The sequence below is a fragment of the Natator depressus genome, chromosome 9 (assembly GCF_965152275.1).
Source record: "Natator depressus isolate rNatDep1 chromosome 9, rNatDep2.hap1, whole genome shotgun sequence".
Classification (NCBI taxonomy): Eukaryota; Metazoa; Chordata; order Testudines; family Cheloniidae; genus Natator; species Natator depressus.
Window position 1 is genome coordinate 73844939 of NC_134242.1, and position 267519 is coordinate 74112457.

General features: G+C 40.2%; 1 protein-coding gene and 1 long non-coding RNA gene across 8 annotated transcripts; one reads left to right on the forward strand and one right to left on the reverse strand.

The window, feature by feature from the left end:
* Positions 1-34817: 34817 nt before the first annotated feature.
* On the reverse strand, positions 34818-38196 carry POU3F4 (POU class 3 homeobox 4). The gene has a single exon (XM_074964471.1). It carries the CDS (start codon positions 38139-38141, stop codon positions 37056-37058), a length of 1086 nt encoding a protein of 361 aa, XP_074820572.1. The 5' UTR covers positions 38142-38196; the 3' UTR covers positions 34818-37055.
* Positions 38197-41959: 3763 nt separating this feature from the next.
* Positions 41960-194413, forward strand: LOC141994248 (uncharacterized). Of its 7 annotated transcripts, XR_012641056.1 has the most exons (5): positions 41960-42251; positions 58465-58540; positions 73638-73773; positions 147576-147640; positions 191733-194413. It is a non-coding gene; the product is annotated as an uncharacterized LOC141994248 (long non-coding RNA). The 7 variants fall into 7 exon arrangements; XR_012641055.1 differs by lacking the exon at positions 58465-58540 and having other exon boundaries at positions 42021-42251; XR_012641057.1 differs by lacking the exons at positions 41960-42251; positions 58465-58540 and adding an exon at positions 42347-42453.
* Positions 194414-267519: the final 73106 nt, after the last annotated feature.

The following is a 267519-nucleotide window of genomic DNA, read 5'->3' on the forward strand; positions in this document are numbered from 1 at the left end:
GTAATAGGCAGGCCTAACAGAAGTATAACAAGAGGACAACATACATATGTATGAACAAACTGGATGCCAACGACTGTGTGCCATTTCATTAGAATTTAATATAGAAGCATCCAGTGCACATCAGGAGCCTCTTAATTCATTACATCTTTTGAATTCTAATTAAAGCTATGTAGAATAACCAGTACAAAACGCCATTGACTTCAAAGGCGCTATGACAATTTACACTAATTGAGGATCTGGCCCAACATGTTTTAAAGCTGAGTAATGTTAATGATCTTGTTGATTACTCTTCACTGCGATGTGAGAATTGGGTGTTGGGGGATGGGGTTAAGTCTATCCAACAGGTTATGCTTTGTGTTATCTTTTATCTTTTCTGGATGAATTGTTTTTAAAGGAATTTTTCAGTCATCAGCATCAGTGAAATGAGTTTATGTATTATTAAATGTGACTGACTTCTTCTTCAGCTTAAAGGAAATGCTTGTGAATGCTGCCTAATCACTCACTGCTATATTTCAGACGTCATATTGCCATAAGGGACAAAAGGGAATTTCATTCTTCTAAGGTACTTCTTTGCACTTGATAATAGTTTAACTATTTACCTTGATTATATCCAATCAAATTAGTTAAAAATAAAGGATATTTTTGTGGATTACAACCAAGAACCAGATGGGTTCTACTTAAACCTTCTTGCCAAAAGTCTTTTTTTTAACCATCTGACACGTATATTTGGCAGCATGAGGTGAGACAATCAGATGAATAAACTTTTTTATTGTAGCACATTCTGTGGGAGATGCAATTTACAGCAAAGTCTCTGCATCTGTAGCTTTAAGAAAAAAGTTTTTCTCCAGTTTTTGTGTCCCCCAAGTAGTTTAGCTACTTGTCTCGTACCTGACCTCAACTCCTCCAGGCTATGTTTGTGTCAGCCTTCAGCTGACTGATTTACAGTCCTGTCTGCCCTAAAATATCCACGTTAGTCATTATCAAACTCTCATTGGTTGTATACAGGGAGACCCAGTGCATCTACCTGTTGGCCTACAGTAATCAACTATGTGTAAACTGAATCCTGTAGAAAGAAGTAGAAATTAGAGAGAGGATCTAGATGCAAACATTTGGGTTTGGTCTGGATTTTTTGGGGGAAAACCACACACCAAATTTCAGGGGTGTTTACCTAGAGGATTCCAAGTTAGCTCCTTATAAAGAGTCCCTAATCAAGAAACATGGATCTGGGTCTAGGTGTGGATATCAACCACAACCATAGTTCAGGAGTTATCTGAATTAGGGATTCTGGTGCAGTCCATTTTTACGATACACTCACTTTAGCTTTAGTTTCAGAGTAACAGCCGTGTTAGTCTGTATTCCCCAAAAGAAAAGGAGTACTTGTGGCACCTTAGAGACTAACCAATTTATTTGAGCATAAGCTTTCGTGAGCTACAGCTCACTTCATCGGATGCACAGTATGCATCCGATGAAGTGAGCTGTAGCTCACGAAAACTTATGCTCAAATAAATTGGTTAGTCTCTAAGGTGCCATAAGTACTCCTTTTCTTTTAGCTTTAGTGTATCTATTAATTCTGTAATGGGAAAATATTTACTTAGGAGTTTTATTCATTCAGTCTCACAGGTGTGCCCGGCATTGTAGACATACAATGAGATTTGACATTTTAGATAATCTGGTGGCCCTTTCTGGCCTTAAACTCTGACTCATTTTGCCCTGAGGAGCCTATGATCTCCAGTAATGTAGGCAGATAATTCAAGAGAGTGAAGTGGAGAGACAGTGCTATTCAGTGGGGAAGGGATATACAGTAGCTGTTGGGACATCACTGTTCCATGAGGAAAGTAGATCATGTGTGTTAGCTGGTATGTTTCTATTTGTTATTTATAAATGTTTTTATGGTGGGGTCCCAGAGCAGGAGAAGATAGTGTTGCAGTGGGGATCAGCAACGGAAAGCTAGCCAAAGAGAGGTCAGTTCTGAATTTCTTGGAAAAGGGACTAACTTTATTGAGAGGCAGGAATTTGGCTTTGACTGGCTAGGGAGAATTCTACAGTTCTGAAATTACCTAGGCCTTGTTTTCACTGAGAGGCATGCTGATGGTGCAGATGTCAATTTGAATTGGTGGATTGAGGACAAGATTTTTCAAAGGCACACCTAGCAATTACACACCCAACTCCCGTTGAAACGCATTGATAGTATTGCTGCTTGCCTCCTCTCCCTGCCTGTCCCACCCCCAGAGGCGTATATACAAATTCAGCAAAGGACTCCCCACCAACTGAATCATCGTCTTCAACAGAAGAGTTTGTGGTAGTGGCACCAATTAGGAGGGTCTGGGGGTGTGAGAGAATACCCCTGCCCAAGGGTTTTGCACATGCCCAAAGTCGCACAGGCTGTGGAGCTGGGCGGGGGCATGGCCGGACCACTTTTAAGCAATGATAAGTACTAAATCACTACGGTTGCTTCCAGAGTGTTACTCCAGCTGTGTGGTCATAACACCCTTCCACCTGTCCGTACAGACAGAGGGGTGGCCGGGCCAAATGTTGTGGAGACCTGGTACGTTGGGAGTCTGTTCCTGTACAGTGGAGTGCAGGGGGGTCTGCTGAGAACTCTACTCCTGGCAGCACCAGCTCATGCACCGTGTGGGTAAAGGAGAGGGGAGACTCCCCAGCTGAGAGATCCAGAGTCCCTACAGCAGGGTGGAGGTCAGGAGAAGGGTCTGGAATGGGATCCCTGCCATGGGGAGGGAGACAGAGGAACTGGAATTCTCTCCCACCTGCCAAGAAATATCTGAACTGGCATCACTTTTGTGGGGGAGATTTTCAAAGACTCAAATGGCAGTGGCATCTAATCTCATTTGACCTTCAGTGGGTTACTTGAGTGGGGGAGTTTTTTGCTGGCTTTGTAGATCTGCCATCTATTGTCTTTGGGGAGATTATGTCGATTAGTGTACTAATAGCCAAATCTTGTAAAATAATAGCATGGGATCTGCTAGGTTTTGTAAACTGGAAAATATAGCTATAACATTAGTCATAACTTAATTTTACCATATCTCAAGTTATCGTTCAGAGAGGGCAAAGTTCTTGTCTCTGGGGAGAGGTCCCATTGTTTCCATTTCAAATTCTCTTAATGATGCCTTCTTTTTCTTCCTGGTATCCTCATGTTACCTAATTCCCCTAAGAGGGTGTTGTCAGCTCCTAGAAGTGCTGATCATACCCTTTACAAGTTAAGTTCAAGCTTATTTAGGGTATGCAGAGTGATAATAACTCTGTCAAAACAATGTGTTCTTTGGTGCATGTCAACATAATTTAAGCATCATGTATCCAGTCTGAAATTTATGTGGATAATTAAAGGCCTGATCCAAGCCCATTGAAGTTAATGAGAATATTTCTACTGACTTCACTGGGCTTTGGATCAAGCCTGCCCATAGTGCCACTACGCAAGATACTGGTCAGCTTCCCTACTGTGGCAGAAATATATTGCCAATTAATAATCTCAAACTGAATTTGTATCACCTATTTAAATATCTGCATTCCAAAGACAAATGAGGCTCTTTTTACATTTGTATTGCTTTTTATTCAAGTCATTATACAATTTTCATGGGTTGTATTTTCTTTATAAAAATAAATGAGAGAGAAGTAATAGCTCGACAGAGAAGCACAGAACCTATCGGTATCCAATCTTTAACCTATTAATGGCTTTTGAAAACCCTGAAAATGCACTTACCCTTCAGGCCTGTTGCGCTTTAGAAACAAGCCTCTATCTTTGTCATTACAGTAGCAAAGCTCCTTTCTGATGAGATTACGTCCTTTTAAAACAAAGTAACTTTTATTAATCTTATGCATATGTGACAACTTGCAGTCTTGACATTTAGGGGGGAAAAACCCATAAAGGAGTTCATTATGATTAATCACATTTATTCATTGGTATTTCATATAACTTTACTAAATCCTAGCAATGGTGTGCAGGTCAGTTTCACTATTAATGATGATGATGATGATGATGTCTCTTAGAGGCTGTCAAAAAAAAGAGAGAAAGCATTTTTGTACAAATCATCACAGTGTAAACAGAATGCACAGGCAGACCCTCCCCTTTATACCAATTGGTAAACAATCTTTGTTAAGCTCGTCTTGCTAGTCTGTCTTTGTTGCCACATTTTAATTACTCCTCCTGTCTGTGTATATTCTATTGCATTGTGCTGAAGATAGAAGCTTTAAAAATCATTGGTATTTAGGAAAATCCAAAGCTGGGGTGAGGCATGCTCAGGTGCTAATTTATTTACATCAATTAATTTCAGGCCCCTGATGTAAACCAATTAGTATTCAACACTTAATGGAGTCATTCTCTGTCAGATTAGCTTTTTAGAAATGCTTGTCACTACTACAGGACCAGGCAGGAGAACTTTGCTAATAAAACTAGCAGAATTAATGGAGTGAACAGCATAGATAATGACTTAATGTGGAACACACAGTATAGAAGAGAGGCTGATCAACTGTCTCCAACAAATGAAGATGTCACTGAGGCAGCTACTTTATTCCAAAAAAGGGCTTAGACAATGTTGTTCAAAAACATGGCAAAGTTGTGTTGTCATAACTAATTTTCAACCTTCGTGCGCGCGCTCTCTCTCTCTCTCACTCACTCACACACACACACACACACACACACACACACACACACACGAACGAGAATTGTCCTTTCCAGCATGACACAGCGTGCGAATAAAAGCTCCGTGTTGTGCTGACCCACTGTAATTTGAAACTGTTAATTCCAGAGGAATTAGGGATTACTAGAAATGACAAAATCCGAGTTACTGAGCCAAAGGGTGGGCATTATTTCCAAATAGAGTTGTGCATAACCTCTGTAGGTGAGACCTAATTTGTGACAACACACTTTTTACCTACCTTCCGGGGAGCGGGGCAGTGGAGAATAAATTTTATTTCACAGAAAACATCCAAGAGATTAAAATTCTGCAGACGAACAATACAGGCATATCACTTTCAGTATTTGATGAAGGGAAATATCTGTATCCACAAACAATAATAACCCCCTGCAGAGCAGTATCAGTGATATGTAAGCTTTCCTCCTGGAGATAAGATGACTGTATTTACATTTTATGTGGTTATTTTGGGTTTTTTTTCCTTTCTCAGAATTCACTGGGACAAAACTTTGCAAGCTTTCTACTGATAATTCCAGTTAGTTTAACTGTGCATCTTTATTTATAATTTCAATGAGTTAAAATGTTCTACATGTGCAAATTTTATGTATAAAATTCACCTTTATGCAGAGGACAGGCACAATGCATATACACCACTTAAATCCCATGCAAGCCTTTGGAATAGGATATAAATGAGACTTTAGAAATGGCTCGACATTCTGCTGGGCCTCTGCATCCAGGTGAATTTCACCCCATGTGAGAATTGGAGCACAGAGAAATACACTGTAGGGACCAATCATGGATTTCCAGGGGACTGGATTAAATGACCTAGTGAGTTTTTTTCCATCTGTAATTTCTATTATTATGTTCGGTGGAAAATCTTGGAAAGTATCTTTTCTGCAGTGCCTGGCTGCATGCATATTATCATCATTATTACATGCATTTCTGTGATTCCCCTCTACCATCAAATCTTGGGCACCCTATACCGGGATTAGAAACACAATGCTACAGAACTCCCTTCTGCTTTTTGAGTCATAGCCGCCACTTAAGGAGACCAGTCTTTCATTTTCATTAATGTTATACTTCTTGAAATACTTTAAAAAAGAAAAGAGAGACAGAAATAACTGTGAACTGTTTGTTAGGTGAGTATTCGTAAACCTTAACCACTTCACATTTACCACAGTCCTGCTCCAATTTCTCTTTGGGGATTGTAAACTCCTACTGAAGGGCCAATTCCCAGTTTCATTCCAGCCCTTTTTCATTGCTCCAATGGAACTGAGTCCTGGGGGAAAATCCTCATATAATGGGGGTTTCCTGTGTGGTATAGACTTGGCAGAATGAAAAGGAGTACTTGTGGCACCTTAGAGACTAACAAATTTATTTGAGCATAAGCTTTTGTGAGCTACAGCTCACTTCATTGGATGCATGCAGTGGAAAATACAGTGGGGAGATTTTATATACATAGAGAATATGAAACAATGGGTGTTCCCATACACACTGTAAGGTGAGCTATTACCAGCAGGGGGGCGGGGGCGGGAGGGAAGGAACCTTTTGTAGTCAAGGTGGGCCATTTCCAGCAGTTGACAAGAACGTGTGAGGAACAGTGTGTGTGTGGGGGGGGGGGGAAGGGGGATGAAGTGAGCTGTAGCTCACAAAAGCTTATGCTCAAATAAATTTGTTAGTCTCTAAGGTGCCACAAATACTCCTTTTCTTTTTGCGGATACAGACTAACACTGCTGCTACTCTGAAACTTGGCAGAATGACTCTCTATTGCCCACCTCTCCCACTTTGTAGAGCCAGTTTAGAGCTTAGATCCCAGATTGTGTCCAGGGAGGGGTGGCACGGCCAGATTGTTGCTTCATTGTGGCTATTCTTGGCTGTCACAACAGCCCAAATGGCGTTGTGATGGGTTCTCCTGGGGGTGCCACCTGGAACTGGGGTACCACTGAGCCCTCTGACCCACCAGCCTGGGCATCTCGCACTGTGCTGCTGTGGCAAGCTGCAAAGCCTTCTAGCCTGCACTTTCACCAGCATTCATACAAGTAGGGACACACCCAAGTGCAATTACACACAGTGTTTCTAACCACCAGCTTCCCAGCTTAGGACCCCAGAGCAGTACCATCCTGCCCTGGTCAAAACTTGCCAGTAAACGGGTTTAACACCCGGACAGCCTTTCCCTCAATGTGAAGAGGACAATACACACTTGTAGTAACCAAGCAGAGATTTTCTTCAAGCACTCCAGTCAAAACTCACTGGTTTAGATGAAAACATAAAATAAGTTTAACAACTACAAAAGAATAGATTTTAAGTGATTATAAGTGATAGCAAACACATCAAAGCAGATTACCTAGTACATAAACAAAACTGTAAACTGAGCTTATGGGCAGGTTATTTCTTAATTGTCCACTGTGGTATTTTTTTTAAATCTTTCTCTGAAACAGCTGTTATTTGCAGCTCTCGGAGTCAGGCTACATCTAGTCTAGTTCTGCTGGTCTGATCCAGTATGGCAACTCGTAAATTAAGAAACATATTAGTTTTTTAGTTTCAAGAGTTTCCTTGTGGGAAATGGTAAACAGGAGCTTCTGATTAGCCTTCTCCATAGCCTCCATTATTTTATCCTCTGTCATGTCCCCTCTCATTCTTTTACTTCAAAACTCCCATTTGTGCCTTTGAAAATCTTGCCCATAGTATTTTTAATCTCTCTTCCCATTTAAGTTTCCACCACCTCTCTCCAGTGCCTGTAATTATTTTACCTGGATCTTCTCTGGACCTTTCCTATTTCTTCTGTTTCTTTGAGTTGCAGTACCAAAAACTGAGCTCCCGGTATAAAATGAGACTGCATAGTGCATCTGAATTGTATAATGGCATGATCATAGTGATGAACTGGCCAAAAGTCTGGGGAAATTACTATGAATTTTACTTGTGACTGATTTCCCTATTCAATTGTGTGAGATCACCTTCCCTGGATGCAGAGAGCTAAATCAAAGGAGGCTGTCAAGGCGGAGTTGAGGGGCCAGGAAGGAAAGGTAAAACAATGACACAGATAAAAGCCTAGTAGGTACTCAGTTTCAAAGGAATTAAGATGATAATGGCTGGGCCATCAGTTGGGGGGAGAATTTACCTACCTAGATTCATCTGGGCTAATATGTTTTACTCTTCACAGAACTAAACCTGAGATCAAAAGACTCCTGACTAATTAAAAAGTTGCCCTGGCAGAAAGGGAGGGTATTTTGGGGTGAATTGAGAGTGGCTGGCCAGGCTGTGTCAGTGAAAAGGGTGGCATTTCAACTGAGACACTCGGAGACAGAGGGAGAAGACTGCAAACAGTATAGGCTGGGTCTCCTAACTCTGAGATGGGGAATAAGCCAGAGCCCTCTGACCTGTGGATAGAGAGGCTAAGATTAGGTCAGGGAATATGGGTGTACAATTCTGTTACTTTAATTGACTTCTCTAAGTGTTGTGTAATCTCTTTGGCAAATGAAATCAGGCTTTATTCTGAATCCAGTTTCTGTATCATTGCAAGCATATGCTGTTACAGGCTGCCCAAGAGGAACCCCAGGAGGGTCCAGCCCCACTTGGATCTGCTGAATTGGTATCAGAGTTAGTATCCATGGGGCTGATATGAGAGTGGGAGAATTGTGGAATTTCACACCAGGAGAGATGAAGGCCCAAGGCCTGACACCTGTTTGGGGTACAGACACAGAGTATGTCTCCACTGCAATTAGACATCTGTGGCTGGCCTGTGCCAGCGGTGTTTAATTGTGGTGTAGATGTTTGAGCTTGGCCTGGAGCCCGGGCTCTTGGACCCTGTGAGGTGGGAGCATAGGCCCCAACTTCCACTCTGCCTCGTGGGTGCTTGATCCCCCCACCCACTCCTGGCCGTGCCCCTGCCCCACCTCTTCCCGCCCTTGTACTGCCCTCACCACACCCCCATTCCACCCCCAAGTCCCTGCCACTGCCAAGCCTTTTCTCCACCTCCTCCCTTGAGTGCACCATGTCCCCGCTCCTCCCGCTCCCTCCCGGAAAGTCCTAAGAGCTGCCAAACAGCTGTTAGGCGGCGGCGGGGGGGGGGGGGTAGGAGCAGGGATGTGGCGTGCTCGGGGGAGGAGGAGGCGAGGAGGGGGTGGGGACGGGGGGAGCTTGGCTGCCAGTGAGTGTGGAGCCCCGGAGAACCCATGGAGTCGGTTCCTATGGGTGGGAGGGTCCCAGAGCTCAGGCTGTATCCCAACATCTACACCAGAGTTAAACAGCCTGGTAGCCCTGCGAGCCTGGGCCAGCCACAGGGGTCTAATTGCAGTGTAGACATACTCTTAGGGAGACCCTGAGAGGGGATAGCAATGAAGCTAGGTTGGTAATTTGACAATAATATTTCTGTATTATTTTTCCATCCCCTTCTTAATACAGCCAAAACATATATATTCTTTTTTGCTGCATGGCTCAGATTTTAGGCTTGAATAATCTCTTGTTCCTCGTCATTTAACCATACTACGGTTGTTTTGTCTTAGTTCTGAAATATACACTGAGGTATGTGACTGAAATAGGGCCTTAATTAGCTTCTGGACTGATTTCATGTTAAGTTACACTATTTAACTTCCTAATTTTTGTTAGGTCTGCCTCCTTGAAATATAGTGTCAGGCATTACCTCTTGGCCTGATTCACTCATCCCAGTGAGGATATCACACTCAGCTATGGTTACAGCCACTGATACTTACAGCTTAACCACACTTTCTGAACCAGCTCCTGTGTGTTCTCTGTAGCAGTGCTGTGGTAAACCTGCAGGGTTCATTTGTGTTGGCTTTGCCATCTCAGACTTGCATGTTTGGTTTGCTAAGTGTCCACTCCTTGCAGGTTTGCTGGAAATTTCAGGTTAATGGAAGCTCAAAAATCCAAGAGGAGCCTCCTGAGAACCCTCCATCCCCAACACCAATATGCCCTTGAATTCCATCTCCTCACTCACCCCTCCTGTTTTAGTCCATTATTGTTCCCTTCCAGGGATGCTCTGGTGGGAAAGTGGGCTAAGTGGATGTTATTTTCTGTCTTCCACCCATATTTGGGAGGGAGCTCTCTAGCCCTCCATTCCCACCGCCCCCAAGTCTTTGAGAAGATGTTTGAGGGAAGAGATACAACTTGCTCTCTTCTCTCCTTGTCATACCCGAACAGCAAGAAAGCTGGAGCAGAGTTTGGCCTTTTTTATTACACTGTGATGGGTACCTTCAAAATATTAATGACAAAGGGATAAGAAGCCTTTCCAGTAGTTGCTAGGGAAAACCCGGTTGTGAGGGATCCCAAAGGAGAGAAATGTCCCTCCATATCTCCACCCAAAAGAAAATCCTGGAGGGAAGAGCTTGGGCAGAGTTAATGGGGGGTTGCTGGCTAACCTCAAGATGATACCACTGTTAAAGAGGTTAAAATTTGAGGCTTTTTGGGGGGAGTGGGTGGGAATTGAGATGCCTATGAGGAGGTGAAGGGCTGTAGGCAGGAGGAACCAGCAATTATGGGCCTGAAACACCACTGGGTTGATGGACTTTTCACACATCTGAGCTACATTTTGAGTTCAGAAATTAAACCTAACCCAGGCTAATTTTGAGTAGGTTCAAGTTTCACTATGTCTGTTCTTACAGCTCTCCATATCCTCTCCTTTTGTGCGTTCCAGAGTGAGCTGTGCTAATGCACAGCTGCTTATGGTGTCAAGAGTTTGTTTCTGCAAGCCATGTTGCAATGTGATATTAAAGATCAGCCAGTTTATAGTTGGGTAATTGAAAGCACCTATAGTGATTGTACTGTTCTAGTAGATTTTTTTCTCCTCCCAGGTGTCTCTCAATAATCTGCATTTACCATCACTATTTTGATCTGGAGGCTTGGCGGTTCAACCTCATTGTTATGTTGTAATCTATTTACAGTGTAGGATTCTATCCATATGGATTCTACTTGACAGTCCTGTCCAAGAGAGATGCTCTTCAGAAAGAGTTTGCAGAATCCTTTTTGGATAGAACTACTCTCTAATATGGAATGATTAACACTGATATTGTGCTTTTATATTTTCAAAGCACAGTATAAAAATTTACTAATTAATTTACAAATATTTACCAATTAGTGCTAACTATATTGGAGGAGTTGGTTCAGTGGACTGGCAGGCAGGAGACCAGAGTTCCATTGACTTGGTGGGTGTCCCTGGCTCTGACTCATTTAACCTCTGTCCGTTTTCCTATCTGTAAATGAGGATAATGTTTTCATTTTTGTTTTCCTTTCCATAGTGCTTTGAGATCTACAGATGCAAAGTGTTATGGAAGTGCTAGGAAATATGATGGGTAAAAATGAATCCTCACAACAGCCATGTGGGAAAGGCGGGAGTATTTTATATTTCCCAGATTCAGCTGGGGAAACTGAAACAGAGAGGTGGTGAGATTCTCAGACCCACACTGTGAGACAATGGCAAGGTGCAGTAGAAATGACAAGTGCTAATCTATTCTCTTGCTCAGTGCATGGTCAGTCCCTGCAACCTAACCTATCTCTCTCATGTTGTTCACTGTGAAGAATTATGTGGGATGCCTCTGACTTACACTCATCCCACAAATTCTCTAAAGATATCTAGGGCTCTTCCTAGTGCCAGGCATCCTAGCTTTTAGCTTCCCCTCACTGCTATAGAAGCATTTGTAGTTTTTATTTATAATGTGTGCCCATTTTATGCACCTTTTTTGGATGAAACTGTTACCTGATTGCAGTGCTTCTTCTGCCCCCTGCTCCAGGTACAATCATCATTATGGCCTGATTGCTTACAACTAGAATCCTCGACTATACAGGCCTTTGAGTGCAGGTTTTAGGTTTTTCCTTCTTTATAGCTGGTCTCTATACAGCCTCTCTGTGAGACAACAATAGACGTTCTCATTAGGTAAATGAATTTTCACACAAACTGACTGTCTTCCTTTGTGAAACCCATATATTTGTAAATTACTGAATAAACAAAAACTGATTCTGTCCAGTTTTCAGTTCTCCCAGCAGCAAGCAGTGTTACCACACCTAATAAATAAAGGACACAAAGTTAATTCATTTTTCATTTGCATTCCCATCTAGGTATGGATTAGTGAGGCCAGCATTACTGAAGAGCTCTGAATTATGGAGGGTTCCTACAGAGGGATTTTTCCCTCATCTTAAACCTCTTCCCTCACCTTTTCAAGCATAATCCCACTCTGTTGAAAGGGATCTCCTCACCTTATAGCCTATGACAAAGGTTCCCCTTCCAATCGACAGCATGAGTGTGATCCTTCATTTGATTTGTTTAACAAGCAAAAAAAGGGCAAGCGGAGTATGAGGTTCAGGCATCCCCTGTCCTTAAAGAAAAGCAGTGGTTGTTCTTTCCATACCACAACCCAGGGCACAGCCTCAGCTGAAGATCTGCCCCATTTTTCTTGTCACAGGATGCCAGCTGTCAATAAGTGCCCTGTGTGTCTGTAAACAAACAATTAAAAAGTTTAATAAATTTATTGTAAGCAAGTAAAAATGGCAAAATGATTTAGAATTCTTTCCCTTTGCCCCAGTGTAAATGTCCAAGGAGTGAGAGTGGTTTTAATCAGTGACCTAAACTTGTTGAGAGGATTTTTGATGATTTGAAATGTGCGGATTCTGAAAAAATTGACATGCATGACTATTAAAAGAAAATTTTATGCATTGAGAATGCTTCTGAATTCCTAATTTTCCAGCCCAGATGAATAAATTTTCATACAAATTCTAGATATGTAATGCACTCTTAAAGTGCTTACATTTTTTCAGTAAATAACCAACAAAAACTGGTGTCAAATTATATATACGTATTTGTGTGTGTGTGTGTAAAGCTAGTACATGTTTGATGGGTGGAAATGATTATTGTTCTTTTCTGCATTTCCCAATTCGGGCCTTTTCCCTTGTATGGCCAGTAGGGGGTGCTATTGGAATATTGTGTCTTAACTCTTCCTTGACACTCCTACCTACTGTATAAGGAAATCAAAACAGTTCTTCTGTTTTTATATTAACACTTGAATTTTCTTGTTTGTAATAGGAGTGATAAAAGTTGAATTCCAAATATATATTAATAGTATTTGTCTCTCACAGTACATAAAGCAACTGGTAAAATGTCCACATTCTCTGTTGCAATAAACCTAATTTAGAAATAGTTATGATTAGAAAAGGGCCTAGCCTAATCGGTTGTGGTATGCATGGGAAAAGTTCAGGGTAAGTGTATAAGTACTAAAAAAAGATAGCTGCTTGTGCTCGCAACGTGTAGAATCACATCAGCATTTTGAACCATAGTCAAAATGTCTTAGTCTTAGTTTTTCCCGCAAGGGAAAAAAAAAGAAAACACAGAGTAGTGTGAAGCTGGTGCAGAGTGGGGAGAAGGATGATGGATTAGTAGAGTAGGAGTGAAGGAAAAAGGCAATTGCCTGCAGTCATTTGTTTATAAGAACAATTTACCTGTGATTGCATCCTACATCTGGAAGAGGTTTGGGGAGGTCATGGTTATATTTGGTTATGGTTATCTGTTTGTCTCCAGCCACACCACCTGGGCCTGTGATTTCACCACAACTTGCAAGCTAAGGAGGGTTAGACCTGGTGAGCCTACAGAGGGGGGATTGCCCAGGCAAACCCAAGATGCTGTAAGTAGTGGTATGGAATTCCCTAAGAAGTAGCATGCTTTCCTCTGTTAGTACTGACTCAATGACCCAGCATAATGCTTGGGGTCACTATCGTGCCAGACAGGTGTGTTTTGGATGAGTTATAAAATGGAGGTTTTGACCACTTGTCATTAAAAATCCTATGACACTTTTCACAATAGGGGAGGTGTTTGCCCAAGTCTCCTATGCAAATTCCAGTATGGCATTCTGCTTATCTTAATTTCCTTTGCAGTTTAAACTGGAGATAGCATTTGTTTTAGCTGCCTGTCCTAAACTGTTAAGTAGTGTTGCTGTGTGCTTTTAAAATAGCTGAAGTGCTCTATCCCAGTTAGAGCTGCATTTCAGTAGCAGATTGCAAACTTTTACATAAATCTTTCCAAGGGCTTTGGGAGGAAAGTTGCTAAATAATAAATGTAAAATATTATTTCATGGGTTGGCCCTGTCTGAAGTCACCAGTAACAAAATGAAAGCAGTATGTGTCTGTGTTTCTTTATGAAACATCCATGCTATCTGTAGTAAACATAGGCATAGGTTTGAGCTTTTTTTGGTCAGGGCCTTTTTCCTTTAATGGAATCTCCTCCCATTGTCCTTAAATAAATTAACTGAAAAAAGAAGCATTTGATCTGTACTGTAGGTGGATGGGAAATAATTTGTGTCTGCTCAGTACACAGGAGATGTGAGAGTTTGATACAGCTCTCAGCTTGAGAGCCTGGGATTTGCGCTCAAAATTCATGTTTTTAGCTGGGGAGGTCCCTGGTTCAATCACCAGTGGCAGCCAAGATGGCAGCTGTTACATAAGTGGGGCATCAAACAAATTTTGTCAGAATACTTCATAAAGGGGGGTTAATACAATTTTCTCTCATCTGCAGAAAGGGAAAGAGAAGCACAAGGTGATTGGGTCATTTGCTTAAGGTCATGCAGTGGGTCAGTGGCAGAGACGGGACTTAGAACCCAAGTCTCTGTGCTCCCAATCCCTAGCCCTATGGTCTGTATTAGACTACCTCTGACAGGTGCTGAGATAAACTGTGTTATGTATCTGCGGTGCTTTCTGCAATACTAGCTGGTGTCACAGAGGAGGGAGAGAATTGTGATTGGCCAAGTGAAGGGACAGAAACTGCTTGCTGCTATTCAACTGCCTGGTGGTTTTTCTTGACTGACAACTGTCAGTTTACAGGCATAAATACGCTACAAATAGCAGCCAGTCCAGGTTCTAAATTTACCGGAACTCTTATTTTATTTTTTGAAAACAGAGCAAATAGCCTTGGACATGCCTGTCATAATAAACTTGTGCGTGGGGAGGGAAGGGAATTCCACAAATCACATCATAGTATAGGTTCTTTGATTAATTTCAATCAACTGTTTAACAAATAAAGAGCTGCTTTCTCTCCCTTTGGACCCGTTGATCATTTACATTGCACTGAGTGAGGAAGCATTTTTTTCCTATGGATTTTTTTTTTTGAGTAGCAGCTTCCTTCTAAACTGTGCCAACTACAAAGTTTAATTTAGCAGACACCGAGTGGCTCAGATTAAACCTGCCAATTGGAGTGAAGGCACCAAAACAGAGGCGACAATTAACTGTTGATAGTGGAGGGGCACAATTTAAAGGTTCCGGGGGGGGCATGTGACTGCCCCACACATTGCCTCTGGATCTAGAACAGAGGTTTTCAAACTGTGGAGGGTGCCCCTTAGGGGGGCAGGGAAGAACGTTCAGGGGGGCAAGTGATGATGCCAGGGGGCGTGGGCCAGCCCCGTGGGGCTTGGGTAGGGAGTGCCACCTCCACCCTCTGACTCACCTTAGAAGCTGTTGCTAAATGGAAGGCAGGGCAAGCCCCACTGCAGTGTGAGGGGAGCAGTTTCCCCTGGCCAGAGCCCTGCTGTGGGAGTGGGAGAGGGAGAGCAGCCTGTGCCCTGGGAACAGGCACGGAGTGTGTGCCCCATGGTGATCTGCAAAGCAGGCACCTGGAAGCGCTGGGACTCCAGCAACAGGGAAGAAGAAGCAGCCCCATGTAGCGGTGGGGTGGGAGGGCTCAGCCTGCAGCTGGCTGCCCTGCTGCTTCCTCCCTCCCTACGCTGCATAGACACAGGGTGAGTGCTGCGGCCAGGGGAGCCACTGCCTCCTCACTGCTGGGCATCCTGGCGAGAGGTGGCCCAAGGCCTTGCCCACCGCTACTGCCCTATGGGGCAGAGTCTGCAGCAGCCCGTCTGGATGGGTCCCCTCGGAACATTTAGCTGTTGCTAAATGGAAGACAGAGATCTGGGGGTGCAGGTGACCTCCCTACACTCGCTTCCGCACCAAAAGGTTAAATAATGTCAGGGATCTAGGTCTTTTGTGATTTCATACACACCTGAGTCGCTGCCCCTGCCCCAAGCACTGCCCCCAGAGCTCCAGTTGCCTGGGAACCCTACCCTGAATTAGAGAGAGGCCCAAGGTGCAGTGACAGATTTCTACTTCCCTAGAAATTGGGGGTGAGAATCCAGCTTCTAGGTTTGGTCCATTATGCAAAGAGATTCCAGCTGCAAAATTAAGGTGTGCATGGGCCTGGAGTTTTGTTTCAGGTTCTGCTGAAAACTAACCATGACTACTTTGCTCAATGATATTTATATACCTAAACTGACATAATCAATTCACCACCTAATGCACGGATTTAAAACTTGCAAAACCAAAAGTGTACAAGAGCAGTTGCATGCACTAAAGCCTGCAGTTGCTGGGAGATGTAGGCCCTTCGTGAGTCCTGGAGACAAAGGGTCTTTGGGGTCCCCCCTTGCTATGTGCTTGAGGCATGCATTCCATATCTCACAACAGTTCCGTGCTCTGGTTTGTGTTAATCCTTACATGTAACACGGCTGCCTGTACAGCTTGTGATAAGGCACTGAAATTAAATCATTCCTCTGTGTGTTCAAGGTACAGTACAGTATTTAAACTACATTATAATAAAACACCAACCCTGTTATGGTTCTGAACAAGAAGAATCACCAAAACCCCCTATCCCTTGTCTACAGTGGTGTTGCTTGGGGTATAAATGAGACCAGAATTTGGACCATACTATTAAAAGGTATAATCTTGACTGCAATTCTTATAGGTTTTTATAATCTTAATTTAGACTGTAAATTCTTTAGTTCTTCAGGGCAAAGACTGCGTGTTTGTGCAACACCTAGCATCATGGAGTCCCTATCCTGACTGGGGAAGTTGGGCACAATACAAATCTCCAATATTAATAAACTCTGATTTTCATGAGATAAAATGGCTTCGAGACCGTGTTTATATTGGTGACCTGATCTAACTGAAAAGCTGTTTCATCAGCCTGATACCAGCCTTAACGCTGAATTCCTTTCCACATGAAAAAGCAAAAGCCAATATGAGAACATGGACTCCCATAGCATAGCTAGGGCAACCCCAGCCCTTGGACAGTGAAAATAACATCTCTGAATTTCCACATGTAATGATAAAGGCTGTGTCCCTTAATAGAGAAAGTGCCTAATTTATATTCCACCTACTGTAAATTCAACTTCTTTTTAAGGTTGATAAAAAATAATACCTACCGCCTGATGGCACAAGGAGCATGCCTGCTAGCTTCCCAAGAATCTTCCTTCCTTCCTTCTACTTCTGCTCCTGGACTTCGGCCAGCCTCCATTCCTTGCTGTCCTTTCTCCCTGCCAACCTCACCTGGATACAAAAATAACAACTATAGCTTCCTTTCTGCCCTGTTCTTCCTCCCACTTGACCCGGTCTCCTTTCAGCTTCCTGCTTCTCCCATACCCACTCAGGCTGGGTTCCCCACCTGAACTTGCCCCTTCTTGCTGTTTCAGTTGTCTGCTTGCAGACTGGTCCTGTTAGCAAGCAGGTAAGTGAAATTTTCATGTCCAGTTAGCAGGGAATGATTTTCCACCAGTGCAACTCTAGATTAATGCTTACCATTTTTCCAAAGCAAAGCAATTACCCGCTCTAAACTTTTGTCACTGACAACCATGTTAGAAATGGTTAGTAAGCTATTTAAATAGACATATGGACACTCCCTTCCAATTTAGAGCTCCCACATATGTATTGATGAGCCCAAAGATTGCAACCAAGTTACCTCTAATTATGTCTTGTTGATTATCTAAACTTGGCCATTTAAACAGTTACCCTAGTGATGTCCTGGAGGGAAATCTCAGACACCTGGAAACTCCTAATTAAAATTCTGTCACCAAACTGAAGGAAGCTGAAAACAAGGAACTCTCCAACCATTGCAAGTTACACTGTGGTTTATGTTCAAAGGGCCTGATTCCCTTTTATACTAAGGCTGCTTTATGCCACTCTGGCAGAATAAAGGCGCATTAAGTGTGCGTCCATCCTCCCCACCCCCATGTCCTCTGAGAATACTTCTCACCAACCTCCAGTGTGTGGGACAGGGTAGGCAGGAGACAAGGATCATGGAGGTGGAAGGCAGAGGATGGTCCATTGATATGACCAGAATGCACTGTTTTAAGGATGTCCTCTGCTTCCTGGGCTGCTCTAACTTGTGCTGGAAGCCTCTGTCTGACCCAAAATATGGGGAGAGAGAAAGTAACTTAACGCTTCCTTTGCCCCTCCCCATTCCTGTACTCAAGAGTATATTCTGCGCCCATCTTTGCTCCTTTGTCTCCTTTCCTGGACAAAGTATAATATCTCCAGAAAAGTGCAGATTCATAAATGATTGTTTGCTGAATGATATTTCCTTCTTTCTTGGCAATCCACCACTGATTTACCCATTTCAAAGGTGGTTGCTTAAGCTGACTGCATCTTTACACAGTTGAGTTGTTCCTTATCTGACTTTGTTTTTTAAGATTAAAAGAACTTTTGAATCAAATGTTATCTATGGAGTATACATTTGTCTTTGGGCATTTACTCTTCTTTATTAACTGTGTAAGTAAAATCAGCTATTGTAAATATAAATAAAGTCCTCTGTTGGACAAAAACTGATTTCCAACACATCAGATGAGAAATATATCAAATACATACCAAAATGTTGTCTCTGTTTTTCCTGATATTTTTATATTCATTACACCCACAAACAATTCATTATTGATAATTAATATTCATTTCAGACATTTAATTGACAGTATTACCAAGGGGTGACTAGATCAGCTTCCCAATATTAAATAATTTTTGCCAATTTGTACTGCTCTGCTTGCTGCTTTACTGATTTCCCAGTTGCTTCATCTCTTCTGCATCCACAGTCAGACACTGGGGGAATCAGAGCAGCTCAAAATCAATAGATCAGCAGCTAGAATGAGTAGAAATATGTGAGTTTGCTGTGTGACCATGCATTTCACATGGAAGATCTATGAGACTTGATATATTTGATCATGCTTTCTCAAGGTACACTTTCCCACTGAAACACCAGATATTTTTACAAATATATTCCTCAGAAATGTTGCACGATGTTAAACACTATTAAGAAAATGCACTTTTTCCTCCTCATGATCTTGTCTATCCAAATTGACACTCATCTTTGTTAGTATCACACTGCATTTTCTTTATCATTTTGGTTTAGAATACGTTTTCACAAGTCAGTATAGCTTTACATTAGTGCAGTAATATCCAAGCAGGATGGTTAAAGTCAGTGGTCAATTGAAAATCTGAGGCCAAGAACAATTGCTTTTATTTTATCTATTTTTGGGTGGAGGGGTAGTGCTTTCCTTTAACAAGACAATTTAAAAATATGCCTGCTTGAGGATTTTGTTTCTATTTAAAAATATACCTTAGTGAAATTTTTGAAGGCGGTTTGTCTATAACGAGGAAGTAATTACATTTCAGAAAGTGAGTTTAGTGATGATGGATTGGCTGCAGTGAGAGCACAGGAAACCAAAGGCCTGTAAAACAGAAACTGCACGTGCTGCAGACGGCAGCCTTGGCACTATAAACTATTATTCTGAAAAGTTAGCATGTGACCCTGACACTGTCCTACACCGTAGATCAGCATCCTGGGTTTATTGGGTGCCATGTCTGTTTGTGTTACAGACAAAAAAAACCCCAGCAACTCATCTGTGTTGCTTTTTACTCCTGCAGCACTGTAGAACCACCAGCAGTGCTGCAGCAGAGCCAGGCCTGACACGTGTTGAGTATGACTTGTGACATTTCAGTGCTGCCAGCTCTGACAATTCTGGCTGGGGCTGGAGTCTACTCTGGCAATGTGGCCAGAAGCGCGAACCCTCTCGTGAATTTCAGCCCTTTGTCTGTCTTCCCCAAATGCCCCCCTCCGGGGGCTGAACAACCACTCAGAGCTATTGCAGGCATAGTCCTCTCCTCCTACCCCTCTCCTCAGTAACCTGAAGCCATTCTCATTGGAGGGGAAGGAGCTAAAGAGCCCCTTTGCTCAGGGTGGCTCTGCTTCCTCCCCTCTTGCGAGCAATGTGGACAGGATGTCAAATCTGCTCCTCCCCGCTTCCTCCTTGCAACACCTATCCTGGGCAGGGCGGGGGGGGGGGGGAAGGTGAAAAACCTCTGGAGTCACTGCCCTCCCCCAGCTTGGAAAGGGGTCCGGGACCCTGGTGCAACCCCTTTCCCCCCTTCCAGGCTTGGGAGACAGGGTAAAGAACAGCAGGAGGAGCAGAGGTGAGGCTGGAAGGGTAAGGAATTGCGGTGCGCTGGGGTGGGGTGGGACTGCTGGGGAGTGGGAGAGAGGCAGAACTGAGGAGGGGGCAGGGTGTGGGTTGGGTGGCAGAACTGATGTGAGAGCAGAGCTAGGGGGCTGGGCAGGGGACAGGGAGAGGTGGGGGTCAGAGCTCCTGCAGTGGGGCCACAATCACCTCATCCAATACATTTGGGAGAGTGGGCAACACTAATTGTCTCTCTCCTGTGCTGGGGAATGGGTAGAGGGTGTTCACCACCCACAAGACAGGCCAAAAAGCACAATGTAATCTTTTTAAAAAATCTCATGATTTATTGTCCCCAACTCATTATTTTTGATCCCTTGAGATTGGCAATTCTGCACTTATTTGCCCCAGTTGCCTGCCCCCTGGGACTGCACAGCCAATCAGAGCTGCTGCAGCAATAGCTCTCTTCTCCTACCCCTCCTGTCCACATGGTCCCGGCAGCCCTGGCGTAATCTCATGTTTACAGCCCTGCTGGACAGAGTCTGTGGGATTTTCCTGCAATTTCACCTCCAGATGGCTGGGAACTGCTGCGGGACCAGAATGGAAGAGCGCCACGGGTATTTTCTCTACCTTCCCTCCAGATGTTCCCTGCCTCTCCTGGTGGCTTGAAGCTGGCAGAAGAGAAGGAAGGAGGCAGAGGATCCCAGCTTCCTCCGTCACTGTGTCCAGCTGATGGGAAAGGTGAGGAGCTAATGGGGATGGGCTGAAGGGTGGGACAGGGGATGGAGAGGGGACAAAGGAGGAACAGGGACAGATCATGGTTGGCGGAACTGGGGAGGCTGAAGTCAGCTCCCTAAGTCTTCCACCCAAACCTAACACCGACCTTCAGGCTCTAGATTCCTTCACCCAGCTGCGCCAAACCCCACATGGTGCCCCCTACTGAGAAATCACCCTATTATACTTCCCTGATCCCGCCAAGTCTTCTCCCCCATTAGGAGATGTGCAGGGCATTATTTCATACCTGTTCTGCCCCAGCTCCCATTGTTGTAGGGATCTCTAGGAGGGAAATCAGTGACTGGTCATCTCCAGTGTGAAATGCCACACATGGAGCATCACAGATCTTGGGAGCAATGTTGAGGAGACCTGAATTTAATTTGAAATTTCCCAATATTTCAACACAGCTTGGGGAATCGCAGCAATATACATGGTGTGTTTGAGAGACTGGGTTAAAATTTCTGTGAAATCTTGTAGTGCTTTGTTTGTAAAAGTCTGCTTTTCATAAAGTATTTGTGAAATAAAACACATAGCTGCTTCTTATTTAACTAAGTAATCCTTTCTGTCCTGTTTTTGGTGACTAGATGTCTCACTTAGCCCCCACTGGACACAGCATAATAATTAAATTTAAGTATATGGTTTTAAAGTTAAGCAGGACTTAATTCTCTTTTTAGGCTACGCTACATCTTTTAATCTTTTGACAAGTATATTTGATGCATATGGTTCTATATACTGTGTTAAAACAAATATGAAATCATGCTGGTACTACAGCGTGTAATATAATTTGTATAAAATGTTTTGCCATATTTAAAGTCTTATCAATGTTTCTATAATAACATGGAGTTTTCAGTGGTTTATATCTGCCATTTTAAATTATGCACTGTTTACAAGTTGTCAGACCAGATGTATTTTTAAAATTAAAAATGGAGTAATTTGGAAGTTATTTGATAGCTAATAATTTATTTTAATGTTGCCCTTTTTCCTGTTTTGCAAATTTTCTGTGAACGAAAGTTTGTGGGGGAATTTGTTGTTAGGAATTGTTCAAAGAACATTTTTGTAAACATTTTTAGCCAATAAGTTGTAGATGAACCATTTGCTTCAGCTATTTATTAAGTTATTTATGGTATATGGTTGGTCACACCAATCATGTGGTGGTATTTCTGCTCGCTGACTGAAATATTTCAACTTTTATGAATAGAAGGGAAATCAATTGATTTCAAGAGAGTCACATCATGCTTACTTTGTGTGTCAACTTTCATGCAAATACATTCACATGAGTAGTTATGAGAATTTCACTTGTGCAAACATTTTTGTGAAGGAAACTTACTCATCTGAATATTTGAGGTAAACAAATAAAAGGGTCATGAGTATTGAAGCAAATTTGTGGTTTTAGTCTAATGGATGTTTGGCGTACTTTTTTCACAATATTTCACCCCCTTTTGTCTCAGAACATCAGAATTATGACATCTAGTAGTTTTTAGCTTTTTTTTGCCAAGAGAAATCAGGTGCTTTAAAAAAAATGGATTCACTATGAAATCATGAAATTTACAAGGCAGTTTTGCTGTATTGGGGAGCCTGGTGTTTTTGAGTTCAGTGGGAGGTTGGCAGGATTTGGCCCTTACTTTGTAATATTTTAATTACATACTTAATGTTTCTTTTCAGGATGTTACGTTTTATTCATTTCTCAGTACAGTCTTGGAAGTTGGCATAGAGTTTAGAAGTCTAGAGGTAAATTGTTTTATAGCAAATACCATAAATGAAGACTTTCAAAATGAAAAAGCAAACTATTAGATGACTTTTTGCTAATCTCTTCTCAAAAGCTTGATTCTATGTCTGCCCTGCGGGTGGGTTTTCTCCAAAAAGCAACTTCTATAAATGAGGCTTTTAAAAATAATAAGATGGGATAATATGCCACCTTTCAGAAAACCCACAGGTACCACCAAACCATTCCTGGGTATAATTGGGCAGTCTAACAAGAATTTATACCACAAACAGAAAGTTAAATTTTGGCAAAAGTGGTTAAGATATTAAATTAATAATTCCATAGAAATTGTGATACATATGATGGGTCAACAGTATCTTATTTACACCTACCTCACCTGGCTCAGTATAATATGTAAGAAGAGGTTTTAGTTGCTGTTAAATTTAAGTAGCTATAGATAAAGGAAAACTCATTCAACCTTCAGAGCCATTTACACAAAGCATAATTCTGCAGTTTTGGTGAAATTCATCCAAGTTCAGGGCAGAGTAGCTAGAAAAAAGGACTGGGTGTCAAGCCTTGTTGTCTTGTTTCTTACTATTTTATATTCTGTAAAATTTTTCAACTTTATTGCTCCATAGATTCTGAAACTGCAAGGTAACACTAAAGGACCTTCAAAGAATGAATCATGGCTCTTTGTGTGGTTAAAACTGAATACTGTGGAAGTAAAAAAGTTAGTGTTTGGAACTCAATCTGCAGGTGACTAGATAATCTAGCTGTTTGGGAAGCAAAATTTGCTGTCTTTGTTATAAAAATGAAATACAAAAATAATTCAGAACATGTTTATAAGAAAGCTATTCAAATTCTCCTTTAACCCTTGGCTGCTGGAAAAAAGCAGTGCATGTCCTGCCACTGAACATGGAAAGTTAAACTCTGAAACAGACAATGGGACTCAGTAAATCTTAACTTCCACGGTGAGAGAGACACAGAGAGACAATTAAGTAAGTGGATTCCAGATCAGGTAGTGCATTGCAGATTGTAACTAACACATTGAACGGCACTAGGAAATGAGTAGGTAGCCCTTGCAGGTCTGAGAGAGGTGTTATTGTCTGTTCATAACGGCTTGCCCAACTCAAATGATGAACCATGTGCATATTCTGCACTAGCTAAAGCTTATGAGTCCTTTTCAAGCACACAGTAGCCCTAACTACAGTACTTTGCAGTAATCCAGCCTTCGCGGTAAAAAGGAATGGACAAGTACAGTGAGGCCTACAGCAGAGAGGACTGTTTGGAGGCTTCTGGCTGATTATACATGGCGGGGGGAAAGGCCTTGTGTGCCACAGTGTCACCTGAGCATCCAGAAGCAGTGATGGATCCAAAACGACTCAGACACAGCATCCTATTGACAAGAGCCAGACATCTACTTCAAATAAAAGGTATTTTCACAACATCCAGGCAGTCCAAAGCCTTTATATAGATCCCCATGACAGAAAATCACTAAAACACTTTTGGGTGTTAATTATACTACATAGGATTAATATAAATATAAAGGATATAAATCTTCATGCTTGAGGGCATAAGCCAAATACTAAATGGGGGGGGGGAGGGGGCTACGAAGAAACATTCCCTATAGAAGGTCATTCTGTGGTGAAATACAGGCTTTTTGCACCGTCTTCTGAACCATCTAGTTTTGGGCGCAATTGTAAACAAGATTCTGGACTAGATGGAGCACTGGTCTCCTGTGTTAGAGCAACTTCTAAGCTGACAGCCAATGTTTCCTGAGTAAATACAACACTTTGATTTATAAAAAGAACAGGAGGACTTGTGGCACCTTAGAGACTAACCAATTTATTTGAGCATAAGCTCGTGAGCTACAGCTCACTTCATCGGATGAATGCATCCGATGAAGTGAGCTGTAGCTCACGAAAGCTTATGCTCAAATAAATGTGTTAGTCTCTAAGGTGCCACAAGTCCTCCTTTTCTTTTTGCGAATACAGACTAACACGGCTGCTACTCTGAAACTTTGACTTATAAAGTTCCATGATTTGGTGATTTAAACATTTCCCCTCTAAATATTGGTGTAGTGTATCCTTTCCCCTCACTATTAGTTGTTCACTCTGTAAGATATTTAGATGTTTTCTGAGTTTGTTCAGGAGGGGAAGGGATGGGGATAGAAATTTTGCCTTTTTTCCCCCTTAGCTATTAGTGATGCTTTACAGTTTGAGGCGTTTTGGCAAAATAACACCCCAGGGTATTCTTCCTGGTAATACCCAATCTGTGCCAGTCCTCTCCAGTGCTGCTTAACGCATGCATATAGCCCCTTATGATTCGTTCTTGGCTTTCCTAACTGCCCCTCGTACCATCCTAGTTCTCTTCCTGATTCTCTCACTAGCTTGCCAACTTTCTGTCTTCTCACCTGACCATTTCTAATGCCCTTGTGGCTCTTCTTGTCATTCTCTAGCTATGTCACGGTTCTCCCGTGCTCCCTGATTCGCCCATAATTCTCAGGCTTCTTTGGGACTCCAGTACTGTCCATTTTATAATGCTCTAATGTTGCCCCTGATCCTCTTTGACACTCCATTGGTCCTTTGTACAAACCTCAATCATCTTTGCACACACCACTTATCCGGCACTCGTCCAAAATCAATACGCAGCTCAGACTCAATCTTACAAAGAAATTAATATAGGTCAGAATCATGGCTTTAATTCTGTGCATAACTTCTACTACCCAGTGTGCTGATAATGCTGGGGTCCATCTCCTTCCCTTCTTTGTTTTTTCAACCCAGCCCTCTTTTTCTTCTTCAGATGCAAGAGGGTAAGATTAGTTAATCTGATTCATCAGAGCAGATGAGGAAATATGCAAAGCTCTGTCTCAAGGGCAGTGGTGGTTCCCAAAATGAATAGTTTCATTTCTGTTAAAGCAGGAGCAGTCTGACAACTAGTTTTAGAAGCAACATATTCCATAGTTTCAGAGAAGGATGTTAAAAATGCTTAGCGCTAAGGTTGCGGGTGGGGATGTTTCAATGTCTAAAGCTGTTCAGTTTGTAAAGGACGAAGAGGAAATATAACAGAAGTAGGTAAAATAATGAATATTGTAGAGAAGGTCAGCTTTTCCCATTCTTACCCTGTCCTATTCATACAGGAACAAAAGGCCACCACAGCTGCTCTTTGGGACCCACAAAACTTGCAACTATCCCTGATTTTGGGGGTTCTACAAATTATCAAGCATAATATCCATTTTATTGCCCCCCTTCTAAACTAATGGATTAGTCATGAGCCCCCCAACCTCTGGGGCTCTTTGAATCCATGACTGTAGGTGCCTCTGGTTTTAGAGAGACGATAAAGCCATTTGAAATGGGTGGGAGTGCTAATGGCTTCCAATGGCATTTGGACCACATCAAGCTCCTTCCTATTTGATAGCCAGTTGCCTGCACATAAGCTGCCTCCTTTGCTGACCTCCTGGGCATCTATCATCCATTTTTATTATAGTTTTATACTGCTAACATTGTAGTATCTGATCGCCTTCTATGTAAAATCGATTACCGATAGCAAAGTCCCTACTAGACTTTCTGGAGTTGTTGCTCTTCACCCTTTTGGTGCCGGTGACGGGGGGGTGGATGGGTGAATAATTTAAGCTCTGCATGCAGTGGCATTATGGTTTTGGTTTTGGGGGGTGGGGGTTTAGGGCAGCAGTTGAGGGATGTTAGTGATGAAACTTGTTTTAGCAGAATAAGCATTGGGTCTAAAAGAGGAATTAGGGCATTCTGAGCCTGACTGAAACTGGTTAAGTTTGGCAAGGGAAAAAAATTGCATTGGCCCTCAGAAAAACACTAGGGTGAGCTCAGGATACCCAATGAAACTTAAAGGTAACCTATTTAAAACAGGAAATACTTTTCTACCCAATGTACAATTAACAATAGAAGTCACTACCACAGCGAAGCAAATAGTTTGGTGAGAATTGAAAGAGAATAGGCATTTGTGGGAAGAACACTACCATGCCCAGCAACACTAGCTGGGATCAATAGTCTTTCAGATGTTTATCCTCATATATTAGGGTATAAACTGATCACCAGTTAGAGGTCAGCAAGAAATTTCTGGCCACCATTTAGGCTTCATGATTTCCTGTGAAGCATTCAGTATTAGTCAATGCTGGAGACTTGATAGTGGATTAAATGGACCATGCGCAGATTCCAATATGGCAATTCCTATGTGATATATAGATTTGTACTAACAGTGGGTTAAGTTTGCACCACTTATCTATTCCTTTTGCTACTATTAACAAAGGAGTGAATTAATATTCTACTGTTTTTGTATTCTTACTGCAAATTTTGCCTTTAGAATGGATTCATGTTTTGCCATTTTCTGTTCTCGTTACTATGTTTGTTATGAGAATGAGATATCATAACTTTAATGTCCAGGATAGTCTGTGAAACACTATAAACGTTTAATAGACTCATAAACACAGACTTTAACCTTTTCAATATTCTGTATTTTGATTGGCTACCCATTCCACTTCATCCCTACAGGTTACCAAGGCTGTAAACAGGAAGAATGGGAATGGCTAGTGAATCAAACAGCAGAAATACTGAAAAGGTCAAAGTAGTGCAGTTTACTATTATCTTCCTCCAAATATATGAGGCGTTACAATTCTGATACCACATTCTTGTGACTTAGATTGTGGCAAGAAGAAGAAATGGGACAAAATAAATCTGTTCTTAAAACAATCATTATAATGTGGATGGAAACTAGAACATACTTAACTCATATTCCTTTACCAATGTTTTGGTGGTGCTAGGTTTCTGCACTTCCCTTTCATGGCTTGTCATGTACTGGACAAAAAGCAAACCTGCAATTTCAGAACAAATACTTTATTTTTGGTTATGGAACTGGGAATGCTTCTCCAAATGTTGGCTTAGTGCTAAAATCTCATTATTCATCATCCTTTTATTCTACATAGCTCATTTCATAAAAAATATCCAAGTACTTTTTCAGTCAAGGATTACAAAAAAAAGTTATGCAGTGGAAACGCACACAGTGAATTTGAGCCCCAGGTGGACTCTAAATTGAAATAAATTGATGTTGGTTCACAGTATGGCAAATGGACAAAATACCATCTATACCAGGCAATACAGACCTTTGTTTTCAATCAGACATGAAGAGTAAGGTACTGTAACAGGCACTCTGTTTTATTAAATTGGCTATGGATTGCTACTCATGCTATTTTTGTCCATGGAACAATTTCTGAAGCCATCTAATATTACCCCTGTTTAGGAAAGAAAAGGCACTCAGACAGCAGGTCAAGAAGTGAATGTGTTGGTGAACTCTCTTTGGAGGTAAGGTGGAGCATAGTAGATGGGTTGAGGGGGACAGAGGAAACAAACAACTCATCTCAGGTTTACTATAAGATTTCGAGATGGTGGATTTAATCCCTGTATTTCTAAATACAAACAAAGCTATGCTGTCAGATATGGGATAACAGGGAACACAAGAAGATGAAAACATCATTTGGTTTGTATTTCAACAATAAATTAAAAATGGCAAATATTAAACATTCTTAACTTGAGTTACTGTAAACTTATGTCACGTATGCAACTTATTGCACATCTTGTTCTACCAAACGCATATTTAAAGAAAAAGTCTTTCATACCTGCCTTCTGCATCGTAATTTTGGTCTGAACTATCTCCTGTAGTTTCAGTTCTGGACTGCATTCAAAACCTAAAGACAACTGTCTTCTAGTTTCAATACAAATGTGACTGAAATAATGGCTAATTGTACAAGATTTCTACCATTTTACACTGAAAGCTCAAAAAAACCCATATTGCAAGTTTCTGGCATCCTAGTCCTGATAAGTCTTTAAACTTGAACCCTTATTCTAAACCTGCTCCAGATACAAACACGGCAGCTTCAACCCATCTCATCAGCAATGCAGTTATCTTCTACTAATGCTGATCAAACCTTTTCTACTGAGAGGGAATGCATAATGGTGTGATACGAAGTATGTATTTTTATACAAACAGATTTTGTTACATTATACAATAATTTCATCACATTTCACCAAAGATCTCTTCTACGAATAGTCAAGTGGGTTCTGTGTTGTTTGCCTGCCTGTCAAAGATGGAGTTTGCACTCCTAGAACTCCTACTGAAGTTACCAGGACTTTTGGGAATGTATGTGATACAGAATTTGGACCCATATGTTGTATGTACACGTCATTCTTGCATGCTTGTTTGGTTCGACTAGTATTACCCATTATGGGATTTTTCTACTCCATTTAAAGGTATTCAGTGGAAAGGGCTTGACTGCAATTTTTCTCAGGCAGAACTCCCATGGGTTAAAATTGGGATTTCCTTTATGGAGAAGTCAAATAAAATTTAATAGGGATTAAACATGCTACCATTCTCTATAAAAGTCTATAGATATTTAGACTTAGTGGGTTTAGTGATCCACAAGACATTTACAAATCCACTTGTACAAGCCACATTTCTGTCAAAAATAGGTCAAAATAGCCAATGTATTTATAAAGCTTGAATGCTGCAAACAGAGAGAAGATGAATAATCTAATTTTCAACAGTATGAGGTTTTTAGTTGTTAGCTACTATGTTATAAGAATCTAAAAGTGAACACTTAGTTCTTAATTCTCAACAGGATTCTGAGATATGGAACTGTTTTTTTTTAATTTTAATTTTACTTCTTTGCAGTATCGTACTGCAGCAAAAATTGTCATGCAATGAGATCCATTGGTTTTCCACAGTAATTGCGCAGAATTTCTGTTTTGGTGTATGATTCCCAACACCTGCTGGTGGGCTTTCAATCTGGTTTAACTAGATCACAAGTTACTAGCTGTAGATATGTGTAACAAAGACTGACCCTTTAATCCAGACAGAACTACAAAACCTTCCACACTGCTCATATTACCTGCCATTTGCCCTAAGTCTGAAATGGAAGGGAAGTTAAGAGTTAAGATTGTTATTTATCCTTCAATATTTTATGGTCAGTGAGATCTGTGGGAGGGAGCTATTTTAAAGGCCAACAGTAAATAGGAAAAACAAAACTTCCTGCTTTGAGACTAAAGAGAAAATAATTGTCAGATCTAAAATAGCAGAAATTGTAAATTGGATAAATATTATTTGTTCTTGGGATGCAGAAGTCAAAGACTTGCATCATTAAAAAAACAATCTAATGGCAGAATAATAGTGATATTTTTTGTCCTGTAATAGTAATGAGCAATGTCCCATAATAAAAGAAGCCGTTTCTAGATTCTGCATTTATTTTTGAAATATTTTTTAGTATTTTAAAATGTACTTTTGCACAGGCCAACTTTTAACTGCCATTTTCATGCTGTTGCATCCTGTCACTTTCTAACATGCAATTGACCAGGAATAGTGCAGCGCTCCAGAGCTAGAAGCATGGAGATCAATATCGCAGTAAGAAGGGGTCAGCATGAATAAAATTTATCAGTAGCTTCTTAGCTTATGGTTGACAGGCTTTAAACAACAGCAAGTATTCCTTCTATCCCTTTCCAAGGATTAAATTGGTATTTACAATTTTAATCAAGTGTCTGATTTTGCAAACATGTACTATCAGGACAAGCATAGTGCTTTCTGTCAATGGAGCAATGTTGGTTGTAAGCATTATGCCTAGTGAGTGAGTGAGTGAAGGATTAGGCCTCATCTTTGCAGAGTCCCACTGAAATAAAGTCCTGTTGCATATGGGTGTGCTGTGCATATACAGACCTCTTTGCAAGTTCAGTTTATCTAGGTTCTGGTACTGCACACATCACAGAGGTATCTAACCATCTAAGGTTGTAGTTTTATTTTAATTACTCACCCTATTTTCAAGGGGCTTAAAATTTGACCAAACAATCAGCTTTGGCTGAAATTTGACATGTAAAATTACATATTAGGTTCAAATCTCTCATTATTATTCCTTTTTAGCATATTAAAACAAAAGTTTATTTAGTTTGGCCATTTTCATAAGTTACAAGTTTAAAAAAATTGATGCTTACTGCTTTAAGAATCGTTTTGATTTTGGAATTATTTAGCATTTGGGCCATAGTATGGTCTAATTGCTTTTGATATTTAAAAAATAAAATTTAAAAACAGCTGAGATGGTGGTTTACAAATTGGCTGTTACACATGTAAAGTAAATTTTATCCCACAGTCACTCTTAAGGATCTTAACTACAGCTATCACATATCCTAAATACGTAATTACTGTGGAGCCTTTCTCATCTATCGGGTACATAATACTTGTTGTAAGAAAGGGGAAAAATGCAAATTTTAGGTCCTGATACAATCCTACATACATATTTGCAGGAACTTTATGCGAATGAGTAGTTCAAGGGGACCACTCACATGCATACAGGTTGTGTATATATTTTTATAGGATGTGAGCTTTTGCATCTGATCCTGCAAACATGCACATGAAGTACTCGTAGTGGCATGGGTAATCGCACTAAATTAAATGGGACTGCTCACAAGTTACCTGTGTGTGCTTCAGAATCAGACCCTAAGCAAATAGACTGCAAAAGGTCATCAGCTCCTATTACTGTGCCTTTCTTACCTTGTTGTGTTGTGGGATGAGTGAAACATATAACACATGCTGACTTCCATTTGTGGATCTGCTACTGATATCAGTGGCAGTTTTGCTACATAAATCCAGGGCATAATATGGTCAGATGGTTTCACTCTGCTCTAGTTGAAGCTGTGGCATAATTTCCATTAAAACAACCCCCCCTCCCCCCCAAAAAACAACCCTAAAAGTTTTATGTTCAAAGGTTTTTAAAGCTTCTTGGTCAAACTCAGTCTAGGTGTGAACCCACTTCATATCCTGAATTAGCTCTGGAGTAATTCTACAGTAAAGTGAGACACTGTCCCTAGCTCTCAGTGATTTTGCTTTAAAGTGACCAGTTTGATAAATGATGTCCTTCCTAAAAGAGAGAACAACACTGCTACCGTGGGAACATTTAAAATTGAAATTCTAAAAAGTGTCAGATTTTCTCCTTTTCAAATAACATAAAAAAGCAAAGGCAATTCAACCACAAAATTATTAAAATATGTTAAGGGTCTCTATTAAAATCACAAAAGCAAGAAAATTCAGTCTTACCACTGAAATACATTTTCAAGTCGATTCTTCTTTGGGCTATGTGAGGTATTTAAGCACTAAATTAGTGCCTTCCCTTAATGCTCATGGCCATGAAGAATACCTCTTAAATCCCTCAGACATTAATACTTCAGTGGGAGCAATGCCTGTGTGGTGACTGCAGGAACAAGGCCAATTCTGCTCTCAAAAAAGGGCAAAGTGATTCAACCCAATTCTGCTCTCAGTTATGCTGCTGTAAATCCAGAGTAATTCCAGTGGAGTCAGGTGCTCAAGTACCATGGTGATGGGCAGTCTTATAAAAGCTAACGTAGGTTCTGGTTTTACAATGCTACAACTGAGAACAAATTATGGACCTCTTCTTATAGTCACTCATGCAAAAAAAAAAAAAAAAAAAAGCACAAGGAAGCATATAGGCAACTTCACAAATACAGGATTTCAGGGCTGATTGTTTCTTAGATTTTAATCTTAACTTTGTCTGTCCTTGTTATTGGTTTGTCACACCTTTAGCATTTGTCGGGCACCGTGTGGTATGTTTGTGAATAGGGAAGTATACTTGGGTTTGATTTTTCCCCCCAGAAGGCATTAGCTCCTCAGCTCCATTTGGAAGTTAATGGAAGCTGTGGGTGCTCAGCACCTCTGAAAATCAGGGGTGTGTATTAGCTTTCAGAGTCTAAGAATAGAGGAGAGGACAGTGATCTATACTTAACATAAGAGGGCACAAAAGAGTTTCATTTTGCTCAGAGGGAAACTAAATTAGAGAGTGAATGGGGTGCTGAATTTTTATTTTCTTTGTGGATTTTCCTTGCTTGTGGTTCTCCACTCGCCCCCTCCCTCTATACATAATGATCTTTTAAAACACTTTTGTTTATATTTTATTTTATTCTTTCCGTGTATCCATTTTGCCTATCAACAGCAACTCTAGGTGTATGGACAATTACAAAAACAAAACAAAAGCCCTCAGCCATACAATAATCAAATACACACAACATCCAAATGATCCTAACAGGACCCAATTCCAGCTAGAACCTTCCACTCTGAACCAACACCTTTTTGAAAAGCTTTACCCCATAGGGCCCCAAACTGTAATAGTCATCATAATCACCTAAAGTATTTATTGATCTCATAGGCTTTTCTTAAGAGTCCTTATTGGTGGTGTTTAAAAAATATTTCACTATGTGTCTAGTTGTGACTAAATTAGTACATGGGTTACTTTGTATATTTTCCATCTTTTCTTTTATTGTGGGGGGAGGGGTGGTGGGGCAGGATATGAGAAATGTAATGACTTTGTAATTGTTTCCCTTCTGCTTTTCAGTCCTTTTAAAATAGTTAAAAACTATGGTCCACAGTTCTGAAACACCCAATCAACATAAGTGCTATTGTGAGTAGCCAGATTTAAGCCAAAAGGAATAGGAATACAGGTTAGTGTTTGCAGGAGGCCTATGGTGTGATCAAGGGCCTGATCTTAGTCATTACTCAGCAACATGACCATTGTCTTCTCATATGGGACTCTGGCCTAATGAATGCAGGCTGACCACTTTGAAAGCAAAGGAAGTTTTGTCATTGACTTCAGTGGGAACAGGATCAGGCCCCAAAACTGTGATCTCTAGCGCAGTGTCAGTAGGTAAAAGGTTAAATTGTTTTTCCAAAATGTATTCCTATGATTGGAAAGAAAAAAATAATTGCACATTGTCTACACTCCGCACCCCTCTTTTTAATAAATCCAGGATTTTCTGTTTGTAGCCTGAGTGGAGTCAGGGTAGCAGCAGCAGCCTGAGATGTGAACAAATGGAAATCTATGAATGCTAAATACTTTCCAGGGAACAGTGCTTGGTTTATTAAAGACAAACACAGCTCCCTCCTAGCTTTGGTGCTAGTCTCTCTCTCTCTCTCTCTTTTTAAGGTTTTGCTGCAGCCTGTCAACAGAGGTATTTCTTTCTTTCCCCTCCACTCTCCCCCCCTTAAATTGTACATAGGACTGTTGTATTTTTTCTTCCAGCTCAGGTTGAGAGACTATATATGAAATTGTACTAACAATTCAGCTAGGCTTTGTTTGCTCGTGTCTAGCCATTCCTTCCTCCCTTACTCTCCCCCAAGACTTATTTTGCTCCTATAGCTTTGATAAGGTGCTGAGGACGTAGCTTTCCAGTTTCACCCCCTTAGATATGATTAACTGTTGTTTTTCAATACTCCACTTCTTATTCACATGGGACAGAGCCCCCCCCCCAGTACTATGAACCTGCAGCTATCTGAACCTAAAGCTGCCTCCCTGGCAAGGGCCATCCGCAGGGGCATCCGTGCAGCTAACCCTCAGACCCAGGCATCTCTTTCACTTGGTTTCCAGGGGAGATGGGGAGGGTGAGCCCATGGGGCAAGAAATATGTAACAAAAGAAACTTCATTCATGCTGCTTCCTGCTGGGGGTGGGGGAGGAGATAGAGCCATCATCCTACTGGTATCAATATGCTTTTATTAATTTTTTTTTAATCTGTTCAATGTATTGAAGTCTGGATGAAATAAATTGAACGAAGGAGCGTATACTCACACAATTGGCCCCTACTGCACCATCAACCCAGTGATACAATGACATTTACTGTAAACCGAAACAAGGCTCAGCCTTTCCACTGGGTGTATATAATGTGTACATACATCTTATGTACGGTGTGTGTCTATATAAAACATATTTGTATTTAGATATCTCTGTAGACATAGCATTAAGGTAGGGTACAACTGCACCGTCTTAGACGATCGGGAAAATCTAGGTCTATTGTTCCTAGGAAAAGTTACCTTTTAAAAATGATTAGAGTCTCTTCGTCTTTCCAACAACCGTCACTACTTCACGGCTACAGAATAAGAGTCCATACTTTCAAAAATACGAATAGATCTCACCTGCACTGTGTCTCCATGTGGAGTGGGTGACTCTGTGTAGAATACACACACCCCACCATCAAGCTAAATATTTTCCCATCGGTGCCAGTTAAATCCCTGTCGCTACCTCTAGGACGAGGAGAAAGACCAAACAACAGCGCCCTCGTGTTTAAAACACAAACCAAATGCCTCAAGCCACCCAGCATGTCCCCCCAGCCCTACGCCAGAAACGCGCTGTCTCGAAAGCCTGGCCCCGCTGGGCTGCAGGAGGAGTAAGCAATGCCTCCCTCCATACTGCAACGTCAACTCCACCCAAGCCCCGCTAGGCAGCAGCCCTGCGGCGAGCCAAGAGCCCCTCGGGCGGGAGAGCACCGCGAAAGGCCGGGGCAGACCTTTCCGACAGGAGACCAGCGGTGGCCAGACACCCGCTGAGCTGGGCTCGGGGAGTTGCTCGTCGATTTGTGCCCATTGCCCGGCGCGGGGAGGGTTCAAAACCAGGGAGAAACACGGTGGATCTCCTCCGAGAAGCTTTGGGGCCCTGATAAAAGACTGAAAGGATCAGAATACATATGGTCTAAAATGAGCCAAAGGCCGGAGCTGAGGTTTGTCCGAAATGTCCCAGTTTATACACCACGCAAATAAAGCAACGTTGTTTTTGTAAAAATGTTTATTTAACCCCTTTTTTCCCCCTTTCACAACAATAAAATATTGCGTCAATATAAACCCCTGGACTAAAACTGGTCGACGATCAAACACGACAGCGAATCGTGTGTGTATATTTTTTTTTTACACCCATTTCGGCTTTTGGAAACCTTTTTTTTTTTTTTAAACATAATGCGGAATTTATTGAAAATAAATAATCGTGGGCAACGGCAATAGGCAATTTTGAATAAAATAGTTGAAAAAAGCAACCTTTAATGAAAATAGCGTTTATTATACATCAGTTACTAAATGAATAAACTAAATGATCTGTCTTTAAATTAATAACTTCCAAAAAACGTTTAATATACAAAACTGTACAGGTATAAAGTTGGCAGAAATAGTCAGGTCCTCAGTGTCGAGATTTTAGCGCGTACTGAAAAATACTTGAAAAATATAAATGTCAAAATGAAAATCTTAAGGGGGGGGAGAGAAGAGATCTGGGGAGCGCAGTAATGCAATTTGCTAATATAGCTGCAGCTTCAGGGATGCAAAGCAGCAGGGTCAACATGGGCCTTCCGTCCTAGCTACCGGTATGTCTCCCCTCCCAGAGCTCAGCCAAAAACTGGGGGAGGCAGGGTTGGCCTTGCCTTTAGGTAGTATGGATTGGGGGGGGGGGTGTCTCCAGATAGCGAGCTGTGTGCGGGAGTGTATAAATAACTATATTCTACATATATACGCACACTGCACACAACCAGCCCAGAGTATCCCGCCTCTATGGAGACAGTCATTATACAGTGTGTTTGGAGCAAAATTTGTGTATTGTGTGCGTTTATAATAGGTGATTTTCCGTGTGTGTGTAGATGGCTGTATATACACACACATCTGTATACACTCACATATATATAGTATGTATAGACATATTTACACACATACATACTACATATCTGTGTACACACACAGAGTACCTCTCTACTGAGGGCTGGGAAGAAGGGAAGGATAAAGCACAGCTCCTTCATATGCCAGAAAAATGGTTACACTTTTTTAGCATTTTTATTCACTTGCCTTTTTTTGTTTGTTTGTTTTTTTAATAAAAAGCTTTTCAACAAATCTAGCATTTCCTCGTGAGACGAAAATAAGCTCAGCATGAAACAAAAGCGGGCATTTCCCCGAAATTCATTTCGACACCTCAGGATCCCTCTTTAATATTGAAACAAAAATACAGAGAAACTGATTTCTGAAGCCAAAGCGCAGAATTATTAAGGTGTTTTACTACAGACCTTCGCAGTCTGCCGCTGATCAGAAGCCCAACACAGCTTCAGAAAGAAAAGAAGGGACACATCCCTTATTTTATTTGCAATGCTTAATTTCAGATCTCTCTTCCTCCCCCCCCCCACCCCCGCCTCCGTGGAGGAGGGAACAGGGAGTCGGGGGGGTTATTTCAGAATTGCAATCTGACCATTTCGTGGTTTTAGGAAGTTATTTGAATAGAAGGAAAAGCTACAACAAATCAGGCTGTTACTCTTCATAACGTGCAAGCGGCAGTCAGCTGTGTTACAGTCAAAGGAGGCACAACTTCCTGCCTTTGGGGTGCAGAAGGGGGACCCCACTCCTGTAGTATGGAATTGGGGGGAATGAAGGGGAGCGAAGGGAATTATCCCTTCTCCCCACTACAGTAACAGTGATATGCCCAATACATGGAGCGGGGGGAATGATTGATCAATTCGGTACAAATTATGCCACAAATATTGTGTACAGTTTGTAGTAAAACACCTCAGACATTTAAAAACGCTATATAAGTCTTTAAAAATGCAAAACTAGTCTATTGTAAAACAGATTCACCTGAAATACAGCTGATATAACCAAGGCGCTGGAAGGTTATTCATAGGCACACATCTGTCTTTATTTTTTTTTCTTCCTAGTGGAGACCGAAAACAAACCTTGTTTGATAGTAAACAATATGTACTGATCAGCGAAAAGGTTTGAGAGAAAATATTGCCCAGGCGGAAGAGCAGGAAGCCCCATGCTCTAAGTCTTCGAGTATTTGTTTTTGTTTCCTCTTTAAGCATAAGTTAAAACCCCCTTTAGAAAATCCGCGCTGTTCCCAGTCCTGTCTGCGAGCCGAGCCCTATAGTCAAAGATCGTGGCAGGATGTGTCTGTTTTCACGTTATGAGAATAAACCTCATGTTGCTGCTGATCCCCTGGTGGAGTCATTCTTTTCTCTTTTTGCCGTCTGTTACAAAACCAGACACGCACCACTTCTTTCTCTAACTGCAGGCTGTCTGCCAAGGAGGAGATCTCTTGGGCTGCAGGTTTGGGACATTTAAGAAAATGAGTTTCCAAAACCCCTTTGACACTCACCTCTATCGAGGTTCTCTTCTTTCTTTTCCTGCCTTGGGCTGCGATTTTGTCAATACTAGTCGGGCTGCCGGTGGATGAATCTGCCTCTTCTAGCCACTTGTTTAGTAGCGGTTTCAGTTTGCACATGTTCTTAAAGCTGAGCTGCAGAGCCTCAAACCTGCAGATAGTAGTCTGGGAGAAAACATTGCCATAGAGAGTCCCTAGTGCTAAGCCAACGTCTGCTTGAGTGAATCCCAACTTGATTCTCCTTTGTTTGAACTGCTTTGCAAACTGTTCCAACTCGTCTGATGTCGGCGTCTCCTCGTCAGAGTGATCCTGACAGTGATGGGAGCCTATATCTCCATGATCTGCGGGGTCCCTCAGCACTGGGTGCAAGCTTTGGGTAGTGGCTGAGGCTGGAGGTGGTGTTAGACCCCCATGGTCCAACATGCCACTGACTGTGAAGCCAGGTTGCGAGTAGACATTAATAGGCTGTCCACTGGAGGTTATTGATGAGTTATGAGCTGGACTGGCTCCCCATGCGTTGGGATGATTTGTATGGGGCGAGTGGTGAGACACATGAGGCGACCTGTGATGGATGATTGCGCCAAGCTGGAGATCTTCTCTTCCTGGCTTCACGTCTTGCTGGTCGAGGGGGCTCGTCGCTAGCGTGGAGGACCACGGAGTCCCATCACTGAGGCTGGTCACCCAGTGGTGTCCGAGAGGATGCCCATTGCTAGGAACTCCCTGTAAGTAGTCACTTTGGAGAAGTTTTTGAGGGTTTCTGAAAGGACTCCCTTGCTGCATGCCCGCAGAGTCTGCATGGACTAAGGAGCTGGAACTGAGAATGCTGTAGGGATTAGAGGCAGCTGTGGCCATGGTTGGTGTAGGTCCCCTACTAGTTATAATGTGGCAAAGGGAGCAGCTTCAGCCTTTGACATCTACCAGGCAAGGGAGCCAAATCAGCAACCACTGAGTTATTGGCAGCGCTGCTGGCCAATGACAGCATTTCATCTGTCGGGAAGCTTTGGCTGCACCAATGAGGGGTGAAGAGGCAGGTCGCGCTGTCCAAATTAGGTTTGCGAAACCCAGGAGTTAAAGTGAGTCTGAAGCAGGAAGTGAATCAATCTTTAGGCTCCATTGGTTGCTGCTAGCTGGCTGTCCACGGTTCATTTGTTTAACTCTTTCTTCACTGCATGCCAAGATTTGTTTTTAAGATCTTATGAGAGGGGAGGGGGGATGACAGAGCATGGTTTAAATTTGTAGTGATTAATTCCAGGTACGGCAAAAACCAGAGGTTAAATGCCGGCACCGAAGACTGACAATCTATCCTTAGCACAGTCCATACGGACTCCCCAATCGGTCCAGCATTGTAAACGCAACATGAAGGTAATTGTGAGATGATAAACTATAGATTTATATCCCCCAACAAACAAAACACCCAAACAACGCCCCCTCAGACACCTAAAAGCCACCACGTCTCAATCTTTACATTTAAGGTCCATATCCTATAATCAGGAAAATTAATGAATATACCCTGCCCTAAAATAGGATTTAAAACGGGTTAAAGGGAATATTTCCTGGAGGGCAGAGCTTTATTACGAATTTAAATTTTTATTTTGTTGTTTGTTAACCAACAGTCAACCGCTTCCCTGATTTAAATACAAATCTTACAAGCTATTAATAGCATTCAGTTATTCTCCCCGATCGTCTGGTCAATTGGGGTCCTTGCTTTTATGCCTATTACATGTCATTTCATATCAGCAGTTCGACAACTTCTAAATCCCACTGCCACTAAGCACTCCTTCTGGGCGACACACTTCTGCAAGGCTCCAAAATATGTACAATATATTTCCTCTTTCCGGATAATTTAGTTCACTGGGATACGTTTTGCCCATTTAGAAAATAAAAAGGTGCTTTCCAATATTTGTTTAAATAAATTATAATGATTTCTCTTCTCCATCAAAGTTTGAAATAGAAAAAGAAATTAATGAGGTGTATCTTCACTAAACACTGTCGTAGGTATATGAATTTTATGTTGCTCGGTGCAAGGAAGAAAAGGGAAATATATTTTGGTGACCAGACAAAACAATGAGTGTGTGAGAGAGAATGGGAAATGCTAAATTTTCTCTCAAGTTCAATTTCAAATCATCTGTAAGTTAGGGGAAGACATTGTGTTTCATGCTTCCTCTTTCAAATGGTCTGCTAAGGAGTAGCGTTAGACAAATCTGGGTATTTCAGATTTGTTGTAGTGCTCAAGCAGAGAAAATTAAACACCTAATACCTTAGAAAATCTCTGAAGTTAAAAAATGACCTTTCCTTGCATAATTTTGGAGGTAACCTAGCTGCGTAATTATATTTGCACTTACAGAAGACTGCATCAGAGTTCCCTTATTGGTTTGAAATTCCATTAAATATATTGCAAGAGCTCCTAGGTTAAGCTTGATTTAAATTTGCATACATTTTCATATATTTAGCAGAAATAAAAGAAGGCTTGCAGCTACCAGAAAGTCATTAAGGCATTAGTTTCTCTGAGAAGACAGATCTGGAGAAAATTCAAGAAAATGAATATATGTATCTATATATCTCCATATATAAACAAGGTGAGCTTTCCTCTGATTCCTTTATAGGTAAGCAGCATCCGTTTCCTCATTATAATAATAATAATTAAGAATAATTTCTCATTGAAGCCTAAACCTGCACATCTGATATTTGTAAATTTGAATGTAATTCCTAAAAAGATGCGTGTGGTAAGTTGTTTGAAATAGATTTCGATATTTCTAAAAAATAAGTTATGGAGAAAGATGCTCATTTCCTCTGTGTTTTCTACCGAATTAGGAATGTGCTTTTCCATAAAGGGCAATGCCATTCTTGTATGGATGGTGCAACATTTTCAGGGGTTTCGCCGCTTTTAACCTAAACGTTTATTGTATTGTATTTATTTATTTCGAGGCCACTTTTGCAGCGAAGTGGGGTCCCTGCCCCCTTTGAGAGTTGCAGTATTGTTGGTGGCTGCCTCTAAAATCGAACTTCGGGAAACTTTTCAGGTGCAGGGGAGGCGGCTCGCTTGGAAAGTCGTTGGAAAGCGTGTTGTGAAGGGTCAGTTGAGAGGTCAGAAGATGAAAAATGTCTCTGCAAAAGAGAGCGATAGCCCCTTTGCCCGTTTCAAAGCGACATTTCTGACGGCAAAATTCCTAGTCAGACTCCAGCCGGTCAGACTGCGGTTGATCATATGTATGGAAAGATATGAAAATAGATCAGACAAGACTTTTAACATAAATATTACCGCTGCCTGATGCCGGGTGGGCGGGGAGGGGGGAACTACTACTATATTATAAATGTAACTAAATTATTTAAAATTAATTTGCACTCTAGAGTCTAAAATATTTTTTCCAGTCCCCTCTGTTCTTGAAAATGAATGTGCAGATCAGCCGTTTAATTGAAGTAAAGCCTTTAACGGGGAAATAAAACCCTGAATATCAGATTTTAATATTTTAAAAAATGTAACCAAGCCAGAAGCCAGCGCCATAAAGGTGAGCTCCTGGTAGAGTCTGATCTCGCCTATAGGAGAATATGCTTTATTTTAAAGTCTTTTTATCTGCATATAGTTAAATCTTCTTGCTGTTCTAACTAATCTGCTGGAGAGGGTTTCTTTAGCTCTTTCCTGTCAGTCTAACTTCCCAAGTGTAACAGATGCCGCTCTCAAGCGGTCCTTTCTGCTGCTTTTCTTTATTCAGCCTCGCATATTTCTCCCCATGATCTGGGTTTCCATAGAGAGAGGAATAAAAGGGGGACCATGGCCACAAATCCCCTGTCCCATGCAGAATAAAAGAGCCTTATTCAATAGACGACCCCGTCTGGACATGGGAGAAAAATAAGTACATGCAAAGCTACTGTTGCAAGAATTTGTAACTTATTTTTCATAGACTGAGACCCATTAAAGTAATAAAAGTTTCTGGGTCTGGACTCTGCTCTTCAGCTGTTTGGCTCTAGATGCCTTTGCACTCGAAAGATCCATGTTTACCCAACAAATAACTAGATTTAATATATATTTTTTTCTGCTAAATCTCTGCCATGAATAACAATAGCTCAAGGAGCCTGCCGTCTTTGGGAAGCTAGAAGTCGCTATAGAGAGAAACCACCATTGAAGTAGAGGAGCTGTAATTGTGTCGAGTCCACACACTTTCCAAAGTAAAAGGCAGGACAGTTGAGTTTCTCAGGTCACCTCTGTACACGGCTCAAACTTTCCTTCTGGTGGTTATTGGACTGACGGCGGTACCAGCCAACAAGGCGTTAAATCAAAGTCTGCAGGGCGAGTGGATTTGCAACTCCTTGTTCTTGTGGGCACTTGCAATAAAGCTTGTCGTGGGCACCTCTGTTAGAGGAGAGGAATGGCTCGCTAAAGGCAGGAAACACAGGTTTCCCTTTAAGAAGCTGTTACTGTAAAACAACGTGTGTGTGTGTGTGTGTGTGTGTGTTATAGCTATGTCTATAGACACACGTATATAGTATAATTCGCTGACAGGAGCTATCCAAGGAGTATTGAGTCTGGGTTTATTATCCTTGCAAGATTTGATTTGATTATATTTTAGAGATGTTGCCATTATTCAACTGCAGGGGGAAAAGTGGTCGAGGAGGGGGTTCGTTGTGATTGTGTTTAATACAGCATGAAGCTCCAGGCGGTAAGCTGTGCCTCAGTGTCGTGACCCCTACATTGAAAACTTCACCTTCAACACAAGTTCACTTTAGAGACCGTTCGAGTTAGGTTGGACTTGGTGGGAACAAGTTGACATTTCAAGACAGAATCAGTCATAACGGGGCCTGGGGCATGGGAGGGACAAGTTAACTGTTTCTTAAAGCAGGAGTGAAGTTTTTTAATTGTGTACACTGAGGCTCGTGTTGAACCCCCGCTCACCAGATGGATAGCGGAAAACAGGCTACTGTACCGCCCGAGTTAGCGTTCTAAAAACCCTGCCTGCATGGGGGAAGGTAAGGAGGAAAAGGAGAATTTACAGAGTATTACCAGAAATTAGCCAATACCGACACAAGCCCAATTAGTTCCCTTTTTGGGTCTCTGTTGGCTGTTCTCGAACGTGAGTAAATGCTATGCTGGGAGGGAGGCACAGCATAGTGCGATCTCAGCACCACAGCCAGGCGAAGGACAGACACTGCAAATTAAAATATTCCTAATGTAAGTTTTAATGCAACCCTCCCCTCCCCCCCCCCGCCGCCCCAAATCTCCAAGAACACGAGCCCTTCAGTAATAGCCCCAGCACTGACGGAGCATTGTTGTGGTGGGGGTTGGTTCTGCATTATGGACAGAGGATGGGGAGGGACAATAAAGCAACTCACTCGCAGAGAAAAGCACAAGGTAAATAACATTTGTATTCTAACGGCTGCATTCTCCAAATCGGTTTCATGCGACTCCTCGCCGCTCTGCTCGAGTCACCTGTTATTTTCACAGGTCCATTGTTAACGTCTGAAAAATGTACTTGCCGGCAAAAAGAAAACGTGTTCATTTGTGCACCATCACGTCCTGTGAAGGTCACTGTGATTTTTGGCTTTAAGTTAATTTGTAGCGGGTATTGTAGTTAACATTTGATTAATTTGCCATTTAGATAGAAAATATTCTGGAGAATCTCTCTCGAGTGCAAATTTTGACAATAGATCCTGCCTTGCCTTTTATTAAAATCAGAGCATTTGGACGTCGGGTTTGTTGTTCTTAATCCAGAAATCCGGGTGGTGGAAAAAAGACCCAGATTTTTCGGGCTGAAGTCCTAAAATGTTTGCGAGGTTCCGGCACGCAGTATTTTGAAGTGGGCGGATCAGTTTCTCAGACGTCTGTAAATCGGTTATTTAACTCAACACCCGTTTTTAAGGTCACGTAAAGAATCGCGTAGAGATTTTTTAAGGTCACACAGAGCTGCACACAATTGCAGTCTCCTTCCCCTTTTCGTTTGCACTTTTCTTATACTGTGATAATTCGAATCTTTCTCTCTCTCTCTCTCTGTGATGATTTCATACTTCATTCACTCAGATTCTGAGATTTTTTTTAACGTGTGTTCACACACCTTCCAAACCTATGCAAGTCATCAGGATCGATCTTTTCTTAGCAGTGTAAATGTGTAGGCAATAATTACCATATACACTTAAGGAAACAGAAACTAATTCAGTCTCAAAATCAAAAGCCGCGTCGTGCATATTTTAAAAATAATTAAAATTCGATTCCTTTATGTACCGATTTCTGTTCAGGAATGCTTACAACAAAATGGATTGGATCTGAAAATGCACTAAATGGTACACTATTTAACCTCTGTTGTTGACTAATGGGACATCGAAGACAAATAGCTCTCTTCCTCGGATGACAAATACCTGTATTGGTGTTTATTAGCTCGCCGAATAATGTCAGTTTGATTTTTTTTTTACCTCATTTCTCCAGCTTTATCACTTCGCGTGCGCATGATTCAGTGGTACTGATGATCCAGAGACCTCTGTGTCTCTTGCCCTTTGGAAGTACTTCGTCATTCTGAGGATAATATGTATTTATTGTCCAGTTGATTTTTTTTTCTGGAAGAGGAAATGTTTATGGTCCAACAGGAAGTTTATTCACAGTTCCATGTACATTGGCGCAATCAATCACGATATGAGAATTGAACCTTCAGACCACATTCAGTACCTAAAAGGTATTTTTATCTAACCTGCATCCACAAGATGTGTATTTTTAAAACAAGTGTAGAGGGGTGAGACATTGCTTGGTCATCTTAGACATTTCCTATGCAGCTGAATGTTTTAGACCTGTCCTACGCAGCTGCATGTTTTGTAGCAACCTTGTTTGTTGCTCGTGTCAGTGGCTGTCCGTTCACGTGTTTGGGGTGTGCAGGGAACAGCATAAACCTGCCTGTAGCAAGACCCATTGCAATGAATCGGTGGAGAGACAGGAGGCTGCAGAACCAAAACAAAGATTTCATACAAGGGACAAATAAGAGCGTAGCAGGGAAGTCCACGGCGAGCTGTGTCTGTTTCCGGAGGGCCAGGCGCTCACAACCTGTTGTGTAGGAAGGGGGCTCGGGTAATTGGGGCTCATTCCTTAGTTGGATTCCGGTTTATAACGGGGTCCTTTGCAAACCCCACAAGGGGCGAGCTGGCGAGCAGTGCGTGGGGGCAAAAGAAGGATGAAACTTCTAGGCTTCTGGTGCAACTGCTGGGCGAAGGGCAGTGTCGATGGTGGGGGGAGGGGCCGGGGGTCACTTGCTCAGGGTCGCGCCTGGTGCCTGCAGCGCCTCGCTGCAGTAGCACAAGCCAGGCGCTGGCTGCGCTTCCTTGCACCAGCCCAGCCTGCGGGAGCGGCCGGGGCGGGTCCCCGTTTCCCCGGCACGCTGCTGCCTCCCGGACGGGAGCCGCCTTTCTGTGGAGGGCTCCTCGCCGTCCCGCTGCCCCGAGAGCCGCCGCTCCTCCGGCCCCAGTGGCCCAGCGCTGCCCCTCTCCGTGCAGCCGGGCGGGGAAGGGCAGCAGCCGCCTCCCGCGAACGCTGCTGGGAACCGGGGAAGCCCTCGGCGTAACGCGCCCGCATTTCCCAGGGAGCCTGCGGCCACGAACGAGTTAATCCTGGTGCTGTCAAGGGCAGCAGTGTCCAGCCTTTGAGTTTAACCCACCTAATCTTCATGAAAGGAGCAATTTTCTTTCCTTGAGCAACAAAGGCCCCCAATAAAAACCCCGCGCCGCTGCAAACAGAACTTGTTTGCGATTTTAATCGCGCAAGATGATGCCCTGAAATGCAAATCTAGCAAGACTTCAGCCAACTGGAGAGAGACTTTTCTTTCCAGATTTCCAGTTTCTGTTACAGCCTCTGGATTTTTATTTGCCACTGAGTTCCGATTAAATCCAATCAAGATTTCATTGCTCTCGCCTTTAAAATGAGAATCAGAGAGCTGAGATATATAGAAGGCTCCTATACATAGGGGATAGAGAGATGGGCATATTGATCTCTCTAGTCTTGCTTTTCACTATCTCTTTATCTAGCTAATCGATCAGCGTGTGCACATATGGGGTGAATATAGGTGTATATAGGATATGACATGTAGGCCAAGTGCATTTCTACAGTTCTCTATAATGCACTTAGAAAGGGAAAGTTAGATTTAATAATCATTTGGAAACAAATTCATCCGAGCAAATGCAAAGCAGTTTGAATAATAAGTTATAAGCCAAAGGGCAAATAAAAATGCAGAAGGAGGTGGAAAAATTCAATCTCTTGCCTGCTGAGGTTACAGGTTTGTAAGTGTTATTGTTCCTTATGTTAAAAATAAAAATGTCTAAATCCCTGAATGGAAAAGAAGAATGTAAGTAGGCGAATACACACTGGAGATAAGACCCTTTGTCAGCATCATAGGTGGGAACTGGATCTTCAGAGGCCTTTCTCTCAAGGAATGATTACCCCCTATGAAACATAGCCCAGCTTATTTGCTAATTGGATCGAACCCACTGGCACATTGGAAACAATTGGTACCAACTGTTTCTCGCTCCTGCCCCCCAGAAATATGAAGAAGAAAAACCCAGTTCCGTGGGACCCTTTCAGGAATGCCCCCTCCCCCCGCCCCTTCAAGTAACCTCAGCGCGAATTTGGGGCTGTAAGGCGGTTAGTCTTTTCTGTGCCTGGGAATGAAAACCGGGAAGAACAGAAAATGCACTCGGCAAACTTTTAATGAAATTACTGGCGTTATCGATTTTTATTTTATTGGGCTTCAGACATTTTAAAGAATGTCGCTGGCGGTGGGGAGAGCGAGAGGGGGACAAAGCTGTCTGACCCTTATTGCACACTGAATTATTTCATATTTTAGAAAATAAACTGCGTATATTAAAATAAATCTTAGCGAGAAGGAGGCTCACTTGGAGGTTTGGAGACGATCTAATAAAGTTTGGGATTTATAGATGGAGAAACTCCAGGAACAGTTTTATAGGCCTTAGATATTCATCTGCAAATCAGATCCCGTATTCATCTAAGAGTTATTCGAATAGGAAACCAGCATCATCTCTGCTGTCCGCATTAGGTGAGGTACCAGTCTGTTGGTGTCAGGTTTTTTTAGGATTACTTTTGTAGGTCATTATTTATAAGTTTTGCAAACGTCCCCAGGAAGCGGTGTGAAATTCCAAACAAACCTGTGCCTTACCAGGTTGTCACAGAGGAGAAAGCGCTTCTAAATCCATAGTTTCTAGTCTGCTCCTGCACTTGGACACTACATTTAAAGATCAACGTTCAAGTATTTCGGATTGCTCCCTTTGCAAACTGTTTAGAAATTACTAGTAGTGGGTAAGTAAATTGCAAGTAAACCTAGTGAATTAGGATGATTCTCTATCAGTTTAATTTATGTTTTATAGTTAGTTTAGCCTTCTATTTGATTGCCTTAGTAATGTGAATTGCCTACAGCTGCTGATGATACAGCTTTAATTCTGTTTTAAAGGTCATGTAAACATGTGCCTCTAGCATAAGGAATGCAAATTCAATTCCCTTTTAATGCTTCCTCACATTCACTTCACAGCCTTCACCTAGAAAATTAGCCCGATTTAATATAAAACTGTTTAATGTTATGATTTCATTAAAATCCTCGTTCAATGCAATGCTCTTCCCTTTTCAGGCAAAGGGCACCCAAGTCTGCCTGCGCCTTGCGCTGTCTTGCTTACCACATGCCCCACGCAGCACCAACAGAAAACCACATATCGGCTAAGATCCTTTACCAAGAAAGACTCAACTTCGTATTCGGCTTTATTTAGCTGTAGGTAAACAACATACCCCTAGAACTAGAGAATCCAGCAACACTGCAAATTATTGTCACAAAGGAGCCGGAGAATTATGCAGGTGTATGCTCCTGTACAGTTGTTTGTTTCTAGACTATCGCAATGAAAGTTTACCCTTGAGAAGTGAAAAGAGTAACAAAATACTTGATTTCCAACGAGGCTGACTTGACAGTGGGGTACATCGTCTTTCCAAATTAGTATGACGAGAAGCTGGGTAAAGATCCCCAGGTGGTAGGCTTACATATAAAATATCTGTGCCTTCAAGACAGACCTTTTCAAATGAATTTTTAAATACCGTCAACCCCCGAGTTCATGCAAGATGGCTTCATCACACTGCATTGAAAACTTTTTCAACGGTTTTTTTAATTTTATTTTTTCTTTCTTTCTTAAGGGGCCGTGTACGTTAGGCGGTGCAGTGTGTAAAGAGATACCAAGTAACTAGTCTCCTTTTTACATCCTCTCATCTTCTCCACTATCTGGAGAGGTTGCGGGAGGGAGGAGGGGAGGCAGGGGAACAATGTGTCTTTGCTTAAAAAAAATGGTGGTGGGGGGGATGTTTTCCCCTCCCACATCATCTTTACAGAAGAATATTGCTCCGGCTTTGTGGTACCTGCTTGCCAAGCAATATTAAGACCGGAGGACTCCATCCATCATTAACCCCTTGTTAGGGGGTTATAACTGAGTCATGCAAATTTTCTACCGGCTAAAGCTTTGGTAAAATTCAGCTCAACCGCCCGCCCACTGTAGCTTTTCATAAAAATAAATGGCTTTGTCCACTTTCAAGTCCCGAGCGTTACCAAACCCCCCCGCCCCCGAGTGTCACTACTACGGGGCCCTTCTGAAATAGCTTCATTCATAAAGGACATTTGGGAAGGGATCGACCCCCGTTATGGGATGATCTTTTAGTACTTTGCACCCACATTTAAGAGCCAACTTGTTACATTTCGGAAAATGGCTTCTGTGCATAGGCACGGTTTCCTGAAGGTCCTTACCAGCTACGTTTTAAAAATGGTCTCTTCGCACCATAGCCTATTACTGGGTGATAGTTCCAGTCGCATTATTTAACTGGTTTAAGTGCCGAGAGTCTGTCATCTTTGACTCTGTGTCAGTTTGACTTTCATTTCTGGGATTTCTTTCCCTTTAAAATGCCCATGAAAAACAAAGGAAATCAACACGCCGATTGACTCAACAGACTAACAAGCGCAGGTTCTTCAAAGTTAACACTGATACTTTCTTTGATTGTGCCTAGGTATCACAGGGATGCACCCCACCATACGGTATCCCACAGTACCAGGAACAAAGGGAGCCACATTTTACTCTTTACACCGGTCTAACTCCGGACTGGCTCCGCTGGAGTCCATGGAGTTGCTCCGAATTTACACCGGTGAAACTCCGAGAGCAGAGTCTCACCATTGCGTTGTCTTGCTTCTGTGTCACAACCTCAATGTTACTTCTTTGTATTTTTTGTTTTAAAATAGATCATAGTGCAAGTGTCAGTGATCTTACGGGGGGGGGGGGGGGAGGGGCTTTCCCATGAAAGGAAAAGCCTCCTCACTCCCAAGAGGCGCCTATTCCAGCCTATGGATGTCTCCCAGGCTTGAGATTTTCCTAGAGCAGCAGAACTGATTCCCCCCTTGCCCAGTCTCGCTTCTCTAGTGGCCTGTGCACTAGTCATTCTTTTCGCACTACTGGCTTTGACTTCAGGGTGCGGATTATAGCCGCGTTCCCATGGTGGCCTGACACCATCCGGATCAGACTTGGGAGCGGGAGTTCAAAATGTGACTCGAACCCCCTTCCTCCCAAGCCCCACCACAATAAAAACAATCAACCAGGAGAGGTGGCTTGAAGCGACACACAGCGCTTCTGAGCTGCATGATTATCACCTGACTGCTGCCTGTGTGCAATTGATGTCACTTATTCACATGACTCCGCAGCTAGAGGTGTCGATTTCAATGTAGGTACATATTTTCCTTTGATGGGAGGATCAGTTCCATTACACTGTCAGAAAGACACAGAGATACCAATCCCTTTTGGAAATTAGATATTTCATGAATGCTCCATATGCGCCAGAAACGAACACTGCTTGTGTGCGTGTGTAGCTGATGGGACTCAGGGAAACACTTGACCTCAAGTAGCAAGAGTAAATGTATGGTAAAAGTGAAAAAGAAAACAACTTCTCACGTGGGGGGGCCACACTCCTTTGGGGTATGCTGGTGTCCAAACTCAGGATAACTCATTGTTACTTAGTTTCAACAAATCAGAAATTACCTGTAGTCCTAAAACCAAACCTGACTGCCCTTTATAGCATTAAACTATTAGTCATCTGTCATTAAACCCCCTTCCAGTTGGTTTTGACAATTTTACATTTATCTGCAGTTCCCACATAGACATGAAGTACTGTCCTTATCTATCTCTTCCACCAGAATGAATGATTTTCACAAAACCTTAATTCTTGTAGTAATACCTCATTGGTGATTCTATTAATGTTGCACACCTCATTAAATAGCCCCAAACACAAAGAGGTTTAAATGACTTTATTAAATTAAAAACAGCATAGAAAATTACCCATGGTACTCTCATCAAATAATTACTGTAAACTATACACATACAGTGTGGAATTCTTTTTAACAAATCTATTCATAAAAAGTGCAGAGATTCATAGATTCCAAGGCTAGAAGGGACCATTGTGACCCTCTAGTCTGGCCTCCTGTATAACACAGACCACAGAACTTCCCCAAAATAATTCCTAGAGAAGATCTTGTAGAAAAACATCTAGTCTTGATTAACTTAATACCAGTTGCATTACAATAACTTAGAGCAGCGTAAGTTGCTTAAAATATTGAACCACACTCATGCACTTCCTCATATGTTCTTGTATGTTTCACTGTGTGTTTTTCTTCCTTATCTTTTTTATATCTGAAGTTCTCTCTCTCCCCCCCCCCCAATGTATTTGATCATTTTTTCAAATCCCTCTGCTGAACCAATCTCTTTTCATGCAGAGGATAAAAAGAGAAGAACTTCAAAGTAGGTTCAGGTAATTAACAGCTGAGGGGAATATAATGTAAACCATAGGCCCTGCTTTGCACCCAGGTCTGCTTTCAGAGCCAGCCGGCAAGGGAGGGCCTATTCCCTACAGCATCCAAATCTGCTTCCTCTGAACAGCTTTGCCAGGCCTCCAGTTATCACATCTGCATTTCAAACACCATGTCTCTGGCATTAATTATTAATTAGCCTACAGTCACCCCAGAGGATTTAAGTTCCAGCCTGCACACACTTATTCATTGACCTCTATCTTAGTTTTTGTTGGAAAAAACCCACTAGAATGCTTAATAATTTCCTTTCTCTCAGTTCTAGTTTCATGGAGGGGAAACAGTGTATTTTCATAGATGGAGAATCGCAAGGTTGCCTAGAAAGTTGTTTAGAGTAAAATGCTATGTCAAGGGTTTGAGCAAAACCTTTCAAAAGATTTAGAGAGAATTTTGTGTACATATTTTTGCCTTTGACAAATGAATTTATGGATTTCCCAGAACTGAGATATGGTGGGCTACAAATAAAATAGAGTTTAGCTCCATGTGGAATATCACTATGGAGTTTTTTTTACAAAAGTAAAACTGAATGTAATGACTGGATAATACATTTATATGATCAATCAAACTATGACTTATCTGAAGGCTCTGGGGTTAGAGTACACTGTTGACACCACTAAGAATGAAAAATAATGTTACAAAGCACTCTAATCTTTTGTCATAAAATATGCATTTCATCCTCAGGAATATAGAGTAAAAAGTCTAACTTGTCATTCTTCCGTTCAATTTTTCAATTAGTTTGGAATTTCTTTTTCTGTTCAAATAACTACATTTCTCACCTCTTCTTTCTTGGTCATTGTATACCTTGACATTAAACTGCCAGTTTTAAGAATGCAAAGCGGTCAGATAGGAAATTGGTTATATGATTAGAATATTATCAACTTAACCATGCTGAGTGAAATTGCAAGTGATTGCTATAGTAAGGGTGTGTTGTGTACTGCATATATTCTTTTGTTAATACATTTTAATATTATAGCATCCAAAAGAAACTGAATAAGTCCTATATTTAATCCTTTTTGCAATTATACACAAACTTCCCTAACTATTGCCATGTTGTACCATTTTATATGCTGTACTATTTCAAATTATTATTGAAACATAAAACATATCCATTGTTTCCTAAAGGAGTGTTTACTGTGCAATTACAAAGTCATAACTCGTTAACTTATTTGTCAGTCTAGAACTGATTTTTGAAAGCATTTATTCTGAGCATAATACTCTTTTGAGTTTATTTTTAGTAAACTATATAGTACATATATATGTCAGCTTGATGCACACACATATGCAGTTAGGCTATGTCAATGAAGAAGAGAGACAGTTTTTGAAACTACAGATAAAATACCCCTTAGCATGACTTGTGCTTCAGAGAAATGTAGGGCCCGATCCAGTATTCTTTAGTCCGGGGACTCTCCCCTTGACTTCAGTGAGAATTTTGCCTGAATAAGGGACTTCAGGATTTGGCCTATTATGTGACCTCTTATTAATTAACCCATGTCTCATAAACTGGTCTGGAAAGCATTCAAAGTTCATCTGTTAAATAGTAAATGTTTTAATTTCCATTTCAAATAGTAGGAACAACATTCCTGACTGAGGAGAGGAATATTTAACATCTCTTATTTAGTTCAGAGAAGAATATTATATGCTTAGAGAAATTTCAAAATAAATCAAAACTTAGTGCTGAAGAGGGGACCAGATCTGAATTAATGTAATTATGTGTACAGGATCTTCTGTTGACTTCTCCTACAGTACCTAGGGGAACTAATCTGGAACTAGGGCTAAAATCCATTTTTTTTACATACCTTAGCATCTTCATGTTTGTGAGACTTAGATGTTAAACCTCTCCATAGTGTGAATATTAATTAGGAACAAGAATTCAATTTCTCATACAAGGAAATGGAGTGGGGAAAATTATGGAAAACAAATTACAAGACAAGGTAGGTGAGGTAATATTTTTTACTGGACCAACTTCTGTTAGTGAGATAAACAAGCTTTCAAGCTCTGTATAAGTTGGAAAGCTTGTCTCTCTCACTAACAGAAGTTGGTTCAATAGAAGAGATCACCTCACCTGCCTTGTTTCTCTAATATCCTGGGACCGACACAGCTACAGCAATGCTGCAAATTACAAATCAGTCAGTTTTAGAGTAACATCTCTAGAATGTTTTAAGATTATGAATAAATTCTATTGGACACCAGAGAGATTTTGTAGATTGAGCATTAAGGATTCTGAGTTGTCCTGGTGCTATTTTGACACACCCTAGCTGCTGTGGCTTTGTTTTGATCGTGCTCCAAAGTAGCTGACTTCTGAAGAATGACCTTTGATTAAATACAATAAATCCTATAAGGTGGGCTCTGACACAGAACCACTCTGTGTACTTGGGGATACAAATAATTTGAATGTGTGGGGTGGGAGGGTGTCTCAAAATGCAAGAAAATTAACTAAAAATATTCCCATGAAAGCAATCTTTAAACATTCTAAGGAGATCACTCATTGTTATCAGAATGGACTGCAGCTTTCATGGATGGTCTATTGTATGGCTGACTTTACAGTACATGTACATTGAGGAGTTCTATTGTATTTGGGAGCCTTTTCTAGTCTACACACAGCTAAAAACAAGTTGTACATGAGTCTGTCCTCTTTCTCACCTTGTCATTTTCCCTCTTAGCTCCACTACTTTCTCTCTCTCGGTCCCCCTGCCATTGTTAAATAGGCTAATGTAAGGAGATTCTGGAATGCAGGCAGATCCATGCTTATAGAAATCCAATGGCCCTAACCTCTTCCATCAGCATGGAAGAGTACAGCTGTAGACTGGCCACATTTCATCCCATAGCTTGCCTTGGGTAGGGGAAGAAAGAGTTAATCAAAATGTTACAAATTTTTGAAATTTTGATGGAAAAAGGGCAAGAATTTATCAGAAAATTTTCTCTCAACTATTTTTTGCCAATTTTTGATTAGCTTTAGGGGAAGTAGATTCTATTCCCCAAGTCCTGCAGAGCTCCCATCAGTAGGTCCAATTACTTTGTCTTTGGGGAATACGTTTTGGGATTGTGGTGACAGGAGAGAAGGGAAAACATGTATTTTACAGGGCAGGATTTCACTGCGTGTGAAAGATTGTGTTACTCTTGTTACCAGTGATGAGTTTCTGTAAGAAGCCTATTTGTTTTTGTTTTTAAATATATTTGTACTTTGTTACTTTCATTTAAAGCACAAATGTTTTACCGAACAGGTAATACCTAATCCTTGGCTACTCTGAAATCCCATTTTACCTCTGTTCCAATTCTATCCTTCACTTATTTTCTTAAAGTACAAATGTTTGCAGCAATTTTGTAGTAGAGACTACTAGCCTCTACCAGCGACTGACCTGTGATCATGGTGGTATATATTTTGTATATTCAGATTTGTAGCATGCTGATTATATTTTGTTTAGAAAGTCATATGGTTAATCCTGTTTTAAAATTATTTGCACAGTAATTATAATGAAAGGTTCTGTTGATTTCTTCGGCATTGAAAGTCCACAGAACTATGTTTTAATGAAAGCACTGCAATAGTTGCTGTGTTCCAGGAATCTTGTCCAACTGTGCATAAACATTAGGTGGAAAAGGCTTTATACAAAGAACAGCAGGTGATACAGTGGATCACTACAGATAATAAATATGTAGAATATTGGTTTATATGCCAATGGATTCTTATTGGATTATGAACAATAAATGGGGCCAGACCCTCACTTGGTGAAAATCAGTGTCTTTGATTAGAAGGGAGTGATGCTTATGCACACCAGCTGAAGATCTGGCCCTTGAAGTTTAGTCTACTCTGTTCTAAGAAAAAGATCCGAGAAAAGATGTTAGAATTACTTTGCATTATGTCTGAAGTTATCTATAGTCATATAAAGATAGAATTTACCTTCTGATGATACTGGTATGGTAATGATGCAAGCTGAACTCCAATCTACAGGTCATGCACTCTGTATAGTACCATTAATGCATATACAGAGGTCATCAGTAAGAAGCCACTAATTGGTGGTAAATAAGATATTAGGGATATTTCTAATTCTTTGTGATAACAGTTGGTAAATGTTGGCTTTTTTGTGGTGACCAGTGTTTGACACACTATTACACAATACGTTTTAGCAAGTGGTGTGTAGGATGGTTTTTATTCAGGTGATTTTAGTCAGATGTTAATATCCTAGTTTCAACATCTCAATTCTCTGAGCAAGATCCTATAAAGGTTTCTGCTCACAGGGGAATTTGAAGATTTCTTGAAGTTTCTTTTAGAGATTTGAGTTTGAAATTTCTAAAACTGAGCTGCTTCATGGCCAAATTCTGGTATTGCACCCATTTTAACACTGTTAAGCATTTAATGTACTCCCATGTTCTGGCTGGCAGCGGCCCAACACACAACCTCCCTGCTAGTGACAGGAATAGTCTGCGTGGGGTTTTTTATAATTGTTACTGCCAGGAAGCGGATGTACACAAATATATGGACCAGGCCTCTTGATCCCGAGGCCCTGCACTGGACCGTTGTTGCAGAGCTCCTGTTGTGAAGAGCTTATAGAGCAAGGTTGTGGGAACCAGAAACTGCTGTTCCTACCTCTCCCCCTGCAACATTTTTTTCTGGCATGTGCTTGTGCATAACTGGCAGCCAGAATTTGGCCTATTATTTGCAAACTTATTAAAGGCCTCCCATTCTTTGTGCATTTTTTCTCTACAATTTTAACCTTTTTATTCACACATAAATCAGGTGTTCTATGTATTGGTTCTTGGCTATTGTTTTGGGGTATGTATGCAATGAATTAATTGGGCCAGATTCTCAGCTAATGTAAATCTACATAGCACCTTTGTCTTCAATGGAGGTAGGCCAGTTTACATCAACTAAGAATTGGTCCCATTCTGATTGAGAATAATATGTTCACTGGGAATAAATACATCATATCCAGTGTGCAAACAAATATGATGTAAAACTTCTTTTGCCCACAACATAAAACAGAGGATGCAACTACAGGAGGAATGTGAAAGGTCTTTTGAAAATATTTGCTTTTTTATTAATATTATTATTATCATTACATATATTTAATCTTAAAACTGTGTGTATGTGTGTGTGTTTTGTAGTCACCAGAGTTTACTCCTATCCAAATCACATATACTTCTTGAAGATAATTGTGTTTGTCATTATGGAGTTAGTTGAATTTCTATAATAGTAAAAAACTGGCATATAAAAAGTCTCTCAAGATTAATCTGTATATTTTAGTTGGAGAGAAAAATAAGATCATTTGGAATATTTGCTGTAAATAATGGAGTATCACATGCAGGTGAGGGTGGGATTAACAAAATAACCACCCAAACGTGCAATCTTACTCTTCCAAAGAAAAAGTGGGACCACACTAAAAGCTAGGAGCTCCCACACTGCTCCTCTTTTTCACTTTTAAGGAAACACAACATACATTTAGGTATTTGCAAATTGGAGAGACATGTTAAAGGAGCTTTCTGGTGTGGCCTCATCATCTGTCACTCTTATATTAAAAGTGCACTGAGATATACATGGCTGGATGTGGGAATGTTAAATGGGTGTCAGCAAGATTCTAAGTGTTTAATATCATGATAATGCGGTATTGTGGAGTTAAGGTTTGTTTATCCCATTTGACCTTAAATTAATGGTATCTTTCATATCCCTTTTGTAATCCATTAGGTGTTATAATGCCACTGTAGGCCAAATTTACAATTTACTTTCCTGGTGATTCACAGGGTGTAATACAGCATAGAATTTGGCCTTATGTTTCCATATCTTGGTCTCATATATTTCCAACTGATTTACTCTGTAACAGAAAAGAATGTCTAAGAATTCTCAATTTACTAGGTATAATCCTGTATCTCTAACCATGGGAAAAGAGTCATCCAGCTGAAAATGAGAAAATAAACAACATATGAAAATGCTGATTTCTTGTTTTCACAACTTTCGGGCTTCCAGCTACAGTGTATGGACAAAGGCACAACATGAAGGCCCGCATTGCTTTACCTGTTAACAGCAATGTCTTACTTTCTTTTCTTTCCTATGTAAAAACATTTTCCTAACAGGACAGTCACTTTCCAAATGTATATACTTCAAGAAGCAAGGAAAGTTGATGAACATTTTAACAATAATAAGATATGATAAAAAATTCTCATCTGTCAGTTAACATAGTAATGACCTGACACCATAGCAAATCCAGTTTTCATAATTCCTTTCCAAATGATCATGTACTGCAGTTTCATTATTTTCTTATTATTTTCATTATTTTCATTATTTCATTATTTTCATTAGATTCATAGCAGAATGTTTCCTTTAAATATCCTGGTTTTATTTACTGAAGAGATGGACTTGGTTTGTAAAATACAAAATATTGATACTTAGACCTGGATCCCACAATTTGCATTATTTCTATACACAGAGAAATTGCTGCAAAGTTGCCAGTTTTTCTTGTGTCACTGTATTATATTTTGCATTATTACTAACCTGAGTTTATGATTTAACTCCCTCCCAAAACAAAAATAAACACCTCCCCAACACACACCACAACTTGGTGGCTTTATTTATGTTGTTTTCTACTTCCTCACAATACTTGCTCCCCTCCCCCAGCAGCTACACTACAAAGCTTGTTGTACAGGGACTCCATTAATCCTACATTTCCTAGATGGTATCTGAGGCACAGTGGGTTTCCACAGAAATTAATTTGTCCTGACAACAGGCCTAAAGATTGGAGTCCAGGGATCACTTGGCAAATTCCCTTTAAACTGAGCACAATAATAAACAGAAAGCTGATAACGACAGTTCTAAAAGACCACACAGAGGAAGGACCCAGAATAGACTTGCTCTGTGTATATCTATGAATACCTCTGATAACTAGCATACAGAAGCTTTATGTATGATAGGAAAACAAGCATGCTGATTTATGCATGTTTTGATATTACAGCACTAGGCAGAACTCAATTAATCTAGAAATATAAATTTATAGCTAACTGTTTTAAGGTATATAGTAATTTAATAAAAATAAAATACTAAATGGGAAACAGTATCTAACAAGCCATTCAATTTGCGTTTGAACTTAATGATTGTATGACCAGATTTCTATAATTTTCTGTACTTTAATGTGGCTCGTATTTTCTCAGAATATCGGGCTTTCTAAATATTTTAAGAAGATGAATAACTGGCAATATTGCATTTAGTAAAGAATGAGTCCAAAATTACAATTACCTCTGGTTTATGAGAAATATATTTTCTTTACAACCCTTTGTAAATGTGTTGATTTTTGCATTTGGTTTGAATTGTCCTTCTGTACAACAGCTCCTTGTAAAATTAAGAGCAGCTTAAAAAACGTTACTGTTTTTTCCTCGTCCCTTTGGTGCATGTCTGAGAGTTATTTTTTTCCCAAAGTTTAGGTTTATAAAATAGTATTTAAGTTGCATGTTGAAATATATACCAATATAGCAAATGAATGATTCATTCATTGGATAACCTAGCCTGTGTAAGAGGTAAGAACATTTTAGCATTTTGTTATTTGTGAATAGTCTTGGAGCTTTAAGGATGTTTGTAATTTATAGTGTGTCAATAAACCGATCCCAGGTAAATTTATGAAAAACTATCATAATATTATGAATTGGTAGAGCAAAGTGAGGTAAAATATATGCTGCTTAACTTTTTTCACCTCTCAGGCATAGGATGACAAATGTCGAAAGAGAGAGAAAATGGATTTTGGTGCCTGAACAACCTTTTGAAAGTAGTCTAATTTTGCTTTTAATGACCAAAATGCATTATGAAATAATACCTCCTCACTGCACAAAAAGGAATATGAAACTGTGTTTAAAGTAGGGAACTAGTATGGTTGACAGGTATGGTTATACACCTAGATTGCATGAGTCACATATGATTACTTTTAGTGCCTCAGATATTTCCTTCTAGATGGAAATTCTTTAATATACTTTTACATGATATCCTCAAATTCAATAACAATAATTAAGCACAATATATTTTCCACCATTTTTTTCCAGTAAAACTATGCGGGTGCTTGAGATAAGCAGAAATATTAAAGTTGCAAATCTACAGTGCCTGGGGAAAACAGATGCAAGGTAACTGACCCAATGTTCCAGCATGAAGTGATAGCTCAGAATGAAGGGTCACATTGTGGTTGTTTCTATATCACTACATAAGGCTGGGTGGCAGGCTGCCAGTGGCTGTGTAGTTAAGGGTTTGGAATGCAGGCTGCCCTTGGCATTTGAGATGCTGGGAATTTATATATAAAAGTTCTGTCTTACATGCTATTTCAGCACAGATAATGGGATCAATTCTGCTTTTATTATAGGCAGTGACAAAACTACCATTGACTTCAACTGGGGCAAGATCAGGACCGTTATTCAGGTGCTGAACTAGCTGCAGAGGTGGGGTACATTATACTCTTCACGTATAATATATACGGCATCTCTTCTTGAAAAATAAAAAAAACTTGCTCTCATTATTGGCTTTAAATTAGTTTGTACATTAAGAATTAATTAATTAGAGCTGACATACTTTTAACATTAAATTCAGAATGAGTCCAATTTATATTTGTCGCACTTAAAGAACTTTATCTATTGTTCTGAAATACAGAAGATTTAAAAACAACTATTTTAATGCTCTCCGGCTCCTCTTTCTTGTTTCTGATGCAAGACCAAATTGACTTGCTATGCCTTTTAGTTCATAGTTCTGTAACAGAGAAAATGCACCAAAAATAAATTCCCCTCATATCAAAATCATTCCATGTGTTTCACTATACAAGCTATTAGGTATTTTGAATTTGGACCAAATCAACCAATGTTTTTCTGCAGCAAACAGTTCCATAGTGTGCTTTATATATTTGATTCGAAGGAGTGTGTATTATTTGATGTTCTTATGAGATAAACAATAAACTTTTGAATATGTTTTTCCATTTGAATAAAAGCCTAGGGATGCTTCACCCTGCATCCTAAAGCCTGATTTCCCCTGGGACTCATTATCATGCAGCTCACATTGTCAGTCACCTACACTGTTGAACTTGCTATCACATAACCTTCAAAACGTTACTAGTTATTATGTGTCATAGGGCAGATTTATGATAAACTAACTTTGAAACAATAATGAATTCTTGTTCTGTTCTGTTTCTGGTAACATTTCTGGTAATGTCATCAGATTTAATTTTTAAACAATACGTCACATTTTCCTTTTATTCTATCATATAGAGGAGCCCCCTCCCTGTTTGAAATATTTCCCTCCCTAAACAGGGTTTATGATGATTTGAGCACAGCCTATAAAGAATGAAAATGAGAACACTTGTCTTTAAACTACCAAACTGCTCACTAAGGTTCACCATGACTCAAATCCATCCTTTGTGATTAAACTTTCGGAATTCTCTGACTTGGTGAGTTGAAGAAACTTGAAGAAAGTTGAAGAAACTTAACCCTTATTCCAGCAGTCAGTATAGACTAACCAGCATTCTGAATACAAGGAGAAAGTTTATGGGCATATGTGACAGAAACATTTCTCAGTATCATTCTTGGGATTTTGGCTGAGGCTCTAGTTTAGTGGTGACAACTATCAATAGTATCATTGTCTTAAGAAAACACAAGCATGTTTTACCATGTATCTTAATAAGTGACCTGGTTTTCAAAAGTGTTGGGGCCCACAGTAACTCCCATTGAATCGGGTCAGTGCTTACTCAGCATTTTTGAAATGCTAGCCATTGGTATTGTGAACTGTTGTGAGATCTTAAAACAGGTATGAAATTCATACTGATAATCACTGTACAACCACCCTGTAGGAACTTAGTATGGAAAATACCCACAAAGAAGATGTGCAATACAAATATCCTGTGGCAAAAGCCACTAGTGTGGTTAATTTGGATCCAAATCAGCTGGACTCAGTGTTGAGGATTGGATTTGCACCTCCTATGAAGTGAAGAGAGCAACAATGCAATTCTAAAACATATTTTGAAGACACATTGATTTGACATATTGCCCAGATCTACTAGAGATAACTGCACAGACAGAATGTTTCCACTAAGGTGGTGTTGGTGGAGTTTAGGGATAAGGGCCAGTATCATCACCCTGGGAAAAATTACTTGCTACCATGGCTGAGGTATCATGCTGTGGTTCTGGTTCTCCAAGGGCACTAGGGGCGAAAGTTTCATATCACTCTATTAATATTTATGTAGCAATTCAGGAGGTAATGCATTGCTAAAATTCAACTCAGAAATGCACCAAATTTAATCACTTTTAGTGCTTGAAATTAAATATTTCTATACCAGCTGAAGGGGGAGGGTGGCAATAATTAGAATACTCTTCTTACCCCAAGTTATTTGCTAGCTCAAATGCCCCAAGGGATTTTCTGCCTCAGGTACCAGCCCAAATTAAAAGGTCTACAAATATCTTTGCATTTTTAGGCAGAAGATAAAATACAATAAAATATAATGTAAGGCATTCAGATATATTTAAGGCCAGATCCTTCAAACACTTATTGACATGGATGTGCACTTGTTTCCCATCCAGGCCAGTCAATGGAACTCTTCATGTGTGTAAGGGCTATTTGGATGCATAAGGAGTGGCAGGATTTGACCTTTTGCACTGGGCAATACATCCCACCTAAAGGTAGTCAAGAGTATTTTTTGTCATAGGCACAACCCATTTTTGCAGCAATCTGCTCGCATCGGAATAGTAATATAAAGTCTGACAAAGACCACTCTCTCTCCTCTCCAAATCTTATGCAAAATCAACAACTATTACTAATGCTGGCCCTTTTAGGGTTAGATTCTAAGAAACAGTTTAATATTTTATTAGTCCAAAACCAAAGGACATTATAACTATTGTCATGGAAGGTTCTTATACAGCATTCCTTATTCACTCAAGATTTCCATTGGTTTCAATAGGATTCTGTAGCAAGCAAGTAATGCTAACCTGTCATTAGAGCAAAATAAATTTAATGGAAGTAAAAAAATCAATGAAATTAGTTTAAAAAAATCTGAAAAGTAAAAAGTCTGAGGAGAATATGGTACTTACCAGAAAACACTTTTTCCAGGTCCCTGGGATTTATTATGTAATTTTTGGCAGACCTGCTAACTACATCATGTGGCTACATCACTTCATGTTCTGAACTATAACATGACTAATGAAAGTGAAAATGCTAAGGCACAGGGCATTTTAAAAATGCTTTATTCTGAAAATTGTTCCAAAACTGTATACATTTTATATTTAAAAAGAATTGCTAATACTCTAATAAGTACGCAATCATCTCTTTTGGGTGGAGCTATTAGAAAATGTGAATGAACAGCCCAATATCCCAACAGGTGGCAGATTGAATTGGTCATTTCTCCCAGTCTCCAGTGTAGTTTAGCCCATCTCTGCTTTTAAACACTTTTTACTCTTGAGCACTGAAAGTGTTAACTTCTTGAGACCAGATCTTCAGTTCTTCTAAATTAATATAACTCAGCTGAATTCAATATAGCTATCTCAGTTTACACCATCTGAGGATTTGTCTCTCTCTGTACTTTATTTCCCTAATTTTCTCTCTTCCTGATATTTCATGAACCTGCATCAAAGTAATGCAATCAGCAATATTCCTAATAATACAATCCTGTGGATTATTTGATAGCCCAAACTTCAATAACATATAATCCAAGTAATTTGAATATTTCTATTAAGGGTAACATTTACCTTAGGGTTCAGTAGGACTTCAGTGGTCCCATTGGCCTTGTTCTGCATAGGTATGAATTTCACCCCAAGTTAACAGTTTGGTGTTCTAGCATATTACACATTTTACATTTCTATGAAACAAGAGCTCTGTTGAACAAGGGAGTAAATAAACTCATCAGGAAGTCAAAAAGATAATACGTCAGTTTTTCTAATTTTAAATGCATTTTAGTGCTCAAGAAAGTGAGAAATGGGAGTGCTGATTTTCAAGTTTTTAAGGGCTGTACACTCTGTTGCCCTCAGAACATGGATGTGATTGGGAGCTGTATGCAGGAACATAGGAAGTACCGGTATGTTATATATGTACTGGAAATATGCAATATATGATATTCAGGATTTTACTATGTCCATTTTCATTTATATGCTTGATGTAAGTGTGTATTTTACAGAACCATTAGAGTTTGTGCTGCGAATATTTGCAGAATGCTGGGCCCCCCCAAATGGCATACAGGAAGGTGCTGTGCAGGTTTCCGTATGGTCTCTCACATTAGGTGATACAGAAGAGAGCTGGTTGTAGCAAGAAACCATGGCCTGGAATACTGCACAACATGGTATACTTCCCAAAGCAAATAAGTTAAAGTCAGGCTGTACCATGATATATCCGTGCCATTGCTTTGCCATGTGAGAAAGGGAGTGTGGCAGAGCAAAAAGGGGAAGAAAGCAGAAAACTCTCTATGTGGCATGCTCCAATGGAAAACATGCATTGCATGGATATTGCCCAAGCATGTTAATTCTGGTCAGAAGATTATTAACTTCCTGCTTCCTTTGAAGGGGTGACATAAATGTTTGTACAGTGGCCAGGACAATGGGGCTGGGACCTTTAGAAGCTACCATGGTAGAAATAACAGCAGTAGCTGCTGTGGCCAGTCAATGACAGCTTGGTAAAGGGTTGGGAGACACACACTCAGGGCAATCACTTGGACAAATGCTACTCTCATTTACACTGATGTAAATCTGAGTAACTCCACCGAAGTTTCCCCAACAGAATTACTCCAGATTTACACTGGTGTGATTGTGAGCAGAATGTTGTGCATCTGGTCTGGGGTTCATAGGGTGTGGGCCTTCTGTTTCAGAATGTTCACACATCTCATCCTTTTGCCCTGCTGTTGGCCTCAGGTAATTATTTAGACAATGTGGGATCCACAGTTCTTTTTCACATAAGGATTTCCCTTCCATTCATACTTTACACAGGGACTTAGGACATGGCCCATGGTTTTCTCAAGTGTATCTCATACCTGCTACTCCAATCATGAGCAAAAGCTGCCTTGTTGTAACAAACTGTGTTGGTTTTGTGCATTGTTGAAGCTCAAGTATTGCTCTAAGTCACTGATATATACTAGATGGAGAAAATAGCCTCTGGGCTGCTAAAAACTATGCTGTCATAGTCACAAAGGACCATTATGCCAGCTGGGGAATCACTGGAGCACACCCTGTAGTAGGGGCCAAAAGAAAAGTGGGGGGAGGGGAGTATGTGGACTGGTGCAAAGGAACTACAGCATAGTAGAGAATCTAGCTCATTATATACAGCTGATATATACATAGGTGTTATGATTAAACAGTCCACAAAGCCTCAGTTACTGGTACCTGAGATATCAATTATGTACCGTTCCAGACATAGTTTGGGTACTGCATTGTACACATGCTGTATCTCAGATACTACTGGGGGTAACCCTGTGTAAATGCTGACTCCCAAATGGCAACAACTGTTTCCAAACTGTTCAGCTCAGAAGGGCTGGGTACCTGTAATCCAGGTACATTCTAGTATTTTATCTTGTATTTCAGAGCAATTCTTTAGCTCTACTTCTCTGTATAACCCACTGATAAATCATTTAGGATCATTCCTTTTAAGAACAGTAAAAGTGTCACATTAGCTGACTCCTAAAATGATTGCTTGTCTTGTTATAGGTATCTGTTGACCTGCTCCTTTAAAATTACAAGTCTGCAACTAACTGCTCTCTTAAGCCAATCTACTTCCTTTTTTAATGAAATTGTGCCTTTAGCCCTTTTGCAGAGCTGACTTTTCAACAATAACGTTCGTAACATTGTGCTCAGTTCTTTCCTCTAACACCTTGCCCAGAGCTAACTTGCAGCTTCACTCTGTCAGCTGTAAGATATAGATATACTGTTGTCTTAATTACTCATATTTCTCCTGCTGCTCATAATTCTGCTTGTACCACCAAAGAGCTCTTCAGAGAGCTTTACTGCTTCCTTTTCCCTTTCTTTGGGGGTTTAAAGGTTGTCAGATGTATAAATGATCCTTGTTGTACAGCCTTGGTTATGACGGTGTCCTTTGTGGTAGAGGTTTAGTGGGATGGGAGAACTTAATAAGAGTGCTTTTGGATAGGAGCTCTATGGCAGAAAAGAACATATACTACCTTGCATAATAGAGCATCAGACACTGCCTATGGCATCCAGTCTCTAATGGGTGTCTTATCTATCTAATCTATCCCTCTTAAATTTTAGAAGCTGATTGTCAGTGGTAAATGGTTATTTGATTCTCACTCCTTCTCACTGGTTATTTATTGGCAATTGATTTCCTGCTGTATCCTGCTAATGTACTTCTGCTTAAAAAACTACTGGTGAAGGAGGACCAGAAAGTCCAAAAGAGCCCTGTGCAATAGCTCTTACACTTAATCCTTTGTGGTTCCAGTTCCCTCTTTATGAAAATATACTATTGTTTCTGTTATCTACATTAATTAACTAACTAATCCACCTGTTATTGCCAGTTGAGGACCCTTTAGTAAACTGATGACATGATGTCCCTGTTTCGTAGGCAGAGGTTCAAATAAGTTTTGTCAGACCAGTGAGATCTGTAGTATGGACCATCCTTGACCTCAGTCCTTCATTTCCAATTACTTGAAGTCTACTCTGAGAATTGTGTCTTTTAGAATATAACAGCTTAACAAGGCATGTATTTTTCATAGATAGAATACATCTTGGCTGGTTTATGGTCCAGTGCAGAAAATACTGTTGTTTTTATTTTGCTTGAACAGATTCAGTGGGAATGAATTCACTGGACATTACTACATCAGGGCTTGTCAAGTCACTATGGTTAAGAGTCTGTTACTCTTTCCGTTATAAAGCCTTCTGGGATGCTGAAGTTGTTTGAGGTGATGCAGGGCTTAGCATCAGCTCAGATACATGTGTTCTGCTCAAGCTTGGCCTGTACCCCAAAGTGTCCTTTGATTTTACTGGTTTTCTTATGGGTTTTTTTTTCCCAATTCAGTTGTGAATACATTGGGCAAGTGTATCTTGGTAACTAATACATCAGGGATAGTCAATAGGCAGACTGTGGGCCAAATCTGGACTACCAGGCACTTTTATTTACTTATTATCATTGTTTTTTTAAATTATTTTCTCTGGAGTCTGGATCTTGACTGTGCCTTGACCAAGAAATTTGGATCTTGACAAAAAATAATTGACCACCCTTGCATTACAGTATCAGAGAAATGACAAACAATAACACAAGGAATTATTACAGAATTTTCCTGACCTTAAAACAGCATTAAATAAAGGTCAAGAGCCTACAGACAATAGGCTGCAATAGGCTCATGGCCAGGCTCATCAAATAGCACAGGTGTGACTAAAGAGGCTGTTAGAGACGCTAAATGGAAATAGATGAGATAACTTAATAAGAAGCATTGGAACTAAAAAGCAATTCTGTTTTGTATGGAGGAATTGTGGGGCCTGAGGAAAAAAAGCCTTCTTATGTTAGCACTGACTTCAAGCAAAGGAAAAGGGACAGGAATCTTGCAGCAGGAAAGGAAGCAGCAGTAGGGAGGAGAATGGGTATTAAGAGGAAGGTTAATGCTGGTACCAGTCAGATAGGCAATACTGGCAGTAGAATGACTGTACCCAATTGGGCAAGGAATGTGGGCGAACCCAAGCAGCAACAGTTAAGATGTTTGTACACCAATGCAAGGAGCCTGGGTAACACAATGGAGGACCTAGAACTACTGGTGCAGGAAGTGAAACCAAATCTTATATGGATAACAGAAACATGGTGAAATAGTAGTCATGACTGGAGTACAGGTATTGGTGGGCATGTGCTGTTCAGGAAAGACAGAAATAAAGGCAAAAGTGACAGAGTAGCATTGTATATCAATGATGAGGTAGGCTGTACAGAAATTAGAAGTGATGGAATGGATAAGAGAGCCTGTTTGGGCCAAAACCACTTTGGGGAAGAAAGCTATTCTAGGTTCCTCTGATATAGTGCTTGGGATATGCTACCAACCATCAGGATCTGATTTAGATATGGATAGAGACCTCTTTAATGAATGAAGGAATGAGACCTCTTTTTAATGAAATAAATACTAATGGGAATTGTGTGATTATGGGAGACTTTAACTTCCCAGTTGTAGATTGGAGGACAAATGCTACGAATAATAGTAGGGCCCAGATTTTCCTGGATGTGATAGCTGGCAGATTTCTTCACCAAATAGTTGCTGCACCAACAAGAGGTAAGGCCATTTTAAATTTGGTATTGGTGAGTAGTGAGGACCTCATAGAAGAACTGGCTGTAGGGGACAACCTTGGTTCAAGTGATCATGAGCTAATTCAGTTTAAACTAAATGGAAGGATAAACAAAAATAGATCTGCAACAAGGGTCCTTGATTTCAAAAGAGCTAACTCTAAAAAATTAAGGGAATTAGTTAGAGAAGTGGACTGGACTGAAGAACTCAAGGATCTGAATGTGGAGGAGGCTTGGAATTACTTTAAGTCAAAGTTGCAGAAGCTATCCGAATCCCATATCCCAAGAAAGGGAATATTTTTAGGGAAGGGTGGCAGACCAAGGTAGATAAGCAAGTATCTCTAACGGATGATTAAGAGAAAGCGGAAAGCCTACAAGGAATGGAAGATGGGAGGGATCAACAAGGAAAGCTGCCTCCTGTAGGGATAAAGTGAGAACTGCCAAAAGGCAAGAAGAGTTGGACCTTGCAAAGGGAATTAAAACTATCAGTAAAAGGTTCTATAGCCATATAAATAAAAAGAAAACAGGGAAAGAAGAACTGGGACTGCTAGGCACTGAGGATGGGATGGAGATTAAAGATTATCTAGGCATGACCCAACACCTAAACAAATACTTTGCCTCAGTTTTTAATGAGGCTAATGAAGAATTCTGGGGTAGTGGTAGGGTGGCTAATGTCAACAAGGATACAGAGGTAGAAATTACCACATTCGAGGTTGAAGTCAAACTCAAATAGCTTAATGGGACTAAATCAGGGGGCCCGGATAACCTCTATCAAAGAATATTAAAGGAATTGGCACATTGAATTGCAAGATCAATAGCAAGGATTTTTAATGAATCTGTACACTTGGGGATCATAACCTGTGACTGGAGAATTGCTAATATAGTTCCAATTTTTAAGAAAGGAGAAAAAAAAGTGATCCAGGAAACTACAGACCTGTCTGTTTGACCTCAGTTGTATGCAAAGTCTTGGAACACATTTTGAAAGAGAAAATAGTTAAGGACATAGAGGTAAATGGTAATTGGGATTAAAATACAACATGGTGTTACAAAGGGTAGATCGTGCCAGACCAACCTAATCTCCTTCTTGGAGAAGATAACTGAGTTTTTTAGATAAAGGAAATGCAAAGGATCTAATCTACTTGGATTTCAGTAAGGCATTTGATACAGTTACACATGGGGAATTATTAGTTAAATTGGAGAAGATCAGGATTAATATGAGAATTGAAAGATGGATAAAGACTTGGTTAAAGGGGAGACTACAACGGGTCATACTGAAAGGTGAACTGTCAGGCTGGAGGGAGGTTACTAGTGGAGTTCCTCAGGGATCAGTCTTGGGACCAATCTTATTTACCATTTTTATTACTGACCTTGGCACAAAAAGTGTGAGTGTGCTAATAAAATTTGTGGATGACACAAAGTTGGGAGGTATTGCCAATATGGAGGAGGACCAGAATATCATACAATAAGCTCTGGATGACTTTATAAATTAGAGTGATAGAAATGGGATGAAATTTAATAGTGCAAAATGCAAGGTCATGGATTTAGGGACTAAAACCAAGAATTTTTGCTATAAACTGGGGATTTCTCAGTTGGAAATGACAGAAGAAGAGAAAGACCTGGGTGTATTGGTTGATCACAGGATGTCTATGAGCTGTCAATGTGATGCAGCCATAAAAAAGGCTAATGAGTCCTAGGATGCATCAGTCTAGGTATTTCTAGTAGAGACAGGGAAGTGTTAGTACCATTATACAAGGCACTGGTGAAACCTCATCTGGAATACTGTGTGCAGCTCGGGTCTCCCATGTTTAAGAAATATGAATTCAAACTGGGACAGGTGCAGAGATAATCCGAGGAATGAAAAACCTACTTTATGAGCGGAGACTCAAAGAGCTTGGCTTGTTTAGCCTAAACAAAAGAAGACTGAGGGGAGATAAGATTGCTCTCTCTAAATACTTCAGATGCATAAATACCAGGGAGGGAGATGGGTATTTATGTTAAGCTCCAATGTGCACACACGAACAAATGGGTATAAACTGGCCATCAACAAGTTTAGGCTTGAAATTAGGCAAAGGTTTCTAACCCTCAGAGCAATGAAGGTCTGGAACAGCCTTCCAAGGAGAGTAGTGGAGGCAAAAAACCCAACTGGCTTCAAGACTGAGCTTGATAAGTTTATGGAAGGGATGGTATGATGGGACTGCCTACAATTGCATGAGGCCCATCGGCAACTGACAGTAGCAAAAATCCCCTACGATTGGAGATGGGACACCAGATAGGGAGGACTCTGAGTTACTACAGAAAATTCTTTCCCAGATATGTGCCTGGTGGGTCTTGCCCACATGCTCAGGGTCTAACAGATCACCATATTTGGGGTTGGGAAGTAATTTCCTCCGGGTCAGATTGGCAGAGACCCTGTGGGGGATGGGGTTGTTTTTCTCTGCATCATGAAGCACAGGTCACTTGCAGGTTTAAATTAGTGTAAATGATGAATTTTCTGTAACTTTAAGTTTTTAAACCATGATTTGAGGACTTCAGTAACTCAGCCAGCAGCTGGGGTCTATTTCAGGAGTGGGTGGGTGAGGTTCTGTGGCCTGCAATGTGCAGGAGGTCAAACTAGAGGATCATAATGGCCCTTTCGGACCTTTAAAGTCTATGAGTCTATAAGCAGTTTTAGTAAGGAAAATAAAACATTGAATAATCACAATATAAGGGGAAGTTAAGAGAAGGACTCCTAATTTATGACACCTGGGACTACTGAAAATGCATAAGAAAAATATTAGTTAATTTCTGCCAGAGCTAACTCAGATTATCAGGTGCAGGAAAGTCATGTTCATAGCAATGGATCTCAGAGCCAAGGAATGCCATTTGAACAATGCAGAGCAAGTCCAGACCTAGGACTAGCCAGGCAAAAGTAAAACAAGAGTATTGATGAATAATGGGGAAAACCTTTTCTTTGCTGCAGACAGCATTAGAGTACAGAAATGAATAAATATGTCCAGGCAAGGAAATGTGCACTTAACGAGGACAGCTCCTGAACTGGGTGGTTTGTAATGATAATAATGTGCATTTACTAGTATACGATGCCTTCCCTTTGAGATTCTCAGAGTACTGTACAAACATGGCTGCAATGAGCTAGGTAGTTAAATGCTATTACACTCATTTTACAGATGAGTAAACTGAGGTACACCAAGGTATAGTTAATTTTTTCAAATATGCCCTCTAGCGTTGGGTGCCTCAGCTTTTGTATGCCAAACTTGAGACACCAAGATTTTGATTTTCAGAGATGCTGAGTCTCCACAACTCCAGGGGAAGTAAATTTTAACTCTGGATGCTCAGTACCACTGGGAAACAGGCCCTGTGTCTCTCAGACTGGGCCTACAAAAATGGAGGCACCCAGTGAGTGGCTTCCTTTGAAAATTTTGGCCTAACTTGTCCAGAGTTACACAGTGAGCCAGTGGCAGAGCCAGGAATTCTGAATCCTAATCCCTCCCTGTTTTGAATGTCAATCTTCCTGTCAGAATTTTGACCAGTGTACAAAATCCCTTAAAAATTAAACTGTAAATAAAACAAGAGTATTTATGACACTTCTGTTGGCATCACTCATTGCTTTGTTTTCTTTTGTTGCATTATTGCTATTTAATTGAAAAGTCTGAGTCATCAATATCAAATGTTTTATAAGGTCACAATTAAAGTAATTTTTTCGAAATTCACACTTAAGGAAGCAGTTGATTAAAATGTGATTTGTGTTTTTAATATGTAACATGTAAGTGAGTTTTTATGCTTTCAGGTAACTTGGGAACTGTGCCTTTACAATTATCTTCCCTCTCTACAGAAAATAGCAAACTGATGAGAAAGAGATTATATCAGTGAAGGAATTCTTATGCATTTTTTTCTATTGAAATGCAAGGAAATTTTGTGAAATATATACAGTATTATTTTTAAGTGTCACTTCTGCCTGGGCATTCTGTGGTAATACAATAAAAACATTATGGCCTGGATCCCACCAGAATTCATGCACATATTCTGAACTTTTTGAATGTTCCCATTGACTTCAGTGGGACTATGCATGAGTGTAAAGTTCAGCATGTGCGTTCGTTTTTGCAGGATCAGGGCCTTAAATAGCCATTGCAATCAAAAGTCGAATGTGAAGAACAACCAGCGGGAGCTTATTCAGGAAAGGGAAAAAAATAATAAATAAGAAGACAATAGAGTAGGAATGATGATCTAATGGATAAAGCATTGGACTAGGACTCAGGAGAGCACTGTTCAATTCTCTGCTTTTCCAGGCTTCCTCTGTGACTTTGAGCAAGTCACTTAATTCACTCTGTGCCTCAGTTCCCCACCTGTAAAACTGGAATAGTACTTCCCTACCTTACAAGGGTGTTGTGAAAATAAAAGCCAGTAATGATTGTGAGGCGATGGTAATAAGGGAGCAGAAGTACCTAAATAGATAAGAAAATGTTCAAATAAATAAAATAATGGGCGGAAGGGCACTAAGTGTTGTTTAAATATGGAGTGGAAAGGATGTAAAAGAGAGCATATTCTGTACTTCCTGGTCCACCACAACATGCTTGCCTAAGATGAGATGGCAGGTGGTGTCTAAATGCAGATGTTAAGTCTGTCCTGTTATGCTACATATATTGTTGCAAAATATAATAAGGTTCTAAATCACTGAGATTTAGAAAAGTTAAAAATACCCCTCCCCTCAAACAAACCTTTTTCAGGGGGTTATTTTGGTATCTTGGGTTAAGAATCTCGCTCAGTTGGCCTGGGTGGCTAACCTGCAGGGAAATAATTTTTATCAATTAAAAATGACTGTTTACTATTTATAGTGGCATTAAAATATAGAAATGTTAGGCAATGTCATCCAAAGCAGCTGGGCAGGGAGCTCTGTGAGGCTGAACATGAGAAGGTGCTTCATGTAGGGGGACCAGGTTCTGGGTGGGGATACAGTGCTGGGATCCCCAGGGAAGAAAACCCCATTGCACAGACATTTGTGCACAGGAGTAGGTTTCCTGTGCTGCTCTTTTCGTCCCTTTTCTCCCTGGGCAGCATGGCTCTTCATGTATATTCCCTACACACATATCCATCAGGTTGACCCCTGAAGCCATTATGGTCATATGTTACCTGTATTCAGAATGAGTATATGTACGAAAATATGCACCACACAGACACTCTCAAGTTGTTACCTCCCCCAAATCTGAGCAGTGTGTACATTGATGGGGAATGTCCCTCAGGGTTTAAATATCTATTAATTTTACATCCAGCATTATGTGGTTGAGAGTTATTTTAGAGTCACTTGGTCAAAATCTTCTCTCAATTACACCTCTACAACCCCTATTTATGTTTAGCCTTACAATACATGTATACAACAAAGGTAAGCCATTTTCATTGGTTAAATCAGGACTGAAAATACTCCAAGGGATAAGATCTAAGGTTCCATAGCAATACTCAGAGCAATTTCACTGAAATTAGTGAAAGGGGATGTCATATTATGGGGGACAATGAAACCTGGGTTTGTTAGGACTGAGAAGGGTGTTGTTTTATATTTATTTAATCAGACATTGTCCTCTTCTCCTTATGATTTTCTCTTGTTAGGACATGGCACATGCACCCGTGTTTTCTCTCTTGATGAATGAAGCAGAGCTCAAGGAGTTTAGTTGAGATTGGTTTCCACTTCAAGAAAGATTGCTTCTTGCTGACTGAATTATAATTTTAAAAAATGGAAGCTGTTCATCAGGAAGCCAACACTTTAACTCCTTACATCTCTTCTGCCTCATATATGATGGGTGAAATCCTGGCCAATTGAAGTCAATGGGAGTTTCGCCATGGACTTTAATAGGGTCAGAATTTGACTGTGATGACCCAGCATAAATGTGACACCATCAATAATATTATTAAAAACCCACTCCTGTGTATTTTGATAGTACAAATCCATTTAATGTATCATCCAAATTATTTAAATGTGTTCATCAAGGTACCAAGCCTGAAGCTGGATCCAGTAGAGTGCCTATCGGAAGCCCCATTGACTTCAATAAGGTTCCTCCTGAGTGGAGACAGAATTGCAGGGTTAGGCCCTTGTTAGGAAAGTTTGGTGTTCTAGAATATTGTGGTATTTCATGTTTGATGAAGCAATTGCTTTGTGGCAGAAGTGAGTAAATAAACACAGTCAATTCACACAAACTTAGACCATGAGATGTGCATAGTAGGTCATTTTAGGTACACATCATGTATAAAATCATGTCAGATTATTCCAGAGGACTGAGCCATGAGAAACCTTTGATTTTTGGTTTGGTTTGGAAATTCCAGCTTCATGCTGTCTATATCCAAGGAACATTCTGATGAGGCTCCCTGCTGTGTCCCCTTTGGGAAAGACAAGGTGGGTGAGGTAATATCATTTATTGGACCAGATTCTGTTGGTGAATGATGAGCTCCATGGAGCTCTTTCTTCAGTTATTTACAAATTTTGAACATTTCCACTTGCAGCAATCACCTCCTCTAAGGTACAAGTATCAGCTCATGACACATTAATGTAGCTCGTTGTTAACATGATACACTTTCAAATCCGTTACCAAATGGCTGGTAGGCCCAAATCTAGCAAAGCACTTAGGTCCATGCGTCACTGTAAGTACATGAGTGGTCCCGTCATAGTCAATACGTTCACCCTTTTACAATGCTAACTGATCCTTAGGAAATTGCCAAAAAAGCATAAAGACAACACTTAGCTTTGAAGTCAATAAGTTTACTCGTGCTTAAGTTTACCCACATGCTGAAATACGTTGCTGGATTGGAATCCTAGTGCATGAGCTGAAAGACTGAACCCATATCTGAACCATGATTGACCAGTTGTCTGCCAAATGAAAACAATGTTCAGGGAACTTCTTTTCAACCTTCATATTGTGTCACATTAGATGCATTTCTGACTTTACATTAGTATGTGTGTGTGGGGGGGTGTTGTTTTTGCCCATTTTGTAATTTTCTGAGGATTTATTTTGTATTGTAAATAGGCAAACACATTAGTTAAAGCCAGATAGCATCTTCTGACCAGCTCTGCCAGTAAATCACTGAGCTATGTAATTGAGTTTGTGTAAAATTATGCATTGTAACCTTGGGAATAAATAAAATAGGGGGAAAAAAGTAGATCTTTTAACTCATACCATTTTTTCAGCACACAATTTCTTTTGATTCTTCTTTTGCCCTCCAACTAGATCATGTTTGTTCTTCTGTCAGAGTTCAAATGAAAAACAAACTACAATATAGAAGTGATGAAATTTAACTGAAACGGGTAATGATGTCTGATTTGGCTTGTAGGTGGAGTGGAAGACAATGCCTGCATTTATGGTTAACTATAAGTGATACACTAGGAAGATGATGGTATTCAGACAAACACAAACAATTTGATTCAGACAGATTGGATACAAGATTTCAACCAGCATAAGGAGAACAGGTGAGAACCCTTGAGCGTGAAGCTGAAATAAAAAGTATTCTGGTGGACAGGGAAAATATTTCTGCTATAATACAATAGACCTTCTATTATATATTAAAACTCTTAATTAAAATCTTCCCAAAGACGACTTATAAATTAAATGGAAATACAAACATGTTAATCAAATGGGGAGGCATATTTGCAGATAGTCACTAAATCAGTGACACATCTTCACAATTTTAGCAGTGTTAAATAGCAGGTTTGCTTTGATTTAATTTAATTCAGCAATCCCTTATATCTTCACAGGTATGTTTTCAAAGAAAATCTGCTGACCCTGACTTGTAACTTCCAGTTTTCCTGTTCACTTAGGTTTTTGTTGTTGTTGATTTCCATGCTATTTACAGCCAAATGATGGGGTCAAAGCTTCCTAACAGCATGGCCAACAGATGTAGCACAGAGATGACAACTGGAGGTTTCAGTGCTCTTTTGTTACCTGAGCACTGACTGATGGTTGAGATGCTGGAAGTCTGAATGTCAAAGGGCACCAGAAGGCTCTTACAGTCTTTGGAGCCCAAATCTACTTGGGAGAGAAAAGACCCCCCCCAAAATATGCATTTTGCTTACCTTTATGCAGAAGTGAAATGAGCTGTTTGCTGGAGATTCATACTCTAGAAAAGAGGCCCCTTATGTGCTCTGAGGAATTTAATGGAGTTTTCTCATCAACTTTTGGATGGAAAGCAAGCTTTGAAAGCTGTCAAAGTGTATATATTTAATGTTTGGAGATTTGGTGGTTTTATCTAAAAGTGAAACTAGTTATTGATAGAAAAGAAAAATTCTGAGTTCAGAACAAAACCAGCCCCTCTGTGTGCTTACCAAAAGTTTTCTCCATTGACTTTGTTTGAACTTTCTTTGGGTGTGAGAGTTTAGAGACTATTTTTTTCCCCTTTATGTCAGAAAAATGATTGCTAATTCATCAGGTGGTGTTTTCCCCTTTCTCCACTCCTAGCTGTAATTAAAACAATTATTGAAAATGTTTCAAATCTCTGTAGTCTTTAGTTAACTTTTAAAATTTGTATTTGAAAAAGAGCAGTAAAATTAATTTGCATCTTGCTCAGGAAAGTGCTCATGACTTGAGAATGGATGTTACTGCATTGCCAACAAAAGGAATGGGATTAATATTAAACTTGAATTTATATAGAGTTATTCAGTTAACTGTTTTATATTGGAAATTAATTTCCATATCTCAGAGGTGTCTACAGACTCATGAATACTATGTTCCCAGTACACAGTCAGATAGGTCTTCCACTTAATATACATGGAAAAAAAAACTTAAGAAGGAGGTAAAGTGAGGCTTGCCAGGATAACTGAGTGAGTCTATATTTTACAGATTACCCAGTATGTAAATTTAAAAAGTGTCAGGGATCATTATTTTGAAGAAAAAGAAATAAGAAAAAAACTACAGTTTTGTCTTTCTAGAAAGAAAAGTTACTTTGGAAACTCGGAGCAACAGAAACTTACAAAAAGGCATGAAACACCTTCTTTCCATATCTTTGTTTCTTTAATACTTTAGTAGCTGACTTTAGAAATCTTATAATTCAAGCAGTCTTGGAACAAGACTTTATTCTTACAACAAGCTTCTTGGTAATCCGTTCTTTTTCATCCTTTAAAAATATCCCTTAAACATCATTACAAATCAATATACTAGGTCAGTTTAAAGTGAATAATTCAAATTGGATAGCATAGATGAAAAGTATAAATTATGAACTGTGTATATAACAGATAAGTATATGGGATCGAAATATATAATATATATTATATATATAACCCAGCTAGTAACTGGAGAAATATTTATGAAAACACACCTATTCCATTAAAGACTTGTGAGAAGTACATATTCATTGATAAAAGGGGTGTGTTGACAAGAAAGCACAGAGTATGCTGCAGAAATAGCAAAAATACTATTTACAGGTGCAACAGCTGTAATGGTTCTTTCCCTAATAGCTGAGTTCATGCCTGCAGAATATGCAAACAAGTTGGAGGTGTTCATTCAGAAGTAACTGCTGCATGGACCATTTTTTTATGCGAACATGTGCTTTATTTATATATTGTTTTAACTACCTCCTAATCTCACTGCTCCTCCCCCTCATTATTTTGGTTTGATCTGGAATTGTGGATCTCTCTGCGATTAAAATGAGAAGTGATAACTGGCAGCGCAGAAAATACTGGTTAGTGAATTTTCAAAACAAGCTTAATTGATGAGGGCTTGTGAAATGACCTGTTTTTCTAAAGCATGTGTACAAACCTGCATGCACATGTTTGCATGCCCCAATTGCATAGATGTAAATGTTACTTGAGAGCACATGCATATATCTACACACACCTGATGAGTGCATGCATGTACCTATACGCATGTGCTGAGGAACACTTTTACACACATGCCTTTGAAAATCTGGACTAATATTTATTAGTTAACAAACAACTGAACAAAAATATCAGTAATGATAGCTCAACATAGTGATATTCCCCCCACCCCACACACATACGTTTTAAAAAATGGCCTAACACTATTTGTACAAATATTTTCCAGTGATTAAAGGCAGTGTAGTCTCTTCCTTTTTCTATGCTTTTCTGTGGACATTTTTTGACTATAATATGGACAAAAATAATATACAAATATTAATCTGCATCTTTGTTTCAGCACAACCTCAATTTGACATTGCATTTTTGCCAGGTGGAACAAAGAGCAATAAATTAATTTTGAACGTTTATGATTTTGTATTATAAAGACTCTGCAACAGACGGTGTTCAAAATCAATTGTCAAAGTGATGGGGGATTAATAACTCTGGGTAAGGGCACATTTCAAGATCAACTGGGCATATTTCAAGATCAACTGCCATATTTCATTATTGCAACTTATATTTAAAACACGTTTTGGATGCTTTTTTAGAAACCGATTAGATTTTAGTAGAACTGAGTGAATAACTCATAATGAATAACCGAGTTGATGAATTTTATCTTCTGTTTGTGGAATGTTTTTTGAAATTATTCGGTAAAATTTTTTTTCAGTTTCAGTGAGTATGTGGCCTACAATTCAAAATCAGAAATTTAAGCTATATTGCTTAGTTGTGACTTATTACAAGACACATGATATTGTTTCTGTTCCCTGACAAGTTGAGGGAAACTCCTATAATCAGATTTCTTGGGTGAATGTTTGTGGAGGGCAAATTTAAAAATCCCTTTCCACAAATATGCAAGTTTATAATTGGTTTTAAGAAACAGAACGGGTAGTAAAAATCCAATGGTATGAAAATAGTTGGAAAGTAAACACAAAGAGACATCAATATCACCAAAGCAAAGTCATTTTAAAATCCAAATCAATATTTACAGACATTTTTTGTAGTATTTGCCCAGCTTTAGTTTTCCCCTTATTTGCTCATATACCAATTTTGAGAAAAGATCACCAAGTTTAGACAATAAATGTAAGGGAAGTGTAAAGGAGAGCTGTGGGTGCTAGGTTCCAAACACTGACAACTTCACTGAATAATTTTAGCTCTCCAAATAGGGGTGGTTTGGATCTCAATTGTATTTCATAATAATGACATAAATTCAGTGATAGTTGTCTTGTTCTGGTAAAACCTTAGTTTTCTTCATCCCTCAGTCAATGATTTTGGGTCATCAATGGGAGATCCATTTGTAGACTGTGGGGCTATGAAGGACGTGTGGGCTATGTTTCTTTTTATATACGTATATTATTTTGACTTGCCTCTAAACACTACATATTTTTCAACAAAATGCACATGCATAATCTCAAGAACCATGCATCCCATTTAACTGTCATTTCCTTTGATTAACCTTCCCCTGACCTCACTCCCTAAGGCTATTTCATTTCCTTTTGCCCCTCCATTTAAATACGGCACTTTATCAGGTAAGTACATCTGTCATTGAAGAGCTGGCTATTTTATTAGAGCTCACCATATATGTTTGTTATAGAAGACTGTTTGCAGAATCTTTCACTGCTGAGGACAGCTTAGTCCAATGGAAACAGACCTGTTGTGAGCAGTTATGTGCCTCCTTTAGAAATGTGTGCATTCGTGACAAAGAAACTACATAAATATAGTTTATGCATTTAAACCCCCCGCATTAGAGAGGTGTGTGGATATGTGTTTTTATTCATAGAGTTTCGGGCTGGAAGGGGCCATTATTAGAATTAGTTGGGAATATTTCAAATCAACTTTTTTTATTGGAAAATGCTGATTCATTGAAATGGAAACGGTTCACAGGAAAGGGGCAGTTTTGATAAAACGACTGATTTTAAAAAGTTGAATAATTTTTTTGGAACCCTGTTGAAGCATCCTGTTTCAACACTTTTTAAATGAAAAGTTTTGCATTTTGTTTGAAATGACATCTCATTTCAAAATTTTAGATATAAGGTAATTTTTTAAAGAAAAGGTTGAAATAGAAATGAAATATTTCAAAATTATCAGGATGCAATGTTTCAATGAATCTGATCCAAATTTTATTTTATTTTATTATTAATTCATGAAAAATTTTGAGACTTTGACTTTTTGTTTCAGGGACAGGAAAAAAACTGAAAAGTTCGAAAGGGAAAACTGTCTCCTGATCACTTCTAACCATTATGTCATCTAGTCTGACCTTCTGCATAACCTGGGGCACAGACCCTCACTCAATCGTTCTTGCATCAAGCCCATTACTTCTGTTCAAGCCATAGCATATCTTTTAGGAAAATATCCAATCTTGATTTTAAGACTGCAAGTGATGGTGGATTCTCTATGACCCTATGTAAGTTGTTCCAATGGTTAATTACTCTCACTGTAAAAAATATGCACCTTATTTCTAGTTTGAATTTGTCTAGCTTCAACTTTCAGTCACTGGATTTCATTATGCCTTTTCATACTAGATTAAAGAGATGTATACTACCTGAAATTTGTTCCCTGTATAAATACTTGTACACCATGGTCAAGTCACCCCTTAATCTCATGTTTAATAAACAAACTAGATCAAGCTTCTTTAGTCTCTCATTATCAGGCCTGTTTCCCAGTTCTTGAATCATTCTCATACCTCTTTTGTGGACCCTTTCCAGTTTTTCAATTTTTTAATGCCATTTGGAGTTGGATGGGCAGCTTCAAACATTTGCCAATATCAACTAAGCAAAAATCTCTGGATACCTCCCAAAATGATGAGACTAGCTTAAAATAATTTATTATTAATGTATATTGTGGTATCACCTACAAACTCCAGTCATGGACTAGGGTCCCATTGTGCTAGGTGCTGTACTGGCACAGAACAAAGAGATGGTTTCTGACTCAAAGTGTTTACAATCTAATTGCTCTCTGGTTTTTGAGCTTTTAGGTCATGTTTACCAACTATTCTTCACAGCCATGTGGGGATAACAACTTACATATTTTATAAAATGAAAGCTGAGATTCTCACAGATCTAGAGCCTTAAACCTCCCCCGCCTCCACCACCAGTATCACAACACTTATGATAAAACCATGAGAGTTGGCAATTCAGAGACCCACAGTTGATTTAAATTGGTGTAGCTCAAATGACTTCAGGACAGTTTTTTTTCTTTTGCTTAAAAAATATCCAGTAAAAAAAGTCATGTAATAATGTCTGTTGATCTTAGTGTAGGTCTCATAAAATCTAAAGTTTGGGCCAAACTTTATCAGATATTGTGACTTTAAAGGTTTTGCAAACAATTCTCTAGAGCACATATTTCTCTGAAAAACTCCGTAAAAACAGTCTGTTCTTGATGAATGCTCTTTAATGACAGAGATGTACTTACCTGGCAGACTGAAGAATTAAATCTAAGAACAAAAAGAAACTGAAATTGCCTTAGGGATTGAGGTCAGGTGAAGGTTAATCAAAGGAAATGACAGTAAAATGCATTCATGGCTCTTGGTACATTTTTAATCATTTCTCTCTCTCTCTCTCTGTCTCTCTCATTCAGACCCACACACAGAGTTTATAACTTTTACCCAATATATACAGGCAAAAAAGGATTATATTTTTGTGTTTGGTTTTTAAACAAATACTACTTGTTGGATTTCTACTGCTGTTTAGCTTCTTAAAACTTGTAGAGAGATGCTTTAAAATGTCTATGTGGAGCAGAGGAAGAATAAGGAAGGATATTAAGAAAAGATGATTTTAACAAGAATATACCACTGTATACTTTGCCTCTGATACATTGCGTTATGAAGGATTTCCAGAAATGGGAGAATGAACACCTTGATTAAGCTAAATAAGACTAGGCTTTGGAGATAAGGTAGAGAAATGGACCTGTTGGCATAAGAATGTTTTTACTCCCTTCCAGTTCTGTGATAACCTATGAATAATTACTCTGTTTTAAAGTATAGAGTAAATGAATATTTTTAAATGATTTCTACTCCCCGCCTCCAAAACAAAAAATTCCCACACAACTGATTAAATTGTGAAGGGAGCTTTTGTCCCATTATATTGGGTGTCAACCGTCTTGTGATTGATTGATTGATTGATTTTTGTGTGAAACTTGTTTTCAAACTTTTGAATTGTCATTTTATGCTAGTCACCTTAGGTAACTTACACGCAGTATGACACAAATGAGGGCAACTTTATGTAAGTTATCATTGCCTAAGGCATCTCTTTAAAAAATGAGAGCAATGCATTTTTCTTCAAGTATGTTTATATAACTGTTTTTTCCCCAATAATGGAAGGAAATTTTAAGGATATAGTAAAAAAAAAAAATTTAACCTTCAGATATGATGGTTTGTCTGTAGCAAGAATGTTTTCCCCACTATTTGGATCTTATGCTGCCAAGCACTGAGCACCATCAGCTCTTGCTAAAATTGTTGGGAGTTGAGTCTGTTCAGCACCTTGCGAATTAGGCCTTTGAAGAGTGATGGGTAATAAAAAGCTAACCTATTACTGTAAAACATTGTTATATTATCACCCAACTGAATTCTACAATAAGTGATGTGTTAGCTGTATCCACATCTGAGAAAAAGTCTGGAAATAGTTTTCCTTGTATTGCCATGCTGTATATCTACATGATCACTACTGGTAATGTGGCATTTTCCTGCTTGTTCCCACATGCTGAATGCTTTCACATGCATGCCATATGTGATGTTTGACGCTGAGCTGTAGAAGGTAGGAAAACAGTGATGTATGTCTGTGAGCAAAGCTGTGAAAAGATGTGCTAGGCTAGAGTTAGTCAAAAACTGAGCCATTTATCTGAACCCCATAAATGGTACCTGGTTCCAATCCACCCCTGATTTTGCAAAACCAAAACCAACCTCACTTTCCTTGATTTCTCTTGTGCAAGGGAAAATAAATCAGTGACCAAGCCATGGAGGCCAAAATGAGTACTAATTCTATTAATTGAAAGATTCAGTACTAAGGCCTGATCTTGTGAAGATTTAAATAGGTGAGTGACTCAGGTGCTTAGGTATTTTAGGGATGGGGCTCTTTGTCATATCTTATATTGACAAAATATTTATATTATTATTCTCATACAATGGGAGTTTCAAAGATCATCACTAATGGGAGGAGAGTCAGGCCAGTGCTGAGTAGTTATGAAAATCCCACACATAATGTTTCTGTTTTGTAAAACTTTTTAGGATTTTCTTTTTTTGCTTCTATAAAATGTTACATCAATAGTAATTGATGAGCCTTTGATAAAACAGGAATAATCAAAGTCTAATACACTTGGTAAAATTTTAAATGAAGCCCTCTGTACATCTCAGGTGAAGACTATCAGCCAAAACAATGACAACTAAGAAACAATCCAGAGTCTGACAGTGTATAATGTTTCATTGGAAAGACCAATACTGCCACAAAACATTTCTTTTGGAAAACTGAACATAACAAAATTGTATTGCTATTAAACAAAACCACCCAAGAAGAAATATTGCTATAAATATCCAAGCTACAGTCCTTCCAGACACTGACCTATTTAAACAGAAAGCTTGCAATCAGCAATAGCATTCTCTTCTAAGTCATTCAAGATGGCATCAAGTGCATCCTTACCACTTTTCTTTTGATGTTTGTTTTTAAAAGCTACAGCATTTTCATAGTCTCTTATTTCTTCTTCAGCGGTAACACAGAATTTGGCTGGTAGAAGTCCTGAAGCCTGGATGCTTAATGAAAGAAACTCTGACGGAAGATTCTGTAGTTTTCTAATGAAACCTTGCAAATGTTTCCTCTGTGAATATATATAATTACCATGTAGGATGTCCTGAGAGGCCACACTGGATAACTCAATGCAAATAAAGTGATGGGAGATTGGAAGGGACTGGAGTCCTCATCCTGCAGCCTGATCCATGCAACGGGAATCCTGGGCCTGTGCAGAGCCCCACTCAGTGCCATGGGACTCCATGCTGGTGAATGCTTAGACCTGGCTGGAGGATCACTGAAGCCAATTGAGTTCTGCACAAACACAGGGGTTTCCCTTCATGGTACAGATTGCAGGTTCGAGGCCTTTTGTTAGGACAAAAATGTTTTTATGTGAACTAAAACTGATTTGTATTTTTTCTCTTTTCCCATGTTGCAGAATTGTTGTGGGGGGCATGTGTGTTGGGGAGGGGGAATATCACCATTTGCAGCTTCCCCTATCGGCAAAAAACAGGTTTTTGTGTTTAGCAAAAACTGTCCTTGTGTATTACAATGGATGGGTGAAGCTGAAGGTCAAAGGTTAAATTATACTTGCTGTCTCACATTTGTGCTGGCTGAGTTTTACATACTGTATGGGATTAACAGCATTCTCATCCTGATGGAGGGAGTTTGGGGACAAGAGAACTCGTTTGAGCATCCGAGTAATATGATCAAAAAATAATGGACCGGCATGAAGCTCAGGACATATTTGCCATTCATTTTCTATTTTGTTTTTGATTTGGAAGGAAATGTTATAAGAAAGCATTCTTGGCTTTATTAAATATTTTGGTGGGAAATTGGGAAAGACGGGAGGTTTTGGAGAATATAAATGCGAGTCTGGTAGTGATATTATCAGCAATACCACAAATAGAGATGAAACTAGAGAGAGGAGGCATAGAAAGGAAGAGAGAGGAACACCTCCTACCACCATCACCACCAAAACAGCAACAACAGCTGTTTTATTTAATTTGTGTGGTGGGGCACATGCTGAAATAGCAGCTGCACCCACAAAGGTCAATGATATTGATAGTTTCTGCCTCCTCTCAGAGAGTGCATCAATGAACAACTTCAACACTGATCTTTGTGAATCAGCCTCAGCCCAGTTTGTGCCACTACAGTCTCCTAAGATTAAAAGAGGAAGATACATTTTAATGATGCCACAACTGACTGGTGGCCACAATAAAGACCTTGGCATTCTAGTGAGCCTCTCCAATGTCCGGTTATCTAAAAGTGTGGGGGGTGGATTGGCACTTATGCGGGAATTATTAACTTGACTTTCTTGTTAAGGTAATTGTGTTACAAATTGGTTTGATCTATGCCGGTGATAATAGAATAAAAGTAATCCAACAGCTACCGTAGTTTGTTAGCTCAAATGAATTCATATGCTTGGCTGTTTGGTAATCTGTTGAAATAAATTGGTGGTCTCTGTTTGGTCTCCAGCATTTGTTGGGATCCAATGAATGTTCTGGGTTGAATGGAGGTTTCTTTGGACATCTTTAATATTCCCTAGACCTAGAAACAATCAGAAGGAAGAGACCACCCCTCAAGTTGTGAGCCTCTTCTCAAATGGAGTTGATGTGGTCACTCTCTCTGTGGTCATTTCTGATTGTATATGAAATTAATTTATAGTGCAATGCACCCCTAACTAGGGACTAATTTCTTTTATGAGTTTTTGAACTGGAAAATGAGCTCACCAAGCTTACTGCCTCAAATTCCCCTTTGCAGAACTGATCATGCAGAAGGATGGATAATATCCGGAATATAGATCTAAAAAATGAACATGAACAATAATGACATTTCTTTATGGTATTAATTTAGAAATACGAGTAAAGCAGGAGTAGGCTGGCAATAGAAGCCTTCATGTTCCATGCTGTTGTCCTTATTGGGGTCATCAGAAGGTCAGGAGTCTAATATTGGCCTGGACAGCCCTGGGCAACTTTGGACCATTTTGTGTGCCCACCTGTAAGTACTAGTTAAGAATATGTGTCAGCACGTTTCCGTGCTTCTGCTCAAAGTACTAATTCTGTGAGTTAAGGGCCTTTCAGATGAAAAAGGTAGAATCCATTCCTGCCACTCAATGTCTGTGTTTAGTGGCACCAGCTGTACTATTGGAAAGACAACTGTTGGGAAGAGGGGCAAGCAACAGGACAATCTGGAATAATGGGCAACTTCATGATATATTTTACATAAGACTTCTGCCTTTTGCGTTTTCAAGGACTTTTATTGCTCATAAACATTAATTTTATTTGATATCTGAATGTGGGGGTCTCCTTTAAATAGTGGTATTTAAATACATTTACAATAACTTAATATTTTTCAATTAGAGTTTCATAAAATAATACAGTTATTTTTTTCCGTTCTGTCTTTGATGAGCCAATATTTTCACCATTGTGCACTCCCTCCTTCCTACTACTTCCATTTTCTCTTCTTCAAATACAATACCACTTCATTTCTTCAAATGAAGACTGTGTGTTTGTATATGGGGGAATACTTCTCCTCAGATGGCTAGAATGTGTTCTATTTTTGCCTTTTAAATTGTCTTGGATATTAGCACCATGAACCTGCTTGTATACAGCACACCTACCCAGCAACTTGTCAGGGAGTTCTCATTTCCATTGGATTTGGTCTTCTATAAGTAGCATCTTATGTACTGGAGTAGCCTTCATCAGAAATGCTTCCTTTGGTTCTTCCCTGGTCGTGGAACAGTGGATTTCAGTTCTCTATTATGTATAATAACTTCAGGAATCTAGTGGCAAAATAATTGAACATTTGACCTACCAAGATATTCCTGCTTTATTAGGCTAGTAGATGGAGCAAGAGTTTCTAACAGGATTATGGGACCATAATACTGTACTGTATATCAATAGGAGTTGTACAGAATGCAGATAGTATGTGGCCCAAACTGTTTATCTTAGCTTAGCTAGTTTTCACTGAGTTTCACCATATTATAGGCAAGTGATCAAAAGCTCCAGTAGGTCTTTTAGAATAGGGAGAGAATGGTTGCATGAACTGTTAGATCATTTGATAGTTCTAATTGGAATTTATTCTCTATCCAGAAAGTGTCTGATAATGAGTACAAATAACCTGGTACTAGGGTGACTGAAAATTGGCAGTGTGCTAAAGGCTGACTAAAGTGTTTTGGGAGACTATCTTCGTCTCCTGTGAGCTGAGTCAGAGTTCCTTATTCACATGTATCCACACCACTCCTAGTAAAACAAACTTTAAAGGAATTTCTGCGCCTGGGGAAGGACTGAGCCATTTTGATTTTGTTAGCAATTGTGAGAGAGAGACATTGATTTTACAGCACTGCCCATTGAGATATTTAGAGGATTCTCATTCTTACTGTATTTGGGAGAAATTACACCTGCTGCCCAACTTGAACCAAAATGATAACTTGTCTTTTTTTATTTCTAAAATAACTTATGTATTTTAAATGAAAAATAAGCTAAATTGGTGTTTTCAGTGTGCATTTGGGTGGGAAGGACTACACAATGGGCTTTGCAGATACTTAAATCTGCCTCTGAAAGCATTCATTATTGCTCCTGATAAAACTCTTACTTCTAGTAAAGGCATAGGACAGATTAAATTCTCAGTCTGAATTTTTCCTGTTCCTTGGGTGTACAGCTAGAATAAGGACAGATCACTTGAATTATGTTAGCCTCTGGAAAACAAGGACAAGGCTATATATGTATCACACATTTTTGGGCTCTTCACAGAGGAAAAGCAGACATTGTTTATATGAAACAAAATGATCAATTCTCTATTTACAGAATGCAAATGAAAATTGAGTTAAGCTTCTACATTTTCTGGTGCAGCTATCCTTTAGAAAATAGAGCTGAAAGGAATCTGATTTTGCCTCAACTTAGGCTTAAAGTATAAAATATTTGACAATTAATACTTGTGCGTACCTTTTGAAATAACGGACCTTTTGGGAGTTTACAGAACTATGAGATTAGCCTTTGTATTCTACTCTGGGTCTTTGACTCTCTGCCTTGTGGATGTAAGTTCAGTGGATACAGATCTGAAACTTGATTTCCTCAGTATAGCTGCATTAGCATTCAGCTGTGGGTATGTAAGATAATAGTATTAAAAGCAACCTTCCATCCTGTTGTCATGGATGCAGCACAGCCCAGTACTGGTAGCAGTACACCACTAGTCTTTGTACAATCTCATTTTTATCTACCAATTTTAATTTAATTACACCAGAAATTCTTAACTGTATATAAAATGTGATTTTATTTTCTGTTTTAGACATTACAATGTAAGAATTGAGCAGCAAATGTTCTTTGTTCAATGCTCATTTTTTTGGTATTCCAAATAACTGTCAGTATTAGTTATGAGACGGTGTGAAATAAGTAGCCATGAAAGATGCCTGCTTTTATGACAGAATGAGTGGTTTCATGAATTTTAAAGGAGCACATTTGTATTTTCTCTTCTTGAACTACATGAGGCTACTCACAAATAACTGACAGAAGATAATTGTTTGAGGAATTATGATGCCTTTCAAGATTTTGTAGGCTATTACTATTTTCATAATCTTTCACTTACCAGGTGATATACCTGATTTATTTATGTATGTAATTTGGAAATTAAAGTACTCCCATTCTGTCAGCATAGGTACATATTTTCTCAGGCTAGCTCAAACTCCTGCTCACAAAAATAATGAATATACTAATTTTTTTGTCAGTTACTAAAGAAATGCAACATAACTGGAGAACAGTCAGGTATTATTCCAGACCACATGAGACAATATGGAACTATTCGTACTGCTCTGTCAGTGTTTTAGGATTTCTGAAGAGCTGATTTCAATATGCAATGACAGTAACCATGTCACTAGACAGTGTATGTAGTGTAGTTTGTCAAGATTTAAATTAATGCATTGCTAACACTAACTTCAGTGGGATTTTGTGTGAGTGAGTAAAGACTTCAGGCCTTTATTTATCTAAGAAAATCTTTTTAGTTGTGATTACAGGGACAGATCCTCAGCTGGCGAGAACTGATATTGCTCCATTTGGTCAATATTCATACCAAATCTGAAGTCAATGGAGCAAGACTGATTTATACTAGCTCAGTACATGGTCCATGATTTTAAAAATATTTTTCAGATTTGGTATCTGAATGGTACAGTAGCCTATTTTATCAAAGATCTGCTTGACCTGTGTTTAAAATTTTCATTCAAATCAAAACATATCCTTACACTGAAAAAAACCATATTCCCTCAGTCATTAATTACTTTAATTCCGTGACAAGGTTGTGTGTCGAAAGCTAGCATTGTATGACCATTTATGTTAGACACATCAATCACACTTTTAAATCATTTTGTATTGAGTGCAAAATTATCTTTTCGTTTTAAAAAAAAAGAACTAAAATTAGGCTTCTGTAGATCTAGCTTTTTTTTCTATTTTAATCATGACATACTTATGTTCTTCTCTTGGTAGTTTTAAGCTATTTCCCACCCATTAATAATTGGGCATTGTTTTCTAATAGCAATATCTTAGTATGTTTATACATAAAGGCTGTTTATAATATCTGTTATTTTGACTGAAAACCTCCAAATTCTGTGCACACCCATAATTAAACTACTATGAAGGCACATGCATCAGTCAGGCACCAACATTATGGAGTGAAAATTAAAGAAGCAAAACATCAGAGTGTCTACTGTATGTGCCTGCTGTTAGACACTCAAGCATGGAGAACAGGATACACCTCTATGGATGGATAGCTTTCCTTATTAAAAAAGCACAGTACGACTCACAGTAGGGGTACATACTAAAACAAGGCTTTGTAGTAATTTCCTTGAAAGAAATTTCCCAAGATAGCAACTTGAAAAGCTTTTAATCTTATGACTGGCTATATAGTGAGTTTGACTGTAGGTGGTATAAAAAAAGACCATTAGATTACAGCTGATCTGGTAGAGTTGGTCCAAAATCTTGTCGTGGCCCCCCCCCCTTCCCGAAGAAAACAATTTTATCTCATGAAAATGTAGTAGAGTGTGTATATGAACGTTCTGGTGTCTTTGAGAGCTTTGGAATCTTTTTTTTAATAGATTTTTCTTTTGAGTTAAAAATAATATTAAAAAACCAGCCATAACGCTTTTGCTGGATGGAACAACAGACCTTTATGGCATATTTACTGCATTTGAGATATTTGAACTCATTCATTTGATTAACCAAATGTTTCAGCAGGTGAATACTGAAAACACTGCTTTATCTTTTTTACTTTAACTCCTATTTGTTCAGCTGTTGTTGCATGTTGGTGTTATGGTGTCCTTTTGCAATGTAAACTCTCCAGTTTATTCTTCTCCGGTTTGAAGAGAACACTGAAAATACTTCCCATAAATACTTGTGAACTCAAAGAGCTACTATTTGATATCCCATCCTGCACTGGCACTGTGCACTGGAGTGTATTTGCAATGTTCTCATTAACTTTGTCTGATTTATATCATTTATTGAACACAATTATTAAACCTCAAAACATTTGGAAAAATTCCCATACAAATATACTGGAATGCCGTTGAGCATATTGTAGCCAATTGATGGAGCATGTTGAACAGCCCATGGTAATCTGATATTCCTTAAAACTGGAGGATTGTATTCTATGCTTTATACAACAGTGGTTCTATTCATTTGTAAAGTGCCAGATCTTACAGTCCTTTCTTCCATGAGCTTCAGTGGAAGAACTGGCCCAAAGTGGGTGATTTTTCCATTAGAACAATATGATGCTTTTAGTTACAAGGCCACGTGGAAGACAACTTTAGGCCCTGTCCTTGCAAGGTGATGAGTGCCTCCTGGCTGGTGCTGACCACCCTCAAGTGCAGGTGAAGTTGTTTCCCATTGAGGCTAGTCAGCGCCTTGTGGGCTTGAGCCAGAACTGAAGAATATTAAACATCTTGTGAGACACCAAAAACTGAGAACAAGGAACAAATATGCTTGATAATCTGTTTCACATTGAAATAATTAAAGAGAATTGTTGCTGCATGGAAATTTGTCTTTAAAAATTAACCCTGACTTCTCATGGAAAAATCAGCTTATTAAACAAGGGTTTTTTTAAAAAATATTTTCTTTCTAGTTATGCTAAATCTGATTTTGGTAGAGTTTTGTCGTTGAACTTCATATGTTTCTTTCAGCACCTTAGAAAGCAGGAATGTAGAGCCCTATTCTTCAGTGCTTATTTACATGAGTAGTCCCATTTATTTCCTATGGGTCTCATCATAGGATTAAGGGTTACAGGATCTGGGCCTTAGGAAGTGAGACACCAATATTCTCCTAACCTCTGGAACCTGCATTAGTAATTATTGGAATGCATCTTCCTATTTTACAGGATGTGATTTTACACTAAGATGCCAAAAAGTGACACACTTACTTGTTATGGGGCTCTAGAATATTTGAAAAAAGGTTAAAGATACATGAAAGCGTAACTATTGTTTTTAAAATACTAAATATGACGACAATACCTGAATACTTTTGTTAGTTATGGGAAGGTAAAGATGGAAATAGATATAGACATTTGGAAATGTTTGTTTTCATTACATCATTGGTAGAAACTTCTTATATGTCAATCCAACATTGTACAGCTTTATCCTGATTCAGTAAAATAGCTGAATTTCACCCCTTTCATTTGATCAAAATTTGGGAAATCCAGTGTGGAGAAGTCTTGGATTTCTTTCAATTTGTTTGATCATTTTTCTAATCAATCTATTACTGCACTATTCATTTAACTAGAGCAAAAAGAGTGTCTAAGGTGACAGGATTATGCGTTTGAAGTCGGACCATTTTTTATCTGTTTGATGTTGTTTTAGCTGTCTAGAATTGTTTTAAAAAAAAAAGAGCTGTTCTTTCTGTGTGCCTGCCTGTAAACACAGGGAATTCAGATAATTTCTTCCAGCCATGTCTCAGGATTCTAAAATTCTCCATCCTCAGGAATGGTTTGGTAGTAGTTACATGTTTTCATTTTGAATTCAGTAATTACTAAATGGAAATGCAAATTCTCCTTGACATTCTGAAAAGTTTGCTGCTTTGAAATGATACCATGTGCTGTAAACCTACAGCAAGAAAACAAAGTTTAATGGGTAGGATTAGGGAAATACTTTTATTATTTGTATTCTAAAACTCACCTTTGTGTTTGCAAACATGGGGGCAGAGGGGTGGAGCTGGGGGTGGGGAGGCAGTAGATCTTCCGCTGGTGTAAACTGGCATATCTCCATTTGGAGCTAGGCCAGTTCAGATCAGTTGATAATCTGATCCTGGGCCTGATCCTGCCCTCCTTACTCCGTCAAGGGGAATTTTGCTTGAATAAGGAGTGTAGATTCAGACATCTATTTTCTGTACCTTATAAAGTTTAATAATGCACTTATTCAGGGCCCAGGTGCTGAGTACCCTCCATGGGCACTGAAATAAATAATGGCAGAGGGCACTCAGCACTTTTTAAAATTGTGTACTTTATTAAATAGAATTTGGAATCATTTTGCAATCACAATATATTTGACACAATATGGAAAGGTATTTACAATTTTTTTTTTTTTAAACAAATAGGAAATAGCCATTAGGAGGTGTAACAATTACCATTAAGCTGGCTATACCGGTGCACTGTACCTTATACACTACATATTCGGTGCATTCTTGTTGGCTATTAAAAGCTCATTAAAAAAATTAAAGTCTCCACAATTTACAATATTTTCCATTGAAATAGCATGTTAACACATTTCTTTAATCACTGTGTAACTGTCAAGGGAAAGGACAATTCATCTAGTATGTGCATATACTAGAAAAAAATTATCAGATATAATTTTATTTGTTTTATATTCAGTTTTCTGAAGAAATTCCTGCAGGGAAATGGTTAATCTATTTTTAACTAAAGCTTACTTTTGTAATCTATCCAGTGCTTAGAGTTCTGTCATTGATCTATGATTTATGTGATTTAAACCACCTCTTGGCTGTAACATTGGTTGCTATCCAAGATGCTGAGCTGAATACTAATTACAAGATCAAATTTATGCTGTTGGGCTAAGCAGCTGAAGGAGCTTTCCATGTAGGACTCCCTTAAACCATGCCACCGTTGAGCCTTAGTGAAATATATTTTGGGGGGATGTAGAGGGGGATGCTGAGGGAAAGAGAAACAATGTTACAGTAAAAAATGTATAATGTCCTTTGAAAGCTGTATTTTAAGTATATTGAAGCAATATACAGAACTATATACAGATCGGCAGTGTGTCTGTATATGTGAATGTATGTATTTATAGTAGAACCTCACTATTTCACAGTAATGATTGGGAAACTCATTGAGGAGCACCAAATGGTAAGAGCGACCAAACAAATAAATAAGATTGAGGATATTTAATCCCAAAATGTATTTTGTGCCTTTATTTATATTATTTCATAGTATACTAGTAATGTACTGTAGTATGCCACTCCAGCTCTCGCCTATAACATCTTTGCTGAGAAATGCTCTGAGACCACCAATTTTATAGTGAGCATTATAAGTTGTATGGAAGAATGAGTAAGGTTCTTCAGATTGTATGTGTGTTATTACCTTGGTAGTGATGGTGGGGAAGGAAGAGCTACTTGAAAAATATTCAACAGAGCGGTTTTCCACTGAAAAATGCAGTTTCACTATAATTGAAATATTTTGCAGGAATGTGTCGATTGACATTTTTTGACAGAAAAGTAAACTAATAAATCATTTTTACTTTCTCATTTTGATGATGTCAATGTTTAATTTCATTTTGTGTCATCTTCTGTATTTTAAATATTGATTTTAATATTGCATTTACATTATATTTTAGGTATATTAACTATTTTACATTATAATGTTTTGACATTACCAAAATAAAATTATTTTATATTATCAAAATGAAATGTTTTTATAGGACTATGATGGGGATAGAAGGGGTTAAAGGATGTACTGGGCCCAGCTAGTCCCGCCCTTGCAACCCTGCAGAGCATGATCCAACTGGAGACAGGGTTGAAAAGGGAGCAATCCAACTCTGGAGGCTGGAGAGGACAGACCTATCCTGCAGGCTCCTGTCAAAAGGGCCTAGAGATGCCTCCCTGAAGTATCAGGATTGTATTCTGAGCCCGGTTAGGGCTAAGCTTTTGGCTTCCTTTTCTTCTTTGTTTTTCCTTATCTGGGACCAAAAGTGGAGAGAACCAGTGGTAGGAAGTGACCTAGGGAGGGTAACTCAGGGTCAAACATTGGGTCAGAGCATGGTGGAGTGGGTGGGCCTGGGCTCTCCTGCAACAGAGTGGACGCTAACCATTAGGCCTCCTAGACCGCTGAGGACCCTGTTACAGGGACCTTGGGTTTTCTGGGTTCTTGGTGATTTTTTGCCTTCACCTGCAGCCTGGGGTGCAGGTTGCTTGCTAGGTTCATCTGAGTCTATCTCACCAAATGAATGGTGCCCCTCAGTCCCTCCTATTCTCTGTCTGGGGCACACAATGGATTAGTCTCCTGAGGGCTGTAGTACTTTAATCTAATCCAGGTTACTGGGCTCAATGCAGTGGTAACTGGTGTAGGGATTGGTAGCCTGGGCTGTACAGGAGGTCAGACTAGATAATCTGATCCCTTCTGGCCTTGAATTTTATGATTCTTCCAAGATGTTTCTAAACAACATTATTTCAGAATTTCTGTTCCACAAAAAAAATTAATTTTTTGTTCCAATTTGGAACAAAACCAAATGCTGAACTATTGGAATTTCCTGAGGAATGGAAAGTCTGTTTTTCAACCTGTTGTATTCTTTGGGATTTTTTTTTAACCTTCATACAGTGGATCTTTGAGCTACTCAGGGATATCGAGGATGAGGGGACAAACTGCAGGTGAGGTAGTCAATGGGGCATGATAAAATGCAGTCCCAAATGCTCTGGAATTTATCAGATTTGTGGAATAAGTTGTTTTGTATGTTTGTATAAGGAGGTTGTGTGTGTGTGTGTGTGTGTATAGAGGGATATGGAGGAAAATAAATTCCACTTCTGATTATGTCCTTCCTGTTGAAACTCGCATATCAGGTGGGAACGTGTGGTTTTTCAGTTGTGCAGTTTGTTTTAGCATTGTTTTATCTCACAATGACCTTACAACAGCAGCATATGCCCTCATTATTGCAATTCTATGTCCGTATTGGTCCACCCGTGCTTGCAGTTGAGAATGCAGCAACACAATTGCAAACTGACTTGAGATATTTCAATTAGATTATGCTCACCTGTGTTCTTCAGTGGCTGTGCATAATATAGTGGCTTGAATTTAAATTAGCGCTATAAGGTTTTAAAGCCCTTCATGGTATTGGCCCTGCCTACACATGAGACATATGTCCTGTGCCTTGTTCTACTGGGTATATGTGCTCATATGCCATCCACGACCCACCATTAAGGGTTACAGCATCATGCCTAAAGTCAGCAGGCTACAACACTTTGGCTGTGGGAGGGCCCTATGGTGTGGAGCTCTTCTGAAATAGGTGTCATTACATTCCTGCTCGCTTAAAAAAACCTTAAAGAGCTTTTTCCAAGGGTGTTTTTAGAATGACCACTATTGGCCTTCCTTTCTTCCTCCTTTTCTAAGGGGGAGCCTCACATTTATTTCTTGTTTGTATTTTTGGTTTATTTACGATATCCTATTTGGTTTTGCTTTGACAAAATCTTGAGTGCGTTTTGTGTGTACATGTTTATGAATACATTAGAAACAAATAATATAATATGCATATACTGATATAAAATATACCTGCACATGTGGATGTGTGTGTAATACATCATTTGGGTGTGTTTCTTTTGGACCAATGTTTTAAAGTCACAATTCCATTCTGCAGAAGCAATTCACAGTGGGCAATTATTCTAATATTTAAGTGTCTAAGTGACTGATTTGTGGTGCATATAGATAGATATCGAAATGCTAGCATTTCCAGCCACAAAGAATTGCTGGTACAACCTTGTACCTGCACAATGGAAGCCATTTTAAAACAAAATCAGGTCCTAGATAAGCCCAGGCACACTCAAGAAACTACAAATCACAGCTATAATTTTAATAAGACCATCTTGTTTACTTACTGTAACCCATAACTAATACTGCATTCCTTCTTATCTTGTATACGTGACACCTGCTTTTTCACTGCTTATGCAAGAAAATAATTTGCACTGGAAACAGCTCTGTTTACCTTGAATAAAAGTAAATAAAAGTGAAAAGGGTGTTTAGTTAATCATTGCCCCACTCTAAGAGACTTCAAAGAACTTATTTGCCCAAAACCTCATTAAATGTGCAGCATATTTTAACACATCTGCCTCCACCAGTACGGCTCATTATAGCTGGCCCAGCACATTTTAGAAGGCATGCAAAAATTCCCAAGAGGGGCACAACTTCCTCTGTGCATGAGATCTCTGTCCCTCAAACCCCACCACCAGCTGTTCTTATCCTACACTCACCCATCCTCACTTGTGAACCCTTTCTATTGATGCACTCTGTGGCAAGAAGAAAAGGAGTACTTGTGGCACCTTAGAGATTAACAAATTTATTTGAGCATAAGCTTTCATGAGCTAGAGCTCACTTCATTGGATGCATGCAGTGCAAAATACAGTGTGGAGATTTATATACACAGAGAACATGAAACAATGGGTGTTACCATACACACTGTAACAAGAGTGATCAGGTAAGGTGAGCTATTACCAGCAGGAGAGCGGGGTTGGGGGGGGGGAACACCTTTTGTAGTGATAATCAAGGTGGGCCATTTCCAGCAGTTGACAAAAATGTGTGAGGAACAGTGGGGAGGAGGGGGAGGGGGGGAATAAACATGGGGAAATAGTTTTACTTTGTGTAATGACCCATCCACTCCCAGTCTTTATTCAAGCCTAAGTTAATTGTATCCAGTTTGCAAATTAATTCCAATTCAGCAGTCTCTCGTTGGAGTCTGTTTTTGAAGTTTTTTTGTTGAAGAATTGCCACTTTTAGGTCTGTAATCGAGTGTCCAAAGAGACTGAAGTGTTCTCCGACTGGTTTTTGAATGTTAGAATTCTTGACGTCTAATTTGTGTCCATTTATTCTTTTACATAGAGACTGTCCAATTTGGCCAATGTACATGGCAGAGGGGCATTGCTGGCATATGATGGCATATATCACATTGGTAGATGTGCAGGTGAACGAGCCTCTAACAGTGTGGCTGATGTGATTAGGCCCTATGATGGTGTCCTCTGAATAGATATGTTGACACAGTTGGCAACGGGCTTTGTTGCAAGGATAGGTTCCTGGGTTAGTGGTTTTGTTGTGTGGTGTGTGATTGCTGGTTAGTATTTGCTTCAGGTTGGGGGGCTGTCTGTAAGCAAGGACTGGCCTGTCTCCCAAGATCTGTGAGAGTGAGGGATCGTCCTTCAGGATAGATTGCAGATCCTTGATGATGCGTTGGAGAGGTTTTAGTTGGGGGCTGAAGGTGATGGCTAGTGGTGTTCTTTGTTGGGCCTGTCCTGTAGTAGGTAACTTCTGGGTATTCTTCTGGCTCTGTCAATCTGTTTCTTCACTTCAGCAGGTGGGTATTGTAGTTGTAAGAACGCTTGATAGAGATCTTGTCTCCATCTGAGGGGTTGGAGCAAATGCGGTTGTATCGTAGAGCTTGGCTGTAGACAATGGATCGTGTGGTGTGGTCTGGATGAAAGCTGGAGGCATGTAGGTAGGCATAGCGGTCAGTAGGTTTCCGGTATAGGATGGTGTTTATGTGACCATCGCTTATTAGCGCCATAGTGTCCAGGTAGTGGATCTGTTGTGTGGACTGGTCCAGGCTGAGGTCAAAGTCACAAAGTTCAGCCACCAGGTTTGCCGTGACATTATCGGGGATACTGTTCCTGATGGCTTGTAGTCCATCTTTGTGTAGAATGTTGGTGTAGAGGGCTTCTACATCCATGGTGGCTAGGATGGTATTTTCAGGACGATCACCGATGGATTGTAGTTTCCTCAGGAAGTCAGTGGTTTCTCGAAGATAGCTGAGGTTGCTGGTAGCCTAGGGCCTGAGGAGGGAGTCTACATAGCCAGACAATCCTGCTGTCAGGGAGCCAATGCCTGAGATGATGGGGCATCCAGGATTTCCAGCTTTATGGATCTTGGGTAGAAGATAGAATACCCCTGGTCGGGGTTCTAGGGGTGCGTCTGTGGCAAGGTGGGCTGGTGCCAAATAGGGAACCCAATTGCTACAAATCCAGCCACTGCTTCTACACACACGTGCATAAGTGTACAGACACAAACCCCTTACTCCTGCCCCTGTGCCCCCTCCCCTGAACATCTTTGTGATCAGCATTTTTAACTATTTCACTGCTGATTAGAGCAAGTCTGTAAGAAGAAGGGTGTTCGTATTATGAAGATCTACACAATCTGCTTTGAATGACAGGTTGTTGTGGGGCCAGAGGAGGGTGACACCACTTATTTTCCCATCTGATCCATGGAGCTAAGAAGCCAGAAGGGAGGAGCAAATTGCACACTAAGGGGAAGCCAATCCTACAGAGGCTAGCACAGTATCCAAATCTTACTGAGGGAGAGCCAAGCCAAAATAGCTGAGCAGATCTTCAGTACCTCACTGAAGAGGAATTAAGCCCATTAAAACAGCCAAGGTGTTTGAGGGGATGAACACAAACCCAAGAAGTCCAACAGAGAATTCATGAACACATTTTGAACATCTGTATAATCTACTATGTTGTTATCTTGTTTTGGCTTCTCAAGTGGGCGGAGTTCAGTTTGTGGGTGGAGCCTGGCAGAGTGCCACTGTATTTTTGTCCACATTTTGATTCTTGGCAGAAGTTATTGCTGGAGTGAGGATGGGAGTGTCAGGGGAACTTCACTCCCCTCCTCCTCAACAAAGAGTGCAGGGATCCTTGGTGACAGTTAGGCGGCTAGTTCTGCGGGCACTAACTTCATACTGGCAGTCTCCATCTCCTAGCGCAGTGCTTCCCCATGGCTGATTTTGTTACTTCTTTTAAGCACTAGTGACTAGTCCTGGGGGTGCCACCTGTGATCACAGGTCTTGCATGCCCCCTGCACTGGCTTTTCTGCTCATCAAGATATTTGTGCTCAATTAGAACTATACACCCAGGGCCTATTCTGACTTATACTAAGGCTCCTTTAGATTACTCTGGCAATATAAAGGGGCACTGAAGAGGAAGGAAATGTAATATATGTATTGGACCTGTTAAAAAACTTACCATTCAGTGTTTTTAATGGAAGATGAGTTTTTTTTCATAAAAAATTCAATGTTTGTAGAAAATTCTGGGGGCTTTGTCAATAAACCTGAAACATTGTAAAGCTAAATGTTAATGATTTTGATGATTTTTGTTGTTGTTGTTTTCATTAAAATATTTTTGCAGGAAAAATAAACATTTGCCAACTGGCTCAAATATATATATGAGCCAGTTGGAAAATGTTTATTTTTATAGTTTTATATATATAGTTGAGGAGATGGACAATGTGCTCCTAAAGCACTTAATGTTTTGAAAGCCATTATGGCTAGCAGTCACTCAGCTATGTGTCTTATCCTAGTGATGTGAACAGGCTTGTTAAGTATCCTGAGTCGAGTTTTATTATATCATCGCTAAAGGCTGTTCTCTATGGCTGGTGCAAGGGGTTCGGCAAAACAGGACATGGTCAGGGCAATCTTTGGCTGCAGGAACAGTTCCTGCTTTATCTTGCCCCTTGAGATTGGCCTGGCATAGAATGGAGGAGGAGGATCAGAGCAGTTCAACAGGGCTTAAAGCCAATTTTGCACCTCATTTTCTGACTTGTCTCTAATAGTCCTGGGCCAAACTCCAGGATCTGACCCAAATATTTTATGTGATTCCCTCCTTTCTCTAAAATTCTAGCCCAATTCCCTTACACCAGGAGCCATGAAAATATGTTCTCAAACATATCTATCTTCATTCAGCCTTAAACATAGCTGCAGGTCCTTGCGGAACTTTGGGTCATCTGCCACAAAGAGCTGTAGTCTATGTGCTACAGGAGAATAGCCCGATGGGATAGTCCCTAAGGGTTTTCTAACTCACGGCTTTAGAGACCACCAGACAGGAAACCGTGTTTCAGAATGAAATGCTGGGAAAACGACCCCTTTCCGTTCAGCAATGAAATTGCAGACCAAGTTCAAATCACCTAGTAATGAGTGCACTTGTTTTAATATACTTCTTTCTATTAAGGTTGCTTGTGCCTGCAGCTTTTTGAAATGTTGGAATTGATGGAAAAGGAAGTAAAACCCAACCCTTCTTGAATTATCAGCAAATGGTGATGATAATATGCTGGCTGCTGGAGTTCTCTCTTCTGCTTTTGGGACAAGAGACCGTCAGCTTCTCAGCTGATTCTCAGAATTCATTCAGTCAGCCTTGATAGATGGAGGTTTGCTAATCCCACAAATATAAAGCTGTCTGAAGCGGGAAGGGTCTGAAGTTTAACCCAGATTGCTGAACAACTAATCAACAGGAAAAGGAACCACAGTGCAAGTCACTCATAATAGAAGCAAAAAACCAGCCCAGTCCATGGGAATATAGTTACCAACCAAATGTTTTCCCTTCAGTTAAAGCACTCACCCCAGCAATTGAAAACTAGAGAGGAATATATACAATAAGCAACAGTAGAAGTTTGGTGTCTGCCTTTACTAAGAGAGTGACTTTTCCAGAAGGCCTAAAATGTCTTTAAAATGCCATTTTATTTTCTTGCACAAAGGGCCTATACCAGGAAGTAATATAGAGTTACACAAAAAGTATATAATTCCTACAACACAAATGAAAATAAATAATGTTTAGAGCTAATCATTTTGATGAACATGAGCACAGAAAAGTATATACCTATTTGTTGACTGGGTGTCCTCACAGAGACGATGAATGATGATGGATCAGCACTCATCTGAACTTTTTTGGATAAAACAACAGAAGCACAAAAGTTATTTCCATAATGTACTTGAATGTGCTTGAAGTACCACAAAATATTGTCTGTTGCGGGTTGTGATAAAAATGATAAATGTTTGTGTATATTGAAGTGAAGGGTAGTTTGTGTTATTTGTCTGACTTCTGACATCTTTGATTTAAGAAGCCAATCAGATATTTTTTTTAAAAACACCTTGGTTTACCTAGAAAAGTCTATGCTACAGTGGTGAAATGCCCACGCATCTCAAGAACATGTGTAATGGCTGACACCAGACTGCATCACTACTGTGTCTGGGACTTGTTCCAAACAAACCAATGGCACAGACTTCAAGAACTTGTGGGAGGTGCCCCAATGGTGCTGTGCGAGCATGTGATAATCATAATATTGATATATGTCACCACTCTGTGTACTTCAGCGGACAGAGCATTTCCACAAGCCAGCCTCAAAATGGGAATGAACGAATAAGATGTCGTTTTCTCTTTATTTTCTTATCAGAAACATTCTAATCCTATTAGTACCAGAAGATTCTGGTAAACGTTATAATAGCCCAATTACAAATGTACCCTGGATCATTTAAAAACTTTAATTACTCTAGTAACATAGGATGACAATGATCATGGCTGGCTATAGCATTTGAACAAATAACAGAAAACTGTATGTAGTTGTCGCGAACATCCCAAGAGTGTCAGGAGGTTGGATTAGGTTCTGAGTTCAGTGGAGCTATGGCAATTTGTACTAATGTTCTGCCCAGAGCATTTACTTAGTTCAGTGTCAGTACTCTTGATTGTAGGGTCAAATGTTTTTTGGTTGAGAATTATTATTATTTGGGTGAGTTATTTTCCCCCAATTTACATGCCTCCATATACCTTACAATTACTTTATATCAACAGCAGTGAAATCCACACAGAAAACTTGAGGAACATTCTGTGTAGAACATCTTTTCTACATCTTTTAATGCATCCGATGAAGTGAGCTGTAGCTCACAAAAGCTTATGCTCAGATAAATTTGTTAGTCTCTAAGGTGCCACAAGTACTCCTTTTCTTTTTGTGAATACAGACTAACACGGCTGCTACTCTGAAATCTTTTCTTTTGTGCCTCTCACTTTTTTTAATTCGGTACATTTTGATGAAAACAGGAACTTTGAATTTTAAAAGTTCACCTGACCTCATTGTTTATAAACTGTTCATCCATTCAGAGGTTGAAATCCCCTGGCTTTGATATGATTGTTACTGCCATTTGTGACTTTATTTACTTGAGTTTGGAGACTTGCAAGCATATTTGGTTTTAATATAGCTATCTCAGAGAAGCAAACTGTTGACTTAAACCAAATTACTTGTAACACTGGGAAGATGTATTGAATCTCCTTTCCTTTGGCCTGGCACTAAAATCATTTATCCTCTCACCTTCTTTAAGGTCAGAAATCAGTCTTCCCTCTGGGGTGCCAAACAGTAATTATTCCCATTAACATGCTATGCCTCTAAAAGCAAAAATTATTTGAAATGAAGTGGAAAATGAGGAAAACAAAATGAAATAATTTGAAGTAGAATACTAACATGGCAAGACTAGACACCATGGTCAATGTGACTAGCTCAGCTTTAAGGTTAGTTAGAAAGAACTTTGATTAAGTTACCTCAGAGCCAGCCCACAACATTTTGGCACCTGAGCCGGGGAGCTCAAATGACACCCCTATGCCCCCTCGCTTGGGCCAAAACTTTGAAAGGTCTCAATTCTGCCTTCTTCCTGTTCTACTCCACTCATGGTACTGCTCTGCTACCTATCCCAATAAAGGAGAACTAACAACTTAAAATGCCTTGTTCAAAAATTTTAAGTAACACTTAACTTTCTAACACCTGAACAGCAAATGTAACTTTTCTTGTCTGTATAGTAAACACTGGCATTGTTATCTGTTTGAATAATCAAAGTGGTGCTTTCCATACCTTCTTAGTTACAAAGATTTGAACTGCTTCCTGAAGGTCCACAGTCTGGGCCAGCTCATGCTCTATTGAGGTGGTTGCAAGGCCGACCAGCCTCTCCTGTGTCATTGTGGAGTGTAGATGTGTTTTTATTAAATTCAGCTTGGAGAAGCTGTGCTCTCCACTGGCAACTGTTACAGGAAGTGTTAGAAGTATATGCAGAGCAACAAAAGCATTCGGAAAGAGGGTGGTCATCTTATTTGTGCACATATATTCCAGAACAGCCTTTGGAGTTGATCCTGCTGAAATGTATCTTGAAAGGGCTTTCAGTTCATCACCTAAATCACTCGCATCAATATCGCACATGTCATCATGTGTCAACACTGTCTCTAGTGCCCTGCATTGCTGGTGTAGGTCTTCTTCGGATATAGTGAGGAGTTTTGGAATATCATACAACGTTCCAAATATACTCCTGTGTTTCTTGAACTGCATGAAATGTTCTTCAACTGACTGTATTGCACAATCTAGCACCTGGTTAAAGAATTCAACTTTGAATTGTTGTTTGGGGTCTCTTATAGGATTATCCTGTGCCTCGTAATCAAAATGTCGTCTTCTTCGGTGACTCTTATATTCTTGAATGGGTGGGAAAATAGCTTCAGTGTGAAGTTCCTCTGCCAACTTCTGTGCACTCTTCAGAACGTTTTGAAATCCCTCATCTGACCAGTAAGACTGTAGGTATGAATTTGCTTTTTCCACTTGTTCCATTGCTCCAGATATATCAAGATCAACACCTTGGAGTCTCTTGCTTACAACATTTATTTCAAACAGTATGTCATGCCACAACACTAAGCCGCACAGAAATTTGAAGTTATGTATGTTTCTGGTGATTCCATTTCCCTCTGCCACTGTTCTCCCACGAACAGTTCCTGTCATAGCATTATCCTCCATAATGGCAACTATAGCATCATCTATCTTCCCAATTTGGTGTTTGATAGGCTTTCTCGCCTCCACTCGACTTTCCTATCATGTGGCACTCAGTGGTTTGTGTCAGAGAGGATGTTCCCAGATGTTGCTTCAAAATTTGCCATCAATGAGTTGATGCAGAGAAAAATACATAGATGCTTTGAATTACATTAAAAAATTCAGCAGCCTCACTAGAAGCTGATGCTGCATCACTGACCAAGTTCAATGAATGAGAACTGCATGGGACAAAAAAAGCTCGATGGTTTAACTCTCGGATCCGTGTTTGCACTCCTCTGTTCTTTCCTCTCATGTTGGCACCATTATCGTAGCTCTGACCTCTCATGTCAGCTGTCGCAATTCCAGTATCTTCCAGCTTTTTAAGAAGCACATTTGTCATACCAAATCCTGTAGTATCATGAATGTCAATACATTCTAGAAAATGCTCTCTGACAGTCACATTTTGCCGGTAAAGAGACTCTCATACAATCTTCTCTTGATGTTGATCATTTATGTTGGCCTTTAACTGTAGTCTCATCTCAAGCTCTTTCCACCTATGGAATGCTCTCTGGTGATTTGCTGCCTTCTCATGGAATGCCAGATTTCTAGCCAGATTTTTCCAGTCCTTTGTTCCTGTAGAACCCAATGTGGCTGGAACATTAGACTGGAAGAGTTTTCAACAAAAACAGTATGCAGCATTCTGGGGTTTTGAGTACATAAGCCATGGTCTCTTCACTTTGTCACCATTGGGGATTTCACACCGGTAATGTGTTGGATGGAAACTTCTATTTTCATTGTCTTTGGGGAACATGAAGTTTTTCACTTGCTGTGGCCCATGCCGTACAAGGAAGTCCCTCAGGCTACTGCTCAAGTGGGTCCACAGTCCTGGATCATCTAGACTTAAGGATCTACACTCAGCAGCAGCTGTTTCTTGCACCTCCACCACACTCTTCTCTGATCTACACTTTTCTTCAGGAATGTACATGGTTCCATTCATTTGAGATGGATATATGGATGCTGCAGTAGGTGCCAGGTCACCTGCACTCTGACTAACCGGAAGATCAGGCATCTCCTCATCACTCACATCCTCACTGGGGCAGGAAGGCTCACTGTGAACATTTGTGTCTTTGTATCTCAGGAGAGCTCCTTCCTGCTTAGATAGAAAATCTTCCTTTGCTTTCTTTCTTTTTCTGAATGCTGCCCCAGAGGGGTGTTTTCTTCTTTCACTCATGACTGCTGTTCTCTGCCAGCTATAGTGGCTCTCAACACTCAATTGAAGGGGACAAATAAGTAGGCTGGTAGCAGGGCCTGAGTAAGGGAAGATTTCAGCGTCTTAAGGGCCTAACTGGCTCCTACTACTTCAGTTGACTGCCTGTTCTCCTCAAGTGGGTTCAGGGAAGCAGCAGGAAAAAGGAAGCTCCCTGAGAAGCTGGTGTTAATCAGTCCAGGCTCCTGGGGGTGCTAGAGAGGTACATAAGAGGCTCCTCCTCCTCTCTCTCCCTCCAGCTCCTGTTGCTTTCTGTTATTCCCTCTAACCTTTTCTCCTGCCTGCCTGTTATGTCTCTTGTGCCCTCCAGCACAGCACTCCACCACAGCACTCTTGTGCCCTCCAGCACAGCACTCCACCATCTCTGTGCATCTAGAGCAGAGAGAATACATATGCACCAGCCGCAGACACAATTTTCTATACTCTGGGTCCTAGTAGTGCCCCCCCCCCCACAGTCTGGCACCTGAGGCGGTTGCCTCAGTTCGCCTCATGCTAAGGCCAGCCCTGAGTTACCTGAAGATTTTATATATTATCAAAGTTTCTCTTTCTTGGTCCAGCAAGACGTCAGATGGAGTTTTATTGTCAGCCTGAAAAGATCGTGTCCTTTGTTCTCCAGCCAGGTGTAAAACGCAGTTCCTCTCCTCTACTCTTATAAGGCTCAATCTTGATAGCATTGAAGCCAATGGGCAAACTACCCACAGACTTCAGAGGTGCAAGGTCAGGTCCACAGTCTTGTGAGGCTTTGTGAGTTCAATTTTATTAGCATGTTGTAGATTACCTCGTCCTTTAGTCCAGGCATCAGTACCAAAGTACAATTGTGTTTCAAAGTTCCAGAATATTTGATTGGATTCAATATTTCTATTCTTTGAATACATGAAATTGTTTAACTGCCTTTTTTTTTAAATTTGTATGAGTGCATATCAGTCTGCCTCACCGGCCTTTCTCCCATTTCAGAACTTTCTGGACAGGTTTAAAGGATGGGCCTTCAACTGGATACAAAATCTTGTGCATAAAAATTAATTAGCCATGCCATGAAATTTATCTTCAACATCACTGAATCTTTTGGAGAGTCCTCATCTCCTTTCTGTGTCTGAGCCCATTTCCTCATTGGAGCAGCAGGTTAACATGTTAAAGGGATACTATCAACTTGAAATCTGGACAATTAAAAAAAAATGTTAAAAGCAATTTCACATACCACACATGCTTGAGTCTCCCTGCCAAATTTTGCACATATACAATGATTTTCTTATTTCCATTATCATGTCTTTCTTTCCTTGTGAAGTTGCTGTTCAGGCAGAAATGGTACAATTGATGATACAGAAAGGGGCTGTCAAATGCACAAGTGAACAAACAAGAATTTTTCCCTTTTAATCTCTTTCATTTATAGTAATTGTTAAGTGTTATGTCTCTCTGAATTTTTTTTAAACCTACCAGAGATCCAGGTCCGATTTTTGTTTAAAGTGACTTTTAGGTGTTTTAATAGACACTTCACTTTAGGGATTTTTTATCACAATTTATATTAAGGTTCCCTTTATAAAGAGTTAATAAATGATTAATTGATATTATGCACATGTTACACACACGTAGTATGTATTATAAACTGTTATAAGTGCATCTGTAGAAGGAGTTGTAGAAAGTTATAAGCCATGTTTATAAGCAGTCTATTTACCTGTCGGACTCTATAACAACTGATTAATGATTTATGAGATCATTTATTAATAATTTATTGTCTTTTAAAACTATTTATAAATGGAGGCTGAATACAAAGTGTGACTGGCTTTTTCTCTGATTTCTGGCTGCATACACATTAAAAAGTTGAATGTACTGCTCTAGTAGATATCCTTCATCTCAAATGGCAAGACATTGCCCATTGGTCAAGTAACCCTTGTTCACATCTATCCACTAATGAAGGTTGCCTGATGCGATGAGAATCAATTTGATCAGATAGCGGGACGCATATCATTAGTAAGATATCTGCTGTCCCATCCCTATCTATCTGCCGGAGAAGGGTGCTCAGTGTGGTGAGAATCAATACTAGGATGTCATTGCTTGCTACAGCTGTGCTTTCCTCTGTCACCTCGCTGAATGACATAGTTCGTATCATGATGTCAGTCTCGTTCTCTTGTTTGCTGAAGGAAGTGTGAGCACACCTAGGAGCGAGCTTGTCTGTGTTCTGATACTTCCATTTTCCTTATTTCGCACACATGCATCTATAAATTTATAGTATAAAGAGTCTCAAATGACTCCATCTAGTGTAATTGTTTGTATAGCTCAATGGCAGAGTCCACCCAGCTGGAAAACTAACAGGTTTCTAGTTACAAACACAACTTCTACCCTATAAACAACTCCATAACTGCCTACTAGGAACCTCTGTACAGGCTGTTAGGTCTGTATAATTATGTAGAGACTGATAGACTCTGGGACCCAGCCCACGGCCTTGGCTAGTGAACTAGTGGACGTGAAACACAGAATGGACTGAATATGAATCTCTAACAGCTGGATCTATTATGTTGATTGGTTATTTATTACTGAAAAAGCCTATTGTGATACAAAAAGTTCAAGGCTAAAGTTAAACCATGGCAGGTCAAACTAGAGAGCTTTATTCATTGTAGTGGCCTTTATTCATTGATGGCAGAATACTTAGTGCCAGTGGTCTTAGTGCTAGACTCTCAAATGTCTTGGCAAAATGAATCCAGTGCACCATATATGGTGTTTTACTCTGCTCTGTGGCTTCCTGCTTTTCACATGCAAAAAGAATTAGACTATCTAAAATGTGCTCTGTATTGTATGTTTTACTTGCTTGTGCTATTTTGATCATTCTCCAGCAAGACAGTGTGGTAGGCCTCAAGTAGAACTCTCATGTAAGTAGCCTATGTTTAGATATTCCTTACTAAGTGATGACTATTCTGATCAGAATGTTGCCTTTTCTGCTGGCCTGAAATAAGAACTATACCGCTGTATTGCAGTCACATCTCTTGATCAATGGAAAAAGAACAGAGCTCCTTGAAACCAGCAGGCTATACTGTATATTCAAGCCTCTTAGATTTCATTAACATTTTGTTAATGAAATAGTGCTTTGTCACAGTCTTGAAAACTTAAAAGGGTATTTAAGCTTCTTCCATGAGTCAATACCATATAATGTCAACATCACCACCAATAGATAATTCAGAGATGTCACACAAAGCATATTTTATACCATTCACAGTCTAGCAAAACAGCATAGCATTTATGTTGTTTAATCCATCTTCAAAAATCTTTTGTTCTGAAAAAGTTGTAAATCAATCTTGCTAGTATTTACTGACACAGAACAGATGTAATCACCATGGCTCTATTGCCTTCATTGGAGAAACAAAGGATTTACAGCGCGTGAGGATCTGGCCCAAAATAGGCTTATAAAACAATTCTTAACACCAAACTTTTCAGGAATATAATGGTGAATGACACATTTCCTGCAAGTGACAATATGGCCAAATTTAAAGTGAAGTAAATAGTCTGAACCATTACAGGACAGCACAGAAACAAGTGCAACAGATTGTAGAAAGATAATTTGAGTGTTAGGTCACATCATGATTTTTGAACTTATTTGAGGAATAATACATTTTCTGATTATAAATAAATGTGCAATATAGAAATATGTATATGTCTAAAGAAACATAGCCAGTTTGATCCTATTCAGACTGGTGTAGTTACTATGTCATCCCGTGTAAATGATCAGAATCTGTCCCATAGTCTGGTATATGTATATGTCTCTGTAAATGTGTATGTCTGAGGTGGTCAAAGAAATCACTGTTGGGATCTGGATATGGTTTTGGCAAAGACAGGGTTTGGGTTCTAGACTGAATCCTGACCAAGGTTTTGGGGGTAGATTTAAGGGTGTTGATTTTTTTGGGACTTGATTTCATAAGGTTTCAGACTAAATTGTGGAAATATCACAAGACCAAATGCCCTCATAAGACTTGGGTTGCATCCAAGAAAACAGGCACCTTCTGGTTTGGAATCTGAAAAGTATAGAAACATAGAAATTGCCGTAATGGATGAATATTTTGTCCCCAAAACTGGCCAGTACCACCTGAGATGCATTAGAGCAGTGGGTCCCAAACAGGGGTATGCGTACTTTGGGCAGAATGCAGAGGTCTTCTAGAGAATACTTGAACTCATCTAGATATTTGCCTAGTTTTACAACAGGCTACATAACAAGCACTAGCAAAGTCAGTACAAATTAAATTTCATACAATGACTTGCTTATACTGCTCTATATACCATACACTGAAATGTAAGTACAATATTTATATTCCAAATGATTTATTTTAAAATAATATGGTAAAAGTGAGAAAGGAATCAATTTTTCAGTAACAGTGTGCTGTGACACACGTATTTTTTGTCAGATTTTGTAAGTAAGTAGTTTTTAAGTGAGGGGTATGCAAGACAAATCAGACTCCTGCCAGGGGTATAGTCATCTGGAAAGGCTGAGAGCCACTACGTCAGAGGACGGTGCAAGAAGCACTGCAGTACGCAGTTATGGAAAAAGCAGCCAGAATGAAGGGTTGAGTTCAGATGTATGTATGCAAATCTACACCCATTCCATCCAAAATCTGGGGTAGGGAATGTTGACTTGGAGGTTTGGGGTATATCCAGAGTCAAAAATACAGCAATGCTCCAAATTAGCTTCATCATGACATGTTACACAGTAACATTACGCGGTCTGATTGAGTTAATGTGTGTGATATGTCCTCACAGAATCCTATGGTGTGCTTTGTCCTGTGGTTACATCGTAACTCCAGTCACCAATATAGCTTCTGTGTGCGATATGACATCATGGAATCCTGAGATATACTGTACCATGAGGCCACCTAGATTTTATAGAATTCTTATGGTTCATTCTTTCACACTATTTCTTATCTTCTTTCTTTCAGTCTTTGATCTCTGCATCATTTTCTTGACTTAGCCTTTTCAGTTTCTCAGTATTTCGAACTAATTGTCTAATGAGGTAATTACATATGAAGTTTATATTTACCTTTGTACTTCATAATCATGTTACACTAATACTTTATTCAATTATTGGAAGTGTAATACAATTTTATATAAAAGAAGTAAACTTCAGATTCATTTGAAGAAAACATGGAAGGCTTTACTCCACACTTTGGTTGACTGTAAATACTGTTCTTATGGTTATTTCTTAGCTGCATTATGTCTATCTCGGGTTCAGACTCCCTGGAAACAAGATATAAATTGATGAGCAATTCTTTTCAAAAGAATTCTTGTGCTTCTGTGGTAAAGGTCTGTGTTTTATTCACATTCAAGAACGTTTTTAAAAAAAGGTAAGCAGGCAACAGGGCAAAAGAAAATATCATAGACTTGCTGAAAGAACCCAGCAGGAAAGAGTATCAGCTCCACGTAGACAAAAATGTAACTAAGGGAAAAATAGTTCTAATGCCTTATTAGAGTTGGCGATTCCTGTACATTGAGGTAGTTTGCAGTGTCTTCGTTTTTTAGACTAGGGGATGCTTTCTGGCTTCACTGCACACAGCAGGAAGGAAAAGAGTGTGTGGCTCATCATTTGCAGCTTTATGTTGTTTCACAACCCAGGAACCACATGGGGCATAAACGGATGGCTCTTTTCTGTGAAGAAGTCAGAAGGCTTGCAGTCTTGTTGCTGAGAGTGAGGATAAAATATGGATAGAAATCTATCAATTGGGTGCAAACTAAAAGAACTTGATACAGCATGGTGTGTCCCAGTAGTGTTAAAATAATTATATGATCATTATACAGCTCTCATGAAATACCAGCTGTATCTGATAGCAAATGAAAATGTATATGGCAACAGATAATATGCAATGCATTCAACACATGTCTGGCTATGCTGGCTCAGACAAAGGACAGGAGACACTGGATGTGGTTTGATTAGACTGCAACTTTATTCCTAAATGCCTGGGAGGACCCAGCAGATACAAATGTACAGTGCAGATATTTTCATAATCATTTACATTTACTTGGAAGGGGGCTGCTGTCAGCTCTGCCATTTTACCCATTCTGGTTCCCAGCCAACATGCTGCTGGGCCTTGCCCCCCTACCCACTCAAATGAGGTTTAAAGGGGGGACTATAAAGGAGCAGGGGGTTGACTCCCTGCTGTACCAGTCATAGGAGCCTCAACCCTTTCACCCCAGTTTCTGCTCCTTTAAAGAATAACTCCTTTAAATCCTTTGTCAATCCATTTTATCTTATCACTGTATCGCTTCCCTATGGAGTACCTGCACTGGACACTTGCCCCATGCTCACATAACGAGTTATGACCTCACAGCCCAACCCCCTCTTCATGTCTGCCCCAACAAAGCTACCAACCCACTGTGGGGAAGATGAAAAATCTTCACCTTGATTTGGCCAATGTGGTGGTGAGGGGAAAAAATTCCTTCCCAGCCTCCCCATGAAAGGAGTAACGTCCACAGTGGATTATGACGTACCTGGTATTTCACTACTTTGCTGAGCTGCTCTGCTTGGTCCAGGTAAAAGAGGGCTCTTCCTGCATCTGTGTGAACCTAAATAGTCCCCCAGTCTCATTCGGTCACCTGGTGCGGGGGGATGGATCAGTGTCCACACGCTGACCTGGTATAGAACAGCCACTGCAAGTCACTCTCTGGCTCTCTAGCCCTTAACGAGGAACACACCTTTTCCAACAAACCTGAAAATGGCCCCCACCGCTTAATGTGTAGTGAGGTCATTACATTAATGCTAAACAATTGGAATTGTCCCACAAATCCTAGCATATTTGAGAAGTCAATTTAAAGCAATAATAAATATACAATTCTAGATGCAAATGAAAATTTGATAGAACAAAGGTTACAAAAGAGAAGGAAAAGGCCATGATCCATCCCAGTCCACCTTTAAAAACCCAACTTGAAGTAAATACATTGAATCTGAAATGTCATAGACAGCACTGAAGTAAATGAAGCATATGACAATGAAAACAATGTTGAAGACTTAAAAGATGTTACTTGCAGTTAAAAAATAAAAAAAGTATTCCACACAAAGTATAATTCAACTATATTGGTATAGTGCCGTTCAGGCAAAAAGTATTCCAAAGTGTGTTACAGATTTAAATTAAACAGTTACAAATAAACATTAAATAATAGTGGAGGCAGAGAGAAATATAGAGTAATAGGGAGCAAGAAAAGATACTGTATATTTAACTGAGAACTGAAAATAGTTGGATTACTAATGCAGGGGAGAAATACAGAAAAGCTATTCCAGATGGTAGGAGCTACATCAAAGATTGTTTTTTTCACAGACTGTAGTGAAATGGTATGACGAGACAGAGAAGTGGCTAATGTTAGCTGAGCAGTGACAGGAATAGAGAGGTGCAACTTCGAATGAAGGGAACAACTCCCTTAGATGGAACCAACCTTCTGATAAGGGTAGGGGGCACTGATCATTCTTTACTCATTACAGAGGAAATGGGGATACAGCTGTGAGATTGTCTGTCTCTCTGTCAAGGGTATGATTCTATTCTGTTAATCTCTTACCCTTCTTAAGGATATTGAGATTTATTGACAACAATGACTAACTCTGTGAAGATTTGTCATTGAATTCAGTGCTCATGGAGGTATGGAGATAATAGAGTTGGCCTGAACCACAGAGATGATGTGGAAGCTTCTCCACACAGCTTTGGTAATGCAACTACTCCTGACTTACCACATCTTTGTTGTTCAGATCCTGGCCATCTGCACAGCAGATGCTGCCAATCACATGATATTAAATTGTGGGTTTATGATATGTGCAATTGAGAACCTTTCCTTTCCAATTAATTGGATAAAGTACTTATTGTTAAAACACTGAACTGGAACTCAGGAGATCTGAGTTTAAATTCTGGTTTTGCCATAGACTTTCCTGTATGCCCTTAGGCAAATCATGTAGGCCTTGCCTACACAGAGAAGTTGCACGGTGTAACCTAAATTATTTATAAACCAATTTAGTTAAACTGGTGCAAAACCCTATGTAGACACTCTAATTTCAGTTTCAGAGTGGTTTGTTTGGTTTAGCTTAAATCTGTTCCCTATTGGCTTAAGTTAAATTAATAAAAAACAGGTTTATATTGTTTTAAGAGTATCCACAGAGTCTTTTGTATTGGTTAAACTAAATAGATTTTAAATTGCAGATATTAAATTACACCTGTGGTTAAACTGGTGCAAATATGCCTGAAGACAAAGCCTAAATCTCTCTATACCTCAGTTCCCTATGTGTAAAATCAGGCTAATTACACTTTCTTTCTCCCTCAATTTCTCCGTCATCAGCTGTTTAGATTGTAAACTTGTGGGAAAGGGACGATCTCTGACTTTGTAATTGTACAGCACCTAGCATAATGGAGCCATGATCTCAGTTATGGATGCTAGATAAGATTGTAATACAACTAGTAGTAATAATAATTTAGGCAATACATGGAATATTTCCTCAATGTGTCATACCGTAAAATCCATCCTGTGATTTAACTTAAAGCTGAAATAATTTATCAAAAATCTGTGGATTTCTTTACTCTTTATGCTACATTTTGTATAAATTAAACCCCATTGCCTTGTTCAAGGTAATTTGGACAACAGAGCTGTGCAGTTCTCCAGTGTACCAAAAACGTTTATATTCATACCAAGAGGATGCACTGGGTAGAGGTTCAGCTGTCTGGAGCCCATTATGTCTCCTACAGTTTTTATCAATTTTTTTCTAAGGGAGGCAGTGCTCTGTGTGTGAGGGAGAGAGAAAGAGCATTGCCTAGAAGCTTTGGTCATCACAGTGTATAACTATCCCTTATTTTTAGTTGGAGTCTTCTGAATATCAGGTCCCGCTGCAGCTAGGAGCAGTGACCTTTTAGGTTTTGAATCTGCTCTTCTCTGGCAGATGCAAGACTGAAACTTTGAAGGGGAACCCCCTCCTGTTCCATGTAAAACTCTTTGAATTGCCCCATATATGCTTCTGAGGCTCCCCTCTCATATGTAAGATGCTTTGAAGATGAATACTCCATCAGAAGGAAAACATGAAACAAACCTTACTCCCTTATGTCAGGGAGTGCTGTAGAGCTCTCAAAGATGTTCTGTAGAATGGTTGCTCTTTGGTGGGTGGGAGAAAACAGGCTGGTTCATCAGCCTGTCAAAGCATCAGAAGAAAATTTCACAGGGCTATTTGTTGGGTGTGTGTTAGGTGAAGGAAATGGATTTGCAATCCCCAGAATATTCAGATACAGCAACACCTAATTCAAGTAAACTTTTGTGTGAAATTTGTTTAACTAGCAGCTTTTAAAAAATACTTTATTGTTTATAACAAAGATTGCCACATTGTTTAGGGACACAGCACCAAACCCTGCCCTCTCTGCCAAGGGTACAAGATGAACTTTTGTGAGGTGGTACCATGGGGGAGATTCCCGGACAATTTTTGGAAGACTACACAGAGGTATGTACCCCCCAGTGCACTACATAGCCCAGGTCCATTCCTAGTTGCCAGCTGCACCAGCTGTTCAAGACAGGACAGGCCTGCTGAGCAACCACTGCCTGGATCCACTGCCTGTTGATCTTCCACGTAGGAGGACATGGATATAAATGGTTGCAAAGCTTACTTCAGTCATAAGGTTGGAATAGGTGCCTGCAGCACAGCTCAGCTGCCATTCCTTGTCTTGTTGTGGGGACTATTTTTCTCTGTCCCCATGGAAATCCTCAACAGCTAGCCCAGTATGTTACAACCAGGATTTTCTTTTATGTTTTTAGCATGTCATATATATACTCTGAGAAAGTGTAGAGCCCATGTGTCTTAGGAGATTGGGTAGCTCATAGAGACTGGGAAAGGGACACAAAGTCTATCTAATCTGTCCATATCTGTGTATTTATGTGGTGCTTATTACCAGAGTATCTGACTGTGTTATTGAAGTCTCCGAGTTAATTTCTTCTGGCCCAGGTGAGTGTGTGACCAAAAAGCCGTCATTACCATCTGAAGAATGTTACATGGCCTGTGTTGAATGAATTAGTGGTTACATAATAAGAAAAAATAAAATTGATTGTCATGAACCTGTTGGTTAAATTAATCCTGCTTTTTCCAGAGGCAAAGAATAGTGATGGGATTGAGTATAGGAACAGAAGGAGAAGAGAAACAGAAAGACACAAAGTAAAAAATATGTATTGCTTTGTGGAAAGTGATGTTGGCTTTCTTTAGATAACCTGGCAACTTTTATGTGTAACTTCCCCTTCCTTCACACAACCCTATACATTTAAAAAGAAAAGGAGTGCTTGTGGCACCTTAGAGACTAACCAATTTATTTGAGCATAAGCTTTCGTGAGCTACAGCTCACTTCATCGGATGCATCCGATGAAGTGAGCTGTAGCTCACGAAAGCTTATGCTCAAATAAATTGGTTAGTCTCTAAGGTGCCACAAGTACTCCTTTTCTTTTTGAGAATACAGACTAACACGGCTGTTATTCTGAAACCTATACATTTAAAGTCATCAGACAATTTAAAAATTGCAAAGAGTAGTCAGAGCAAGCGAACAGGAGATGAGTTATTTTACTTTTAAATCAGAAATGAAACAGTTGTAATAAAGGGCATGTATTTCTGCTTTTTCTAGCTTGCTCAGATTTAAATGAGCTTCCAGAATATTTACAAGCTTCAAAGCATTTACATTTTAAAGTAAATGTTCATTCTTTGACATGATGGATTTCCATCAAGTGACTATTCAAATAAACAAAGTAAGTGACTCCATTCCCACCTGTTCCAGAAAAGTATCACTTTTCTGTTAAATGATAGGCATGATTGTATTCTTTCTATCTTACTCTATGTATCTTTCTGCCCATCAGTCTACTGAGGAATATTGATGGTTGGAATAATTGGTTCTTTTTTGGTATTCTTTTGTTTTCTCTGGGATGTTTTGATTTCTTCACTGAGTCGTTTTCGGTTTTATTTGTGTCATGATCTGGTTGTTTTAAAATTTACTAATTCTGGTAGGGCTCTGAGTGTAAAGAAGAGGCAGTATTTTGATTTGCTGTGCAAGTCATGTACTGGTATCTGGTCTCTCTCTATTTATCTTTTCGAGTTGAAATTTCTCAGTTGTTACTAGCTATATTTAGCAAGTGAACTCAATCTCTGTTATTTTCTATCTGTCCCTGGCTTCAAGGGCTGGTTGTGCACACTACAGTGGATAAATGCAAGAAAATCTAATAATGTCTTTCGAGTACAAACATTTATCTAGTAACATATTTTATTTTAACTGTTAAAGCAACTATATAATCACTACTCCATTGTTATAATTGGATTTGGAAGTGTATTTGCGCAATTTCATTATATCGCTAGCATTTTGTAGGTTTACTCAGAGTATTTAATAATCTCGTAATTTCTACTTGGAAGTATATTTTATTTCTACTGTACGCTCAGTTTTTGTCCTTCATACATTTACACTCATTTCCCATGGAAAGATCAAGAATATAACATATTGTAGGATCTTTTCCTCCACTGAAAACATGGTTGGGGATGTACTGTTTCTGCAGAAAGAGACTGATCCAGCTCCCATTGGCATTAGTGGTCTTCTTTCTGTTGATTTTACTGGGAACTGGGTCAGGCTATGAGGTTGTAAATTGCGCACAGTCTTCTAACATTTGTTATATAGGACATACAAAACAACATACAGGAAACTTTTAGTGAGTCTCTGTTGAAGAGATTAAAGTGATGAATATTTCAGGATTCCCATAAACAGGTTATGGACATATGGTATATACTGCTAAGCTACAGTTGCTTGAAAAATGGGGACATTTTTCACTAAAAAAATCATGAAAATTGCACCCGTTTTATTGAAAAATTAAAAAATTGATTTTTTTTGACTAGCTTAATGCCATTCACGCCTACAACGAACGCTTAATACAAACAATCTTCTTTCCCCCACATACCCAAAACTAGAAAATCTTTCCATTTTAGTGGAATTATTGTCAGCAAATTTCATTTCCATATATTCACAAATACAATATGTAGGTATTGCCAGTATCTTAATTTTGCAATCACTGGATATTAATTACTCATTCCTATATTACATTATTTTTCAAGTATTGTGGTTTGCTTTTTAAGGAATTATTTTTCTCTTCTGCATTGCTGCCACTCTACTGAGTAAAGATTTGTTGCTTTAGTACTGTATATCTCCCCTTTAGGGGATTACTGATTACTGGCAAACCTCTAACCTACCATTTTAGTGGAAGGTTATTGAGAAGGTGATGTGGGATCAGCTGTAATTGCTACTTAAGGTCATGAGTGTCCTTGATCTCTAGTGGCCAGGTTTTAGATATGGGGTTTTAGCATAGAGATGGTGTTGGGATCTATGGTTGAAGAGCTCCTTGTGTGTTAGCTACAGACTCAAGAAGTGTCCATACTGGTTTGTTAGATGTCAGCACACTTTGACATCACTGCTTACAAAGTTTTGCAGACTCATCAAACTGAGTAAACTGAAAGTAGATGGAAATGATGTAGGAAAATAAGGACTGCTATACTGGATCAGACCAATAGACCAGCTAATCTTGGCTCTATGCTATTGAACATTTTTATCAATGACCTGTAAGAAAACATAAAATCATCACTGATAAAGTTTACAGACAACACAAAAATTGGAGGAGTGATAAATAATGAAGAGGACAGGACACCCTACTTAGTGAATTGCTTGTTTTCTATGTCAGTTACCCCAAACTCCAGGTTTCACTTTGTGGTTAGCTGCTTGTCCTACACCTGATTTGCTCTGTACTTTTTTCTTTTAGATTAGTCCACTAAATATGAATTGACAAACCTAATCCCTTCAGTGCCTAACTCCAACTCATTTCAAAAATCTTTTAATATGTGCTTGCCTGTCACTGCCTCTCTTCGCAGCTCAAGAATGATGTACGTAGTTGGGGAAAGCTTCTCAAGGAATAGGTTAGCGCAGTGAGTATGACTTCTATTGAGGATATCCAGCCTTTGAGGGAGATTTTCAAAGACACAAAGAGCAGTTAGGTGCCCAACTTCCATTGAAAAATCAGTGAGAGTTGGGTGCCTAACTCCCACTTCTGCCTTTGAAAATCTGCCCCTTTGTCAATGAGGGTCAGTCTCAGAGTTGTATTGGATTTCAGCATTGCTTCTGGAATCTTAAATGTCAGTTCTGGCACACAGTGCCATTAAATGTCTATGACTGGCCCAGGGACTGTGACTTTCCTGTCTGATGTGGACCTTGCGTCAGCATGTGATGGATCACCATACTTTTGTATCCTAAAGACTAGATTAATACAATACACTGTATCTGGAATTATCCTTGAAAAATCAGAGATGGAACAAGCCACTATATTATGGATCTCTTATATTGTCAATGCTCCATCCTGTGCTCTAGCTACTTGTTCACACTTGCTTCCCCATGTAATTCAAGGTGTTATTTGTGATCTGTAAAGCATGGCATGGCCTGGGACCTCTAATGTAAGAAAATGACCCTGTCCCTATATCCCATTGCAGGAGTTATGATCCACACTGGGTTACATTCACTGTCGATGCCAAAATTTTAAATTGTCTGTGACCAGCAGCAGAACATTCTCCTTAGATCCCACTCTTTGTGAAACCTCAGGAGCCTACTTGAGCTGGACTTTTGTTGAGTTTCAGGGCACAACATAAGGCATAATTGTTGGTTGAAGCTTTTGACTGAAAATAGATCAGCTGAATAGTTTGTGGTGGGGGTTTGTCTCATTCATTTAGTGAACAGGATCTTCTATTATTGATCTTTTACTAAATATAAGCTTTTTAACTGAATGTTGTAAATAATAATTTCATGAGGTAATATAAAGCACCCAAATGCCTGATACAAATTTCTAACTAAATACATTCTTTGCTGAAGATGTATATATAATCTCCATTAAAATGAATGGAATCTGTATTCCTGCATCTAGGGGACATTCCTCATCAAAGGTGAAATTTTGCCCTCAGAGGCATATGTGCAACTTCCACTGAAGTTTTGTCAGAAATTAAGTACTGTTTTGCCACTTTAAAAGCATGGTGACAGCAGAACATTCTTTTAGAAATGACTTTGTGAATTAATTGCAAATTACTTATTAATGAAGCAAATATTCAGGTGTCACATGAACTGAACTACAAGATATGCTTAATGATTATTTTGTGAGAAAACAGTTTAGTGTTTGTTTGATCCTCATAGTGTTAACAGCAGTAGGAAAGGAGGAAAGTATTTGGTGTCTGACTGGAAACTTGAAACGTGCAAAAGCACAGTATGAGAAAAGCAGCATAAACTACCAAATGGCTGCCAAGTTGGTGAAGAGATTGAAGAAACAGGAGAGCACTGACAAGTCTGAAAAAACCAATAATGACTAGATATTAAAATATAAAACCTTTTATTAGTGTGATGCTGAGGTTCCAGGTGGAAGTCATCTAAGGTCAAGAAACCAAAAAGCGAAGGTTCTTATAGCAATGTTAACACAGCCATATCCTGTGCCCTGAAAAATGGGGATGAAAGCGTTTACCTCACAGAGTTAAATGAACATTTAAAAAATTTCTTCCAATGTCTCAGACAAAAGGTGCTCTGGAGCTGCAAAACATTATTTAGGTTTTAAAAAAGTAATAAGAAAAATAGATGCAGCCAATTACGAATATTGTTTTTTTAACAGATTCCTTCTGTTTCTGGTGAGCTTAATGGAGCCCTGATGGGTGACTGTAGTGAACCCAGTGAGACTTTTCCCCCTAGAGTTGGCAGACAGTTTGCTGAAGCTCCACATTTTTCCCAGTTGTTCTCAGTTGCAAAGCCAGGTGTGAAGAGATAAATAATACCTTTGCTGCTCTTCAAAAGACCAGAAACACGGTCGTATATGCATCGGGCTGGATTGCCTGAACTTGGAAGCTACAAACACCAGGTGTCCTTGTGCTGTTGCTGCTAAATTATTTACTATTCTGTATGGCCTGTCTGCATGGCATGTTTAAAGAGGGGTCTCTGAGGTGAAACCCCTTCAGTTTACTCAGAGCTGACACTGGAATATTCATTGTCTCATTAGATCTAACCAAAATTAAAATAAAGGTTTCCATTGATGGAGTGCTAGTACCCACGCTGTCCGCGCTAGCAACCCTGCGTGACAGAGATGTGAAAAAGAAACCAAGTAAATGGAAACAGGGCTCTCTTTATGGTAGGTCTAATTTCTTGAGAGAGATGAGAGTTGACAGATTTATGTTCAATTTTAAACCCCGGGTGGATTATATAACTTTCTAAATCTCCAAAAGTGATACGAGATTAGCACACATCACAGAAGCTCAATCCCAGCTATAAGCATGATTCAAAATTTCCCATAAAATCAAAAATGCAGACTTGACTTCAAGAGAACAACACAGGTTTGTCTTAATATAAAATTAGTTTTATGTCCTCTCGGAAGGCAATTGTTTGATGTCATCACCAGGTGAAACATAACAAACATGCATGCCACTTTTTTAAATAGAAATGAGTATGTTCATGATCAGTGTTCTTGATTTTAGGAGTCTAGTCACTATAATCAATATATGTTAAAGGCTATGAAGTAAGTTACTGCAGGGGGAGGGGAATAATTATCTCCATGTGCTGAGGGGATCCTGTGCTGGTGAAAGTGAAGAGTTCTGCCTGGGCACACGCTGACTGCTCCCACCAGGCCCACTGAAGTGCCACTATGGTGGTTTGGCCTCTGCAAAGCTGGAGGGGGTAGGGAGCCATTTGTGCTTTTCTGAATTCCCCCCTTTCCCTCAAACCTGTAGATCAGCATGGCTCAGTAATATAGCTTGTACTGCCTTCCACTCTGCACTCCTCCTGGAGGGGACAGACATGGTCAGGGAACCTTTGGAAGCATGACTCCTGCAGGAGCAGTTCTCTCCAGGGATGGTAGGGGCCAATGGGATTGGGCAATACAGGGGAACAAAGGGACATTAAGGAAAATGGTCTCTGTCTCATAGGTCATGAGGTATCTAACAAAAAAGGTAGTTAAATCTTCTAATTCTTTCAGGGTGGTGGCAATGGAGAAATGGGTAGGAAAAGGAGTTGAAAGTCATGGAACTTCCACTGCCTTGAGCAGGTTAATCCCATTCGGGAGACAGTGGGACCCCCGGTATTCTCTTCATGGGAGCGATTGTCGTAAATGACGTGCAGACAGTGGTGGCATCACTGAAATTGGAGTCAGTGATGATGAGCACACTGTATAAAGAAATGAGAGAATAAAACCAGTTTCTGTTAATGTTAAAAGTAGTTGCAACTCAAGCAAGTGAAAAGAATTAATTCATAATTAGTGTTTTATTAAAATATGTAAATGTGCAACTGATTGCATTGGCACAAAGAATTTTACAGATGATAAAATTAATTTTCTGGGTCCTTTTAATAGTTTTAAAAGACATTCTACTCTGGCAAATAACAAAGTAACACTCTTAGATCTAATAGAAGGCTTGCTTAGTCATAACTGACAATTGATACATCTTGAGTCGGAGCTATAGTACCTGGGTTGCAATGAAATCGTAATTCTATAGGATGAGCTTTTTTCATAGAACACTGAAGATATTATACAGCACAGTCTTTTTATGCCTCCTGTTTTCATCTTTAGTTGTAAATGTACTTAGTAAGCAAGAATAAAATATAAGCAGACATGCTTTAGATAGACATGTGCCAAGCACCCTTAACTTTCATTGAAGCTTGTACTGAGTATATATGGAAAAGAAATGATCTGTAAGTAAAATTTAGAGATAAAACAAAAATGTTTCATCAACATTTAAAGGAGGAATTACATGTGCCACAAACATTCTTATTTAAAATCCACTCACCTGTCCTGTGTTGTTCATAGTTTGCCTTATCCCTTGTGTCAGTTAATCAGGTTTCAATGGGATTTGGGTCCTCATTGTCCATCTTCTCTTCCATTTTTAATCCTGTGTTGAAGCGTGAGTGTAAAATTTGCGACATCCCAATAGTATTCCTTACAACACACTTTGATGTCACATATCCAGGGATTATAACTTTTAATTCAGGTTCAAACACACACACACAAAATAGCTGGATTGACAGATTTTTTCAAATACAAAGGTCTAGTGCTATAACAAGGGGAGTATGAATAATGAGATTCAAACTAAATTCCTTGTTGTCTGCGACCTATTGAAGTCAATGGGAGTTTTGCCTACAATGTAACTGCATGATTGGGCCATAATGGACACATCCTGCTCCCACTGAAATGCGTGGCAAGACTCCCACTGACTTCAATGGGAGCAGTATTCAATAAATGTTCTTTGTACCAAGTTTGTTCCACTGTGAGAATAATCCTGCTAGTATCTTAAAAAAATGGAATAGCACTTGGAGTTAAGAACCTGAGGCTACATTTTCAGCATATGACTCCCACTGGCATGTGCTTCAGTTGCTCAGTTAAATCCCCATGTACTGAACATCAGTGTCTTGATGTGTACTACCACCTTAAAGTTGTATCACAAAGCCTTACCTGTACAATTCTTTGTGTTGTTCTGAGAGACTTTACAGCCCCCAGAAAATGATGTCATGTTAGTGCAGGAGGGTTACAATGTAATGAGAGATATTTGGAAGTGGAAATATTTTGGATTTCCTTTGGATGTTTGTAAGAACTCTCTCAATTGGTTACATTCTTTCCTCTGTGCTTAGACACTTCTCTAAAAGTTTATTTTCATACACACCCATCATAGTTTATGGTACAACTACTACATAGTCAATGGATCATTGACCTTGATTGGCCTTCCATAAAGACTACTTTGGGAATAGCCCCTTCCCCCCATGTCTTTGTGGCTGCTGCACATATGCTTTAAGTCCTCATGATAACTCTTGTAAAAGTTTTGTTTAAAAAAGCTACTGAACAGCTGCAGTGGCTAGCTTTTCTACCTCAGTTTCTTGACTATTTTTTAAATTAAATGTAAAATGTGATCATAAATCTTTCCTAAAATTAAATACAGTTGATGACGTCTCTGAGGGTCATTAACTGAGCTCACAGAAATTATTCTTTTTTATTTCCTAAAAATACTTGCTCTGCTTTAAAGAAGATGAATACGTACACATAGCGCGTACTACCTTTGTTACAGAAATCCTGCCCTGTCCTGTGTATGATGGTGGTGAAACTTAGAAGTTCAGAAGAGGTCCTGCATCCTGTACTATTCAATATTTTCTTTAGTGACTTGGGTAATGGAGTGGAGAATCTGCATATAAAATTTGCAGAGGACACCAAGCTGGGAGAGGTTGTAAGCACTTTGGAGGATAAGATTAGAATTCAAACAACCTTGACAAATTAGAGAATTGGTCTGAAATCAACAAGATGAAAATCAGTAAAGAGAAGGGCCAAGTGGTACACTTGGGAAGGAAAACTCAACTACAAAATGGGCAATAACTGGTTAGGTAGTAGTATTGCTGAACAGGATCTGGGGTTTATAATGGATCACAAATTGAACATAAGTTAACTATGTGATGAGGTTGTGAAAAAGACTAATACCATTCTGGGGTGTATTAACAGGAGTGTCATATGTAAGACACAAGAGGTAATTGTCCTGGTTTACTTGGCCCTGGTGAGGTCTCAGTTGAAGTACTATGTCCAATTCTGGGCGCCACACTTTAGGAAAGATGTGGACAAACTGGAGAAAGTCCAGAAGCGAGCACAAAGAATGATAAAAGATTTAGAAAACCTGCCCTATGAGGAAAGGTTAAAAACACTGGGCATGTTTAGTCTTGAGAAAAGAAGAATGAGGAGGGACCTGATAACAAATATGGTTTAGGACTGTTATAAAGAAGAAGGTGATCAGTTGTTCTCCATGTCCACTGAAGATAGGACAAGAAGTAATCAGAGTAATATACAGCAAGGGAGCTTTCGGAAAAACTTTCTTGAGTATAAGGATAGTTAAACTCTGGAACAGGCTTCCAAAGGAGGTTGTGGAAGCCCCATCATTGGAGGTTTTTAAGAACAGGTTGGAGAAACACCTGTCAAGGATGGTCTAGGCTTACATGGCCCTGCCTCACCACCACCAGGGGGCTCAACTTGCTGCCTCTCAAAATCCCTTTCCGCCCCACGTTTCCATGATTCTATGTTTATTCATGCTGAGCACAGCAATGACAAAATATTCCAGAAATCAGATTGACTGATAAAACAAAACTAAGCAGGAGGCCAACCAATTGGCCAACCAAGTTCTCTGGCTTTCCACATTGGAGAGAGAAATTTAATTTCTATTTCCTGGAGAAGCAGAGGTTAAAGGGACTTAATGTGAACAGGACAAATACTACATTTCTTACTAAGTTCTTGATCAGACAAAATTCCAATTGACTCGAATGGGACAACTCACATACTTAATGTTAGGGACCTATGCGTGATGACTGGTGTTTGCAGGATCAGGCCCTGAGGTAGACAGAGCACACAAAGACATGACACAGTACAACAGACCATGTAAAAAAGGGCTGTAAGGGATCATTTGAGGAGAAGCCAGGAAGAATTCTTGAGGGACAGATTTTAAGGAATGATTTGAAGGAGGAGAATGGATGCTTGGAGAAAGGGTAGAGATTTAGTGTTCCAGGCATGGGATGGCAGCAAGAGTGAAGACATGAAGTAGACAGTGAGAAAGGTATCAGTAAAGAGAGAGGAGTAAGAGGAGTGTAAAAAGGAGGAGGGGGAAAAGAAAGTAGAGTGTATAGTTGAGGGTGAGACTATGCTGGCCCTTGTAGGTAAAGGAGAAGAACTGAACTTTAATGGTTAAGGACAGGAGGTCAATGAATGTATATGAGAAGCGGGAAAAATATGGTCAGAAGTGAGAGGAGGAAGATTACTTTAGAGGTGGTATTTTGGATAGACTGTATAGTATGGGGGAGATGGGAGGCCAGAAGGAAGAAGGTTACAATAATCAGGGTGACTAATGTGTGGGCCAGGGCTTAGCAGTGGTAGATGTTGAGGAAAGCTGGATTAGTGAAGAAGGAGAAACACAGGGATCAGCAAGACATTGGACAATGGAGAATAATATGACACAATAAACAGAAGAAATAAGTAAAGGATCCCACTAATTTCCCAAGATCCCTCATGCCATAAAAATAGAGCTACAAGTAAAAGAGATTAAATAAAAATCATAATGAAGACACATTGTGTGTGTGTGTGTGTGTGTGTGTGTGTGTGTGTGTGTGTGTATTTCACATGCATGTACTTGTGTCTACTTTTCCTAGGAGTGATCTCTTCTGAAATTAATGAATCAGTCTGATCAATGGAATCTTTTCTATTTCATAAGTAGATTATGGAACTGTTTATACTGGGTACAAATAGAAAAGATTTTTAAAAGTAATGAGCTTAATTTATTGGGATAAAGATTATTAATTTTGTGTCAGTTAGCTTAGTTGAACAAATCTGCTTACAAATCTGTTGTATACATCTAAACATAGTAAGAATCCAACAGGATACATCTATACCATTAACCACTGCAAATTGTTTCCATGATCAGTGTGAAACAAATAACTGTTTATAATAATGATGGCGATTAAGAGACTGATCAGTTTTTCACGTGAATGTACACAATTTTAGTTCTCGACATTATGATGCACTGCACGTGGGCAGAACCCCAAAGTCAGTGAGGCTCCATGTGGATGTAGGCGTCTACCCATGTGCAGTATATTGCATGATCAAGACCTTAAATGTTTAGACTGAATACTCTTTGGAACAGGTACTATCTCTTGTATTGTGTAGTGCAGTGTTCATCACTGTGGGACACGGGTTGGGGACCTGTTGGTGTTACCATTAAAATAATAATAAAAAATTATGTAAGGACTTATTTAAAAAAAAATTTAATCACCGGTGGTATTTGATAATAGAGAATATGGCCCATTTCTAGCCAGATGTAAAAGATACAATTATATGGACAGTAAAAGTTCCTTAGCACAACAGAAATATTCAGTCAAAAGTTGTAAAGAAAGTCAAGCTGAACACTGAGAAAAATTCAGAAAGATAAAAAAAGATTTCATTTTGGTGGTTCACTGTTTTTGCAGTTTGGCAGCTGTCAACATCTCAAAATATCATCTCACCCAAACTGTTGAAAGAAAGAAACCCTTTGATTTTTCCCTTGAGACTCTGAAGCTGAAAATGGACTCTTTGTAGTCTCAGCCTCATTTCTATAGTTTTTTTTTAAACATCCTTGCTGGCAGGAACAAGTAATTCATAAGTGGAGCCTCGGTTAATTAAATAAGTTTTATCATTTTAAACTCGCCTTGTAAAATGAAAAACGGAAAGTAAATCTCTAACATTTTCCTCTTTATTACAAATCTTAAGAGACTAAACATCACATTTCTTGCATCATTAATAATGCAAATTAGTTTTTGTTTGGATCTCACATAAGTTTATAATTAGAAGTAAATATTTAATGCACAGATCAGGAAATCAAATCATATATGGAAGAATTGTATTCTCTAGTTATTGGAAGTTAATGTAGAAAGATTGCAAGTACTATAGTTTTTATTTAACCTTTCTCACTTGCTTTTCTTTCAGCACTCTTTGTAACTTGACATTAAATACTACTATATTCCTTTAGTATCTGTTTTTCTATCTTTACAGTAGCCGTAGCATTAGGCATTTTCTTAACATTAGTAGGTAAAGGTTAAGCATATAGGTTAAGTATATAAAATGCTTATTGTTATTAAGGCTCTTTAACTATATTTTGGTTTTGATTATTGGAGGAAAAGCCAGATAATTCTTTAGAATAATACCTAGAAATTAGTTGACTTTGCATTACTTTTTCTTACTTTCCTTTAAGAAGAAACAGATTGCCAAGAAAGATTAAGCTTTGGTGGTTCATATAGAACCTGCTTTAGTTCTTTAGTTCTTTGTGAGGGTACGTGCAAAAAGGTATTGAAATCCTCTAACTTATTTATTTACTAACATAGGGATATGCCGCAATTTGTGGATGGGTTGTATAATGTTGTATTCAGGCCTTTGTTTACTTGAAGAGCACTTTCTCTTTGCATATTATTCCCAGAAGTACTTTCTCTCCTTTAAAACGGTACTTCTGTGCAGGCATGATAACTACAGTGCTGGGTACACCAATTCACATGCAATATAAGATCACTCTTGGAAGTACTCACCCACCTTCTAGTTCTACAGGATGAAAGAAGCCTTATTGCCATAGGGTCACTGGTTTACTGTACCCATGGGCACCCCCCAGTTTCTAATGGTAATATAGATCTGGAAACTCAGTTGCTACTATGTGTTGTACTAATGTTTGATTGGACAATTTTATTTGTCAGACTGAATTATACGGGTACAATAGTAATGCAGTTATGCAGTTTAACTAAGAGTTGGTATGTTATTGTTTAATGGTTAATAATACATTTAATCTCACTGTTATATCAATCAGTGACTGACCCTCCTTACACCACTTACAGACACACTCTAACTCTGTAAACCGAACACAACCATTCCACAATGACATCTGTGCCATCACGACTCAATTTATTTTTATTGCACTGGATAACGTAACAAAAATAATACGTGTTATGTTATCTTGTGCATGAAATCTGATAGTGAAAAAGACACAAGAAAGAGAGTTTTCCCATGATAAAAATTTAAATAGATCCATTTATCAATGTGACAGAGAGAAAGAGAGAGCTGATTTGACCCGGGAGTTAAAATGTTTGAAATTTGAGCGAGGTATTTTAAAGAAAGCAGAAAATGTGCTACAGATATACTGCAATTTTTTGTAGATTATTAAACTGAAAAAAGATATCAACAAAGCAATACATTGTTCCTATCTTCCAATCTCGTTGATGATTCTGGAGCGTATTAAATACTTTATATCCCCTTATGTGGGAACCCCTTTCTTTTCTCATGTCTTTTGCTATTCCACTTCAATAGATTTACTTTGTGGTTGGTTTTATACCAGACCTTGCTCAGTTGCACATGTTAATATTCTGCCAGATAACTCATGCTGACTAGCAGCTTGAAAAAACAGAAATGAGGGCATTGTTTTCTCACATAATATACAACAGTAGGGTGGTTTTAGCTGTTGAATTTTCATATTGGGCCCTATACTCCTAATAGGGTGGGCAGAGTATAGAAAATAAGGGACTCAGGTATCTCAAAAGCAAGCAAGGAAGGAATGATTACTTGGTGGAGTTTGTCCCTCTCCTCAGGTGGCGGTGGAAGGATTTCCATGCTGGGGATCTGTGGGATTTGGAAGGGGTAGGATGATTTGGGAGGATGGAGTCTGTGAGCAGCTGCTCTTCAGGGCAGGCTCCCCTTAAACATGGGCAGGTTTTGGAGTGGGAAACCATGTGATAGTTTAATGCTGCTTGCATAATGCAGCATAACTCTGCCTTGTAACTTTGATCTTCCTCAGAGAGGGGGCGAGTTTGCAGCTGTAGCGGAGAAAGCCAAACGGCTGCATTTCTCCAGGAGAATGGTGAGGCTGGGCAGCAGTGGAGAGGGGCAAGCCCTCTTTACAAATGACCTAAGCATCATGGAGCTGGAACCTGATTTTCCCCTGGCTCCTCAGACTGCGTGTGGTTATAGGCCATACCCCCTGTACACAGCTTCTCCACAGAGAAGAGTCTGAGTCTGGTTGTTTTTATCTCGAAATGTACACAGATTTTAGACTATTTTCCCTCCTGTAGATTTTTCCGTGCAGAGAAGCATATAAGACATTACTATTTATAGTGCACAGTATGTGCACACAACATAACATCTACTGGCTTTTCAAGCAAACATCCTAGCAGTTTGGAGGGAGGGGGAAGCATTCCCCCTTATCTGGCCCTGGCCTTTCCCACTGTCACAATGCCTCAGGCTTGCACATGCTCACCACACTGGTAATGCGAGGGATATCTGCAGGCTCCCTCAAAGGGGAAATTGTGCTGAGGAACACACATCACCCCTACTAATGTTACTGGGTTACTTCTACACCTTTTCCAGTCTGATTTACTCCTTTTCATGCTGTGGGGTTGATTATAGGGCCCACAGTCAAGGAAAGTTAACATGGCTGTCAATGTGAGTAATGTGCAAATATGGGGAGGGGGAACAGAACACAAGCCAAAATAAGGAAAGAACAGGTTAAAGAATGTTTAGGTAAATTGGATGTATTCAAGTTGGCAGGGCCTGATAAAACTCATCTTAGGATACTTAAGGAACTAGCTGAACCTACCTCAGAACTCTTAGCAATTATCTTTGAGAACTCATGGGGGACGGGTGAGGTCCCAGAGGACTGGAGAAGGGCAAACATAGTACTTTTTTAAAAAAGGGGGAGCAAAGAGGACCTGGGGAATTATAGACCAGTGAGCCTAACTTCAACACCTGGAAAGATACTGGAACAAATTATTAAATGGTTTGTCAGCACCTAGAGGATAATAGGGGTTATAAGGAATAGTCAGCATAGATTTGTCAAGAACAAATCACGCCAAACCAACCTAATTTCCTTCTCTTACAGGATTGCTAACCTAGTGGGAAAGGGGAAGCGTTAGATGTGATATAGCTAGAGTTTAGTAAGGCTTTTGACACAGTCCCACATGGCATTTTCGTAAGCAAACAAGGGAAATGTGGTATAGATTAAATGACTATTAATTGGGTGCAAAACTGGTTAAAAGTCCACACTCAATGTAGTCATCTATGGTGTGCTGTGAAACTAGGGGGACATATCTAGTGGGGTCCTGCAGGGATCTGTCCTGGGTCCAGTACTATTCAATTTTTTCATTAATGACTTGGATAATAGAATGGAGAGTATGCTTATAAGACTTGTGGATGACACCAAGCTGGGAGCAGGTGCAAGAACTTTGGAGGACAGGATTAGAATTCAAAATGACCTTGAAAAATTAGAGACTTGGTCTTAAATCAACAAGATGAAATTCAGTAGAGAAAAGTGTAAAATGCTCCATTTAGGAAAGAAAAATCAAATGCACAACTACAAAATGGGGAATAACTGGCTAGGCAGTAGGGCTGCTGAAAAGGACCTGGTGGGTATACTCGATCAAAAATTGAATGAGTCAACAATGTGATGCATTTGCAACGAAGTTTAATATCGCTCCGGGATGTATTAACAGGAGTGTTGTATGTAAGACACAGGAGGCAACTGTCCCAATGTACCAGCTGAAGTACTGTGTCCAATTGTGGGCACCGCACTTTAGGAGAGAGTCCAGAGGAGAGCAACAAACAGGATAAAAGGTTTCGAAAACATGACCTATGAGAAAATGTTAAAAGCGCTGGGCATGTTTAGTCGGCTGTTGTAAAGAGGAAGGTGTTCAATTGTTCTCCATGTTCACTGAAAGTTGGACAAGAAGTAATCAGTGTAATCTAAAGCAAGGGAGATTAAGTTATATATTAGCAAGAACTTTCTGACTATCCGGATTGTTAAGTACTGAAATAGGCTTCCAAGAGGCTAGACTAGATGACCTCTCGAGGTCCCTTCCAGCCCTACATTTAATTGATTCTGTGATTTAAGACTACAGAAGTTACAAAGAGGTTGTAAAGAGCCAGAAAGTCTGATTGGGACACTCCAGTTGCCCTTGTTGACTTGGGGAGAGTATGGAGAAACCAAACCAGAATTATCCATTTTGCCTTTAAACACTCTGACCTATCTCTCTGTCTAGGTGTTTATCCCACACTCATCACTATGGCATCTAAGTACCTTTCAATCTAGATATCATACCTCCTAATTCACCGGGCACAATACTGTGAAAATGTTCAAAGCAGGTTTGCTATAATCTGATATTTTCAATTCCATAAACCCTGATCCAGCAAAGCACTTAAGCACCTGCATAATTTTAAACAAGTATATAATCCCATTGAAATAAATGGACTACTCACATACTTAAAATCACATATGTGCTTAAGTGCCTTGCTGGATCAGGGTCATAAAGAGCAAGGTGTTTAGAAGGGGATACTTTGTCAGAGAAAGTTTGGTTGCAAGTGATGGAACTATTATATTTTATATTACAGTAGCACCTACAAGCCCCAGCCAAAAATGGGCCTCCACTTTACCATGCACTATACATATATAGTAAAAGACAGTCTCTGCCCTAAAAAGTTTACAGATAGACAGGACAGACAATGGGTGGAAGGCGAAACAGAGGAACAGCTATGTGCGGTAACTAACCCAAGCTCACACAGATCGGTGGCAGAGCCAGCAATGGAAAGCAGGTTTCCAGCACTCTAACAACTGGACCATACTACCTCTCTTTTTGTTTCTTGATTCCAAAATCAGAAAGTTCTAATCTAAGATTGACTCTTGATATGAAAAAGATGACTGACAATTACAATAAAAATAAGAGGAAACTGTTGGAAAGGCCCAACTCAAACTATGTTCTCTCAACATCTTTGCAATCTGTATAAATATGGGAGGAAAGACAAAACAACTCTGATTTCTCTTTAAGAATGTGGGTATCCATTGGCCTAGAATTATATTAGAATGTTTTCCTTGTATTGTACGATAAGTCAATCTTTGCAAATAACCCATGTCTATGAGGGCATGTGTATTTTGGGTCTTGTATAGTTTTGGTGTCTGCTAAATACAATGAAATTTGATAGCACACAGAATTACTCACATGGAATGTCACATTTTTTTTGCATGTACTTCTCAGATATCCATAAAAGAGTTTACACATTTCTAATTACTCATTCAAAAAGAGACTCTACAGCACTCTTAAATGAGAGCCAATTTTTTTCTCTGTGTGTTCTGTTTTTACAGCTTGTGGAAAGCTTATTTAATGAAAGTTAAAGGAAGCAGTGAAAGTCACTTCTGAGAAAAGACTGACAGATATGAAGCCCGTTTTCACACTTCAGAAGAAAAGGAGATAGTAGACATAAAACCTTACAACTGAATAGTACTCTATTCATCTTAAACTATAGATTTATTAGTGGTTGAATCATGGCATGGATTTTAAGGAGGCAAAGAAAAATATTTTAAATTATTAAGTCCATGTTGTATAGTTTATATATCATGTGTATGAAAACAAAAGGGTTGGGGTTGTTAATGAGAAAACTGCCTGTACATTTCCATATGGGAGTGGCATTTCTTTCAAATTATTTGTTTGTAGCATTTGGAGCTGAGTTAGTTGGATGGTGTATTAATAACACAGTGTATGCGGCAGTTAGAGAGAATTGCCTCTGGAAACAGAAGTATGAATCCCAGGCCAGGAAAAAGAAGAGTCAGGGCATATCAGGTAAGAGATTAGTCTTTAGGGAAGAGAGCTGCTTCATCTTGTCTGTCCCAAGTCCTCAAAATGCTATGAAGTGACCTAAAAGATTTGCTTTAATGTGCAAACAAGCTGTCAGTTTTTTTGTTTTTAAAAAGCTAAATGAAAACAGGAAGAGCACAGTTAAATTGTGAAACTGAGAGGTTAACAAGAAACTGCTACTCCAGTTAATATAAATGTGTATGCCTCTTGTAGATAATAACAAGCCTTTAAGTGTACGTCTTTTAAATATTGTGAGGTACCCAGATGCTATGGCAATTGGTGCCATACACACATGCTTATATCAATGAATAAATAAGCAAACAAAGTGGAATGAATTTAAGCATCTAAATGCTAAGCTCTCTGCATGCTCTTCCTGTTTTTCGTTGTGCAGTTAGATCTATCTGATTACCCAGGAATGAACTGGAAAAAGTATTAATCATTTTGTATAGTGCTTTGTCTATCATATAATATGAACCATATGGACCGGATCCTATTCCTATTGAAGTGATTGGGAGTTTTGCCATTGATTTCAATGGGAGAAGGATAGGGCTGCTTATCTTCCCAATCAGTGAGATATCCTTCATTCTAACTGTGGCAGACCTCTGCATAACATAGGAATGGTGAAGGGAAGTCACCTAGCCATTGGAGCTTACACCAATATGCAGTTTAAATATGTTGAGCATAATGTTTATATTTTTTTATTCACTTTTATGTGAACCTAATACAACCAGCCTCATAAAGCTCACTCTTGCACCAGATTAAAGTGGAGTCTCCGTAGCATGTACTAGTTGTTCATAAATCACGGTGGCAGTTTGTTACTGTCCACATTCTGGTTTTTATGCAGAAGGTTTTAATCATTAAGATGTACAGTATTATCTCAGGCATGGCTTTAGTCCTCAACAAATTATGCTGAGTGGTTTTTTTGTATGTATAGCATTTGTAGAAAATGGTGTGTGTACTGTGTGCTGTTTGAAAGCTGATACACATGGTACCATTAACTAATATATTAACGAGCACTTTAACTACATGCTGCCTAAATATACAGGAAATTCTCTTGTGTATTCATACAATGCAGCAAAAGTACTTATCACACTGGTTTGTGAATTCCCAGTGTTTACCTTATATGTCTGTTTCATCTCAATTAAAGGTATTCTGGACTGTGAACATTTAGATTTCAGGTACAGATCTCCATTACATGAAAAGTGCTTTGATTTATCAAACTCTATAGGTTTACAGCCTTGGTTGTAATATAAACAATTCCTAAATCCTATCCAGCTTGCTCTGAAAACTGTGTTCTAAATGCATCCAGTGATCCTGCATTCAAATGGTTAATTTGTACTATGTTCTGTTAAAGAAAAGGAAAACTGTCACCCTGTCATTTTAGAGTCTGACACTAAGCTTGTCAAAAGAGACAGCTGTTAAACTGAATTACTGTTGACATGCAGAGAAACGGCCCTTGCCAGATGTAAAGGACATCTGCAGCAATGAAGTGGTACAGGGTGGCTTTTAAAATGTGGTCATACTGGTATTTGAATAGAATGTCTATGGCATTAAAACATGGCCTTGACTCAGACAGTTTAAGGCAGCGAACCAGAGCCAATGAGAATCACAAAGAAGTGCTGATCTGTTGCTATATCCATAACTTATGCATGAATATGAAAACAGTGCAGTGTCAAAGCTATTAAGCTCTTATCTTGTAACCAGGAGGATGTGGGCTTAAAACACAGCAGGAAATATTTTGTATTTCAGGTCCTTGAATATATGGATAGGTGAGGTGTAAATTCATAAGGTGGATTATACAGAGAATGAACAGAAATAAGTCGTCTTGTCTTCTGCTAACAACTGTTCAGACAAGAATTGCAAAGGGCATTAAGCTTGTGTACTGGATATGCCTAGCCAATGTCACAGATAAGGCTGCTTCTATATGTAGTGTGTGTGGGTGGGTGGGGAGTTGTCTTTGGAGAGAAAAGCAAATAAAATGGAAATAACTGTATGGGGATGCCTGTACAATTTTGTCAGAATATTTTAACAAGATCAGCACAAGCAAAAAGTTAGGATACCAAATTCATTTTGTAAAAAAACAGATATATTATGAATATTTTATAATTTCATGATTGAACTGGCTGTGGGGAATTATGCACATCAGATAAGTCTGTGGTTCTTTGATTTGCATGATTTTAGGGCAGAAAGAAGACTGTTTGGGAAAAATGTATCAGTTAACCAACTTTGCTAAATGTAGGGAAAATTAAATGTTACGAGCTGACGGCTGTATTCATTATTAAATAAAATTGATGTTTGAAGCTTTAAAAAAAATGAAGGCCAAGCATTTTTGGAATATGTTAACAGATCATATCTTGATGATTTATTTACATCTTTAGTGGTGGCAGAAACCGAAGAGTTTGCTATCTGTAAGGAGGAAGACAAAACCAACATTTCTAAATCAGCTGGAAGGGGGTGGGGGAATTGCCCTCTTCCGGAAAAAAACTTGTCTTAGAGAGCAAAAATCCCCATAGTGGTAGGTATGGGAGGTGGAAGGTTTTGCTTTGCCATGGAAGAAGCGGAGAATTCTATCCCAAAACCTCATGGACTCCCAATATGCTTTGAAGGTATGGGCCATACACACAGTGTGAAAGCCTGTAACACGGAGACATCCACCATCAGATGCTGTCTATACTACATTGTCACTGTTGTCTGACACCATAATGCCAGAAGAGAGAGGATCTGGTCATTTAGTCTACTCTGATGGCCTCCAGGTTGTTCAAAAGATTAATTGCAGTGTGTGATTTATTGAAGCTACACACAAGCAACTTGGCACATCGCTAGATACTGCTGCCATGAAAACTGATCCAGTGGCCACTCAGACACATAGTCAGTGGTGTTCTCAGTAATGTGTATGGCCATAGTTAGTTGAATCATGGCAGGAGGCACTTTTGAAAATAGTGAAAAATAGGAAAGCAAAAAATGTGTGACCAAGCGACTGCCAGCTTGGAATTGCAAATTTCAACAGCTGTCCTAGGCCTTCTTCCTTCATGTGTGAGAAGGGCAAAAAGTAAAGTGCAAGCATTTTAGCTACCATGATATTAAACAAGAGGGTCTCAGTGAGGTTGTGATAGTACTTATTGTCTTTTCTATAGTCTCCCTGGTCATGCACGTCATCCCACCTCTTGGTCGCTATCCTTTTTAGTGACAATGGATACAATGCTGTGGTTCTGTAGTGTGAGCAACTGGAGAACTTTTTGTGGCACAATACACTATAATGGTGGGGTCACTTTTTTATATATATATAAAAGTGACCCCACCATTATAGTGTATTGTGTGTATATATATATGTGTATATATATATATATATGTATATATATATATATCCTTTCCACTGGGACAATGTTGATACCCACTGCTGCTTACCAATGGTTCAAGAGCATACAAATGAAGGTTAATACCCTGGCTCACCCTTTCTGATGTATGATGAAAACCTCACATCTGACAACTTTGGCATTGTATAGAAATAGCCGCTCTCCCATGAAGACCAGTTTTTGTCTCTGCATAGGAAACATCTCACTGCTGTTGGTGCTAATGATGCTTATGCAGTATTAACCTTAACTATGCCTTCCAGAGCAGGGGATTTTGATTAGGGCAATTGCCTAAGGCAAGGGTTCTCCAAAGCCTTCATAGTGTGGATTCCATGTTAATAGAGGAATTGTCTCACAGATCATCTCCTCATCTATTGGCCATCAAATAACTTCCCTGTGGCAAGTACAGGAATTGCTTACATGGAAAACTCTGTTCAATTATGTGACCAGCCGCCAGACTCCCTGGAAGTGCTCCAGGAAGCACTGGAGATCCATAGCCCATAATTTGGGAACTGCTAGTCTAGGGGGAACATAAGAAGGCCTAACATTAGAGTAATCACCAGCCCTACCACTCCCTGTGGCTCTGGCTTCTTCGCCGCCATTCCCAACATTTCACACAACATGAGTACTTGTGTGTGCTGCAACACCAGTAGCACTTTAGAGTGGCAGCTCCTCTTCTATGGCCATGTTGGGATTAGTCTGTTGTTCCACCTCCTAGATGCTGAGATTCCCCCCCCCCCCCCACGTCCATGCCCTAAATCACCTCCTTTAAGGCTGCCCAAAGGTTTTTGCAGGGCCTGAAGAAGGTTACTTTGGGCATTTGTTTTCACCATGTGTAGGACAACATCTTAAACCTCCCTTTCACTGAAGGTGGTTTTATACTTTAAGAAAAACAGATTGAAGTTTCAATGTGTATTCTTTATTAACCAGACTGTGCTGTAGCTCATTGGTGTATGAGCTGTATTTTGCAAGATTGTCTAGTTACGAAAGCCTAACTTTTCTTCCCTGCATTAATCCCATCACATGGGGTCTGCTCTATGGGTCCTCTCTGTCTAAAGTCTTCAGTGTCGTATCCTCTATCACTCTGCATGCTAACATGTCTTCCTTTATGACATCCCACCACTTCTTCTTGGGTGAGCCTATCAGTCTTTTCTCTTCAGTCATGATCAGCTGGATTCTGTTACCTACATAGATGTCAGGACTGTGCTCTACATGACCTCACCACATAAACCTGCATTCCCTCATTTTTTCATTTAAGGGTGTAAGTTTGAGCATGTAGTTATGTAAGTATTACTACGGCATAATTATTAATTCTGCATAACTAAGAATCATGTTCAAAGTTTAGAAAAGTATATCCAATTATATTATCAAGATGACAATTTTCTCCATGTTAGCAATTGTAATGTAATAAAGTTTTAAGTGTGTGTATAAATGACACTCATTAATATTATTAACTCATTAATGCTTCTGATGGAAAAATCTATAGCTCCTATTCCAAACTAATTCATACACCTTTAAGTACGCATTTCAAGGTTTTGATTGACACCAAAATAAAATAGCTAACTCTCAAATTATAAAAAGCAATTTAAATGTTGTAATAAGTAAATGTATTTGCAAGTCAATGCAAAGAGCATTTATATCTGTAATTAGTGATGTATATACAATTTAAAAAAGTCTTTAGAACACAATATTTTACCAAGACTCACAAGGAAGCTGAAGATGCATATAAATGCAGCCTCTTCCTCTGATTATCCGGAGCATGTGCATTAGGTGCAGCCAACCAAGCAAACCAGAGGAAAACATTTCAGCTGTGTGAATTCCATCATGTAATCAATCCCAGAGTGAAACGTGAAATTCAAAATGTATCACAAAAAATGGACTCAGAATCTTAACTGATATCCACATAGAGCAAAAAATACTCACTCTGATCCTGGGCTGTAGGCACAGCAGAATGTGGGGTGCAGTGGTGAGGTTGGGCCACATTTATGTCACCCTGCTACTGGGGCCATTCAGCTGCTGGGCAATCCGCTGCCATAAATTACATCACCCTTGGGGCTGGTCTACTTTATGCCATCTGCAATGGGTCATTCTGTCAACTGAGGAGCTCTAATCATGCTCCCTGCACTGGGGAAGGGATTACAATCCTGAAGGTTGCCAGCCCAGGTCTCACTCCCTTGCCTGCTGGAATACTACTTCCAGTGCAGTCAGATGTGGTGCTGGCCATATCACTCCTATGTGTGCCGATGGCCATGAAAACTGATGTGCCTTTGTCACATCAGCCTAATGAGCCCTTGGCTTGGGGGGCCCTAACCTTATATATATATAAAGCCACTATTCTGTTCCTGCACCAATCAAGAATTCCACTATGAAGGGCAGGAGCCTCCGCTGGATGGCATTGTAGTTGCTTTGTGCTATAGGATTTGTGCAAAAGGCCACCGTACAGCTGAGAATAGGCCATTTTGAGACCAGTTTCTCTGTCTCAATTTTCTATTCACTCATTGCATGTTTACCAAGGAACCTGAAAGTACAAAATTAAAAAAAAAAAAAAAAAAGAAACAGCTAGAACTGGGTGAATAATAGGAAAAATAACTTAATAATTTACTTGAGAAAATATTGCCATATTCATAGTACAAATGAGTTTCTAAATATATCCCACTTAACTATATATCTGGGTGAATAATAAAGAAATGTATTGTCAAATAATGTACTCAAAATATTTGAAAATATGTTGAAAAAATTATTAGATGACTCTTATTCAACACCTTTAAATACAGAGGGACAGTTCAGATCTCAGTAACTCCAAGTCGACACTCATGTAACTTTATTGACTCCATCAGAGTTACTCCTAATTTTTACAAGTGTGACTAAGAGCAGAATCAGTCTCAAAGTATCCAACTTTTACTTCTACAGCATTTTACAGTCAGAATTACAATATTATGTGTCATGTAGGTTAGTGAATTGAAGGGCACATATACATGTGCTTCTTGGTCGTAGGATGTGGCACCGCTCTGCTACTGAAATGTACAGGCTAGGTGATAAGCCATATCCAAAATGTACCTGCCATTTCACTGACATGCATGTCTCATGTCACAAAATGCTGTAATCTATCTCACATTAGGGATAGGCATTTTCTGTTCCGTTGTATTTATTTAGTCATGGTGGTGTAAAGAACAAAACCTCACCCATTCGGGATATTCCAGAAATCTAATTTTTTTAAGTCATACACACACACACACACACACACACACACACCTGTTCATCTAAATATGTCAACTAAATCTATATTTCTCATTATATTCAAGCTGAGAGATGATTTCTACCTTTTGAAATTTCAGATTGCTCATCAGAAGGTAATGGGACAGATCTTTACCTGGCATACACTGGCATAGTGCCATTGGCATTGACAGAGCTATGCTGATCTACGCCAGCTGACGATCTGCTCCCAAAGGTGTCAGTCTCCCATTTAAATAACACAAACAATATTTGAACTAGATTATATTGGTAAAATGAAAATACTACATATTGGTTTATTGTAATCCATACCTCGAGGAGCCCAGTGTTCTCCAGGGAGTGTAACAGATCCTGATTGCAATATTTTGAACTTGAGTGTCTAATTAAGCAGATAAATATGTAAAATCATACATAGCCCGATGGCTCTGAAATTACCAAATGGATTTGTATTCATACATAAGTGCAAGTTATTCTGTCTAAGACAATCAATAATGTAAATTCAGAGTTTTCTGTGTAAGGCCAACAGTTTTAAACATATTATATTATTATTTGATGCGCACCATCAGTGTGCTTGGAACTCTACTGTACATGCCCATAGTGGAAGATGGTGGTCCTTCCCTTAGGGGGTTACAGTCTAAAATGGATAAATAGCACAGTTCAGACTAGAGCTGAGTGAATAATTATCAAAGAATAATTTACCTTTTGAATTCAGCCTCTTCCTCTGCTCGGAGATAGTGTGACTTCTTTGAATGTTTTGTTGTACAAAGATACTCAAAAAGCTTTTTGTGTGAAAGTTTTTCACGCTAGAATGAATGTGAGAATGTGAAGTCATTATTTGAAGTTGCAATTGGTTGATTAAGTGGTGTGCAGTCTCCATGAGAGCTTGGAGTGTGTTTTTGTGGCTGCTCCCTCTGCAATTGGGGGCCTGCTGCCACCTGGCATTTTGCTGATTGGACTTGATAGGTCAAGATCTCCAATGATCTGCACCCTGTGCAATCCCCCTTAAGTTAAAAGGAGCTCTGTGGAGTGTACATCAATGCAGAAACTGGCCTCATCTTCATGGGCTATTTGAATGTTTTTGGTTTTCTTGGTCTCTTTTTCATTAGCAATGAATGTTTGTGGCATTGTGAAAAGCCAGGTAACATCTCTAGCTGCATCCCATGTCAACAAAAGCTTTTAAAGGTTATTTTATGGGTACATCCTGCCTTTCCAAACATCAGTCTCTTCTGTATTTAATAGTAAGCATGATCTGTCCATTCATGCTGCTTTCCCCTCATCTTAGAATTACTGGCCACGTGTCTTATCACACTGACAGATCTGTGCCACCAAATACCAATTTTCTAATAGTTAAATGAAAGAGTCATGTCTTTTGCAAGTGTTATCATATAAATTAGCTAAAATATCAGCTTCATGTGGGACATCTTTCTAATGGTGCCCCTACGGCCCTTATTGTTTTAGCTGTTTTACAGTTGAATGTTTCATGTTTTATGTAAGCTATATAAGCTAGGTAAAGATAAAGAAAGCAAGCTACCTGTTTATGACACACTATTAGACCAACTACAGTAACTGATTTACAGATATGGGTATCCCCTGGGGCAGGCTTTCAACCAGATGATCAACATACCTTGCCTTTTGTTTATTTATCTTGCTACTTAATACTTCTTACAGCTCCTTTGATATGGATGAATTTATTGCATAAAACACCCTCTGCACTAACCAATGTTCCATTGCATTGATAAAATTGCAGGAAGGATTAATTAAATGAAAAGAACTTAAGAAGAATTTTCTACTTTTGATTACTTGTGACCCAGATATTTAGTATTTATCTTGTGCTGAGTCCTTACATGTGACAGGAAAGATTTTTACTTTGACATGCAGGGAGTTCAGATGGTTTAGAAGGTAACAATATTTCTTATTCACACAAAATCCAGTTCATTTATCATCAATATCCACAGGAAATAATAATCTCTTTATACATCACATTTCTCTGAGCTCCACAAGATTCTTGTTATGGTTTCTTTCCAGCTGCTTTTCTCATCCTCGTGAAAGAATTGCAGGTGAAGTGTTGCTGCTTACCCATCAGTAATTCTAACAATTATTGACTGAAACCTACTGGTAATTACAACTCTGACAGTTTTTGATAAGGATTTTATATAGTTCTGATGCTCTAAAATATTGTTTCATCCATGAAGGTCTTGAACTTTAAGTTGCGGGACTCCAACACAACCATATTTTCCAGATCCTTGAATAGAAAGAGGTTAATTACGTGGAACATCAAGTCTTTGCATTTATAGAACTGCAGCATAAGGCAGAGAACCAGTTCAACACCCTTGCTTTCTCTCACTCTGGAGCAATGTTATACTGTCAATCAAACTGCAGTTCAGAAGGCAAGCAATTTGGGAAAGAAATATATCTGGCACTTCATGGCTTTCCCCATTTTATCAAAGGCTTTCTGGAGAAGTATTTTTGCAATACATTAAAGCGATTAAAGCACAAATGGGCCAAAATCTGAGGATTCATTTCTAAAATAATTGTAATTATTAGTCTGTCTTGCACTACAGATTTTAGACTAGAGTATGCCTCAAGAAGTTACTCATTTCTAGCTTCCATATTTTGTAAGAAACACTGTTCATCTATCTTTAAATACTATTTCCTGATATTTGTTGTAAGTCTCTCCATTCCGCGAACCCAGTATACAACTGCGGGAAAGCTGAATTTTACCATCTGTGAAAGTAGGTATGCTATTAAGGCCCTGACCCTGCTAATGATCAAACTGGAGTCAGAGTCTGCACATGGGTGCTGCAGTTCTCCCGCTCACATGAAGTTTCCAGGTTAGGGCTGAAATCTCGAAAGACTTACAGGCAGTCATATGACTTTATGATGAAGTGAAACTATGGCTGTGGTGCACTTTACTCATCGTATGAGAGAGAACAAGAAAAACCACTGAAGAACAAGTCAGCAAACCTCTGAAGAACAAGTGCAATGCAGAAAAGAAGAATAAGTAAAGAGAAGAAAGGAATCCCTGGCTCTGCTTGCAGGGCAGCAGGGGCTATAGTCATTTTAGCGCAACAGGGCAGACAATAATTATATCAGAGTTGTGAAGTGTGATACTATAGATCAGAGATTCTCCAAATCACTAGCGACCCATGGGGATCTGGAAGGTCACATGATACTGGCGCCTTCTCCTTGCTTCCAACTGTAGAATTACATGAAAAGCGGCTAAAATAGATTAATTAATATCTTAATACTGGTTTTGCACATAAGCAATTGTTGTAATTGGCACAGGGACATCATGCTATCAGATATTGGTTGAGAAGTGGTCCTTGAGGCCCATGCTATGGAAAATATGAGGTCCACACTAGTACCTTTAAACCCCTGATATAGAGGGTCCATGCTTTAAACTCCAATTCAAAATAACAGGAATATCATTGCCATTCTAAACCTGGGAATTCTTCTCATTTTTGTCAGGGTGTCCAGTGATTCATTTTGGTTACATATTTGGCTTTGACTTTAATTTTCCTCTTGTCAGCCTTTGTAAATCAATGTGACCTAATCAGTGCTCAGCACTTTTGAAAAGCAGGTGCCTAAATATGGACTATAATATGGCCTAAATATGGATTTAAGATCCTAAATTTAGATTCCCATTATGGAAATTTTGCTCTGAAGCTATAGCAAATTCCTTGAAGACCCTAGGGAAAAATCAACACTGCTATTAGCGGGTACTTTTTCCAACCAGAGAAATTATGATTTAATCCAAAAAAGATGTTGTTTTATGAGATAGGGCATCAGGTATACTCCAATACTGTAAAAAATGTTACTGATAATTTAAGAACTTAAAAAACAAAACAAAAACCAGTATTTTGAACTCCAGAGGTCATCAATAAATGTTAGACACCAATGAATGGAAAGCAGACCCAGCAACATAGATGGTACAGTGGAAAAAATTGAATTGTGTTGAATGGGAGCAGGACAGGGACCCAATTATAGAAAGCTTATGCATCATTCTCAAACATGATTTTAGCATGCCAGCAAAGAAATAAGAACAAAAAGATCAAAAGACTGTGTGGAAATTGTTTGAAAGTAGCAGAGTCCAATCTTAGTTTGCCTTGGGACAAAAATTATGAAATGGTCCTGCCCTTTTGAAGTCAATGAATCATTATGCCATTGATCGATGTTGGAGTAAGATTGGCCCTGATAAAAGAATCAGAATCAAACTGTTTCAAAATACCTTACAGTACCTAGAAGAAATGACAAATGGAGATTGCAAGAAAGATGGAGAAAGAGACAGGCAAAGAGAGATTAACAAAAGACCAGTGTTTTCCTGCTGATTGGTAGAACATGTAAAGTGTGATGAGCTGGCGAATGTCAGATTTTAAAGAAAAATTGGTGACACTTAAGGTCAAGGACAGTTACTCCAAAATGCATGAGCCCTGGAGGATGCACAGAAGGGATTGTTTAAAGCAACAAATACTGGGCCTACAACTGGGCCACGTTGGAGTGAACAGCAAAGCCACCACAGCAAGGCAGCAGAGGCCTTTGACAAGTTCTGGGAAAACAAAACAAAACAAAACAAAACAAAAGGGTGACACAAAGGGTAAAGGATGCTTGGACACCTGTTATGACAGCAGTGACTAAACACACAATGACCAGATCAGGGTGGTTAATTCAAAAATCTGCCTTCTTAACAACGTGTATGTGAACTCAGCAGGGACATGAAATGGTTTTGTTTTGTTTTACTGACAATGTGTTCTTGGCATCATGTCTCTGCCTGGGGATTCAAAGCAAATTCTTATGTAACACTGGATATATTAAATGGCAGGGAGGAGAGTGAAGAGAGAAATGCATGTATCTCAATTTCTAGTTAAGAAGCACAATTAAGTTATGTTTTCAATGATCGATTTCCATTTCTAATAGCAGAAATGTCTATCCTAAACTCTGGATGTCCCTTATAAAGTTCAAAGTGCACAATAATCAATTAATCGGATTAAGCAATTTATATCCATGTCCAGCTGCAGATTCAGTGCCAATACTTTTACTTTGCTATCTCACCCAATTTGTACCCAGTCCCATCCTCCAAGTTAAAGGATAACATTTGAGAGCTCCAGCTCAAGTGCCTTTTGCTGACCACAAGCGCAGTTGTATGGCACGAGGAGAGAGGCAGTCTCTTAGGTAACCCAGACCCATACTAGTTATGGTATTAAAGGTCAGTACCAACACCTTGAATTTACCTAGAAACCTATAGGTGACCAGTGTGGAAGAAACTGCTTCCCATGTAGTGCTCTACTGAACAAGCAGGCCACCACATTCTGGGTTAGCTTCAGTTTCTGAACAGTCTCCAGTAGAACGTATTGCAGTAGTCTGACACCGAGGTGAGAAAGGCACGGGTACGTGTAGCGTAATTCAGATCTGAAACCAGAGATTTATGCCACACACCTTACTAAGTGTGGATGGAGAAATGCACTCTTCAATACAACCACACTCTGAGCACCCAGGAGTAGCCATGGGTCCAGTACAACCCCTGTGGATATGAACCGGATTGACAAATAGTGGTATGATATGCAAGAAAAACCCTTTGTTGCTGTATTTTGAAAGAAAAGCTGTGTGGAGGAACTTAGAATGCTAAGGCAGCATTTGCTGGGTTAAGAGTACCCAGTGGGGGCAGCCAAGCAGCACAAAATATATTTAGAGGGAGCAGAAGCTGAGCCTCAGTGGCAGCATATTGTGCTTGCAGATCATCCTGTACAAGGAATAAATTACTGTTGAGTTTGTCAACTAATTTGGTGGAAGTATGAATTCTTTATCTATTAATCAATGTAGAGAGGCATTGAAGCAGCGATAAACCATTCGTCTCACTTTAGTTTCTTGTTTCAATTTAATTAGAGATGGCCTGAATTGATTGGAAAAATGTGAGGTATCTCTGAATTATAGAGGTATCAAATGGAGTCTCATTGGCTTTATGAGATCCTAGGAATAGCAGTTCAAGTAGACTGGACTCTTTTCCAAAACTAATACCCATAGAAACCTCCAAGGCCATAGAGATTGTTAAGACAGCAACTTTCTAATGTTTTTTAAAAGTGTCAATTTGCTGTGGAATGTAGAATGCATAAATATGGCCCTCTTCTAATGCTCCATTCTTGCGGCAAGCAGGCCCATGTTATGTCACCACATACGTGGGTTGAGTTGGAATGGATGTACGGTAAGTATTATACACCAAACCCTCCTCCTAAAGTAACTTCTCAGAGCTAGTTCTTCAAAGCAGGGATGACCGTTGTGACCTCCAAACAAGCACAAAAGACCTTCATGCCTCTAGAAGCTTCTGATTTGGTTTAACGGGTGAGCAAAGGTTTCAGGTAGGGAGAGATAAAAGGTCTAGCATTTGTGTTTGGCTTGGACAATCATCCCAAACTTCAGATGCTTACCAAAACTATTTGAACCTCTATGTCCTGAGTAGGAACGTTGAAAATCAAGTACTTTTTGGGTTCCAGGTGGAAGTAGTATGTGGACAGTTTTTCTTGTGGCATTTTACCAGCTCTGATTCCATTCCCAGCCTGGATGCAAGTGGGGAAAATATGTATCCAGACATTTCAGAAACTTATAAGAGGGTTGATTTGATTTTAGTTTGCATCTAAAAATGAGGAGGTGGTTTGAGATTGGAGTTGAAGGTATGTATTGTACAGGGCAAGATTTTGAACCCCTCAGTCACACTGAAGTCAGTGTGATTAACAGTCCACCAATGTATGTAAAGTGTTCTGACTCTGGTCCTTAAGCTGAACTGGTTCACTCCTCTGTCGCTACATCTTTTTTTCTCTTTAATCAATTTCTCTGCCTCTAGTAGGTATTTGTGCAAGGGCTGGGGGACAATCAATGTCTTTGGGAAACTGAATTTCCTCACTTTTTAGCATTATCTTAACTCTCTGTCCCCTGAAATCAATGGTGCAACTATCATTGATTTCAATGGGAGCAGCGTTAGGCCAATGCCAAGCATTTTTAAAGATCTCATGCTAAACTCTTTATATTTTATTTCTATTAAGCAGAATTTTGCAGGGGTTATAAATATGGTATAATATTTGTATACAGATACTGTACACCATATTCGGTGACTTATACAAAGCCTCAGTGGGTCACTTTGCTCACTTATTTTTAATGGGAGAAATTATTAATATTTTAAAGAATAAAAATGATAAATATTAGCTGCTTTCCTCGCTGTAGCTAGGTGTCCTTCCAATAAGACATCAAGAGATCATATACTGAAACTGGTACACAATGCCACCGGCATATTATGGATAAATGTGTTTCTCTTATGCATTCCATCAAGATGATTATTTAATTGCTAATACCCCATTTTTTTTATTTGTACATACAGATTTCAAGTCTGTGCATTTATAGATCTTGACACTGTGTTGATATGTCCTACTTTTCAGATGTCTGGCTCTGAGATTTGTGAAATTATTAAAAAAAAAAAAAAAAAAGAACAAGAGTTTTGGTGGTGTCCATTCTAGCTCTCAGTGGACAGCTGCCAAAACCATTATCCCATTTGGTACCACTTGGCAGTGTCTGTAGAAAGGCTTGGATTTGAGATGCAAAGAATCAAAACACCCCTTTCACCTCAAAAGCTGTTCTATCCATGGCCATGCTAAAGCATATAGGTGAGGCAGGGAAACTTGCATTGCTACTGCCTTTGCTGTTCTGGGTCTGTAGATGAGTAGAGGACTTCCAGTTTCAGGATAATCAGTCTGGCATCCTTCACCAGCATTAAAGCTTTCTGCAAAGCTCATCTTTCCATACAGACTTTCAGAATAGTGGTGGATTGATGGAGGAAGGGCCCAGTGGGTTGTGGTGTGGTCGCTGGGATGAGTCAAGTTGGTTGTGACGGTTTTGTGAGGCCAGTAATTCATAATATGGTATTTTAAAATGCAGTTTTAAAATGGTTTACTAGGTGTTTGTGCAATGCGAAGTGCTTAGAACTTGGAGCAGGCACTGTAACAGTCAAATAACATTCACATTCTATTTTATGGTCTAGATATTGATGGCTCTTGTGCGGGCATCATGGGGGTATATGGGTGGGAAGAACCCAGCAAGGAGAGCCCAGACCCATGTTTATGCAGTCATGCCAGGGCCTCCCACAATAGGAGTTTCTCTTTTTTGTGGGGAGCACATGCACACATTGCTCCTACTTCTTCACACTGCCAGGCAAATTGTGCCAAAGCGACTGTGTGGCGGTTGGACTCTGGGCCTCTATAGTAGCCTGCAGAGAGGGCCAGTGCACTGTGGGGAGTTGTGCCAGTTCGATGGATGATGCAGTTTGTGCACTGAGCGGCCTCAGGAGAGAATGCACTTGCTTGCAGTACAATCTCTCCTAGTGCCCTCTTGGGGTGGCGTAGCTCCATGCTGCTCCCTATGCAGGGCTGTGGAATAAATGCCATGATCTAGCCCAAAGTAATATGAAAACTTCTACTGAAACATCTGACAGCACAATGAAGGTGTCTTAGTCACCTTTGTCCGGCTTTCCTCGTCTGTCCCTCCACAAACGCAAGTCGATGCCACACCATTCTGTTTTGTTTCCAGCACGTCCTTTCCATTTCTGGCCAAAGAGTTTTGTCATGGGATCGGCCCAGCACGTTGTCGGTCTACCCAGTGGTCGCTTTTGGTCTCTCAGGATCCAGTCACTGATGCGGGTTGCCCAACTATTGTCTTGCCTGTGAACTACATGACCCACGCATCTTCACTTTGCGTCATACATGGCCTGCACTACATCGGTCACCTCTGTACGTCTTCTGATCTCCTCATTGGGTATATGATCATGGAGCAATATTTTACACAAAATCCTACCTCCCTACCTCAGTGTTGGTGTGGGGATGAACAGGGTTTGACAGCAAATTACCTCGGAGCGTATGCTCTGGCAGGTCTTACCAAGCCAAGAAGGTGTTGAGCTAGCGTCTAGGGTCGTAGGGAGTCTGAATGTACCTCTATTACTCCAGGGCAACCCAGCCAAAGTGGAGGGGGTACTGCAGCTACAGGGCACAAGGGACGGCACCCTGAATGCACTGCTGCAAAATTCTTCTGCCAAATAAACCATACAAAGCAGAATAAACCAGGAAACTGAGCACAGAATCATGAGTCAGCATGACCAATGCTCACACCCCGGGGTAGCACAGGACAAAAACCAGAAAGTGGCTAGAAGAACAGCCCACTATTTATTGCAAGTCACAATACAAGAACACTATCATCTGATCCATACATCAATACTTATACGGAAGTCATAAAATCAATAAAAGCAGACATCATCGGGATATGAGAAAGAAGAACGAAAGACCTCATTGCACAATGGAAAAGTGGAGAGCAAATATTCATAGGAAGATCATTTGACAATAGGGCAAGAACTGGAAGTATTGGATTCATTGTCTTAGTAGCAAATTAAAAAAAATTCTAACCAATTCTGCCAGATACAGGCTATGACCAGAAAATATGATGACAAATTGTGTAGCCCAGATCAGATTTTCTTTTGGCTAATTCTTTGCTCCTGTTGTCACATAAAATGTCATTAGAAGTTGCATCATTCAGGCATTTTTAATGTATTCCTATCACTTGCATGATGCATTTTAGTAGGAATATTTTCACTGCAGCAAATACCATAAACAGTTTCCACACTACAGTATGTTATACTGACACCAGAATTGGTTCTTCTGATGCTTCATTTCTTTTATGCTGAAAATTCAGGACCAATTCAGCTTGGTTTTATGCATCATTAGAGATTTACAATTACTTTGCTATAGTTTCTTTCTGCAAGCCTATCTCTCATGGTTAATGCTATGGATGTCCTGTTGTGTAGAGGCTGGTGTTAGCTACCTTATAGCAATAAAGTGTTTGCGAAGGATTTAGAATTATGAGTGGCAAAATTCTCCATGCAGTGGCTGTAATACTGTTATCCCTTGCTGAGCTTGGGTTGAAATATTTCTTCATCTGTTCAAATTAGGAAAAATGCTGCTTTTTTAAGAGGTTTCAAGGCATTTCCATATCATTTTTGTTGAATTACTGCAAGCAGAGATGAGAAAATTATGAAAAATTCTATTTGGGTTTCATGATATTTAAAATACAATGATGTTGTATTAGAATATGATAAACAGGAAGGCTGCCTCACTTTTTGACCTAACCGATTTTAAAGCAGGTAATTATTTAGGACCTAATTTTTTTTAATTTTTACTTATGTTGCTAAGTTACATTGATTTCATAGTGTTTGGCATGTGTATAATAAGTGGTGAACCCTGTACATACTATAATTCACGCAACTCATGATCTATGTCAGTACTATACTGCATGGAAACAAACATGGATTAGAGAGAGGAATATGGGATTGATGTAAGGCCCATTAAAATCAATGGAAAGACTTCAATTATTTTCAGTAGCCCTTAGATCACGCCCTAAATGAGCAAATTACAATTATGGAGCTTTCTATTAACATACCTGTGTTATACATTAATTTAGTACCCTTTTGTATGCTTAGTTAGATTAACAGGTTGCCAGGAGCATCACCAGCAGTGTTTCCCAAGGCTTCAGTGCAAGGATTATGTAGTCAATCCACACGTGGCTCAAATTGTAGAAAAAATGGACATAGTTATCAGGGAAGCTTTGACAACAAGGACAGATACACTATCTGGGATATTCCCTCAGAGATTCTTCTTCCATCTAATGAATGTACTCAGGTCAACAGTATAGGCCACCAGACCTGGATGAAATTTGTAAAGGCTTTTGAGGAAAATGTACACACCCTCAGCCGTATGCAAGTCTTAAATAGACCATGTCATAAAAAAACCTGTTGATCTTGAATGACATTAGAAAAAAGACATATTGAAAGTATTGGAGGGCAGTGTTTTGGAAGAGTGTGGAAGGTTGTATGGAGTTTTTAAATCCACTGTTATAACATAGTAATCTTTCTCCTTTTACACAGAATAACTTGGATCCCAGTGAGAATGAACAGACCTGATTTACAAGATTCTGATACCTGCTAGTCATGTAAGTGTGTCAAAAGGACACTCTTATCTGTTCTTTTTGAGTATCCTTTAATTAAACCATTTTGGAACATGGCTGAAAAAAAGACATCATGCTATCTGATTAAGTAACTCCAGTGATAAGCTGCCAGAAGCTGAAGAACCAGTTCCTTCAGTCGCTGCGAGCCTTCGGCAGCACTTTGGCAGCATGTCCTTCAGTCACTCCGGGTCTTCGGCAGTATACAAAAGGGTACTCCGAAGGCTCAGAGCGAGTGAAGGACCCGCTGCCTAAGTGCCGCCGAAGGCTCAGAGTGTCGCCAGGTGACTAAAAATTCACAGGAGAGCCTCCCCAGCAGAGAGCTCAGGCAGGACGGACAGGACGGTCCCAGGGGCCGCATGTGGCCTGCAGGCCGGTGTTTGCCCACCCCTTTAACAACCGGTTCTAAACCGGCTTCTAAATTTAACAACCTGTTCACGCAAACCGGTGTGAACCGGCTCCAGCTCACCACTGCTTATTTGACTATATTGTACAAGTATATTTCATAGAATATTCACAAATATACATGCCACACTCCCACTGAGTTCAATGCTTGGATGGTTTGCAGGGTCTGGTTCTTAATGAAATAAATGCTATTTCCTTCCTGCACTCTTATTTCTAGCTTTGCATAGTCGTTGCATTTGGTGTTACCTTACACAATTATATAATTTATGACCTACTTTTTTTGTTTGCTTGTCTTTTTTCCCCACAATGTTAAAATGCTCACTGACAATTTGGGTTTCTTTGTGTAGAGGTGCAGAATCAGCCAGCAGAGAAAATGTGCCTGTTCATCTATAAACTACCCATCAGTGAGCAGATACAGGCATTACATATTAGGAAAACAGATAAGATTATAGTGGAAAGTCTTTTATAAGCAGTGTTTTCAGCAAAGTGTGTCTCCAAAAGGCATCAATTCCCATGAAGATGTTAATGTCTTTGAATAGGCAATTCCAGGGTTGTTACAATACCCTTGGATTTACCACTTCTGAGGAGGATGGTTTTTCTGTCAGCATTATCGTAACCAGAGGCTATGATTTCGCCATCATTTTCAAGTCTGCTTTGTTCATGGCCTAGCAGGTAATACACCAATTGGTAATCATTTTGGTAATACATGAATTGCCCTAATACTATGAAAAACATTGTTCATGTGTTAACATTTGACTTCCCAACTGCTGGATAAAATTGAGACCTGAAATAAACAGGTGCAACTCCCATGAAAGTCTTTGGGGCAAATGCACCCCCAAAGCTTCAGAGGTGGGGATCATTGTGTGGATCTTCTAGGGGGAAGGGCTGGAGCCCCTTTAAGTGAAGCTTACTTCACTTCCCTCTTGAGAGCCCACTTCTCATAGTTTGGGGGAGGGTAGTTGGCAGAAGTTCTGATGAAGCCAATTGGCTTCTGTGATCCAATGGGGAGGGCATAATAGACCTTATTCTGAGTTCTATGTGCCATTACACTCTGGACCAGCAGCTCCCACCCATGCAATTAGTGTAGTTGGATCTGTTGCAGGCATAGTGCTAATTAGCTTTTGGGGACTGGGAAGGAATTTTTCCCTCCCTGTAAGGTGGGGTTTTTTTTTGTCTGCCCCACAGGACAGAGACATGGGGGTTCAACAGGAGGTTACATCCAAGTTGTCTCACCTTGGCAGTGCAGGTACAGTACAGGTGCAATATAGTGCACGCAATTGTTCAATAACGGTCTGTTCCCTGATAAACCAGACTAGGAAGTGAATTTAGGGGAAGCTGGGGAAAGGGGTTGGGGGCTTCTAGTATCTCTAGCCCTTTAATCATCATACTGTGGGCGGTGGGGTCCCAACAATATTCTGGCCACAGGTGTGGAAGGGGTAGCGGGCTGACGGCAGCCATCCATCAGGCAGAGGGTATTATTGAAAGAAGAAAGAGTGACCCATATCATACAAGTTATTGCCGGATAGTTCACAATAGAGTTAAATTAATAAGATTGTGGCCAGTTAAACCACATCCCTTGTGTCATCTCTCTTCCTGCATGTCCAGGACAATTCAGCAGTGGGATAAATAGTGCCATAAGTGACGGTTAGTGTATCAGTTTACCCCATCTTGTTTTGACCAGCCTTCCATCAAATGTAATGCATCAGTGATCACAGGAGTGCATTTTGAGAGCACTTTATTTTGCTGGGTGAGGCGGAAGCAGCTTACAATTGATTATTATGTTAAATACTTTGTTCTAGCAACAGAGAATTATGAGGAACTATAAAGTGCACCTCCCTTTGCACTTTTGGCTACTGTGGGAGCTGGGATGCTGAATAGGTGGACCTCTGGTCTGATCCAGTATGGCAGTTGCTATGTATCAGTCCTCTACAGTCAATATACAATATAAATGAATACAACATAATGTTCAAGTGTACAAAGATACGAAAATACCTGTTATAACATGGTAATGTGGCTTCTAGAACAACAACAAAAAAACAGAACTTGAGACTGCCTGGCTTTAATGGAGCAGTTCCAGGAAGTGTTCTGAGTGTTTTCAACATCCCATAATTCAAGAGTAAAATTATAATTCCAATTACAATTTCAGCCATTTCTGGCCTTGAGAAACCTATGCTAATATTTATTATTATGTGATTGACCTATGATTTCTCCATCATTTACATTAGCAACCTAGGATATTCATAGTAACATCCTTTAAATCATGTAAGCAGAAGTCAACAGTGCACAGTGAAACCACATACTGCAGTTTATTTATTTAGCTAGTACAATCTATCTTGACAAGACAACCTTATGAAATGCATCATCTCATTTCCATAGGGTCTCTAGGGGACATCAGGCACATATGATCATATAATACATTTTCTATAATATCACAAAATGAGTCAATTCAATCATAGGTACAAACAACAAAATAAAGTCAGTCTTTCAATACCAACGTTGACTGACATCATCTGTAAATGTCAGGAAAACTCTGACATGGATCTTTTACAACATGTATCACCCCTATATGTTTTTGGAAGGAATTCTGAGAAAAAAAAGGAGAATAAGAGTAATTTAATTTGCTTTAACCTCTTTCCTAATCTTGGAACTTCAATTTTAAATAAATTGATGACATCAATTTCTACAGTTTTATAGGAATGTAAGATAGAAATCGTTGATCTCTTTAGAGGGTTTTCTTGAATGATATGAAAATACTATGCAAAAAATCTTTTCATTGCATGGCCATTTAAGTGAATGTGTCCTGCTTATGAATATCCAAAGGTAGAATCTGCCCCTCTGTTGCCTTCTTTCAAGCATGTCTCTTGCAAATGGCTGAGTGATACCGAATTAATAGTTTGCTTTTATTCTTCAGTAAATATGCTCTTCCAATAATCTTTATGAATAGATAAGTACTTCCTGAAAGTCTGGGATGTCCTTTCCATGGACCATGTTTCAGGGAACGCGTATATACATGGAGTGTGGTGCAGACAGATGGTTGTTTCTGAAAATCAGAGTGTTACCTATCCCCACTGGCAATAATTAATAGTAATATTTCTAATACTAGGCTTGTTTCATTCAGCACACTACATTTAGTCTGACATAACTGGTACCACCTGCTGTAAATACTATAATTTTTATTAACTCTAAAAACACTAATAAAAAAATCAAGAGAAACAAAAGCTCTTTTAGTCAGGAGAGGGAGGTTATAAAAGTGGGTCTTTGTTGCTTAGTATAAATATTTTTTCACAGATTAGCATCCAGGCGAACTGACAGTGGGAGCATATAGAAATGAAGGTGGTCAGGGGAGGTGGCACTTGAATATACAAGTGAGGTTGCAAAATGAGTCTGGGGCGTCTCACATGACTTTAAAGATAGCAAAATGACTTGGATTTATCTTCTAGGTGAAGGGAGAAATGGAAAATGTTCCACATACCACATTATTGTTGTTATTTGTGGGAAAATTTCAGTCTTCTGTTTGGATTAATAGCACACCTCCTATTTGTGACACCCCCTCCCAATCCAGTTTTTCCCACTGGAGGGCTCACCAGTATATCTGTTAGAATCCCCTGTGAAAATTTGTCTAACCTGTAAATAAGGACCCATAAATGTGGCTGTAAAGGTGATTCTCTTTTGTGATTATTCTTTCTGGGTTAGGTTTAAAATGTGCATGCTGAGTTTTTGTAAACACCATAAGGTTAACTTTCATGAGGGGCATGGATGTTAAACTGGACAGCCCCCCTTAAGTCAACCTATAGTAAGTGGCATAGCTCAATCCTTCTGATTATTTAGTTTGATTTATAAAATACAATTTAAAAATGCCCACCCCTGGTTATGGGTGCCCTGCCATTACTTAGAATTACAGAACTCATGCAAATCCAAGCAGCTTTACCTGTAATTTAAAAACCAGAAGTCTTCAAACAAAATCCAATACCCCACATTGCCTTCAATCATTCCCCTCCCATCGGAACCCTCATCCTTCTCAAAAGCCAGGGAAATCAGGTGGGCCTTTTAGCTGGCCCTGAAAGTCAACAGGTTTGGGCTGTCTCAGACTATTTTGGACCAAGGGTGGGGAAGTGGTTCCAAAGCCGAGGGACCCCCAGAAAGAATGCCCTGCCATCAGCCTCCTCCCCATTAACCCGGCACAAAGCACTAAACATGAGATCTCTTTCTTAGATGTTAATCAAAGTAAACTAGTGAGGGCAGTACAGGACCATCTTTCTGAGCAGTGGTGCTAGATTATAATAATGAACAATTTATATAGCGCTGCACTTTACCAAGACAGAGCCAAATACGCACAGTGCGCTACCTCAGGAAAAGTTCTCATTGACCTGAAAGATAGCTTTTCCTGAGAAGAGAAGCTGGAGCAAGCTCATGGAGTAAAACGTTTCCCTTATCATGAGCAATCTAATCATAGGAGACTTATTAGCAATGTAGAAACTAATGCTGAGTCAGAAAAATAGACTTTCTGGAAGGATTGTTTTGTTGCAAAATGAGTTTTGCAGATAGAAATTATGCCAAATCCAGTTAGCTGTGAGACTGTCTCCAAATGACTGTGAATGTTACGTTACCATCCTACTCATACCAAAATGAGTGCAATATATGTTGTGCTTTGCTTCCAAACTGTCCTTAGATTTTGTAAAACCTCTGGGGAAAGTCTGGCTTTTAATCCTTGCTTCTCAGCGCTTCCACTTCTCAGCTTCTTTCCACTCTCCCCTCTTGTCTTATTTTCCCTCTTTTCACTTTTAATAATATATTTTTAGAACCACATTCTTTTAACTGTAAATTCAGAGCTCTTACTCAATTTACATTTTTTAAAAAATGTGCTTAAAAATTTTGTAAACTAAAAACCGAAAGAACTTTACAGCAGTCTGTTACTGCCAAACATCCTGGCATTGTTGCCTGAAAATGAATGTCAATGAACCTAATAAGTTAATCGGACTCTGTCAGCCTGTTGGCATCTGTGAAAGCTACTGCCTAGATGTATACCCAAGAGGAAGAGAAGAAAGGGATGGGCGAATAAAAAAGCGTGAACAGTATCCAGATATGGAGTTCTTGTCATTGTTTTTGCTTTGTTTCTTTGGGCCAGATCATCAGCAGGTGTAAATTGTCACAGCTCCATTGACTTCACTTGAGAAATGACAAGGTACATCAGCTGGGGATCTCCCCTTTTCATGTTTTCTTTCTTTCATTCAACTATTAACTAAGAGTTGGTCTACCATCCAAGTTTAGGCCCCAGTCCCACAAGCACTGATTATCACACTGCGCTAAGAAGTTTGCTCTCTAAAATCATCACAGTAGGAGCATGTTTTACTCTAGTTGCATTTACATTTCTTTTAGTTTTACTTTTGCAACAATAGTGGAAAAAATATTAACAGAATGGAAACCTTTGCCAGCATGAGCCCCAGTAAATCAGTGACCCCAGGACTACATAAAATCAACTGATACTATCATAAAAACAAACAAACAAACAAACAAATGTGGATAAAATAAAGTATGCAAGAAACCAATAATGAATTATACCTAAACTTATCTCATTCATGTTGGACGATTGATTTAATTTGGGGGAGGAGGGGGTTGTGTAAGGGAGAAAAATGAAGCACGCATATCTCTAATGGGACAGGAATCTTGCACTGTAACATCAGTGTTACTGGGAGGTGTTCAGATGCAATGGTGATGAATGTAATATAGGCAGAGATACATAGAGCTGGAATAGGATAATAGGTGACAACCATTTCTTGTTATTTCACTGTCATCCCTAAGCACATTGTTGTAAACAGGAAAGGCTGGTATCTAAATGCACCCCTATTGCCAAGAAGGCTAATGGCATATTGGGCTGCATTAGTAGGAGCATTGCCAGCAGATCAAGGGAAATGATTATTCCCATCTATTCAGCACAGGTGAGGCCACATCTGGAGTACTGCGTCCAGTTTTGGGCCCCCCACTACAGAAAGGATGTGGACAAATTGGAGAGAATCCAATGGAGGGCAACGAGAATGATTAGGGGGCTGACATACATGATTTATGAGGAGAGGCTGAGGGAACTGGGCTTATTTAGTCTGCAGAAGAGAAGAGTGAGGGGGGATTTGGTAGCAGCCTTCAACTACCTGAAGGGGGGGTCCCAAAGAGGATGGAGCTCGGCTGTTCTCAGTGGTGGCAGATGACAGAACAAGGAGCAATGGTCTCAAGTTGCAGTGGGGGAGGTCTAAGTTGGATATTAGGAAAAAGGAATGGGTTACCTAGGGAGGTGGTGGAATCTCCATCCTTAGAGGTTTTTAAGGCCTGGCTTGACAAAGCCCTGGCTGGGATGATCTTTTGGGGTTGGTCCTGCTTTGAGCAGGGGGTTGGACTAGATGACCTCCTGAGGTCTCTTCCAACCCTAATTGTCTATGATTCTATGATAAAGCTCATGGAAGTCAATGGAAAGTCTCCCATTGACTCCTGGGGTTCAGCTTAGGCCCAAAGTGAACATTCCTCATTCACATAGTTTACTGGAACAGAGGGTCAATGCATAGAAACTGTAGCAAGTGTAGGATTGAACGGTCCCATGTCTGGCCAAGATCCACTCACTGTAGGGAGTGCATATTTGATGCTTTGTATTTGTGTCATGGAGGAGTACAAGTCCTCTGTTGTCCCCCGATCCGTGATACCTCAATACTGAGTTTAAAAGGTATTTTGCAATATCAGGATTGAGTCTTAACATAGGAAGTTGATGGCAGGAGACTCAGAACAGGACTGCTTTCTTTCCTTCTTACCTTTCCCCAGTATGCTACATGTCTCTGTGGACATTGCCGGCATATCGTGGTGCACTTCATTTATCAGTTTTGCTCTCTGAGCTGTTGTAAAGTGGATGAGAAATTTTGGAGACACTGTATTTGTTTTATGGGCAATGAATTTTCAAGTTTCATGTAGTTTCCTATGTTTTTCATAGAAAAAAATGAGAGTTGGGTAAAGTTATGGCAGAGTCAAAATTTGAATGCTTATGTCTTTGGCAGCTTTCAGGCTGACCATACCAAATGCCCTGCTTTACACATTATCAGCCTATGCTTTTAACACAGAGGACTTCACTAACTCAAGCTCTGCTTGGGCACAGTGGAGAGAAGGAGCTGTAGTCAGGGAGTCAGTTGTGACCGATTCTCAGCTGGCTGGTCCTGCAGTTATGCTGGCAGAGATTCCCCCTACACAGGGGTATTCTCCCTTGACAATCTTTGGTCACTTTAGGTTCACTTTGCACCATGTAGAACATATAGCTTTTCCACACTTGCCGAAAATCTGTTCCAGAGAACTTAAACACAGATCACAAAGACAGATCTCCTACTGACACTTTATTTGCTGATACTCTAAAACCTAAATTTTGCTTGCCCCTGTCACTCTAGATGGGTAGTCTAACAAGAGCAATTGGTGGTGATGCTGTCATAAGGATTCAGCAAACCATCCCAATTCAGCAAAGCACTTAAACATGTGCTGGAATCCAGCTGACTTCAATAGGATTTAAGCACGTATGCTTTGTTGAATTGGGGCCATAGTAAGCTAGCTGCCTTCCCTGAGGTTTTCATGCTGGTATTCCCTTTTGAGATGTAAAGTACCTGAACTTTTCCAAATTAGTTAGGTCATCTCCAGTTAACATGTATCAGTGCATAAAATTTCTTAATTATTACATTTTTAATTAAAAAGCCCCCTCCCCTCCTTTCTTCTCTCCACCCTCCTCCTCTGCCCACACCTGCTGTTCTGATGCAAGTGTAACGCCGACAGACCCCTGTCGTCATCAGGCAGGATCAAACCTGGGACCTCTGGAGCTTAGTGCATGAGCTAAAAGCCACCTGGCTGTTAGTTAAGGCTGTAGGGCAGACTCATTTTATCTCTCCAAGTGGCCTCGGTGCCACTTGGTGGGACAGAACACCACACCCAGAAGGTGTGTGGGTTATATACTTCCTCTAGCTGAGGAAGCGCGTCCCGAGCTTCAGAGCCTTCCCAGTTGAAATCCCGGACGAGCCCCCACTTGTAATGCTGACAGACCCCGGTCATCAGGATTGAACCTGGGACTTCCGGAGCTTAGTGCATGAGCCTCTACCACATGAACTAAAAGCCAGCTGCCTGTTAGTTAAGGCTGTAGAGCAAATTTATTAATCTCTCTCTTTCTCTAAGTCGTCTCAGTGCCACTAGATGGGACAGAACACCACACTCAGGAGGTATGTGGGTTACACAAGGATGAACATGCCTGCTCCACTACCATCCAGAATTAATGTTAACTTTGGACATTGTTAATTATTGCTCTCTTGCTCACTTCACTGAATGTTGCTCCTCTGAAAAGTCAGGTTGAACATGGTGTTGAATAATCAGACTATATTCCTTCCAAGACAACTTTTGGGCATGTTGATGAAACAATAAATGGCTAAAAATGTACTGTACATATGATAAAATACATTTGAATTATACCCTTATTGAAAAGTCTCCAGAATTTGATCAGAAATGACAACCTTTCTATAGGTGTTTTAAACTGTCCTATAGAATTTAATAGAGAGTTATTTCCCTTTTATAGAATTCTGTAGAATGTTTAAAAAAACATAGCAAATCTCTAATTCTTGTTTATATTCAATAGGGTCTTTTTAGAGTATTTTCTATAAATTCCTGTGCTTTCATTGAAAGATTTTTTCCATGAAGATGAAGTTCAAAACGACAACAAAATTCAAATGTGATTACATGATATTTATTGTAATAGAAGGGGCAACATTTACCTGAATCTCTATTCCTTGAGCATCCAAATCTTCCACTACTGTGGAAGAGTGCAAGATCAGGCCTTGAGCCAACAGGAAGTACAATTTTTTACAAGCAAATAAGGAAGCCAATATAACTCTGGACTGTGTGATAACATTCAGGAGATCAGGGCATTTTTCAGTCTTACCCAGCTCTTATAAATTAACGTGGAACCAATGTCTCCGTTTAACCAAAGGGAAACCCTAAAGCTGTGCTGGAATGAAACACAGCATTGTAACTCCTGATGATATGTCTAAACTTTGCATGTGTAAATAAATACAGACAGCTAATGTTATTTCCTAATTTTAGTTTGATGCAACCAATTACATTTTTCACATGCGTTAGTGATGTGTCATGTCAAGGAAACAAATTTACTTAGTGTGTAGTAACTGTTAATGAAGAAGTAAAACAAACATCATACCCAATCCACAATTATAATTGTGAGGTATTGTCTAGTAATAACTGGAAATAGACAAGCTGACGGATAATTTCTATCAATGGACTAAATTAAATGAATGAAAAATTAAAAGAGCATTACATGACTGACACAGATCTTTCACAGGTAAGGTGGACTTGGCCAAAGATTCAGGCAAATGGTTAAAAGTACTTTAAGCTCATTGTTGTGTGAAATTTAAAAATAGACATGACAGAATCAAATCTTTCCCCCACTGATCATACATTGCTGCAAGTGGGGAGAAATCCTATAGAAGTCAATGGCAGTTTTGAAAATTCATTAAGTAACATTGGTATACAGATTCTGGAAATGCTACAGATAAATTGACTACTTGCCATCCTAGAGCTGTAACCAAAAATCCCATATAAAACTAAATAGGAACATTTTGGACACCACATTGGATTTGTGAAAAGAAATCCTGTGTTGGTTGTTGTACTGATGAAACATGCTTAGCCTAGCTGGGTGGAAAATGCTGATTTGTTGAGAGTGAAACATTTATATAATACAATATAAAATTTGTAAAAAAAAAAAGTCTATAGGAATGAAACATTTTGATTTTATCAGAACAAACCATTCAATTGATCTGAAATGAATTGCTTTGTGGGAAATTTTGAAATGTTTTGGTTTTGTTCCATTTTGGAAGTGAAAAAAGTCAAAGACACAGAATTTCCTCTGAAACAGAAAATCTAGTTCTAGCTCGGCTATAGGAAAACTAAAAGCAGAAAGTCTCAATATAGACAGAAAATCAAAAGCCATCACTCAGTGTTGATCTGAATACCCTTGTGATTGGCTGTACTCACTACCACAAAAGGATGGATTTAGAAAAGAGGTAAGCAGCAAAAGTTTGGGTAAAAACAGAACTCGAAAAGAATATTGCAGAACCTTGATGGAAATCAGGAAACCATCTGCTCTCCGAGTCTAAGCTGTAGTTTCAGCTTCATTTCTGAGTGATGTATGTTTATACCAAATTAATAAAAAAAGAAGTCTGTCTGAGTGAAGATGATCACATAATTGTTTGTTTTCCAATATTATACAGCAAAGTGAGAAACAAAACTAAAATTGAAAGTGATAAAGGGCTAGTTTAAAGGTAAAGAAGTGGAGAAAAAATCTTGGGGACATAATGTGAAAATCAGGAAAGTAGGAATAAAATGAGGAATTTAGGAGAACTATGTATTACAAAGGGCCAGGTGGGCCTTCACTTCTGCCTGTGTAAGCCTCATTGGTGTCCATGGAAATCATGCATGAATTTGAAGGTAGATATTGGTCCCATGGAATGAATTCCCAGGGAAGTCAATTGAAACAAAGTTCTATATCCTGCTATCATTTGGTACTCAGAACTTTCATTGAAGTCGGTGGGGATTAGGAAGGTCTCACTAACAGGAAATGGCCCAAACAGTATAAAGGGGTTTAAGAGACACTTATCTTGGATCCTTTTGAGTGAGGGGATGATGAAAAAAAGCAGAGAGGATGGATTAAGAATACTAAAAAAGGAAGATATTTTGGATAGGATAATGTTCTCCTAAAATGTCCTGGGTACTGAAAAGAAAAGAGAATGCAGCATAGGCAGATATGGTATCAGCAAAAACATTGCTCAGTGCAGCTCTCTCAGAACTGAGATTTTGCAAGGCAGGGGATAAAGGGTGCAGAGTAGGAAAACTCAGGAAAACGGTGCTGCAGTGCTAACAAAATAGAACTATTGTGAAAAACAGTGATTTCCTGTTGTAGCACTGACCAAGGAAACCAAGTCACAGAGGGTGGCCATCTCACAATGCTTTTATAAGAGAAACAAGGTGGGTGAGGTAATAAATTGGACCAACTTCTGTTGGTGAAAGAGACAAGCTTGAAAGCTCATCTCTTTCACCAACAGAAGTTGGTCCAATAAAAGATATTACCTCACCCACCATGTCTCTCTAACATGGTGGGTCCAACACCCAGTACATTTTATACACACAATGAATTTTATACACACACAAGCAATAATAACCCACTTTTCAGCACAACAATGATAACTATAAGGAAGTGAAGAGTGAGGTGATGAAATTCTGAGTCTATTTGAGATGCTATTGAGTAGGAATCATGAGGTGAACTTACATGGTAGCGAGATTGTGTTGTTGGAAGACATGGAAACACGATAACTCAGATCCAGATTCTGCCACTCTTACTGATGTTGGGTTATCCTGCAAGTAGTCCCATTTGTGTCCCTCAGCTCGAATCGCTATCTTTCCTCATGCTTCCCCTTTACCTCTTTCCTTGTTCAGTCACCTTTGTATCATCTAAAGATAGAAGACACACTAGTTTAGGAATGGTTAAGGAACAGGAATCCTACTGGTTTATTCCTGTTTTCTGTAACTTTAAGGTTTTGCCCAGAGGGGGATCCTCTGTGTTTTGAATCTGAATACCTTGTACAGTATTTTCCATCCTGATCTTACAGAGGTGATTCTTTTACCTTTTCTTTAATTAAAATTCTTCTTTTAAGAACCTGATTGATTTTTCATTGTTCTTAAGATCCAAGGGTTTGGGTCTGTGTTCACCTGTACAAATTGGTGAGGATTCTTATCAAGACTTCCCCAGGAAAGGGGGTGTAGGGCTTGGGGGATATTTTGAGGAAAGATGTCTCCAAGTGGGCTCTTTCCCTGTTCTTTGTTTAACACTCTTGGTGGTGGCAGCATACTGTTCAAGGACACGGAAAAGTTTGTACCTTGGGGAAGTTTTTAACCTAACCTGCTAAGAATAAGCTTAGGGGGTCTTCCATGCGGGTCCCCACATCTGTACCTGAGTGTTCAGAGTGGGGAAGGAACCCTGACAATGCCTTAAAATACAGCAGAATGTATCTCTGTCTACAAGATCTTGGCACAAATGGCAAAAGTACTGTGAGACTTAAGTACCTTTGTATATAAAGTACAGATGCTGAAGACTTCAGGGAACTTGTGGAGTGTACAGTTTCAGTGCAGCAAACACCTAGCAGAGACTACTTTCCAACCAAAAGGGACCTAATATTTTGTGTTATTTCTGATTCACGAGTGTTGTTTGGTCTGAACACAGAAGCAGAGCTAAAGAAGGAGCATGATATTGCCTGCAGCATCCGACAGAGTTTATGGCACAAAACGTTTGTCAGAGTGCCAAAGGGAGTGATGAAAGAGGAACAGCCTGTGACATATCAGCCATAGCAGGATCACTCACATCACCAGCTATTCTTTAGTATCTGCAGTTAGAAGTGTGTACATCCTCTCAAACTGGGCTGGGGCAAGCATTGATTTGAGCTAAAACAGTCTGGATAGAAAGCTGGAACCTAACAGCAATAGTATTCCTTCCAACTCTCACAGGATCCCACTGCCACAGGCAAACACCATTTACTGGAGCACTAACATAAGAGCACGTTGTGCTGCATGATCCATCCTCTGAGATGCTCCTACCTCTGAGATTGAGATAATTTGCATTCTCATTAAAGTGACTAGGAGAAGCAAAGTAGTGGGGCAAGTGTCCAACCTTTGCCAGAGCACATTTGTAGTAAGAAAACATATCAGCATTTGTGATGTGTTTTATTGCAAATTCGAATTTTTGCAATTTTTCTTTAGAAATGGAAAACAATTCTATGGCATCCTCTATACCCTTTTAGGGTAACATACAATGAAAATGGAATCACACAGTAGAGAGTTCACAGCTGCAGAAGGATGGTAAATAGCAGAGGCTTCTGACACGGATGAGATTCTGCTGTCACCGAACAGGAAGAGTGTTATAGTGAAACTATTGATCAAACACCAGCCTTATGCTTTATGGGAGCTCAAGAAACTAACTGTAGAATTTTTTGGACACAAATCAAGAAAGAGAGACCATGTAGAAATGAGATAACATAAAAGCAACCAAGTGAGTGAAAAGATCAGAAGGAAAAGTATGATGAAACTGACAAAAATGATTTAATGATATTAAGGTGGAATTTTTTGTTAGTTCTTTCCAGTCATTTCTCAGTTCAAATTTTAATTTTTAAGTGAAATTTCATGAAATCAATATTTTTGTACCAAAAACCAGTAAGATTTTAAATTGTGCCCATTTTCAAATCAAATTTCAAAATTTTGCATTGTGCACTCATAATAGCCTTATTATCAACCAAACGTGTATAATTCTGTTTTTTTCCCCCATTTGATTGTTTTTGTAAAACAAACCATTTTTGAACATTTGGAACACAGTGCAAAATATTTTGATTTACGATGTTTTAGAATATAAAGGAGTTTTTGATTCTTTGCAGTAGTTGTATTAAGGTGTAATTGAGCAACACAATAGTTGGAGTGAGTAGCAAATAGCATATATAGGTCATGATCCTGAAAAGAGTTACAGGCATACTTAAAAGGGACGTAGTTTTTTATTGAAATGTCCTGATGATAGAAAGTGTCAGGTAAGTTGTCACAGATGATAATGGCACAAGAGTAAAGGTGATGGTGCTGTTTGTGATATGGACGGTTGACCACCAGCAACTGAACTAATAACAATGCATGTCATATAGGCCACAAAGCAGCGTAGTGAGTACTAGAGGAGAAATCCTGGCCCCCCACTGAAGTCCATGGGGCCAGGATTTCACCATCGGTCAGTAGTCACTACTGACCTGGAAAACATTCAAATCAATGATGTCAAGGTGAAAAAACTTCTAACCCCATAACCAACCCTGTGACTAACCCAGCTTCCCAAATTTTGCTCATTGATGTACATAACCACTGAAAATTGTTTATCTTCTGTATTTCCATTTCCATGGCAAATGTATACATTATATTTTAATATATTGTTCCCCAAAAGAAAGATTTAAATATTTGTAAAAAGAGACAGGCCATCTGAAGAAGACATTGGTGTGATGTTATGTTCTAAATGTGATTTGTTTTATAAATAAATTTGCATAAAAATATCTATCCCTGGATGTCATAGTTCTAGTTTATCTTTAATTCAGATGCTCACGAAATGTAAATTATTTTTACAGCTAAATAAAAGCTATACAAAGCTGCCAGGAAAGAATAATGAGACGCACATTGTGCCATGCAGTCATGATAAATCCAGCAGCACCATGGTTACAGTCAAAATGTAAGGCCCCCCAGCAACTAGGGAATATGAGCACATATAGATTTCTTTGACTAGCTTTAGCAAACTAATCTTAACTGGAGAAGCATGTCACGCATGACATTAGTTCAGCAGCAGAAAATATTTACCTAAAAGCTTGACAGTCACCCAATATGTGGAGTAACTGCTGGTATTTATATAAAGCTTTTATTATGGAATAAAAGCATCAGTGTGTTTTGGGCTTTATTCTGCCTGTGCGTGTGCGTGCGTGTGTATTAGAGAGAGAGAAATAATGATATCAGTATTCTTTTAGCATGGTAAGGTTTACAACAGCTATTGGTGAGAATATTGATGTTAGGATAAAAAAGCTTATGAAATATGAAGTGATCCTCAGGGTGGCAATGACATGCTTTTATTTTATTTTCTCTACTTGTGTGCTGGCATCTAGCTTCTTTGGAGGCAAACAACTCACAGTGAGAAAATGTGGTTGTATCTTCTTTAGCATTGGAGGTCTCATGTTACGTTAAAAAAAAAGGTACTTCGCAAAAATGCAATGGCTGTGGACTGTGTCCTGCACTCCCATACATCTGTGTCAATCCAAAATAACTCAGTTAACTTCAGTGGAGTCGCTCTGGATGGAGGCTGGTATAACTGCGATTAGAATTTGGCACTCCCTCTAAGGAGAAGTTAAATTCTGGCTGCCTCTACAGATACAGGAATGTAGATGTGACACGGAGACCCACTGGTGATTCACTACTCTGAGAATAACTCTTGCCAGGCCTGACATACTCACTACACCTAACACACTGATGTCATGATATATACTCAAAAGGTGTCATGTACTATGCCATTGGAACACTAATAAATCACTGATCATTACTATCCTTGTGTGATGGATGTATGGTCAATCCACAAAGGATTATACAGACATGCCGGAATTATGATTAAAAAGTGTTTAATCCAGGCATGTGAAGAGGAGTTGATATACATTTTTTTTTCAGATAAAGGAATGTGGTTCTGCCTGCTTAAATGTCTCCCCCAAGTAAATTGAGCAAGGTGTGACCAAAGACAAAGAAAAACACATTTGTATGCCAGGCAAACAAAGCTATCAGGAGAGCAAGTGAGGGAAAAGTGATTATTGAACACTCTCAATGGGGGATGGATACTTCACCCCCAAGAAGCCATCCTGCCTCTTGATGCAGGGTCATTGAACTTTGAGAGAGAGATTTTGCAAAGGTTTACTGGACTATAAAGAGAGACCAAACCTGAAGAAGAGCTCTGTGTAAGCACAAACGCTAGTTTCTTTCACCAAGAGAAGCTGGGCCAATAAAAAAAAGTTACCTCACCCACCTTGTATCTATACAGAGAGGGGCAGAGAGCTACTCAGTTACCCTTCACCTGGGGAGACAAAAACTTGGACTTTCTGGGGATTCAGACTAAGAGCTAGTCTGCCATTACTGGAAAAGAAAAGCTGGTGAGTAAACTACCTTGAACAAAGACTGTAGCTTGCTAAGTTAGGTCTTTAACCGTTAGAAATTGTATATTTACTTTTGTTTGTTTGTAACCTTTTCTATCTTTATCACTTATACATGAACTCACTTAAAAACTCTCTTTCTGATCGAATCAACTTGTTTTACATTTTATCTAAACCAGCCTAGTGCTTTGATTCAATTGATGTGATTGTTAACTCCAGTCAAGGCAACAAGCTGCTGTTTCTATTTCTTTGAAGGAGCAGTGAACTTAATACCTTCTGGGAGTGTTCCAGGAGAGGGTTGGACACTGCAGGGAGACAATTTGGGGGGAATTCAGGACTGGGGGTGTTGGGGTCACTCTGCAGACAGTAACTGGGTGCTGGAAGCCTGGGCATGACCTGCATGCTTGTATGTTGCCTGTTGGGGTCTGTGCTTTGAGCCACAGCAGAAGAGCATTTAAGGCAAGCAAAGTTACAGGGCATGTTGTGACAAAACCTCTTACTGATCTGGGTTAAACTCCAAAATGTCACAGGAGAGACCCAAACAAAATGCCTGTTTTGTTTTTTGTTCATTGACCCACGGATGCCAATTGTCAGCATCGCCCCACTTTGCCACCCAAATACTTTTTGTGTGAAGATGGCTATTGTAGGTAACAGTGGTGATGGTACTTGTTCTCTAGGTCTCCAGCAGGAAACCCAAACCTCTCCACCAAGAAAAAGAGAGGCGACACTGGGTACCAATACTCTAACCATGTTGATGAAATTCATAGTACTTTATAATTTGATTTAAATACCTAAATACATATTGTTAGCATTTCCAGGTATGATCTCCAATTTTGATTTCAAACAGGTTCTTTAGAATAAAGAATTCTATTGTTTTATTTTGAATTAGTTTGCTGTAAATATTACACTAAGGAAATGATCACTAGAAGTAGTCATTAAAATCCAAAGATGGCTAGATAATTATGGGGCAAGGGGCCCTAAGGAACTTCAGCTGATATTAATTGAGACATACACTTGTCCAGATAAAAGGCATGGTGAATAGACAAAACACCCTTACTGGGTTAACAGTCGTAAGGGGTAAATTCATGGATGTAAAAAATGAGGGCAGAATTTGGTCAAGATGTTTCATTTACAGGATTCAGTGTAACTGCGCAAGAGTGCAGATAGGACTGTTTATTCCCTGAGCTGTGCTCTACCAGGGATGCCTCTGGCTGAGTTTCCCAACAAGTAAAACTGCTTGACTGATGTGATCATCTTTAGCAGATTCAAGTACCCTCAGTTGCCCTGTTTTAACAGGAAAAAAATAAAAACAAAACCTGCATACACAATGATGACTGTTCCCTGCCTCGACTGCATGGGTGCTACAGTGCTGCCTTAAACAAACTAAGCACTCAGGCCAAGCTGCTCCAAAAAATTGTGGGTCCTGCAGAGCCCAAGAAATAGGAGCATCTGAAGAGTCTTTGCAAAAGAAGGAGCACAAAAAAATAGGGCCTGGCTATTCAGTGCAGCCACAATGCCTCTGCAAGCAGCATATTTGCATGGGATATTTGGGAGGAAGTAGTCACACAACATTTCTGTCTCCCAGTAGCTTTTGGAATCACATATTTTCTTTGAAGCTGTGGCAGCCCATATACAGTACCTTGCTGTGTCGGCTATCTTTATTGTTTCTGATGTTGCCAGTGACCACATTGTGATCAACTCACTAATCTGAACTCTCCCTATGGCCTTCTGGCTACTTGTGCATTGTCTTCCCTTTGCAGTAGTTCCTGAATTTTGCAGAGCCTCTTAGGTCCTGGTCCCTAGCTTTCATTTGGGTCAATGGTTGTACGAGCTTCCTTCTCCCCTTGCTTTCAGACACTCATTTTACTGGTGGAAAACAGTGGAGTGTACAACAGACAAACTAAAACATGAAGGGAAAAAAAGGAGAGAAAGAGAGTGTGTGCAACCCAGCATAGAAGATAAATGTATCTTCTTGTTGCTATTGGAGCACTCAGAGGCTGCAGTCTAAATAGATATGACATGACACAGTGCTTGCCCCAAAGAGTTAGTTGTGTCCACATTCACACAGCTGATAAAAAGGTAATTGGGGAAAAACGGTCTACATGTTTTCACACTGTTCTCCAGGGAAGGGTTTTTGAATTGCCATGTATCTGGTATGTGTGATGTGTCTATTTTAACCTGTCCTGACTTTTTTCCATTTTGATTAAACAGGGGGAAATAGAAACCAGACACTTCCATTCAGATGATACTAATGGCCAGTTTCTAAATATTACATGAACAGGGATGAATCCTGAAGGGTGCTGAGATTCCTGTGAGGTGCTGAGTGCCCTCAGCTCCCATTGACTTCTATAGGAGTTGAGGGTTCTCAGCAGCTTGCAGGATTAAGCCTGGGAGCCCCAATTTAGTAAAGCATAAAGGCAGCTGTTACTTTTAAATAGGGTCATTGAACTTTGAGAGAGAGATTTTTCAAAGGTTTACTGGACTATAAAGAGAGACCAGACCTGAAGAAGAGCTCTGTGTAAGCACAAACGCTAGTTTCTTTCACCAAGAGAAGCTGGGCCAATAAAAAAAAGTTACCTCACCCACCTTGTATCTATACAGAGAGGAGCAGAGAGCTACATATTTAAGCACATATTTAAAGTTAAGCCCATGCTTAAGTGCTTTGCAGAATTGCGTCATCAAGCACATGTGGGAGTAGTCCCATCGACTCCAGTGGACCATGCATCTGCTTAAAGTTAAGTGTGTGCTTAAGCTCTTAGCCAGGTTGAGTCCAGAATGCACATCTCCCATGTATGTCAAACATCCTCTGCTCTGCTTATTTTGTAAAGTGCATCAGGCTTCAAGAGCTCAGTTCTGTTCTTTGGAGATATTCTGCCTCTCACTTTTAATTTTAAAATGTGAAAATTGTCACTTTAAAAATGTGTATCTAGCTATTTATCTATTGAAGTCATCATAGCATTGAAAAATGTAAGAGCAGTAAACCTCTTGGCCTTTTAATATTTTATATCTACAATGGCCAATCATTTAAATAGAACCAAACAATGCTGTTTAGAAACATTGGAAAAAGAAGAATCACGCTCAGCTGATGGCTCGTATGACAAGGTGCTGCTCAGAGTGAATTTTTATGCTTGAATTATAAACCCTTGAAAAATGGGGACCCTAATGCAAAAGCTGACACAGCTTTAACTAAAGCAGCTCTAGTAAGTGCTGCTATAATTATTTGCTCATTAATTACAAATTTTGCAAGACGCGAGAGTAACACAAATTGGAAAATAGGAATAATTATCAGTAATAAAGCCACAGAAGCTGGACACATTGAAAGTGTCTTCCTCTTTAAATTTAATAATAGCAAGACAGCTAGAAAATTAATAAGAAATACATAATTGAAAATTAACCTTGCAAATCTGCTGTTAATAAACCATGGTACTCTTGCATTACAATAATTTTACAGAGCCCTTAATTTGCATTTGAAGTGCTATCCCAGGTAATACTTTGTGTTCAGAACAATCTATGTGTGTTTGGGTTTTCAGATAAAATACAGAGTGTGCACTTTAACACAGTTAAAGTTTTTGGACCGTGGAATAATGTTTACTCTGTGTTCTGAATGGCCTAGGAAATGCATTTTTATAACCAGAATGACTGGAAGCCAAAAGTACAATGGTTGATCTTGTGCCTGCCGTTATGCCTGAATGCTGTTTTGTTGTTGTTGAATCAGAGTATTGTGGTGCATGCTGCTTTCATCCTCAATTTCTTTTCCATTTGCATAAATATTCCAGTTTTGGTGATCAGACATATTGGTGATCAGACCTATTGATGGAGCTTCCCTCGATATGGGATTTGAGTTATCCCAGGTCTGGGCACCTGAGTTAGCCAAGTTCAGCTGCGAGCATCCACACTTCTAAGCCATATCTGGGACATACCGGGGTAGCCATGTCTGCACTGGCACTGCACTAACCTGTGTTAGGCACTAGAACTTCTGGGGCATATCTCATGGTTCTTTGGGCTGCACTAATCTGCACTGCTGTGTGGTGTGAGCCTCTGACCCCCTGGCAACATGCTGGGCTGAGAATCTCTGAGATGGCATCAAGTGCTGTGCAGAGATGTAGCAGGCCGCATTGGAATGTGGGGTTTAAATCTTGACTCACTGTATATAAACTGTTAGGTGACTTCTGGTGCAGAAGAAGAGAATAGGTAGAAGGGCTGAAAAATATGGCCCAGAGGGAATTGTTGGAACGTATTGGAGGACGGTCAGCAGCCAAGTGAAGTAACTGGGATTATTCACACTGCAGGGTGGGTGAGTTGTGGCCCAAGTTAAAATGGAGCCTGAGCTCTTCCCTCCATTCCCAGTCACGCAAACTGGTCTTGTTTCAAAGCATGTCCAAATCTGGGAGAAAGGATTTTTGTGTTGGGATGGGGGTCAGGGGTCGGGGTAGGGGGCTGAAACCTGGGTAAGAGCCCATGTTAACTCTGTAGTGAAGAAGTATCCTCAGGGACACTTGTGAATGTTCAGTGAGTCAGTGGTAAGTAGCACTAAGCACACAGTTGCTAGGCTACAGTGGATGCTGTCATCACTGTATTTCTGGGTAGATCTGGTGGGAGGCAGTGTAATCCAGTGGACTGAGACAGAGCTGGGAATTCAGAACTCCTGAGGCCAACTTCTCAGCTGGTGTAAATCAGCACAGCTCCTTTGATTTAATGGAAATGCACCAATCTACTCTAGTCAAGAATCTGGTACATGGGTTCTATTCCCAGCTCTGCCGATGGGCCTGTCTCCATATCCATAAAATAGGGATAATACTTATCTAGCTACTTCTTATGGCTGTTGTGACCATGAAATAGTTAATGTTTGTAAGTTCAAAGTACTATATGTTATACATTATTAGATCTGTTTTATACGTTGCATAAAACAAGTAAAGAGATTCCTCTTTATTTTCAAATTGGAACTATTAGTCCTATTGTATCTTGCTAAATGGCCTTTACATATACTATGCTTTATAAATAGGGCACTGTACTTTTCCTACTGTATATCCATAGTGCACTCACACATTTATTGCCAAGTGTTTCACACAAAGGTGTGCAGTGTTTCATTACAGTGCAGTGCATTACGAAGTGCATTACAAAGTGGCTTTTCGAAAAAATTATTCAGACACACAGTATTTGGCGTCCTAGAGGAAGACGAGAGTATTCTCAAAACATGGTTTGTGCACAATTCCAAGCACCGCCACTGACTGCATATAAAATGTTGGCTTCATTGTCCCAACCACAGATCCTAGGGAAAAGGCCATTTGGGGTCAGCGATTCAGCTGTTTGTCTGTTCATTTTATGTAAGAGGGCAGCAGCAGTGTGCTTTCTGTCCAAAGCAGCAATAGCAGGAACGCCTTGCCTCTGAAAAGGCTGGATCCCCTGGTAGAACTGAGGAAGGTGCTGAAAGAAACCTGGAAAGCAATCGCTGTCATATAGTCTTTGATTTGAACTCTTGTCCATTTATCTGCTACATATGTATGCTTGACACTGCAGATGACTTAAGGCCTTTGTCACTTCCTTCCACAATATTCTGCCTATTTCAGAGACTCCTTCAGTGCAGACATGTTTCTGTATTGGCCTGCTGGACAAGGGAGTAGCGCTAGCTGCACTGTTACAACAACAACAATAATAGATGAGTACGGTTCTATAGTGACTTCCACCAGAGGAGCTCAGGGTCCTTAAAGGATATGCGTAACTTCAACTGAGACTACCCTTGTGGGGTAGGTATCTAGAGAGCTGTAAGAAGCTCAGCTCTTTCAGTTCATGGGAGCACGGGGTGGGTTTGAATTTTGGTGAGCCTGTGTACTAAGGTTGCCCCTCTGAGGTACAAAACAACAGTACAGCAGGGGATGCTGAACCCATAAAACTGGAGAGCTGGCAGTGTGTACTGAGCACCCTGACAGATTTCCTGCAACAGCTACCTCAAAAATGGAGTGACCCTGGGAAAACCTGGACAGGCAGCCCCCTTCTGTGTACTCACCTTCCGAGTATCTCTGAATCCTGCACAGGGGCGTGACTGCTGAAGCTGGGAGTATCAGAAACTGCTCATTAGCAACCTGGGGTTATCAGATACCCAGGTCCTGACCTTCCGTTGGTCGCAGGCCTCTCTCATCATTAAAAGCAGCCGCCTCCCCATGGATTTCTGCAGGGAGTTTTGCTGAAGGTTGGCTGCTGTCTGCGCCCTGCCATGGCAGAACTGTTGACAGGAACTGCATGCAGCTGTGCATGTGCAATCAGCGCCACTGGGGGAAGAGACTTTCCCCAAGTCAGGAGGTACGAAAATATAAGCAGAGCTGTGTGCCAAGGGCAGCAGAGGGGCTGAATGCCCAGTGCCAAGAAACAAGTGCATCAGGCGGGGCAGAGAGTTGGCAAAACCATGACTCCACCCTCCTACTTGCTGTGGAATGGAGTGTGCTGCACCAGGAAAAGGGGCACCTCAGAATACTCCCTCCCAAGCTGAAACAGAGGGGCTGCAGGAGGAACTGTGCCTTTGTGGGGCAACAATGCATCCCAGTGCTCCCTGTGGGCAGAGTAGCTGCATGCTGCCCCTCCTTACAGCTGTGTTGAAAGAGCCAGAAATAAACTGTCCCTACAGGACAAGGAAATGGTTTCCTTACTGTGAGGTAGGTTCTGCCATTCAAACTCCAGTTGTGTAGCCCCTGCCTCATTGAGTAGGCCCAATGTGTTCAGTGGGAGTCTCTACAAAGTCAGGTGGTAGTCACCGTGCAAGGGCAACGTAACCCAGCCCTACATCTGACCTTGTTATTTTAGGGCCAAGTTCTGATGTCCTTTCTGACCTGCAAAGAGAGTGGGACTATTGGAGGTGTAAGGTACTATTCAGCCTGAGCAAAGGTATCAAAATGTGTCTTGGAGCATCTGATGATCAGAGGTTCCAACCCTCCACAATTCCACTTGGCTTCAAACATGCTAACTACACTTCTGTCTTTTTCACTGCAATCTATTAACAATTTTAACCTGTCATCTTAAGTCATTGAGATGCATTTTTAAAACACTAAAAAGCAGCTGATAATTCAAACTGATCCAGGCTAAAAAAATGTTAATACCTTTAATCGATCAAAGCTAATTAATACAAATTGGGCTGGGTTCACTACCGTAGCCAAGTATAAATGGTGACGGTGACATCAGTGAGGCTGGGGTCTGCCAACCTGAGTTACACTACTGGAATGACAATGGACTGATTTAACCATGAGGATCTCATTTAATATTTCATATTTAAAATGAAGCCTAACCTGTAATTCAGGTTTATGGGGAGTGCATATTGTGGAATCAGTGTAGAACAGATTCCGGCACAGATAAACTTTGCAATTAAAGGAAATGTTTGTGAATGGCATACTTACTGCATACACCATAACTTCTTAAGGCCTGGTGGAAATCCTTTTAGAATGAAAAATTACTCTGGAATAGCTTTTAATAAACAAATGGCTGGAACACCTTCTAAGGTTTTCCAACACACAACCTCTGAAAAAAATCATTTGAATGGCACAGAGAGAAAATTGCATTTTTTTTAGGCTCCTGAACCAATAAAACCATCATCCTCATAATAATAAGAACAATAAAAATACAGTGGGAGCTTTGGCTTATAAATGTAGGACCTTTCAGCAACAATTTTAGCTACTGAGTTGCTTTATAATAATGGTGTCAAAGTAGCATAGGTCCAGATCCATCCACTTAGTGTAAGGCACTGCAGCAGGTGTGAGAATGTTCTCCTGTTCCCACTATTCTATTTGCTTTTAGTTTTGGCCAGAGGGGAGACTGACCCTAACACAGTTCCTCTCCATTCCCTTGAGATCTGCAGCGTGGGAATCTGTTCCCATGCAGAGCAGGAGCCACTCTGGATGCTGGCCCATTGTCAGCCCCTCAAAATGTGGTTCTGCAAGTTCATCTCTATTTGCCCACCTCTGGTTTTCCCTTAATTCTCTAGCTCAGTAAGTAAGGACTCTTTGGCTATGTAGACACTACAGGGACAAGACTACAATCTTCTACTTTTACTGTTCTGTGTTTTAGAAAGAAGATCTCCTTGTCACTCCTGTGATGGAACAGGCAGATGTAAGAGTGGGGCACATTTATCTAGGCAAAAAGCATCAGGTCACATTATGTTTGAACATATAGTACATGATAAAAACATATAAAGGGTTATAACAAGTAAAAGAGTCACTGTGATTGCTCCTCGTTGAAGGAACTAAGGCCCAACGAGAGGAACTATGTACATCCAAGCGAAGGAACATGGGCCAGGCCTTGATCTCATAAATTCTCCTTCTGTGCAAGGAAAAATGGTCCATAAAGAGGCCTTTTAGCTGTATCTAGTGTATGAAGCCAGGCTCAATTGCTCATCGCTAGCCAGCAGCAATCCAGTTAATTGGAAGGAGCACTTCAGTGGGAGTCGTGGTGACCCAGCACCCCTGATTCTCAGGCCTCTTCTTCTTTAGACACTGAAGTGTGGATTTAAGTGCCTAACTTTGGGGCACCCAAATTTGAAAATGTTTTCTCAAAAACTTTTTTCATTCCAAAATGGCCTTGTCAGCATGAGAAAATCGTGACAATTATTCTCTTTGAAGAATTTAAGGTATTGCAATAGAAGCAAATGCCTTAACCAATAAAAGTCTCTTTCTTGCGGTTGATGGAATAGAAAGGAGGGTTGTACATCCAGGATTTTAAAATGTTCAATTTCTTTAAACAAAAATATCACTGCTTAAGTTTGTTTTCAGCTGAAAGTGGATTTCCAATGCCCCTTTGTGCTAATAGATAATTTTATGGTATTGCCATCATTATTAGTTTAAGCTACTAGAATCCAACCTTTGTTTGTATATGGATGGAAAACCAGTGCACTGGTTTCTTCCTATTTGGACTCCCCCGGATGCAATGGGAATAAACACAACAGAAAGATTTGTAACACAGGCAAAGCAAGAACAATTAACATACTGTTTAAATTTGCAAGGCTTGAGGATTTTATCTGGAGTTTATTTGTAAAACAAAAGTGTATTTCACTTTGTTTTTAGATGCTCTTTATTGTGTTATTCATGCTTACTACACAGGAGACAAGATTTTTCATGTAACAGTAATATTTCTCTTGCTGTTCCAAAAATAGACTAGGAGCCATGAGATTCCAGTAACAGATTTCTCCCTCTAGTGGCTGCAGAAAGGAAATACAAAACTTAAAAGACAGGTCATGTTTATTTGTTAAGCATAAAAGTGCATATAAGATAAAAATAATTATATTTATCCCCAATTTAAAAGAAAAATCATTTGATGTTGTAAGTGTGATTTTCATCTGTAATATCTGTATATTTTTTGTGCGTTTCGTTGGTTATTGAGATACAAAACTGAGGCAGGTAGAAGCGGAGGCAGAATTTGGCCCATTTATATTAAATTACCATTAATTCTAATGTACAACTGAGTTTAGATAGTTAGTCAACACAAATTGAAATGAATTCAATTTACTATGCTGGATGTATATCAATAGAGCAGTAGCAATGCTGGTGATTGGAGGAGAATTATAGTAGGTTTAATATTTCCTCTCATTTCATTTGGCGGCAGTGAGAAGGGGAGGTTTAGTATAACCATCTATTGCTTATCCCCAATTTCCAGATCTGCTGGTACTGACATATCTACTTTGTCTAGATACAGTGCTACCAACATAATTTTTAGTAACTGTGCTAATCTCTGTCTTGCACTGACAGAGAAGTGTACTTGAGAATAATTGCCTGATGGTGCTCCAACTGTATTCTCATAAGGAATAGGGAGTACTTTCTGTAGCATAAGTGGATATACAAAGAGAACAGTGAAAGGAAGAGATAGGTGATCTTTGAAGAATTTGAGGTTTTGTGGATCATTTAAATTATATTTTGGGTTTAAACACAAGTCTAATTTTGTGAAACTTTTTCCTGTAACTTATCTTCCATGTTCTTTCAAATGTAATTGAATTACACCCTCCCACCTTTTTTTTCCTAGCTGAAAGGAAAAGTGTGCTATGTATTAAGGCTAGCAGAACATCAGTCCCGCCCATGAAAGCCAAATGGCGCAAGTGAGTGCCTTGTATCTAAGGTACCATTTATATATGTTTTTTGGTTGTTCTCTCTTTTTGATCTGTTCCTTTTCTCACAGACTCTGAGATGGAACATAAACCCAATAATGCTTGAGTCAAACTACAATAATGGAAATGGCTCAAAGTAAGGTGAAATGAGTTCACCTGCTCCTAGTGAGAAGGGATCATGTAAACTGTAATGTTGACTTCTCTCTCTCTCTCTCTCTCTCTCTCTCAGTCAAACTCAGGTTGGCACGAGCGGGCACAAGTCCCATTGACTTCAGCAAGATTTGCACTTTCTTATGGCAAGCTGAGTCTGTTTCTCTCCCTCTTTTCTTCCAACACTTCCTCAGTCAAACAAATCTGGTATATTTGCTAGCTATCTAGCATCCAAAATTCAGTGGGAAAAACAAATGGGAGAAAATGAGACAACACCAAGCAATGTTTCACAGATGAAAAGAGAGAAGTCCTCCTTTGTATTGGGGATAATTTTTTGTTATCCTAAGAGGTTTCATACTGAGGTGTAAGAAAGGAAGTTATTAGAATCTGTAACGTTGTTATATTCATCTTCCTTAAACACTAGCTGAACTAAATTGTAACCTACCATCATGTAATCATCAATTATTTGAATGCACAGCTCCATGGAGGTGCTGGAGCATGGGAAATTCAGCAAGTAAAAACAACCAAGCAACACATGACTAGTTAGAACAGCTGTCTTGGTCTATGTTTGAAGGGAGAGAAAACCTTTTGAAGTGATAAACACCCATTTTTTCATGGTCTGTGTGTATAAAAACATCCTCGCTGCATTTTCCACTTTTATGCATCCGATGAAGTGAGCTGTAGCTCACGAAAGCTTATGCTCAAATAAATTGGTTAGTCTCTAAGGTGCCACAAGTACTCCTTTTCTTTTTGCCATGACATTGTTAGGCCCTTCACCAAGGAAAAATTCCAGCAACTATACAGAAGAAGATTGAATTTGCTTGAATACTCCTGGCTAGTGCTGTGCAAAAATGTCCAGTTCATTTTGTATGTTTTCAGTTCTCGCCCCTTCTCAGAAGCAATGGGACCCATTCAGAAAGTTTGACTCTGAGAGAGAAAGAGAGACACCAGCAGTGAAGTTTGGATTCTCGTTTGGATTCCAGACCCTTCCTCAAAGTTTGTGGTGTTTTTCAGATCCAGGATATCATAATTCCAGGTCCATTTCTACTTCTGAGTAAACTTACACTTTCATCAAAAAAAATGATGCAAGTCAAAGCTAACTCAACTGTGGGGAGGAGGTTTCTTCAAAGCTCTGCAAGATGATGTGTTTGAGTGGATGTAGGATGCCAGACTTCTTTGAAAAAATTCTTTCAGGGTGAGAGGAGAGGTTGTGGCTGGAAGAAAGAAAATTAAAAACACACATATGATCTCTGTCATGACCTCCTATGACAATTACAGTCCACTGGAACAATAGAACATCTGCCTCAAGCGTGAAACTCATGTGAGCAGGAGACGTAGGAAACGGAGCCATGAATTTAGAGTTCATTTACAGACGAGATCAGGTTGACCACAAACTTTAGTGACTGCAGAGCAAAATGTAAACTCCACTTTTCCCAGGTGGGATTTTTCATTAGCATTAAAATCAAGTTTATGATTTGAAGCTTCTTGGGTTATCTTTAGTGTTTGTTTTTAATACAGCTCTCATTAGACTCTGTCCAGATCATCAATATTGCCAGCTAGTCATGCGCCAAAAAGTCATTATTATTTTTAGAACTTAATCTTTGGTTGTTTTCATTTGACTTTTAGGGTTTTGTGTTTTCAAACTTTTCTCTGCAACTATGGAGACTAACAGCTTAATTTTTAAATGAAAGCTGAGATTCACATGTACTCACATGATTCCAGTACCTAGAAATTTAAGAGAAATATCAAATATTGTGAAATTTGCACTCAAATTGCAAAAGTTAACAACATTGGTACTTTACCTTTTGCCAAAGATTCCACTACAGCATCACTTTTGCCATTTTTTAAAGGAATTTTGGTATTGATCCCATTTTACCCTAAGACTTTCTGAAGTTCTTCTTGCTGTGGTTCTTCTGAAGTTCTGACTTACCGTAGACACTGATGCAGCAATCTAATTCATGTAGGTAGATTCTTATGCCTGCATGCGGTCCCACCAAAGTCAATGGGGTTCTGTTTGGCTACAGGAGTCCACTTACACCAAGCAGTTTGCAGGATGGAGGCCTTAGATTGTAAATTCCTAGGGAAGGGATTGTCTCTTCCTACATGTTTGTATAGTACCTTGTACAATGGTGCCTTATTCCTGGTTCAATTATAAATAATAATAAGTCCATCACATTGTTAGGCCTTGTCATGATACCTCCTATATGTCTTCTTTCTCCCTGAGGAGGTGTGATTCTGTTATCTGTCTTCCCATCTTTTTGAACACCAATAAATAAATAATTCAGTCTCTCAGCAGTTTATAATTCTTCAGCTAATAAATCACTCTTCCTTTCTTCTAAGAAGTCTATGATCTGTTTTGCTGGCCTCTTGTTGTTTATGTACAGCACCTGAAAAATCTATTATAATTTCATTTGATCCTCTTCTAAAAGTTTCCTTTCATTCTCTGCCTTTGCTTTTCTTATCACTTTTTTATGCTCTCTTAACTTCATTATGCAATCATTCCTATCCTGCTCTGCATTTGATGTTTTATAACCCATGTCTGCCTCTTTCTCACCCTTGATTACTTTTACATTTCTCTGTTCCTTTGCACTGGCCCCCTTTAAAAAAATTCCTTGTGCAATTATTGCTAGACGGCGCGCATATTGCTAGATGGCATGCATAACCCTTGGGCATACATTAATTTATCTTTGAACACTTTCTATTTCCCCTTTGTGTCCTTTCCCTGCTTTATCCTGTTCAATTTCACCCTGCACTTCCTGCATTCTTCCAAATTTTGCTCTGCTGAAATCCAATCTTCTTGTTTTCTCAGTTTCTTAGTTGAACATTAATCCCAATGAAATCCTTAACTAGATTACAGTCCTAGTTTAGATGGTTCTCCCCTCCCCCGCCCCCACTTCTGCATCACTAGTTATAGCACAATTGTTACATAAATCTAAATCTAGAATTACTCCCTATATAAATCATATCCAAAGGCCACAAATTTGTTGCTCAGTTTTTTCTTCCCAGTTTTAGTGTCTCATTATGATCCTGGCCCAGCAAAGCACTTAAGCATGTGCTTAACTTCAAACACATGAATAGTCTATGAATCATGTCACTAAGTGCTTTGCTGGGATGGGGCCTATGTTTAGGAAGTTAAGATCTTTTACTAGTAGTAGCTTGTGCATTTTTCCCCTCAAGCCCTTTTGATTTCTTTACTGTCTCTGAATTGTGTTATTTTCCTCCTTTATTAACTTTGTAACAGCCGTAATTGTTCAAAGAAGAGGTAAAGCTGTCTGTGGGTCTAAAGCATCAGAGACCCTGTGCAGAAACACTTTATTCCTCCTTGCATGTTGGATAGATTGCAGGAAAGAATAATTTGGAAGAGGCACCAGGAAGTTAGTGTGTGTGTACATGGCAGGAATGCTAGCTGCTGTTGTGGCATCTCTGAAAACACTTTTCTTAATGTAGAACCATTTTAGCTTTAGAATCATGGAGTTCTCATCTGTTTATTACCCAGCTTGCAGCCCATGAAACAGGTGCTTAGAGATCTGCAGGTTTTCCTTTACATGTATAAGATGATTTTCTCATGTCTGAATCCTTTATAAACTCTTGAACAGTCTATCACCTTCAAATTTGCTTCCTCCCACACTATTCGTTATCCATTATCAGGATATTTCAACTACATTTACAATTTTGAGGCTTCCTGTATGTATATTGGTCTTGGTCGTCTTCTTTTTTTTTCCCTTATGGTTCTTGCATTATTTTACAGAGAGAGAGACATCAGAAAAACTCCCTTGAGTGACCTCCTTATTAATTTCATGGTTTTGCCCTGGCTTCCTGAGTTTTATTTTCATTCAACATTATTTTTCCTCTCTATGGAACAATTACATTAATGTATTGTTTGTAATCTCTGAGGACATATATTGAAAAGAGAGTTACTAAAAATGCTATATATTTTCATTGAACATTTTCAAACAAAAAGGAAATGTTTTGTTGTTAGAAAAATTTTTTGTAGATTTTTTCCAAAATAGAAACTCAAAAATATGTTGGATTCCAGGTTTTGGATTTTTTTTTTACCCCCTTTCTCTCCTTATTTTCCCCTTCTCTACCTTTTCATTTTTCCACAGAGAAAGTCGACTGGGGGTAAAGTGGTGGTGGAGGTTTCTGAGGCAATGAGGCTTGTGGTTTACCCCAACATGGTTGGCATTAAAGATATTCCTGAGGTAATTGCTGGCTTTGAGAGAATGCAGTTTCCTAACTGTGGCAGGGCTATTGATGGGACTCATGTGCCCATAGTTTGCCCTTCTCAAGGAGCACCTGAGTACATAAACTGAAAAGAGTACGACTCCATTGTTATGCAGGTACTAGTGGACCACAGAGGCAGATTTATGAATGTCAATGTGGGCTGTACAGGAAAAGGTCATGATGCCAGAGTTATCTGCCATTTGGGAGTCTACATTCATAGATAGGCTGAGACACTATTCCCCCCAAATGACATTGACATAAATGGTGTTACTGTCCCCACTGTGATTTTGGAGGACCCCATGTACCTCCTGTTGCTTTAGTTCGTAAAACCATACCCTGATATCAGAGGCCCTGGCAAAGAAAGGTTTAATTTACACTCTCAGAAGGTGTAGCATGGCTGTTGAATGTGCTTTTGGCAGATTAAAATCATGTTGGAAGTGTCTACAAACCCATCTGGATGCCAGTGCCATTAATGCTGTCCGCATTGCTGTGGCTTGCTGTGCTCTTCACAACCTTTGTGAAGCCAGAGGTAAGCCATTTCCCCCTGACTGGATCTGACAGCAAGGGAACGCTGCATCGGCACCCTCAGCCAGAAAGTGCAGCTACCACTGCAGGAGCTGGTTGCACCCAGGCAGCAGACGTCAGGGATGCTTTAAGTTCTCACATTATGGACTCACATGGGCCAATGGAAGAGGGGGAATAGCACCTGTATGAATGCGCATGGGGAAGAAAACCGGCTTATTTATTTGGGGGTAGGGGTGCCGTGCTTGGGAGGAGGTGGTCTTGATTGCCCTGCAATGTAAGTGTGAATGACCTGATGAATAATGAATTTGATTGGGGGGGGGCCACAATGGCTGTACAGATGGAATTTATTGACATGTGAATTGCCATATCTAGCTAAACAGAGGAATACAATTTGCTTACTAATGCCTAATTGCTCCTGAACATGTTTTTACCATTATTATCTCAAATCGTGATTGTACAATGTGATGCAGTGATAGCAATAAACTGTCTTGAAAACATGACATGCTTTATTTGTAAACATATCTTAAAACAGTAAACCACTCCTGCCATCTTGGCCAAGCCAGCTGCCATTAGAAAACCACAGACTTGAAAAGAAAGGGCAGGAAATTGTTAATACCCCCGAACAATTGCCCTGCTACTACATGTCCCCTGGCTCCATGTTCTCCTTTCCCTTCTTTAGACGTTTACCCCTCACTTGGCGGCGGAGGGAGGGGGGTGGAGGGTACCAAGAAGAATGGAAGAAGGAAGGCTGCATGATGTTTAGTTACCCAGCACAGCCACTCATGAGTCCTGAATGCATGGGCTGCCCCGACCTGGAGATGTCTAAGCTACTGCTTGGCTGAGGGTACATTGCTGGGGCATCATGCCGTTATGTAGGGAAAGGCAGCAGGAGTCAGTGCTCTTGCAGCCATCATAGACAGGAGTTGACGGAACAGTTCTCTCTGTTGAGCTCTGTCCACCTCCCTTGGCTGCTGTCCTGTTCCAGGATCTGCTTTGAAAGTGCCAGCTCCCTCCCTGAAGCCCTGTCTTCCACCTGGGTGGTGAGCCACAGGCTTTCCTCCTGCTGTCAGCCTGCCATTGTCCCAGTCTTCTTCTGGTACTGGCTCTGCCCTCTCAAGAACATTGACCGTAACTTCATCACAGAAACGCTTCCTTTTGGAACAGTCCATGAAGGTACGTTGGGCCAGCGATCGAGTTCCTGAAAAATAGCAGGCAGAAGAGGTTGAGGGTCCTGAAACAGGACAAGAAACAGAGTGTTATTGTTTAAAGTAGTTCAGTGAAGGAGCACAGAATTAATTAATGTGGCATCTCAAGGACATAAAATGCAACAGTTCTAAAGTGAATCTATACACAGCTTCAGTCCTCAGACTGTCTCTGGACAGAACCTTGTTAATCACAGCTAAGTAGTGCAGAGACAATGGTAAGTTTCAAATTATAACCTTTATTCTGTTTCATAAAAATTTCATAACTAATTGCCATATGGCAGGGGAGTGTTTAGTGACCTTGCTGCAAAAGGCTTTTTCTGCCATTGCAGGCTTTTCATATTTTGGAAGCCATAACTGTGGCTGTGGTGCCCTATTGACAGAGAGATATTATTCCAAGCTCCTGGAGGGAAACCTGCACTGCATGCAGCTGAAGTATTCAAACAAATAGTGTCCGAACAGCACATTTGCAAGTGGAGTGGACTAGTCCGCTATCCAGGGGGGCCTGGAAAATACAACCTTCCCTGCAATGTGAGTGACCATCTGGAGTTCCAGCTTCAGGAAAAGTTTGCAGCTATCAGTAGCCAGGATTGGGTCAGAATCCAGGAGGGAATTAACATGACACTGTCTTAGCTCACACATGGCTTCCCATTATTGCTGCATGTAAACATGCTGAAATCTGTACTCCACCCCGGCATGGATTACCTCTAGCTGACATGGACTGGATTCAGAAAGAGAGGACTGTTTCCCAAACACACACACTCAGTTCACTGTTTACAGGTGATGGCATAGACCCAGCAGGAGTGATTACAGAGTGGCAAATTTCTAATTACTGACAGGAAAACAAGAATGACTGGAGCAAACCTCTGTGACTGAACAGTGAAAATAACCTGTACAGCTGTTTATGAATATTTGAAGTTCCAAACTCCCATTTTGAACTCCACTTGGTGGACGCAGGGACACCTAGGTACTGTTGTACAATCCACTAATGGCCAAACGTTGGTAGCTGGGGCTTACCATTTTTGCATTGTTTCTTACAGCAGAAATCCCTCCCATTACTGTAATAATACACTTACTGGGCTCTGGAGCAGCTTCTATCTCCACCAGGTTCTCTGCAGGCTTGGCACTGGGTTGTTCCTCAGCCCTGGTGTACACTAGGACTTTAGGTCAAATTTAGCAGCGTTAAATTGATGTAAACCTGCACCCGTCCACACGATGAAGCCCTTTTTTTCGACTTAAAGGGCTCTTAAAATCGATTTCCTTACTCCACCCTTGACAAGTGGATTAGCGCTTAAATCGGCCTTGCCGGGTCGAATTTGGGGTACTGTGGACACAATTCGACGGTATTGGCCTCCGGGAGCTATCCCAGAGTGCTCCATTGTGACCACTCTGGACAACGCTCCGGGTCAGAGCCCCAAACATGCTGCTTCTATGATGAGCTGCATGCCATTTTAGGGGGTTCAGCCACCACTACCCCAGCCGTGTTGTTTGACTCCTTCAATGGAGATGGAGGCAACACGGAAGCAGGTTTTGGGGACAAAGAAGATGATGATGATGAGGAGGTTGTAGATAGCTCACAGCAAGCAAGCGGAGAAACCGGTTTTCCCAACAGCCAGGAACTGTTTCTCACCCTGGACCTGGAGCCAGTACCCCCCGAACGCACCCAAGGCTGCCTCCTGGACCCGGCAGGTGGAGAAGGGACCTCCGGTGAGTGTACCTTTTAAAATACTATACATGGTTTAAAAGCAAGCAGGTGAAAGGATTAATTTGCCCTGGCATTCGCGGCTCTCCTGGATGTACTCCCAAAGCCTTTGCAAAAGGTTTCTGGGGAGGGCAGCCTTATTGCGTCCTCCATGGTAGGACACTTTACCACTCCAGGCCAGTAACGCGTACTCGGGAATCATTGTACAACAAAGCATTGCAGTGTATGTTTGCTGGCGTTCAAACAACATCCGTTCTTTATCTCTCTGTGTTATCCTCAGGAGAGTGAGATATCATTCATGGTCACCTGGTTGAAATAGGGTGCTTTTCTTCAGGGGACGCTCAGAGGTGCCTGTTCCTGCTGGGCTGTTTGCCTGTGGCTGAACAGAAATGTTCCCCGCTGTTAGCCACAGGGAGGGGGGAGAGTTGAGGGGGTAGCCATGCGGTGGGGGGAGGCAAAATGCGACCTTGTAACGAAAGCACATGTGCTATGTATGTAATATTAACAGCAAGGTTTACCCTGAAAGAGTGTAGCCATTGTTTTATAAAATGTGTCTTTTTAAATACCGCTGTCCCTTTTTTTTTCTCCACCAGCTGCATGTGTTTCAATGATCACAGGATCTTCTCCTTCCCAGAGGCTAGTGAAGATTAGAAAGAAAAAAAAACGTACTCGTGATGAAATGTTCTCTGAGCTCATGCTGTCCTCCCACACTGACAGAGCACAGATGAATGCGTGGAGGCAGACAATGTCAGAGTGCAGGAAAGCACAAAATGACCGGGAGGAGAGGTGGCGGGCTGAAGAGAGTAAGTGGCAGGCTGAAGAGAGTAAGTGGCGGGCTGAAGACAGGGCTGAAGCTCAAATGTGGCGGCAGCGTGATGAGAGGAGGCAGGATTCAATGCTGAGGCTGCTGGAGGATCAAACCAGTATGCTCCAATGTATGGTTGAGCTGCAGCAAAGGCAGCTGGAGTACAGACTGCCACTACAGCCCCTGTGTAACCAACCGCCCTCCTCCCCAAGTTCCATAGCCTCCTCACCCAGATGCCCAAGAACGCGGTGGCGGGGCCTCCGGCCAACCAGCCACTCCACCACAGAGGATTGCCCAAAAAACAGAAGGCTGGCATTCAATAAATTTTAAAGTTGTAAACTTTTAAAGTGCTGTGTGGCATTTTCCTTCCCTCCTCCACCACCCCTCCTGGGCTACCTTGGTAGTCATCCCCCTATTTGTGTGATGAATGAATAAAGAATGCATGAATGTGAAGCAACAGTGACTTTATTGCCTCTGCAAGCGGTGATCGAAGGGAGGAGGGGAGGGTGGTTAGCTTACAGGGAAGTAGAGTGAACCAAGGGGCGGGGGGTTTCATCAAGGAGAAACAAACAGAACTTTCACACCATAGCCTGTCCAGTCATGAAACTGGTTTTCAAATCTTCTCTGATGCGTACCGCGCCCTCCTGTGCTCTTCTAACCGCCCTGGTGTCTGGCTGCGCGTAACCAGCAGCCAGGCGATTTGCCTCAACCTCCCACCCCACCATAAACGTCTCCCGCTTACTCTCACAGATATTGTGGAGCGCACAGCAAGCAGTAATAACAGTGGGAATATTGGTTTCGCTGAGGTCTAAGCGAGTCAGTAAACTGCGCCAGCGCGCCTTTAAACATCCAAATGCACATTCTACCACCATTCTGCACTTGCTCAGCCTGTAGTTGAACAGCTCCTGACTACTGTCCAGGCTGCCTGTGTACGACTTCATGAGCCATGGCATTAAGGGGTAAGCTGGGTCCCCAAGGATAACTATAGGCATTTCAACATCCCCAACAGTTATTTTCTGGTCTGGGAATAAAGTCCCTTCCTGCAGCTTTTGAAACAGACCAGAGTTCCTGAAGATGCGAGCATCATGTACCTTTCCCGGCCATCCCACGTTGATGTTGGTGAAATGTCCCTTGTGATCCACCAGAGCTTGCAGCACTATTCAAAAGTACCCCTTGTGGTTTATGTACTCACCGGCTTGGTGCTCCGGTGCCAAGATGGGGATATGGGTTCCGTCTATGGCCCCACCACAGTTAGGGAATCCCATTGCAGCAAAGCCATCCACTATGACCTGCACATTTCCCAGGGTCACTACCCTTGATATCAGCAGATCTTTGATTGAGTGGGCTACTTGCATCATAGCAGCCCCCACAGTAGATTTGCCCACTCCAAATTGATTCCCAACTGACCGGTAGCTGTCTGGCATTGCAAGCTTCCACAGGGCTATCGCCACTCGCTTCTCAACTGTGAGGGCTGCTCTCATCTTGGTATTCATATGCTTCAGGGCAGGGGAAAGCAAGTCACAAAGTTCCATGAAAGTGCCCTTACGCATGCGAAAGTTTCTCAGCCACTGGGAATCGTCCCAGACCTGCAACACTATGCGGTCCCACCAGTCTGTGCTTGTTTCCCGAGCCCAGAATCGGCGTTCCACAGCTTGAACCTGCCCCATTAGCACCATGATTGATGCATGCATTGGCAGGGCCCATGCTTTGAGAGAAATCTGTGTCCATGTCCTGATCACTCACGTGATCGCGCTGACGTCGCCTCCTCGCCCGGTATCGCTCTGCCAGGTTCTGGTGCTGCATATACTGCTGGATAACGTGTGTGGTGTTTAATGTGCTCCTAATTGCCAAAGTGAGCTGAGCGGCCTCCATGCTTGCCTTGGTATGGCGTCTGCACAGAAAAAAGGCTTGGAACGATTGTCTGCCATTGCTCTGATGGAGGGAGGGGCGACTGACGACATGGCTTACAGGGTTGGCTTACAGGGAATTAAAATCAACAAAGGGGGTGGCTTTACATCAATGAGTATTTCAGGCAGGACTTCACGGAGGGTTCCAATAAGAAATGGTGCACCTAAGTAATTGTTCTTATTGGAACAAGCAGGTTGGTCTGGCCTCTGATTGATACATGGCTAGATTTACCTCGCTGCATCTTCTCTGTGAGTGACTGCAGTGTGACCTAGAGGAATGAGTCCCCTAGACGGGGGAGTGGGGGAAGCAAATGAGTACAAAACAAATATGGTCTATTTCTTGTTTTGATCCACTCCATCTATCTTTTACATCTTTGGCTGGCAGCAGATGGTGCAGAAGGACTGCAAGCCATCCACATCTCATGGCTGCTCGGCAGAAGATGGTACAGTAGGACTGCTAGCCATCCTCATCTCTTGCCTGCCTGGCAGAAGATGGTACAGTAGGACTGCTAGCAATCCGTATCACCTGCCTGCTCACCATAAGATGGTTCAATAGGACTGACAGCAAGACCAAAGAGAATGACCTGGTCAAGTCACTCCAAATTTAGTCCCTGCGCCCATGTCTGCCCAGGCGCTCCTGGTTGACCTCACAGAGGTGACCAGGAGCACCTCGGACATGACGATGATGGCTACCTGTCCTACTGTACCGTCTGCTGCCACAAGGCAATGGGTTGCTGCTGCTGTGTAGCAATGCCGTACCGCGTCTGCCAGCACCCAGGAGACATACGGTGACGGTTACCTGAGCGGGCTGCATGCTTGCCGTGGTATGGCGTCTGCACAGGTAACTGAAGAAAAAAGGCGCAAAACGATTGTCTGCTGCTGCTTTCACGGAGGGAGGGAGGGAACAGGGGCCTGACGATATGTACCCAGAACCACCCGCGACAATGTTTTAGCCCCATCAGGCATTGGGATCTCAACCCAGAATTCCAATGGGCAGCGGAGACTGCGGGAACTGTGGGATAGCCACCCACAGTGCAACACTCCGGAAGTCGACGCTTGCCTCGGTACTGTGGAAGCACTCCGCCGAGTTAATGCACTTAATGCACTTAGAGCATTTTCTGTGGGGACACACACACTCAAATATATAAAAATGATTTCTAAAAAAACGACTTCTATAAATTCGACCTAATTTCGTAGTGTAGACATACCCTCAGAGGTGGGGGTGTGAGTGTGTGAAATCAGACAGCTCTTCTGAGCAGGGACCAAGAATTTGCTGTTGATCCTGATCCACAGCCTGCTCTGGCACTGCTTTAATTAAAAGAGTCACTCCATGCTCATGACTGGGGGCCTGCTGCTGGCTCCCATCAGTCCCCATGCTGGATTCAGGGGCTAGTAGGGCACCATCCCAGCTCATTAGGTCATCATGAAGCACAGTTCGCTCTGTGCTGGGCACAGTGCCCAGGATCCGGTCAAAGTCATCATAAAATGGGTATGTCATTGGCAAGTTGCCCAAGGTGCAGTTCTTGTCCCTGGTCTTCTGGTACTCGCTTTTCAGCCTCTTTCCCTGCATTTTGATCACCTGTCAGGAAATCTGCAGAGCTGTCAGCTTTTTAGCTATCTGCTGGTATGCAAGGTCATTCCTGGTGCTTTAGCTGAAGTCTACAGTTTTACTGGCCCTGCACCAGAGATTCACCAAAATCTGGCTTTGCTTCTGTGACCAGGAAGCAGCTCTCTTTGAAAAAAGCTTGATCGGTTTGCTCTCCATTGCAAACCGTGGAGGCTCTTTGATAGTGCGCTTGCAGATTAGTGATCAGAAGATAATGGGGTAAAACTGACCTGAGCTGCTGCTGTTCGCAAAGGTGGGATGGTTTCCCTTTTCAATAGACTGGATTGCAGAGTGTTGGGAGAGTGAGCACTAAGGAAGTTATGGGATACTTCTTACTGACTCCCGGAATCCAAATCAAGCAGCTGCATCTACACTGCAAAGCAATGGATCTCAGACCCTGTGTCATGGCTTAACTCGACCTCAGACCCTCCAGCCCTGTAGGGTCCTGGGACCCTGGGTCTGAGCCATGGGTTAGCGCAATTTCACTATAGGTGCAAAGGGGGTTAGGTTGGAGCCCAGGCTCAGGTAGGGGCTTATGCTGAAGTGTAGGCATACCCTGAGAGACAAAAAACAAAACCAAACAAACAAAAACCTGAAAAGTTTTTTGTTTTTGTTTAATCAGCAAGCCGGGGGGGGGGGAGGGGGAAATCAACTAAAATTAACATTGTTCAGCTTTTGCTTCAGTTGCAAAGACATTTGTCATTTTGAAAAAACTATCTAATTGCAAATGTTCATTCCAGCTCCAATCCGAGTCAATGTTAATGTTGTAGTTTGAACGGAATAACTTGTTTCCTCCAGTGTCTCACAAGAAGTGCACAAAGAGAATGGTGTCTTTTATTCACTTGATAAGCTCTTATTTATGATGTATAATTTATTTATGATTCAATAAGGACAAATGCAAAGTATTCCACTTAGGAAGGAACAATCAGTTGCACACATACAAAATGGGAAATGACTGCCTAGGAAGGAGTACTGCGGAAAGGGATCTGGGGGTCATAGTGGACCACAAGCTAAATATGAGTCAACAGAGTAACACTGCTGCAAAAAAAGTGAACAGCATTCTGGGATGGATTAGCAGGAGTATTGTAAGCAAGACACAAGAAGTAATTCTTCCGCTCTACTCTGCGCCGATTAGGCCTCCACTGGAGTATTGTGTCCAGTTCTGGGTGCCACATTTCCGGAAAGATATGGACAAATTGGAGAAGGTCCAGACACAAGCAACAAAAATGATTAAAGGTCTAGAAAACATGACCTATGAGGGAAGATTGAAAAAATTGGGTTTGTTTAGTCTGGAAAAGAGAAGACTGAGAGGGGACATAACACTTTTCAAGTACATAAAAGGTTGCTACAAAGAGGAGGAGAAAAATTGTTCTTAACCTCTGAGGATAGGACAAGAAGCAATGGGCTTAAATTGCAGTAAGGGAACTTTAGGATGAACATTAGGAAAAACTTCCTATCTGTCCGGGTGGTTACGCACTGGAATAAATTGCCTAGGGTGGTTGTAGAATCTCCATCTTTGGAGATTTTTAAGAGCTGATTAGATAAACACCACTCAGGGATGGTCTAGATAATACTTAGTCCTGCCATGAGTGCAAGGGACTGGACTAGATGATCTCTCAAGGTCCCTTCCAGTCCTATGATTCTATAATATTGTGTGCATTAAAGCTTTTTAGCACAATACATACTTTCCCTTTCACTTCTTTCATAATTGTTCACTGGGAAGACTTTATATTTTAAAAAAATATATAGGATCTTTGCCAAACTGCAGGCTAAAAGTGTGACATGATATACTTACACTTTCTCCACTGGAGGAATTAGCACTCTCACTGGTGGCTATTCACTGTGTATCTTCTGGTCATTAGTTCAACAGCCAGCTTAGCCAAAGTATGCTGCAATCTGAAATCAGTAACTTGACACTGTTAAAATATTTCCAGTTTCGGCTGCACTCTTGTACGATTTCAATCCAGACCACCTTGTGTCATTTAATTCAACAGGATTTCCAATCCAGACCACCATGTGTCATTTTAATTAGAAGATAAGAACAGGCAATTCAAAGCACAGGCTGAGAGAAAATTGGAGAGGCACTCTATATATCCTTGTGTATAAGTTCCTCTAAACAATAGCACGAATGCTATAATTGGAAAAAAAGATTAAATAGTAAATGAAAACAAGCTCTAAGGGTAAGTTTTATGAAAAGACTGAGCAGATCATAGTGGGTAAAGTTATTTTCATTTCCAGTAAATCAGAATTAGTCATTATAAACTGAAGGAAATAAATATGGTTGTTTCTGCATTATTAATTTGACTAGTATTAAAAATTTCCAGATTTAAGTATGTATATAGTTGCCCCAAAGGGACTGAAAGCTTCTCTATAAGGTTGTGGACTGTGGTAGGATAACTCTATTATTATTATTTTGTTCATTATTTGTACTGAAGTGGTGCTAAGGAGACTCAGACCTGGACCAGGCCCCTCTTGTGCTAGGCGCTGTACAGAACACAAGGATGGTCCCAGCCCCAAAGAGCTTACAATCAAATGGCCCCTGAGGGGTGTTTGAGTTGGCATCTGTTCCAGCACAGTCATGTACATTTTATAAAATAAACTTCATGACCAAGATTTTCAAAGGTGACTAGTGATTTTAGGGGCCTCAGTGTTTGGATGTCCACTGTGAGACACACTAAAGGGGGCTGATTTTCAAAAGGTGCATGTACTGCAATTTTGGAAAATAAGCCCCCACATTTATGAGTCACCACCGGAAATCTTGGGGGACAGCACTTTGTCAAATATTAGGGCCACTAGGAATGTGGCACCACTCTGAATTTACCCTTCCATGGCTTTATGTATGCAACTAGCGCAAAGTGAGATGGGGGGACAATGCAATCAAGATACTAAGCAGAATTTTAGACGTCCCAGTGATTAGCAGTTAAACAAGAAAAGGCTGCTGACAGTGAAGGGAGAAAAAAGAGTGCTGATCATTTTGAATACACCTTTCTTTACAGACTCCTGCACTCCTGACTCAGGCAAAATCCCATTGGATCAATGAGAAGCATTTAATATCAAGCGCCATAGGATCAATGAGAGTGTTAGCAGAGTCGAGTGTGCAGTGTGTGGACTTGCAGTGTGGGACTATCACAACCCCCAAGAGATATAACAGCTTTACAAATGCCAGTAGAGAGATCTGGCTTCATCCAGACTTTTATAAAAAGCCCTAAAAAGGGGAGAACAAAGAGATAAAGTGGCCGCAGCTTAAAACCTTGCAGGTTGCTCAAGTGCAAGGACAACAAGTACGAGATGTGCATAGATAATTGCTTTACCAGTCTATCTAGAAGAAGTGTAAAGAGGATTTAGGAGGAGTAACAGCCTGATAGTCTGATTCAGCAGAACCAAAACCTGACTTTCCCCACAACTGTATAATGAAATTCTGGCACTCCTTTCTAAATGGCAGAGGATATGCCCAGTTTATTATCTTTCAATAAGTACTAAATAATGACACCTTTTTTGCTACTTTGTTGCTGTTTGCCAATCATGGACAAACTTCATTCTTAACGCATTCTCCTTAGATCTCGACACTGCACATGTGCAATCTAGTCATCATTAAATTAGCAAAGGCACAAGTGGTTTTTTTTCTTACCGACAACAGTTGGCTTGAGTCATCAGTGCATTCACTGGCATTACAGCAGTGAGAACTGGGATAATGGGCTGGTGAATCGGGCTCTGTGTTTGGACCACTAGGAGCAGAAGAGCGGTGGAGACTTCATGTTAATGCCTTTGATAGCCCACCTGCTCCCCCACCTGCCTATAAGAGGCAGTTCACAGGGAGGAGAAGATCAGAGAGCAGCCAGCAAAACATTAGGAAGGGGACATTGCACCCCAGGAAGCCAGCTGCTTTGAGAGAACAGGGAGGTAGCCGAGCCAATGGAGTGGGATGGCGATAGAAGGAGCATTGGGTCAGGGTGGAAAAATAAATCACATAATTTGGAACAACATATACTGAGTTTCCACAGCTACAAGTTGACCTTTTTAAGCTGTTGTTGACCATGCAGATCATGTAACCAGCCCAGCAAGTTGTGACATGTCTGATGACTAATTGTTTAGCCCCACCCTGTGGCAGTCCTCCTCCTTAATAACGAGCAATATTGAATTTGATGATTTTTTTCTTTATTTAAAATTTTGCAAGCAGAATCTCTTAGTGCTTAGAAATAGGCGTGATGCAAAGCCAACTCTCCATATTCCTGGCCCAAAGATCAGCATGAAAAAGGGTTTCACCAAGCCAATTTCCTGATGACTAGGGTAGTTAAGTGTGAAGTCAAGAGCTACACATTTCCACAACATCTGAAGCACAGAGGTCTGTGAATGTGAATCATTTTACAAAGAAACAGCTCTTAATTAGGTATGCATTTGAATATAACTTTTATTTTACATTCAAATCAGTTCAGATGATAAGAAAAGAGTCTGACTTCAACCACCCCGCCCTCCCCCAATAATATGTGACAGTTACCAAGATGCAGCAGCTCCTGCTACGAGGCACAGAGTGGAACTGCAACGTTATACATGCTGGAAACAGTGCAATCAATCTGAAAGCAACTCTAGCACTGCATTGTGTAGGGGTATGACAGGCTGGAGTCTGCATAAAGAAGCAGGAAACCCCATAAGAAAGAAGTGAAAGTAGTTCTGGTTATGTTCAGCCTCAAAGCTTTTTATGTCAGAGTACATGTGAGAAGATCCCAAGTGTCACTGGAAGGTATTTTCTATGAGGTTTGGTGCCTGATGTCGGAACATGCTTCATCTCAGGAAATGAATAGCTAGCTAGTGGAGAAGAATATGTCGTGAATTAGCCTAGGATTAGGATCCATGAGTAAAAGACTGAAACTGTGGACTAATCTAGTGTTTTAAATTGAGCAAGTGGGTTGCTGCATCAGCTTCAGGCATGTCAATTCTGTCATTTCATTTTGCTTTACTTAGCCGCTAGGTACTGCCAGGTTCCAAGTCAATTTTAGGCATGCAATAGACTCTGTTCTCTAGCCCTGCTTGTGTTAAACCTCTACGCTAAATATTGGAACACTGCCATGATTGACCGCTGAGGTTACAAGATGTTTTTTAATTGTAACCTGTTGCTTTCTTTTTTCCTTCCCCTAGCTTCTCTTCCCAGCCCAGGGAAGGACTGGCTACTTGGGAAATGGATATTCAAATGTTCTTTGACATTTCTGTGGACTTGTTTCTTGACATGATGAGCCATATTGCATGGTGCTGGATAGTCTCTCTCTCTTCCCCTTTGAGGAAGCTACATTGCTCTTTTTAAACAGCACAAACATTAATATGTTGTATTTGCTTTTCGCCTACAAAATCTAAGCTGGTCTTTTTACTGCGATAACCTAAAAACTCCATATCTGAAAGTCTTATTTTGGGTCGAAGCAATTGCAAAGATTTTCATTTTCCATGTATTATAAAGATAGCTTGGAGGAAGGAAAATCAGGGGGTGGGTATGTTGTTGCTTTTACCAGACGTCAGAATATTGGCTGATTCCAGAGCAACTTTTCTTCTTGAGAGAGGACTTGCGAACATAATCAATTAAAGAAGGAATCTGATTTTCTTGTAATTGTTTTTCTGTCCACATGAATGATGTAAGGGTATATTGGAGGAATTCACTCTTTTCTAAAATAACCGGTTTACCAGTTGATTTATGGGGTTTTTTTGTTTGTTTTGTTTTTGTTATTTTCTCTGTAGGTGAGAAAAAGGTTAATTTGCTGGAGGAAATCATGTCTGTGCGAGAGAAGGTCAGCTTGCTCCATCATCAAGTACTGCCGTCTGAAGCTGACCTGAACCCACACAACTTGGTTGAATGGAAAAATTAGACATTTTGATTTTTTTCAGCATAGTGCCTGCAGAATTTCAGTTTTCTCCAGGGGTTTTCACACCTTCACCAGAAAGGAAGGACTGTATGACCCATTTCAGTTACTCTGATGTCTCATTACCCAGTTCAGCATCAGTAGCCCAATCTCGTTCTGAATGACATAAAATTTCTGATCGCTGATTATTGCATTCTAAAACTACTAATTTAATCCTAAATTGTGCAAGACTCATGACTTCTCCAATCCTCCACTAGACCATGGGCCAAAACAACCTCTGGTATAGCACAGAATAGCTAAAGTGTTTTTTAAGTTGCTGTGGTTAGCACAATCCCTCAGAACAATTTTGCTGGCCCATGACCAGGCAACGTGCTGGATGCTCCAGGCTCACCACTCCTGCTTTTGCCACGACCACCCCACGAAGGTTGAATGCTTGAAACTCACAGTGCCATCAATGGGAATAGTAATTCTGAAGAGCACCTCTCAGGACCTGTCTCCTTGTAAATTGATGGTGTTAGAAATAGTAAATGAGTGAGTGAATAAGTACGATGGTCTGAGAAGAAATAAGATACTTCAAGTGGTACCCTACCAGCAAATACTCTAGACATCTGCGGGCTAGACTTTGATGCCATGTAAAAACATGGCATCAAATGCAAATCTTAGTGACATAATGAGCCAAATCCTGTTAGCCTTACTCAGTAACTTCAATGGGACTATCTGTATGGGATAAGGCCAGGAGGATTTGGCCCCAAAATGATTTCATGGCACACTGGTGGAATCAATTGCATGATAATAGCACTTTATCAAAAACTGATAAAGAATTGCTTCTCCAACAGAACATGTTTATGTTAAATGTAACAGAAGCTGTAGTCTATTTAATGTATCCATCTGCCTGTCTATTATGCACCCAGCACCCACGGTATCTGAACACAGCAAAATGATTTAGCACACTGGCAAATTGAAAGACTGTATTCTCCACCCTTTCCTTGTATGCTCCATGGAGTGTTCTTGACTTTTCCACCCCACATATTTATTTATTTGCCTTTCCTCTCATCTATCTATGTTCATATAGCATGATCATCACATGACTTCTGAGCATCTATTTTGTGTGTTATTCTATCTTCAGGAATGAGAATGTGGGCCGTACTTGGAATGTTACGGGGGAAAGTTATTAGAAAGAGAGGCGATAAAATATTGTAACTACATTTTTGTTTAGTTAATTACATTTTTCAACTTTGTGTTGAGGTTAAAAACTGGTGTTACCTGGGCATATTATGTACATCCTACCCATATTCATTGAATTGACTATTTTAATCATTTTTATTATTGCTACGCAGTATTAAATTATGGCATCATTGATATCACTGTTATGTTTTCAGAGTAACAGCCGTGTTAGTCTGTATTCGCAAAAAGAAAAGGAGTACTTGTGGCACCTTAGAGACTAACCAATTTATTTGAGCATAAGCTTTCGTGAGCTACAGCTCACTTCTCAGTTGAGCAGTTTGGGGTGGATTATTTCATATTATTTTGCTTTAAGATAAAGCTCCACTCCTGCAAACCCTTACTGGTATGCTTAGCCATAGACTTCAACAGGGTGAGCAGACTTTCATGACACAACTTGCATGAATAAATTACTCACATTGGTTTGCAGGATTGGTCCCCAAGAGTCTGTCTTATGAACTAAACTTCTAGGAGTTAATCTGAAATCTTGGTAAAATGTGAGATGTAACATAACATCCATATATGACAATGTCCAGTCCAGTTACGTAAATTCATGTATTAAGTGCAACTAATTCAAATAAGATGTTCAAGAGTATATTAAAGCAGTGAAAGCATAAGGGAAATTCTAATATTCAAATTACAATCTGACAGCACTTGGGCTCCAGTTCATGTAATCAAACCTATTCAGGGCAGAACTTAAGCATATGCTGGGACTTAAGTACCGACTTAAGTGCTTTCCTGAGTCAGGACCTGGATGTTTTAATGACGAGTCACAAAGCATTGCAGATGAAAAGGAGCTTCATAAATGTGCAGTTCATAAAATTTGGGGACTACTGTGTATTCTCATTGCTCTGAGCAATGAATACACACAATTCCCATTAAGATCAATGGAATAATTGTATATTGATACATCTGGGTGTAGGTTAGAAGGGATACCTGCCATTGTATTTCAGCATTATCTTAAGTTTTGGAAGTGGCGAACTATTTTTGCTGCATTGTAGCCTGGGAACTGGAAATGCTGCTCACCACCCTCAGGCATGGAAAGGGCCTCCTATGGCATGCTTACTTTTAAACCTAAGTAGGGAGCAGGGTTGAAGGACTGGCTCCAACCTTGGCCTGCCCGTAAGCCTGAGACCCTACTCTATGCAGTAACTCCGGATTTCTGTTGTCACACTGGGGCAATGCTTTGCAATACAGAGGGTTCATCAAAATCATAGTTTTGATGAGAATATTTTTGTTGTTTGACTTTTTTCTTATTCTAGGTCTGATTTACTGGATCTGACTCCTTTATATGGTCTGCTGATTGATGCCAATAAAATGCTTCACCAAACCCTTGCTTTGTTGCTGCCTTTTACATTTTTTCAATAGCTGGCTTTGAAATAAAAGCTTTATTTGTAAACGTGAAACCTCCAGAAAAACAGTGGCATTATCTAGAGGGACTTAAGGGATTTTCTCAGGCTTGTTGACTAGCATGATATAATGACTCTAATATCGATCCCACTTATACCAGTGCAAGTAAAGTGTAACTCCATTAAAATCCGTGGAGTTACACAATGACAATGAGATCACCACTAGACTCAATGTATTCATTTGTACCTTTTCCACATGGTACTGGACATTTGTGTTTTAATTAATTTCATTGCTTTCAAAATAGTAAATAGTCACCAAAATGTTCCAATATAGTAGCAGAAAATGTTCTCTGATATATGTTATGTATCATACCCCCATCATCATTTAATAATATCCTTCAATTATTATAAGCTTTTCTTACAAGGCTTGGAGTAAGACTATTATTAAGATAGGTTTGAAGACAAAACAATTCTTATGGAGATTCCAAGTTAACAACTGCATTTCCTTTAAAAAGCTGGGGAGTAGGAGAGGAGGAAAATATAATGCAATAATAGACATGTTGTGATTCTAAGGGAGATGACTAGAAAACTTTATTAGATGGACAAAATGCTGCCTAGAGACACAAAACCCCCCAAGTAATATAATTTATATATGCAGAATGCATTAGAAAACAATTCCTAAAAGGTGAAGGTTACCTGGCAGTTAGGAACTTTACTTCCTAATACGTAGACCCACTGTGGGCATCTGCCTCTTCCAAGACAAGATAACAGCAATGACTTGTGGGGATAGTTGTGACACTACTGAGGAAGGGTAATTAATTTCCTGAATAAGGTATCTGGTTTATACTTCCACTAGAGAAGCTTTCAGAACCCGATCCTGTGACCCTTACTCATTTGTTGTTATTCAAATGAATATTCAGAAATGCTTCTAGCAGTATTAATCCAGCAGTAATTATCAATATCTGAGAAACATTAGGTTTTTCACAAACATTGTACAGAATAAAGCAATATAAACAATTTATAAGTTCAGTTATCCTTCAGTTCAGCTATGGCAAAACTCATGCTGGATTCCAACACTCCTGCCTTCTGCTTCATTTTTTCTTTAAAGGGCTCTACTTCACTGAAAACACATGTGAGTCTGCCAAATATTACAGTAAGCCATGAATGTCAAATTCCAGGTCTGTGGGCTGGACATGGCCTGCTTGCCTGGTGTATTCATCCAGCTCTTGTCTCAAGATCAGTTTGGGGGTCTGTGAAATGTAAACTTTCCAAAAATAAAAATAAATAAATAAAAAAGCTAAGTCCTTCTGGTTGTGAAGAGCACCTTCTAAATCTGAACTGCTCTTCAGCCAGCCAGCCTCCCTAAAGACAGCTCTCATAGGTGTAGATAGCTTCCCTTCATCTCCGCAGGCTAATAATTCTATCTTAAATGATGACACTTTACATATCAACATTGTCAAATATTAGAGTGCTGACAATCCAGATCATGTGCCTCTCCAGTGTGATTGGATGGAGGGGTGAGTATAGTGCATGGGGCTAGCATGGCAGGCAATACTGGGTGGCAGGCTATCATGGACTGAGTGTAGACAAGGGCTGTGTTATCACAGCCCTCTGGAGACCCCACTACACTCAACAGTTACACTGATGTGGTGGTTCTGCCTCATAGCACCAGAGGCCACAGTCAGGAGACTGAGCAGCTGCAGCTCTGGCTGCTATCAGTAGAGCAATGTTATAGTAATATTGCTATATGTTATAATAAGTGGGATTGGGCTTGTTTTTTTAAAAGTCACTTTACTGTTTTGAGAGTAACGGGTTGCAGCTTATCGGACTTGTTTTATTTAGAGGTTGCTTATTTGGGCTTTTTTGGTGATAGATGACTTCAACACAAAGTTATAGTTTAATGATAGTTGTGGGGGTGGTTTCGGTGATTGACTGGTATCAGTGTGTATGCACAGCATTAGCATTTTAGAATCCTCCTTTCCCCGCTCCTGTTCAATGAAGAAAACACACCCAAATTCGTGAACTCTCTGGCGCACCCACTGACACATCCTATGGTCCAATTTTTTGTCCCACATCAGGATATGCTTCGATAGTTCAACACAAGAATGTACCACACTGAGGCAACAGAGACCACGGAGGATGGAGAGAGTGAGGATGACCTTTTTTAATACTATAAGTATGCACACATTTATTATTTTAATATTTTTAATGTGTAACTTAATGTTGTATGGAGCAAAACTTAGAACTAATAAAAAAAATGGACTTTGTATAAATACCCCCATTCCCCTCCCCCTGAAATGGGCGGGGCTTATTTTGAAAGGGAGTGCTCATTCCCCCCCCCGCACCAAGAGTTGGTAACTCTTCTTGTGCTGAGCAGAGGTGCAGCAGTTGGCAACCAGCTTGGGGGGCAGGAGAGGAAGCTCCTACCAGCCTTTTGCTCACCCCTCCCCCCACTTAGTCCTGCACCAAATTGGAGAAAAAGTGAGTATTGTGGGGGAGAGGAAGAGGAAGGAGACAGAGCAGGATCCCGGGAGTCTGTGCCCCACTCTCCCCTGATCTTCCCCAGCCTGCAGGGAGCCAGCCCCAGGTTATCTGTCCGTTCTGCTAGTGCTCTGCATTTTCCCTGAAGGCCATGGATTTTCTGACCCTGCTGCGGGGCTCTGTGTGGCTAGAGGCCCTTTCCCTATAAGGACAGCCAGTCCAAGCTTCTCTATGTTAGAGGGACATCCTGGTCCCTAAGCAGGTGTATAAGACGTTGTTCCTGCCCCCACCCAAGTCCTCCAGCCATTTGCTTTTGGAGCCGGCTGAGGAGCTGCTTTTCCTACTGACTCCTCAGCCTCCAATGCTGCCCTCTTTTACCCTCAGCTTGGGCAGGGGAAGACGAGGGCCCTAATTGGTGCTGCTGTCCTCCGCCCAGGCCAGGGAGATGGGGTAAGGAGGCACATAGAATCATAGAATCATAGAATATCAGGGTTGGAAGGGACCTCAGGAGGTCATCTAGTCCAACCCCCTGCTCAAAGCAGGACCAATCCCCAACTAAATCATCACAGCCAGGGCTTTGTCAAGCTTCACCTTAAAAACCGCGAAGGAAGGAGATTCCACCACCTCCCTAGGTAACCCATTCCAGTGCTTCACCACCCTCCTAGTGAAAAAGTATTTCCTAATATCCAACCTAAATCTCCCCCACTGCAACTTGAGACCATTACTCCTTGTTCTGTCATCTGCTACCACTGAGAACAGTCTAGAGCCATCCTCTTTGGAACCCCCTTTCAGGTGTTGAAAGCAGCTATCAAATCCCCCCTCATTCTTCTCTTCTGAAGACTAAACATCCCCAGTTCCCTCACCTTCTCCTCATAAGTCATGTGTTCCAGTCCCCTAATCATTTTTGTTGCCCTCCGCTGGACTCTTTCTAATTTTTCCACATCCTTCTTGTAGTGTGGGGCCCAAAACTGGACACAGTACTCCAGATGAGGCCTCACCAATGTTGAATAGAGGGGAACAATCACGTCCCTCGATCTGCTGGCAATGCCCCTCCTTATACATCCCAAAATGCCATTGGCCTTCTTGGCAACAAGGGCACACAGTTGACTCATATCCAACTTCTCGTCCACTATAACCGCTAGGTCCTTTTCTGCAGAACTGCTGCCGAGCCATTCGGTCCCTAGTCTGTAGTGGTGCATGGGATTCTTCCGTCCTAAGTGCAGGACTCTGCACTTGTCCTTGTTGAACCTCATTGGATTTCTTTTGGCCCAATCCTCCAATTTGTCTAGTCCCTCTGTATCCTATCCCTACCCTCCAGCGTATCTACCACTCCTTCCCAGTTTAGTGTCATCTGCAAACTTGCTGAGGGTGCAATCCACACCATCCTCCAGATCATTTATGAAGATATTGAACAAAACCGGCCCCAGGACCAACCCCTGGGGCACTCCACTTGATACTGGCTGCCAACTAGACATGGAGCCATTGATCAATCCCCATTGAGCCCGACAATCTAGCCAGCTTTCTATCCACCTTATAGTCCATTCATCCAGCCCATACTTCTTTAACTTGCTGGCAAGAATACTGCGGGAGACCGTGTCAAAAGCTTTGCTAAAGTCAAGGAACAACACGTCCACTGCTTTCCCTTCATCCACAGAGCCAGTTATCTCGTCATAGAAGGCAATTAGATTAGTCAGGCAGGACTTGCCCTTGGTGAATCCATGCTGACTGTTCCTGATCACTTTCCTCTCCTCTAAGTGCTTCAGAATTGATTCCTTGAGGACCTGCTCCATGATTTTTCCAGGGACTGAGGTGAGGCTGACTGGCCTGTAGTTCCCAGGATCCTCCTTCTTCCCTTTTTTAAAGATGGGCACCACATTAGCCTTTTTCCAGTCATCTGGGACCTCCCCCGAGCGCCATGAGTTTTCAAAGATAATGGCCAATAGCTCTGCAATCACATCCGCCAACTCCTTTAGCACTCTCGGATGCAATGCATCCGGCCCCATGGACTTGTGCTCGTCCAGCTTTTCTAAATAGTCCCGAACCACTTCTTTCTCCACAGAGGGCTGGTCACCTTCTCCCCATGCTGTGCTGCCCAGTGCAGTAGTCTGGGAGCTTACCTTGTTCGTGAAGACAGAGGCAAAAAAAGCATTGAGTACATTAGCTTTTTCCACATCCTCTGTCACTAGGTTGCCTCCCTCATTCAGTAAGGGGCCCACACTTTCCTTGACTTTCTTCTTGTTGCTAACATACCTGAAGAAACCCTTCTAGTTACTCTTAACATCTCTTGCTAGCTGCAACTCCAGGTGTGATTTGGCCTTCCTGATTTCACTCCTGCAAGCCTGAGCAATATTTTTATACTCATCCCTGGTCATTTGTCCAATCTTCCACTTCTTGTAAGCTTCTTTTTTGTATTTAAGAGCAGCAAGGATTTCACTGTTAAGCCAAGCTGGTCGCCTGCCACATTTACTATTCTTTCTACACATGTTCCTGCTGCCCCGCCCCCTTCCAGGTGGGCATGGTGGGGGTAAAGAGGCCCCCTTTAATCAGGAAGCTGTTCCCCTGTGCCCGGGGAGGGTTTGTGCTGCTGCCTCCTTCTCCGAGACCTGATGGGGAAGCGAAGAGGACCCTGCTCTTGCTGATACCCCAACCACAGACCATGGCAAGAGGCATGTTTGTGGCTGAGTTAATGTACAAAATAGATGGATGGCAACTCTTTGGGGGAGCTGTGTATGGTAGGCTATGGTAGCTGGAAGATCTGGGGAGGCAGGACTGATGGAGGGGTTCTGTTATTAATGGGGAGGGCTGGGTTTGTGTTTAACAGAAGAATGAATTGTGCAGAGAATTAACTGGGGGGGGCTGTCTATATGTACAGGGGGGAACAAAATTAATGGTGGGCTGCATGTCCAGAGGGCACATATAGAATTATTTGAGAAAGATATGTGGCCTAAGGACTTAATTGAGTGGGTCTGGGTGGAGGAGTTATGAGTACTCAGATTAAGCCCATTATGATTTATTCATATTTACAGAACATTAATGTACTCTTTTTATGTTGGACTATATTGGGAAGTATGTCATTCTCCCAATTATTTTTTTATTTATTTCTGGTTGAATTTCCTGAAATTCAGAGAGGAAAAAGGGGGCAGTTCCAGCTAAGCGTTCAAAAATCAGTAGACTGATAAAAAAAAATAACATGATGATATATAAAAAACAACCTGATGATTTTTTCGCCAGTCTCATTACTGTTTTAATGTATTTCACGATTTTTGAACAAATGGGGTTGGCACTAATGCTGCAGCAGAACATCTGATGCTGTGGTGGGGGAGTGGGAGCAGGAGGAGAAATAAAAACAACTCTTTCGTTTAGAGAAAAGAAGACAAGGTATGCAAATAATGTCATCTATATGCAAATAAATGCATCACTGCATGTATAGAATCTCCAGACTTCTGGACTTTTGTCCTTAACAAGTATGTGCAGGCAAAAAGTATAACTGGGTTCAAAAAAGAACTAGATAAGTTCATGGCAGATAGGTCCATCAGTGGCTATTAGCCAAGATGGTCAGGATGTAACCCCGTGATCGGGGTGACCCTAAGCCTCTGACTGGAAGGGGAAGACAGGGTGGATCTCTCTAAAACTACCTTGTTCTGTACACTCCCCTTGAAACTCTGGTACTGGCCACTGTAGGAGACAGTGTACTGGGCTAGGGGGACAGTTGGTCTGACCCAGTATGGCAGGTCTTATATTCTCATATATCCCCTATATTAAGAAGTGAATTTACAAGATCTTATGTAGGCTAATATTTTTCGTGTAGAACAGCCTAAAAAATGGCCCCCAAATTGCCAAGTCCATTAGCCCAGTGGTAAGTGTTTGATTTCTCTGACCTTACTAATGATTGCCAAGAACATGAATGTTCAGCTTCAGAGACAGAATAAATAGTAACTGTCTGACTAAACTGGTGTAACTGATGTGAAAGACCCTTCCACTCCCTTTAGGTTTTCATTAAAGAAATGTTCTTTGTCTAGTTTCTCTATCCATAAAATTGCAAGTCCAAATTTTGTTGTTCAAACCATATTTCTCTGTTTGGGTTTTTTGCCTATAGTAATATTCCTCATTAGCTTTTCTAATTGATTAAATGCCTTACTTCTTGAACAAATTCTTTATTTTTCTTTTCATTTTGATTTTTTTAAAATAACGTGAAAAGCTATGTTTATTTTTGTCTAATCATCTTGGATGTTTTGATCATATATAATAGAACCTTTTATTGCCTTCAACAACCATCAGAACCCTTTCTTGCTTTCCCTTCCCCTGGGCATATCATATATTGTACCAAGTTTAACCATTTGGCTTTAAGAAAGTATTTGAAGAAGTTTGAAGTACACAAACATCTACACAGAGGATATATTCCTTGTAATTCCCATTTGTGTATCATGGAGTTTGTCACTGTAAGAATAAGCATATTTACCAATTCAATATACCTTTAACTATATATAACCTTTAGACATCCTATCTTCATGTGACCAATTGTATTTGACAGTTGGGTTTATTAATCCCATATCAGCATTTTGGGCATTGGTGAAATATACCCATAGGGAGTTTACAAAAATGGCACAGTGTGGTATAAAGATTTTGTCAGCATAGATTGGAATGATGGTGTGACGCATGGCCAGAAAGGGTAAGCATTCTGCAGGGTAAATGACCCAAATTCAACCTCTGGAGACATATGGGTAGATAATGTTTGTGTTTTTGTGTGTTTACACATATATTATTAGAAGTTAACAATGTAATCGAATATTTCCTGTCTATGCTGTATTCTGTTAATTCAGAGATCCAATGGAGATCTTAAAATTTAAATGAAGTGTAAATATAGTGATATCACTGTATTAATTTCTCTTTGAAGTATGTAGCAGATCACCTGCAAATGGTGGAAAACAGGCATTATGCCTTATATTCATTCCTGTAACTAATTACTGGTGATGCTTAGGAAATAGCTCTACTTCAAAGTCTTGATGATTGCCTATTGTTCGCCTAAGGATTCCATGCTGTCAAGAGAAGGCCAGGAACTGTATAAATGTCTGCTGGGTCCTGATCCTTTTTATCTCAGATCTGCTTGATACTTTATGTAGGGGAAGCTTGAGTTGTAAGACTGAGATCACTAGTCCCATCTGGATCACCCTGAGTATGAACATTGGACTATAATCTATGGACTAATTCTGAAAAAACTCTTTGCAACTACAAAGCTCACCATCTCTACTATGAAACTGATCTCAGAACTGTACTCATGTCTATATGTGTACTGGTTTCAGAGTAGCAGCCGTATTAGTCTGTATTCGCAAAAAGAAAAGGAGTACTTGTGGCACCTTAGAGACTAACCAATTTATTTGAGAATAAGCTTTCGTAAGCTACTAAATAATATCGTGTGTACTGATATTTTAACAAATACTTTCTTTTCTTTTTAAAATCTTTTAGTTTAATTACTAAGAATTGGCTGTAAGTGTGTATTTAGGTAAAATCTGGAATATCCATTAATTTTGGAGGTAATGTGTCCAATCCTTTGGGATTGGTAGAACTTTCATATTTGACTTGGCTGTCTGGGAGGGAGCCCAAAAGCTGGGTTGCTTTTAAGAGAACTGTGTTTTGGCTTCTGTGTAACTAGTAAGGTATTATAGAGCTGTTTTGTGCTGGCTTGGTAAATCTAAGTACTGGAATATCCACCACTTTGGGGGATTTTCTGTCCCATTCTTTGCAGTTTGCCCTAATTGAGTAACCTCAGCGTGGCCCCTCCCGGGACCCTGATCACAGATGGCATTACTCATGAGCTGTTATTATTCACCATCATGTATTCTGTATATTGCATGTGTTATGAACTGACTTTTTTAGAAATATTTTAGAGAGTTCTTAAAAACAGTGCTCGGACTATTTCTTACCAGGTGCCATATCTGCCATGTGTCCAGCTGCAACTATATCAGATATATACACAGATTTAATGATGTTTATATAATAACAATTCTATATCATAAATAATCTAGCCCAAGTTGTATATATAAAAAAGTTAACAGTGGATTTATATATATTTATGCTAGCAGTATAGGGTTCTATAGCACCAGGAAGACTCTTAATAGGTGTTAGTAGTGTAGTTAGCACAGTTCGTCATCAACAGAACACAGGATGATCTGCGGCATACAGGCATTTAAAATGCTTATGTAAGACCTCACAAGAGGGATATGTCCAAACAGCAGAGGGAATAGTTTTGAAAGCATCCATCTCTTGACCTTCTATAGTTTGCTATAACTTTGGTTTCTTGATTCACCCTGTCTGATGTCAATAAATTGCAGTAATAAACAGTGGATAATAACAGATTTGTGTGTGGCAGTGGTAAATTCTGGCAAATAGTGATGAGACATACTCAGCAAGGGCCAAGTCCAACTTCTACTGCAATGAATAGGGATCTATCCATCTCTGTGTCAGGAATAGCATCAGGCCCCAGGTAAAAGCCATTTTAGAGCTCGGTGAGGAATAGTTTGCCCATCTCATAATTTTTTTTTAGATATGAAAAAAAAATTCCCTTCCCAAATCAGGATGAAAAGCCCAAATTCCAGAAATTTTTGCAAACCAAAAGATTTAGAAATTTTTTTTGGGGTCAATCAAAACATTTTGTTTCGATAATTTCATAGACTCATAGAATCATAGAATATCAGGGTTGGAAGGTACCTCAGGAGGTCATCTAGTCCAACCCCCTGCTCAAAGCAGGACCAATCCCCAATTAAATCATCCCAGCCAGGGCTTTGTCAAGCCTGACCTTAAAAACTTAAGGAAGGAGATTCTATCACCTCCCTAGGTAACGCATTCCAGTGTTTCACCACCCTCCTAGTGAAAAAGTTTTTCCTAATATCCAACCTAAACTTCCCCCACTGCAACTTGAGACCGTTACTCCTTGTCCTGTCTTCTTCTACCACTGAGAATAGTCTAGAACCATCCTCTTTGGAACCACCTCTCAGGTAGTTGAAAGCAGCTATCAAATCCCCCCTCATTCTTCTCTTCTGCAGACTAAACAATCCCAGCTCCCTCAGCCTCTCCTCATAAGTCATGTGTTCCAGACTCCTAATCATTTTTGTTGCTCTTCGCTGGACTCTCTCCAATTTTTCCACATCCTTCTTGTAGTGTGGGGCCCAAAACTGGACACAGTACTCCAGATGAGGCCTCACCAATGTCGAATAGAGGGGAACGACCACGTCCCTCGATCTGCTCGCTATGCCCCTACTTATACATCCCAAAATGCCATTGGCCTTCTTGGCAACAAGAGCACACTGTTGACTCATATCCAGCTTCTCGTCCACTGTAACCCCTAGGTCCTTTTCCGCAGAACTGCTGGCTAGCCTATCGGTCCCTAGTCTGTAGCGGTGCATTGGATTCTTCCGTCCTAAGTGCAGGACCCTGCACTTATCCTTGTTGAACCTCATCTGATTTCTTTTGGCCCAATCGTCTAATTTGTCTAGGTCCCTCTGTATCCTATCCCTACCTGCCACCGTATCTATCACTCCTCCTAGTTTAGTATCATCCGCAAATTTGCTGAGAGTGCAATCCACACCATCCTCCAGATCATTTATGAAGATATTGAACAAAACCAGCCCCAGGACCGACCCTTGGGGTACTCCACTTGATACCGGCTGCCATCTAGACATGGAGCCATTGATCACTACCCGTTGAGCCCGACAATCTAGCCAACTTTCTACCCACCTTATAGTGCATTCATCCAGCCCATACCTCTTTAACTTGCTGACAAGAATACTGTGGGAGACCGTGTCAAAAGCTTTGCTAAAGTCAAGAAACAATACATCCACTGCTTTCCCTTCATCCACAGAACCAGTAATCTCTTCATAGAAGGCAATTAGATTAGTCAGGCATGACCTTCCCTTGGTGAATCCATGCTGACTGTTCCTGATCACTTTACTCTCGTGTAAGTGCTTCAGGATTGATTCCTTGAGGACCTGCTCCATGATTTTTCTGGGGACTGAGGTGAGGCTGACTGGCCTGTAGTTCCCAGGATCCTTTCATTTCAAAATGCTTCATTTAACTTTTGTCCTTTTTTCTCTTTTCAAACAATTTTTAGTCTACAGTTACTAAAATTTCAAAATAAAAAGTCATTGTCACTCAAAAAGTTTTGGTTCAAAAATGTTGAAACAGGACATTTTGTCAGGTTTCAGAGTAGCAGCTTTGTTAGTCTGTATCCACAAAAAGAACAGGAGTCCTTGTGGCACCATAGAGTAAATAAACAAATATATTAGAGCATAAGCTTTCATGGGCTACAGCCCACTTCATCGGATGCATAGAATGGAACATATAGTAAGAAGATATATATATATATATATATATACACATACAGAGAACATGAAAAGGTGGAGTAAGAGGCTAATTAATTAAGATGAGCTATTATCAGCAGGAGAAAAAAACTTTTGTAGTGATAATCAAGATGGCCCATTTAGATAGTTGACAAGAAGGTATGAGGATACTTAACATGGACATTTTGACAATTTCAAAAAAAATTGATTTTTTTTTTTGTTGGGAGATTTGACAAAATTGACCTTGTTTCATAAACAGTTTGGGTTTAGACAAATTGGCATTTTTTGGCAAAAAATGGTTTGCTGCAAAATTCCCTCACTGTTCTGCATACTGTGCATTGTGTAGTATGGCTAAGCAAGCAATAGTTAGTGTGTCGGTTTCTTCTGTCTTCCTCAGCTTCATGGCTATTTTTTTAAGCAATGCGAAGAATTTAAAACTAAAGATCAGCTCGCACGAGTTATAATCAGCACTCTCAGAGGTCAGAATAGACCCAATAGTATTCTCTGGACTAAGAGGATTTCACTGTGTTTTGAAAGCTGTCGTCTATTTTCTTTGTAGAATAGTAGGACCACTTTCCGGACATACAGGACCTGATTCCAGTCAGACTGATTAAAGAGGTATAAATCTAGAATAATTCCATTGAAATCAATAAAATAACAAAGGCATAGAACGGGTATAAAGCAGTGCAATCAGGATTGCATTATTCCATTGCAGCTAAAACACAACAAGATACAGTAGAACTATACATGTATATTTATAAATGTTGATGTAGCAACCATTTTGACAGAAATATAGGTACCCCTTGAGCTATTTTTAAAGATTTGCTTTTTGAAAGCCACGCTAGTAAAGCACTTCTGGTAAACTGGTCTGAAAATGTTTGTGGTGAAAACAGTACTCCAGAAATGGGCAGGGCAGACAGCCATGGAGACTAAAGATCCCTGCTTATTCGCAGAACAGGTGCCCGTGTCAGGCAATTTCCTTCACTGTCTCCCAGTGTGCCTCAGCCCTGACCTAGAGGTCCAGCTGAAGTATGCCCATTCTCAATCCTTAATTGCTTATCTAAATAGGTTAGTGAGCATCCATCAGATGGTAGCTGCTTTTTGGTTAGACTCATCACCAACCCAAGATGCAATGTGGCATTGTAGTGAGATATTCTAATACTAAAAAGATACTAATCTTTTGAGCCATTCAGGCGCCACAAACTTTTCTTTTCTTTTCTTTTTTTTTGCAGTGGAGATCAAATGTCTGGTGAAAAGCCTTTACTTGCCAGAGGTTACACAGTAGGTGTCCTTCCCAAACATGTCATGGAAGTGTTACATTAAGAGCTTACATTAATTAATTGTGGGTGTTTTCTATTTACCCGAAGAAAGAGCTGGCTACAGTGGTATGTGTCCCTTTACACTGTGTTCACCTTTTTAGTATAAGTAACAGCAGGCAGAATGTATGCCATGGAGTTGTAGCCATGTTGGTCCCAGGATATTAGAGCAACAAAGGTAGGTCAGGTAATATCTTCTATTGGACCAACTTCTGATGGTGAGCGAGACAAGCTTTCGAGCCACACAGAGCTGTTCTTAGGTCATGACCTGAATGCTGAAGAAAATCTCTGTGTGGCTCGAAAGCTTGTCTCGCTCACCAACAGAAGTTGGTCCAATAAAAGATATTACCTCACCAACCTTGTCTCACCAGGCAGAATGGACATGATTCATGAAGTATATTCAAAGGAATGCTCCATATAATGCCTGTTGAAATGAACTGAATACACAAAGTCAGAGAAATAAAATATACCTAGCTAAATCTTACTGTAAGCTCAATATGAATTACACTCTGGTAGAAGAATACTTGCACACCAGAATGTTATTAAACATGCTTTTGCTAACAGACAGCCCACTGTCATTAGTGAAACAAATTCAGTTTAATTTATGGTCATGAATTTGTGCTGGTAACTAAGATCTTCCAAGAAAATCAAGAGAAGTTTGAATTTTCCATTGACATAGGGCTTTTATTTCTCTCTATCATGGTAGTGTCTGAGAATATCCCACATAAAACCAGTAACAATTGCAAAGTCCCTACTGGACTTCATGGAGTCTCTGGCTTGTCTCTCTTTTCAGGGTAAAAACTGCATGGGGTAGGGATTTTTTGTTTTTGTGCGATTAATTAGTTAATTACAGGTTATTTTGGCTTCAGGAGTGGAGGGGGGAGGTTAGTGGAGGCAGAAGAGGTGTCAATGCTGCGAATGTTGTTCTTGTTTTGATAGAAAGGCCCTTTCCAAGTGCTAGTCATGTGCTAGAAGGAACATGCATGGAAAGAGCCTGCCAAGGAAATAATAGGAGTGGTGATTCTAATTTTGCCAGTGCCAAGGTACATACTTCAAGTCCCATACAAGCATAAACAACATTCAGAATAAAAGAGGGATTTGTATCCACAGGTGTGAATTTCTTACATTGTCTTGTCAGGAAGACAGAAATAATTATTACGGGATGAAGATGGGAATTCCCCTTCAAAGATATTCATTCATCAAGAGAACAATTTTCTATTTTCAGTGGCATGTGTGGGTCCAGACTTCTGAGTATCTCAGTACTCCCTCCCCAACCCCGATTACTTTGGCAAGGAATGACTGTATGCTATAGGGACCATCCCTTCCCCAGGCAAGTGGATTTCCAGCCATGAATGGATTTGGGGCTTTTGGCATTGAGGTAATGCATGAGTACCACTGTGTAGTAGAAACCACTGATTGTTTTCAGCAAAGGAACGGCAGTTGTTTTTAACTACCTAATTAATTATCACTGACAGAATAAAGGAAACCCAGTATTTTGGTTCCTGAGCAGAGCAGACATACTAGAGATGTTAGTCACGCAAACATTGCTGAGCAAGATAAAAAAAATCAACAAGGAAATAAAATAAAACATTTTTTTCTCTCTCTCACTCTAGTTTTCTAGCTGCAAGACTATATTCTACCCTCAGTCTTTGTACAAAACTTCAGTTGCCACAAGGTGGACCAAGTTACTTTTCAAGTAGTTAAAAATGATGGCTCTATTTCTCTACTGCCCTGTGTTATTATTTATACCTATGCAAAGTGAGCGTTGAATGTCCATAAAATGCTACCACACTCATTTGGCAGTGGTTTTTACACCTACTTTGCATTTACTTTGCACAGGAAAGTGCAGGAAAGGCAGCAGGAGCACAGACCGCTGCTGCAGCCCCTGTGTAACCAACTGCCCTCCTCCCCAAGATCCATAGCCTCCTCACCCAGATGCCCAAGAACATGGTGGGGGGGCCTCCGGGCACCCAACCACTCCACCCCAGAGGACTGCCCAAGTAACAGAAAGCTGGCATTCAATAAGTTTTGAAGTGCAGTGTGGCCTTGTCCTTCCATCCTCCCCTCCCACCACCCGGTGCTTCCCTCCTCCACCACCCATCCCGGGCTACCTTGGCAGTTATCCCCCCATTTGTATGACGAATTAATAAAGAATGCATGAAACAACAATGACTTTATTGCGCCTCTGCAAGCGGTGATCAAAGGGGAGAGGGGAGGGTGGTTGGCTTACAGGGAAGTAGAGTGAACCAAGGGGGCAGGTTTTCATCAAGAAACAAACAGAACTTTCACACCGTAACCTGGCCAGTCATGAAACTGGTTTTCAAAGCTTCTCTGATGCGCAGCGCGCCCTGCTGTGCTCTTCTAACCGCCCTGGTGTCTGGCTGCACGTAATCAGTGGCCAGGTGATTTGCCTCAACCTCCCACCCGCCATAAACATCTCCTCCTTACTCTCACAGAGAATGTGGAGCACACAGCAAGCAGTAATAACAATGGGAATATTCGCAAAAAGAAAAGGAGTACTTGTGGCACCTTAGAGACTAATGAATTTATTTGAGCATAAGCTTTCATGAGCTACAGCTCACTTCATCGAATGCAGTCTGAATGCATCTGTACTCCTTTTCTTTTTGCGAATACAGACTAACACGGCTGCTACTCTGAAACCTGTCAATGGGAATATTGGTTTCGCTGAGGTCTAACCGAGTCAGTAAACTGCGCAAGTGTGCTTTTAAACATCCAAAGGCACATTCTACCACCATTCTGCACTTGCTCAGCCTATAGTTGAACAGCTCCTGACTACTGTCCAGGGTGCCTGTGTATGGCTTCATGAGCCGTGGGAGCAAGGGGTAGGCTGGGTCCCCAAGGATAACAATAAGCATTTCAACATCCCCAATTGTTATTTTCTGGTCTGGAAAGTACGCCCCTGGCTGCAGCTGTTCCCACAGACCAGAGTTCCTAAAGATGCGAGTGTCATGTACCTTTCCCAGCCATCCCAAGTTGACGTTAGTGAAACGTCCTTTGTAATCCACCAGTGCTTGCAGCACCATTGAAAAGTACTCCTTGCGGTTTATGTACTCGCTGGCTTGGTGCTCCAGTGCCAAGATAGAGATATGGGTTCCGTCTATGGACGTTGTCTGGGCAACAACACAGACTTTGGGTCTGCTGTGACTCCAGGCATCACCTCACCTTCCATTCTAGCCTGACTCTTGCCTGGTGCTACCTTTGATCTCTGGCCTGACTCTGACCTTGATTCCTGCCTCTGATTCCAGCCTGGTACAATCTGTGATCTCCAGTGTCTGACCAGGTCTGACTTTGACACTGACGCTTGCTAATTAAACTAGACTCTAGTGATTCCTCTGACCCCTGCTCATTGACTGCCACCCCTGATTAATGGGCTCCAGCTCAGCTTGACTGCTAGACCGGACAACCTACAGCCCTTACAGTAAGTCCTTTATGCCAGGGCTCTTCATCAATATCCAATTTTATGGACCATTAGAAAATATGTACATTACACCATTTTGTGCACCACTGTCACCTATGCAAGCCAATCAGTTCTGAAGTGCTATGCAAGATGTGTGGGTTTCCATATAGGTTTATGGATATGGGGTGTGATTTTTGAAAAGCACCTACGTGACTGAGGTGCACAAGTCCCACTGACTTTTGAAAATCTGACCGAGTCTACTTGGACATCCTCCACATCATGCTCTTCTTTGCCACTGTTGCCAGAAAAGACAGATTACTGCAGTGGCTAGAGGTGCAGTACCCCTGGGCTAGCACAGATTGAGGAGGATATTTTCAAAGAAATTAAGGAGAGTTAGGCAGCCAGCTCCCACGGACTCCCCTTTGTGCCCTTTTAGAAAATCTTCCTTTTGTAAATAAAGAGGGAATAAATGTATGTTCTGCTATGTACATGGTGTATGAAATACATTGCATTTTTGTCCAAACAATGTACACACTATGCCTATTCTGTGTGCAGTCTCCAGGGCTGTCAGTCTGGTATTGTTTTAGAAGCATTGAGCATGCTGGGCCAGGTGCTTGGCTGGTGTAAATCAGCGTAGGTCCTTTGAAATCAATGGAGCTATGGCAATGTACACCAGCTGAGGATATGACCTACAGTATGTACCTCTATAAGACTCAGTTCTCCAAGGTACTGATTACTTTGACCTACTCCAGCAAAGCATTTCAAAGTGCTTAACTTTAAGCATGTGAGTAGTCCCATTGACTTCAGTGAGGCTACTCACATCCTTTGCTGGAATGGGTCTCAGTGATCAGCACCTGGCAGGATAGAGTCCATTATGTATTGTGTGAATAACACATTATTTTTGTTTAGCTTTTCAAAGTATTTCTGGCAATGTGTAATGTTCATAAATGAGATCAATACAAATTTGAAACCTTTTGACAGTACACCTCCAATGCAGTTGTGAGTAGTGGGGACTTTCTAACACTTGAATGTCCTCCTTACCAGTGGCCATGCAAAATATGTGCCGCTACCATATATTTGTCATTCTAGCAATTACTACAAATAGGCTATCTCGATAATAAAGTATATTTCCTGGGTAGCATATTGTAACCAATTGTATTCAAGGACATTCTGGACCTCTGTTTAGAATCTGATTAAAAAGGGAAACATACCCGGCCAACTGGTAGCCATCCAAACTGCCCTCCCTCCTTCCCCCACATTTTGAAGGTACATTTTTAACATGCGCTAATCTAATGAGATTCATTGAAAACCTCGTGCTAAATCACTGGGAAGTCACTGTTATTTTCACCACTGTACTTCAAGTTTGCCAAACTAGTTGAGCTCATCTCTATCTTCAAAGTGAGTTGTGTTTCATATTCTCACTTTATATCTGTAGGATGCGACCAGATGACCCAGAGGAAATATCATTTTATCCTAGTTGTGACATGGATATGCCTCTTCTTCTGTCATAGAACCGTTCTGTCAGACCCAGGGGATTTGAGGAAATATGTTAATTTCAGATGTTACCCAGTGCCTGCTGAACAGAGAAGCTCAGGGATAACAAAGAGTGCTGAATTCAGCCTGCCCTAGTCCTTGTAAAGTGGACCACCCTTCAGAGGTTCTCAAAGCAGGGGTTGGGAGAAGGGAGGTACAGAATGTATTCAGTGACCGGGGGGAAGGAGGGAGGGGATGAGAAGCTTTCAGGGAAAAAACCTTACTGTGCACATTTTACCCACAGCAACGAATAACTAGCAAACCTGATTCCTCCAGATATAGCATAGGAGTCTACTTAAATCACAGAGAAATCACGTACTTTTTGTGGTTGGTCAGGGTATAAAGAGCAACTTTTGTGGATGTGTTCATACACTTCTATAGTCCCTGCCTCCCTTACTTGTGTGCTTCCTTCAGAGCTGGGTGGCTGGAGAGTGGAGAGGAGAGAGGAGCCACCACTCTCCTGCCACCCAGCTCTGAAGGCAGAGTGGAGAGCGGCGGCTGCTGGCCAGGCACCCAGCTCTGAAGGCAGCGCCACCGCCAGCAGCAGAGCAGAAGTAAGGGTGGCCTGGTGTGGTAGTGCCATCCTTACTTCTCCACCGCTGCTGCTGGCAGCGGTGCAGCCTTCAGAGCTGGGCAGCTGGCAAGTGGAGTATTCGGTGTTATCTGAAGCTGCAATGAATCTCTTCATTCTTTTTGCATCTACCTACTTATGCGAAGCAGCCTTTTCTGCCCTAGTTTACATCCAAAACAATAACGATCTTGTCTTTGTGTAGACGGGGATCTCTGAATAACTGTCTCAAGCATCCAACCCAGGATGGACTTGCTCTGCTCCAACAAACAGGCTCACCCATCACACTAGCAACAACAATGTGATGCCAGTAAGGAGTATCTCACTTAAAATGTACACGGCTATATACTTAAATGGCTCTGTTTGAATCAGTGCCTTACTATTTTTAATATTTAGTGAGCATTGCATGCTGTTGCTTTTTATTGGTATATGTGCTTGTGTGGTGGGAGGGGAAGCATAAACTACTACAAAGAAGTGGGGGGGGGGGCGCGATCAAATACGTTTGAAAGCCAGTGCTTTAGATAATGGGCAATGGAACTTTTGCTTGAGTAAAGAATGAGGGGGGTGGCCTGAAATCTGTCTGTGTATCTTCGATTATTCACCTTTGGGCCAGAGTGTGAAGCCCTCACTCAAGCTGTTACTTGAGTAGTCTCCTTCACGCTAATGGGACTACTCAGGGGTTGGTAATTGCTCTCTAGTATGAGGAAGAGGTTCGCAGTCTGTCCCTGTGTATATGAGCTCTGCTCTCTCCTCTCTCTGACTTTTAGAGTTGTCCCATCACGATGCAATTAGAAATCTGACTCACTGGCTAGAAATTTCTAACTTCAGCTTGTAGGTTTCTGTACTTCTTTTTCTGGAATGTATTATGCCAACTATGATGTCTACATACTGTATAAGCAGAAATCTTTGCACTGGGATCAAATTTCCAGGATGACTTGTAAGGGGGGGTGGGGGCGGAGGGGTGGGTTACTAGTTGCAAAAGCACACTGAAGTGTATTTGATTGTGAAAATGCAAATATAAGAAAAAAATAGAGATCACTGGGTGAAATCTGAAAAATATGCCTAACGCCAATAGGTCAAGTGAAGTAACATTCTAAAAAATAGCAGTAGAAGAATAAATCTTCCTCTGCCTAAAATGGCTTAATATTTTAAGAAAACCAGACAGAAAACAAAACGCAATTTCACCCAGCAGGAAATGGTAATGCAGCCATGAGGAATATCAAAACACATACATTTGTTAGTATTAAAACCAACACATGACAACATCGGCCGGGGCAAAATTAAAATCTTAATTTAGCAATTCTATTAGTTTGTAATTGCTAAGAGTTGAAGATTGAGCAAGAATGAAAAATGCTAAACTCACATTTGCTTAGACTTTTTGGGACTCTAGCTCAAAATGTACCAGCAATAACTACCAGCTTTGTAACTTTCTTCCTTGGATGATACACTGAATAAAGAAAAGGAGTACTTGTGGCACCTTAGAGACTAACAAATTTATTTGAGCATAAGCTTTCGTGAGCGACAGCTCACTTCATCGGATGCATTCAGTGGAAAATACAGTGGGGAGATTTATATACACAGAGAACATGAAACAATGGGTGTGTTACCATACACACTGTAAGGAGCGTGATCACTTAAGGTGAGCTATTACCAGCAGGAGAGCGGGATGTGGGGGGGAGCTTTTTGTAGTGATAATCAAGGTGGGCCATTTCCAGCAGTTGACAAGAATGTCTGAGGAACAGTGGGAGGTGGGGGGTGGGGGATAAACATGGGGAAATAGTTTTACTTTGTGTAATGACCCATCCACTCCCAGTCTCTATTCAAGCCTAAGTTAATTGTATCCAGTTTGCAAATTAATTCCAATTCAGCAGTCTCTTGTTGGAGTCTGTTTTTGAAGTTTTTTTGTTGAAGTATTGCGACTTTTAGGTCTGTAATCGAGTGACCAGAGAGATTGAAGTGTTCTCCAACTGGTTTTTGAATGTTATAATTCTTGATGTCTGATTTGTGTCCATTTATTCTTTTACGTAGAGACTGTCCAGTTTGACCAATGTACATGGCAGATGGGCATTGCTGGCACATGAAGTGAGCTGTAGCTCACGAAAGCTTATGCTCAAATAAATTTGTTAGTCTCTAAGGTGCCACAAGTACTCCTTTTCTTTTTGCGAATACAGACTAACATGGCTGCTACTCTGAAACACTGAATAAAGTATGTCAAGATACATGCATCCGACGAAGTGGGTACTCACCCACGAAAGCTTATGCACCAATACGTCTGTTAGTCTATAAGGTGCCACAGGACTCTTTGCCACTATGTCAAGATACATTTTTCAGATTGGTTCAAATAATAGTTCTCCCTTTCAACAAAATCTTCAGTCTTAAATAATAATAGCTGAAAATGTAATTTTGTCCTTTTAATTATGTTTATAAACTCTCAAAAATGTAAACGATGCATTCCACATATTTTGTTATTTTATAATTTCAAAAATCAAAATCCTTACAGTTAATTTAAGTAATGAACCATGGAAATGAAAAAGGGAGCAAAGTGTCACATATACTTTTCTTATGGTCTGTTTGTTATCCCACTATAGTGAGCTTTGTTCGAGTAATTTCAGCTTTTCATTTATTTAACACGTCTGATTATCTGTTTAAATTGTCACAGATATCCCTGCCAACAGGCTGGCTCTACTGTGAAATGTCCCAGGATATGTTGATGATACTAGAACAGAAAAAAAACCATACTTTTATAACAGCGATGTTTTAAAACCTTTTTTACCATTTATTTTACATGTAGATGTTTCCTTTTTTGTTTTTACTGTATAGCATGTATTTGACTACCAAGTATATCACAGCAAATTAGCCTGACCATTTGTTCTCCAATGCCAAAAGTTGCATCCACAGCTTAGCTAAAGCATGTTTTCAAGTTAATTGGAAAGTTGCTATTTCTGCGCAAAGTTATTCCAGTAACATTCTTATTTTGCTGGTTTAAAGTCACAAGCTGTTTTATTGTTCTAGTGAATGAGCTATAAGAATACTCTGAAGGCAGAATCTGCCACTAAATACTTAATTAAATTTCTAATCTGCATATGAGAAACGTTATATATTGTACCCTGCAATAAAGTACAGTATCCCTAAAGTATCAAACTATGAAAAATTATTTACAGTGTGTAATACATATATTATTTGAATCTACCTGTTAGCTTTTTGTAGCCTAATTATGAGTGAATGTGATAAAAGCTCACAATTAAAGCATCCCAGTCTATATGGCACTATATTGCTGACTGAATTACATGCTCTGTGAGAAATTACCCTGGAATTTATTTTGTGATAGTCATTGCTGAAATTATTATTAATCAGAAAGTAGCTTCCAAATGCAACTAGGTACAACTTCTCATTTATAACAACTGTTCTTTTATTAAAAAAAAAAAAAGTTACGAGGGACTGTGGAATTGATCCAGATCACCTGTAAAGAGCCGATAATTATTATTTCCAGCATTATTAGCTCAACTTTTACTTTTAAATTTATTTTCACATTTACTCAACCCTAATTGCTTTAAAACATAGTTTTTGATTCTGGAACATATCTGATACTGTGGCTGCTAAATCCATATTTAGACACTTGTGCACTAAAGCCTTGACCCTCTCAGACCCTGATGTCTCTTAATCAACACTAAACAACTTCTAGATCATTAGTAGTGGGGCCACCTCTCAGATCTTGTCTTACTCAAAACAATTATTTATAATGATCAAACTGATAATTTTTAATAATTTGATATAAAAATAATTAAAACCTACCTAATGGACGTAGCAGAATAAAAAAAATCACCACTGAAACTATAGTCAAGTTGCAGGATGTACACTTTCTGAATTATCCTCCCATCCTGGAAAAAAATAATATTATATAAGAAAAATATCAGCAATTTTCTGGAAAGACTAAATTCAAAAGTTTAAAATAAATTCTTTAAGAACTCTCACATTCCCACTCAGTTTATCAATATAAATAAGTGTGTGTGTGTGTGGGGGGGGTGTTATGTAATGCATTCATAACGTTTTTATTCAGAGCTTATTATTCTCAATTATTTAGGCGGGGATTGCCAAAGGAGCCTAAGGGCCTGTCAGCGTTGCCCCACAGTTTGGCCTATGGGGTGGGGGAAGAGGGGTTGAATAGCAGTGTGAACCAAAGGACTGCATTGTAATTTCCCAGTGTGTGCATGTTGCAGGGGTGAACTAAAAGGTTCCAGCCTCTCATTAATGTAACGCTGTTGGAAGAGGATTACATTAATGTGAACTAGCAACCTTTTAGTTTGTGCCTGCAGTGTCCACATCAGGGAAGTTATAGCGCAGTACTTTGGTAGGCACTGCTATTCATGCCTCCCTACTCTGAACTGTGAGGCAGTGTAGACAATCCCTAAGAGAGCTAGGGCTCAGGTTTTTAAAGATGTTTCTCTGTTTAGCATTGGACATAATTAACCCTTGGAACAATTTACCAAGAGTCGTGGTGGACTCTCCACCACCTGACAACTTTTAAATCAAGACTGGATGTTTTTCTCAAAGGTATGTTCTGGGAATTATTTTGGCCAGTTTCACACAGGAGGTCAGACTAAATGATCACAATGGTCCCTTCTGGCCTTGGAATCTATGGAATAACTGACTTGGGAGCCTAAATCTCATTTTCAAAAGTGACTTAGACACTTAGGACCCTAAGTCTCATTGACAGTCAACAAGGTTCTAATGGGATTTAGGCTACTAAACCTTAGACCTTTCAATGCTGAGCAGAGAAATGCCTAAATACTTTTAAAAATCTGGGTCTCGTGCCTATCTTCCACTGAAGGTCAATTGGAGTTGGGTGGGTAACTCTCTTGGACCACTTTGTTTATCCAAATCTCAGTGTGGTTTTTCTTATGTATTGTAATAGTAATCATTTCAAGGAGGACTATTTTCTTCTTGACGTTTGTTTTCAGTTAACTAAAACTTGTATTCATTATTTCATCTGAAAATGTTTTGTATTAATCCAGAATATTTGGATTTTTAAGAATTCAAGAGTCCTTGTACATAGTTCTTCCCTACAGTACATTCCATTTCAGTAAACAAAATTTCATTTGCACCAAAATTGGAGAAAACTTGAATTTTCATTCTGTTGTGTTAATAGATGTCTTTCACAACCAACTTCTCAAAAAACTTTCTTAAGACCGACAGTCACTAGAGTTACTGTTAATGTTGCCAAATGAAAGATTAGGATGAAGCATTTTGTGAAACATATTTTTTTCTTCATTTCTAGGGAGAAAATTGTTCTAGCATCATGGTAGCATTGTTCAAGCAACCTTTTAAAAATTGAGTAGAACATCTAAGGCCAGCCTAAAAACAAATACAGTAAATATGTGTTAAACACATCATCTGGAGTACTTCCTAAGACTTGTCCACGTGGGGAAAAAGTCTGGAAGAGCTAGTGCAGAATAGAATAGTGCAGCATTAACTGCTTTTTGGGTGGTTTGAGTCAATCCTTGGAGATAGTGCAGAATAGCTATTGTGCTTTAAACTAGCTATTTTGCAGTAATTTCTGTGTATTGACAAACCTTTAGAGTCCTCTCTTAGTGTATGTTTTTATCCATCTAAATAGTATAAATCGCCTAAATATGTCCACAACTATGCCCTCTGCTGGAAAAGTAAGAGGAAATCTCTGTAAAATGATGTAATGGGAAGTTTTTTATGCCTGAGCATTATGACTATAGGTCCTTACTGTATCATGATTGGTGAACTGGAGACAGAGGGCCCATGTTCCTTGGAGGGTCTGTTATTGAGGGGACATCAGTGGAACAAGGAATGCTGGGAGAGAGATAGGCTGGAAGCACCTCAGCCACATGGACAGAGCCTTCCACGTGGACTCCTTTGCAGAAGTGCTGAGCAGCTACAGTGCTTAACAAAAGCCAAAGGTAGCAGCAGCTGGTCAGCATTTCTGAAATGAAAAGGAGTACTTGTGGCACCTTAGAGACTAACAAATTTATTTGAGCATAAGCTTTCGTGAGCTACCGCTCACTTCATCAGATGCATTCCACTGAATGCATCCGATGAAGTGAGCTGTAGCTCACAAAAGCTTATACTCAAATAAATTTGTTAGTCTCTAAGGTGCCACAAGTACTCCTTTTCTTTTTGCGAATACAGACTAACACGGCTGCTACTCTGATTTCTGAAAATGTGGCCATTAGCTCCCTTACAGAGGGCATGGGTGCTATTAAACTGAGAACAGATATTACATGGAAAAGTAGCCATGGGTATACTCTTGGGCACTGCATGGAGAAAAAAGTTCACCCAAACACATGACATTCGCGGTAGTTAAACAGTTCCTTTCCATACTGAAAAGGTACCGCACAGTCTTGGTGGGAGAGGTGATGGTATGTTTATCACAACAGTGAAGAAATAAGTGGTAGCCATTACCAAGGTGCATAATTCAGCAATTACAGTTATTTGTTTTTCTGATACCTTCTGCAAACAATTATCAAAAAAGTCTAATATAATTTGATTCTTTTTTTTTTGCACCGATACTGTACATTAACAGAGCAAATAAAAGGGGGGGAAAGTGCAGTCCTGTGTAATAAAGACAACAGCGGCAAACTATTAATGCTCTTTGAAAAGAGTAGTTTTAACAAAGTAAGCAAGAATCATTTTCTTTGGTTGAGTGTTGATTCCCCAGTGTGCTCTCAGTAAGTAATTAGAATGGCCCAGTGAATGTCAGCATCAGCTTGTTTATTCTCATTATTTTATCATTTTAAAAACCCTCTAGGTGATGAGACATGCAGTATAGAACATAATTACCATTATTAGCATACTAATTGGACACAAAAATAGGCCAACTACAAGGTAGCCAACTGAATAATTTCACATTAATCAAACACCATAGTGAATAAGCCTATTGTTAAATTGACAGCTACCATAATTGGCAATATTTTGCTGCGAAATATCAGAATTTCCTTATAACATCTCTCTGATGCTATATAATTTAGTAATTTCCCATATTCCAATCTTTAAATTTATATACCTAGTTCAAGTTCAAGGAAACATCATGATAAGAATACTAGTCTATGAAGAAGTGGACTAAGGATATAAAGACTGCTTGTTAGCATTCAGCAAATGATTTGCGTGATAAGAAAACAAAAGAGCTACCAATTTAGTTACTTGTTGCTTTCAGCATTCCATTCAGCACTAAATACCTATAAAGGCTCATGATAACATTTTGTTTAAAATCTTTTATATTAAAGTCTACTTCTCTACCTAAAGGAACCTTAGAAAATGGGAAGGATTAAAAAAAAGTAGGATCTGCAAATGTCACGCCTTTGGACAATTTTCTGGGTTGGCTAGTTCATTTTTTAATTGTGTATTTGTCATGGTGCCATACCATTCCTCCTGAACTGCTGAATAGAAGGCTGGACTCTCTCCACTAGACGACAGAGTTCCTGAAATGCTCCATCAGCACCAGACAAGAAGGAAAACTGCTCCTAACCCTGCTACAATTTGAAAGCCATTAGGGGAATGGGAGAGGAAAGAGCGAGTGGGAAAAACAAAGTGAAGCCGAGCCCTGGTCTACACTATGGGGTGAGGTCGAATTTAGCCGCATTAGGTCGATTTTAAAATGAATGCGTCTACACAACCAACCCTGTTCCATCGATCTAAAGGGCTCTTAAAATCGACTTTTGTTCTCATCCCCGGTGAGGGGAGTAGCGCTAAACTCGCCCTTGCTGGGTCGAATTTGGGGTAGTGCAGACGCAATTTGTCAGTATTGGCCTCTGGGAGCTATCCCAGAGTGCTCCAATGTGACCACTCTGGACAGCACTTGAACTCTGATGCAGTATCCAGATACACAGTAAAAACCCTGGGAAATTTTGAATTTCATTTCCTGTTTGGTCAGCGTGGCGAGCTCAGCAGCACAGGTGACCATGCAGTCCCCCCAGAATTGCAAACGAGCTCCAGCATGGACCGAAAGGGAGACACTGGATCTGATTGCTGTATGAGGAGAAGAATCTGTGCAGGCCAAACTCCAGTCAAAAAGAAGAAATGCTGATCTACATGCCAAAATTGCACAGGGCATGGTGGAGAGAGCCTACAACAGGGACACACAGCAGTGCCGCGTGAAAGTCAAGGACTCAGGCAAGCCTACCAAAAGATAAAGAAGGCAAATGGTCACTCCGAGTCAGAGCCCCATACATGCCACTTCTATGATCAGCTGCATGGCATTCTGGGGCGGGGGGACCCTACCACTACCCCACCACTGTCCATGGACACCTGCAAGGGGGGAGTCTCACGCAACAGGGAGGAGAATTTTTTGGATGAGGAAGAGGAGGAGGAGGAGGAGAATGTGCAGCAGACAAGCAGTGAATCCGTTCTCCCCGGCAGCCAGGACCTTTTCATCACCCTGGAGCCAATACCCTTCCAAGGCAGGATCCTCGACCCCGAAGGCGGAGAAGGCACCTCTGGTGAGTGCACATTTGTAACTACAGTACAGGGTTTAAAAGCAATAGTGTTTAATGTTTGATTTGCCCTGAAGGCTTGGGATGCATTCGTGGCCAGTACAGCTACTGGAAAAGTCTGTTAATGTGTCTGGGGATGGAGCAGGAATCCTCCAGGGATATGTCCATGAAGCTCTCCTGGAGGTACTCTGAAAGTCTTTGCAGAAGGTTTCTGGGGAGGGCTGCCTTATTTTGTCCTCCGTGCTAGGACACTTTACCACGCCAAGCCAGTAGCAAGTAGTCTGGAATCATTGCAGCACAAAGCATGGCAGCGAATGGTCATGGGTTTTGGCCGCATTCAAGCAACATTTGGTCTTTATCTTTCTGTGTTAACCTCAGGAGAGTGATATCGTTCATGGTCACCTGGTTGAAACAGGGGAATTTTTGTAAGGGAACAGTAAAAGGACCCTGTTCATGCTTGGTTGTTTGCGCTTGGCTAAAAGGGATTAGCCCAGAGAATAGCCACGCGGTGGGGTGGGGGGAGGTGTGTGCTGCACATCCACCCGAAAACCGCAGCCCCTCCTTTTAAATGTGAAATCCAACCAGCATTGCTTGCTATGGGAAAGGATGGCGCTGGAGTTTGAAACTATTCCCACATGTTATGAAGGCGTAAGAAGCCAACCCTGCATATGAAAAGCTTATCATGGCTGCCTGCAAACTGAATTCTGTTGCCCAGCCATGTGTGATATGTCACCATACTGGCAGGCACTCAATATAAAAGGAAAAATGCGACCTTGTACCTAAAGCACATGTGCTGTGTGCTGTGAATTGCTTGATTCACTGTGAAAGAGTCTCCCTTTTGTTCTCAGAAATGTTAAATCTTAAATTTTACTCTCCCTTTTTATCTCCCCACAGGTGCAAATATTTCTATGCTCCCCCTATCATCTCCGTCCCTGAGGTTATTGCAGATTAGAAGGTGGAAAAAACGCACTCACGATGACATGTTTTCCGAGCTCATGCAGTCCTCCTGTACTGATAGGGCACAGCTTAATGCATGGAGGCATTCAATGGCAGAGACCAGGAAAGCATTAAGTGAGCACAAAGAGCAGAGGCAGGAGGCGATGCTGAGGCTAATGGGGGAGCAAACGGACATGATGAAGCATCTGTTGGAGCCGCAGGAAAGCCAACAAGAGCACAGACTCCCACTGCATCCATTGTATAATAGCCTGCCCTCCTCCCCAAGTTCCATATCCTCCTCACCCAGACGTCCAAGAACATGCGGTGGGGGAGGCTCCAGGCACCCAGCCACTCCACTCCAGAGATGGCCCAAGCAACAGAAGGCTGTCATTCAAACAGTTTTGATTTGTAGTGTGGCTACAATAAGCAATGTGGCCTTGTCCTTCCCTCCTCCCACATCCCACCCAACCTGGGCTACCTTGTCAGTTATCTCCTTTTTTTAGTTAATAAATAAAGAATGCATAGTTTCAAAACAATAGTTACTTTATTTCCTTTGCCAGCTGTGATCGAAGGGGGGAGGGTGGTTGCTTACAGGGAATTAAAATCAACAAAGGGGGCAGGTTTGCAGCAAGAAGAAACACACACAGTTGTCACACCGTAGTCTGGCCAGTCATGAAACTGGTTTTCAAAGCCTCTCTGATGCGCAGCACACCTAGCTGTGCTCTTCTACTAGCCCTGGTGTCTGGCTGCTCAAAATCGGCCACCAGGCGATTTGCCTCAACCTCCCACCCCGTATTAAACGTCTCCCCCTTACTCTCACAGATATTATGGAACACACAGCAAGCAGCAATAACAATGGGAATGTTGGTTGCGCTGAGGTCTAACCTAGTCATCAAACAGCGCCAGTGAGCTTTTAAATGTTCAAAGGCACATTCTACCACCATTCTGCATTTGCTCAGCCTATAGTTGAACAGCTCCTGACTACTGTCCAGGCTGCCTGTGTACGGCTTCATGAGCAATGGGAGCAAGGGGTAGGCTGGGTCCCCAAGGATAACTATTGGCATTTCAACATCCCCAACGGTAATTTTATAGTCTGGGAAGTAAGTCCCTTCTTGCAACTGCTCAAACAGCCCTGAGTTCCTAAAGATGCAAGTGTCATGCACCTTTCCCAGCCATCCCACGTTGATGTCGGTGAAACGTCCCTTGTGATCCACCAGTGCTTGCAGCACCATTGAGAGGTACCCCTTGCGGTTTATGTACTGGTTGGCAAGGTGGTCCAGTGCCAAGATAGGGATATGTGTTCCATCTATCACCCCACCACAGTTAGGGAACCCCATTGCAGCAAGGCTGTCCAGTATGACCTGCACATTTCCCAGAGTCACTACCCTTGATAACAGAACGTCAGTGATTGCTTTGGCTACTTGGATCACAGCAGTCCCCACAGTAGACTTGCCCACTCCAAATTGATTCCCAACTGACTGGTAGCAGTCAGGCATTGCAAGCTTCCACAGGGCTATCGCCACTGTCTTCTCAACTGTCAGGGCAGGTCTCATCTTGCTATTCCTGTGCTTCAGGTGGGGGAAAGCAACTCACAAAGTTCAAGGAAAGTGGCCTTACTCATGCAAAAGTTTTGCAGCCACTGGGAATCATCCCATACCTGCAACATTATGCGGTCCCACTAGTCTGTGCTTGTTTGCTGGGCCCAGAATCAGTGTTCCACTGTATCAACCAGCCCCACTGCTGCCATGATGTCCCAATTGCCACAGCCTGTGCTTTCAGGAATGTCTGCGTCCATGTCCTCATCACAATTGTCCTCGTGCTGACGTCTCTTAGCCCAGTTCGGCACATACTCCAGGATAACGTGCAAGGTGTTTACAATGCTCACAAGAGCAGCAGTGACCTGAGTGGGCTCCAAGCTTGCCGTGGTATGGCGTCTGCATGGGTAACCCAGGAAAAATGGCGCAAAACGATTGTCTGCCATTGCTTTCATGGAGGGAGGGAGGGAGGGAGGGGCGACTGACGATATGTACCCAAAACCACCCTCGACAATGTTTTTGCCTCATCAGGCATTGGGAGCTTAACCCAGAATTCCAATGGGCAGCAGAGACTGCAGGAACTGTGGGATAGCTACCCACAGTGCATCGCTCCATAAGTAGATGCTAGCCACGGTATTGAGGACACACTCTGCCAACTTAATGCGCTTAGTGGGGACATACACAATCGACTGTATAAAATCAATTTCTAAAAATCAACCTAATTTCATAGTGTAGACATACCCAGAGAAAAGGAATGTCTACAAGGAAAAAAGATTAGGTGTTAGAGCAATAGGATTGGAGCAGGTGAAGGGAATATAAATTGATAGTGAAACAAAAGGAGCAGAGCAAGAAGAAGGGATGAAAAGTAAAGAGGTGATGAAAGAAACTGTTAGAAAGAAAATAAGGACATAGAGAAAAGAAGGTAAGGTGAGAGGCAAGGAAAGGAGTAGAGTTTTGGAAGAATACAAAACAATATTCCTCCTTTAAATTCATGGCACTAACAGGCAAAACAATAACACTGCTGCACATTTAAGTTAATTTCTAGGGCTGTCAATTAATCACAGTTAACTCACAGGATTAACTCACAAAAATAAACTGTGATTAAAAAAATTTATCGTGATTAATCGCATTGTTAAACAATAGAATACCAATTGAACTTTATTAAATATTTTTGGATGTTTTTCTACATTTTCAAATATATTGATTTCTATCACAAACCAGAATACAAAGTGTACATTGCTCACTTTATATTACTATTTTTATTACAAATATTTGCACTGTAAAAATGATAAAAGAAATAGTATTTTTCAATTAACCTCATACAAGCACTGTAGTGCAAGCTCTTTATCATGAAAGTGTAACTTACAAATGAAGATTTTTTTATTACATAACTGCACTCAAAAACAAAACAATGTAAAACTTTAGAGCCTACAATTCCACTCAGTCCTACTTCTTGTTCAGCCAATTGCTAAAACAAACAAGTTTGTTTACATTTACGGGAGATACTATTGACTGCTTCTTATTAACAACGTCACCTGAAAGTGAGAACAGGCATTCACATGGCAAATACCTTGTGGCCGGCATTGCAAGGTATTTATGTGCCAGATATGCTAAACATTCATATGCTCCTTCGTGCTTTGGCCACCATTCCAGAGGACATGCTTCCATGCTGATGATACTCGTTAAAAAACAATGTGTTAATTAAATTTGTGACTGAACTCCTTGGGAGAGAATTTTATGTCTTCTGTTCTGTTTTACCTGCATTCTGTCATATATTTCATGTTATAGCAGTCTTGGGTGATGACCCAGCGCATGTTTGTTTTATGAACGCTTTCACAGCAGATTTGACAAAACGAAAAGAAGGTAGCAATATGAGATTTCTAAGGATTGTTACAGCACTCGACCCAAGGTTTAAGAATCTGAAGTGCCTTCCAAAATCTGAGAGGGATGAGGTGTGGAGATTGCTTTCATATGTCTTAAAAGAGCAACACTCCGATGCGGAAACTACAGAACTTGAACCACCGAAAAAGAAAATCAACCTTCTGCTGGTGGCATCTGACTCAGATGATGAAAATGAACATGCGTTGGTCTGCTCTGCTTTGGATCGTTATAGTTTGGAACCCGTCATCAGCGTGGATGCATATATTCTGGAAAGGTGGTTGAAGCATGAAGGGACATATGCATCTTTGGTACATAAATATCTTGTGATGCCGGTTACAACGGTGCCATGCGAATGCCTGTTCTCACTTTCAGGTAAACAAGACTTGGGCAGCATTATTTCCTGCAAATTATAACCAAACTTGTCTGAGCCAGTGGTTCCCAAACTTCTTCCGCCGCTTCTGCAGGGAAAGCCCCTGGCGGGCCGGGCCGGTTTACTTGTTGCGGCCGCAGGTTCAGCTGATCGTGGCTCCCAGTGGCCGCGGTTTGCTGCTCAAGGCCAATGGGAGCTGCTGGAAGAGGCGCAGGCTGCGGGACGTACTGGTCACTGCTTCCAGGGTGGAAAAGGCGCGGGCCGAGGGACATACTGGTCTGGAGCAGCGAACCACGGCCACTGGGAGCAGCGATCGGCCGAACCTGCGGACGCAGCAGGTAAACAAACCGGCCCGGCTCGCCAGGGGCTTTCCCTGCACAAGCGGCAGAACAAGTTTGGGAACCACTGGTCTGAGCGATTGGCTGAAGTAGGACTGAGTGGACTTGTAGATTCTAAAGTTTTACATTGTTTTATTTTTGAATGCAGTTATTTTTTGTACATAATTCTACATTTGTAAGTTCAACTTTCATTATAAAGAGATTGCACTGCAGTACTTGTATTAGGTGAATTGAAATATACTATTTCTTTTGTTTTTTACAGTGCAAATATTTGTAATAAAAATAAATATAAAGTGAGCACTGTACACTTTGTATTCAGTGTTGTAATTGAACTCAATGTATTTGAAAATGTAGAAAACATCAAAAACATTTCAAAAATGGTATTCTATTATTGTTTAGCAGGCGATTAGTCGTGATTAATTTTTTTAATTGCTTGACAGCCCTATTAATTTCCCTTTATTTCAGTGAAATAAAAGCATGTTTTAAAAGGTTTCATGAAAACTCCATTGTTTTTTACTCTGATCACAATTTTTACACATGTAAAAGTGGGTATTTCATGCATAAATGTGCACAGAAACTGCAACATGTACATTGACATCAGACATTAACAGTTCCTTCAGACCAGGTACAAATATAAGAACGTATCTGGGTGGTTTGTTCTGATCCATTCGTGTGTGGGTAGATTTAGGAATATGGCTGCTCAAGTGGAATCTTCAAACGAAAAATTGTGTGGGCAGATTCTATTGATAGACAATTTTAGATAAATAAAAGGAAAACAAGTTAAATAAACCAAGATAAGTCACGTGTTTGCATAAACAGCAGCATTAGATTACTGCAAATCACTTAGAGGTGGATTCACAGCACATTGAAGTCAGTGGGCTTTGGATCTGACCCTTACTGAGCTTTGCTTTCCATGATGTTCAGGGTGCATGAAATAAGAACTTCAGAAAAAGCTGCAGTAGGGATATGCTGGGTGGGAAAGGTGCTATTTGACAAAGTTTGTCCAACATGATACTTAGCTGTGTGTGGGCCTTGGCAAAAGCTCTACACAGACAATGGACCAGGTCAAAAAAGTTGGGGGGCCAAGGAGAAAGTGACCAGACATTGTGCAGCACGATCTTCCTCCTCTGTGGTATGGTGCATTGGGTTGTTAGTATTGTTGCCCCTTTTCAGCCCCAGTGCCTAGTCAAAGCTCAGGGCCCTGGAGATGTTCCAGTTGGAAGCAGACATTGCTGGAGTCTGGTATGCTCTTGATGCAATCTTGTTGATTCACAAGGAGTGTACAAAGTCCTGCTTTTCCAAATGCAGGGGGAACTAAGAACAGAAGGAGCAGTTGCTTAGCTTACAGCCCCAAACCTCTTCAGCCAATCGCCTCAAAAGCCCTCTCTCTCTAATTTTCCCCAGTGTCACACTGTGCTCACAGGCTACTGCTTGGCTTTCTTGCTTTTTGCCTCTGCCTCTCTCTCCATTCTTGCATGTTCTCAGTTTCTGTGTGTTCTCTCCCACAGCCAGCTGGTCACAATACCCAATACCCACAATACTCCATACTCACTGACATGGTGTTAATATCTGGGAAGACTCTATTAGGCCTTGTTTTAGGTGTGGCCCCTTAACTGTCTCACAACTATCTTAAATGAAGGGTGTGTTTATGCATCAGTCTGAAGTAGGTCTTAACTTAACCCAAAACAAGGTTTTAGCATAATGGTATAAAGACCCATCACCATGGGTTGCTAATGTAGCTAGAACATAGGATCTTTAGCTCTAAAGCACAGGCCTGCACCCCTTGTGCTTTATAAGAAACTAAACAAAAAACCATCTCCATTAGCTAGTAGTAGTAGTAGCCTTTGGGACTCTGGGTGATAATAGATAAGGACATGGCACACTCACCAGTGCGTTACATAAGGATATGATACGATTGTTAGCAAGGCAGGTTAGCTTGTCAAATCACTGATTGCTTACCATCATCCTTCTATGCTTCATCCTATTCTAACAGCTGTGGGCAAAGTTAAGGGCCTGATCCTACAAACTGCACACCCCTGAGCCCTCCTACTAAGGGGCTGGTCTTGTGACTTAATGTTGATTTAATTAAGAGCAGGTGAAGATCCCTGTAGGCAGCAGCTGCTACTTCAAAGTCATACATTGGCTTTTATATTCTATTGTCTAACTGAGAAAAGGTTTTATTTTTTTATAGAAACGCCACTGAAGATTATGTTGAGATTTGACTGCCTTATACTGCAGGAATCCAAGAGAAAAAGACAGCTCCATAAAAACCACATCAACATCTTCATTCATTCTTTGTTTGTTAATCAGGTAATGAGCATCTCACTACTAATGATTGGGGATGAGGGCTGTTAATATACTGCAGATTGTCTAGGTTATTGATTAACTGATATGTTTCACTTTGTATTGCTTGTCCTTTTTGAAGGCAACCCACAATAAAAATATTATTTAAATACAAGAGACTGCATTTAAGACAGATCCTGATACTGGACAGAAACAAAATTGATTATTTAAAATATACAGTAAAGCACATGCTTACAGACTTTGGTCAATCAGGACCCAGATTCAGAAACCTGTAGCAGGCAAAAGTGCTTAGTGCCTGAAGGTCTCTTTCCCTAAAGATTTATCTTTTCATAAATAATGATACCAAGCACTTTTCATCCATAGTGATCAAAGCTTTTTACAGAGGTATCATTATACACCCATTATGCCCATGAGGAATCTGAGTCAGAGAACGGTGAAGTGACTTGCCCAAGGTCACATAACAGAACTAGGAATAGCAGCCAGGGCCACATTATTGCCACTTGGTCAAGCTCCAAAAATCTGCTAGGCATCTCCACGCAAGAAGGAAACTAGAAAGACTCTTAAGAACATGTCTCTCTTAACACATTTAAGAGTAGTTTTACAGCAGAAGGCCTGACTTTGGATGAAATGGACTAGCCAGATATTGCATTGCTATAGGAAATGTTAGCTTTGTAAAATGTCTGCTCACCTTTCCCTGAATTTGTAGTACAGACTGAGGAAAAAAAATCTCAAACAGCTCGTCTCCTTTTGTCACTTATGCTGTCCCATGCTAGCTCCAATTGTAGCCTTTGGATCAAATCTTATATAACGGGCAGCACTCTCTACAATGATTGATGGTCAGTTCACTCAGCATGCGCAGTGCCTCATCTACTTGTATATATTAGTTCCACCATCCAAGTTATTGAAAAAATGTTGCGAAGAACTAGATTTATTTACAAACTAGATCCAAACTATGACATAACCCTACATATGTACAGTACATCATAGTTATAAAACAATAGTATAAGTTATACAACTACTGTAACTTCCGAATTTCTTGTTTCATTGCCTCTGAAAGAGTGAGTGAATAATGAAAATAAACAAATAAAATCAATGAAGCTATACTGATTTACAGCAGCTGAGGATCTGGCTTCATGTAACGTATGTAATCACAATAATTGAGCCATAAAGGGAAAAACTGGGAAATGTAGTTGTTGAATACATTTGAATAACGAGTGCATTCAAGGAAATCCCAATGTTTTTGTGGATATTCCACAACAGAAAAAAATTAATTTATCAAATTGTTCCTAAGGAATTATTTGCTCAGCTCCACTCTGTACTGTATCAGACAGAGATATTTCCTAAGAGTAAAGATTTTCTTTTCTTGCCTAGAATGACTCAAGTAGAAATGCATATTCCAGCCAAAAGAGAGATTAATGTATGAATTATGTTGTGTAGCCATTTTACTCAATGCTGCTGCTCCCTGTAGGGTAATGGCGGTGAGATTCATTCTGGTGTTGCCAGAAGTAAAACTGGAGTAGATGTACTTGACTAATTTAGCAGTGTGTGAATGCTTATTTTGTCATCAATCATCCTTACCAATACCACAGTACTTTGTGCCTAACAGGTGCTTTCCAGCTATTGTTCAAAGGTGGATAACTATATTTATTCCAGCAAAGAGTCCTGTGGCACCTTATAGACTAACAGACTTATTGGAGCATGAGCTTTTGTGGGTGAATACCCACTTCGTCGGATGCATGCATATATTTATTCCCATTTTACAGATGAAGAAACTTGGGAACAGAGAAGTTACGTGACTTGTCTGTGGGCACGCAGTCTATTGCAGAGTTGGGTGAAGCGCTCAGGTCCCTATGAAGAGTCATCCATGAAGTCTGGATTCAAAAGTGTCCAGATGGAAATGGTGTGATTTACACGTGTATGTCTAACATTTAGGGTGCGGAGAGGAGGCAAAAGGATCTCAGGGCAAGACTACACTACAAAAACTATATCGGCATCATCTTAATTACTCCACCTCTGTGAGAGCCGGTAGCTATGTCTTCACTAGACCCGCTAAATCAATCCCTGCTGCATCAATTGCAGCAGCATTGATCTCCCTGGTAGACCAGCCCTAAGTTGCTCAGAGGTAGCAATGTAGTTATACTGAAGTAAATGTGTAGTGTAGACCTGGCCTTAGCAATTGTGTTCTCTCTCTCTCTCTTCCCTTTATGATAAAGGAATAAAGAGAATGCAAATAAGCTATTGATCCTGCATCCCAACCCCCTTTTCTCACTTCTTTTGCTCAACCCCTTTTCCTCAAGTAAACTTATTAATAAAAATTAAAGTATCGGTATTAATCTGTGTGCTGATGCTGTTATTTTAACAGAGCAGAGGAGATTTACATATAATTGTGGCATGGAAGGAAGTTATTGTTCAATAACAGAGTAATTATTAACTCTAGTCTAATAGAGAGTAGAAGAACTTGAATTTCATGCCCTCCTTTATGGGTTATTTTTCTATTTGAGTTGTTTTAAAATGAATTTAGTCTGTAGATTTTGAATGTTGGTTTTTAAGGATCTAAAATCTCAGCGAACTTTATTTCCTCCGAATGTAGATTAGCCTTTAATGAGATCAATGAGTAGTGTTGGTACTTCACTGGTAAAAATTGTAAATGTGTTGTTGCATTTCCTATTTACCCTGTGGCATCAGGATTTCTGTGTGTTACTGCTAATGTGTTTGCATTCTATTAGCCGTCTATAAAATTTATGATCAGAGAGACATTGCACAAACAATGCAGGGAGTAGAGCACTTGGCATTATTTTAAGAATAAAGCAGCACCAAAAAAATGCTCTAAAAAGAAAAAAGATATGGCACAAATAGGGTATTAAGAATACTTAAAATATGGGGTAAATAGGGTATTGAGAATGTCTAAGCAGTAAGGAGTTGAGATCAGTTTCATAAAAACAATACATTTGCCCACGCTGAAAGGCTTGCAAATTTCCATAACATGTCAGAGATGAAAGAAATTAATATGGCTCCTAATGGTCAGAGGCAGGGGGAATCACAAATTATCTGAATAGCAAGGAACCATTAAAGGAGCCTTGATTAGCCAAGGGGAGGGGTAGGAGGAAGGAACACACAGGTTTCTGAAAGACGGAGCTGAAGGGAGGTTGGCAAGGGAAAATAAAGTGGCCAACTGTGACTTTAGGGAGATCTGAAATGACTAGTTCTATTCTAATTCTTTGACTGTCTCATCACCGTAGTATCTGAGCACCTTCCAGTCGTGCATTAAGCACTACGACTAACATCTGTCAAGTGCGGTTTGTTCTTGCTCTCATCCTCTCCCTGAGGGAGAACTGTGTGTGCACCACAGTGTTTTGGTTTGGTAAGTTATTTTTTGCTTGTTTGTTTTTTATTTTATTATATCATGCACATGCTGCTCTGTGTTTATATTAGAGAAGGCAGATAGAAGAAACACTCCTTGCATTTGGATGGAAGATGGTGAGGTTTGTAATAGTCCTTAGTTCCTGTCGAAGCTGACTCCACAGTCTTAGACCAGCTCTCGAGAAACCTCTGCCTCTTGAGTGAGTTTTATCTTGTAATCGAAGGTATAATTGTGCCTGAGGAGTGGAGTTGCCAATGACAGTTCTCATGCAGGAACATCAGATAATCTTTGAGGTATCCTGGACTCAGTCATTGGAAGCCTTGAAGATAAGGACCAAGACCTATAACTTGACTTAGTGTTCTATGGGAAGCCAATATAGAGTGAAGGACAAGTCTGATGTGCTCGCAGTAGCCTATGTTGTTGAGGAGTTGTTGCTTAGTTCTGTACTACCTGGAGTTTCCTAAGGGCTGACGGTTTCATGCCCAGGTATATTGCATTGCTGGATACTTGGATGAAGATCAGATAGAGTGGAGAGCACAGAGGAAAGACTGGAAAGCCCTCAGAGGAAATTTTAAGGGACTGAGAAGAAACAATTTGTAGAAAGACTAGAGAGGCCCCAGAAATGAGCAGGGGAATAGCACGTGTCAGAAAGCAGTTGGATGGCTAATGTGCAGATCAGTAGGTCTATTTTGCCTGAGCCTATTTATGATGTTCTTCCGAGTTTGCCCTTGGAGTGACCAGTACGTTATAGCTCTGGAATTTTGCAACCCAGCACCATTTCCAGCCAGAATTAACTGCACTGTTATGGCACTATTTCTAGTGATGCTGCCTGTGGAATAGTACCCAGAAGCTTTTAGTAAAGCTAGATAGACTGTTTGAATAACTCAGCTACATAATTCCTGGAACTCCTCCCTCCCAGATGAAATGCTTCTGTGAATTATATCAAACATGGCAGTTCAGGGACTATGCAAGCATACAGGTGGCAGGTACAGGATTTTTAATCCTGATCAAACATTAAAGCCCACTTGAGCCATTGAAGTCAGGGTCCCCTATGATTGGAAGAAACACAAGCACTTAGAGGTGTCTCTCCATCAATCAAATAAAGATCAGAGAAATCAATTTAGCAGGCAAATGCCTCAGAATGTTATTGTATATATCTACATAAAAGGAACCAGTGGCTGGGTGTCATTGTAAAGAGGATAAAATTGGTGAGAAAGATAGCTCTGAGCAGCAGAGGTCCTTTGTCATCAGGAAGCTGGGACTGGTTAATATTAAAATACAATGCCAAAATAGAGGACAGGTTTTGGGGTATGTTGCTGGCCATTGGCACTGTTTCACATAAGGGAAATGACCCAGAGTGACCCAGAGCTGCTGCAATAATTCTATACCGGCCCTTCTTCTGGCCCTCCGCAGAGAGGGTATGTCTAGAGTCAGCATGTTACTGCACTCTCTAGATCCACATCTTCTAGAATGGCCTCTTCTGGCCTTAGGCACCCAGGCATGATTTATAGGATCTCTAAGGCTGCTCTAACTTCCACCAGGGATGAAACTGGCTATTGTCTAAACCAACTATACCCTTACTCCCGAGTCCTGTGCCAAACACAGTTCAGCCAGATCAGAGAATTTGGGCCACAGAATGTGTTTTCTTACAAGTCAAATGAAATAGTTTGGAAGTTGCGAAGAGACAGAAAAGATATGAAGATAACGACAAGCATGGATCTGGATTAAATTCTGCTTTTGGTTACCTGGCTGTAAATGTGAAATAACTCCACTCTAGTTAGTGGCTTCCTCTGAGTTTATATTGTTCTGTCTAGCATTTAGCACTTGCCCTCCAAATGTTATGGATTTCCATGCACCATTTTAATGTTATCCATCCATGTGTTCCATTTTATGCTCTTACTTACGTCCCCTCACTCTGTAATTTCACATATTTCTTGTTTAACAATCTGGCTTTCCATCCTCAAGTATCACTGTATTGCCAGATGAAACTGTTATTGTTCTTATTACTAGAAAAATGAAATGGATATATATAAAACACAGAGACAGTCCCATTGTCCTTAAAGTCCATTTTATTATAATGAAGTCCCACTCTTAATATTCTGTGATCTTCAATGTCCTTTACAAGTAACTTTTTATAAATTAATCTATAATCTAATTCAAGTCACTTAAAATGGATAACTATACTCCAATTATGATACTGGGAAGGGCTTTTACATAATATGGGCTTTTATATAGATGGTTAACACTCACACTGTAGTTTACAACATACTGTATGAATCACTAATTAAATGTCTAAGTAGCAATAATGGAAGTAGAACTATCAATACAGAGGCGATATCAATGATGTAAGGCATTAATAAAACTTTATGGTACCATTTAATCTTTTTTTATAGGTACTCTATTATGTCGGTAAAAAGAACAGGCAGGAAAACAAAAAAGTAAGAGGTGGAACTTAAAGAAGGAAGGAGATGAAAACTAAAACCTAGCTTTCATCTTTACCTTTTCCACAAAACTGGCTGTAGACAAGATGAATGGGACAGAGCACAAGCTTTTATAAATGAATTTAGCATTTTTTCCCTGTTACAGCAGTTGTACACTTCACTGAAATGGTGTAAAATGTGTCCTCAATGGCTCTGAAGGTAAATGCTATTTTAAAAACCTGGTATTTTATGGAATATGTCAAGGGCAGCATAAATAGTATCTTTAAAAGAAGGGTATAAGTTTAGTAACATACTGACCTGAAAGGAACAGCTAAACTGTTGTGTTCCAGCTGTTGGCTAACTAAGAGGACTAGCAGAGTAAACATATAAACATTTATATTGGAAGTAAAAACTGTTAACAAAGGTATTTTATTTTTAAGCCAAAACACAAACTTGGCTTTCACTGCTGTCCAAGGACCATTCTAGGCAGCTCAGCTTCTATCCTGACAGGACATCTACTCTGTGTTCTTTGGACAGCTTCCAGTGTCCCCTGCAGGAAAGCAATCTGCCAATTTGCATATCAAAGTAAAGGAATAAGCCAACCCCAATAGACCTCTAAGGGGAAGTGAGAGTATATGGGAATTTTTAGTTTTAACAACTCTCAATACAAAAAAAAAAAAAAGACCACCTCCATGCCTTTCATGCAAGTCACTTGAAATGCTTTCACAACACATTTAAACAGAAACAAGAATTTAACCCTTCACATTCTCTTCGACTATATCACAAATACAGCAGTGTTTTAACAGACAACAAGGGGCAAGGTATCTTTCCTTAGAAAGCTAACTTTAGATCAGTTCTGCACACAGCATATTGAAAATGATTGCATGAGACATCGTATATGCCTTTCACATTTCTAAAATAGTATGTCAATAGCAAAACAAGCATTTTGTGTTCTGTGTTGGAGAGATAACATGTTTATTTAATTCTTATTTTTTAGTCTTTATCATTTCTCTTAGCTTCACAGGTGGCATCTGACACCATATGTATTGGAGATCCTTGCTGTGAACATCTGGGATAGAATTAGAACTGAACTCCACCCTAACTAAATGTCCATCGTTGCCCGATTTCAGGGCAAAACGGAGCAGATAGAACTTGCTTGGTAGATTCTAAAAAATAAAATAATAGAATCATAGAAAAGCAGGGCTGGAAAGGATTATCTAGACCACCTCCTCCCCACACCCCATGCTGAATAGGAATCTCTCTGTGTATTCTTGTAAAACTGTGAAATGAAAATGAGTATGCTATAAAAGTCCCTTTCCAATACCCTCTAAAGATCCAAGAAGTAATCTTTTTTGGGATAGGAAATTTATTATTCCTTTTGCTCATCAAATACTGCTCTTGACAACCTTCTACCCTAAATGTAGAGAACCCTAAGACAGCCATAATGTTGGAAACTTAGCAAATGAATCCAAATTCTTGTGCAGACTTCTCCTTTACTACTGCATATCACTTTACATTCCAGTTATGATGTCAATTCACTTTGAATGTCTTTCAAGAATGGTGGGATTTTAATGGCAACTTCACGGTTAGGTCTCTAGGCTCCAAACCCAGTGTTAATTCCATAAACAAGTTTTTTGGTACATCAAATATAGTTGAAATCGACTGGAAAAGATATTGCCTTCTTCCTATAACATTTAGCAAAATCCATCCCCAGTATCATTAATAATATCGAAGATATATAACATTAATTAAAGACGTCTTAATAAGACTATACGTTTTCTTTCAAGTACCACATCTGGCATATACATTACCTTCAGATGGCTCAGTGGCAGCACACACAATTTGAGCTCTTTTTGTCCACAGAGGGGATTGATTTTGTTCTAGCTGATGTTCAGCTGATCACCAACAGTTATCCCAGAGCAATCATTGTCCACCAGCACTAACATTCATCCACACAACGGACTAAGTCTTTGAGACATAGCCACAATGTTACCTCTTTGGAGTCACTTTAGGATTCTCTAGACTTTTCTGGAGCTTTTAATATATAGTCGGGGTTGTTTTTGTAGTTGTTCTGTAATTAGGTAGGAAGAGGTTATGCCACTGGCTCCAAGTCTCAGGTGTTTTGAACGCTTCAATAGCTTATGGTCTTTTCACGGGTTTTTCAGTAAAAAAGAAGAAGGAAGGATCAATGGAGGCTTGATGCTGTTTAACAGTATCAGTTCTGAGTCCTCTGCTTGTCAGCCACAAGCATCTCTCTTACAGTATCTGTCTTAATTACATTCTGACATCATCACCATAATATCTGAGTGTCATATCATATCATATAGTAAATGAATTTGAGTATAAACTTGGGACAAAATCCTGCACTCTTCATGCCCAGAGAAATACAGAGCGGATGCTAGAGAAATAATAAAAAGCCAATGGGACTCATCCTAGTCAAGGGGAGACATGGAAGTCAACGGGACGTTTTGAGGTCAATGAGTGAGAACTATGTCAGGTTTTGGCCATGGATTCCAAGCTTGCCACAGCTTACATTTGTACTATAACAGCCTTAGGCTTATGTAAATAAAATAGTGGCAGGCAGATACAACAAAGCCGGAAATTAGGTCAAAACTAATGTCAATGGGGAAACAACCCCCATCATGCTTCCACAAGACATAAGATGACACTCTGTGGACTTGTTAAGGAATTTTCCCCATGATAACTCTCACTTCTACTCGCTAAGGGCAGCAATATGTGGCTTTGTCTTCCACTGAAGCATCAAGACCTTATCACTGCCAGAGACAGGATTGTGCATGTGCCTGACAAAGTGTAATGGCTAACATGATGCTGAACACTTCCTATAATTTGCTAATTCTCCTGAGGTTACCATCAGTTGTAAGCCAGGTTACCGGACTTTGGTCAGAACTACATCTGACCGGGGGGGCAGCCTGGTATAACAGATTTTACAACCTGAACTCCCAGTTTTTTCTTTTTTTTTTTTGATCCAAACAACATGACTCTCCTCAGGTCTCAAGCATTTAAGGTAAAGAGTATTACAGGAGATCACAGTTTTGCCAGGGAAACACATGTTTACTTGATTAAACTCTCAGGGCCAGATCCTCAGCTGCCCTAAACTGGCATAACTCCATTGACTTCAGTAAAGACACATTGATTTAAACCAGCTGAGGAGCTGAAGATATGGTCTTTGGTCTGCATAAAGTTTTGTTTTAAACAGTATTTCCTGGTTGCATCACCATGCAGTGCCTTTCATTCTTCTCTTTTCTCTTATGTGGGCTGGGAATTTTTACTGCAGGTTCTCACTAAGGTGGGAATTCAGACAGAAACCAGATTCAACTGGATCCAATAAGTGCTTGGTGCTTTGTTTTTTAAATGTTTCTGAGGTGGTTGGATATACTAACAGTGCGAGGGTTTGCAATGTTACATTTTACACTATGCATTTTCCTTTTCAACAGTCCCAATGCATTGTGTTCTCTCCTTTTGGTTTATTATGCAATAAAAGATGCTGTGTTTATTTTTATTTATTTTATTTCTAGGTTTCATGCTCAAAGTTCTCATATATAACTTTGTTCACATAGAATGGTAAGTTAGGAGAAATTTTAAGCTTTATTAATTTTTATAATTATTGTTGTTATTTATTTGTGTTGTGGTAGCACCTAGGAGCCCCGGTCCTGGACCTAGGTCCTATAGTGCTAGGCACTGTACAAACACAGAACCAAAAGATGGTCTCTGCACCAAAGAGCTGACAATCTAAGTTATCTTTGAGTGCTTCAGTACTTCACACTCTCTCTAACCCAGTATTGGTTGTTTTCTTTATTTGTAATGATAAAAATAACCTTTGAAACCATCTCTATTCTCTCTTACTATCCCAAAAGTACTTTCAGCCTAATTTGTCTCTTTCAAAAAATTCTAATTTCCTCACAAGAATAACTAGGTCAGGTCAGTCAGCGCTATAGCGATAGTTCTGAGGTAAAAATACTCCTCCTAATGACTTCAATAGGTTTTTGGATCAGGCCCTTGGTCCTGATTTTGGAACAACCCTGGGATAATGGTGAAGAAAATGTTTTGAGAAGTTATGTTTCTGCCTATTCCCTGTCACAGTGAGTCCTCAATCTTTTCCTTGGCTGAATTCGTCCTCTCCTTGTTAGGTTCTCCTCAATGCACCCTTTCTCTGTTACTAGAATTGCTTGTATTAGACTGAGGGCCTTTTTATCTTTTTGGTTCCCCTGTGGGGATGAGGTGACTTTATTTGGTTCTGGGGAAATTAGGGGGCTAAACCAGCCTAATGCATCAGCAGTGCATTTCTTTCTCCCAAATCTATGTTCCTCACAACTAGATCAGGACTTTTGTAATTGCTTGTGACTCCTGTCTTGATGCAAACTTTTCAGGAGAGTTCAAACTATATCCAGACCCCTAAAACTAGGGGGTGGAGTAGTTTTATGCCTAGGAAACGCCTTCGTTTTCTCAATATTCTAGTGAATTTGATATCAAGCAATCGCTTTTACCCCACCCCCCACCCCCACCCCCGATTGCCTTGCTTCTGATCCTGCCTGGATGCTAGACACTCTTGTGCTACTCTTTTACTCTGCACAACTCCTCTTTCCCTCATGCAGCTTGTGGTTGTATGTAAGGAAAGCCCTCACCCATGAGGTATGCAGAATCAGGCCCTTGATGGGTGTGAATTTTGTTCACACGGTAAGACTCCATCTGCTGGTCAACACTGCAAGCGCACCATTTCTTCACATTAAATTACTCCGTAAAACAATGGAACTTCAGTATATATTTTTCTTCTCAGTGTAAAAGCATTTAGCACAATTACTGGCTCAGATCCCCTCTTCCTCACCACTACTTAACTTTGTTTATAGGCTGAATGGGCCACATTGCTTCTTGTATCTGAGTTGAAAGTATGATTCAATAGAATAGCCACAACAAAGTGATACAGTTTGCTAACTAGCTAGCCATGAGATCTATTTTTTCAGAGCTCATCCCTTGAAAATTTCACAGAAGGAAAAGAAGGTGAGATAAAGCTAGCGGCAATAAATAAATTAAGTTATTGACACTATGGACAACCGTGTGAGTGCCACAAGGTGGGCAAAACTATTCATGTTAAATGTGGCATTATATCAGGTTTCAGAGTAGCAGCTGTGTTAGTCTGTATCCGCAAAAAGAACAGGAGTACTTGTGGCACCTTAGAGACTAACAAATTTATTAGAGCATAAGCTTTCGTGGGCTACAGCCCACTTCATCGGATGCATAGAATGGAACATATATATACACATACAGATAAGTTGGAAGTTACCATACAAACTGTGAGAGGCTAATTAGTTAAGATGTGCTATTATCAGCAGGAGAAAAAAACTTTTGTAGTGATAATCAAGATGGCCCATTTAGACAGTTGACAAGAAGATGTGACGATACTTAGCTTAAGGAAATAGATTCAATATGTGTAATGACCCAGCCACTCCCAGTCTCTAATCAAACCCAAGTAAATGGTGTCTAGTTTGCATATTAATTCAAGCTCAGCAGTTTCTCGTTGGAGTCTGTTTTTGGATTACAAAAGAAACTACACCATCTGCTCAAGAAACTCCCTGAAAAAGCACAGGAACAGATCTGTGCAGACACATGCCTAGAACCCCGACCAGGGATATACTGTCTGCTTCCCAAGATCCATTAACCTGGGAATCCTGTACGCCCCATCATCTCAGGCATTGGCACCCTGACAGCAGGATTGTCTGGCTATGTGGACTCTCTCCTCAGGCCCTACGCTATCAGCACTCCCAGCTATCTTCGAAACACCACTGACTTCCTGAGGAAACTACAATCCATTGGTGATCTTCCAGAAAACACCCTCCTGGCCACTGTGGATGTAGAAGCCCTCTACAATCAACATTCCACACAAAGATGGACTACAAGCCATCAGGAACAGTATCCCCAATAATGTCACAGCAAACCTGGTGACTGACCTTTGTGACTTTGTCCTCACCCACAACTATTTCACATTTGGGGACAATATATACCTTCAAGTCAGAGGCACTGCTATGGGTATTTGCATGGCCCCACAGTATGCTAACATTTTTATGGCTGACTTAGAACAACGCTTCCTCAGCTCTCGTCCCATAATGCCCCTACTCGCGCTACATTGATAACATCTTCATCATCTGAACCCATAGAAAAGAAGCTCTTGAGGTATTCCACCATGATTTCAACAATTTCCATCCCACCATCAACCTCAGCCTAGACCAGTCCACACAAGCGGTCCATTTCCTGGACACTACTGTGCTAATAAGCGATGGTCACATAAAAATCACCCTATACCGGAAACCTACTGACCACTATACTTACTTACATGCCTCCAGCTTCCATCCAGGACACACCACATGATCCATTGTCTACAGCCAAGCTCTAAGATACAACCGCATTTGCTCCAATCCCTCAGACAGAGATAAACACCTACAAGATCTCTATCAAGCATTCTTAAAACTACAATACCCACCGCTGAAGTGAAAAAACAGATTGACAGAGCCAGAAGAGTAACCCAGAAGTCACCTACTACAAGACAGGCCCAACAAAGAAAATAACAGAACGCCACTAGCTGTCACCTACAGCCCCCAACTAAAACCTCTCCAGCGCATCATCAAAGATTTACAACCTATCCTGAAAACTGATCTCTCACTCTCACAGATCTTGGGAGACAGACCAGTTCTCACTTACAGACGGCCCCCAAACCTGAAGCAAATACTCACCAGCAACCACACACCACACAACGAAAACACTAACCCAGAAACCTATCCTTGCAACAAAGCCCGATGCCAACTCTGTCCACATATTTATTCAAGTGACACCATCATAGGACCTAATCACATTAGCCACACCATCAGGGGCTCGTTCACCTGTACATCTACCAAAGTGATATATGCCATCATGTGCCAGCAATGCCCCTCTGTCATGTACATTGGCCAAACCGGACAGTCTCTACGCAAAAGAATAAATGGACACAAATCTGACATCAGGAATCATAACATTCAAAAACCGGTAGGAAAACACTTCAACCTCTCTGGCCACTCAGTAAAAGATTTAAGGGTGGCAATTTTGCAACAGAAAAGCTTCAAAAACAGACTCCAATGAGAAACTGCTGAGCTTGAATTAATATGCAAACTAGATACCATTAACTTGGGTTTGAATAGAGACTGGGAGTGGCTGGGTCATTACACATATTGAATCTATTTCCTTAAGTTAAGTATCCTCAGACCTTCTTGTCAACTGCCATCTTGATTATCACTACAAAAGTTTTTTTCTCCTGCTGATAATAGCTCATCGTAACTAATTAGCCTCTCACAGTTTGTATTGTAACTTCCAACTTATCTGTATGTATATATATATATATATATATATCTTACTATATGTTCCATTCTATGCATCCGATGAAGTGGGCTGCAGCCCACGAAAGCTTATGCTCTAATAAATTTGTTAGTCTCTAAGGTGCCACAAGTACTCCTGTTCTTTTTGCGGCATTATATGTAATTCCTCATAAAGTAAATCCACCATCACATGCATACTTTTACCAGCACAAGCTATTTTCCACACCAGCTGGTTCATTGGGAGCTTGCAAAATTTCTGGTCGCTAATGGAGTGTGTGCTGTCTTCAGACAGATGCCACTATAGCTTCCCCACCCTGCCTAGGGAGCCTAAATACCTTTGAAGATCTGGGCCTTCGTGCCTGTACAGAACACCAGTGTTAGTGAGGTTGGAACAATGGGGTGTAGGCCCAGGGCAAATGAAGCTTGTTGAGAGTTGGAGGCTGGAGTTTGCAGGGGAAGAAGCCCTTCTGCGATTTTCTTGTTTTATTTCTAGAAAATGTCAAAAAGGCTAAACGTGGCCAGTATTCCATTGCCTGCAAAAATATTGCTCTTCTCCTGACTGGCTCCCTGCCCATCTCTGCCTCTGCAATGTATGTTATTGAAGCAATTGTATAATCTGTGGAATTCCTCCGATTTATCTTTACAATTCTGAGACATCCACCATTAGTATATTAAGAGGGTTCAGCCTCTCAGTAACTAACAACTCTGCCTCCATTATGGCTAATGTGGAAAAAACAAAGGGATATGCAATTTTTGTGCTCCTAGAAACTAGAGAATGTCTTTTGTTCATGAATATTTTGAGCATAATAATGGCTGGGTCATTCTTTATGGCTAGAGGGGCTAATAAATAAAACCTCAAGTACAAGGGCACCCAAAGAACATATATTTGGGTATTACTATGCTATAGCATTTAGAAATGATGCAGGGAACAATTTTTGCTAAAGCAGGTCTGATAAAATTAACATGGCTGTATTAGAACTGAAAAAATTATAATCCCATGGATACAGGAGAGACGTATGAAAAAAAAACCCTCATTACAGGCAAGACTCATGGCATATCTTAGATTCATGAAAATGCTGAATGTCTTGTGGATTCAGATTTTTCACCGGTTTCTATGAAAACAAAGTCTTTATGTGTTGTTTTGAGAATCCTAAACACTCATTACAGTTATGTTGTAAATTGGACCGAAAGGAATCTAGAACAGTGGCTGTCGAAGCTGATCCGCCGCTTGTTCAGGGAAAGCCCCTGGCAAGCCAGACCAGTTTGTTTACCTGCCACGTCCGCAGGTTCAGCCGATCGCGACTCCCACTGGCTGCAGTTCGCCGCTGCAGGCCAATGGGGGCTGCGGGAAGGGTGGCCAGCACGTCCCTTGGCCTGCACCGCTTCCCACAGTCCCCATTGGCCTGGAGCGGTGAACCGCAGCCAGTGGGAGCCGCGGTCGGCCAAACCTGCGGATGCGGCAGGTAAACAAACCAATCCGGCGCGCCAGGGGCTTTCCCTGAACAAGCGGTGGACCGGCTTTGAGAACCACTGATCTAGAATACTGGCTAAACTTCTTCTTGCAGTATATATGTCTTGTTGAAAAAATAATAGAAACCTAGTCAAGTGAAAAAAGGTTGCTTTGCAGCATTCTAGGCCCAGATCGTCAAAGGTGTTCTGACAGCTAGCTCCAGTTCAACACCTGAATATCTTTGAGGATCTAGGCCATAGTGCCTATTCAGGAATGTGGGGAGAAGCAGGAGATGATGTGATGTTGCACTCCATATGATTTTATGAAAATATGCTAATGTGTGTGAATATAATGTAACTGGAATATGCCTCATACAAAAGGTCTCTTGTACGGTATCATTACAAAGTTTATAATCTACTGAGTGTGGTCATCCTATATGTATGAATGTATCATTCTTGTATCTGAAATTAGAAATATGAAATATAACTCCGAGGTCCTATTGTAATTATGCAAAGTGTGGGCCATTAATGGTGGTTTGGAATCTTGATGGCTCTCATTAACTAGGACAATAGTCCCATGGCTTTGTTTACTTGCAAGCTTTCCTGTGAGTCAGGCCAGGAAGAATGAAGGCTTGGGGTCTCACAGGACATGTTACCACGTCTCCTGGTACTGAAATCCATCTTAAACCTGGTGCTTTTCCATTTAGAAGGAGGGGTGGGGACCCAGAGAGACAAAGATTCCCAGCTGTGCCATCCTATAAAAGGGGGTGGAACAGAACAAAGGGGGCTGCAGTCATGAGAAATCCCCTAGCTACCACCTGAGCTGGAACAAGAACTGTACCAGGGGAAAGGATTGGACCCAGACTAGAAAGGAGTATAGTCTGTGAAAGAAGCTTATTGAAACATCTCTGAGGGTGACATTTCATCTGTAATCAGTTTCTTAATGTATTAGGCTTAGACTTGCGTGTTTTCTTTTATTTTGCTTGGTAATTTACTTTGTTCTGTCTGTTATTACGTGGAACCACTTAAATCCTACTTTTTATATTTAATAAAATCACTTTTTGCTTATTAATTAACCCAGAGGCAGTATTAATACCTGGGGGAGCAAACAGCTGTGCATATCTTTCTATCAGTGTTATAGAGGGTGGGCAATTTATGAGTTTACCCTGTATAAGCTTTATACGGGTTAAAATGTATTTATTTGGGGTTTGCACCTCACTGGGAGCTAGGTATCTGGGTGCTGGAGACAGGAGGAATTCTTAAGCTGTTTTCAGTTAAGCCTGCAGCTTTTGAGGGATGTGATTCAGACCTGGGTCTTGTTTGTAGCAGACTAGCATGTCTGGCTCAACCAGGCAGGGTACTGAAGTCCCAAGCTGCCAGGGAAAATGGGCTAAGAGGTAGTCTCAGCACATCAGGTTGCAGTCCCAAGGGGGTCTATGTGACCCAACCCATCACAGATGGGTAAAATGCCTTGGTGCTAGGGCTGGTCAAAAGCTGTCCATCCAAACTGTTTTTAGAATTCTTTTTGCTAACAGTGTCTGTTTTCTGTGGAAAATTTAGACTTTTCTTTGGAAAAACACCCCCCTACTCCTCCAAATTGAAAATTTTCTGGCTCCAAACTGAAAAAACATTAGTTTCCAGATGAAAATGCTCATGTTTTTTTTTTGACAAAACAGAGAACATTTCTGCAGGAAAAGGACCCATTATACAACCACTTTTACTTAAAAAACCTGTGCTTGAAGTATCACCAATGTCAGGAGAAGTGAATGGTGAACCAGAGTGACCACAATGTTAGGGCTTATGGAAGGGTGTGCTTAAGCAACTGGAATATATTAAGGTGTTAGCACTCATCCTGGGGGCCCAGGGCCGCTGGACTGTGGGGGTCGCAGATCTCAGAAGAGGATGCTAGCCCAGGACCCGCCCCCTGAGAATGAGCTAAGAGACTCAAAACTAGAGACAGTGGCTGGATTCTGCTTGGTGTCAGGAAGCTTAAAAGCACACAGGTCCAGTGTGAGCGTGTCCAGTAGGGGGAGCTTACCAGGGCTGTGACAAGCAGTCTAGGCTGAACACTCCTTTCAGCTGCACCTGTGTAGCCACATTGCATTCTGTGGGGCTCCGCGGTTAAAGCAGACTGTTTATAAGACCATAATTCCAGTGCTCAGTATATTTTTGGTGTTAATTCTTCTGTTGACACATACGTCAAGCACTCCTACGCTCTCATTTTAAGCACACTAATGCTTATGGAGACTGAAGGTGGGTACTGTGACCAGAGAAGTTTTCCAGTCGTGCGTTTACTCATACAGGCATGTAAAACTGTTTGTTGTTATAAAATTCTCTTGGGGGTAGGGAATGTACAGTTCTGAAGGATTGAAACTTCCTGATTAAACAGATGCTTTGGCATGTTGCTTTACTCCTGGAATTGGATCAGAAATTCTCTGGCCTCGATGGAATAAGCAAAGTATCCACAGATCTTATGGGGTACCCAAAAAATGTTTTTCAAACAGTCATTGTGTAGGTAGCTGCTAAGAATTTCCTTTAATTAGCATAAAAGGAAACACAGGACCAACTCTTGCAGTCCTTTGTCCTAAAGACAAAACTGCCATTGACTTCAAGAGGAGTTTGGCCTGAATAAAAATTTGGCACAGAGCATCTATTGACCCTCCCTGGATATAAGGGAGATGGGTCTGGCTCTGGCTCTGTAGGAAGACAGACTAACCCTAGGAATAGTCAAGCTTGCCTATGAGGCTTGGCCTAGAATTTGTTATACTGATATTAGTTTATTTGTTTAAAAAGTCAAACTCCAGGAAAGGTGTGAGTTTGCTGAGAGTTGGGGAGAGAGAGATTTTGTGTAGCGATGATAAGATATGGGGGCTAGTGAAGTGCAGAAACAGCCAGGCAGAGGGGAAAGATGTTGCAGTGATTAGGGCACTAGCCCAGGATTTGGGACACCTGCATTCAATTCCCTGCTCTGGCACAGTCTTCCTATGTGACCTTGGGCATGTCACTTGGCCTCTGTGTGCCTCACTCTACCCTCAGTAAAATGGGACTATTGTATTCTTCAGCTTCAAGGGGTGCTGGGAGGATAAATACATTAAAGACTGTGTGGTGCTCAGTTACCACAGCAATTGGGGCTAGATAAGTAACACAGATTGGTTTTATTTTATCTTATCTAAAAATATTGCAAATCCCTGTAGGTGTGTGCTGTGAGTATATATGTATGTGCTGCAGTCCTGTGCTGAGACTGCTGTGGAAATTGCCTGCTCTTTGTCTGTGCACGTTCTCCGTTTGGTGATTTTGCAGTCTATTTTGATTGGCTATTGAAAATGTGTACTTTCAGTAGAACCCTGCAAGGCCTTTCTGCATCTGACTGATTTCCGTCCTTTGGGCTCTTTGTCCTTCAAACATGTATCATAGGAAAGAGGAAAGCATGCTCGGAACTGCTAAAGAACAGCCTATAATCAGAAAAGTCTATTCACCTTCCTCCTGTGGCAAGTACACTTTACTGTCTCCTAATAAACCAGCTATGTGAACTGATACTGCAAATAACATCCTCGTGTGTATGCTACAAATAGAGAAAAGAGTAAGAGCCTGATCCTGAAAAACCACGTTCGTATGAGCAAGGATTATTCATAAAGCTTGTCCCTGCAAAATCTATTCCTAGCAATTTTTTGCCCTTCCTACTGGGCATTTTTGCTTGGTGTCTGCATATTAGATCCCTGCATGGTGGTATCTAATGCTGCAGCTACCTGTTACAAATGTGATTGTATTGAGTAATCTACCAATATGCCAAAAATATGTATATATAGAATAAGTTAAAATATGAGTGATTTGAATGCACAGTCTATTAGCAGAACTTAGTGCTGTGCGTGTAATTTACTGGCTCAGTGTGATCACATTTCCTTCTAGTGGCCGACTTAGCAACCATAAAGTCTGCTACTTACAGCTAAATGAGTTCTCTGTTAGCTCAAATCGTAGAGGCCTGTGATGTTCGTGCTTATGGTCTCATTTGGGTAAGATTTTAAATGAACTATGATATGAATGGGCCTACGTGTGCTTAAAGTTAGGCATGTGCTTAAGTGCTTTGTATGTGGGCATTAGCTGGTATTGTGGCTTTGTCTTAAGGGGGAAAAGGCAAAATTTTTCAAATCTGGTCTTAAGAATTAAAGATTCCTAAATTCATATTGAGATACTTAAACAGAAGATATTGGAGTGCCTGAGTTTAGGCATCCCGATTAGAATATTTTGGCCAAAATCTACGTAATCTTTTAAACAATAAAGAATGTTTTCTTACACTGAAGAATTTAATTATGTACCTGTCATGAGTAATTTCTATTAAGATTAGTCATTTCTATTATCCCTGCTTTGCAATGTCTGTATGTTAAGAAGGTGATTCTCATTCGTAAATAATTTTGATGTTTCTTCCTATCGGCAAGGTTGAGGGGGATTGATCAAAACTAAGTCTTATTCAAATGAATGCACACAAACAATCTCAGCCAGTAAACAGAGTGACCTGGAAATATATCCCTGTTTAAAATTCTTCTCATTTGTTCTCCTCATTAAATGTTTATTATAAACTGATAATGTAACCCTTAAAATGGGAATGCCAACAGTTGCTAAAAACACTAGTGGGTTTTTAATTCTAGAAATGTAATGATCTGTAACAAAAGCTTTTAAAAAGGTCCTTTGTCATGTCAAAATAAAATAGCACTTTTTTCATTTTTTAAATCGATTCTGTTGTCTACCAGTTAAATTGTCCACAAAATCGTTATTATTAATTTAAGTAATGAATGATTGAAATGTTAAAGGGGAAAAAAAAAGCTGCATCCACTTTTCTTAGTCTATTGCTACTGCCAATATACTGAGCTTGGATAAGTAATTTCAGCTTTTTTTCATTTATTTAATATTTCTTAGATTGGTATCTGTTTAAGTCATAACAGGTTACCTCTGCCAATAGGCAAGTGCTGTAGAATTTACTACAGTAAAATGCAAGCATGCTTCATGTATCCTTAATTTATTTTGAGAGATCCCATCTTTTATCTATAGAATCCTGCTTTCTCAGCAGGATGAACTTCTCTGTGAGAAAGTAAATTGGTTCTAATGTGGCAGAAGTCCCAGCAAGCAGTGCTTATAATTATCCGTTCTGATGTATCACAGAAATGGGTGAAAGAGTTAAGTCAGCCTTTAGTATCGTCCATAATTATACCTGGTCAATTGTCTCCAACTAGAAACTTGCAATTTCTTACCACTTACTTGGTTTCACAGAATGAAGAGGATTCACTGCTTTTTGCCAACATTCAGATCTGTTGTTTACAATTTCAAGAAAATTGCAGACACTTGGTGCTACTGAATGCTCAGGTTTCACACTGAATTTGCATGTGCTAATCTTGTAGCATGCTTTTTTTCCCCCTTTTACTGATTTGTCCAAAAACCTTCGTTTTCCAATCTTGAAGCTAGCTGGGCTGTGCATTCCTAGTGTCCTAGTACTGTCTGGTGACTCAGCGATTCAAAGGCTCTTGATCTTTAAAGGATGGTAATTCATCTTTATCAGTACATACTCCACAGCTTTCTGAGCTTTCCAATAGACTAAAAAAGTAAGCTTCAAGTACGTGTCCATTGTAATAAAACGGATCAAAAATAGTAGCAGCAACATTGTGTAAGACGTGTATTTGCTTATGAAACAGTCGGTCTCTGTTAGTAGTGTGAATGCTCGATACGGAACAAGACTATATCTTCACTGAAAAGATTCCAGGAAATTTTGTAATTGGAAGATTTATTTTTTAATTTAAAAAAAAATGGATGCACTGTAATAAACTGATTCTGATTGACCAAGCTTGACAGACTATAATTCTTTACTTTAAAGGTGCTTTAGTGAAGTAACATTCCAGGTGACAGGTATATAGTGTGCGACTCATTACAGCCAAGTATGCAAGTGAAGTACAGAAATGAAACTCTTGATTTTACTTTGAATGTCCTTGCATAACTGTCTCTCAAGGCTAAAAGTTTGCTCCCATTTATGTCAATGGGAGTCTTTCCATTCATTTTACTGGGAGAGAAAAAGGACCCCAGGGCCTGCTCCAGCACATTTTGATATTGGTCTGGAAGATTTTTCTATTCATAAAGTATTTTTAACCTAAAATATTGATTGATTACTTCTAGCTCAAGACATTAGTAGCATACTTTTCGGTAATAAACATATGCTTTGAAGACTGAAGTATTGAAAATTGGTTGATTGCTTGTTTAGCATTTTGTTGAATGCTGCAAAACTTGGTGATTTTGCTTTACAAGGGAATATCTGTAGGTCTTGATTCATGCTGGTCATGAACAGGGTTTTGTCAGAAAATGCTGACTCATCAAACCTGACTTGTTTTATGGAACTGTACTGGGTTTGACAAATCACAGACAGGGTTCTAACAGAACCCTCCTGCTTTCCTGCAAGCCAGATGGACAAGCTGCAAGGTACCCCAGACTTCCAGAGTCTATGGCTCCAGGGCAGCCCCACCATGTGGGTAGCTTCAGGGCTGGGGACCCCAGGACTTCCAGGCCCTCTGCCATGGAACTGAGAGGCTGAAAGCCCTAAGAACCCCAACTTGAGACACAGGGCCTGGAAACCTTGGTTCTCAGGCTCCATACCACAGAGCCAGAGGCTTGGAAGCCTTGGGACTGCCCTATGTTCCGTGCTTAAGAATCTGGGCAAGTACTAGTAGCCATGCAGGTGGTAAAGGCTAGTGGCTTCCTCCCCACTTACTTTCCTGAATATCCTCACTGAGTTAGGTTACAATCTGGCCCTTTGGGCTCAATCTTAAGGTCCTTTCGCAAGCAGAACTCTCTATTGCATCGATGGGAGCACAGTGCATGAAACAGGACAATCTTGTTCTTGCTCTTATGATGACGCAAAGTAATAAGAAATGTAGATTTAATCACCATGAAAGTTTGCATTTGTATCCATCTTAGAAGGGAACAGGCTATGTTTGAATTCGGCAGTGCTTATTTATATTAATTTTTCTGTGAGTATGTTATTTGTAGTCCAGGAAACTAGAAAGTGTAGATGCTAAAGGCAAACAATGGGACTGCTTAAGTTATAGATAACTTAACACCTGTAAATTCCAATATATAAAATACTCCTCTCGTTTCATAAACATACACACAAGGAAGGAGGGAAGATAGACCTAACTGTGTCTTATTGAACTTGATGACTGTCTTATAGTAATCACACTTTACCTCACTGAACTGTCCTCTTTCCACCATAAGCCTTTTTATTTGTGAAATATTGTAGATATGGTATTTTATGGTATCAGTAGTTTCCATTGGATATCATTATGGTGCTTTTGTTAACTATGAAATTATTGTGTAGCTCTGTATGTATGTGTATGTAAACAAATATTTTTCAGTTTAGTTTGTCTTGTTATTGAACTGTCTGTATACATCAGTATTTTTAAATGTTTTTATTATGCTAAATTATTCATTGAATAACTTCAGTAAATAATTCTTGGTCCACATCTTGTTCATGACCAGTTCATTGCTAGCATTCAATATTTTAAACTCATGTTGTTTTGATTGGAGACAGAGGTCACATGGTACGTCTGTTCCCTGGTTGGATGAGTTTATCCCTTAGATTTAGGTTTCCAGTGTGAGTATTCATGGGTATTCATTCAAAATTCATTTTCTGTAGCTATTCTGAAATATTCACTTGAAATTTATTCTTTCATTGAATATTCCTGCTATGAAGTAATTTTCTAGAATACTCAGAGAACAAAGAGAAATGGGATTTGAAGAAACTGAAGCATCCAAATGAATAATCCGTTATTTTTTGGTTTACAGTCACCCAGTTGTACTGAGTGGTGATAATGCTTTGCACTTCTACAGCACCTTGTGTCCATAGTTCTCAAAGCTTATGCAGACATTATATGAGAGAGAGAGAGAAAAAAAGTCACTTGGCCAGCATGACATTGTGGCAGACAACCTGGCCTGATTAGAGGTTTGTGACACAATCTCTCCTTGAGCTTCCCAGTGAATACAGGCTACGTGCACTTACTCCATCTGCTGCTCCTGACATGCTCTGAGGCCTGGTGTGGAAGTGGACAAGGCATTGGCCCTGCCTCCTCCCTGCCCTCTTTCTGGTGTCCTTCACACAGAGAAGCAGCCCTTCTGCTCCCACAAGTGCAAAGACTACAACTGTGGCAGGTCCCTGGGGGCTGCACAAAGGAAGGGAGGGTCCTTGCGCCTTCCTGTCCAGATATGTAAGGGTAGCCGGAGTCTGGCCCATCGTGAAACAACCAGCAACACAGCCCAAGAGTCTTGATGCTGTTCCCTGCTCTAACCATTAGGCCTCATTACCTGCCAGGCTTTGAGAAGCATGTTATCTACTGTGTTAAGTTCAGAAGGTCATCGCATCACCCATTAACAGTAAAACAGGGTGCATTTTATTATTTTTAGTATCTGTAGAAGGATTTATATATAAAATAAAAATGACATCTACCGTGTTTCATAGAAAAATATTACTACTATTATCAGACAAATTGAACAGCCTCAGTGTAAGTATTTAAAGTAGTGATACACAGGAGTAATATAAACAGTTGAATTTATCTGAGACTTAAATAAACCACAATTCATGTGAAGATACTTCACTATGCATTTTGAGTGGTTCTTAGGAAGAGTTTATAAGCTTATAATAACATTTGGTCATTATTCTTCTATCATGTGTTCTCATTACTTCACAAGGATTAATTGGCTGACGATCATATATATGTATTAACGGGTGCCAACTGTACTTTTTCAGCATCATCTGATTGCCATGTTGATTCAGCATCTGATTGCCATGTTGAAGATAAATACCTAATTTTACCATTAAATGGTTCTAAATGGCAAGGTTTTCCAACAAAATACAATAGTGGTAATATGACTGGATGTAGTAAAGCTGTAATCTTGGACAACCAATATTTAATAATAAATATGGAATAAGTTATTCTTGCTTAAGGTTATACAGCAACTGTACTTGGTATTGATACTTGATATGTAGTCTGAATATTAGGTTTTGTCAATTTTTGTTTTCTATTCAACTTCTACATTAATTTTTTAAAAATATTAAACAGTAAATAATATTTCATATTAAACATACATTTTTCTACATAGCCCCAGTTGCTAAAATAGGGCACTGTCCGTGATACATTTCTCTTCTGATTTTGTTTCCATTTTATCCATTTTTTAAATTTACTGCTGAAAGAAGATGCTTAAAATGGTGTCTTCCCCACTATCTGAGGTAGTGTTATGGATGGTGGGTGACTTTAAGAGACTGCTCTGTGACAAAGTTCAGCTTTATTTGTCTCCTACCTGCTAGGAAAGTGATAAGTGCCACTGAGAGACTAAAAAGTTCATTCTCTCTAGCAAGGTTACTCTTCCTGATGAGCATTAAAAGATAGCTTTAAGCCATTCACAATTATGACCTTGACTAGGAAAATGTAAGTTAATAAGGCTTCAACAAATTATGGTCTTTTTGGTCGATTTGCCTAGTGAACTGTTAATTGTAAAACTGAAAGACATTATGTTCAGCTTTCTCTACCACATCTTTTGTGTTTTAACAGTGACACTTCATTGAGTGCAATTAACAAAGCCTAGGAGATTTATTAACACACTTCTTCATGGCCAATGATCCATTCCACTTAAGACATAACACTGTAAAATGCACATTATCTCCTTTTGGCACTTACAATAATGCTTCATGAACTAGGAAGGCATATGTTAAAGCAGATAAAATAGCATTATTAGCTGACAAATCTTACAATTTATTAGACAGTTAATTTATCAGCTTAAAAGACACTTAAAACAGCTGTGCATTTAATGTCTTTTTAATGTATCCTGTAAAACTTGCATAATTGCCTGTAGTGCAATTTATTTTTAGCTATGTTGCAAAATGTCTGCATTTACTGTTTACATCTTCTTTAATTTTTCCTGCAAGGCTCATCTCATCTAGGCACAAGCCCTAACAATGAGGGCAAATGATCAGATGATAAGACTTCTTGTACAAATGGCTACCCATGAATGAACTATTCAAAACTACATGCTGAGCTGGACCACAGAGTTTTAGCACTTTATCTCCACCCCAAGGGCAAAAGAGAGGAAAAAAACAGGGGTGCCTCATACAGCACTGTAGTCATGGACTGCCAAACACGACACATCAGAGACTGACAATGTCTGCCTTTACTGGCATTAGCATTTGGAGCCCATTCTGAGCCACATGTCTGGGGTGTAAACTAACAAGGCTCCAAGACTACATTAGCAGAGGTGTTTCATTTTATAATTAAGGTAACTGCTCCCTGCAGATCAATTGTATCAGACATAAGTACTATCCATGAAGAAAGTGTCGGAGAGGATACAAATTTAATGACTCTGATGCATAAATTGCCTGTGTTTGTTTATTGCTCTCTAATTTAATGGAACCTTTGTTAAATGTTTCTGGCTTTTTTTTTTTTAAAACAGGCTCATAGTAATGATTTCTGTGGGACTGAAGGGTGCTTATTATGAAAATAAAAAGTCAAACATAGCAGTTTTCATTAATTAAATGTCAGATTAGTTTTCATCTTTTATAAATATTGTATATAATCCACCTACAGTAAGAAACCAGGTCTGCAGATGATGCCCTGTGTTGTCCAAGTGTTAAAAAGGGCTATTTTCTTCCTCTTGCAGAAATCAGATCTGGATGTGAACTTTGCAGATTTGGACTGTCTCAATAATTTACGAAAAACAAGAGGGTAGTCAATTTACAAGAAATAATGGGTAAGCACTAAAGATGGTTTTGGATAAAATATAAACATCCCCTTCTTTGAAATGACTCCTCTTTTTTGTAACCTGAACTTTTCTGAGGTTCTGTATTTTCCCCCAGACCTTTGCCATTGCGATAGGGACTGGAAGTGAAAGTGAAGAACTTTCCTGTACTATTTCTGACCTGACCAGAAGGCAGATGTGCCAGCCTGCTTATGATAAAACCTGTTCTCTTGAGATTTCCAGCCCAGTTTTCCAGACTCTTGAGCTCTGAATAGGGAACCAAACTTCTTGGTTTTTATCCAAACCAAAACCCAAGTTCGAGTCCTTTTGAAATCCTCTCCTTCTTGGCACAAACCCATTTGTTCTTAATTCTTAACACAGTTATTAATCCAGAACTCTTGACTAAGATCCATATTGCAAAAGAATAAAACTTCTGTATGGTCAGTATTTGATTCCTAGTCAACATGAAAGTTACCAGCAATAACTTCTCCCTACCACCGTAAGTCACTTCTGCTAGTTGACAATCTGGCAACATGACACATTAATTATCCCACTGAGTGCATATGAAAAGAATGGATGAATCACTGGAGTAAAGAATAATACTGGCACTTACATACCTATGTTCATTAAAACAAAGTTTTATCTATTACATTTTTAATTAAACCTAAACATTTAATAGTGCATTATTCATGCAGAGATAGTCATCTAATGAGAACTGCTTTACAGTTTGATTAGTGCAGCATTGTTGACTATTTTATTGCTGTACAGTAAATTGTTGGAGAGTTGTCTTTGTCCCAATTACAGTTTAATTCTGATTCATTCCATTTTCTTGTGGGTAGCAACCAAACTGCCACTGGATGAATCTCAAATAAAGTTATCAATCTGTTTATGGGAGTCTGAATTTTTGTTTTTTTGGTGTTTTGTTAAAACTACGCTCCTACAGTCTTCCTTCTGCTCTCCTCCCCTCTGCCAAGAAGATGCTATTCTTTTTAAATTCTTACAATGTGTCATTAAAATATATGTACTTAACTTTAAGAAAATGGAAATTAAAGCTAGGGAAGAAACCAAAGAGAAGTTTCTGTTCTCATTTACACTAGTATAAGTCTGAAGCAATGCCACAGGGTGAAACAGAGTTTCTTTGGATTTAAACTGGTATCTTGTAGCAAATGGCAGTCTAGCTGCTAAAATATTTAACTTAAAACTATCCTAATATATTATTAATCTCTTATTTCATAGAGAAGTAAAATTCCATTTTCTGAGCAGATTAAAAATACTCACCTGTAACATTAACACCTTTCTTTAAACCTATATGAGTTCTTGTTAAAAAGTTTTCAATTTCGGAAAAATGATGATATAGTCCAAAGGGATGGGGAGTTGGAGAGAATGTGTTTGACAATAAATAGCCACTCAGACTTCTAGTTTTGAATATTTCCTGTTTTTTAAAATATGCTACCATAGATAGCAATAGTATTTACAGACAGACAGACAGAAGACATACCAGATTATCAAAGTGCTGAGCATCCAACAAACTCCCATTCACCCAAAGAGCTGTTGGCTGCTTGGTACTTCTGCAAAATTAGGACATTATTTAGGGGTCTAATTATGGACTGAGAAGTCCAACTGCCACAGTCCATTAAAAGAACTTTATATTTCAGGACTCAATTTACATTCAGTGGCTTGTTTCCATCTAGCAAACTGCCTGTATGTGGGGGGAGGGGAGGAAGAGCATATGTTTTCCATAAACTCAGAATTCTATCCACTCCAGCGTACCCAAAGCCACCTCAGATGTGGATGGCTGGAAATACAGATTCTGCAGCAGGTTGACCTTCTCTGCAGAAAGCTTATTCCGAGAGAGAAGGCAAAGAAGAACTCCCTTCATTCCAGCAAGCTGTTGAGCAGTTCAGGGGGAGGGTGAGCTTCTCTAACTAAGCCCCCTTCCTCCAGTGCTCTACAAGTCTCTAATTCCTTAGTCTGTCCTTCCTTTTCCAGCAAGGACCATGCAGTTTACAGGAGTTATATGTCCCCTGGATGCTGTTAAAGACCAGTTTAAGAAAAAGTACTTAGAAATGGGAGAGCTGTTTCCCCCCACCTTGAAGAGGAGGCCGGGGGTGAGGGGCTGATCCTAGAGAGCTGGGTCTTGTTGGGGTTGCCTGTTTTTCTCCTAAAAATATTTTCAAGACCATAGAACAGAGATCCCTTTTCAATGGCCTGCAAGAGTACAGAGTTTACAGTTCTTTCTCCCAGACATGCCATATCAAACCAATGGCTTATAGATAACACTGTGAATGGACTACATAAAAGAAGGAGAAACGGGATATTATTTTTAAACACACGGTTCATAAGTGAAGAATAGAGAAGAGATGATAACTCACATCAGGTGAAAGGTCTTATGATTTATGTAATCTCTGCTCCTTCTAGTGAATTACTGAGAGATGGAGCATTTCCTGTATACAGTATCAGGGACAGCATTACTTTATTCCATCAGATTGTTCAACATTGGGATCATTAACGGTTTAAAAAATAAGTGACCGTGCTGCAGTTCTGTTTTCTTTGATTCTGTGCTGCCCCTAAGTTGGTTACTTAGGAAATTACTCCACAGGATCCTGAAGAAGGATGATCTGCAAGCCAGAGGTCAGTTTTGCTGTCTTTTGATAATATTTTATTTGAGATTATTATTAGAAAAGTATTTTCACTGTTTAATTTCAAGGCTGCTCTGAAGCCCCCAGTTGTCACATTGTGTCATTAGAGGGAGGCTCTGCCAATCTGAATACGCTGCTGGGGAATTATTTATTTTTAAAATAATAGCTTGCATGGGTATTTAAGAAGTAAATACTTTGCAGATGTTTCTATTGGCTGTTGGTTTTATAAAAGCTGATTTTAAAAAAATAACATACATTTAAAGAGAGACGGTCACTTTCAGTAAAATGTACTTACTCAGACCTAGGAAGAACATATGCAGAGATCTAGTGGTGGGGAAGATTTGTCCATATCTACTAACTGTTACTGCTGATGTAAGTTTTCAACAAGCAGACTTGGTAGGGTTATGTGATATTATAAAGCCAACCGAGGGCATGTTCAGAAGTTTTCATCATAGGCCTATCTCTGTTCTCACTGAAGTCAATGTTAAAAAAACTCCCGTTGACTTTACTGGGAGCAGAGGATCCCATCCCAAGCCCCAAGTTTATAGTGCAAAATCTAATATAATTTTGGGTCTCTTTTGCACTCTTTTGTGCATTTAACCTGCATTTATAAAAGATGAACCTGCAGTGAAACCTGTTCTCAGCAAAGGTTGTTTTTCCTTTCTGAGTATCAGATGCTAGATGTTTGTTGTGAAGAGGAAATTAATGGCCTAACTAATAACTATATCGAAAAACAACAGCCACAGTCTGTTTGCTCTTTTAGGTCCCGCTCCTACTGAAGTCAAGATCAGGTCACATTTCATTTTTCTGATCAGGTTAGTTTATATCCCGGGGAAATGAATAAAATGAAGATTTACCAACTTTATAAGATGACTTTGTGTACCCCCACCTTTTACAGTCACAGACATGCAGATGAATGGCAAGGAACGACAAACGATGTCTGAAGCATCATGGGGTGCTGATATTTCTGTGTCTGATACATTACGTGTTATGGAGCATAAGAGTAAGCGGTTAAAGATAAACCATCTCACCTTTGTCCAGTCTCAGATCCAGTGGGTTTTTCACTTTTTTGAAATATCTCTAGTGCTCTGGCTGGCTCTGATAATGAAACTACTGTCTAGTCTTGGTGGAGCGGGGAGAGAAGGAGCCCAGATTGTAGCAAACAAATGCTAAAAAAGCGATAAATGAATCACAAAAACTTATCTTTAACAACATGTGTCATCAATAAAAGTAATGAAGTAGTGAGAACCATTTCAAACCAGCCATACAGTAATTTTATAAGTTGAAATAGCCATGCAGAAGAGGTGTTGTAGCAGAAACTTGACTGCAAAGCCTTTGCTTGCTTCCCTGCAAATATTTTTTAAAACAATTGCAAATTCCCAAAGAAAGATCTTCCAAAACTTTCAAGCTATTATTGCACTGTTTGAGAAGCAATGTTTTCTTATAGATCCCACAAAAACTGCTCTTCGGGGCTATTCATTGAACCCCAAGGGGCAATGGATATCTGCTTGGATATCCACGCTTGGGTTCGTGCTGTATAATATACAGACTAATATGTTGCTCTCCAGTAGCTATCACAGCAGGTGTATATAAGCCCTACTACTGGGAAAAGCCAATGGATAGTCTCCTCTAGGAGACCTTTGAACCAGAGGGTCTGGACTCTGTTCTAAATGCTACCTGTGTGGTTGAGCTGAGATGATGATGAAGACAGGGTTTTGCTACAGGAGCTTAAAACAAGCAGCATGCTCTAACAACTAGTTTGATGTAGTACACTTGGGCTCTTTCCAATGAACTATACCAATGATTTTAGACATTAACTGGAATTATAGTCAATACTCGGTTCTAAATCTCCATCTTCACACCTGGAATTCACATCCAACAGTTCCTCTTTTGTCCTTGATCCAGCACTGCACCTGAATCCATGGCTCTGAAACTGCCAGCCTGGTGGGATCTTAAGCATTCCAACACATTTTCATCATTATTACCAGGTGCATGGAGACATAGTCTAAACTAGTGCCAGTTTAAGAAGAGAATCAGCTTTGAGGTCACACAGTTGATTACCCGAGTGATTACTCTGCTTCATTTATTACAGAGCATCTGTACTTTAGCTCTCATAGCAGTAGTTCTGTCTCACTTTGGAATTAAATCACTATAGGCCAGGTGCATGAAGTACATTTAATTTACAGCATGAAGGAATACATTTGTTATTGCAAGAGTGATACTACCCATAGAACCAAATGGATGGGTGAAAAAAATCTGAACTCTATTCCTCTCCTAATACTCCCAGCATCTTTAGGTAATGATCCTAAAAAGGTAGAGGGAATACATTGGCAAACCTGGCATATGCAGACATAAAAAGGATGCATTTCCAGAGCTGTATGGATAATGTCCTGAATTCTCAGAAAAGGTGGACAAAGTTCTGCTTTTTATCTATCAAGCTGACAGGCAATGGACATTGCATGCATAGAGAGATGTTAGATGTCATAATATGCCGCCAAAGTAAAGCAAGAAATTACTGTGACTTTCATCTCAGAGCTCCTGGGAGAAAATCAGGAACAAGCTGATATGACACTGGATAGAACAAACAGGAGCGTGCAGCTTTTTCTTTCTGGGGATAAGCAAATCAAACCACACAGTAAGAGGACTGTAAATTACCTTTTCAGTTTCTAGCATATATTCTCCCCCACTATCCGCCCCTGCTGTACAGGATTCCAGTGTGTGGGAGTGAGAAAAACTGCTCTTCGGGGCTATTCATTGAAACCCAAGGGGCAATGGATATCTGCTTGGATATCCATGCTTGGGTTCGTGCTGTATAATATACAAACTAATATGTTGCTCTCCAGTAGCTATCACACCAGGTATATATAAGCCCTACTACTGGGAAAAGCCAATGGATAGTCTCTAGGAGACTTTTGAACCAGAGGGTCTAGACTCTGTTCTCAACACTACATGTGTGGTTGAGCTGAGATGACGATGAAGACAGGGTTTTGCTACAGAAGCTTAAAACAAGCAGCATTTTCTGGTTCTGTGTTTGCATCCCTTCCCATGCCGGTGGGGATTACTTATCCAGTAACAGCATGGGTCCTGTGGGAGACAGCCAAAGAAACCATATCAGGGGCTTTCCCTCTGGAGGACTGAAGGTTCCCACTTCTGTATGAATTCTCAGGAGTGACCTCTTCCCTGGTCCATGCAGCCCAGCTCCCCACATCTAAAGGAATAATCCTTTAGAAATTCCTCCAGGTCATCCTTGCAAAATTTCTGTGCCACTCCCTGCCATGTGTTTCTCCATGGAGAAATACTAGTTCTATCTCTAGTAGCATTTCTGTTCCCTTGACTGTGTGTAAGATTCTTCCATTGATGACTTAACATTCTGCCACAATAAGCAGTGTTTAACTGTGAGAAATAATAAAATTAAAGGCTTTATATAGACCGAGAGAACTATGTGGTTAAGATAATTTCTTGAATAATTTATCAAAAAAATCACTTGAAAGTGTCATATACATGCTAGAATATTTCCAGTAGTAGATTTTGTATATATTATTTAAAATAAGTATATACATACCTCAGTATGTTTATGTGTATGTGAAAATGGTAATTTTTGCAGCTAAGAAACAGCATTCTGCATTCAACTAGTACAGAACCTCATCAGCATAGAGGAAAGTATACTTGTCACTATTACAAGTAGTTAAGGATAGTGATCCCTTATTGTATACTGAAGGTTTGGGGCCATGACAACTTATTGCATTTACCCAACATGTCACTAGTTAGCTCAATAAGCTTGTTTGGGATCTGGATAGTCTTTTTTCTCTGGGTCACTAGTTCAAATCCAGCTTAGTTCAGTAGTGACCAATAGCCATTACCATATTATTGATACAGTGTGGCCTGTTTAGTTTTTTAGAACATAAATTGTAACATGCTAATTTTTCCTATCTCATACAACTGTCATTAGTTTTGTATTCATATGATGAAATATCTCACCATAGTTTGACTTCAGTGGGGGCAAGATCAGGCCCTATATTATATTTAGCCATTGAGGCTGTGATTTTCAAAGGAGCCTAAGATTAGGTACCCAACTCCCACTGAAATTCCCTTAGACTCCTTTGAAAATCATAGCCTTAATTATTATTACAAAACACAAATGGGTCATCTTAGTTTGTAAAGACTTTAACTATTGATAAACCATGTCTCAGTCTATGAAGCTAAATAGTATTGATTAAGAGCACTGATAACAGATCACTGAGAATTAACATCAGTGAGAGACCTCCTCCACAACCTGCTCAGCTTCAAACACACAGTTTCAGTTAAAGACCATAGTACGTCCACATACTTTGATCCTATAAAGAACAAGATAAATAATCTAAGTGAGCCCTCTTTTGTCCTGTCCACACTAGGGCAAGGCAGATAACTGTGGAGTTCTAAACACCTTAGGCAGGAACATTTTGCTCTGTTCAAGTTACAGGAATGAGCTTAGGTGTGAAATGCCAAACCACTAGAAATTCAACTTTCTGGAATTCTGTGATGAGCTCAAAATAGGACCCTTATTTGCAGACAGTTGTGTTGCTTTCAAATAAAACTAGGTCTATTTCCAAGTGAAAACGGTCAGAAAGGAGTTAATTATTCAAGCAAAATTAGCGGTTACATCCAAAAGATTCAAACCTTTTTTTCTTCAATATTTTCTTCAATAAACACTATGTCCACTGGACCCTTTGTTTCCCATCTTTTAACCAGTTACCGATCCATCAGAGGACCTTCCCTTTTATCCTTCTTATCCTTACTTTGGTTAAGTGCCTTAGGTGTGGGACCTTGTCAAAAGCTTTCTGAAAGGCCAAGTACACTATATCCACTGGATCACCTCAACCAAAACAGAACCAGATTGCTAGCATGTAAAATTAAAAAGGTTGTAGAGGAGTTTTTAAACTAAAGACTGGTACAGAGGAGCACACCGTATGGACAGACACATCCGTTGAGGAGGATTTATTAAAAGGGATAGTCTATATCCCAGTAAAGAGGAGAGGATAGAAGTTGATAAAGAACAGGTAGGAACTGAAGAGAAACAGTCACGTGAAAGAGTCCCATTCAATTACATCACATGAAGGCAGACAACTAAACATTACAAGCAGTTATAAAATTTATCATACAAATGCAAGAAGTCTAAATTCTAAGATGGCTAAAGTAGAATGCCTGTTATTAAATGAGTATAGTGATATATTAGGCATCACAGAAAATTGGTGGAATGATAATAATCAATGGGATATGGTAATATCAGGATACAAAATATATAGGAATGATAGAGTAGATCACACTGATGGGGGAGTGGCACTATATATGAAAGAAAGCATAAAGTTAAATATAGTAAAAATCTTAAATGAATCAAACAGTACCATAGAATCTCTAGGGATAGAAATTCTAAGGTTGAATAATAAGAGTAAAGCATATACTACCAACCCCCTAACCAGGATGGTGACAGCGATTGTGAAATTCTCAGGGAGATTAGAGAGGCTACAAAAACAGAAAACCCAACAATAATGGAAGATTTCAATTATCCCCATATTGATTGGGAACATGTCACCTCAAGGCAGGATGCTGAGAGAAAATTTCTAGACACCGTTAATGATTGCTCCTTGGAGCAGCTGGTCCTGGAACCTACAAGGGGAGAGGCAATTCTTGATTTAGTACTAAATGGTGCAAAGGATCAGGTCCAAAAAGAAAATATAGCTGACCCACTTGGTAATAGCGACCATAATGTAATTAAATTTAACATCCTTGTAGGAAGGAAAATACCAAAGAAACCCACCACAGTAGCATTTAACTTCATAAAGGAGAACTGAGGAGGCTAGTTAAATGGAAATTAAAAGGAACAGTCACAAGAGTGAAATGCCTGTAAGTTGCACGGATACGTTTTAAAAACACCATACTAGGGGCTCAAACTACATGTATATGCCAAATAAAAAAAAAACAGTAAGAGGGCCAAAAAAAAAAAAAGCCACCATGTCTAAACAACTGAATAAAAGAGGTGGTTAGAGACAAAAAGACACCCTTTAAAAACTGGAAATCAAATCTACTGAAGAAAATAGAAAGGAACATCAACTCTGGCAAGTCAAGTGTAAAAGTGTAATCAGGCAGGGCAAAAAAGAATTTGAAAAGCAGCTAACAAAAGACACAAACTAATAGCATTTTTTTAAAAGTATATCAGAAGTAGGAAGCCTGCCAAACAATCAGTGCGGCCACTGGACGATTGAAGTGCTCAAGGGGCATTCAAGGAAGACAAAGCCATTGTGGAGAAGTTAAATGAATTCTTTGCATTGGCCTTCACTGCAGAGGATGTGAGGGAGCTTTCCACACCTGAGCCATTTATTTTTTTAGGTGACAGATCTGGGGAACTGTCCCAGATTGAGGTGTCAGTAGAGGAGGTTTTGGAACAAATTGAAAAATTAAACAGTAATAAGTCACCAGGACCAGATGGTATTCACCCAAGAGTTCTGAAGGAATGCAAATGTGAAATTGCAGAACTACTAACTGTGGTATGCAACCTATTGCTTAAATCAGTCTTTGTACCAGATGACTGGCAGATAGCTAATGTGATGGCGCTTTTTAAAAAAAGTCTCCAGAGGAGATCTGACTGGTAGGCCTAACTTCAGTACCAGGCAAATTGGTTGAAACTGTCAAACACACAAATGAACACAATTTGTTGGGGAAGAGTCAACATGGCTTTTGGAAAGGGAAATTATCCCTCACCAATGTATTAGAATTATTTTGACGGTGTCAACAAACATGTGGACAAGGCTGATCCAGTGGATATAGTGTACTTGGAATTTGAGAAAGCCTTTGACAAGGTCCCTCTCCAAAGGCTCTTAAGCAAAGCAAGGAGTCACAGAATAAGAGGGAAGGTCCTCTGATGTCCTCTCATGGGTCAGTAACTGGTTAAAAGATAGGAAACAAAGGGCAGGAATAAACGGTCAGTTTTCACAGTGGAGAAAGGTAAATATTGGGATCTTCCAAAGATCTGTACTCGAACCAGCACTGTTCAACATATTCATAAATGATTTGGAAAAAGGGGTAAACAGTGAGGTGGCAAAATTTGTGGATGATACAAAAATACTCAAGATAGTTAAATTCAAAGCAGACTGCGAAAAGTTACAAATGGGTCTCATTAAATTGGGTGACTGTGCAACAAAGTGGCAGATGACATTCAGTGTTGATTAATGCAAAATAATGCACATTGGAAAAACATAATCCCAACTATACATATAAAATGATGGAGTCTACATTAGCTGTTACCTCTCAAGAAAGAGATCTTGGAGTCATTTTGGCTAGTTACCTGGAAACATCTGCTCCATGTGCAGTGGCAGAAAAGTTAACAATGTTAGGAACCATTAGGAAAGGGATAGATAATAAGACAGAAAATATCATAATACCACTATATAAATCCATGGTATGCCCGCATCTTGAATACTGCCAGCAGTTCTGGTTGCCCCATATCAAAAAAGCTATATTAGAATTGGAAAAGGTGCAGAGAAGGGCAACAACAATGATTAGGGGTATGGAACAGGTTCCATATGAGGAGGGATTAAAAAGACTGGGACTGTTCAACTTGGAAAACAGAAGACTGAGGGGGGATATGATAGAGGTCTATAGAATCATGAATGGTGTAGAGAAAGTGAATAGGGAAGTATTATTTACCCCTTCACATAACACATGAACTAGGGGTCACCCAATGAAATTAATAGGCAGCAGGTTTAAAACAAACATAAGGAAGTACTTCTTCACACAATGCACAATAAACCAGTGGAACTCATTGCTAGCAGATGTTATGCAGGCCAAAAGTATAACTGGGTTCAAAGAAGAATTAGCTAAGTTCATGGAGGGTAGGTCCATCAATAGCTACTAGCCAAGATGGTCAGGGACACAACCCCATGCCCTGAATGTCCCTAAACCTTTGACTGACAAAAGTTGAGACTGGACATCCAGGGGATAGATCACTTGAAAAATTGCTCTGTTCTGTTCACCCCCTCTGAAGCATCTGGCACCGGCCACTGTCAGAAGACAGGATACTAGGCTAGATGAACCATTGATCTGACCCAGTATGGCCATTCTTATGTTCAAAATGGAAGCAAAATTTGAGTGACAGGCAAATTACACACACAGAAATCACATTTTCATGTTAAATTCTATGGCGCAAAACCATTACTTCATTATTATTTATAAAGGTGGATAGAAATAAATATCTTTACAGGCGGGAGAGAACTATCAGACACACGCAAATATGAGATTTTAATATATAGAATGTATATTTACATTTTTGTAAAAACAGTTTCAAGAGTTCTGCCTTAGTAAAGGATTGTGTTGTTTTATGTAATAAGAAAAGAAGTACTGTAATTCTGCAAAGTTTTGATGGTTTGAAAATCAGAAGACGAAAAAGGGGTCTACCTCCTATGGAGAGAAAATATTTTCATGCACCAGGTCAATGATCTGCAAACAAAAAAAAAAAAATCTCCAGTTTAGACACATTAGAGCATAACCTCCTATGAAGACATTTCAAACTATTGGGTCAATTATCTAAGTCAGCAAGATGCTTACATACGGTCATAGACATGGTAATGGCTCTGCTGAGCCTTCATGGGCTATTGAGTAAACTATAGAATTCTTCTGAAGAGGCGTGCAATGAGCATTACTCCACTAACTTGCAATCAAGAAGATTTGACAACGTGTGGAATATGGTTGGTATTTGTCTTTTCTTGATACCATCCTCTTGAAAAACCCCAAGTGTATTATAGAAATTGAGAATTTAAGCTATAATGTAGGTCCTTATTCATGCTCTTGTACCTGTCCTCTGACCCCAGTTTGGCACTATCAGTACCAGTGTGTCAGCCTGGATTTTCAGTCCATTTAATCATCTGCCTCTACCTCTCCCCTTGTTTGTTTCTAGCGCTACACTAAGAAGACTACATCTAAAATGTTATTGAATGATTATTGAATCACCCGTAACAGTGATAAAATGGTTATAAAAATGAAAACTGACACAACACAAGCACACCTTAGAGCTGCAATGCCTTCTGCACATTTCTCTCTTCCAAACACAAGTCTTTATCTTTTCCCCAAAACGATAATTTTACAAGAATAAATGTGCAGATATAGCAGGGGAAGCCGTCCCAATATTTAGCAGCATCAGCTAAATATAATGATGTGCTCTCAGTAATACATAGGGGCCTGAAACCACTGTAAAGTCTAATAGTTCAGTGTCATCCCCCCTTTCTGCCCCCCCCCCCAAAATCTTCTGTCTATGGGTTAAATTCATCAGTATTCTGCAACTGCTTTGTGGTAAAACAAAGCAATGCTAAACCTGACTTGACCAGCTTGTTAAGTGGGTTTGGGTCTGCCTTGCATTACCAGAGCAGTACAAAGCAGACAGAATATACAGTTGAATCTGGCCCTATATTTCTCAGGCCTAAGGTGGTATAGAAGTCTCTACACTAATTATTCGCTGATTAAAGTAGAGTTTCATAATGTGCATGTGCTGTAATCTGGCTGGAAGGGATGTTTGGGAGAAATATACAAGCACCAAAATACTTGCTTGGGAAGTTCAAAGGAACTGTATTATAATAGGAATAAAACAGACGCTGTAACGTCTGCTGATGTCTCCTTAACTTTCCCTGGCCAGGATTCTCCTAGCTGTACAGAGATCTTCCTAACTTTGATTTTACCCTAATCCCCCTTTGGACTGAGCATCTATGGCTGTCCAACAGGTCCCTCAATATAGGGAAAAAGGCTACTTGACTCCCAATACCCTCTCCTATTTCCCAGGGCAGTGCTGCTGGTCCACCAGGCAGGAGGCACAAAAAGCAGCTCCCTCTAATGGTCCTGTTTGAAACTACACATCCCCTTTTTAATTTGTGCGCTGAACAAAACAGAGTTGCATGTTCTTTTAAACATGCTTCTGGAATGACTATCACTGTTGTCCACATAAACATCAGAATGGAAAACATGGTCTGTTTCTTTCACAGCCCCACACTTGTAAATTGTAGTTGGTGTTTCACCACTGCTCTGAGTTACAGAAGTTGTGCACTTTTCCCAAATGTGTTTGATTATGGATGGATAGGTTATAATTAAATGTTTAGACTGTTCTTTTTCCTCCCTTTTAAAATCTGATTTAATGTTTTCCTTTTGGAAGTTTGCAAGCTACTGTGATGCATGAAGGAAGGTGTCTACATACAGAGGAGGAAAATGATGAATACATGTATAATTGTCACACAAATACTGTGGAAAACTTCATTCATGTGTAAATCCCACAGAACTGCCCCAAGATTTTCTTTTTATGTATCAGGCACTTAATGAACATGATAGCCCATGGCAAGTTAAATATCAAATAATTCTTTAAACTACGAAGTGACATTTATAAGTGTGGTAATTGATATCTAACTAGCTAAAGTTCTCTTAATAAATGCCTAGCCATTCTTTAAAATTTCAAAGTATTAATTAAAGTAGTGTATTTGCAGTGATTTATTGTAATCATGTCAGTATTTCCTTTATAAACCTCCACGTGTGACACACCTCAATGGTACAGAATGGCCCTGTGAAAAAAGTTGTTCTCTGCCAAGCCCTAAACCAAAATTCAAAAATTTTTTTGCCAGAAGTGGCTCCACAGCACGCTTCCCCTCGCCCTTGAACCCACAGAAGCCCCTCCATATGAGCACCACATGGCCAAAGATCTGAAGGTTAGGGCGAGGGTGCTGGATACGAGGAAGGATGGAGAGCACATTCTGCACATCGTGTTTCCATGAAGAAATCCATTCTGTAGTGCTTGCTGCCCTGGGGAGCTGTCCATGCCTCCTTACCTCTTAAAGGGAGTTGTTCACATGTATGACAGTGTCTTGAATGGTCTGAAAACTGCTCCCCCCTGAGAGGAGATCGAAGTGAAAACTCCCTGTGTAAATCTGGTCAGAGGCTTTTTTTAGGTGTTTCCTCCCCTGACCTAGATTTTTCAGGGAGTGTGTGAGAGAAATGGAACATTTAGCCTATTTTTTAAAATGTATGACTTAATAGCTCACAGGGTTTAGGAGCATGTTTTTGCACACACAGAGTATTGAATTTACATTGATTTTGTAAAAAGTTGTTAAGTGAATATTCTCGTCTAGGATGAGACTATCATCAAGTCACTTTATAATTAGTTGTTTGGAAAAGTGAACATGACTGAGTTATCCAGCTCTAGTCTATATTTTCAAGGTGCTCCGGGTAATATGGATAGATGTTGTTATCCATAACACCTTCAAATATACACGCATAACCTCTGCTCTCACTGCTTGTCTTTCAGCAAGCACAGAGTGTGGGCTAGGTCCGTCTGCACGAGGGCTCGGCTAGAAGGGATCCTCATAGTGGCTGTTGAACTGTTACACCGCTGGTACTGCAGGCCTGGGGCTACAGCGATTCCACAGCCTTAGTACACCCCAATATGGAGAAGTCTGAGAGGATTCTCATAGCAGCAGAGTGTATAATCCCACCTGCCCTCCATGGGAATCTGTTGTGCAGCTGTGTAGTGGCAGCGATCACTGTACCCCCTCCAGTATCCCGACTGTATCCCCTGTGGCCCTCCAGCATGGCAATGCTGCCCCAGTTCTGTTTCCAGGAGGAGCTATGGAGACAGGAG

Coding starts and splice junctions, on each gene's coding strand:
- POU3F4 (XM_074964471.1), bottom strand. CDS start 38,141: ATGGCCACAGCTGCCTCTAATCCCTACAGCATTCTCAGTTCCAGCTCC.